The sequence below is a fragment of the Ruditapes philippinarum genome, unplaced genomic scaffold (assembly GCF_026571515.1).
Source record: "Ruditapes philippinarum isolate M1 unplaced genomic scaffold, ASM2657151v2 ctg1324_1_1_1_1, whole genome shotgun sequence".
NCBI lineage: Eukaryota > Metazoa > Mollusca > Bivalvia > Venerida > Veneridae > Ruditapes > Ruditapes philippinarum.
Genome location: NW_026859461.1, coordinates 168,409 through 398,278, shown reverse-complemented (window position 1 = coordinate 398,278; position 229,870 = coordinate 168,409). Strand labels below are relative to the sequence as shown.

General features: G+C 33.1%; 6 protein-coding genes and 2 non-coding genes across 19 annotated transcripts; 4 read left to right on the top strand and 4 right to left on the bottom strand.

Moving 5' to 3' along the window:
• Positions 1-582: 582 nt before the first annotated feature.
• Positions 583-44,743, top strand: LOC132756601 (uncharacterized). The gene is made up of 13 exons (XM_060747716.1): positions 583-688; positions 2,877-3,152; positions 13,449-14,132; positions 23,596-23,775; positions 27,199-28,353; positions 28,629-28,760; positions 29,050-29,088; positions 31,171-31,307; positions 32,794-32,812; positions 35,115-35,243; positions 35,500-35,790; positions 36,234-36,281; positions 43,112-44,743. The coding sequence occupies exons 1-13, from the start codon at positions 583-585 to the stop codon at positions 43,321-43,323; spliced, it is 3,408 nt and encodes a 1,135-aa protein (XP_060603699.1). The 3' UTR covers positions 43,324-44,743.
• LOC132756597 (uncharacterized) lies at positions 4,978-9,808 on the top strand (the record flags this gene model as incomplete). The annotated part of the gene is given in 1 exon segment (XM_060747710.1): positions 4,978-9,808. A coding segment is annotated over 1 exon segment (3,818 nt), but the record flags the coding sequence as incomplete, so codon positions are not given.
• A 16,193-nt stretch (positions 44,744-60,936) lies between the features above and the next one.
• Positions 60,937-113,344, bottom strand: LOC132756598 (ATP-dependent RNA helicase DHX33-like). 2 transcript variants are annotated; one of them, XM_060747711.1, is made up of 21 exons: positions 113,195-113,344; positions 100,919-100,986; positions 100,360-100,505; positions 95,738-95,788; positions 94,432-94,515; positions 91,902-92,011; positions 88,499-88,616; positions 87,512-87,610; positions 83,972-84,057; positions 81,756-81,927; positions 77,614-77,711; positions 76,906-77,079; positions 75,549-75,639; positions 72,949-73,014; positions 72,383-72,471; positions 71,064-71,130; positions 69,786-69,890; positions 69,032-69,165; positions 67,291-67,357; positions 64,670-64,779; positions 60,937-61,089 (listed from the first exon to the last, which is right to left on the bottom strand). In XM_060747711.1, the coding sequence occupies exons 2-21, from the start codon at positions 100,974-100,976 to the stop codon at positions 61,011-61,013; spliced, it is 2,004 nt and encodes a 667-aa protein (XP_060603694.1). In that variant the 5' UTR covers positions 100,977-100,986; positions 113,195-113,344; the 3' UTR covers positions 60,937-61,010. The 2 variants fall into 2 exon arrangements, with proteins under 2 accessions (XP_060603694.1, XP_060603695.1); XM_060747712.1 differs by having other exon boundaries at positions 94,444-94,515; positions 113,195-113,343.
• Positions 87,742-87,814, bottom strand: Trnaa-ggc (transfer RNA alanine (anticodon GGC)). Its single transcript has one exon. It is a non-coding gene; the product is annotated as a tRNA-Ala (tRNA).
• Trnaa-ggc (transfer RNA alanine (anticodon GGC)) lies at positions 88,165-88,237 on the top strand. Its single transcript has one exon. It is a non-coding gene; the product is annotated as a tRNA-Ala (tRNA).
• Positions 113,345-117,331: 3,987 nt separating the features above from the next.
• On the top strand, positions 117,332-208,897 carry LOC132756595 (transcription initiation factor TFIID subunit 1-like). Of its 11 annotated transcripts, none has more exons than XM_060747701.1 (15): positions 117,332-117,447; positions 135,860-135,973; positions 145,025-145,140; positions 146,702-146,783; positions 188,430-188,560; positions 199,131-199,229; positions 199,895-199,993; positions 200,586-200,684; positions 202,370-202,468; positions 202,709-202,807; positions 203,538-203,636; positions 204,648-204,725; positions 204,929-205,084; positions 205,426-205,581; positions 205,798-208,897. In XM_060747701.1, exons 5-15 carry the CDS (start codon positions 188,438-188,440, stop codon positions 208,474-208,476), a joined length of 3,786 nt encoding a protein of 1,261 aa, XP_060603684.1. In that variant the 5' UTR covers positions 117,332-117,447; positions 135,860-135,973; positions 145,025-145,140; positions 146,702-146,783; positions 188,430-188,437; the 3' UTR covers positions 208,477-208,897. The 11 variants fall into 11 exon arrangements, with proteins under 11 accessions (XP_060603684.1, XP_060603692.1, XP_060603683.1 ...); XM_060747700.1 differs by lacking the exon at positions 117,332-117,447 and adding an exon at positions 134,041-134,057; XM_060747699.1 differs by lacking the exons at positions 117,332-117,447; positions 135,860-135,973 and adding an exon at positions 139,379-139,912.
• Positions 122,226-123,653, bottom strand: LOC132756600 (uncharacterized). The gene has a single exon (XM_060747715.1). It carries the CDS (start codon positions 123,651-123,653, stop codon positions 122,226-122,228), a length of 1,428 nt encoding a protein of 475 aa, XP_060603698.1.
• Positions 123,681-125,057, bottom strand: LOC132756599 (uncharacterized). The gene has a single exon (XM_060747713.1). It carries the CDS (start codon positions 125,055-125,057, stop codon positions 123,681-123,683), a length of 1,377 nt encoding a protein of 458 aa, XP_060603696.1.
• Positions 208,898-229,870: the final 20,973 nt, after the last annotated feature.

The window sequence follows — 229,870 nt, the reverse complement described above, 5'->3', positions numbered from 1 at the left end:
TATTTTTTTTGGTTGCGTAGTTCTTGAATAATAATTGGAAAATAAATCGAAATATTGTTAATACTCTTACACACGTTAAATAAAATATTTCCTTTTAAACACGGCAATATTGTGGTAAAAATCTGCAACTGATTTGTCCTATCGAAATGACCTTATGATACGACAACATTTGTATAATTATATTGAATGCTACATCAGTCTACTATTATTCATGTCCCATTTCAGCCATGAGCTATTGACAACAATGCAAATGCTATAGGTTGCATGCAGCGTTTCTCTATACAGACATAAAAGACTTTCAAGAGGAGTAAGAAATACTTATATATGTGATAATGTATTCCTGAGTTATAAATATCACTTACAAATTACGTGTTAAGAAAAGCCCGTTTCAGAAAACGCAGCCAGTTACACTAATACACAGCTTATATCATCTCCCAACCGACTCACAAACATAGGCACACAAGGCCAACAGACACAACAACCAAATCATAACAACAACCCACCAGAAATGGCAAAAACCATACTCCTAGAAAAACCGACAAAATAATTTCGAAGCGGACGATGCACCCACCCCCGAACATAATGCCACATCACGAACAGAAGGACCCAAAGGACTCAACGAGAGTCCCAAACACCCATTCACAAATAGTCGAGCAAAAGACGAGACTGCCGAAATGTCCAAGTACCCGTAAAATATGAAAAAGGATCCAGAAGGGAGGACAATGTCCATACAAAGTACCAGCCACACAGACCATCGGCACGCCACCAGGATTGAAGGAACAAATATAATTAAAAATAAGTACACAAAAGGCAATTGAACTTAGATTGATTCGTGATTTTCTAACATTGCGAGTTCAAGCAATACCCTACTAGAAACTCGAAGAAGACGTTAACTGGCATCATTATTCTATTAGTACAGCTAATGTTAGGTGAACGTTGAATAAAATGATTTTCGTACATTTATGAAGGAGAAACCGAGCAAACACTGTCATTTCATTCATGATATTAGTGTTGTCTTAATGTTTTCATATATAAATTTCATACTTCAACTTAAGGTCTATTAAAATGCTATACAACTTAAATAACCAAGAAAACAGAGCATTCCGATTAGAAACTACTCAAAATGGGGGATGTATATTGTGAAAAAGAATTATTTTGCCAGTTTTAAACATGTTAAGATTAATATACACTAATGTATATGACGACAAATCCAAAGGTCTTACAAAACTGTGTTGATATATCGCTAGAAAATCGATATTATGTAAAGGAGGGATCGGATATCATAGACAAAAACACCTGTTCGACTTAACGTCGGTTTTTAAAATCGACAGATATATACGCATAAAATTTCAAAAATTTTTAAAAATAAAAGTTGGCTTCCGATTTCAAAAATTCAAGCTGCAGTTTGGAGGTACCCTTTCAACGTGTGACTCACATAAGCTTTGATTCTATTCCTCTACCAATACACGGTTTACAGAAGGTCAAACGTGTAGGTCGAACCACTTTGGCTTCGACATTCCGTGACGTACGACTTTGTACCTAATTTTCTTAATTATAATTCGACTTAACTCCGGATTCGTAGATATATATATATATATATATATATATATATATATATATATATATATATATATATATATATATATATATATATATGCGTGTATATATATATACAAATGCGTATGTATATATATACAAAATATATAGACAAAACTAATGTGACAAGACAGAGCGATTAAATTTATAAAAAGGAAACGTTAAGATTTGTTCAATCATTTCTTTGTTTGCTGTTAGAAAAAGTAAAAAGTTGATGCGTTGCCCCCGCCTGGCGGTGGCTCTTGTTATCTTTAGCAGTTTGGGACTAGTATGCGTGTGATCAAGGTCACTGTTGCTAAAAATGGAAATTCAGTTTCCGCTGCTCAAAAACTTGACTTTTCTTAGGCCTATTGACATCAAAAGTGGTGTATTGGAAGCTTATATCAAGAAGCAGCTTAAAATTGCTACCCAGATGTCTTTGATCAAGGTCAAGGTCATGGTAATTATAAATTAAGTTTTAGGCAATAACTTTAATTTGCTTTGACCTATTGACACTAAAATTAGTATGTGGGTAGCTTATATAAAGACACTTTTCGGGATTCCTACCCATGTGACTATGATTAAGGTCAAGGTCGCTGTTGCTAAAAATAGAAGTTCAGTTTCCACAAAATAACTTGAGTTAGCTGTATTCTATTGACAGCAAATTTGGTGTGTTGGTAGATAAATATATTAAGGCACAACTCATGATTGCTAGATCAATGTCACTGTTGCTAAAAATAGAAATTCAGTCCCCGCATAATAATTTGAGTTTGCTTAGACCTATTGGAACCAAATTTAATATGTGGGTAGCTAATATATCAAGACTCAACTTGGGATTGCTACCCAGGTGTCTGTGAACAATGTGTTTGCTTTGACCTATTGACACCAACCTTGCTGTGTAGGTAGCTTATATTAAGATGCAGCTTGGGATTGCTACTTAGATATGTGGGAGCATTTAGGTCAAGGTCACTTGCTTACAATAGAATTTTCAGCTTCCACTCATTCAGTACACTTTGACCTATTAATACTTAATTTGGCATGAAAATACAGCCTGGCATTGCTACTCAAATTATATTCTGGTATATTTTTATTTTGAACTTTCAGTGTTGGTACAAATAACAGCATCATTTATTCTTCGCTGCCATATTTTATTTCTAATTCCTGTCACATCAATACTTGGTTGTTGAAAACCTTGTTTTTGTCGCATTGCTGTGCTTCTTTTTACTTTCTTTTGACTGAGAGTAAAGTTTATGACATGTACATGTTTAAAAATACATTTATATGTTATTTTTTCAATATAGGTGATGTAGGTGCATGTGTGTCACTGACAAAACTTCATCAGTATGCAACAAGGAAAAAATTTGGAAAACTGAGAACTGAGACAAAAAAAGATCAAAATCCAACCAGTAAAGTGACAGTATTAGTATATATGATAAGACAATCCAGTCAGCCCTGTACAATCAATTGCAGAAATTTGATTGAAAATTCAAACACATTTATTCCTCATGTGTTAGATGTACACCAATATAAAGCATGTGTCTGTTTGGATACAAAGTTGTATTTAATACTTTTCGGAGGTAAGAAAGGACAATTTTTTATCATGTTTAAAATCTTATGTCGAATTTTCTGTATGTATATAGTAAAGATAAGATTTGTATTTAACAATGAAATTTGCTCAGATTTCATTATGCATATTTCATGTAAAAAGCTTTGCAGATAAAAAGAAAATGTGATAAATAATTTTTGTGGCCAAAAATCATGCAAAATGTACTTGGTTATGGATAGTTGATATTTGCACACGTGTTTCATTGTGAAAAAAGTCTATGAATTGTAAATTATTGTTTTTAAGCTCACCTGAGGACAATGTCCTCAAGGTGAGCTTTTGTGATGGCCCATTATCTGTCGTCCATCTTCTGTGCCTCATTAATTTATTTAAACAACATCTCCTCCTAAACCACTTGGCCAAATTTGTTGAAACTTTGCAGGGATGTTCCTTGTTCCAAAGTTGTTAAAAGAATTCAATTCCTTGAAGAACTCTGGTTGCCATGGCAACTGAAAGTTTTTTTTTAAAAAAGAAATCTTTAAAAATCTCTTGTCAAAAACTGCAAGGTGTAGAGCCTTGATATGAGGTATGTAACATGATCTAGTCATCCTCTAAACAGATTGCTCAAATTAATGCCCTAGGGTCAAAAGGGGCCCCTCGAGGGGCCTATCCAGTTCTAATTACGTTATATAGAGAAATCTTTAAAAATCTTATTGTCAAAATCAATAAGGCCTAGAGCCTTGATATTTGGTTTGTAACATGATCAAGTGGTCCTCTACAGAGATTGTTCAAATTATGCCCCTAGGGTCAAAAGGTTGCCTGCCATTGTGTTTACTCGATTAAAAAAAAAAATCTTTAAAAAAATCTCCTTGTCAAAAACCACAAAGCCTACAGCTTTGATATTTGGTATGTAAAATAATCTAGTGGTCCTCTACTGAGAATGTTTAAATTATGCCTGTAGGGTCAAAAGGGGCCCTGCCAGGGGGCTCCTCAGTTTTATATAAAGTTATAATTGGAAATCTTAAAAAATCTTCTTGTGAAAATCCACAAGGCTTAAAGCCTTGATATTTGGTATGTAACAAGATCTAGTCAGCTTCTAAAAAGATTGTTCAAATTATGCCCAAAGTGTCAAAAGGGGGCTCCTCAGTTTTATATAAAGTTATATAGGGAAATTTTAAAAAATCTTCTTGTGAAAATCCACAAGGCGTAGAGCCTTGATATTTGGTATGTAACATGATCTAGTGGTCCTCTACAAAGAGTGTTCAAATTATGTCTCCAGGGTCAAAAGGGGGCTTATTGGTTTTATATAGGGAAATCTTAAAAATCTTCTTGTCCAAATGTACAAGGCTTATAGTCTTGATATGTGGTATGTAGCATCATCTAGTGGTCCTTTACAAAGATTATTCAAATTATGCCCCTAGGGTCAAAAGCGGCCCCTCCAGGAAGTCATCAAGTTTACTTGAGGCCTAGAGCTTTGATTTTGGTATATAACATCATGTAGTGGTCCTTTGTGAAGATTGTTCAAATTATTTCCCTGGGATCAAAAGGGGCCCACCAGGGGCCTAATTAGCTTTATTTAGAGTTATTTATGAAAATCTTAAAAAAATTCTTCTTCTTAAGAATCACACAACTTAGTGCTTTGATCCTTTGTCCTTTGTGAAAATTGTTCAAATTATTCCCCTGGGATCAAAAGGGGCCCACCAGGGGTATGTAAGGCCATCTAGTTATCCTCTAAAAGTAGGGACAAGTAGAGATTTTGATGCTAAAGCATCAAGTCGCCGGATAGATAAATGATTGTTTTATCATAAACATAAGAAAATATCAGTTTAATGGTTCAAGAATAAAGAAAAAAATAAAATTGATTCAGTCAGATCCAGTTACTTGTTCTAGGTTTTTTGACCATAGAGTTCAGAATTTTATAAATACGGTTCTTAAAAGTGATCATAAACCATTAGGTAAAGTGACAGATTATTTTTATAGGGTTGAATTCCAACAACGTGGATCTCCACATATTCATATGATTGTGTGGGTAGAAAATGCTCCAAAATTAAATGTAGACTCAAATGAAGAGATAGCAGCATATGTGGACCAATACTTAAAATGTTCCATTAACAATGAATTTGTAGGGGCCTTGGTAGACATCCAAATCCATAAACATTCAAGAACGTGTAGAAAAAAACAAGATCGTATATGCCGTTTTGGTTATCCATTACCACCTCTGCAAAAAACAATGGTGTTATTTCCACTTGAAAATGACAAGGAGAAATATCTCAAACAATATGAAAAAATTCAGAAAAAAATGAATGATGAGAAACATGGATATAATATGTCTTTTGAGAATTTTTTGTCAGATATTGTACAGATGAATGAGGATGATTATATTAAATGCATTAGAAGTTCATTAAATTCTCCCAAGGTGTTTTTGAAAAGAAATCCAAATGAGATACGTGTAAATTTATACAATGACGTAGTATTGAAAGCATGGAAAGCAAATACTGACATACAATTTGTCTTGGATCCATATGCTTGTGCCATGTATATTGTTTCATATATAAGTAAATCACAACGTGGTATGAGTAATCTTATGTATGCTGCTGCAAAGGAAGCAAGAAATGGCAACCTAGATATAAAAAGGCAAGTAAGACACATTGGAAATGTGTTTTCAAACAGTGTTGAAGTGAGTGCACAGGAAGCTGTCTATCTAGTTTTGCAAATGCCCTTGACCAGAAGTACAAGAGATGTTGTATTCATAAATACGTCTTTACCCAACCAAAGAGTACAATTGTTAAAACCCAAGTCTGATCTTGATGAGTTGCCTGCAGACTCGACTGATGTCATGTCAGATAATGTGATAAAAAGATATTCAAAACGTCCAAAGGCTCTAGATAACTATTGCTTAGCTGATTATGTGTCACAATTAGAAGTGGTTTACCCAGATGATAAAAAAAATATAGGTAATTCAGAACAAAATGATGATGAAAATTTTGCTGGAATGTCAGATGATGAATATTTTGATGATTGCCAAAACATTAGTATACTGAAAAGTGGTATAAAAATCAGAAGACGCCGTAATTCAAAAATCATAAGGTATGTAAGATTTAATAAAAAAACAGATGAAGAAAACTATTATAGAGAAAAACTACTTCTTTTTTATCCATGGAGAAATGAAGAAAAAGATTTACTTGGACATTTTGCAACATACAAAGAACAGTATGAATCAGTCCAAAATGCTGTAAATGAAAAATGTGCATGTTATGAACATCATGTTGATGAGTTAGAATTAGCAAGAAATATGGCTGAAGCAGAATATAATGCATATGATGAAATTGCTCCTGGAACTCAGGAAGAAGAAGCAGAAACTGCTGAAGAAGAACCAGTAGAGTCAGAAACATTTATATATTTCAATCCTGACAGAGTTAGTGAACAAAGAGAATATGATATTGGCATAGAAATTGGATGTTCCATTTCATCTGCGCAAATCAGTTCTAATGAAAATATGTTACCAGATGAAGAGTACAGAGCTCTTCTGCGTTCATTGAACTCAAAACAGAAAGAGTTTTACAATCATGTTGTTCACTGGATAAAAACAAAAGATGCACCTTTATATACATTTCTTTCTGGTGGTGCTGGTGTTGGTAAAAGTGTTGTTATAAGAGCATTGTATCAAACACTATATAGAATGCTTAATTTGAAAGAAGGGGAAAATACTGATGATATAAGGGTACTCTTGTGTGCATATACTGGAAAAGCAGCTTTCAATATAAACGGCTCTACTATTTCGTCCGCATTTAAGCAGAAATATAAACAGTCTGACCAAACATTAACATGTGACAGCTTAAATACATTCAGATCCAAATATCGAGATTTATCTGTTGTCATAATTGATGAAATTTCAATGGTTAGTAATACTATGATGAGTTTCATAAATCAGAGACTTCAAGAATTAAAAGGTACTCGCAAACCATTTGGAGGTGTAAGCATTATAGCAGTGGGAGATTTATTCCAATTAAAACCTATAAATGGTGGTTGGATATTTAATGATTTAAGTCATGATGCTGCATCTTTGTCCATGAACTTATGGAAAGAACTGTTTGTTATGTATGAGTTGTCAGAAGTAATGAGACAAAAGGATGATTTACCATTTGCAGACTTATTAAACAGGCTGAGAATTAACTCACTGACAACAGAAGATAAAATGGTCCTTAAAGGTTGTGAAGTTGAATCCAGTGCTAAGAATTATCAAGTTAACTCCCCACATCTATTTGCTGAAAATTATTACATGCATATTTTCAATGACACACTTCTAAACAGTTCAAACAATCAAAAAGTATCCATTCTTTGTCATGATTCTGTTGTTTCACCAAAATTATCAAAGGATAAACAAGAAGAGGCTATCAAAAGATTGCCCACTGATCCAAACAGAACTGCTAATCTTCATTGTTCATTGGATATTGTTGTAGGAATGTTGTATGATTTAACAGTCAATACAAATACTGAAGATGGCCTTGCAAATGGTGCGTCATGTGTTGTAAAGTTCATAGAGTATAAACTGAAGGAAACACAACGTCCTAGTATCATATGGGTACAATTTGTGGATTTGAAAGCTGGTTGTGGAACTAGATTAAAATATAAAAATCGAGGCTTTTATCACACACAAATAAATGAAAATTGGACACCAACATTTGATATCACAAGGACCTTCACATATAACAAAAAAACTTTTGAAAGAATCCAGTTTCCATTACAACCTTCTGCTGGGAGATCAGTTCATAGAGCACAAGGAACAACACTTGATAGTGTCGTGATTGACCTATCCCAAAGAAAAACACGAAAAGTTCCTCACCTTCATTATGTTGCATTAAGTAGAGTAAGGTCTTTAGAAAAGCTTCAAATTCTCAATTTTAATGAGCAGGCTTTACAAGTTGATGAACAAGTTAAAACAGAAATGAAGAGATTGCTTAAAGATGCTTCTCTAGAATTGTGTTATGTTCCCTTGGAATCTATACATGTATTTTCAAATATGGATTTTAAAATTGCATTCAACAATTGTAGGTCATTAAACAAGCATTTCATTGATGTGAAACATGACCAGGGATTGTTGTCTTGTGATATTATTGGATTGGCAGAAACTAGATTACATGAAAATGATAATGATTCTTCCTATCAGATACAGGGATACCATTTAATACGCAATGACCAATGTACTACATCAACATCTGAAAGACCTCCGCATGGGTTACTTATTTATGTCAAAGATGATGTATTAATAAAATCTGCAGACATATTTAGCTCCCAGAATTTTGAATTTGTTCTTCTGAATGTTGCAAGAGAATTAAATGAAATGCAAGTTGTAGTATTGTATAAATCACCAAAAATGTCTGATTCTGCTTTTCGCACTGTGCTGACAGAGAAACTCATTCCACATTTGGTACCTCATAAGCCTTTGGTTATTCTAGGTGATTTTAATATTGATGTTTTAAAATATCATAGGGGTGTTTTGCAGTATTTGTATGATAAGCTTAACTGTAGATTACGTCTTAATGAACCTACAACTGATAATCTATCAGCATTAGACTTGATAATAACAAATATTGATGCCACTGTGGGTACAGTAGAAACTTACTGGTCAGATCACAAGATTATCTACTGCTGTACTGAAAGAATCTCTACACAATAAAATCCGGTGCGAGCAAAATATTTACCCTCTTAAGAATTAAAGATATGTAATGTTATAGTTTAAATTTTAAACCTTCACCTTATAACCTACTTCCAGTCAGAAGATGTATTCAGGGCCATCATGACCCTCTTGTTTAATTTTGATTTGCCACATGAACACACATAACCATTTGTCAACATATTATGACAACAAGAACTAGTGCAGATTTCAAACTACGCTTTTCATCCGGCGTCCGTCCGTAAACTTTTACTTTAAACGACATCTCCTCATAAACCACTAAGCCAATTTCATCCAAACTTCGCAGGAATGTTCCTTTGGTGGTCACCTTTGAAAATTGTTCAAAGAATTTAATTCCATGCAGAACTCTGGTTGCCATGGCAACCAAAAGAAAAAACTTTAATAAGCATGAAACATGTTCTAGTGAGTGTCTACCATGTTTGTTCAAATAAAATACCTGGGGTCAAAATTGGCCCCACCCCGGGGGTCACTCCTTTTCCTTATATGTGTATTACAAAAACTTAAAAAAATCTTCTTTGAAAAAACTCAAATAGCTAGAGTTTAGATATTAGGCATGAAGCATCTTCTAGTGAGTGTTTACAAAGTTTGTTCATATAAAAGCCCTGGGGTCAAAATTGGCCCGCCCCGGGGGACATTGATTTTCCTAATATGTGTATAGCAAAAACTTAAAAATCTTCTTTGAAAAAACCCAAATAGCTAGAGTTTAGATATTAAGCATGAAATATGTTCTAGTATGTCTCTACAAAGATTGTTCAAATAAAAGCCCTTGGGTCTAAACTGGCCCTGCCCCAGGTGTGTCATTGTTTTTAACTATATGTGTAAAGAAAAAAACTTGACCATGCAGCTAGACCTTAGATGTTAAGCATGAAATATCTTCTAATGGGTGTCTACCAAGTTTTTTTTCAAATAAAAGCCCTTGGGTTTAAACTGGCCCTGCTCCGGGGGCTTATATACAGGTGAGCGACTTCAGGGCCATCATGGCCCTCTTGTTTAAAATAAAATACCATACATGTACAGAAGATTGAAGTGTCAAAAGTCATGCTGTGTATTGGTGTTTTAAAATAGTACCCTGCTGATAAGAGAGCCCCTCAGGGTAAATAACAAAAGGCAGATGATAAATATAAGTAGGCAATGTAAATTCTGTATTTTCTGGATGTTGGTGCAAATAAATTTCATTACAAGTAGTACAAAAAAGAAAACTGAAATATTTTTGCATTTTATAATAAACTCATAAAAATAATAATGTTGCATAAATATGTTACAATGAATAAAAAAAGAAAAAAGATTGGTGTCGTCTCAAAAAATGGAATTGAAAGTTTTCTAATCTTTTTGTTAATAATCCATGTCGGTTAAAGTATATTAGTGTCCCACAGGTACATATCAATACTTAATTTACCACCATTATAATTTATATAAATATTTATTTTTAGAATAATATATATCATTTATATTAATCTTTGGTAAATCTCAGTTTCAGAAGGTAAGAGAGTTTATAAATAAGATAAAATTGACAAAATTTAGGTCAACTATTAACATATTAATTCTTTAATGTATTAAAGGCTATTAATGCTTAAAATCATAACCTTTAACTAAAACAACAATAACTTAAGATAAAAAATTACAAATTTGTATAATTTGCCCCAACCCCCACCAAAACAAAACAAAACAAAAACAAAAAAAACTTAATTTTGTTTAAAAAGCTTTCCAATGTTTCATATTTCATTACCAGATTATGATAAAATAGAATTATATTAATTATAAATTAATTTTGTTTATTTATGCACTTATCAACATTAAATTTATAATTATTTATATTTACTTATTCTAACAATTAAGTTTTAAAATCAGTAAAATTAATGACTTTGAAAAATTATTGTTCTAATATATACTGCCATATTTTACAAAATCCAATATTCACAACTTCAAATTTATTATGAAAAACTTTTATACAGATATCTATATTTATCTATCTTTTTGTAAAAGTCAAATTTGTTTGAAACAGTGAAATTACCACTTTGATAATTTTACTGTTTTGAATTTAAGCCCCTTACGTTGTTTCAGTGAAATACCAGCGTGCACAGTACTGGGTACCAACGTAATGATGTGATGTCGTAAATGACGTCACATTGTATTATCATTTGGCGCGTTTTTCACTCAGTATTTGGTTAAATGTCTTTTTAAAACGTTTCTTTGCATGTAATAAAAAGAAAATTTGTTTAGTTTAGTGTAAAATCGAAATATATATCACCTTGTGAACACCAAAAAATTCATATTTCACTCGTGGCTGTGCCACTCGTGAAATACATATAGCTTTTATTTTGGTGCTCACTCGGTGAAATATATTCCGATCTTACACTGAACTAAACAAATATCCTCTATATATTTCAATAATGTGCCTCTTAAGCAGAAAATTATTTAGTCATGTTCAACCTAAACTAAACTATTGAACGTTCTTGTCAAAAGTTTGACAGAACGGGCCAAGTTTAACCCTTTACCAAGAAAAAGGAAAAAGTTTTGAAAATCTATTTTTAATGTGTAAAATATTAGGTTTTCTAATGATGTAAAATATGAAACTGATTAATGAAAAATAACTTTGTAATTCTTTATACAAAATTACAATGATTTGCATCTTATCAGCTGCCATACCTTTTGCCAACCATTAACAAGTTACCTGTTTGTCTTATCAGCAATCTGTTACTATTAATAGATTTTATAATGATAACATACAATGTGTAGTCACATGATTCTTACAAACGAACAGGGAGAATCTGTTTATAATTAAATAAAATAATGAAATAGAATAGGTCTAATAAAATTTAAACAACCAAATAATTTAAAAGTGTCATTTCAAATATCATTCATGATTTATATATCATAAAATAGCAACGCTTGACACATAGAAAAAAGTAAAAGTATCCCTAAATATAATGACTGATCCTTAGGGATACATTATTGATTCATTTTATGAAAATTGTTATGTTGCTTTTTAAGATGTCAATATGTGTATATTTCATTTCATTGAGCAAAGTTATTTTATGTTTTAATTTTTGAGATTATGAAACATAATTGTGGTCTTAAATTGTTTAATAATTGACATGCTTTTATTTTCAGATTTTAAGGGCTTCTCCTACCATAGGTATAATATTAAACTGATACAAATATAGTCGCCGGTTTCTACCGGCGACTAATAAACCATTTAAACAACATCTAAACCACTGGTTCAATTTTGAAATAATTTAACACAAAAAATTCTTTGGTGACGTCATAGTGTACAAAATTGTTTAGATTAAGCTGACCCTTGTTTTCTGATTGTGCTTCTGGGGTGGAAAGAGGCTCCACTGTGACCTTTTGACCTATTTGTCAGGTGAGCAATCCAGGGCCCTCTGGGCCCTCTTGTCATGATTTGGTGATGTCACTTTCAATTTGTGTCGTGTGTAGCTCAAAATGTATTTAACCTAGTCCTGAAACTTAAGAGGAATGTTGGTCAGCATATGTAATTGTGCACCTTGGATTTCGCTTGTGGATTTATTGCCATTGACTTACTTAAAATGGTAACCGTTTCATTATGATGTATTATTTGTTCCTTGAGTGCTTGAGTCAGAATCAATCACTTTTGCAGGAATAATGATCAACATCACTGTGAAGCTATGCACCTGGGATTTTGCATATGGATTTTTATGCTCCCCAAAGGGTGAGCATATAGTTGCCGCTTTGTCTGTCCGTCCAGCCATCCGTCTGTACGCTTTTCTTGTCCGGGACATAACTTTGAAACAACAAGAGGTATTAACATGAAACTTTGTAGGTAGATAGATCTCAATGAGTAGGTGTGCAGTGCACAAGAACCTGAACTCTGCCTTGCCTAATTTTTGAATTATTGCCCTTTGCTTATTTTTACACTTTACACATTACTCTAAAATTAATAGAGATATCAACATGAAACTTTGTAGGTAGATAGATCTCATTCGATAGATTTGCAATGCTAAAGAACCTAAACACAGCCTTGTCTAATTTTGGAGTTATTGCCCTTTGTTCATTTTTACACTTTGAATTTTACTGGGACATAACTCTGAAACTATAAGAGATATCATCACGAAACTTTATAGATAGATAGATCTCATTCAATAGAAGTACATTGCAAAAAAAAACATAACTCTGCCTTGCCTAATTTTGGAGTTTTTGCCATTTGTTCAATTTTTTATACTTTCCTGTGTCCAAAACCTTTTCGGGGAGCATCACCCTGTTCAACCAGTTCTTGTTTTCAGTTTTGTTATTGCCCTTGACTTGACTATAAATTTGCAATTTTCAACTTGTTCATGCATAGCTCAAAAAGTATTTGACCTGTAGGCCTGAAAGTTTACAAGAATGTTACTCAGCATGTGTACTTATGCACCTTGGGTTTTGCTTGTGAATTTATTCAGTATTTCCTTTACTTAGTAAAAGATTTTTAGTTTTCAATTTGTGGCACATGTAGTCCAAAAAATATTTGACCTAGAGTCATAAAATTGGCAAAATAGTTGAGTGTGGGGGCACCGGTGTCCTATGGACACATTTTTAGTTAATTTATATTTTTTTATTGAGTATGATTTTACTTCAGACTAGCAGCTTTATATCTTAATAATTTTTCCATATTTTCAGGTGATGAAGATAATGAATGTGCTTGTCATTGCAATAAATGCTTTTCAAAAGATACACAGAAAGGCTGTGAATATAATTGCGGGAGCAAGAATAGAGTCAGTTGTGGAAAAGTATTGTCTTTATATCCTAAAACAAGTCTACCTGATTCAATAATAGTTTCTAAAACACAGAAAAAGTATGCAAAGATTTCATTTGTCATTGTCATGGTCCTTTGTCTATTGATAGTTTTTTTCATTGTTCAATGGAAAAAGATTAAAACATGGAAGTGGTCATTTATTAAAAAGGAAAACCTAATGATATTAAATAAAAGTGAAATTCAAAATACAAGTGAAATTCTAAATGAAGATGTAATTCAAATCAAAATTCAAAATAAAGGAGAAATTGAAAGAGAATTTCAAAATGAAGGTGTAATTCAAAGAGAAATTCGTAATAAAGGAGAAATTCAAAGAGCAATTCAAGATGAAGGTGAAATTCAAAGAGCAATTCAAGATGAATGTGTAATTCAAAGAGCAATTCAAAATGAATGTGTAATTCAAAGAGCAGTTCAAAATGAAGGTGAAATTCAAAGAGCAATTCAAGATGAAGGTGAAATTCAAAGAGCAGTTCAAAATGAAGGTGAAATTCAAAATGAGGGTTATAGTGAAAAAAAAGTTGACAAAAAGGACACTTGGCTACTTAATAAAGGTATGTTTAGTTCCAGCTTGGTTATTTTAAACATGTCATTGGGGTCATAATAACTGGCTTAGTTATCTCCATGTCATGAGATAAAGTAAAGTTATGCATTCATACCAAGAAAATAAATAAGAATTAATAAGAATTCTAATTATTATCTTTGAATTTATGATGATATAATATATATCAAGAAAATATTAAAGGGACTCCACTGAGGTTTTTTGACATGATGGGACTGAAAATATTTTTTCCAGATAGGTTTAGACCACTAATCTTTGTGCAAAATTTCAGATCATTTGCGCACTTCGTTATTCCAGAATGATTATTCAAATTGTAAAAAAAATGACCCAAAATGGAAAGCGTTTAAATGCTTTTCACTCAAAATGGGCTAAGAAAAAGCATGAAAACACGATTTTCAATTTATTTCAAAGTATATTTCTCAACTATCTTTGCATTTATATTTCTATTAAAGTACCCCAGCTCATTTATGTAATAAATACAAATGTTATGTTTCTAGGATTTTAAACCTCAGTGGAGTCCCTTTAATATCAATAAAAAGTAAAAATATGTAAATCTTTTTTACTGCAAGCGACTACAAATAAGGACAATATATATATATATAGCATGAAAATCTCAATTGATATGAACTGATACCTAGGATACTATAGGGGCTTCTTCTTAGATATTTGGTATGTCAGGTGGACCTGCACAAAAATTGTTCAAATTACAGCCATTGGATCAAAATTGGCCCCACTCCAGGGGAACCCAGGTTTCCTTCTTATGCATATACATTTGTAGTAAAAACTTAAAAAGAAATTCATCTTTAAAACTACAAGAGCTAAAGCTTAGTTTTTTATACATGAAACATTATCTAGTAAACCTATACTAAATTTGTTCAGAATATAGTCCTTGGGTCAAAATTGGCCCAGTCCCAGGGGTGATTGATTTTTTATTTATGTATATAGTAAAAAAAAAATCTTCTTTTATTATACTACAGATGTTTGATATGAAACATTGTCTTGAGGACCTCTACAAAAGTTGTTCAAATTATAGCCCTAAATCTACAAGAACAAAAGCTTAGTTTCCATAGCAACCAGTGACTTCATATTTAGATTTACCCTTGACTTAATAAAGATGTCCAATTTTCAATTTGTGTTACACTAACTCAAAAAGTAATTGACCTAGAGTCATGAAACTTTATAGGAATGTTGGTCATTATGTTTAGTTACAGTTGTGGATTTATTCAGTATTTCTAGTTATTGCCCTTAAATTAGTAAAAATTTGCAATTTTCAACTTGTGTATTTGAAAAGTATTTGACCTAGAGTCCTGAAACTTTACAGAAATGTTGGTTTGGCATATGTTGTTGTGCACCTGGGGGGTTGACTGTGGATTTATTTAGTATTTGTAGAGTATTTGCCCTTGACTTAGTTAAAACCATTAAAAATGTCATGTTATTTGTACCTTGAGTGCTTGATTTAGAATCAACCAACTTTATAGGAATGGTGATCAACTTCACTGTGAATCTGTGCATGTGGAAATTTAGCTCACCTGTCACAAAGTTACTTTTACTTTAAACGACATCTCCTCATAAACGGCCAAGCCAATTTCATCAAAACTTCACAGGAATGTTCCTTTGGTAGTGAACTTTAAAAATTGTTCAAAGAATTTCATTACAGAACTCCGGTTGCCATGGCAACCAAAAGAAAAAATTAAAAAAATTGAAAGAGCTAGAGCTTAAGTATTTGGCATAAAACATCATCTAGTCAGAGTCTACCAAGTTTGTTCAAATAATAGTCCTGGAGTCAAAATTGGCCCTGCCCCGAGGGGTCATCGTTTTTCCTTATTTGTATATAGTATAAACTTAAAAAATCCTTAAAAAAACCCAAATAGCTAGAGCTTAGATTTTAGGCATGAAACATCTTCTGGTGGGTGTCTACCAAGTTTGTTCAAATAAAAGCCCTAGGGTCAAAATTGGCCCCACCCTAGGGGGACATTCTTTTTCTCTTAATGTATATAGTAAAAACTTAAAAAATCTTCTTTTAAAGACCCAATGAGCTGGAGCTTAGATATTGAGCATGAAACATCTTCTAATAGGTGTCTACCAAGTTTGTTCAAATAAGGGCCCTGGGGTTAAAATTGGCCCCACTCTGGGGGTCATTGATTTTACTTATGTGTATAGTAAAAACTAAAAAAATCTTCTTTTAAAAACCCAAAGAGCATGAAATATCGTCTAGTGAGTGTCTACCAAGTTTGTTAAAATAAAATCCCTGGGGTCAAAATTAAATCCGCCCGGGAGGGGGGATCATTGTTTTCCCCTATATGTGTATAGTAAAAAACTTAAAAAATATCCTTTTAAAAATTCCAAAGCGCTAGAGCTAAGATCTTTATCATGAAACATCTTCTAATGGGTGTCTACCAAAATTGTTTAAATAAAAGCCCTTTGGTTAAAATTGGCCCTACCCCAGGGGCCTTTTAAGCAATTTCAGGGCCATCATGGCCCTCTTGTTTTCAGTTTTGTTAGAGTTATTGCCCTTGACTTAATATAAATTATAGACTTGTTCATGTATAGCAAAAAGTTTGACCTGCAGTCATGAAAGTATACAAGAAGGTTGGTCAGCATGTGTAGTTATGCACCTTTGGGTTTGCTTGTGGATTTATTCAGTATTTGTAGAGTTTTTGTCATTGACTTGGTAAAAGATTTTCAGTTTTCAAGCTTGTGTCATGTTTAGCCCAAAAAATATTTGACCTAGAGTCAGAAGATTGACAGGTCAGCGGAGTGTGGGGGCACCCCTGTCCTATGGACACATTTCTAGTTATTTTTAGCTCAAATTTTTTTCTTTTTTTTTTTAAAAAAAAACTAAGAGGTATTGTTACAGTCCTGGCGGTGTTGTTGCCATTGCCGTTGCCATCCACAAACTTGTACCTGGATCATAACTTTTTTAGTTCTTGGTTATTGTCTTCATACTTGGCCACAACAACCCTTGGGACAAGAACTTACAGTAGACCACACTAACCTTGACCTTCATCCATAAATGACCTTGACCTTCTAGGTCAACAGTCCAAATTTTGCTTGTTCTTGCTATTATTGTCTGTAACTTTGTTATTTTTGAATGGATTGTCTTCAAACTTGAACATAATAATCTTCAAGGATAGCCCTTTAAAATAACCAGACAGACCTGGACCTTCACTCAAAAATGACCTTGACTTTGAAGGTCAAATTATTAAAATTTTCATATTTTTGGCTTTTATTGGCTATAACTTTGTTATTTTTGAATGGATTGTCTTCAAACTTGAGCATAATAATCTTCAAGGACAGCCCTTTAAAGTAATCAGACAGACATTGACCTTCACTCATAAATGACCTTGAAGGTCAAATTATTGAAATTTTCAGTTTTTGGCTATTTTTGGCTGTCACTTTGTTATTTTTGAATGGATTGTCTTCAAACTTGAACATAAAAATCTTCAAAGATAGCCTTTTTAGCTCACCTGAGCTTGCTCAGGGTGAGCTTTTATGATCGGTGAATGTCCGTCGTCCGTCCGTCCGTCCGTCGTCCGTCGTACGTCCACAATTGCTTGTGAACACTCTAGTGGTCGCATTTTTGCCTCAATCATCATCAAACTTGGTCAGGATGCTTATCTAGTTGAAAGCTCAGATGAGTTCGAACATGGCTCATCTCGGATGAAAAACTAGGTCACAAGAGCTAAAAATAGAAAAACCTTGTGAACACTCTAGAGGTCACATTTTTGACCCAATCATCAAACTTGGTCAGGATGTTTGTCTAGGTGATAGCTCGGATGAGTTCGAACATGGGTCATCCCGGATGAAAAAGTAGGTCACCAGAGCTAAAAATAGAAAAACCTTGTGAACACTCTAGTGGTCACATTTTTGAACCAATCTTCATCAAACTTGGTCAGATTGATTGTCTAGTCAATTGCTTGGATGAGTTCGAACATGGGTCATCTCGGATGAAAAACAAGGTCACCAGAGCTATAAATAGAAAAACCTTGTTAACACTCTAGCGGTCACATTTTTGCATCAATCATCAACAAACATGGTCAGGATGCTTATCTTGTTGATAGCTTGGATGAGTTCGAATATGGATCATCTCGGATGAAAAAGTAGGTCACCGGAGCTAAAAATAGAAAAACCTTGTTAACACTCTAGCGGTCACATTTTTGCATCAATCATCATCAAACTTGGTCAAGATGCTTGTCTAGGTGATAGCTCGGATGAGTTTGAACATGGGTCATCTCTGATGAAAAAGTAGGTCACCGGAGCTAAAAATAAAAAAAACCTTGTTAACACTCTAGTGGTCACATTTTTGCATCAGTTATCATCAAAATTTGTCAAGATGTTTGTCTAGGTGATAGCTCGGATGAGTTTGAACATGGGTCATCTCGGATGAAAAAGTAGGTCACCGGAGCTAAAAATAGAAAAACCTTGTTAACACTCTAGCCGTCACATTTTTGCATCAATCATCATCAAACTTGATCAAGATGTTTGTCTAGGTGATAGCTCGGATGAGTTCGAACATGGGTCATCTCGGATGAAAAAGTAGGTCACCAGAGCTAAAAATAGAAAAACCTTGTTAACACTCTAGTGGTCACAATTTTGACTCAATTGTCATTAAACTTGGTCAGGAAACTTGTCTAGGTCATTGCTGGGAATAAATCGAACATGGGTCATAACGGATGAAAAACTAGGTCACAGGAGCTAAAAATAGAAAAATCTTGTTAACACTCTAGTGGCTACTGTTGTGATCCAAATATTCTGTTAATTGGTCTGAAAGTTTGTTTTGATGATTTCTAAGTCAAGATCGAACATAGGTCATAATGGATGAAAAACTAGGTCACACTGCCCAAATATGGAAAAACCTTGTTAACATTCTAGTGGTCACATTTTCGACTCAATTATCATCAAACTTGGTCAGGATGTTTGTCTAGGTAATTGCTTGGATTTGTTCGAAATCACATGTGAAACTAGGTCACCGGAGCTAAAAATAGAAAAATCTTGTTAACACTCTAGTTGCTACTGTTTTGATCCAAGTATCTTGGAAATTGGTCTGAAAGTTTGTTTTGATGATTTCTAGGTCAAGTTTGAATATGTGTCACCTGGGTAAAAAACTAGGTCGCACTGCTCAAATATGGATAATCCTTGTTAATACTGTAGTGGTCACATTTTTGACTCACCTGTCATGAGACTTTGTCAGAATGCTTGTCTAGGTAATTGTTTGGATGAGTTAGATAAGTCAGGTGAGCGATCTAGGGCCATCATGGCCCTCTTGTTAAATAACCAGACAGACCTTGACCAGTACACACGTATTGAGATTTTGTGCTCGATTGTGTGCACATTATACATGTAATACACCCCTGATGAAGGCATAATACGCCGAAAGTACTTGGGTATTTATACTTTAGCACTGTATGAACGTTTATTTTCTCCAAAGTTATTGTTATTTTTTCCACGTTCTTGTATCCTTCTTGGGATCCAGTGTTTTTGAAAGGTATTTTGTAGATGCAAATATTTTTCACAAACCTATATATATATATATATACATGTATATATATATATATATATATAAATGTATGTATGCGTATATAAATAAATGCGTATATATATGTGTATATATATTACAGTGTTCAATCTAGAGCGCGCCATAGCGCCATTGGCCCCCTAAAATGACTGCCGGCGCAAAACAAATTTAACTGTGGGCCCGATGGGCGCATTCGCTTAGAAAATACTCTTAGGGTAAATGCAAAAAAATCAAAGTCGTCTGATAAAGAGTCGACGAAAAATGTTGATAGTGGTCCATGTATATCTCAGTCAACTTCAACTAATGAGCGACACATGTCTTCTTCTGACCATCAGAATGCCATTATTGACCAACGTGATCAGTCAGTTTTTAGCTCACCTGTCACAAAGTGATAGGGTGAGCTTTTTGATCGCTTTTTGTCCGGCGTCTGTCCGTCCGTCCGACCGTCCGTCGTCCGTAAAAAATCTTCTTTGAAAAAACCCAAATAGCTAGAGTTTAGATACTAAGCATGAAACATCTTCCAGTTAGTGTCTTCAAAGTTTGTTCAAATAAAAGCCCTAGGGTCAAAATTGGCCCTGCCCAGGGGGACATTAATTTTCCCTATATGTGTATAGCAAAAACTTAAAAATCTTCTTTGAAAAAAAAACCAATAGCTAGAGTTTAGATATTAAGCATGAAACATCTTCTAGTGAGTGTCTTCAAAGTTTGTTCAACTAAAAGCCCTGGGGTCAAAACTGGCCCCGCCCTAGGGGTGTCATTGCTTTTAACTAAATGTGTATAGTTAAAACTTAAAAAAAAATTAAAAAAAAAACTCAAAAAGCTAGACCTTAGATGTTTAGCATGAAACATCTTCTAATGGGTGTCTACCTAGTTTGTTCAAATAAAAGCCCTGGGGATTAAACTGGCCCCGCTCTGGGGGGCCTATATACAGATGAGCAACTTCAGGGCCATCATGGCCCTCTTGTTCAAGCATCTTTTTAGTTCTGGCTTCCATAACATTATATGTCCCTTTTATTTTGACGTTTGCGACAGTAAAGTTATGGGTCAACCCTATTTGCAAAGGCTACCAAATCAAATAAAAATACTGTTTAACAAACAAATCAATTTTGAATCAATTCATGTTTTGTTTTTAAATGAAACTTCAATAACATTGTGTACCCAACTATTTGTTAGGGAAATATGTAGAGAATGTTTACCAATATGGAGTCTGCTTTCAAAAGAAATCTCGCGGGACTTCAAGTTTTGCGAATTCTAGCATCTATTTTTAGTACGGGACCATACACTATTTTTAGTAAGTGTATGATTTTGAATTGAAACAAACAAATAATACATGAATCATCACTCAAAACAATATAAATCCAACATGTTTTTGGTACAATGTCTTGAATAAATACACCGTTATTCATAATTGCAAAGCCATGTTTTCAATTAAAGATCATAGCATTTGGGTCACGGGTCACCATGTCATGCAAAGGTATCCAAACCTAAATTCACGCTAGTCACATGATAATTAGGGCAGCAATGGCGGCGAATTTTATGAAATGTGAACCCACTGATAAACTTTGAGGCATTATTTCATCAATCTAATGTTCTGTGTTCAAAAATATAGACTGAAGTGTTCCAAATATATCTAACTACCTGTATTAAAATAGCTTTTTCCAGATCACGCACATTTATTGAATTACAGCATGACATAAATATGTCACGGTTCTGGTTGACTTTCAATACGGGATTGGCTTCAGCAAACAGGTCTAACAGTACTATAAAACCTGTTCGCTGAAGTCTTAGCTAGCATCTTTTCAGTCTGCATTTGACAAAAAGAAAAGCTCAATTATCAGTGCTTTGCGTACAGTTAACTGGATGTGTAAAAAAAAAATTGCAACATTGAAGAACAGTTCTCTTTTAAGACTTTTAAAACTACAAGGTTGCCCAGATATTTTGACTTTGCATTCTGGAGAAAATGCCACCTATGAGTCCGAGAGTGCTGCTGAAGAATTTCAAGATGCTTTAAATCATGTTATAGAAAATGATATGAAACAGAAACTAGCTTCAGCCCGCGCCATTTCTCTAATGTGTGATGAGAGTGATGATGTTTCTGTTCAGAAAAAGTTGGTCATATTTGCTAGGTTTATTCCTGAATGCACTGACTTTCAGCCTGAAACTCATTTTATTGAGAATTTTACTATTGCTAAGGGTGATGCTGAAACTGTGTACCAATCATTGAAATCTGTGGTAAGTGAAAAGGATATGGATGTCAGTAATGTAATGTTTTTTGGCTGAGATGGAGCGGCAGTTATGACTGGTAAAAAGTCTGGTGTTAGTGCTAGGCTTTCAAGTGATCAGCCACTTATTGTTAACATTCACTGTATGGCACACAAGCTAGCTTTATGCACAAGTCAAGCAGCAGAGAGTATTCCATATCTAAAAAAGTACAAGGAAATTTTGACAAATATTTTCTACCATTTTAAACATTCCTCACTGAGAACTGCAAATCTGTCTAAAATTGAAAATGTTTTGAATGACAAATAGCTAAAAATCAAGGAAATTCACAGTGTACGCTGGTTTGCATTTTATTCAGCCCTTGAGGCAATATTTCACACATGGGGTTCCTTAGTTACTTATTTTGAGCAAGAAAAGCAAGCTGAGAAAGGTGGAACTGCAAAAGGGATTCATTCTCAGCTAACCCAGTTTGAATTTGTGGGTGTAACTTACCTTTTAATAGACATAATGCCAATACTTACCAAACTGAGTCTCAGCTTTCAGAAACAAGACATTGATATTTCTTTAGTACAACCACTTATTCAGTCAACTGTCTCACACCTTGAACACTTAAAGCAGAATAATGGTCACTACATGCAACTGTTTAACACTGCATTGACTGAGAATGGACTTGACTTGAGAGATCACATCATCTCAGTAAGCAAAAACTAGCAAACACATTTGAGTAACATAAGAAGTGACTTTATTCAGAAAATAGTTGCACAGCTAAATGTTAGGTTTCCACGGCAAGATACAACAGTAAAAAGTGCTCTGCCAGTCCTTGGTTTGAGAGGTATATCCTTTGTGCAGAATATTCCTGGAAAGGATGAAATTGATAAACTATGTGATTTCTATGGTTCAAGTAATAATGACACAGACAGTGCACCTTACATTGATAGTAACAAACTAAGAATTGAGTGGGAAATTTTAAAACATCTTGTAATTCAACAAAGGTATCCTACTGACAGTATCTATAATTTGTGGAAATTGATTTTTTATGTATCACAAGGAGATGTTTCCAAATCTTTTAAAACTTGCTGAGCTTGCTCTTATTGCACCCTTACAAACTGCTGACTGTGAAAGGGAGTTTTCTACCCAGAATGATATTAAATCATCAGACAGAAATAGATTGTCCTCTAACAGACTGAATAAATTAATGAGGATATCTCTGCACAAAGTTGACATGGCTGATTTTGATTTTGATAAAGCTGTAGATGCATGGCTATCAGTGAAAAATAGGAGAGCTTTCTCCAGTACAAGTACCTCACTGAAAAACATAGTTTCCAAAGAAAATGTCTTTGCCTGTTATGACATTCACTTATTCATAGTTTACACAGTTTATGTAAAGTTTGAACTGTTAAGATTTAATGCAGAGTGAAATTTAAATTGACTGTTTAAAGCATACCTGATATTGTACATGTACAGTATGAGTAATTAAATCACTGTTGTTTTAAATTTTTACCTAATGTATATCTGTTGCATAAACAATCCACCTAGAAAGTTAAAAGGCAATACTTTATTTGAATTTGATGGTCATTTTAAGTATGGGCCCCCAATTTTCTCAAATGACCCCCTTTTTATAAGTTTATGGGCCCAAAGGGCCCCCTTAATGGAATTCATTCTAGATTGAACACTGTATATATATATATATTATTATTTTCCATTAAACTTTCAAATACAGGATGGGAAATGATAAAAAGTGTTGAAGTCTTCTGTGGCAATGCAACTACAATTCAAGAACCTGTGCCAGCAAGATTGCTTGGAATGACAAAGCAAGAAACCAATAACACTGCAAGATTTATCAGTCCTTTGAAGAGTGTTGAAATAGATACAAGTCCTCATTTTTGTCTACTTTGCAAAGGTATCATTAACTTCACTCTTAACATTTAGATCTACTTAATTAGTGACCTGGCTAGCTCAGACTTAAATACTGAAGTCTGTCAGATGATAAATCAGCTGGTTTGACACAAAAAGAAATTAAAAAAAAATGTTTTCATGATTTCCTTTTTAGTCCTGTGGTGCACTGGCGACAATACAAATTGATGGATTAATGGCATCAGTATTTTATACAGTTGATTAATTGTTCAAAAAGATGTACTTTTATGTCTGTAATAATGAACATAGTGCCCCCTTGCAGGATTCCAACACTGCACTAAAATTAACACAATAGTAATTGTCTTTAACCTATAGGTCTCAATTGTTTTGAAGTTGGCATCTCTATCATTATACCCCCAAAAATGAAGTTTGGGGGGGGTATATAGGAGTCACCCGGTGGTCGGTTGGTTGGTTGGGCGGTTGGTCGGTCGAGACGCCTTTGCATTTTCCTTGTCTGGAGCATAACTTGAAGACTAATGGTTGGAATTCAATATAACTACATACAATGGTCAAGCACATTGAGAGGAAGTGCAGTGTACAAGAACCATAACTATATCTTGACTAATTACAGAGTTATTGCCCTTTGTTACTTTTCCTTGTCTGGGGCATAACTTGAAAACTACTGGTTGGAATTAAAAACAACTTCATACAATTGTCAAACACAATAAGGGGAAGTGCAGTGCACAAGAACCATAACTCTATCTAAAGTAATTACAGAGTTATTGCCCTTTGTTACTTTTCCATTGCTTTCTTTTGTCCGGACCATAACTTGAAGAATAATTGTTGGAATTCATTATAACTTCATACAATGGTCAAGCACATTGAGAGGAAGTGCAGTGCACAAGAACCATAACTCCATCTTGAATTATTACAAAGTTACTGCCCTTTGTTACTTTTCCTTGCCCAGAGCATGACATGAAAACTACTGGTTGGAATTCAAAAAACTTCATACAATGGTCAAGCACAATAAGGGGAAGTGCAATGCTAAGAACCATAACTCCATTTTGACAAATTACAGAGTTATTGCCCTTTGTTACTTTTCCATTGCTTTTTTTTGTCCGGAGCATACTTGAAGACTAATGGTTGGAATTCAATATAACTTCATACAATGGTCAAGCACATTGAGCTGAAGTGCAGTGCACAAGAACCATAACTTAATCTTGACTAATTACAGAGTTATTGCCCATTGTTACTTTTCCTTGTCCAGAGCATAACTTGAAAACTACTGTTTGGAATTCAATACAACTTCATACAGTTGTCAAGGACATTAAAAGGAAGTGCAGTGCACAAGAGCCATAACTCCATTTTGACAAAATACAGTGTTACTGCCCTTTGATACTTTTCCTTGTCAGGAGCATAACTTAAAACGTACTGGTTGGAATTCAAAACAACTTCATACAATGGTCAAGCACAATAAGAGGAAGTGCAGTGCACAAGAACTATAACTCCATCTTCTGTATTTATAGAGTTATTGCCCTTTTTTCCTTTTCCTTGTCTTTCTGGACTTATTACAGAGTTATTCAATAAAACTTCATCAATGGCCAACCATATTGAAAGGAAATGCAACATATTAGAACCACAACTATCTTTAATTGCCCACAACCATAACTCTATATTTCAATTCTTTTACAAGGTATTCTGTTACTAGTAATATCCTCATTTGGGAAGCAGTCTTGTGGGGGTATTAATCACATTTAGTGATAGTTCTAGTTGTAAAAGCTTATACTAGAAGTGCACCAGATACCTTTCTCAAAACCTATAAAAGCTGGAGTCACCATATAACTGAAAATAGAGTATTGAATGAAATATATTATCTTTGTTCATATTTACATATTTATACAATGATCCCTTGCCTTTCCACTACAATATCATTTGTTTGTTTGTTCGTGTTGGGTTTTACATCACATCGACACAGTATAGGTCATATCACGACGTTCCAGCTTTACTGGTGGGGGAAGACCTCAGGTGCCCCTCCGTGCATTATTTCAGACAATGGGTACCTGAGTAGAACCACCAACATTCCGTAAGCTAGCTGGATAGCTTCCTCACATGAAAGAATCCAAAGTCCCTGTCGGGATTCGAACCCACAGAGGTGAGGGGCAAGTGGTTTGAAGTCAACGACCTTAACCACTCGGCCACAGACGCCCCTACAATGTCATTTACAATGTATTAATGTTAATTGCAGAAGGGATTGTGTGTATAACAAGATTGAAGCTTTCAGCAAATTTTTGTGCCCCCCCCCCCCCCCCCTTCAAATGGGGGGATTAGGATTTGCCCTTGTCCGTCTGTCTGTGCTTCTGTTTGTCTGTTCTCATGTTGTGTGGCATGCACCTCTAAGAGTGCTTGAGCTAGACCCGAAATGTTAATCAGCATGTGAAGTTGTGCACCTAGGATTTTGCTTGTGGATTTATCTAGTTTTGTCAGACTTATTGCCCTTGCCTTATTAAAAATTTGCTATTTTCAACTTGTGTCAAGCGTAGCCCAAAAGGTATTTGACTTAGAGTCATGAAACTTTACAGAAATGTTGGTCAGCACTTGTAGTTGTGCACCTTTGGGTTTTCGTGTGGATTTATTCAGTATTTGTAAAGTTATTGCCCTTCACTTAGTAAAAATATGCATTTTTCAAATTCTGTCATGCCCGAAAAGTATTTGACCTTGAGTCTTAACAATTTATAGAAATATTGATCAGCATTTGAAGTTGTGCACCGGCTTTTGCTTGTAGATTTATTAATTATTTCTACAGTTATTAACCTTGACTTTGTTAGAATTCGCAATTTTCAACTTGCATTGTGCATAGCCAAAAAATTATTTGACCTAGAGTCATTAAACTTTACAGAAATGTTTGTCAGCATGTGTAGTTAAGCACCTGGGGGTTTGCTTGTATATTTACTTAGATAAAAACTGTTCCAAAATGTTGTGTCATGTGTATCTCTAAAAGTGATCGAGAAACTTTACAGGAGTGTTGATCAGCATGTTAAGTTGTGGGGTTCGCATGTGGATTAATTAAGCTTCAATAGGGTTATTGCCCTTGGCTTAGTATAAATTTGCAATTTTAAAATTGTGTGATGCATAGCTATAAAGTATTTGACCTATAGTTATGAAACTTTACAGAAATGTTGGTCAGCACGTGTAGCTATGCATCTACAGTTGGGAAAAATCAAGATATCAACATTGGAAAAGTTGGATGTCGTTTTTTTTCCCCCAACCACTTAAGGGTATGGGAAGTCATATAGAATTCCTTTTGTCTGTCCCTCTGTCATACTGTCCTGCAGTACGTCAGTGGAGAGTGGGGGCAACTGTGTCCTATGGACACATTTCTAGTTTATTGTGTTTTACAAATTATCCACACTTTCTAATTTTAGTTTACTGATATATTTAGTATTGTGTTTTTTTTGTTTGTATTTTGTAGACTTACCAACTTCCTTTGGATTGTTTTTGTGTATGCAAGAAAAATATAAATCAAATATGCAAAAGGAATTCTCCCATGATGTTGAGTTTATATTTCAATATAATGATTCAGAACATAAAACATTTGAAGAAGAAGACATTGTTACAGATACAAATAACTTTATTGAAATTCATAGTTCTAGATATACAACAGAATTTACTTCAACCGAGAATGAAGAGTTAAATAATCAAAAAGTATTGATAGGGTCTCTTGAAAATGGATTTGGTGTTAAGTTAGGGAACAACAATAGGGAAAGTAGTGGTTCTGTATCCAGAGATATTCACAGGTCATACCGATTATCAACTCATTGTCCGGTTCGAGGATATGACTGTAATTCAGTGCGAAAGCTTAGAGTGCAAGTTGTTCCAAATCAATTGTTACAATCTGAAGAGCAGTGTGATGTCAAAGTTGTTCAAGGTGCAAGTTCAAAGCCATGGGAAATAAATCAAAACAATGATATCTTTTTCAATCTGAAATATAAAGTGAATGTAGAAGAATCGCCAAAGAAGAAAATTGACTGCACATTGCAAGAAGAGGCCTTTGATGACACAATGTTACTGAGAGGAATAACATGGTTGCCAATAAATCAGCTACCAGTACCTGAAATAGATTTAACAGTTGCACACCTTACAAATTTTGAACCTATAATGGAAATTATTGACCTAATTGCTGCAGGAACACCACCCACACCACACATCTCTATGAGGTATGAACTTCTTCGTTTCTGTACCTTACGTAGCTATCCGAAGGAAGACAAACCATATCTAATCAAGTTAGCTGAAGCTGGTTTTTATTATGCATCAGATGGTGATGGTGTTGTCTGCTATTGTTGTGGAATTCGTAGATATAATTGGACAGCAGAAGATAACCCTAAGAAAATTCATGAGAGAATTAACCCAAGCTGTAAGTTCTTGAGAAAAAATGAAGAAGTGAATGTACCAGTGCAGTACTTTGGACCATACAGTAAAGAATTAATGGCTATTATGGAGATACCTGAACCTATAGAAAGACCTCAGGTCAGTGAAGATGTTAATAATGACTGGGCTCCTGAGAGAATTCGTACTCCAGCATCACAACAACCAAACAGACCTAATGAATCAGGGACAAATGCACTTGGTTAGAAAATTATTAATCATACATTATGAATTATTGTAAGAAAAGGTTAATTTATAATCAAAGTCATGGTCATTTTAATTTGTTTTTTAAAAAATCAACAAATGGATTTTTTTACTTACAGATTTATCTAAACATAGACTTGTTTTATGAAGCTTTCCTCATTAAACAGACAATTTTAAGGATAAAATAGCTAACCCAAAAATAAGAAAATAATTTCATAGCTTTAAGAATGCTGTTAATATTAATGGAAGGAATCTATTGTTATACTTTAACAGGTATAAATACAGCTATACCTAAGCATTCTCAGTATGCTACAAAGACAGCTAGAGAAGCTAGTTATAGTACATGGCCTGATACATCCAGCCATACACCAGAGGTACTTGCTGATGCAGGCTTCTTCTATGCTGGTAAGTTCTTTGTCTCGGATAATTCTCAACATTTGTGTCTTCAGATTATGCATTTCCCATATGAATGGTTTACATTCTTCATCTGTCTATTTGTATTTTTAGCTGTCAATTTAAAGTTTAGAGGATTTCAAAATACAAATATTGCTGAGTTGCAGACCTGGTTCTGTACTGGTGCAAAGGCTAAAATATTTCAATGTCTGCAGGTTAATGGTTAATAGTTATTGAGTGAAATGTTGTAAAATTTACTAAGAATATGAAATAAAGGTTAGTTGTCATTTTTTAATTTCAGGTTTTGGAGATTGTGTCCGATGTTTCTATTGTGGCATTGGTAAGGCATCTAAGTTATTTGAGTAACATATATTTAGATCTTTAAACTTAACAAAAATTATTTATCAATTATGAAATGTGTGTAACAGAATCACATTTTGTTTCTTATTTGGGATGGTAAGGGGAATAAGTATTATTCATGTATACTGGTGAGTTTGTATTAATTTCTTCAAATTTAACTGTGTTTTGATATAACACTTTTATGCGATCTGCGATGCGGTGGCATATAGCGATTCACCTGTGTGTGTGTGTGTTTGTTTGTGTATGTTATATAGATTATATAGTGAACTTAAAAAGTATTCTTGTGAAAAACCACTAGTCCTTGTGAAAAACCACTAGTCCAATATCAACCAAACTTAGCAGGATTGATCCTTGGGTGAAGGGCTTCCAAAATTGTTCAAAGAATTTCATTCCATGCAGAAATCTGGTTGCCATGGCAACCAAAAGGAATTATTAGAATAAATTTAAAAAATCTTCTTGTAAAGACCCAAAAGGCCTAGAGCTTAGATATTTTGCATAAGGCATTGCCTGGTGTCCACCAAGATTGTTCAAATTATAACCCTGAGGTCCAAATCGGCCCTGCCCCAGGGGTCATTGATTTTCACTATATGTACATATAGTAAAAACTTAAAATACTTCTTGTCTGAAGGTACTAGGCTTAGAGGTGTGATATTTAATATGTGTTATTATCTATAAGTACTTAACCAAAGTTGTTCAAATTTTGCCTCTAGTGTCAAAATCAGCCCCACCCAGGGGGTCATAGGCTTTCCTGATATGTATATAGTAAAAACTTAAAAAATCATCTTCTCAATATGTACATATAGTAAAAAAAATCAAAAAATCTTATTCTCTGAAGATGCAAGGCTTACAGCTTTAATATTTGTTATATGATATCATCTATAGGTAGTCTACCAAAGTTGTTCAAATTTTGCCTCTAGTTTCAAAATTAGCCCCGCCCCGGGGGTCATAGGTTTTCCTTATACTACCTTTGACAACCGCTGTGTGACAAGTAAAGATATGTACATGTTGTAAGTAAAAATGTTCGGTGATTAAGTTTAAGATTACTTTGCATTAGGTTACTGAATTTTTTTTAACAAGAAAACGAAAATCCACGAATTTAAGAACCCACGAAAATGCCGGTTTTGATAAAACCACGAAATTTCATGCCCACGAATATAAGTGAATTCGCAGTATGTATATAGTAAAAACTTTAAAAAAAAATCATCTTCTCTAAATTGACAAAGGCTAGAGGTTAATTATTTTGCATGAAACATTGTGTACTGAATCTCTAGCAAGATTGTACAAATTATAGCCCTGGGGTCAAAATTGGCCCCGACCCTGGGGATCATTGATTTTCAGTCACTATGTCAAAAAGTAAAATTTAAATTAAAAATCTTATTGTCTGAAGGTACTAATCTGATAATAACAGATAGGAAAGTGATCTATGCATTATGGCAATCTGTATAGAAACAAAAAAAATGTTTTCGTACATTACTATTTAGTGTTGTATTTGTGCGTTGGCATGGCATTTTTTACAAATGCAATCTTGTTCTCACTGCTGTTATTCACTGAGACACTGAAACATAAAGTGGTATCATGTCTTTCACAATGAATGATAGCCATGTACATGTCCAAGATGAAGATAATCTTCCTATTAGAAATGACTTGTTCATTATTGTCTCTGCTTGTATTTCAATTTTGAAGTAAACATATATTGTTGAATTGCTAGATTATATTTACTTTGTTGCCTCTGTCACTTTTTTGTACCTTCAGTCTGTCTGGGTCAATAAAATAGTTCTCTTTTGGCACCAAAAAAGATAAAAATACATTGACTCAAAGTGTGAAGCATTTACATGTACTATTTGATTTTTTCAGCAGGATAGGGTAAATCATCATATTGTCTGCTATTGCTTTGGAGGGAAGGCCTTCCTAACAATTGACATCAGCAATTTTCACATGTGTCTGTTATATATTAGTTCATGTTATACAAATATATGTGTCAGAATATTTACTGGTCTGTGGTATATGACCTTGTTGTATGAAATGGTTGTATATTTCAAGTTGTGTACATGTTTTTATGTAGGATTGCGTCATTGGACAGCAGAAGATGACCCTTGGATAGAGCATGCTCGGTGGTCCAAGAACTGTGTATTTGTCAAACAGAAGAAAGGAGAAGAGTTTGTGAACCTTGTCCAGTTAGCTGTACAATATTCTCAAGATGTTAGTAGCAATTTTTATGTTCTTTACATACATTTTGTATGGTTGTCAACTTCAAGATTTATATGCTTTTAACTAATTATATTTTTGTAAGCTTCACAGAAAAAGATAATGTATAGTCTGATTTGTTTTTCCTTCAGTCCTTCATTTAAACAATTGTCTCATTTTGTATTCATATATTTATAGATATTTTATATACTTGCATGGAACATACCATTGTGTGAATATAGGATAAATAGGGTCAAGTTGGCTCAGTTATACAAAGTTATTTGTCTCATTATAAGACATTAGCTGTGTTTTAGTCAGATCAAGTGGCATGTTATAATCATTATGATAGTTTATGTCTAAAATAGTTGAAGGTGAAATGGTAGGTAGACAAGTCTAGTAAAGAATTGTAGCAGAATAGGTTGATAACATGAACACAGAATGATCACTGATATGCACTGGTATCCTTAAATACAAATAATATTGTAGCTGGTTTTAGCAAGGAGCTCATTTGTGTTGGATAATACATGTGTCGGGTAATACATGCAGGGATATTTTGTGTTTTACTTTAAAGCTTTATTATCACAACATTAAATTTATACTACTGTAAATCACTTTATATTCGTGTGATCTTTATTTCGCGAAAACCCTACCGCCTGGTTATTTTGCGTATTCATGAATTCGCGATGGCAGGGTCAGAAATTTATATTCGCGATATAACAGGATGATTTACGTTAATATCCATATTGTGCCACACTTATACACGGTAAACGTTAATGGTATTTATTAGAGACAATTTTTTTTATTTATATATTTCATACACATTGTACCTACGTACATGTAATTGACTTATTATGAACGGTTTTTCTAATCGTTTGTCAAATTTGCTTATTGTTCGTAAATAGCATATTTGATAAAATGTTAAATGTTTGTAACAAGGTGTAATAGACTTGTTTATAAAACTTAATATACAGAACGAAAATTGTCCTTTGATCACTGTTTTACCGTAAATCTGTTGTTATCTACATAATACTAGAATGTGTTCACCTTTGTCTGTAAAGTACAAAGTTTGTGGATATTGTCGGATTTTTTTTTTAGCTTTTTGTGTTTGATATACATGTACTCATGAGGAAAAAGGAATTGCAAAAATCTGTTGGTAAACTTTCATATCTTTATTATGATGTAAATAAAACATTGCACATATAAATTATTTTGTAATTAGTTATTGTATTTATTTTCAAACTTAATCACAATTCAAAAAAAAATATTATCAGATTTATTTTTATAATGTATGTTATGTTATGAAATTGATGCGGCATCTTGAATTCGGGACGCAGCCGATTTGCGAATAATAGCAAAAATTAAAACATCGCGAAAAATACCGGATTTACAGTATCTAAATCTGAAAATATAGACAAATAATAGAAAATGTAATTTCTTGTATGGTGATTGTATGATATGTTTAAGTAAAGAAATAAAGGATTTTCATTTTGTGTTTTTGTAGAATGAAGCTAACCCCAGTGGTAAGTAGAAAATATAAAATATTACAGCTGTTTTCTCTGCCATTAGTGATATGGTAATAGTGTTCATCTGTATGTACTTCCATTCTACATTTTTGTCTGGTGCATAACTTTAAAATTTTCTAAGGTATTGATTGGAAACTCTTTTAATATAGATAGATGGCAACTAGAACATACATTATTATTAGATAGCAACTAGAACATACATTATTATTTTCTATCTCTACCAAGAATTATAACTCTAAAGTTTAGTTTTGTAATTATTTCCCTTAATTTTATTTCAAATAATTTTTAATACACTTCAATGTCTTTAGTCAATTGACTCTCTGTAATGTACGACTTGATTCTTTGGCTTGAAATAAGTCTTTTGAAGTTAGAAATAGACAGAAGGCCAACTAAGGTTGGTCATGCTCAAATCTACATGAAAAACATGGGGAGATCTAATTTCAGCCAGATAGCAGTTTCATTGTTAAGCATAGTGTGTAATGTATTTGTCAATCTTTTAATTTTCCTGGTAATTGATAAAACTTTACATTTTTTGTTGTTGTTGATTTTTTTTTTTTGTCATGAAATGATAGAGCCATGGCTGTGAAATAATGTAGGTAAAAATACTCCTGAATTGTTTATAAGTCTTTTTTGTTGGCAGTTGACTTATTTCATTTGACTGAAGTTAAGATCTATTTACTTGCATATGAAAGCTAGCGAAGCATAATACAGTAGTTTATATGCCCAAAGACCTATTATGGTATGGAGTTGTCTGCCCGCACTACCAAAATAGGGTAAGGGGGCCATCTAACTTTAAACACAACTATCAACCAAAAGAAACAAGCGTTCATTCTTGGACAATAGAATAAGGGGCCATTGGCCCTCTGTTAAACATAAAATAATAACAAAACAAAAATACCCTCTTAACCTATTTTGGTCACATGTCTGTGGGTTCATCAATTTGTTTGTAGACATTTGGTTTCATCAGCATAACTTTTGAAGAATTTAAGTGATTGTGTTTATATTTGGTATGTAAGTATATGATTTTAAAACTCAGCTCAAGTCTGATTTTTGCTGCAATCAACTCATCATTAATAATTATGCTGATTTTTAAACAATATTTTTTTTAGTGAAATTTTAAGTTTTAGCAGATTTACTTTTAAAGCATTTCACTGATTTGGTTTATTATCTGTTTAGGTCTTTAGACCAAACAAATAATGGTAACGAAATTTCAGATCCTGATGTGCTTATTTGCAAAAACCTAAAGTAGTCAAAACTCATTGAAACAGTTACACCAACGCCCAAAAATTTAAAGGGAGATCACTGCATAAAGATTGTCAAATTACAGGCGCTTTCTCGGGGAAGAAAAAATAGTTCCCGATTGGTCGAAGATTTCTATTATTGTGCTATTCTTTATAGATATACATGCTTATATTAAGCTCCATGATTATTTACATCAGTGTTAAACAACAGGTTTACTGTGAACAAAATATATCAAAATAAATAAAGGTTACTAACCCTAATTTAGAATGAAGTTGTTTTTCATCAAGCTGTTCTCTGGTCGAGGGGTTTACACGCTCTTTTTGGAAGCGAGAGGTCTGGAGTTCTAATCACAGTTAAAGCAACTTTTTTTCTTTCTTTTTTTAATTTGTTTAAGCCAAATAAATCAATTAGTCTTATAGCCAATTTACTACAGTTATAACACTAGAAATAGCATTAGTGGCACTATACAAAAACAAATTGGTTTATAATCTCACAACCTTCACCTTTCTGACATTCTGAGACCCAAACAAATTCAGTGCCTTCTGTGCTTTGATATTAAGCATATTATTTATGATGTTGTATCAAAACAAAAGTTATGTTCAATTTTCATTGCAATCAACTTGTTATGTCCCCTTTTCATTTTTTGTGTGAAATTATTAGTTTTCACAGAATAACTGTAAAAGGATTTCACTAAATGTGTTTATGTTTTGCATGTCAATATGAAATATGATAACGCTTGCCAAATTTTTTTTCTTTGCAGTCAGTTAATTGCAATTGATCTTTTTTTCCAACAATTAATCAAGTCATAATGTGCACTAATGTGTTAATTTGTAACGTTAAAATATAGGACTGTTTTTTGTTCTTTTACATCTGATAAAAAAGTCATCAACTTTGTTGTTGTTGCCTTTCTATAAGGCATATTTTTGTCCATGAAACTGTGTAAATTTGACATCAGGTGTATCCCCCCCCTGCCCCTGCCCTGTTTATTGTCCCGCCTTAGGAGGGGTCTTGTTATATAACTTTGATTGATGATCCATGTGTTTTCTCTTATATCTAGGACAGAACCAACTGCAGTCACAAGAAATAGAGAGACTTTTACTGTCTGATGCTGCCCAGAGTGTACTGGAAATGGGATATCAGCCAAGATTAATTAAAAAATCCATAGAAGAAATTTTAAAACAAAATGGTATGATGTTTTTTTACTATAAAAAAAGCAACACAAACAAACTATTCAATATGAACCTGATTTTCAAGCCTAAAAACATTATTATTCCATGACACTTCGTATCTTGCTAGGGTTGAAGTGAAATTTAATGGTCATATGTTTTCATTTGTTAATGACAGAGGTAAAGGAATAAGTTCACCGCTATACTATGTAACATGGTAAAGTAAAAATTATATCCTGATGTGACATAAGAGACCAAGATTTGTATATTTTCCAGGTGATACAAATATCACTGCTCAACTTCTTATGGAAAAGGTTTTAGAGATCGAGGAATCAGAGAATCGTTCACAATCTGCACCACAAGCTACTGCTACAATAACAAGCTCAGCAACAGTAGCACAAGCTACTGCTACAACAACAACAAACACAGCAACAGCAGTACAAGTCAAAACTCGAACAGGTAAACCAGAAATAACCAAACCTGGAGAAAGTAAAGAAGCTAAAACTAAAAGTAAGGCAGAAAAGAAGCCAGGAAAATTTGATGCATCTAAAGAAAACAAAAGCAAAGGTATAATATTGTTTGTTTTTACATCATTATATCTGTTTTATCCGAGGAAGAAAGTTAATGGTTTGACGCATTGCTAATTCTAGCTATATATTCACTTCAAGGAGAAAGCTAGAAAGTTACAATACAATTATGTTGTGTTAGTTTAACTAGGATCTTTTGTCACTTGTCACTAGCATTTAAAAGATGTAACTGCTGTAATATTACTATAATCTCTTGTTTTAACTTCAATAATGCATCCTTATTGTCACTGCCCTTCAGAAGTTTTCTTAAATCATTTATCATTGTTACAAATTTCTGCCATTGATATTTACTAGAGAGACCATCAAGTGTGCTGATGAATTTCACAAATTAGAAATGATAAAGTTTTACAACATTGTGTTAACTTACATATTTTATCAATTGACAACAAAAATTTGTTAATACACTGTAACTATGTTTGACAGAGAAAAAAGAGGACAAAGGTAAAGAGGACAAAGGTAAAGAGGACAAAGGTAAGTGTTTGGTTGTTTTGATGGCAGTGAATCTCTTAAATAGTTTCTTCCTATCTTCTATTTAACCATAGTTCTAAGATAGCTTTTTGTTAACATCTCAATATTTTTGTACTAAAACCTGATGACTTTACAGACTATAGCAGTGAAACACTCTAGGATATATTTTTGGACAAATATAAGATTTATCAAATTTTGTCATTTATTTTCTGGACAAAATAGAAATGAAAAAATCAGTTGTGTTACCTGTTTAAGCAATAGGAAGAGAATTTTGTTAAAGAGAATCAGTGTTTGATCTGACAGTTGATTATCCTTATAGAGCTTGTTTGATGTTTGTTGATTATTTCCTCTCACACTAGCTAATTGATGTTTCTTTACCTTGACTTACAAAGTATATGGAGAGCTGCCATACTCACCCAGGGGTCTGTGTCCAGATTTCAGATTGAAGTTTTTGTGCAGTAAAATATTTTTTTTACTATGACTTTTTTATTTCTCAAGGTATTAACTTCTGACTTCAAAGTTTGATATCATTCCCATATCTTAATAACATAAGAAGGTTTTTAAGTTTAGCGTCAATATTTCCAGCATTATCTCCCCTTAAAACTTAGAATTTTCCTTTCTTTTTGGTTACTTTTTTATTTCTTCAAACTTCAAATATATTTTTGTTATAAACACCTACATCATAATTATGTGATAAGATTTACAAGTCTAGATCGTGCACTTCAAAATCTCCATTTTGAATTTATTTGAAAATTGTTATAATTTCTTTAAACTATGATCTTTGTAATCATAAATGGTTTCTATTTTACACTTAAGATAATTGTTCTTTGTCATATCATATATGACAAGATTCAAAACTCTAGCATCTTTATTTCAAAAGCTATTTCCTCTTTGAATTTAAAATTTACTTAAAAGGTTATATAATTTTTGCTCTTTTCATTTTTGTTACTGAAGGGATTGGCTTAAGATTTCAGATTGTTATCTTTTCCATTAGAAATTTCTGTGTAACTTTTATTGAAATGGTCACATGCATATTATGTGGTGCAAAAATGTTGAACATTTAAGTGCTTTCTTGATACCAATATAGAAATATATTTATATTATAATTGAACTTTTTATGCCACCGCCCCATCTGCATACATGCCATATCCCCCGCCGGGGGACAAAAACCCCCGATTTTCGACCATGTCTCCCGATCTCCCGCCGTGGGATCGAAATCCCCCGATTTTCAAAAATTCAACCAACAAAAAAATTAAAGCATCATTTTTACCAATAAACATAATTAAACAATAGACTTAAACAACTTTTACAACTATATATGCCTGAAGTAATATTTCCCCATTAAACAGCAGGGGTCTAACGGATAATTGTATTGTTAGTTACTCCGACACACTTCAGCTGTCAAGGAATAACAAATTCTCCTTTGATAAACCTGTCAATCAGTGTCAGTATTGCAGGTGCTTAACCAATGACAGCGTCCGATACTGAATGTGTGACGTATCAATTTTTGTTGGGCTATGTAACCCCGCCTTGAGTTTGTTGTCGGCATTGGGTCTTTGAAGTTGATAAGTGCAGATAAAAAAATAATGATCAGGCAATAGAATCTCAAAGAATCACAGATTAGCAATGTTTGAAACTATTATTTTTTATGTAACTGTGATCTATGTTGTTGCAAAAATAATATAAACTAGCTTTGTCTCACAGTAAGCAACAAACACTGAGGAGGGATTGAAAGAGGTAAAAATCCGTTTCAATCAGATAAATAATAAATAATACCTGTTTTAACACCCAAAGGGCCAAAATAATTAGGTCCAATTATTATCCAGTAGTCAGTACACTCCAAAAAACCTTTACACAACTCTGCATCAATTACACAGTTTACATGTACATACAGGTATCAAGTGACGTAGTGTCTAGACTCCCTACTGCCATATAAGGCAATCGATGTGTGTTAACAAATTGAGGTGTGAAGTACATAATGATTACTGAGTAAACTGGATTAAGATTTGTGTCAGATTTTTTTTTACTGTTTATGAAGTGTCAACGGAAAATTTTTAAGACAGCATTTTTTTATTTCACCTTTCTAAGGCTACAAAAATTCTCCGTGAAAATGTTGATACCTTTCATTTAAAGAGAAAAATCTTTGGCTGTTAAAGTATATTTATTTTAATGATTTTGAATGCATCAAATTCAAGTTATTTGTACTAAAATGATTCAATATATATCTGATATAAAAATGTATTTTATATGATAAACATGCAATTAATTATATTTGTTTTACAGGGATTCTTATTTTATTTACATCAAATATTTAAAGTACCTATGTTTATTTGCAATTGTTTACATATTATTCTTTCACAGTCATGTATGTTAAAACTTGAAAATATCAAATGATCTTGTAGAAATGTTCATTTTCATAATAAAATGGGGGAAATTTAATTAAATGTTTGCATCGTTTTAAGATTACGACTGGTTTGTGCTTGCTTAAAAATCCCCCTACTTTTGGTCCAAATCCCCTGCTTTTTAAAGCCAAATCCCCCTATCTGTGTGGCTGAAAATATGGCATGTATGCATCTGCGATGCGGTGGCATGTAGCGATTCACCTGTGTGTGTGTTTGTATGTATCCATGTATGTATGTATGTGTGCGTGCGTGTGTGCGTGCATGTGCGTTCTATAGGTCATAAAGTGAACTTAAAAAATCTTTTTGTGAAAAACCAGTTGTCCAATTTCAACCAAACTGGGCAGGATTGATCCTTGGGTGAAGGGCTTCCAAATTTGTTCAAAGAATTTTATTCCATGCAGAAATCTGGTTGCCATGGCAACCAAAAGGAATTATAAGAATAAATTTAAAAAATCTTCTTGTAAAAACCCAAAAGGCCTAGAGCTTAGATATTTTGCATAAGGCATTGTTTGGTAGACAAATTATAGCCCTGGGGTCAAAATCGTCCCTGCCCCGGGGTCATTGATTTTCACTATATGTACATATAGTAAAAACTTAAAATACCTTCTTGTATGAAGGTACAAGGCTTAGAGGTGTTATATGTGGTATGTGTCAAAATCAGCCCTGCCCCAGTGGTCATAGGTTTTCCTTATATGTATAAAGTAAAAACTTTTAAAATAGTCTTCTCTAAATTGACAAAGGCTAGAGGTAAGATATTTTGCATGAAACATTGTGTAGTGAACCTCTAGCAAGAATGTTCAAATTAAAGCCTTAGGGTCAAAATTGGCCCAATCCCAGGAGTCATTGATTTTCCCTATATACATATAGTAAAAAATAAAAAAATCTTATTGCCTGAAGGTGCTTACTTAGAGCTTTAATATTTGTTAAATGATATCATCTATAGGTATTCTACCAAAGTTGTTCAAATTTTGCGTGTAGTGTCAAAATTAGCCCCTCCCTGGGGATCATAGGTTTTCCTTATATGTATTTAGTAAAAACTTTAAAAATTGTCTTCTCTAAATTGACAAAGGCTAGAGGTTAGATATTTTGCATGAAATATTGTGTAGTGATCCTCTAGCAAGATTGAACAAATTATAGCCCGAGGGTCAATATTGGCCCCACCCCCAGGGGTCATTGATTTTCACTATATACATATAGTAAACAATTAAAAAATCTTCTTGTCTGAAGGTACAAGGCTTAGAGCTTTGATATTTTGTAAATTATATCATCTATGGGTCCTCTACTAAAGTTGTTTAATTATGCCCCTAGTGTTAAAATTGTCCTGCCCTAGAGGTGATAGTTTCCTTAAATGTATAAAGTAAAAACTTGAAAAATCTTCTCTGAATTGACAATGGCTGGAGGTTAAATATTTGGCATGAGACTTTGGGAAGTGAACCTCTACCAAGCTTGTTCAAATTACAGATGTATAGCCCAGTGTCAAAATTGGCCCGCTCCGGGAGTCATTGATATTCACTATGAACATACAGTTAAAAATTAAAAAATCTTCTTGTCTGAAGGTACAAGGCATAGAGCTTTGATATTTGCTATATATCATCTATAGGTCCTCCACCAAAGTTGTTCAAATTTTTCCCCTGGTGTCAAAATGGGGTATTGATTCTCATTGTATACACATTGTAAAAACAGAAACTAAAACAAATGTTTTCTGAATTGGAGAAAGCTACAGCTTAGATATTTGACATGAAATGTTGTTTGCTGAACCTGTATCATGATTGTTTTGAATTAAACCCTTTGGTCAAAATTATGCCTTGCCCAAGTGGACAGTGACCTACTTTCTTGTCCTTTGATGTACAGCTATGAAATTTGAACCATGTGCACAGATTAAGATGTAAAGTGAACTTTGATACCAGCTGACCTAGATTTTGACAAAGTGTCTCACTGTGTTGTCCTTTGATGTAGTCATAAAGTTTAGGCTGTCTGAAATATGACCTTCACCACCAAATTCACTAGACTCAACTGCATTGACATATTCCTACTCTGATCTTTTATTATGCCACCCCAGCATCTGCGATGCGGTGGCATATAGCGATTCACCTTGTGTGTTTGTTTGTGTGTGTGTTCTATAGATTATATAGGGAAAAACCACTTGTCCAATTTTAACCAATCTGGCAGGATTGGTACTTGGGTGAAGGGCTTTCAAAGTTGTTGAAAGAATTTCATTCCATGCAGAAATCTGGTTGCCATGGCAACCAAAAGGAATTATCAGAATAAATTTTAAAAATTCTTCTTGTAAAGACCCAAAAGGCCTAAAGCTTAGATATTTAGCATAAGGCATTGTCTGGTAGACCTCTACCAAGATTGTTCAAATTATAGCCCTGGGGTCAAATTCGGGCCGCCCCGGGGGTCATTGATTTTACTATATGTACATGTAGTAAAAACTTAAAATACCTTCTTGTAAAGACAAAAAAGGCCTAGAGCTTAGATATTTTGCATAAGGTGTTGTCTGGTAGACCCTTACCAACATTGTTCAAATTTTAGCCCTGGGGTCAAAATGTGCCCCGCCCCGGGGGTCATTGATTTTCAGTATATGTACATATAGTAAAAACTTTAAATACTTTCTTGTAAAGACCCAAAAGGCCTAGAGCTTACATATTTTGCATAAGGCATTGTCTGAAAAACCTCTACCCAGATTGTTCAAATTATAGCCCTGGGGTCTAATTGGACCCGCCCCTGGGGTCATTGATTTTCCTTATATGTATATAGTAAAAACTTATTGTTAAAACTTAAAAAAAAATTCTCCGAGCAATTGACAAATGCTACAGGTTGGATATTTTGCATGAAACATTGTGAAGTGAACCGCTAGCAAGATTGTTCAAATTATAGCCCTGGGGTCAAAATTGACCCCACCCCGGGGGTCATTGATTTTCAATATATACATATAGTAAAAAATAAAAAATCTTATTTTCTGAAGGTACAAGGCTTAGATCTTTAATATTTGTTAAATGATATCATCTATAGGTACTCTACCAAAGTTGTTCAAATTTTGCCTCTAGTGTCAAAATTAGACCCACCCTGGTGGCAATAGGTTTTCCTTATATGTTTATAGTAAAAACTAAAAAAATTATCTTCTCAAAATTTACAAAGGCTAGAGTTAAGATATTTTGCATGAAACAATGTGTAGTGAACCTCTAGCAAGATTGTACAAATTATAGCCCTGTGGTCAAAATTGGCCCCACCCCGGGGGTCATTGAATTTCACTTTGTTCATAATTATAGTAAAAAAATTAAAAAATCTTCTTCTGTTAAGGTACAAGGCTTAGTGCTTTGATATTTGGTATACAATATCACCTATGGTTCCTCTACTAAAGTTGTTTTAATTATGTCCCTAGTGTTAAAATTGCCCTGCCCCAGAGGCGATAGTATAAAGTAAAAACTTGAAAAATCTTATTCTCTGAATTGACAAATGCATAGAGCTTTGATGTTTGCAATATAATATCATCTATAGGTCCTCTACCTAAGTTGTTCAAATTTTTCCCCTGGTGTCAAAATTGGCCCTGCCCGGGTGCAGTGATTCGCATTATGTACACATAGTAAAAACAGAAACTGAATTTCTGAATTTGAGAAAGCTACAGCTTAGATATTTGACATGAAATGTTGTTTGGTGAACCTGTATCAAGTTTGTTCTGAATTGGGTCAAAATTTTGCCTTGCCCAAGGTTACAGTGATCTACTGCAATGGAATTATGACCATGTGCACAGTTTTAGTTGTATAATTGAACTTTGATATCAGGTGACCTAGATTTTGATGATGTGACCTACTTTCTTGTCCTTTGATGTACAGCTATGAAATTTGAACCATGTGCACAGATTAAGATGTAAAGTGAACTTTGATATCAGCTGACCTAGATTTTGACAAAGTGTCGTACTCTGTTGTCCTTTGATGTAGTCATGAAATTTAGGTTGTGTGAAATATGACCTTCACCACCAAATTCAGTAGTAGATTTAACCACTAATCTGATAATAAGAATTAGATAGGTCAGGAATCTATGCATTATGACAATTTTCAATTGTATAGAAACACAAAAAAAATCTGTTCCTACACTACTATTTAGTGTTGTATTTCACAAATACAATCTTGTTATGTACTGTAAATTCAGATATTGTATATTATTAATGCATCATTGTTAGCACAGAAGATATATCATATATTGCAAAGTTATGTAAATGATGCACAATTCTGTAAATTAACAAAATTTTATCTATGTATTGTAATTTTAAATGCAAGTAAATTCAGTGCATTATGTTTAATAATTTATCAGTTGGGCAGTGTATATCGGTATTAAATAGCTATATAGTCTAACATGATCACCAATAAGAGAGCTCACTAATACTGATTTTAAAGATAAAATGATAATTCTAACTACTTTCTTCTTCAGATGAGTCCCAAGAGGATCCAAAGGCCATAAAGAAGGAGAATGAAGAGTTAAAGGAGCAAACATTATGTAAAGTTTGTTTAGATAACACAGTTTGTATTGTGTTTTTGCCTTGCGGGCATTTAGTTACCTGTGCCGATTGTGCTCCAGCCATGAGAAAATGTCCTATTTGTAGAGCACTTGTTAAGGGCACAGTTAGAACATATATGTCATAAGTTACGATATCTTAATGTTAACATAGTTGGAATACTATTGATAATCGCTACAGAAAGTTTATCGTGTTTTCTTAACATGTACATGGTGTAAACTGTAAACAGTAATTGAGAAGTGAGTTCTATGAAGTGTTGAAATATTGCTTTGTTCTTTTTAGCTCACCTGTCACAAAGTGACAGGGTGAGCTTTTGTGATCGCTTTTCATCCGGCGTCCGTCCGGCGTCTGTCGTCCGTCCGGCGTCCGTCTGTCCTTAAACTTTTACTTTAAATGACATCTCCTCATAAACCACTAAGCCAATTTCATCCAAATTTCACAGGAATGTTCCTTTGGTGGTCACCTTTAAAAATGTTCAAAGAATTTAATTCCATGCAGAACTCTGGTTGCCATGGCAACGGAAAGAAAAAACTTAAAAAATCTTCTTTTAAAGAACCCAAAGAGCTAGAGCTAAGATATTTAGCATGAAACATGTTCTAATGAGTGTCTACCAAGTTTGTTCAAATAAAAGCCCTAGGGTCAAAATTGGCCCCACCCCAGGGGGTTATTGATTTTCCCTATATCCATATAGTAAAAACTTAAAAAATCTTCTTTTAAAGAACTCAAAGAGCTAAAGCTAAGACCTTTAGCATGAAACATTTTCTAATGGGTGTCTACCAAGTTTGTTCAAATAAAAGCCCCGGGGTCAAAATTGGCCCCGCCCCGGGGGTTGATTTTCCTAATATGTGTATAGCAAAAACTTATAAAATCTTCTTTGAAAAAACCCAATGAGCTAGAGCTTAGATGTTTAGCATGAAACATCTTCTTATTGATGTCTAATAAAAGCCCTTGGATTAAAATTGGGGGGGGGGGGGGGTAGATCGTTGTTTTTCATTATATGTGTGTAGTAAAAACTTAACATCGTGAAACATCTTCTAATGGGTGTCTTCCAAGTTTGTTCAAATAAAAGCCCTGGGGTTTAAACAGCCCAGCTCTGGGTGCCTTTATATAGTTGAGCAACCTCAGGGCCATCATGGCCATCTTGTTTCAAATCCATGTTCTACCCACTTTTCATTACAAAGTCAGACATCAATGTGCATTATTTTCCACTACAATTGAAAATTGTGTATGAGCACTGCAGTTTTTATCCCCCGCCGATGGAATCGGGAGGGGGATATAGTTTTGGCGTTGTCCGTCCGTCCTTCCGTCCGTCCGTCCGTCCATCCATCTGTCCGTCGGAATTTCGTTTCCGGAGTAGTTCTCTGCAACTACTGGCTGGAATTCAACGAAACTTTATGGGAATCATCAATATCAAGAGGAGATACGCATATCGTCGGCTTGTTCCGGTCCGACCCTTTAATTCAGAGTTATGGCCCTTGATTAGTTATGTAGTATGCATATAGAGTAAAATCGTTTCCGCACTACTTCTCTGCAAAGTTCTACTGGCTGGAATTCAACGAAACTTTATGGGAATCATCAATACCAAGAGGAGATGCGCATATCGTCGGCTTGTTCCTGTCAGACACTTTAACTCAGAGTTATGGCCCTTGATTAATAATCCAATATGCATATGGAGTAAAAATCGTTTCGGGAGTAGTTCTCTGCAACTACTGGCTGGAATTCAACGAAACTTTATGGGAATCATCAATATCAAGAGGAGATGCGCATATCGTCGGCTTGTTCCGGTCAGACCCTTTAACTCAGAGTTATGGCCCTTGATTAGTTATGTAGTATGCATATAGAGTAAAAATCGTTTCCGCACTACTTCTCTGCAACTACTGGCTGGAATTCAACGAAACTTTATGGGAACCTTCAATACCAAGAGGAGATGCGCATATCGTTGGCTTGTTCCGGTCAGACACTTTAACTCAGAGTTATGGCCCTTGATTAGTTATGCAGTATCCATATAGAAAAATATTTGTTTCCTCGCTACTTCTCTGCTACTACTGGCTGGAATTCAATGAAACTTTATGGGATACTAAGAGGAGATGTGCATACAGTCGCCTTGTTCCAGTCAGATACTTATAACTCAGATTTATGGCCCTTGATTAGTTATGTAGTATGCATACATCTCATTGGCATTTCCAGATTTTACTATTTAACACAAAGTTATGGCTCTGTTATTGCCCTGAATATTTATCAAGTTAAAAAAATATTACTGTTTATGCCATGATTAATATATAAATAAAGCCTTATGTCTTCAGTTGTTGTGTTAATAATAACCAGTACTCGGCGGGGGATATAAATTCAACGAATTTGCTTGTTTTTATAGTGATGGCAAGCTGACTGCCCAAGCTGATGTTGTTTGTCATCATCCACAATTTCTTTAAATCTCATTCAAAACCTTTCCAAACTTCACAAGAATTATCTATAAGTGGATCTTTACAAAAGTTACATAAATAGTTCCAGTCTGATACATAAGTATTTCACAGGAGCTAAAAATTTACTTTTGATAATGTAATTTAAAAATTACTGAGTGAGCTACCATTTGTGTCCATTTGTGCTTGAGGGACACTAGTGATGTTGTCCTCCACCAGAATAGCTGGTAGGTCACTGTATGACCTAACTGTTTGGTGCCAAACAAGAAGAAAAAGTTCTTGTGTGAAACTGCAATGCCTAGATCTTGGTCTTTTTTGGCATGTTGCATTGCTTTTAGGTCTTTTACAGAAGTGACAAAAATCATGCACCTGGGGTCAAAAAAGGTTCAGTCTTGGGAGTCACTTAGACTTACATAGTGAAATGCATTGATGTCTTCTTGTGTGAAGTTAAAATGCCCAAAGTTTTGTTATTTGGCATGTTTAAATGTTTTAAAAGTTATGCAGCTCACCTTATTACTGTTTTTTATGCCCCCACAAAGTGGGGAGCATATAGCGTTGCACTTGTCTGTCCGTCCGTCCGTATGTCTGTCCAAGCAACCAAATAGGGATAGGGGGCCATCTAACTGTAAACAGAACAAAAGAGAACAATAGAGTTCATTCCGTAGCAATAGAATAAGGGGCCATGGCCCTCTATTAAACAAAAGAAAATGACAAAAGAAATGGCCCCTTAGTCCATTTAAGTGGCACGTCCGTACGTCCCGAAATCTTGTGAACACAACTCCTCTTAAACCGGATGGCAGATTTTGCTTAAACTTCCAGGGATGAACAACCTTAATGTGTAGATGGAAGAATAGGAAGGAATTTTTGCTGCGACCAAATTTAACAGAATTATGGCCCTTTGTTGATTTTTTTCACTATATACCATATATATGTTGTCAGTGGGGGCATCCGTGTCCTTTGGACACAGTTCTAGTTGTATTGAAGAATAGTGACATTTTCTAACAATGCATCTTGGGTGAGTGAAAGCCATCATGACCATCTTGTTTTATATACATGTATATCTAATTACTATTTTGTTGGATAAAATAGAACAAAACTGAGAACCAGTCAGTGCTATACAAATTATTCTCACCTTACTAGATTCTTAAACCTAACATTGAAGGCATTTAGTTGTTTTGAGTATGTGGGCCATTATTGAGATTTGTGAAGAATTTGAAAACCTTAAATTTATTTTGTTGGTATATTTAGCTACTGTGACGTTTAGTACAGTTATTTGGGTACACCTGACCTTCTTCCTCCTGAAGTTCTGTTGTGGACTTTTGCTGTGTTTAATTTGGAACTGTTCCACTGATAAATTACAATGTACTATAATTGAAGGCCAACATATCATTTGGAATAGTTGGACATTCAAGCCTGGATATATATTGGAGACAGGAGCATGATGTTTTCTATGGAATATTTACAGTTGTAATATATGACCTAAAGATGATAAAATATGAGGGTAAAATTGTATCTGAATCTGATAAGTATTTAATGTGAAGCATTTAAAAGAGAATATACAGGTGATTTGTGTAATGAATGGTAAAATAAAGCTCAGTCTCTGGTATTGACCCAGGTAGGCAACGTCTGATTACATTACATTGTTGGCAGTTCCAAGTTTTAACTGGGTACAGTAACTGTTGTACTAATTGTTCATCATTTAAATCAGCATAGCAAACACAAGTGTAGTGTATCAGTTATATACATGTCAGTTACATACATATCTCACATACAAGCTGATTTTTGTCTGAGCGTACATCGTCGTATTCATATCAATTGCTTGATCTTGCTTAGAAAATTTTTAGAAAGTTTTAGGTTTTTTTTCTGTAACATTTGTTTGAATGCTTTAATTTTTGTCACTATTCTTCTTTAGTTTTCTGGAGCCCTGAACATTTTATGAAACTTCCTGATTGATTTGTTATTTATGTGATAATGTGAAGTTTATGTTTGATTGTGTACAATGTCTCATCATATCAATTAATAAATGTGTCTTGATTATAATGATAATTAAAAAAAAAGTATGACCAAGTATCCTAATTAACACAGAATAACATTTATTTATGGTGAGTGTTAATGTCAGTTCTATGTTAAAGTGTCCTAATGATTGGAAATGTTTACTTTGGCTTTATATAGAAAATATTTATAAGCGTTATTGATGGTTTGATATTTTGTGACTTTGATATTGGGATATTTTCTTCTTTTACTGAGTTTACCTGTAGTGTATAGAGTTTAAAATGATACATTTTATTATCTTTGTGTGTAAATGATTTAAAAAAGTCTGTGTAGCAATTACAATTATTTTCAAATATATAATTTGAACATAATTTATCCAAGTGTGATTTGATGTGACTTAAACAACCTGAAAAAAACTTGCTGACTGTGAGTCTTTATTTGTTTGATTATTGTGATTTGTTTAATAAGTAATTTATACTTGTATAACGATGTTATTGCAAAGGAAATCTATGTGTTTTATTGTCATATTAATTTTTGTTTTTAAAGATGTAAACTATTTGACAAACACATTTTGTTTGTTTGTTTGACAAAAAAGTGCTTTATGTATGCCATTGTTGACAGAATGTGCAAAATTGACAATCAAAATTTGTTAAAATGCTGCATAAATTTCAACAATTGTTTTGTTTCATTAAATTGAGTTTTCAAACACTATACTAAATGATTTTGAAGTGTATAATGCTAGATGTCCATGTATTTATAAGAAATGCAAGTATCTTGTTATTTTAGTTTCAAGTTATTTCAGGTCCATCTGTTTCATAGAGTCTTTAGAGATCCAAAACAGAAAATTAAGAATGTTGCAGGGTAAGATTTGAATGAGCCTGTTTATGGACGATACAGGAAAGTGCAAGCTACTGTATATAAATAATAGCAGAAAATCCTTTTGGGATGCACTGAACTAGAAAAAATATGACACTGAATAAATTCAATTCATTACCATATGTTTTATGAGGATAAAACAATTTACAGACATTCATGTTAGAAAATTGTTCTTTAATGCATTCTTACTCATTTAGATTATTTGTTTTCTTTTGCTTATATTCTATTTTCTTCAGTGTTTGAATTGCTTGTGTATGTTGAATATTATTTGTTATTGTTTGTAACTGTATATATTAAGTAAATTTGACAGAGGCTCATAGCAAGACTAGCCTTGCCTTTTAATAATAGTAATAAAAATCTTTAGTTTTAGAAGGTAACATTCAAAGTTTACAAATTAAGAAGTATATTTATTATCCCCCGCCGAAAAGGCGGCTGGGGATATAGAAATAGTCTCCGTCCGTCCGACCTTCCTTCCGTCCGACATTTTTGTCCGGAGCATATCTCTAAAAGTATTTGAGTTATCAACTTGAAACTTCACAGGTGGATAGACCTCATTGAGGAGGAGTGCAGTGCACAAGAATGATAACTCTACCCTGCATAATTTTTGAGTTATTGCCCTTTGTTATTTTTCAAAATTGATTTTTGTCCAGAGCATAACTCCAAAAGCCTATGAGATATCAACATGAAACTTCTTAGGTGCATATATCTCACTCAGGAGGTGTGCAGTGCACAAGAATGATAACTCTACCTTTCATAATTTTTGAGTTATTGCCCTTTGTTATTTTTCATACTTAATTTTTCACCCGAGTGGAGCAAAACTCAAAAAGTTTTTGAGATATCAACATGAAATGTCATAGTTGGATAGATCTTATTGAGGAGGAATGTTGTGCGCAAGAATGATAACTCTTCCCTATACAATTTTTGAGTTATTGCCCTTTGTTCTTTTTCATGCTATTTTGTCCAGAGCTTATCTCAAAAAGTATTTGAGGTATCAACTTGAAACTTCATAGGTGGATGGATCTCATTGAGGAGGAGTGCAGTGCACAAGAATGATAACTCTACCCTGCATTATTTTTGAGTTATTGCCCTTTGTTATTTTTCAAAATTAATTTTCGTCCAGAGCATAACTCAAAAAGCTTTTGAGACATCAAAATGAAACTTCATAGGTGCATAGATCTCACTCAGGAGGTGTGCAGTGCACAAGAATGATAACTCTACCTTTCATAATTTTTGAGTTATTGCCCTTTGTTATTTTTCATACCTAATTTTTCACCCGAGTGGAGCATAACTCAAAAGTGTTTGAGATGTCAACATGAAATGTCATAGGTGGATAGATTTAATTGAGGAGGAATGCTGTGCACAAGAATGATAACTCTTCCCTGTACAATTTTTGAGTTATTGCCCTTTGTTCTTTTTCATACTATTTTGTCCGGAGCTTATCACAAAAAGTATTTGAGGTATCAACTTGAAACTTCATAGGTGGATGAATCTCATTGAGGAAGAGTGCAGTGCACAAGAACGATAACTCTACCCTGCATAATTGTTTAGTTATTGCCAGAGCTGCATCAGTACTAAGGGTGTAGTACTTAAGTACCAGTACCAGTACTTGGCAAATTTTGCAGTACCATTACCAGTACCAGTACTAGATTTTAGCTCGGTACTGCAGTACCAGTACTTTTTTTAGTGAAGTAATTAAGTATCAGTACCATTACTTTTATATATTCATCAAAGTTTGAATAAATACAGTGTCAAACAAATAATTGCAAATATTATTCAGCAAAGAAATAAAATCATAATTTACTTTAAAGTTAACATAACATATTTACAACTTTATAGTTTTAACATACTTTTTACAAACAATATATACAACATATATTCATGTCATATCTAATTGTTTATTAACCAGTCAACTGTATAAATACAATGCAAACATCTTTCATTTAAAACACAACAGTCTTTTGTCGCCTTTCACACCTCTGTTCAATTTATACCAAAGTAAATAACAACTTTTTATGGTGCTAACAATATCACTTTTTTCACTTGAAATGGGATTAATTAGAATTGAAGAAATAAATTAGTGTTTATTTGCTCTTTTACTAGTAAATACAAAGTAATAAAAGATTTTAATAAGGATATTTTAGGGTAAAGAGTTATTTAGTCTGTTTATCTTAATTTAATTTTTACTTAAAGTCTTTGGTGCTTTTTATGATGACTACTATGTTAACATTTGAAGGAATATTGCAGCAAATTATCTTTACAGCTTTATTTTATTAGAAAAATTGATGCTATTTTTATCAAAACCAAAAGTACTGGGTAATGCAGTAGCAGTACCACTCTTTAGTCCCCTACCGGTTTACCGGAGGGGACTTTAGGTTTACCCTCCGTCCGTCTGTCCGTCTGTCCGTCAGTCCGCACTCACAGGAGAGTAATTATGTGGCTAGAGGGACAATAGGTTCTCTTTGATGTCATTCATTCCGTAATGCTTTTATGTGGCTATTTTCTTTTGCGTGGCTAAAAAGAACAATAGAGAGAACAATAGAGTAGCCACATAATTACTGTCCTGTGAGAACGTCCGTCCGTCAGTCCGTCCGTCCACAAAACTGGATCCCGCGATAACGCAAAAAGTACTGAAAATATTTTAATGAAACTTGATATATGGATAGATGGCAGTATGGAGATTATGCACGTCTTTTTCTTTTCTTCCTATGTTGAAAATTCTGGTTGCTATGGCAACAAATAGACTGAAAATATGGCAAATTTTACACATAACCTGGATCCCTCGATAACGCAAAAAGTACTGAAAATATTTTTATGAAACTTGATATATGGATAGATGGCAGTATGGAGATTATGCACGTCTTTTTCTTTTCTTCCTATGTTGAAAATTCTGGTTGCTATGGCAACAAATAGACTGAAAATATGGCAAATTTTACACATAACCTGGATCCAGTGATAACACAAAAAGTACTGAAAATATGTTTATGAAACTTGACATATGGGTAGATGGCAGTATGGAAATTATGCACATCCTTTTCTTATCTTCCTATGTTGAAAATTCTGGTTGCTATGGCAACAAATAGACTGAATTTCAAGATTTCTGATTCTAGTTTTTAAGTTTTTTCACTATAAGTTCTTTATTTCTTAAGGTATTTTCTTCAAACTTTAAATATAAGTTGCTTGTCATCAACCACATCATAAGTAACAAGGTTTACAACTCTAGCACAAAATTTATCAGAATTACCTCCCTTGAACTTAAAATTTTCATGAAAAAAACATTGTTTTTTTTTTAATAACTTCTTTTTCTGAATGTATCTACTTCAAACTTCATATAAATGTTTCTTATTATCACTCAACATTTGTGAGTGTTTAATACTCTAGCAAGACTATTTCCAGAATTATGCCCCTTTTGAACTTAGACTTTTTTTTTGAGAAATTGGTAATTTTTACTCCAACTTCTTCAATCATGATAGGATTTTAAAAATGTTATATTTTGATAACAGGGATGTTTAAAAAATAACTTTAGAGTGTTCTTCGGTCCGTCTGTCTGTACATAAAAACTGTTTCCTGTGATCACTTTTAAAGAACTTTTTCAACAATTTTACTTAAAATAGGAACATAAGTGAATGGCCAATGGCCCTTCAGAATGTTGCTTGGGCTCTTACCGGTAGGGGACTTATGGATTGCTTGCAATACTATGATAATTGCTTGTTAAGACAGTAATGCAGTACCAGTAGTAGCAAAATTTTGTAAGAGTAATTCAGTATCAGTACCAGTACTTGCAAAATTGCTGCAGTACGTACTGCAGTACCAGTACCAGTAATGCAGCTCTGGTTATTGCCCTTTTTTTATTTTTCAAAATTAATTTTTGTCCAGAGCATAACTCAAAAGGCCTTTGAGATATCATTATGAAACTTCATAGGTGCATAGATCTCACTCAGGAGATGTGCAGTGCACAAGAATGATAACTCTACCTTTTATAATTTTTGAGTTATTGCCCTTTGTTATTTTTCATACTTAATTTTTCAATTCAATTTTTTTCTCAAAAAGTATTTGAGGTATCAACATGAAATGTCATAGGTGGGTAGATTTAATTGAGGAGGAATGCTGTGCACAAGAATGATAACTCTTCCCTGTAAGACCCCCACGATTACACGTTTAAACGGATTCGTTTCGATTTTCATTCATAAACGTTTACGATATTGTTAACCGTTTAATCGAAATGACCATATTGTCTTACAAAATTTCTTAAACATTGAATGTAATCATGGATTTTATCAATTTTAGTGGTTTATTCCAAAGTAAACAAACGGAAAATAGGCGTTTTCAACCCTCAACGCAGCATTTCGGTCCAAAATTGCTCGTGACATAATACATTTTTGGTAAAAAATGGGGTTACAATGCAAAAAATGTGTTCTGACTCAATCGTGATGAGCCCTGCGCATTCTTTATTTGTACATGTGTGAAAAATAGAAAGAAATACATCATTTGGCGACTCAAATACATGGTGTGTATAGTACATAGAGGTACCACCGTTTAAACGGTATCGTTTCGGTTCTTAGCAATCGTGTAAAGGTTTACAAAAAATTGTAAACGTGGGAGCCTTACTTCCCTGTACAATTTTTGAGTTATTGCCCTTTGTTCTTTTTCATACTATTTTGTCCGGAGCTTATCTCAAAAAGTATTTGAGGTATCAACTTGAAACTTCATAGGTGGATGAATCTCATTGAGGAAGAGTGCAGTGCACAAGAACGATAACTCTACCCTGCATAATTGTTTAGTTATTGCCCTTTTTTTATTTTTCAAAATTAATTTTTGTCCCGAGCATAACTCAAAAGGCCTTTGAGATATCATTAGGAAACTTCATAGGTGCATAGATCTCACTCAGGAGTTGTGCAGTGCACAAGAATGATAACTCTACCTTTTATAATTTTTGAGTTATTGCCCTTTGTTATTTTTCATACTTAATTTTTCAATTCAATTTTTTTCTCAAAAAGTATTTGAGGTATCAACTTGAAACTTCATAGGTGGATAGATTTTACTGAGGAGGGATGCAGCACACAAGAATGATAACCTACCCTGCATTATTTATCAGTTATTGCCCTTTGTTATTTTCAGCCATCAGTATTCACATAGGTTTCAAATCTGTAATCACTACAGTTTTCATTACCAAAAGACCTCTTAAAATGGAATTATTCTGCTCTACTACATATTCATGTACATTCTTCCAGAGAGAAAACACATTCGGCGGGGGATGGCCATGTTGACATGGATGGCCTTCTGATTTAACATTAACAAAGAAAAAAAATGTAAATATATACAAAATTTAAAATCATTTTGTACTAACAAAAGAAATTAAATATATTCTTGAAAGTAAAGTTAGATATTTAAATAAAGTATTATTGTATAATTGAAAATAAGACATTTTGTCATAAATTTTGCAAAGTTTCTTTTTTAATGACCTCGTTACAATATTGTCTTTGATACTTGTATCCCTTTTTGTTGCTGAGGGTGTTTTTGTTTGGTTGTTTTAAGAAAAACAAAATTTTAACAGTTTGAAGAACTAACATCTGGTTAAACAGTTATGTTGTACAGTGTCAGATTTAGTACTTAAATTTCTGTATTGTTTTGAGCAAGATATTTTGTATTTTTGAGATAATTATTTTGTGTTTTCTAGTAAGTTATTCTATGATTTAAGTAAGTTATTCTGTATTTTTGAGATAATTATTTTGTGTTATTTGTAAGTTATTCTATGTTTTGGTTAAGTTATTCTGTATTTTCAGTTAGTAAGATACAGTGGTATTGATAACATTATATATGAGAAATCAGAAAAAATCCAGCACCCTGATTGCTTGATAGACAATAAGAAGTGTAATATTGCCACAGATAAAATAAAAGACGTTTAATTTGATTTCCATACAAAATACTTAATTATTTTAGTTTTACTTTTTGCCAAAAAAGTAACAAAAGCAAAGATGATTCAGGTAATTGGCCAAAGAGTAACTTGGCCAATTACAACAAGAATAAAAAGATTTGAAAAATAAGAATAAACGCAATTTGGGGGGCTTAGAATAACTCATCATGTGAATACAAACCATAAAGCTTTTCCAAGCTGTTTCTAAAATGTTATTGTTGTAATTATTTATAACAATAATACCTGTTAAGTTGAGTAACATGATATAAATTCGGTATCATGTTTTTGATTTACAAGCTTGAAATGTACAGTTATAAGTGGATTTAACTAGAATAATCTTTTGCAGGATGTTTTTTTCTTTTAAATATCATCAGACCCTTGTTACAACCTAGACAGAGGATACTAAATGAAATTGGACTCGTTGATACTGATACTAGTAACACTGGTCTGATGATAATTAATGAAATCAGGATAATTCTTGGTGAAATTGGACTTTTACCTGGCTTTGAAATTGGTCTGATGAAACAATACTAAACCACACAAGGTTTGAATTTTTGTACTTTTTTAAAACGTTCAATACATTTGGCTGAAGTTTTACGATTTTGTAAACAAATGTCCTGTGTATTTTTCAAGGTCTGCATATTGGACAGAAAGAAAAAGTTTTATTGTTTGATTTGAATTAAAAGGACTCTACTGAGGTTTTTGACATGAAGTAACTGAAAATATTTTTCAAGATTTTAGTTTAAGTGATGTAGGTCTGAACCAATAAGTAGTGTAGAAAATTTCAAATCATTTGCTAAAAACATTTCCCAGGAATTAAAAATTTTATTGTTCAAATTGACCCTAAAGTTCTCATACAAATTGATTATCAATTTTTTATATATTACCTATTGCACAGGTTTCAAGTTAAACTTTTATTATAATACCCCAGCGGAAATCCTTTAAAATAAGCCAGATTTAGAAATTACCACTTGAGTACATCTCAAGGGTAACCTTTAAAAATTTTACATGTACTTTATGAAAAAATTTTCATGGCTTCAGTATATGTGGAACTGGTCTGATGAAACAAGCCTGATATCATGTAGTGAAAATCCTAAACAAAAGATTATTATTAAATTCAGTTAATGTTGATAATACATGAAATAATTTTTAAAAAAATCAATTTTTTTAAAATCATTTGCATGTTTATACAGATAATTTCACTGCGTGATTATTTAATGTAAATATACATCTTAAACAGAAGTAGTAATTTGCGCAGAGCTAGACATAGTTGTCACAAAGGCGGTTCAGTATATTTAAAAGCATCTGTGTGTGTGTCCATCTGGATTATGCTTGTCTACGTTTAACTCTGTCATTAGCAGGCAGAATTTAGAACAAGTGTTAACAATAATGAGATGGCTCGTCACATGCAAGAACTTTGTGGCTAGGTCATACTTTAAGGTCAAATGCAAAAAAATGTCTCAAAAAAATTGTCCACACCACTAGCTTGTGGAATTTCAAATAACCTGGCACAAATGATCAACATATGAGATAGCATTAATTTGGTTGGAAGAATGTTTAACTAAATCAAAGCTCAAGGTCATTACCCAAGGTCAGATGTGACAGCAGCCTTGACATGTTGCCCTTGGGTATGTAGTGATCTAAATCTCAATCACAAATCTTCTCTTATCTTGTAAATATAGTAAGAAGTGCATAATTTAGGAAGAAGAAATAATTGCAACTCTCTTGAATATTCAAAAGTGAGAAATACAAGAAAAACATTTTTATTGGAAATTCAAGGTATGAATATATTTAATGATAATGTTAATCAGTATATATCCTGTATGATAATGTAACATACAACACAATATTCATGTAAAAATTTCATTGTTTTCAAATTTTAATTAGATTACCGGTAATGCGGAAGTAGTTTTTTGATGTAGCCTAGAATGCTGTATTATAGACATATATATTGTATTTTCATTGTTAAGTCAATTATGGTGTTGTATTGATGACCAACATTAATCCTCACTTGTTTTTCCTCACTGTGTAGAAACACATCATCTTTCAATGATCATAAAACATGTAAAAAAATTGTTTCTGCTTGCAATACATGATAGTGTTTTAGTTACTTCACCATGTTCCTGGACAAGAAAATGGTTATTCACTTTGACTTTTCCATTTTTCCTTCAATGCTTTCAAAGATTTTGCCACTTGTGCTAGTCCTTCCAGGAATATTTGAGAAAAAAGTTGAAGATTGTTTGTTTGTTTCATTTTACGCCTTTTTCCAACAGTATTTCAGTCATATAGGCGGGTAGTTTCCTAACCATCTTTCCTGGAGAGTTACACCAGTACTAGACAACCTTCCTCCGCGCTAAACTACCAAAGCATCTCCGGGGGATCGAACCCACGCCAGAGAGGTAACTGGATTAGAAGTCATCGACTCTAACCCCTCGACCACGGAGGCGGTTAAAAGTTGAAGAAAAGTGAAACAAGGCAGGAATAGCATGATCAATACAGCTTGTTTTATGACATTATAAATTGTTTACATTTTATTTTTATTTTCAGGTTAATACATTGTATATAAAAAGTTATATCTACACATCATTTTTGTTTGTATATTTATTTTTATTATTACTGTTGGTGAAGGGAATATTATATCTTCAACATTAAAGGTGTATTTAGGGTTTAGAATAAATCATCTGGAAAAAGAATATAATATATGCAATATAACAATTATCATTTTAAAATCCTTAATAATAGTTAACTGTACCGTCCCGTTGCTACTGTTGAACATCGTTGACAATGGTCGCAGTCAATCTACTATCATTTTTCAATGTCTTGGCGACTAATGTCACCAACCTTCTTTGAAATTTCTTCTTTTTGCTTCTCCCTTGTTTTTCATTTCTATATGACCCTTTCTTAATCATTTGTGCGTTACCATGGTTTTTGAATCAGTTTAGATATAGTGTCAGTTTACAGGTATAGTTTTCCGATTAAGTTTGATATATAACAATAAGTAATTCTTAAATTGACAGTCCAACTCCGGTTTATTTTTGATTATTCCTCGTATAATGTTTTAATTTTTTATATTATCATTTTTGTGTGTGTGCTATGATACCAAAAAAAAAATTTTAAAAAAATTCTTTAAAATATGCAATTGATGAAAATAACCTTTTCAGTTGCATATGAACAAATAGTTTGGGGGAAAAATATATTTTTCTATAGCAACATAGTAACAAAATGTTTTCATTGTGACAGCCCTTGGTAGAAATTTAAAAATAATTTAAACTGAGATTTTTTCACATATCTATTTTATTTTCTTATAATACACACAACACGTCCTTCACAAAATATTAGTTGTAGATCTATATGCAAAAATATTGTAAATTTCTTCATGTGCTTTTCTAATAAAATTTTTGAAAAAAATCTGTTTTCTTACCTTCATAATATTGTTATATTTTATTATTATGCCTATTCAGATTTGTGTGTTTATTTTATAAAAATAATTGTTTTTCCATCTGTGATTGTTTTTCCAGAATTCTTAGTGTTCTAAAATTTCAAATATTTTGAGTATTATGTGTTTATATTCTCCTTGTCAGTGTCCTCAAAAGTGTTGTCATTATTGAACAACTCCTTATGCTTAACTTAAGTATAATCAAACATGGTGAGGAACTGATATGAAAGTGTGTATATATGCTGATAGCTTGCTTTACTGTAAAAATAAATTCTTAAATAACTTTACATGGTAACATATTTTGTGTTTGTGTTTATGTTTCCTTATCAAATTCAAAATTATCGACTGTCACTGTGAGAATGGAGAAAATACTTTAAACGTCTTTGGATCACTGTATTGCTTATTCTAGTTATTAAGCATCTTGACATTCTGAAAAGGTGTAGACAGAAGCAGACACCTGCATGCAACCAAGACAGGACATCAAGCTCATTGATGTGTGAAGGCCATAATCAATTTGGTCTACTTAGAGGTCTTGTCCAAAGGCTTGTTGTATGAAGACAATCCATTCATAAATAATAGTTTTTGCTAATTATAGCAGAAATTTACAAATATTCATTTAGTTGACTTTCAAGTTCAAAGTCTTAATCAATTGGTCTTAAAGGTTATCATCCAAAGTATTGTTGTGTTGTATGAAGACAACCCATTGATAAATAACTATTGTAGCCATTTTATAGAACAAGAGCGATCAGTAATCACATGTGTCGCCTCATGATGGCCAATTTCATGTTGGGACAAATTTTGTGACAAACGGACAGACAGACGGACAGTGCACAACTAGACATGGTACTGATCATTCCTGTAAAGTTTGGATAAGATTGCACCAGTAGTTTATGAGGAGTAGTCCGGACAAGCTTTTGTGTATCTGGCAACACAGAAAAAAACACCTTTTTATCAAAGGGCCATAACTCGGCCAAAAATCATTCAACCAGAAAGCCCGTGCAATATGCGCAAGGACTTGAGCTACAGATCAATCCTATAAAGTTTCATTGAAATTCCATTAGTGGTATAAGAGAAGTAGTCCGGACAAACTTTAAAAATAAAAATTATTAAAGGGCCATAACTCTGACAAAAATCATTGAACCGGAAAATGCTGACAATATGCACAACTAGACTTGGTACTGATCATTCCTGTAAAGTTTTGATGAAATTGCACCAGTAGTTTATGAGAAGTAGTCCGGACAAGTTTTGTGACGGACGGACAGACAGACGACGGAGAAGTGACCACTACTCCGTAGAGGCGACACAAAAATCAAGCAAAATTCAAACATTTGACCTTAAGGTGAAGGTCATTAATGAGTCAAGGTAAAGTTAAGTCTGGCTTACTTGAAAGTCTTGTTGTGTCAAAGTATGAAGACAATCAATTTAGAAATGAACAAGAGGGCCATGATGGCCCTGAAGTCGCTCACCTGTATATAGGCCCCCAGAGCGGGGCCAGTTTAAACCCCAGGGCTTTTATTTGAACAAACTTGGTAGACACTCACTAGAAGATGTTTCATGCCAAATATCTAAGCTCTAGCTCTTTGGGTTTTTTAGAAGAAGATATTTAAAGTTTTTTCTTTTGGTTGCCATGGCAACCAGAGTTCTGCATGGAATTAAATTCTTTGAACAATTTGCAAAGGTGACCACCAAAGGAACATTCCTGTGAAGTTTGGACGAAATTGGCCTAGTGGTTTATGTCATTTAAAGTAAAAGTTTACGGACGACGGACGAAAAGCGATCACAAAAGCTCACTCCTGTCACTTTGTGACAGGTAAGCTAAAAAAATATTTAGAAATGAAAAAAAAAAAAATGGCCAACATTAAAGTTTCTGGACAGCAACAACAACCTGACTGTAGCAATAGCTAGAATTTTTTCTTTGAAAAAAGCTAGCTTACAAATAAATAATTGATCAATTGAGGTTAATACATTCTGTTCAAAATTAAATACCTTTGAGAAATTCCATTAATATCCAACAAGATTTAAGCCAATTACATTTGGGTTAACATGATGCCATATTGTAACTAAAAGTAGTACAATGTATTGATGCATTTTCTCAATTTAATAATAAACAAGAGCCACTGCTCTTTTTAAAAAAAATTAATATAACTTTTTCTTATTTCTCATTGTATTTTACCATTGCTATTTCATGTTTGTTGTATTATGTTGTATTTTGGGCCAGAGGCCTATGTTACATAAATAAACTTTACTTACTTACTTACTATGTTAAAACACATCAGAGGAAGAATAATACAGTAGAGAGTATTGCTACAAAACATTTTTTTTTAACAAACGATGAAATTTGAAAAAGTAGAGCATAATACAGATTCCTTCATTTCAAAACTGGTAAATTGTATTGGGTTATCCCCATGTCCCAAAGCAGATGCTCTTAATGATAACAGACTCAAAAATCACGTTGGACATTAATGAAAATCTTATGTATAAAATTCACATGTAATTAGTTGTTAGTTATCAGATATTGTCATGATTCCTTAAACTAAGCAGCAGGGTTTTAAGTTTTGTTCATTACATATATGAAAAGGTGGCATAATTTGGTCAAGAATAAATTTCAAGTTAAAACCTGTTCAGATTTCAATGTTAACTAAGTAACTGTAAAAACTTTGTTTATGTCCCCCTATACACATTTTCAATTGAGTATCTAGCTGATACATTATTTTGAATAAAAAAATTCAAGAGTGTAAAGTGGTCAAAGTGCAATAAAGAGTTTGCCTAAAGAACTTGATGATGATGACAATCCATATATTTCAAGTGTTGTAATAAATAAAAAAATTCCAAACTAAAGTGTGTCTATAGGACATTCCAGAATCACTACAGAGTGATAGTGGGATGTATGGACGAGGGCAAATCTATATGCCCCCTGCCTACCCATCACCCCAGTAGTGACGGTATAAAAAGGGGCACAGCTGTCAATTTAAAGCGCAAAGAAGAGTTATAAAAGTTTACCTACTGAGCACTCCTGAATAAACAACTGGGATTGGAGAGGACAAAGTAAGTGAGTGTAAAAAAAAATCAATTAAAATTCTTTCTTGAAACTATCAAATTGAAACAATATTTAGTTATTCATGCTTTTATTTCTAATATTTCTAATAAAAAACAAAAAAAAAACAGAATATATAATAAAGAATTTATCCTCCTGGTTTTTTCTTTTTGAAATAGGTTGGTGCTGTATCATATAACCAGTCGGCATCTACCACACACAAGTCCCTGAAAATAACAAACACACTCCATACACTGAACTGTGATAAATTAAGTAAACATATTTAAGCTGAAGTTGTCAAAAATTTAAAAAAGAAATGTGCAGTAGAACCCAATATTAATTGGATGGTCTTAATTTTAGATTGTCATTAAAGTAATCTTGTCAATGAGTACCTTGAGGAATGGTGTAATCATGTAGTTTATCTAGTTAACATGGTATAATTTGGAATATTAACAATTAAAGGAAACAAATAAAAAACTGAACATTTATAATTAGTTTCATTAATAAAGTCAACTATTTCTTTCAAAGTAATTCAATTTTGTTTTCATTCCTCTATTACTAAACAAACACTGATGATGATTTGAATATAAAAGTAAACAAGATTGCATTTGTGAAAAATGCTATGCCACCACATTAATACAAACTGTTACACTAAATATTCAATTCAATATATTTATTGCATAAAACATGTAACATTTTTATAGCAAACAATACATGAAATAAAATGGAAATATATGGGTTTTACTTATGTTTATACAAAAATTATTGTCATAAGTTTTCTGAAGAGCTTTTAACATTAAAGAATGTTTGATAGTTTCTCATTACATTAGCATAATATATAAATTTACATAGATTCTGAATAATTTTCCGGTTAGTTTCATAGTAGTGTTGGAACAGATTTTTTTTGTTTCTATACAATTGAAGATTGTCATAATGCATAGATCCCTGACCTATCTAATTCTTATTATCAGATTTGTGGTTATTCAAATAAAAGATCAGAGTAGGAATATATCCATGCAGTTGAGTCTAGTGAATTTGGTGGTGAAGGTCATATTTCACACAGCCTAAATTTTATGACTACATCAAAGGACAACACAGTAAGACACCTTGTCAAAATCTAGGTCAGCTGATATCAAAGTTCACTTTACATCTTAATCTGCGCACATGGTTCAAATTTCATAGCTGTACATTGAAGGACAAGAAAGTAGGTCACATCATCAAAATCTAGGTTACCTGATATCAAAGTTCAATTTTACAACTAAAACTTTGCAATCATTGCTGTGCATCAAAGGACAATAAAGAAGGTTCAGGCAAAATTTTGACCCAAGGGTTTAATTCAAAACAATCTTGATACAGGCCCACCAAACAACATTTCATGTCAAATATTTAAGCTGTAGCTTTCTCCAATTCAGAAAACATTTGTTTTAGTTTCTGTTTTTACTATGTGTATATAATATGAATCAATGCCCCCGGGCAGGGCCAATTTTGACACCAGGGGAAAAATTTTAACAACGTTGGTATAGATGACCTATAGATGATATTATAAAGCAAACATCAAAGCTCTTTGCCTTATACCTTCAGACAAAAATATTTTTGATTTTTTTTACTATATGTACATAATGAAAATCAATGACCCCCTGGACAGAGCCAATTTTGACCCCAGGGTTATAATTTGATCAATCTTGGTAGAGGTTCACTTCGCAAAGTCTCATGCCAAATATTTAACCTCTAGCCTTTGTCAATTCAGAGAAGAAAATTTTTCAAGTTTTTACTTTATACATCACCTCTGGGGCAGGGCAATTTGAACACTAGGGCATAATTAAAACAACTTTGATTTTTTAAGTTTTTACTATATACATAAAAGGAAAACCTATGACCCCCGGGGTGGGGCTAATTTTAACACACTAGAGGTAAAATTTCAACACCTTTGGTAGAGTACCTATAGATGATATCATACAACAAAATAATATTAAAGCTCTAAGCCTTGTACCTTCAGACAATAAGATTTTTTACTATATGTACATATTGAAAATCAATGACCCCTGGGGCGGGGCCAATTTTGACCCCAGGGCTATAATTTGAACAACCTTGGTAGAGGTCTACCAGACAATGCCTTATGCAAAATATCTAAGCTCTAGGGTCTTTACAAGAAGATTTTTTTAATTTATTCTTATAATTCCTTTTGGTTGCCATGGCAACCAGATTGCTGCATGGAATGAAATTCTTTGAACAACTTTGGAAGCCCTTCACCCAAGAATCAATCCTGCCAAGTTTGGTTGAAATTGGGCTAGTGGTTTTTCACAAGAAGATTTTAAGTTCACTATATAATCTATAGAACACAAACACTCACACAGGTGAATCGCTATATGCCACCGCATTGCAGATGCTGCAGTGGCATAAAAACTTTCTATTTACGATTCATCAATAGCTTAAATAAGGAATCAATAGCCAACAAAATGCGACTTCTAAATTTAATTTCAATTGGACAATATTGCTAACAACAGACAAAAGCATGGTCCAGTTGAGGAACTATGACCTTTGACTTACAACAAAGGCATGGTTACTATAACTAAGTAACAAGAATATAGAAATATATACAAATACTTTCTCATATTTTTAGTGTGCCAAATTATTTTTTAAAGATATAACCAGACATAATTATCATTGTATTATTTTGACATCTAATTACCAGTATTCTACTTTCCAGTTGTGGACCTAGCATTTACATGCGACAAGGTTTCCTAATATGCCACAAAAGTATGCCTAGTTATTTCAAAATCTATTCATGACTGACACTATTAATGACTGGACATGTACAATGTACTTTTATAAAACAATACCCAAGTCTTAGTGAGAACTTGACCTTTAACCTACAAACTAGTTCTAACCCATCACAAACCACATATTTAAGCCAAGTTAGTGCAAACTCTTGACGGGAAATGACTTCTTTCACTGATTGACCGAGATATGGACCAGAAATTACTTCATTCCCAGAATGACCAAGATTTGGACCGGTAATGACTTCTTTCACTGAATAACCAAGATTTGGATGGGAAATGATTTCTTTCACTGAATAACCAAGATTTGGACCAGAAATAACTTTCAATGCACTTTCAGTTCATGACTTTTGACATTCAAGAATGACCCTGACCTTTTGGCTTTTAAAATAAATTTTGTTCACTACATGTCATCTTAATAAGCAGCTTATTATGCATATTTATTAGCTCCATCTATGAATAATAAAGTTATGCACAAAGAAAACCATCTATTGATAAACAGGAGTGACCTTGACCTTTCTGCTGAAGACCCAACTCTTCATCATCATATCTAACATATTTATGCCTGGGACCTGATTCTTGCACAAGATCCATTACTATGGCTGACATATTTATGAATAGTATTTTTGAAATCCATCCAGGGATGTCAGAATTGTTTATCAGACAAAGACATCAGTGCATTATGAAAATAATTATATCATAAGAATGGATCTAGTAGTGTGACCTTGACCTTTGAGTTAGAGACATTATTCTTGAGCAAAACATATATGTATCATCATAATGTTCAACACATTTATGCACAGTTATTTTTTAAATCCATTCAGAAATGTCATAATTGTTGACTGTATCATTGTGTGGCCTTAAACCCAAGATGCATGGCACATCATTTCAATGTTTTACACAAAATTTTAAAATCCAACCATGGACCAGACATATAGTTCGGAAGGACGGACTGGAGAACAGACGGGTGTTACTAATAGTAGTTTTTTTTTTTGTAAACTGGCTTAAATAAAAAACAACATTTACCTACCTCATATAACATTTAGTGGTCTGAACCAGTTCATTATAAATAACATATGCTGGTTTACAATGAAACAATGCTGATGACGGATGGATGGTTACAGTTTTCCTTGTTGATAACTGAAAAAATAAATGTTCATGTACATGTTCATTTTTAATTACCCTGAAAATTGTACAATAAAGGCGACAGAAAGAAAGTAATGTGTAAATAATGTATGTTTGATTGGGTTTTACGTCACACCGACAAAGCATATGGCGACATTCCTGCTTTACTGGTGGAGAAAGACCTCAGGTGCCCTTCTCTGTATCATTTCAGGCAAGAACGGGCACCTGAGTAGAACCATAGGTGCTCCGTAAGCTGGCTGGATAGCTTCCCCACATTAAAAGAATCCAAAGTCCCTGTCTGGATTCGAACCCAAAGCGGTATTGTCAAATGTTTTGAAGTCAACAACCTTAACCACTCGGCCACGCGCCTAAATAATGTATGCAACAAAAAAATTAATATCAATGTCTATAGCTGATATTGTAAGTGAAATATTTCTCAATACTCTATATTCAACATAGGTTATAAAATGTGAGCTTAGTTAATGACCTCTATAATGTCAAACCGAAAAGAAAAAATTTAAGATCCTTATACTTTGTTTATATCAGGGTATTTTTTTTCAACTTCTTGATATTTCCTTTACTGGTTTCCTAGCAGTTTCCGGCCACGAATCACACTTTTTAACAAATAGAATAACAATCAGTCTACGGAGGGGTACAAAACTTTGACAGGACAAAGTTAGGTACCTGTCCAGCATTGCCATGTGCTTAATGTTGCACTTTCATTTTACTTTTTAATTTGAATATAGGCCTGAAATGTAACATCTTTTTTCACTTTTATTAAAAAATTCATAGCAGTTTTCCAGATCTTTTTTATTTTGAATATAACTCAGTACCATGAGTTAACATTGGTTAAGACGGTATTATCAGACAAACAGAACTTCCAAACCCTTTCTGTGTCGTCTGCAAAAATATTTTCCGAAGTATTGATTAACCTAAAATGGGGTCTTAGATATTGCGAAGGGATATTCAAACTAGAATTCCCCAGGTGTTGCTTATTTTTGAAAGTCGCAAGTTCTCTTATGTAACTTTGAATAACAGACAAAACTTCAAAACATTTAAATCGTTGTACTATTTTAAATGCTGTTTAGCATAGAAAACAAATGCCAATCTGATTGATAAATGTGGATACCTTACTGGTAAAAATAGACTGTACTGGACGAAAATGATAAACGGCCGGAAAACTGCTAGGGGACGGAAACCAGTACTTGTACAATTATGAATGATTCTAAAAACTGATAAATTGTGTTTAAAGTAAAAGTTTACAGATGGACGGACGCCAGAAAATTGCAATTACAAAATATTCATTAATAATCACTTTGAAAATTTGCAGACTTTCATATCTCTTGAACCTACAATCCCCCCCCCCCCCCCCCCAAAAAAAAAAATCTGAAATATTAGTTTAGTCAACATAGTCTAGCCTGATACAGAATTTTTTTGCACGTAAGTCAATTTTTTCATGTAACATCCCTTACTGAATGATCTTTATTTAAGACAATGATATATACTTTCAAGCAGCTAATTATCTGTATAAAATAATTCCACATTTACATGTAGAAAGTTCCTCTGAGCTAATGACTAATTTAACAGGATCTATAAGGCTACAATTCCCTGGATTCATGTCAATACAAGAGTATTAAATATCTGTTATTATAAGAAAATAGTTTAAAAATCATGTTTTTATTCCTCCCTAGAAACATTCCTCAAGAAAAGACTAAAGCAAAGTTCAACAGTAAAATATTCATTCAAACAAATGGAATTTGTTGAAGTAATCAATAGTTATAATGTTATATAATATAATACATGTTCAGACAATGATATAAACAGAAGCATTTCAGATTTTATATTAAACTAGATTCATTCAGGTACATGTATTTGGAACTTCCACAGTCACCATATTCTTATCCAAGATTTATCTTTCCTGTTTTTTTTGTATGATCATGAAACATTTCTTTTTTGAATTCTTTTGCCCTATACACAGAACAATACCACTTTTAAGACATTATTAACACAAAAAAATCCATAACCGTAAACAGTACAACGATTTTTTTTATTGTAGTTACTTACCAGATTTACGAGGCACTGTCTCGTTTTATCTGGGAATTTGATTGGTTGCTGAAGGCTGGTCGTTATGTAATGATTTAATTCTTCATATCACTTCAAATCTCTTAATCAAGTGTTTAAGATGCTTTATCATAGTAAATATTTGTGTTTTATGATTCATTAACTATAGTATGATTATGGTAAAATAAAAGTAGAAACTTTAATAAACTTTTCTGGGTTAACTGATATAAAAAAAGCTTTTTCTCTGCTTTTATTGCATTTTAATCTGAATTTGACATAGGTAAATCTGTGCTACAAAGTAGGTACTAATATGTTTTGGATCCCTAAGGGCTGATTCAACCGGTTTTAAACATGCCAAAAGGATCCATGGCAATACAAGAGACAGTTCACTTAACTCTTAAGTTACATAAGTTAATAAGACACTTGTGTACTGAATTCAAACAGTATGTGTTATATCTAACTTACAGACATATATTCTCCTTCTTTCTGTAACTCTGCTGAATTCATGAAATATCCGGTTGCTAAACATTTTCTGTAAGAAACAACATAACAACATCTTTAATGATGTTCACATAATACAACTGTACTGTTTATCAAGATAATTTGACAAATAGGTTGAAAAGTTTTATATCAATTCAGAATCATAATTATGTTATTTGGATCTCCAAAGTTTATATTTCAGTTATAAAATTGACTGACATTATGAAAGAGTAGCCTACATGTATTATTGATGGTTACGTCAATATATATATATATAAGGATTATAGAAAATAACTGATTGAGGTTGTATCGTGACCACATGTATTGAGAGGTAGACAATATATATATATATATATAAGGACTATAGAGAATACCTGATTGAGGTTGTATCGTGACCACAAGTATTGAGAGGTAGACAATATATATATATATATAAGGACTATAGAGAATACCTGATTGAGGTTGTATTGTGACCACAAGTATTGAGAGGTAGACAATATATATATATATATAAGGACTATAGAGAATACCTGATTGAGGTTGTATCGTGACCACAAGTATTGAGAGGTAGACAATATATATATATATATAAGGACTATAGAGAATACCTGATTGAGGTTGTATCGTGACCACATGTATTGAGAGGTAGACAATATATATATATATATAAGGACTATAGAGAATACCTGATTGAGGTTGTATCGTGACCACATGTATTGAGAGGTAGACAATATATATATATATATATAAGGACTATAGAGAATACCTGATTGAGGTTGTATTGTGACCACAAGTATTGAGAGGTAGACAATATATATATATATATAAGGACTATAGAGAATACCTGATTGAGGTTGTATCGTGACCACAAGTATTGAGAGGTAGACAATATATATATATATATAAGGACTATAGAGAATACCTGATTGAGGTTGTATCGTGACCACATGTATTGAGAGGTAGACAATATATATATATATATATATATATAAGGACTATAGAGAATACCTGATTGAGGTTGTATCGTGACCACATGTATTGAGAGGTAGACAATATATATATATATATATATAAGGACTATAGAGAATACCTGATTGAGGTTGTATTGTGACCACAAGTATTGAGAGGTAGACAATATATATATATATATAAGGACTATAGAGAATACCTGATTGAGGTTGTATCGTGACCACAAGTATTGAGAGGTAGACAATATATATATATATATATAAGGACTATAGAGAATACCTGATTGAGGTTGTATCGTGACCACATGTATTGAGAGGTAGACAATATATATATATATATATATATAAGGACTATAGAGAATACCTGATTGAGGTTGTATCGTGACCACATGTATTGAGAGGTAGACAATATATATATATATATATAAGGACTATAGAGAATACCTGATTGAGGTTGTATCGTGACCACAAGTATTGAGAGGTAGACAATATATATATATATATAAGGACTATAGAGAATACCTGATTGAGGTTGTATTGTGACCACATGTATTGAGAGGTAGACAATATATATATATATATATATAAGGACTATAGAGAATACCTGATTGAGGTTGTATCGTGACCACATGTATTGAGAGGTAGACAATATATATATATATATAAGGATTATAGAGAATACCTGATTGAGGTTGTATCGTGACCACATGTATTGAGAGGTAGACAATATATATATATATAAGGACTATAGAGAATACCTGATTGAGGTTGTATCGTGACCACATGTATTGAGAGGTAGATCTTGTCTCACACAGATATCTCGTAGCTGTCGTCTTACATCAAACACTGTACGCATATTTCTCATGTTGATAAAATTCTCCTGACACCATTGCTGAAATATATTTATATATAAATATCCCTTTTATTCTGGATGCTCTGTAGCCACAAAGATACTGTAAAGATCTCAAAGTTACTTTCCAGTCAAAGGTGTTCCTAAAATTAATATTTCCAGTAAGAATATCTAACCTTTAACATGTAACCAAAATAATATATAATGAGCCCTATTCACACCTATATAAACCCTAAAATCTTAACTTGTTCCTATTATACCTTGTAACCTTTATCAACCCTGAAAACATAACTGGTTTCTTTTGACACGTATACCATGCTCCTATTTACATTCAACTTTATAAGCCCTAAACAGATACCTTACATCCATTAACATCTCTAAAAGTCCCAAACACATTTCTAGTTGTCACTGACACATTTATAAGCCCTTAACACACACACAAACATGTTGTTCCCATTGACACCTTTTTAAGTCATAAACACATACCTTTTACTTATTCAATGGTAAGATACATTATATTTTGATACTCCAAATGTTTCTTATAATAGACTCGTATTTTATCTTCGAGTCGACAGATTTTCTACAAAAAATGGTCCAAGTGAGAGCATTCAACAGGTGCACCAAGACATATTATCCTACCATTAATAGTGTTTAACAAATACCTTGTTGCCATTAACACCTTTATAAGCCCTGAACACATTGAGTAGTGTGATATGGTCACCTTCACTAGACATAAACTTCTGTCTGACAGCTACAGCATGCTCTCTCTGTAATACAATAATGTGCTTCACTATCAGTTACTTATATCTAGTAAACTGTCTACAATAAGACAGTAACAGGTTGTATCATGAAAGTTTGGTCAAAATTCATTGAGAAATGTAGGAGTTGTGCATGGAAGAAATTGTTTACGCTCGCCAGCTTGCCGACACGCCTCAATCTAATAACAAGTTTTTCCTTCGGGAAACCTGATTAATGAATACATATCTTGCCATTTTAATTTTATAATGGAAACAAAGTTTGTGATTTAACATTCATACATACAAAAGAACAAAGATTATTGATAACTTGCTTTAACAAACATGCATTATACTTGAGCAGTGTTGTTCTGTTATCTCTCAATCAAGTATGCCAAGGTGTGAAAACCAGTAAGGGTGAAAATAAGATAAATTTTCTCAATTGCTTTAAACAACTAGATAACAGTAATAAATGCTTGATTATGACTTTCACATGTAGTGTTTTATAACAGAGTTTATGCTAAAGTATGATTTTTACAGATTTTATATACGATAAAGTATGTGGAAAATCGAATTCACTTGGTCAAAAAAGCTTTCAGTTGTCAAGGTCATTCAGACCTTAATCTTTGACCTATTGACCACAAAATCAATAGGCATAATCTAATAGTCTCGACAAACCTGACAATAAAATCTTAGGACTGTAGGACAAAGCATTCAGTGCCTTAACCTTTGACCTACTAACCTCAAAAACAAAAGGGGTCACCTAATTGTCATAACAAACCTCTAAATTAAATCTTCAGACTGAAGGCAAAAGCATCCTGTAGTTACTTGTCGGTCAAGCTTTTAGGGGTCAAGGCCACTGTGACTTTGACCTTTTAACAGACAGACCTCAAAATCAATAGGCTTCATCTACTAGTAATGACAAACCTCCACACCAAATTCTAGACTGTAGGCCAAAGCATGCTCTAGTAATTGTTCAGACAAGCTTTAAGTGGTCATGGCCATAGTGACCTTGACATCTGATTTAAAAACAAGAGGGGTCATCTCCTTGCCATGGGTAGTATCCCTATTTTCACAAACCAGGGCTTATTCTTTCTCAAGGCATTGAAAACAGACAAGGAAGAGGTGACAGACAGACATACAGTCCAATCATATCACAGTATGCTCTAACTTAGATGTGGGGGCATAATAACACACGGTAGTTACCTTGCTTTGTGGAGTATAAAGAACAGAGTCAACAGACAGCAGGGACACTATGGTCAGAATCTCCTCTCTGTAAAATATAACATTGCATTATAAATATATCAATACATGATTATTAGATTAAGAAGAGATACGGTTGCTTGTGTTTAATAGCATACTGACACATTATTAATCAAACCATGCTGTACACTAATTATTAAAGTGTGTCAGTACAAGTTTATTAAATCAATTACTTAAATCTTACAATACAAGTTTATTTCCTTGAAATAATCAATTAAGATTTTAGATGGAAATGAGGAAAAAATTCAGTAACTGAATTTACTAGATAAAATCTATCACAAACCTGTGCAATATTTTGGCATTAAAGAGAGAAATTTTTGACAGTGACATACTCATTGCAATCTATACAAAATAAAGCATTGTCAGGTTTAGGAATTGAATTCTTTCCAAATTGTTAGAAACTTCAAAAGATACCCAAAATTTGTTAAATTTTAAGAAAAGATTCAAGAGACTGATGTAGTAGATTTTTAAGAAATTGGTAATAAATTTCATCTGGGCATGCAGTATACTAATAGAAGAAAATTCATCAAATTATCAGGCTGTCAACTGGCCTTTGATAATAGTGAAATATTCAATGCAAGCTCTACAAAATAAAGCATTGTTAAGTATATTACTTCAGTATATAACTATATATTATCAATTTAAGCTGTAAAGGAATTATTTCAATAAAGAAATATACAGGTGTGAAGGAAGTATTTGACAAATGTATTATTAGTCATGTATGTCATTTTGACAGAAAAAAGCTCTGATTATTTGGGACTATAATTTATTGTACTGTTTTGATTTAACCTACATAAATAATCTTTAAACATATTCCTATCTAGCATATTTCTATAACAAAACAGTACATCAACCTATACATTCTATATTATATTATTGCTGACATAACTTACTGCAAACATAAGTAGAGTGATATCTGGACACATGGATTACTTTAGGTCAGGATGTGTCAATGTGATTAAAGAAAAAAATATGATACATGTATATTTTATTCCACTGTTTTCTCATTTGATTTATTTTCATCAAAACTCCATCAATATTTTGATAATTGATAACAGAGTAATTCATTTTTTCATTTCTTAAGAATATAGTTTAAACAAATTTTTATTTTGGCCTAAGTTATATTACCTGTATATAGAATCAGTTAAAGGACAGACTGAGCTTCTAGCTAATTGGTGGTCTGTAATGTTAGACATCCCATATTGTATATCATACTATAAATAATGAACATATTCTAACTTTTCCTCATATAAAATACTTACAAACATTTATAATGTTTAGCAGACAGGATAACCTTTGACATTCTTGGATCAAGAGGGAACTCTGCCATTTGTTTCCCTGTTTGTGTTAACTGTGAATTATAATAACAAACAGTAAGTCATGTAAGCATCACATCAAGAGCAGTTTGAAACTTTTGTATATTTTTTCTTAGCCTTTATATCCATACATCTAAAAGAACTAACATAATTGTTTAAATCAAAACTACATACAAGAAAACTAAACTAGAACTGCCATTGTCCTAGCTAAAATACCATACACATTTACAGGGTAAAACATTAACTTATAAACTTCCTTCTAAGAAATATACAGACAGACACTTATTTAAGTCTATTAACTTCATTTAAGAAATCATATTGTATAGTTAAAAGTAATACTTCAAACACATAACAAAGTATAATGTAGATTAACCCCACTAGAAAGCATATAATAACACCGAGAAAAGCTTTATTGATTGTATCAACATACATTTATTCTTTAGACATTTATCATTGAGGTGTTACAAAATTTGGGTTATTACCACATGATAAAAATGATACTATGTACATACCTTAATCTCTTCAGTATTTTCCAATGCTCCAAGAAGTTTCAACTGCTCAATTGCATTTAATATTGCCTGTATAATATAACAATAATATTCAGTGTTTGCTGACATTGTTAAATATGTCAATCAAGAAACTTTTGCTTCAATCTCATCTGATCTATTCAACAAAAATACAATAAGGTATCAAAACTAAAATGTTTTGAACATATTACTGGCAAACTTAGATATAGCATCAAATGTTTCCAGCCTGTTGATACCAGTTCTCTAACACTTTCTCTAATTTCTTTAACAAAATGATCAATTCTATATATGTAACATCAAATTAATGTAGTGCTAAAATAGTAAGTTTAATAAATCCAGAAGTACTTCCTTATTTTATTTTGGCTAAGTTCAAAAAGTAAAACTAGCAGAGGAATGTCCAATTTTTAGACAATCATATTAAATAGCAGCCTTTCATTTGATTCTTCTAGAGAGGTTCACTCCTTAATTATTACAGAAATTGGAACAATAAGCATTTCCCTTATTTCTAAGACAGTTGAAATATATTTTAGTCTATTTTCATTTTGATTTCTGAACTGTAAATCTGACCTAGATTTCTACAATAATTGGAACAACATTCAATTTGGTAGATTGTCATCTAATAATCATTTCTAATATCAAATCTTACCAACAGTTTCTGACCAAAAGAATTAAGATTTTCCTTTCAGCTGCCATGGCAACCAAGAGTTCTTCATGAAATGAAAGTTTTGTACAATATTGAATAGGTCACCCATGAAGTCTTGATGATTTTGATCAGAAGTTAAAGAGAAGATGTCCAGACAGAAGTGAAAGTTTGAATGAACGGACACGCAGACTTCTTTCTATTGCTCTCCTAGCCTTGCATGAGAAAGTTGCCAGGCAAGACCTTACTGAATGAATGTATTAAAGGAAATAGACCAGTAAAAACAAGCAATTATCATAGTATTGCAAGCAATCCATAAGTCCCCTACCGGTTAGAACCCCAGCAACATTCTGATGGGCCAATTTGGCCATTCAATTTTACCAGTGAATGACATGAATAAACTTCAATCTTTTGAGTTCTAAGTTTGTCTATATCACAGTAATGTGTTAAGTTTCCCTGCCTTGTAAGGAAATTATGTTTATACAACCTTGTTATATTATTACGATGTGGGATTTTAAAGTAAATCCTATAAGGAATGAAGGAGTTGTTTTAAAAAATACCAATTTCTCAAAAAAAATCTAAGTTCAAGGGGGACATAATTCTGGAAATAGTCTTGCTAGAGTATTTAACCTTCTCAAAAATGTTGAGTGATAATAAGAAACATATATATGAAGTTTGAAGTAGATACATTAGGAAATAAAGAAGTTATTTAAAAAAGACAACATTTTTTTCATCAAAATTCTAAGTTCAAGGGAGGTAATACTGATAATTTTTGTGCTAGAGTTGTAAACCTTGTCACATATGATGTGGTTGATGACCAGAAACTTATATTTAAAGTTTGAAGTAAACACCTTAAGAAATAAAGAACTTATAGTGAAAAAGCTGAAAAATTTAAATCAGAAAGCTTGAAATTCAGGCTACTTGTTGCCATAGCAACAAGAATTTTCAACATAGGAAGAAAAGAAAAAGATGTGCATAATCTCCAGACTGCCATCTACCTATATTTCAAGTTTCATAAAAATATTTTCAGTACTTTTTGAGATATCACTGGATCCAGTTTATGTGTTTAATTTGCCATATTTTCAGACTATTTGTTGCCATAGCAACCAGAATTTTCAACATAGGAACAAAAGGAAAAGACGTGCATAATCTCCATACTGCCATCTATCCATATATCAGGTTTCATAAAAATATTTTCAGTACTTTTTGCGTTATCGCGGGATCCAGTTTTGTGGACGGACGGACTGACAGACAGACGGACGGACGGAGGGTAAACCTAAAGTCCCCTCCGGTTAAACCGGTAGGGGACTAATAACCACTTAAACAGCTGGTTTATTATGGTTCCCTTTTTTCAACTAAGATTACAGATGAAATGAAGCTAATAAACCATTTGATGTTTGCCTGTTCAAACAGACTGACAGATGAGGGACTATTAAGTGATCAAAACACAAGTCACCTTCACCTTCAGTATGCAGTGCTCTGGTGAAATAAATAAACTAATATAAGGATAAATCTAAGGAACACACTGTAACACCATTTTTATAACCATTATTAAATTTTATGTTACCAGTTTGATATAACAATAACCTTCATCAGAAAAAAAAAGTTATCAAAAACTGTTCATTCTTACAAGGATTACACTGGTAAGGAATATCTAATAGCTAAAATGCACATTGAAACAATTAATTCTTTTTTTTTTAAAAGTTCAATACACAATTTTTCAAGAACTTAACATATCACGGTTCAATAAATGTCTATGAGTAAATTTAAATAGAAATTATCAATTTGCATACTGTCAGGAATAAGTTTAACTTACTCAGCATTTCTTAGACTGATCATAGGAGTTTGATATGCAAATATTTCTATATGTTTAGCAGTATACTTCAATTAATGCTGATCATCTAAACTAATAAGTATTTTAAACCAAGTTATCTTTAACACTTACCTCTGAAGACGGTTTATCCATAAAATCAAAGTTAACAACATCTTGTATACCCATAGCAGTTAACTGTAACACCACACTAGCCAGGTTACATCTGAAATGATGTCAAATATTACATTACTACAGTGCACTCCGGATACAACAAGATCGTCGGGACTTCGGATGATTCCTCGTTATAACCGGGTCTCGTTACAACCGGGTAAGAACAAATTAAGAAATCTGACACCGTTGAGCATCATTTATTTCTACTTTCGCTTTCGCGTGCATCCTTTTTGAAGAGTATATAATGGGAGGTAACTCTTTGCAATCAGAAGTTTTTGTTTTATTTAAATATACATGAATATATATATATCTAGCTATCATAGAATTTAAACAAAACATGAAAACACAACCTATGCCTACCTGCGTGTGTTTTTTCGTTAATATGTACATTTTAAAATTCGTTTTCAAAAGTCACGCAGTGCATTTCTCATGAACACCGAATAACACTGCAAGAAATTAGCCGCTTCCTTTGTGCTAATCACTCAAAGAAATTGTTTTGTTATGACATTTCGTCACCTTAAGGACAATTTAGCCCAAAGCGCTGACAAAACAAGGCTGACACATTTGATCGCTAATTGCTCGACCCATTATCTCGTCCCGGGTCAATAATTTCTTCCTTAATTGACCTTTATTATTGGTCATCATTGTTTTTCTCAAGGTGACAAACTGATGCAGACGAAGTGCAAATGAAGTCACTTCGTTAAAATTCTGAAAAATATGCATGGGGCGACGAAATTATGTTCGTTGTAACCAATATCTCGCTAAAACCAATCTCTTTATAAACGATAAAAAATGAAAGGAAAATAGAAGGAAAAAGGCTGGGACACAGTAGAATGTACGTTGTAAGCGATACCTTGTTAAAACGATCTCGTTGTAAGTGGAGTAGACTGTATTTACAAAATATTTTTTCTTCTTCAAGAAATGAAAATGCTAATTTTCCAAATGAAAGGTGGCATTCATGTTAAATGTTTGTAAATGTAATGTTATCTCTTACATAAAGTAAGAGCTAATTATCTAAATATGGTATGTATTCACACATTTTTACTGCTTTTTGCAGAATTTTTAAGATAATTATGTAGCACAAAATGAGTTTTAATTTGTTTATCTCAAATATTCAAATATCGGAAGTAACACTGATATATGTGATTCTTGAACAGCAATAAGCTTAAGTAAGATAATGCACAAAAGATCATGAAACTACAGGTTTTATTCAAAAATAGCAACTCTATTTAGGTTGTCAACCTTATCAACATTTGCAAAGAGATCCTCTGCTTTGAAAGAAATAATGTCTAGTCAACAATGTTTTACCAAAACAAACCTTTGTATTTCTGGAACTGTTGTTTTTCGGAGGGCCTCATACTGTTGTTCTGTGTACAATCTGTAACATGTCCCTGGAGACTCACGCCCAGCACGGCCACATCTCTGTTGGGCCTGGGCCTGTGAAACATGCACAACCTTCATAAGGTCAAGGCCGCCTCGAGAGTTGTAGATCCTGAATAAGATATTTTATGCACTATCTTTTTTTTTTCACGATATGGCACCTTGGTAGGAGTATAAAATCTTCTGTATGAAATAATTTAGTATATTGTATAGACTTTATTTCAACAGTCAGCAACTTATATTATCCTCTAGAAAATTTGATAATTACACATAGCTTCACATAGCTGATTTTGAATAACAGACTTCACCTGCTTTGAACTGTCAATGATTATTTTAAGGGATATCACTGTAAAGATCATAATGCAACTGCATGCATTATTTCAGGCCGTAACTGGCACCTGAGTAGAACCACCGTTATTCTGTAAGCTACCAGACATGCTTTCCCACATGAAAAAAAATTGGCAGGATTTGAAACCTCAGTGGTGAGGGGAAAGTGGTTTGACATAAACAACTTTAATCATATCAAACATGTGAAATTGCTTAAACTATATGGATGTGCAGCCTGGTCTTACATACTAGAGGCATAGAGAAGTCTTTATTGCTACCAGCATTTTAAGAGTTTACAAACAATCCAGTCTATACTTACTTAGCTTTCACTTTTCCTGAGTCTATAACATACTTTATTCCATGAACTGTAATGGAAGTTTCTGCTATATTGGTAGCAACTATTACTTTTCGGCACCCCTGAAAAATGTAATCAATGTGGTAGAATGGATGCAATATACATGTGCATTATTAGGACACATATAAGTATCAAAACCAATATTGTTGATGAAAATAACAGATGCTTACACATATCAGCTGTACTTATAAACGAAAACAACAGGAGTGAAGGAAATCCCTGATAAACCTTAGAAAATCATATGTGACCTAGTAAATCAGAGTGGGGGCCTAATAAAACAAGCAATTATCAAAGTATTGCACGTAATACAAAAGTCTCCTATTGGTTAGAACCCCTCAAGACATATGTCAGCAACATTCTAAAGGGTCATGCCCATATATTTATGCCAATGTAGGAGACATTAATGGACGTTTGAGTTCTTAGTTTGTCTGTAGTAATATATAAGTTTCCTTGCCTAGGACATTATGTTTATACAACAGATAATCAAAAGATCCAATTTTCTAAGGATGAATATGTAAAACTAATGTTTCAACTCTTCTATATTTTAAGTAAATTTGTTGGGAAAGTTCAGTTCTTTAAAAGTGATCTCAGGAAACAGTTTTTAGGGACAGACTGACAGACAGAGGGCAAATCTTTAAACCTCCTTGGTTGTAACCTGAATATAACATTTTTAAAAGCAAATTCTTAAACTACAGAGGAGATAACTTTTGATATAAAGATGCTAAAATTATGAACCTTGTCATACATGATGTTAGTGTTGACAAAGACAAATTATCTTAAGTCTAAAGTGGATACAATTTATAGTAACAAAGAACAAAGAAAAAAAAATTAAACTAGAAATGTGTCCATAGGAAATGGGTGCCCCCACTCTCCACTGATTTGTCAATCTCATGTCTCTAGGTCAAATATTTTTTTTGGCTACATGTGCTTAAGTTGTAAACTAAAAATCTTTTATTTAGTAAAGGGCAAGAACTACAAATACTGAAAATAAATCCACAAGCAAAACCCAAGGTGCATATATACACGTGCTGACCAACATTCTTATAAACTTTCAGGCCTACAGGTCAACTACTTTTTGAGTTATGCACGAACAAGTTAATAATTGCAAATTTATACTTAGTCAAGGGCAATAACTTTCACAAAACAGAATAAATTCACAAGCAAAACTTCCCATGCTGATTAGCATGGGTCAAATACTTTTGAGCTATATGCCACACAAGTTAAAAATTGCACATTTTTACTAAATTAAGGGCAATAACTCTACAAATACTACATAAATTCACATGAAAATACCCAGGTGCACAACTACACATGCTGATCAACATTCCTGTAAAGTTTCCTGACCCTAGGTCAAATACCTTTTGAGCAATGAGCAACACAAGTTGAAAATTGCAAATGTTTACTACGTAAAGGGCTATAACTCCAAAAAAACAGAATAAATCTGCAAGCAAAACCCTAGGTGCACAACATCACATGCTGACCAACATTCCTGTAAGGTTTCATGACTCTAAGTCAAATACTTCTTGACAAGTTGAAAATTGTAAATTTTTACTAAGTCAAGGGAAATAACTCTAAAAATCCACACGAAAATACTCAGGTGCACAACATCACATGCTGAGCAACATTCCTGTCCGATTTCATGACTAGTCAAATACTTTTTTAGTAATGTGCGACACAAGTTGAAAATTGTAAATTTTTACTAAAACAAGGGCAATAACTTTAAAAATACTAAAAATATCCACACAAAAATATCCAGGTGCCCAACTACACATACTGAGCAACATTCCTGTAAGGTTTCATGACTCTAGGTTAAATACTTTTTTAGTCACGTGCCACACAAGTTGAAAATTGTAAATTTTTACTATGTCAAGGGCAATAACTCCAAAAATACTAAATATATCCACACAAAAATACCTAAGTGCACAACTAACTACACATGCTGATCAACATTCCTGTAAGGTTTCATGACTTTAGGTCAATTACTGTCTGAGCTATGTGCGACACAAAAAGAGAACAGACGGATGGACGGACGGACGAGGGTAAATCTAAATGCCCCCCCCCCCCACACACCTCTATAGTAGGGGCCAAATTAAAAAAAAAATTTAAAATAATTTTCAAGTTCAAAATAAAATCTATCATGGAAAACCCAGCGCTAGACTTATAAATCTAATTACAAATGATGATTTACACAAGAAGATAAGACCACACATAATAAGCAGTCATATAAAACTTCCGTTCCTTATTTTTCCCGTTCTTGTAAGTTAATTTCTTGTCCAAACTTAAAAATCACAACCTTTATTTTCAAGAACTTAGAACTATTTTTAACTATAATAGGTAACAACCAACAGATTAGCAATAAACTTATATACTATTACTCTTCATGAGTGAAATGTGATCACAATTTAGCTACTAGTCATTATTATCTATACTGTTTATTATGTTTTACACTGATTGTAATATACCCGACCTCAAGACAATAATGTGCACATATTTTTACATTCATATTCTGGCACTGCTCTTAATATCAATAAAAACATATTTATTTGAATAAAAAACACATTTTAATAACTTTTTTGTTGTGTTTTAACAAGTGCTGATAAGTTTTAATATACAGGGCAGCGTTTTACTAACATTGCGCAAGTTCTTCCGTAAGAATTATCATAACTTTACACTTACGTTTAAACTTACGTAAATCGTGTGTTCCACTAAACGTTCGTAAGTTTTTTTCTTAAACTTACGTTAAAATGGTGCGTAACTCTTCAAAGGAGGTTTTAAGAGTTAGTCAATAAGGAAGCGTTTTGGTAATATTCCGAAACCGAATATGATCCATCATTGAAGATATTTAAAGGGTTTTTGTTTGTTTTGAGAAGTGAAAGAACTGTAATGTCCGAAAGTGAAAATGTGGATTTTTTATTCTCATTTTTAAATGAATTGTTTAGCTTATTCACCTAACCCATATTTTTTAATATTTTATGTTTATTTATTTATTATTTATTTATTTGTTTATGTATTTGTTATTTATTTGTTTATGTATTTGTTTATTTATTTATTTATACATTAATTTATACATTTATTTAAATGTACTATTTATTCATTTATGCCTATCAATTTAAGAAAACCCCCATCGGAATAACATGCGTAAAAAGATGACACAAAAATGCCACATGCAAAAAAAAGCTATTTAAGTTTGTAGTCATCATTGCAATGTAACTATTATGTATTTTAGTGAAGTAATGTTATCTGAATATTTGCCATAAAAACAACTGCAACAGATAATTTTATGTACATTTGCAAATCATACAATTAGATACTCTCATATCCGGTCTTCACTTAGTTGGTATTAAACAAATGAAATTAAATAAGTTTCAGTTTACAATAATTTATGTAATCTATAAAAGTCTCAATAAATCTATATTTAGTATGTTAAAATAATATAAAACATTTAATAACTGATTCAAAATACTCTGGGTCGATGTCAACCACGACTAAGGTCGGTATGAGGTACCGGTATATCTTAGGTCTTTAAGCTGATAGGATGACTTCCAAATTCATATATGTTTTTTTTGTTTTTACTTAATTTTATTTTCAATAAGTCCTTAAAGCAACAAGTCCGTACAGCCACAATATCTTTTTCTTCCTTAGACTTTACTTTTCTAGAGCCGCTTTCACCATGAAAATTATATTACCAGTCACATCTGTCTCTACAATTCTCGCTTTCCTTCTCTGCCATTATTCATAGATGATGTCAGTCTTACTTACGTAAGTTTTAAGTTAACAAATTTTAAGCGTAACTTTACGTAAAAACTTACGAAATCCTTACTTACCCAAATTTTAAGTAAAACATCTTTACGTTTATAGTTAAAACTTAGGCAAATCTTAAGCGTAAGTACGTTAGTAAAACGCTGCCCAGTTGTGTAGCTCTTTATAAAAATTTTTAGGCAACGTATGTAAACAAAACTATTTTTACTAATTAATATGTGAAATCTTGCAGATTTATTCACGCAAACTTATATTTGTGCTTTAATCCTTCCTGCAAATAAAGCAAATATAGAGTATACAATAAGAAAAGGGAAAAGTTAAGAGTAAGAGGGTAATATTAAACTAACCTTTGGTGTTGGCTGAAAGACTTTAAGTTGTTGTTGTGAAGGTAAGGCTGCATATAGAGGACAGACTAACATATTTGGTACATTCCCCGTCATGTTCCTGGCAATATCTCGTATTGATTTTACAGCTGACTCAATCTCTTCTTGACCAGTCAAAAATATCAAAATGTCTTCCCTGTAATGATAATGTCTAGCTAATTTATCTAAATACATTATGTTACTATAAATATTGTAATAAATTATGTTTTACTTCTCAAAATATAAAAAAGCTATGATAAATATTGTAACAAGACGTTAAATTAATTATAATAATTATACTTCTCAAAATACAATATTAAACTGTTATATTAGATATTGTAACAGTAACTATACAACATATCAACAAAAATAAATGTATATCTAGGATAATGTGAAGTACCACATGGGGTCACATGAACTATAATATAAACTCTCATCCATGAATTCTAGCTAAAATTTTGAAGGAAACAATATTTAGAAGTTTTATCTACTTCTTTAGTAGACACAAGCTATTTCAGTATTCCTATTTAGTTTTAAAGTATCATAACTTGAAAATACTGACTTTGATTTAACTGATTATCATATTTGGTCAAGACATTTTCATATGTAACAATTGAATGAAATTCTAAGTGAGATACTAAAATATTTACAGTATAAATATAACAAAAAATAAATAAAATAAGTGAGATACTAAAATATATACAGTATAAATATAACAAAAAATAAATAAAATAAAATATGTACAGCTACTTTTACTTAATTCATTAGTTAACTTTTCTATACTCATATAAATAATGTAGAGCATGTTAATGATATGTTGGCAATAATAAATATAACAATTAAAATGTTGGCAATAATAAATATACCATTTAAAATGTTGGCAATTTATATTAAAATGTTGGCAATAATAAATACAACAATTAAAATATTGGCAATAATATATATAACATTTAAAATGTTGGCAATAATAAATATAACATTTAAAAATGTTGGCAATAATAAATATAACATTTAAAATGTTGGCAATAATAAATATAACATTTAAAATGTTGGCAATAATAAATATGTCATTTAAAATGTTGGCCATAATAAATATAACATTTTAAATGTTGGCCATAATAAATATAACATTTAAAATGTTGGCAATAATAAATATAACATTTAAAATGTTGGCAATAATAAATATAACATTTAAAATGTTGGCAATAATAAATATAACATTTAAAATATTGGCCATAATAAATATAACATTTAAAAATGTTGGCAATAATAAATATAACATTTAAAATGTTGGCAATAATAAATATAACATTTAAAATGTTGGCAATAATAAATATAACATTTAAAATGTTGGCCATAATAAATATTACATTTTAAATGTTGGCCATAATAAATATAACATTTTAAATGTTGGCAATAAGAAATATTATATGTTATTTTGGTTTTGGAGTGATATATGTGGATATATTACCTGTTAAGATTTTATATCACCCGAGCCTAATGGCTCGGGTGATATTTTATCTTGGCAGGTAATATATCCACATATATCACTCCAAAACCAAAATAATTTTTCTATTACCCTTCCCCTGCCGAGTTTAGACGATTTTTTAAAAAATCATTGCTGTTTCAAATGAAACGTCAAAATAAGATTCCCTTTAGGGTACCTCTTCGTCACAACATGACGTCACATAAATACATGACGTATTTTTCCCGTACCTACCGAATGTAATCAAGAGAAAAGGAGTAGTCTATTGAACGCACTTTTTTTGTAATTAATATCAAGCTTTCACTAGGTCATATTTGTTTTAGATACTGATGAGAATATGTATCATTACTCTACTTTGGTAAATATTTATCATTTGACAATTAAAAAGTGCTTTTAAATCGGAATTTACACCGCGTAAAATCGAACCGTACGTGCATCACCTCAGCCCATGTTGTTTACAACGTTGGGTACCCAATGGGGAAATTTAGTGTGTATATTACCCGTCTGGCTCGGTTATATCAATTTCTTTCGGGTGATCAATATCCAATCAAAAAGGCGGAAAAAATCTGGAAGGGTAATAAAACATTTTATTCAATCATACAGCTTGTGACTTCTTTTCATGGATAGTCAGGACCAAAATATACAGTGATTTTTCTAAGCATTTTAATTAATGTAATGGAGACAGGGAGGGGAGTAATAAATAGAGAATATTTACTGAGGAAGAGCTTCCCTGTGTATTTGGAAGAGTGTGACAAGGGAAGCAAACAGATAATCAGACTGTTCCTCTTTAGTGTACATCACCTGAAAAATATTTCAAACATGTTAATGTCTTCATCAAGATACAATAAGTAAAAAGAAAATTACACATCAACACTACGGATGTTTATGTTATTTTATTATCTACCGGTTACGACCTAACAAGAGGTCTTCATCAAGATAAATTTTGACAGAAATTTGGGCCTGAAGTATTTAAAATGTATAGGATTTAAAAAAATAGTAACAAAAAATCTAAAAATAGAATGAGATTTGGCTCAGTGCCAGAATGTTGTTAAGTACATGTGTAATAATTAAACTAATAAAAAATATCACTATTAGTTATATATATCTATGTTATGCACTTTTTTTAATAAAATACATGTTGGCATCAATAGGTTTAGTGTACGGTGTAGTTTGAAGGTTACCGTTACGTCCTTCAGTATTTATCATAAAAAAATGAGTTTCTTTCTAATCAATTTCATATCATATGAGAATTTGATAAAGGGGTAAAAAGCGTTCAAGTGGGCCAAGAAGGGATACAATTCCTCACTACGATGTGGCCAAATGGTAAAAATCTCATCAATATATCTACACCATGAGTGGTTCTATTTGTTGAGTGGCAAGAAATCTCTCTTCTAAGTATGCCATGGATAAAATAGAATAACTCTGGGTACAAAAGTCAATATGTGCTTCTTCCCACTGTATTTGTAAAGTTGAGCTAATAACAGGTACTTTTGGTGTAAGGTTGATTCTCAATGATTTTCGGATGGATTTTGTGCTTTGGCACTTTTCTAAATATAAAATATTATATTGTGTTCGGGTCTTGATGTTTATGTTTTGTTTAAACGAAACAAATATGAAGTTCTAACAATCTTCATTTAACCATTACCATGCTAAATGGTTATGTTCATCTTACAATCTGGACAAAACGAGAGGATAATTTCAAAATATGTATGACTGAATAGAGAATAATGCAGATATTGTCCAGCATGGGTAGAATCTGAGGCCACCAGCAGGCCAAGGGTTGTAACTACATCTGTTACAAACTATATCTGTTACAAACTATATCTGTTCCAAACTATCTGTTACAAACTATATCTGTTACAACCTTTATCTGTTACAAACTATATCTGTTACAAACTATATCTGTTACAAACTATATCTGTTACAAACTATATCTGTTATAACCTATATCTGTTACAAACTATATCTGTTACAAACTATATCTGTTATAACCTATATCTGTTACAAACTATATCTGTTACAAACTATATCTGTTATAACCTATATCTGTTACAAACTATATCTGTTACAAACTATATCTGTAACAAGTTAAACATGTCTTAGTAATGCTATGTTTAATGTCAGTTTGTGACAGAACTTTATAAGTGGGACTTTATCAATGCAGTTTTCTTTATCATGTACTAGTACTTGTTTTAACATCAATAACAAATCAACCCCTTACCAAGCTGTAGTTATACGATGGACTTTCCTGTGTCTTTCAATGATTATATAATAAAGTATTAAAATTAAGCAGTTAACAACTAATTAAATTAAAATGATATAGAAAAACATACATGTATGCCTTGTCTAGGATTCTAACATATTAATTGTTAGTCTATAGACCAAACCCTACTCAAGTATACTTTAAATCTTCCAGATTGAGTAACTCCACACTCCATCATAAAATATCAAATAAAATCATTTTAAAACATATATTCTGGTATATAAAACTGGTACATTTTATAATTCATTTTAAAATGTACTAATTTTATATACCAGAATATACGATCAATTCTAACCATATTTTGTGTTAAAAATACACATTAAGATTTTGTTGTAATTGATTTTTCATAAAATGTATAAATTAAATCTCCACTGTACATGCCATTACTACTACAAAGAGGTTAAACTTCACCTGTCTCTCATTGAAATTAAAGTTAAATCAACTGTAGACTATGAAAAAACTAGAACTATCGCTGAATGCGATTCATACCCCCACCAATGTCCTTGACAGAGGACGACTTGGAAAGGTGGTTAAGGGAATAACTTATGTGGCACAAATACATAAAAAGAAATTATCTCTGGTGAAAAAAAGACTAATTGTACAGGTAATAGTATAAATATATATTATCAAATCATGTTCGAAACAGTTACAAATAACCTTTCATTTTCCCAATGTACTAAACATTTTATAAGTCAATTTTTGACCTTCAAGTGTGGCCTTGACCTTAAGCTGGCACAAGGGTAAGATGGGTTCTGCACATCGCCCAGTTGGGGTGAACATTTGAGTAAAGTTTGAAGAAAATCCTTCCATTAGTATAGAATTTATAGAGCGGACACAACATATTGTCTAGTATTGATTGTACGTAAATTTAAAGACTTAAAAAGGGGCATAACTTTGTCAAAATGCAATACAGAGTATTGAAACTTACCTGCATATCTTATTTGTGACACCTCATATATCTTTTAAGTTTCAAGCAAATACCTGTGCTAGTTTCAGAAATATTCAAGTACATATTTAAGAACATTTTCTAAGTCAATTTTTGACCTTCAAGTGTGACCTTGACCTTTAGCCGGCACAAAGGTGACATGGATTCTGCACATAACCTTGATGAGGTGAACATTTGAGTAAGGTTTGAAGAAAATTCTTCCATTAGTATAGGATTTATAGAGCGGACACGACATATTGTCTAATATTTGATTGTACTTAAAAAGGGGCATAACTTTGTTAAAATGCAATACAGAGTTATGAAACTTGACCAGCATATCTTAATTGTGACACTTCATATATATTTTAAGTTTCAAGCAAATACCTTTTCTAGTTTCAGAAATATTCAAATACATGTTAAAATTTAAGAATATTTTCTAAGTCAATTTTTGACCTTCAAGTGTGACCTTGACCTTAAGCCGACAAAAGGGTGACATGAATTCTGCACATAACCTTGTTGAGGTGAAAATTGGAGCCAAGATTGAAGAAAATCTTTCAATTAGTGTAGGACTTACAGGGCAGACACGACATACTGTCTAATATTTAATTGTTTGATATTTGACCTTCAATTGTGACCTTGACCTTGAGCTGACACATGGGCAACATGGGTTCTGCACATCCCCTTGTTGAGAAAAACATTTGAGCCAAGTTTGAAGAAAATCTTTCAATTAGTGTAGAACTTACAGAGCAGACACGACATACTGTGTAATATTTGATTGTTTGATATTTGACCTTCAATTGTGACCTTGACCTTAAGCTGACACATGGGCAACATGGGTTCTGCACATCCCCTTGTTGAGGTGAGCATTTGAGCCAAGTTTGAAGAAAATCCTTCAATTGGTATAGGAGTTATAGAGCGGACACGAAAATGGAGACGGACAGACGGACCGACCGACGCGACAAAGCGAATCCATTATAGCCCCCCCCCCCACATTTTGTGGTGGGGGTATAATAAAGCTATAACAACACAATCTTTCTCTAGGGAACAAAATACACAGACAAACTTACTGTAATTGGGAACTGACGACCCTCTAGGTACAGAACTGGTGCTTTATTAAAATACTTGGAGAAATGATCAACATCCATAGTGGCTGACATCACAATTATCTTAAAGAAAATGATAAATCATTCTTAATATATATATATATATACATTAAAACGGTCTCATATATATATATGAAAGAAAGAAAGTCATGAGCGGGAAATTTTACATAGAAAAATCGCATGAAAAATCGGCACACCGCAGCCGGGACTCGAACCATGGGTCTCTGGATTGCCGGTCCAGTATGCTAACCACTACACCACAGCGGCCGTTGCTTTTTCTTCCTGCTAATTGGCCTTATAAATTTAAGTAGTTTTTAACTTTATTGTGACTTCATCACTTTTATTACCATAGCGGCGAGCTATTTAAAGCTTCTTTTACCGCAGTTGGCTGACTCAGTCACTATTAATTTTCTTATTACAAATATCTTATGGCAAACACATTTATTGTTTTATAAGACCATTCCCGCCCAAGAATGAATATATATGAAAGAAAGAAAGTCATGAGCGGGAAATTATACAAAGAAAAATCGCCCGAAAATCGGCACGCCGCAGCCGGGAAAATAAAGTTAAAAATAACTTAAATATATAAGGCCAATTAGCACGAAGAAAAAGCAACAGCCGCTGTGGTGTAGTGGTTAGCATACTGGACCGGCAATCCAGAGACCCGTGGTTCGAGTCCCAGCTGCGGCGTGCCGATTTTTCGTGCGATTTTTATATATATATATATCCATATATCAGCATAATATAATCTGTTGCAATAAACCTGATCAAAATCAATTACTTTAAAATCAAGTTTTTTTTTCTTAGGAGGGGAAAGGGGAGATAGAGGTAGGAAAGAGAGGGGGAATAGTTTATGAAATGTTAAAAAAAATTCATGAGAAAATAAAATATTAACAACATACTGACTTTTCTTAGAAATCATACTTTAAAATAATAGTTTATTAGTATAACCTTAAGAGGTTTCATTCCCTGTTCTTGTCTCTGGTGTTGGGCAGACTTTACCACTCCAAACAAAACATCCGTGTGTATTGTCCTCTCATGAGCTTCGTCAAGTATAACAATAGAATACCTGGAAATATACAACATCATCTATAACAATAGAATACCTGGAAATATACAACATCAACTATAACAATAGAATACCTGAAAATATACAATATCACTAATAACAATAGAATACCTGGAAACATACAACATCATCTATAACAATAGAATACCTGGAAATATGCAACATCAACTATAACAATAGAATACCTGGAAATATACAATATCACTAATAACAATAGAATACCTGGAAATATACAATATCACTAATAACAATAGAATACCTGGAAACATACAACATCATCTATAACAATAGAATACCTGGAAATATACAACATCAACTATAACAATAGAATACCTGGAAATATACAATATCACTAATAACAATAGAATACCTGGAAACATACAACATCACCTATAACAGTAGAATACCTGGAAATATACAACATCACCTATAACAATAGAATACCTGGAAATATACAACATCATCTATAACAATAGAATACCTGGAAATATACAACATCATATATAACAATAGACAATCTGGCAATATGCAACATCATCTATAACAATAGAATACCTGGAAATATACAACATCATATATAACAATAGAATACCTGGAAATATACAACATCATCTATAACAATAGAATACCTGGAAATATACAACATCACCTATAACAATAGAATACCTGGAAATATACAACATCACCTTTAACAATAGAATACCTGGAAATATACAACATCACCTTTAACAATAGAATACCTGGAAATATACAACATCATATATAACAATAAAATACCTGGAAATATACAACATCACCTTTAACAATAGAATACCTGAAAATATACAATATCACTTATAACAATAGAATACCTGGAAACATACAACATCACCTTTAACAATAGAATACCTGGAAATATACAATATCACTAATAACAATAGAATACCTGGAAACATACAACATCATACATAACAATTGAATACCTGGAAATATACAACATCACCTTTAACAATAGAATACCTGAAAATATACAATATCACTTATAACAATAGAATACCTGGAAACATACAACATCACCTTTAACAATAGAATACCTGGAAATATACAATATCACTAATAACAATAGAATACATGGAAACATACAACATCATATATAACAATAGAATACCTGGAAATATACAAAATCACCTTTAACAATAGAACACCTGAAAATATACAATATCACTAATAACAATAGAATACCTGGAAATATACAACATCACCTTTAACAATAGAATACCTGAAAATATACAATATCACTAATAACAATAGAATACCTGGAAACATACAACATCATCTATAACAATAGAATACCTGGAAATATACAACATCAACTATAACAATAGAATACCTGGAAATATACAACATCACCTTTAACAATAGAATACCTGGAAATATACAATATCACTAATAACAATAGAATACCTGGAAATATACAATATCACTAATAACAATAGAATACCTGGAAACATACAACATCATCTATAACAATAGAATACCTGGAAATATACAACATCAACTATAACAATAGAATACATGGAAATATACAATATCACTAATAACAATAGAATACCTGGAAACATACAACATCACCTATAACAGTAGAATACCTGGAAATATACAACATCACCTATAACAGTAGAATACCTGGAAATATACAACATCATCTATAACAATAGAATACCTGGAAATATACAACATCATATATAACAATAGACAACCTGGCAATATGCAACATCATCTATAACAATAGAATACCTGGAAATATACAACATCATATATAACAATAGAATACCTGGAAATATACAACATCACCTTTAACAATAGAATACCTGGAAATATACAACATCAGCTATAACAATAGAATACCTGGAAATATACAACATCATCTATAACAATAGAATACCTGGAAATATACAACATCATATATAACAATAGACAACCTGGCAATATACAACATCATCTATAACAATAGAATACCTGGAAATATACAACATCATATATAACAATAGAATACCTGGAAATATACAACATCACCTTTAACAATAGAATACCTGGAAATATACAACATCACCTTTAACAATAGAATACCTGGAAATTTACAACATCAGTTATAACAATAGAATACCCACTGATATTCCATAAGCTTGCTAGATAGCTTCCTCACATGAAAGTGGAGATTTAAACTTACAGTGGTGAGAAGCAAACAGTTTGATGTCAACAACCTTAGCCATTCGTAACAACATCAAAGGTAATTATATACTGCAAATGTTATTCAATTAAGAATTTATTGTTAAGGTCCCAAGAAAAGTCATATTCTTGGCAGTATTAAAGACTTTTGACATGTTAAAGACGTTTTCCAGAGTTTTTAGATAAACATATAGGCAAAATTAAAACTGTTCAATAGAATTTCTTTCAACTTTGCATGTTATTAGAATATGATAACAGAAACATTTTAAATGGAAAAACATTTGGGGGTCATCGTTCTTATTTTTGAGTTTTCTGCCCTTGAATTGGACTTTTTTTTTGTTAAATTCAAGGGCAGATAATTTACAATGAAGCGAAACAAAACATGTTTTTATTTTCTTCTTATTTTCATGAAGCTTACCTTCGTCTTAGTCAATATGCAAAATTTCATGAACAAATTTAGAGTGGATAGTTTTTTTCCCCACTTCATCTCTTGAACTTGTGCATTTTTTCTTAATAACTGGCCTATTTTTTATGAATTTAAAGTACCTTTATTTTCATTGAAAAAAAAATTAAAAGAAACAAAATAAGAAATTGCATGTAATTATGTATTGTATTCAACAATAAAAAAAGAAAAACATTATCCAGAAGTAAAAACAAGAATTCATTTATGTATGTATAAGTTATCTGCCCTTTAAATGACCTCAAATAAGTAGAAAATTCTGATTCAGGGGCAGATAACTCAAAAAATGAGAACGGTGACCCCAATTCTTTTTTTCACTTAAAATGTTTCTGTTATCATATTCTAACAACATGCCAAGTTTAAAGAAATTCAATAGAACAGTTTTAATTTTGCCTATATGTCTATATGAAAACTTCCAAAAATGTCCTTAAGTGACAATGTATTAAAAGTTAATCTGCTAAATTAGCATACATCCACTTGTACTGGGCCATATAATCGTTTTAAACAATGACATATCCAATATTGTTGCTTATCTTTCCTAAGTATATTTTTCCTAATGGTAAGAAATAGAACCTAGCATATTTATATCATTTCATATAATATAGAATTACACAAACCTTTTCATTAAAGGATCAGATATAGCCTCCCTCAGTAACATACCATCAGTCATATATTTGATCTTTGTTCTTTCTGAAGTAGTGTCATCAAACCTTACACGATATCCTACCTGTAATATATACAGTAATACAGTAGTAAAATTCCTAAATTAACATTCACTTTGCAAATTTACACCACTAGTTTAAAACACTAGTCTAAGCATATACAGACAGACAGACAGTTATCTTACACTTTTCCTAGGTTCTGTAGTAATTCTAACCTATTTCTCCATAACTAAATTGGTATCCGGACAATTGCCCCAAAAACAGATGCACCCCCTCCCCCAGACCTTTGCCCCTTTTTTTGCAAGGGCAGACAATTGCCCTCTAATATCTTTGGAAAGGGCGAAAATATGCTCCCCCCCCCCCCCGGGCAGACATTTGCCCCCGTTTTAAAAATGTTAAAATATTTAATTGTTTATTACCGAAATTCATCGCCGATTGTTTAATCTCCATAGAGATTAAATACACAACAAGACTAATGCAATTTTGTGAAAACAAAATAGCATCCATAAATGTTTCTGTTGTTAAATAGCATAAATAAAATATATACATGAGATATCCTCTGATATAATGTGTGACCACCTATAGTGAGTAAATTTTTAACATATCTACTTTCTGTGAAGTCAAAACATGTTTATTTTATATTTAGAAAGAGACTATGTAGCAATTATCAATATTTTCTTATATCAAATTTGCGCATAGTATATACTTAACTGTTTGATATAATTTATCATAACATATCACATTATAACTGGAAAGAATATACACGATAACTTGAAAACTTTATACTAAATATGACTTATTGTCAGAATTAACACTTTCCTGCCTCCTTTAACTTACAAGGCTCTAAAATAAAGCCAAAGGACATGAAATGAACATAATTATATTAGTCTTCAAGTATACAGATTTCCATTTCACACACTCTCTGTTACTGTCACAGATTTCCAGTCTACACTCTCTGTTACTGTCACAGATTTCAAGTCCACAATCTCTGTCTCTGTCACAGATTTGCAGTCCACACTCTCTGTTACTGTCACAGATTTCCAGTCCACACTCTGTTACTGTCACAGATTTTAGTTAACTCTGTTTGTAATGGACACAGATTTCCAATTCACACTCTCAGTTACTGTCACAGATTCCCAGTCCACACTCTGTTACTGACACATATTCCCAGTCCATACTCTCTGTTACTGACACAGATTCCCAGTCCATACTCTCTGTTACTGTCACAGACTTGCAGTCCACACTCTCAGTTACTGTCACAGATTTGCAGTCCACACTCTCTTACTGTCACAGATTTCCAGTCCACACTCACTGTTACTGACACAGATTTGCAGTCCACACTCTCTGTTACTGTCACAGATTTCCAGTCCACACTCTCTGTTACTGTTACAGATTTTGGTTACTCTGTTTGTAATGGACACAGAAATCCAATTTACACTCTCTGTTACTGTCACAGATTCCCAGTCTACACTATGTTACTGACACAGATTTCCAGTCCACAATCTCTGTTACTGTCACAGATTTCCAGTCCACAATCTCTGTTACTGTCACAGATTTTAGTTTACTCTGTTTGTAATGGACACAGAATTCCAGTCAATACTCTCTGTTACTGACACAGATATCCAGTCTACACTATGTTACTGACACATATTTCCAGTCCACATCTCTGTTACTGTCACAGATTTTAGTTTACTCTGTTTGTAATGGACACAGATTTCCAGTCTACACTTTCAGTTACGGATATAAATTTATAGTCTTTATGTTTGGGACAACAATTTCCAGTCTACAGTCTCTGTTAGGAACAAAAATTTCTACCCTACACTCTCTGTTAGGGATAATCATTTCTACTCTATGGTCTCTGTTATGGACAAAATTTTAAGTCTACACTTTCTGTTATGGACATACATTTCTACTCTATGCTCTCTGTAAGGGACAAAATTTCCAGACTATGCTCTCTGTTAGGGATAAAACAAGAGACACGATTTTGCTGCAAGGTCATGCTGTGACCTTGACCTTCAAGGTAGCGACACAAATGTTGCGCGCAACACGTCGTATATGGTGATCATTTCTGTGAAATAGATGTAAAATTGGACTTCAAATAGCGAAGTTATGGGCAGGACACGAATTCGGGACATACGTACGGACAACTGACGGACGGAAAACCCAGCGACTATATGCTCCCCCGAATTTTTTCAAGGAGCATGAAAACCCAGACAACACTCTCTGTTAGGAATAAAAAATTCCAGACAACACTTTCTGTTAGGGATAAAAAAATTCCAGACAACACCCTTTGTTAGGGACAAAACAATCAAGTCCATAGTCTCTGATTTCATCTTTAAACAACTGAAAATAAACGGTATTAGTACAAATGTTAAGTAGAATCTTGAACATGATTTTTATGACTGTTACATGTATAATGTAACTATCTTATTATAACCCAATCTGCAACAAAGTAAATAATGGATGATATCTATAATTCTTGTACATGTTTTATTACCAAATCTCCCATGTCAGATCTTTTCTCTAAAGCCACTCTCTGAGACACTGTTATAGCTGCAACTGTTCGAGGCTGAAAAATAAAACCTCATCAGTTTTATATACATGTACAAAATGTATATAGTAAGATAAATTTTTATTTATATATAACTCCTCAGCTTGATCAGATCTACAAGACTATTTCAAGTGGCAAGCTTCCAGTAAAATAAATTGTTAAAAAAATTAAACTAAAGATAATTATAATCATTGTTAAAGAAATGTGAAAATTCTTATTTTAGTTGAAACTTTGAATATATTAAAGCAGAACATGACAGAATTTACAATCTTTATCACAAGTTAGGTTTCCTTGTTACTGAGTAAAATAATTTCTGCATATTGTGGCAATTTCTGTCAGATAGTAATGGTTTAAGTCTAGGTTACATCACTTGATTTGCAAACTTGACATTTTTTTCATTATAACTGTTTTTAAGTTTTATAGAAAATCAATAAAGATATGAACAGTGCTGCTTTAAAGGACCTCCACTGACCACTGATGTTTACAAACATAAAACTTAAAATACCAACAAAAATCAACAGGCACATATGATAATGAAATAAATTGATGGGTGCCCTAAATCCCTGTCCTAAGAGTCAACACCCTTACTGTGTATGTCAGAAAGTCTCAAAAATGTTCGTTAAAAAAGAAAACAGTTAGATGTTTTGAAACATTAAAGTAAATCTAATGTACCTGCCAATTTCTTCAACATAGAACAGTTGGATCAATAGAAAATTAATTGTATCAAACAGTAAAATGCATAGGGTAACGAATCATGGTCACCTTTGGATACTCAGAACTAAATTGAAAATTGATTTTTGGAGCAATTCTAAGCCTGTATTAAAATGCTTTTAAATGTTTTTTATTTTAAATGCAGACTTCAAATAACTGTTCTGAAAAAAACAGAGTGAGTGAATGATCTAATAATTTGCACACAAGTTTTAAATCCATGCCTCCATAAAATGGTACAATACTTGCAAAAAATGTCAGTCTCATAATGTTAAAAACCTCAGTGAAGCCCCATTAAGAATCATTTTGATAAATTTTTAATTTTTCTTGATGTTGAATTTTCTAAACATCTGCAATTATGACTGAGTTTTAAACAGGTAGGAAACAATAATACAGGAAAAAACATTTTTTTTTTCTTCTTCAGGTTTTGGTGTTACAATGCTATATGCAAACATATCATATGCTAGTATACATATTTATGAATCTCCCATTACAATTCACCTAAAGAAAAGATTGTAACTTATGTACTTACCTGTGTTATAGCAATGACTGAATTCCTGTGCAGCCCTGCTTCATATAAAAACTGAAATATACCAATTAAAAGATGTGGGTAAATATATTTGTAAACATTAGTCAAACTTAATCATCCCAAATATCTAAGCTTTCAGAAGAGAATATTTCAGTTTCAAAAGAGAATATTTTTTTTCACGATTTTACAATATACAAACATGAATAGGGAAAATCCATGACCCAACTGGGTGAGGTCAATTTTAACCCCAGGGCTACTGGTTACCTAGCAGTTTCCGTCCTCTAGCAGTTTTCCGGCCGTTTATCATCTTCGCCCAGTACAGTCTATTTTTACCAGTAAGGCATCCACATTACTTCGTCAATCAGAGAGACTTTTGTTTTCAATGCTAAACAGCATTTAAAATAGTACAACAATTTATATGTTTAGAAGTTTTTGCCTGTTATTTAAAGTTACATAGAGAACTTGCGACTTTCAAAAATAAGTAACACCTGGGGAATTCTGGTTTGAGTATCCATGCGCAATAACTAAGACCCCATTTTAGGTAAATCAATACTTCGGAAAATATTGTTGCTGACGACACGGACAAGGTTGGGAAGTTCTGTTTGTCTTGTAAAACCATCTTAACATTGCTTTATGGTACTGAATTATATTCTGACAGAGCTCCAGATAATTTTTTTGGCCAAGGGGTTTTTACCCCTCAAAATCTAGATTGAGGGGTAAAATGCAAAGTCTGAAAAACTTAAGGGGCAAAATCTGTCAAAAAAGCATTTTGCATTTTTTATAAACAAATTAAACTTATTGTTTTTGTTTGTTTGTTTTTTAGAAAAACTTTTTACAAATTAAATACTGGTTTTAAAGTGAAACAATACAAAACATGATGTGTAAAGTCAGACTTCCTGGAACTCAAGTTTAGGATACACAGCAAAATTATCAGGGCTTCCATTTTCAAAATTTGGAAGTCAAAGACTTCAAAATCTCTGATATTGGAAGTCACATTTTATAGGTAAAGAAGGAAAAGTATTAGATTTTGGAAGTCACAAGCCAAAATGAAGGAGTAAATGACTCCCAAACTTCCACTAGTGGAAGCCCTGAAATTATTTTATATTCTAGGAGTCAATATTTTTCTTTCTTTATTTCTGTTGGCATGTACGGTACCTTATCATGTACTCCAGTTTGAACAATTATAGTTGAAATTAGAATTAAAGAAAAATAAACAAGATTTTTTTTATCTTTCCTTAAAAAAAAGTATTGGTCTGAGAGAAAATTGTCCGTAACTGTAGACTGGGTACGAAAATATTGAGTACAAAACTGCAGGTGAAAAACATGTTATTTTGTTCCAACAACAAAAGTTAAAGAAATTAAAATATATTTTTGTTTATATTGAGGCATAACGTGTCAATAGATGCCTAAACAAACTTAATACTGTGTTAACTCCTAAGATGATTATCTGGCACAAATTTCATCAATAATTTCACAGGTTGATCTACGGGAGTTACCTCCCTTCTGTATTTCCTGCTACTTTCGTTTTTAGCATGCGTTGTTGACAACAGAATTTTTAGTTTTCAATGCAATAAAATGGAAATATATTGTACTTTTATGCTAGAAACATTTTCTTTCTACATATCAAATGTTTACACTTCTATTCTTTCACGCATAAATTTTGACATACGAGCGTATTTTTATTTTGTTGTGCGTAATGCGACGCATGAATTTTGAAAGTGATGCGTATTTTAGATTTTCTATGCGTATTTTACGCTTATACGCACGCTATCTGGAGCTCTGTATTCAAAATAAAAAAGGTCCGGAAAACTGCTATGAATTTTTGAATAAAGGTGAAAAAAGGTGTTATGTTTCAGGCCTATATTCAAATTAAAAAGTAAAATGAAAGTGCAACATTAAGCACATGGCAATGCTGGACAGGTACCTAACTTTGTCCTGTCACAAGTTTTGTACCCCTCTGTAGACTGATTTTTATTTTATTTGTTAAAAAGTGCGATTTGTGGCCGGAAACTGCTAGGAAACCAGTATAATTTCATCAAACTTAGTAGAGACTCACTATACAATGTTTCCTGAAAAATATCTTAGCTCTAAGCCTTTGCAGTTTCAGATAAGAAAATTTCAAGTTTTTACAATATACATACATATACATCCATAACCCAACTGGGTGGGGTCAATTTTGACCCCAGGGCTATAATTTGAAAAAAGACCCACTACACAATATTTCATGCAAAAGATCTTAGCTCTAAGCATCTGAGGTTTCAGACAAGAAATTTTTCAAGTTTTAACTGTATAAGGAAACTTATTCATGCCAAATATATAAGTGCTAGCATTTTTGGTTTCAGAGGAGATTTTTTTCAAGTTTTTACGATATACAGATAAGGAAAACTCATGCCCCCCTGGTGCAGGCCAATTTTGACCCCAGGGCTATTATTTAGGGATGTCATCTGGAGCCTAAATGGTCATCCAGATAACCGAATCAGACATCCAGATACATCCGGATGTTTGGATCATTGTTACATTCTTAGTTGGCTGATTTTTCGCGACCTTTTTCAAAGTGTAGTATTTCGTTTTACTTCCTTTTTAACTGAATGTTATGAACCAAAAATTTTTTGTTTTTGATTTTATTTTTTTTCTATATAGAATATGACTGTTATCGATAAATTTAGTGTGTATGGTACTTACGATTTCAAATGAAACAAGAAATGTGTCATCATGCCACGGATGCCCCCGCATGCGGCCAAAATTTCAGATGTTATAATATTTAGTTTCAAATTTGTTTGCACAAATTATTTTTTTTCATTTTAAGTTCAAAGCTCTTAAAACTTTTTAATGTTAACACAAACCATTTTCACACAATGTTCAAGGCACTGAAATTATTCAGTCTTAACCTTTTAAAAATAGCATATTGCATATTTGTAGCAAAATAATGGCTAAATACATTTCCACACAAGTATGAGTGCTGAAACTGAAAGTTCAAAATTTTTCCAACATTCAGGAAAGATAAGTTTGTCCAAAATCATTGAACCACGACCAAATTCAAACTTAAACTGCTTATTCCTAAGATGTATCTATATTATTTTCAAAGTGAAAGGGACATAACTCTGCCAAAAAATCATCAAACCATGACCAAATTCCAACTTGACCTGCCCATTCCTTTTACATATCCATATGTCAAATTTGAGTTGAATATGTAATACTCTTGGGTAGATAATGAACAGAAACTGTAAATTTCATATTATTTTCAAAGTGAAAGGGGCATTACTCTGCCAAAAATCATTGAACCATGACCAAATTCGAACTTGGCCTGGGCATTCCAAAAACATATTTATATGTCAAATTTGAGTTGAATGTGTTGTACTGTTGGGGAGATAATAAACAGAAACTGAAAATTTCATATTATTTTCAAAGTGAAAGGGGCATAACTCTGCCAAAAATTATTGAACCATGACCAAATTTGAACTTGACCTGCGCATTCCTTTGAATGTGTTGTACTGTTGGGGAGATAATGAACAGAAACTGAAAATTTCATATTGTTTTCAAAGTTAAAGGGGCATAACTCTGCCAAAAATCATCGAACCATGACCAAATTCGAACTTGACCTGTATTTTCTCATGACATATCTATATGTCAAGTTTGAGTTGAATCTGTTGTACCGTTGGGGAGATAATGAACGGAAACTGAAAATTTCATATTATTTTCAAAGTAAAAGGGGCATAACTCTGCCAAAAATCATAGAACCATGACCAAATTCGAACTTGACCTGTATTTTCACATGACATATCTACATGTCAAGTTTGAGTTGAATGTGTTGTATCGTTGGGGAGATAATGAACGGAAACTGAAAATTTCATATTATTTTCAATGTAAAAGGGGCATAACTCTGCAAAAAATCATCGAACCATGACCAAATTCGAACTTGACCTGTATTTTCTCATAACATATCCATATATCAAATTTGAGTTGAATGTGTGCATCCGTTCTTAAGATAATGAACGGAAACTGATGATGACGGAATGACAGAACGACGGAATGACGGAACAGGGTAACACTATATGCCCCGGCCATTACATGGCGGGGGCATAATGAAAATGTCACTGATCTTTGACATAACAACCTCAAAATCAACAGAGGTGATCTTATGACTATGAACAATGTCCCGAACTAGTTAAAAAAAACCTAAGCTTTTTCCAGACAAGTATTTTCCAGTAAGTGTCATTGCCACCTTGAACTTTGACCTAATGATCTCAACGTCAATATGTGTCTTCTACTGACCAATGTCAAGACCGACTTTCACAAAGCTAGGCTTCTTCATTTTTAATTATTGTTGAGTCATTAAAGATTTTTCATTAAGTACATAATGTATCACTTTGACCTTGACCACATCACCATAAAATAAATTGGGATCATCTACTAGCCGTGACCTTCCTCCTTACTATGTTATAAATGGCCATGACCCCTTTTTCTATTGTTACTAAATAAAGTCTATTGTCCTCAGTTGTTTTGTTTATATTTAGATGGCTCCCTATTTAGTTTAAGTAGCCTGGACAGATAAGTGCCATCTCATTATATAGCCAAAGTTACCTTCTGGTGTATAAACTAATAGCATTTTACAATGCAGTATTAACCTGTGGAATCTGTGTTGTTTTTCCGCTCCCTGTTTCGCCTATAATGATAACAGAATTATGTTTCTGTACTTGATGTATCAGTCTGTTACGAGCTGGACGTATTGGCAACTGTAAACGCTCTTCTCTAACCTTTGTGTAATGATCATCTGTTACAAAAATAAACATATAATTTATACAAAATACTCTACAATTCATCACAGGTTTAAGGTCTACCAGATACCATTTGCAAGATCCAGAACAAAGTTTTATTAATTTTAAATTTCATTTTCAAAACCAGTTCTAGTTCTAAAAGCTACTCTGATATCTAAATTAGATCTGTTGATTAAACAGGAGAACTTCAACAAAGAGGGTATATAATGTACAAGTAATGTAGCTAATGAATCACACTTTAATTTTTTTCTTCCTACGACATCATCTGAGCATAAATGAAACAAAATATAGTTGACAACATCCCAAATTTATGCATGAGCACATTGTACTTTGCTCAAACTAATGGAGATGTTTAATTTGATTAATGCTGTTTTCTGCATTATCAAGTTTATGAAACTGATAATTATACCTCCATTTTGAGAAAACTTCATTCTCTTTGGGGTTGGTCCTCCATTGCTTGAATTCATGTTTTCTTACCTAAAACAAAAGGGAAAAATTACTTATTATATTGAATATTTATGTGCTTAGTATAGAAAGGACTATGTATCCTATAAGCATCTAAATGTCACATTTGTGAGGCAGTCTTTTTTAATGTGAGTCAAGTTGTTATGGGTGAATTATCACTGGGACAAACTATTAACTATCCAAAATGATTAAACATCTATCAAATGTACAACTTTAATTTATCAAAGTACGTGGGACATGGTATGACCGTAACAACTGGACTTTGACTGGAATGCATCTTAACCGACTAGACAAGCAAACTTATCAATCTTAAATGTTGCCATTCAATTGACAAACAGAAGGGACATATATATTTTGATAGGTTTCAAATAGAAATTATGATTAATATGCCTTTATCACATACTTATTAAATGTTTGTTAAGTTTGCATTGAAAGAATTATGGCTGAAGCCACAATCCTGAAGATTTAATGTGTTTATCTGAAAAAAGATAGAAATGTTGAGAAGTTGAGAAAACACAATGAAAGTTTTACAGAAAGTAATAAGAGCTCTTACAAAACCATTTACATTCCTAAACAAGCAGACATATGCCAAAAACAAGCAAAATTGTAAACTATAAATGAAATGCAGATCATTAAAATCTAAATTATGAACTGATATCACAAAGTTCATATTTGCATCTGAAATAAAGCACATGTTAAATCATTACTGGTTGTTATTGCTAAAGGAAAACAATAGACAAGAGGGTTGTCCGAAAAATCTATGACAAATTTTATAGACGGTTCATTTTTAACACCAGTACATAATAATTCACACATAACACTATGAATTTAGGAAAATCAAATAGCTATTAATTTTGAGTGCACTGTGCATTGTTATAGATTAAACGGTTGGATTTCAAATGTGCAGGAATATATAAATGGGTTTTGTTGTTTAAAAAACATTGGGATTATCATTATTTCATAATGATATACTTAAAAACATTTAATATTTTTCTTTTTCAATCAAATAAAATTTTAGCAGAGTTCGAATTTAGCAATATTTGCTATTTGCAGTATCAAAACGTTTAACGTTTAATATGAGGTAGTTAAATGGCAATACCAAGATTACATATCTTTTATTATTATTATACACATAGACAATGTATAAAACTTCAAACATATCATGGTATGACAAATGATTTTAAACTTCATGTCTATTGAATGTCAGAAAGTGAAACACAATGAAACATAAACAATTTATACAATTTAAGACATTAATTTGTAAATGAAAAATAACTAGAAATGTGTCGTCAGACTCACGCCACGGATGCCCCCGCATGCAGCCAAAATTTCAGATGTTAAAATATTTAGTTCCAAATTTGTTTGCACACATTATTTTTTTCTTTTGAAGTTCAAAGCCCTTAAAACTATTCAATGTTTACACAAACCATTTTTATACAAAGTTCAAGGCACTGAAACTATTCAGTATTAACCTTTTGTAAATTGCATATTGCATATTTGTAGCCAAAATAATGGCTACATACATTTCCACAAAAGTATGAGTGCTGAAACTGAAAATTCAAAATTTTTCCAACATTCAAGAAAGATAACTTTGTCCAAAAATCATTGAACCATGACCAAATTCAAACTTAAACTGCTTATTCCTAAGATGTATCTATATGTCAAATTTGAGTTGAATGTGTACAACCATTGGGGAGATAATAAACAGAAACTTAAAATTTCTGATTTTGTTTTCAAAGTTAAAGAGGGATAACTCTGTCAGCTATCATCAAACCATGACCAAATTTGAAATTGACCAATGCATTCTTATGACATATCCATATCTTTAATTTGAGTTGTCAAAAATCATCAAACCATGACCAAAATTCAAACTTGACCTGCACATTTCTTTGCTGTATCCATATGTCAAATTTGAGTTGAATGTGTAATACCGTTGGGGAGATAATGAATGGATGTTATTTTCAAAGTAAAAGGGGCATAACTCTGCCAAAAATCATTGAACAATGACCAAATTCGATCTTGACATGTATTTTCTCATGACATATCCATATGTCAAATTTGAGTTGAATGTGTGCAACCGTTACAAAGATAATGAACGGAAACTGATGATGACAAAACAACAGAAGAACGGAATGAGGGAACAGGGTAAAACTAATATATGCCCCAGCCATAATTATTGTTTACAGTTTAGTGATCAGGACTCCTGCATACTTAGAGAAACACTACTTGCCTATCTAAGACAAGAACCACAAGTGAAAATGTACAGTTGCCTAACTCCCTATCCCAGAGCAACCATACACTGTAGTTAGCATTGAGCATGTCTCACCATATTTTTTCAGTCCCCCTGTTTTTTAACATTTTTATTATTCTTCTTTTATCCTTTTTTAAACAACTGTGAACTCTTTAACTTTCTTGCGATTTTGATATGCAGACATGTCTACGTCACTGCCAGTGGTTTGACATTATTGGAAGATAGCTATAAATAATCAAAGTGCTGCAGCACTGAATGCGACGGACATGCAACCGGAGAGACATTAAGGCTTCTTTTAGAAAAAAAAACAAAAACAAAACAAAACAAAAACAAAACACAAAATATATAACAGAGAAAATTTGTTCCATACAAGTTCGAGATTTGTAGAGCAATATATTTTGTGTCCCAAATTGATATAATTCAGATTTTCTACTTTCAAAGCACGTCGTACTTAAATACAGAATGAAATTTATGCCTAAAAACTCTGGTCAAACTTGTAAATCAGTGTCCTTATCGATTTATTCTAAGAAATGATATGTAAATAGAAAAAAAACTATCAACGAAATATTTCTAGAATAAATCCAGGCAAATAAACTTCAAACATAATACATTATACATTTGAGAATGCTATTTAGAATTGCTTCGTGTTATATCATAGTGGGCATACAGACAATAAAATATAAGTCATTTGTATTTTTATTTCTCTTGGATATGTCTCATTAAAAAAATTGGTTAAAATCATCAGCAATTAATAGTGTATTTCTTAGATTTTTTTTTATTTACAAGGTAAAGATGTAGAGGCCAGAGCACATCGTTTTTATTTTAATTTAAATGTCACTTAAGCACTACAGTGTTTAGTTGTCCTTTTCAACTTCACACTAAATTCCATTTTTAACTTGTTTGCTTCTTACAATTGTATAGCATTTCTAAAAGTATTGCATTACAATCCGCTGGTTTATTAATTACATGTTTAATGTGTTCTTCCTAATCGCCTGTCCAAATATCAGAACAGGTGAAGCAGAATCTATTTTTAGAATAGCGAAGGTTAACTCATATCATGACCTAGTAAAATATGTAAACAAACCACAAGAATCGGAAGTAGAACTGATATTATAACTTCCTTACCATGAAAGACTGCATGGCGGTAAAGTGTCTTACATGCATTTTCAAAAATAGATATTTATACTAGCCATTGTACTGTATCTAATATATCAATAACTGCTGAATATTCAGCTAAACCCGCGGTATGAGTCACGAAAATAGTTCTTCTTTTATTAATGCGCGAGTTATCCTAGAGTCACGAAAAACTTTTGATTTGTTAATAATAATGTTTTGTATAATGTAGAAATATTTATTTCCTACTAATAATGTCTTGGAACTCAGAGGTTACACCTTTATTGTAGTATAATTTGCTGTCCTACTTTTTCGACAGCGGTAAATCGTTTCAGCAGTAATTTGCATATTGCGCAATAATACTACGGGACTACAACGTTTTTATCAATAATATACGTTCATATTTTAACTTGGATAACTTAATTTGAAATTGAAAAGGCTAAATATGGAAGACATTAAGATATCCAGACAAAGTATGGGAGTTTTGAAGGATCAAATTCATGTACTATTTCTTGGGCTGTTAATTGGTTTAGGACACATTGCGCGAGTGTAGCCAACGAAATCCCATGTGTAGATGACTTAGCTCTGAACGCGCCTGAGGGCGCGTCCGTCGCAAAAATAGACTTTGACGGTAAACACCATGCAGCTGGCATGGTTAACATCATCAGATTCTGCAGTGGGCAGCTGCCAAGCTTTCGCTAAAAGATATCAAGTATGTAAACCATCTGAATGTACAAGCGCGTAAAAATGACTTATCTGTATCAGCTCAAGAAAATTCTCCTTAAATCTGTATTTGATTTTAAATTGCATTTGTGAGCATGCAAACTTCAATTCATTCTGATCAAGATATTATTTTAATGTTGAGGACAAATTCAATGCACTTAAAAATTATGGCTTGCAGTGTTGGTTACATTTTTCTGGTTCTTCGGGATCATTGTCATTGATGCCAGCACTATTCACGCTTTCTCACTAAAGTGGTGCACTTACTTGTTGAAAAGTATCTTAATATGAAATTGGTAATTTTGAACAAATAATCATGAATTTTGATTGCATATAGTTTCATATACATGATGCCGAAATATTTTCAACATGAACATAAACGCTTTTTTTACCCGACGCCTCGAAGATACCTGAATAAATGTCATTTTTTCACATTGTAAGGTTTGTTACTTTCACACCCATGCATTCCAAACGCTTATTAAATTGAAAGTTTCTTACTTTGTGTTGAAAAATACTTATTTTATATCATATATGTATTTTATCTTTAAGATGACACTGCTTATATACGCGGTGTTTCCTCTGTTTCTATGTATTAACTTATCAAAAAGTAATGCATTTTGCTGTCAGGCACTACTTTTTTTCGTTCTAAGAACATGTTAAAAACGTTGACTTTTTTCACAATGTAAACGTATCTGACAGTCAAAGTTTTTTTGATGCTGATACCACTAATGTTTCGATAGGCAATACGTTATTCATTAAGAATAATTTCTCTATTAGTACTTGAGTATACCAAGCTCTTCTAGTATACATAAATAGTAACTAACCTTACATAAATGCTTATAAGCAACTATATGAATAGAATATAAAAAAATAAGACACAACAACTACTATTTATTACGTAAATCAAATTTATAACATTAAACATTGTAATAACTAACCAAAATTACATTATATTTGAAATTCTTTCTCACTTTGCATTAGCGTAGGAAGGTAATTATTCAATATAAAAGGGAAAACTGACTTAAGTCACGAAAAAAATGCACATATAAAAATCTATATGTCTGTAATGTAAGTAAAAAAAATCCATACACATTATTCAAAACAATTTTAGTGAAAACTTGTTTAGTTTATATCTTAATGCAACTATTATCGTTAACAACCGACTCTATTACTTGGATGGTAAGGTTCGTTTTATATCATATTTATCTAACTGTCATTTTTCTATGAAGAGAACTTGTGTAGAATATAGCTTTACCACGTAAGAAAATACATTTTAGTCAATCGGATGAAATGTGTAACGCTCAACAAAACAATAACACATATAACAGTCGAACTAATATTTAACATTTAAGGTTTGTGTATATTCAAAATATGAAATACTGTCAATATGTTGAACATCTAAACGGGACAAACTGATGAAAAATTCCATTCAACACAATGACACTGTCTCCCTGGTATAGAGAAAATAAGTACGTATCATTCACATAGCACACGTTTCCCGGTATCTAAATTTTGTCGGAAATAAAATATTGAAAGGTTCATTCAAATTTTATTGATATTAATATTCAGTGCTAAATTTCATCAGTTCAGAATCCATAACTTAATACTCAAGATACCTGATAATATCTATTGTACCAATTCACATTCCAAGCTAGTTCTAATTTAATTTTTACCGTCAATTTTCTGCCAATCGGATTCATCTAATTTAAACATTCGTTTAGATTTTCCAGTTGGCATTGGTTCCGAAACTTTGCAGATTACATTATCCCTGTCAACCCATATTTTGTCCTCATGCTTAGGCCATTGTAATAACTTCCTAACGTTTTGCATGAATGTGATTTCCACTTCTCCATCTTCATTATCGCACTCGACAACCTTCCCTATATATATATTGCGATCATACCTTGCCGCAACAAAATCACCTGCACATAAATCCAGCTCTAAAACTATTGATTCACGATCATCACCAAACAGACGTTCAACTGGCAGCTCGGGTTGAGGCTTTTGCATATTATTAGCATCGTCAGTACAGGTTACATTTTCAAGTGAGTTAAGTGTTTGAGATGTCCAAGAATTAAGTTTGCATCTTTCTTGATTGTCACAAAGGCAGTCTGTACAATAACAACTCACTGTCGATGTCATAATCATATTTTTTCCTTTTCCGACAACAGTATGTATTTTCATGGTTCCTTTGACAGGTTTGACGTTCCACGTATTTACATCGTTTGCCTTTTCTTGGCAGTCAGATTGTGATACATACATAAAGTGAATACTTTTCATCGTACAGTGTTCGGATTGAGTCCACCGGAAAAAATCTTCAGCATCCTGTATTGTCACCTGAAACAAATAAAAGTAATTTACGATATGTAAATATATTACAATATGTAACCTTATAAATGAGAAGTACTTTTATCAATTTTATTGTATATTATCATGTTTGTAAATTATTATTGCATTGTTATAATCATTATTATTATTATTATTGCCAATGTGTACATTTTATTGTTATAACTGTTAATTAATTATAGTTACGAGTTTTGTTAATATTTATAATTATGTATTAGACTTTTGATGTAATTGTTGCATACTTGTTAAATACTGTAACAGTTGTTGATTTTGTTGTTAATGTTTTTTGTTGTTGTTGTTATTTTGTTATGATATATTTTTTTTATAATTGATGTGTCATATAATTTGTTATCAACAATACCTTTCCAGCCTTAACAGCTTCGTCAGCCATGCGCTTTACCGTGCCCCCAAGACCATCACAGGGGCCCTTGCCATGACCTGCTTCATAGTATGACCAGACCGCTGAACACCCGTATATATCGTCATGGTTTGAAACAACTCTAAAAATTGTCTTATTTCTGTACTGTGAGGTTGGACTGTCGGTGAAATAGTGAACCTTTTGTAAAGCTGGAACCAGCTTCTTTATCTCCGGTATTACTCTATCAATGAATGTCAGTGTCTATTCTAGGATTTGAAAAATAGGGGTGATTTTCCCCCCTCTATTTCAAAAAAGGGGGCGATTTTCAAAATCAAAGGGTGCCAATATAAACTGCCAATGTTAAATCGTCTGCATTAAGTTTACACTGAGGGGTTCAACCGATGAAATAATTAAAACGATAATATTTATTTAAGGCAGCAGAAGTTGTCCCCCCTTAATTTTTAAACGAAAACAAATTATTACAGAACTGCCGCGATTGATTATAAAGGGATTGGCAATACAAATAATCGAACTATCTTTCACGTCTAGATCGTAGCCAAGCTAGGAATTGCCTCATTTTTCTTGATTATTTACTACACTAAAATGGCGCCCAACTGTCAGACCTAGCACACTAGTTCCGGTCGATACGGAACATTCCGTTAATTTCCGTCAACTCACGTAACCAGTACCATACGGTACTAAATTATTATAATTAGCTTACAGTTACCTCCCTTCGGTTTTCGGTGTAAATGTAAACAAAACAACCAAATATAATGCGGGATGGAAGTTTTACGGTTTTATTAACTTTTTTATAGATGCGCGATTTTCACGCACATGATTTTGAATTGTGCGCGATCTGTGAAATACTAGCGTGAATCGCGCAATCGCGCGTCCTAGAATAGACACTGAATGTTAGAACAGTGTTAGAGTTATGGGCCATTTCATCAGAAACCATAACGATGCTTTTGTGTTTTAATTCTTCGCCACCAGACTTGTAGTATACGACTATTGGATGTAATGTCACTGCGCTCATATTCCAATAAGCTGATTGTATTTCTTCCACACTTTTGCATGCATAATTTTCAGCGAAATCCATATTTAACACTACCTCGTTCAATGGCAGGTTCTGTTTTATATTCAGGCACTCTTTATGTTGCTTGCGCACTCTCTGGACATGCTCCGAAAACTCTTGTCCTTGTAATGTTAGCTTTTCTAAGAAATCTGACATGGTCAATGTGGTAGCAACAACCTTCATTATCATTTTTTTGTTTCCTTTGTCATCTACTGCCACCCGTTTCCATTGGCCAAATGTAATATCATTATGTGTACATTCTTTTACTTTGTCCATGTTTTCTGAGTTGTCTTCAATGAATTTTTCGGGATTGAGTGGAACATTTACGCCACATTTTCGTAATGCCTGGGTGCACAAAGCAAAATTCTGATGCTTTGTGCAAAGACAACAACTTCTGGAAATGAACCTTGTTAATTTAATATTAGCTGGACGGATGCGACAAAAAGATGCCAAAGAAAGCTTAAGCCCTGGATTCTCGCTCAAAAATTTGGCGTAGAGGTTTTTTAAATAATCGGTTAAAATTCTTGTCTGACGGGATTCACCATCTACCTTAAGTTTATCCTGTTTCCCGGGGTTACACCTTGAGTTGTCATCACGAGTCAAAAAATCTAGTACACGCTCTCTGTTTCGTTCTACTTCCCTTTTTCTGCGTACGTTTGTGATGTTTACACCTTTGCCTATTCTGTTACGCCCAATGCCTGTACTTTTGTTCAATTCTTTCCCTAACCTGTATTTATTAAGTATCTTTGCACCAATCAATCCACGAAGTGAGCCGAATTCTTTCTGCTTCATTGCGCGACGACAATTTTTTATTTGGGTTTGTAGGACGTTTCCAAGTAAGAGGGGTTTTCTAAGTTTAGCTATCTGTTTTTTATTTAAGCCTGCTTTTTCCAACATTTGTTTGGTTTTACTATTTGGAGTACTCGGTCCCTGCTTGTTTGGTTTAGGCGTTTCTTGAATCTTATTATTATGAGGTGGTTGTTGACTACTAGTACCATTATCAGTGGCTTCTTGGTTTTGTTCAATGGTTTTGCGTTCTTTATCAGTACTTGAGAACGTAGGATCAGTTTCATTGACGACTTCTTGATGAGCATCATATGGCTTACTGTTTTGTTTCTTTTTATATCGCTGCAATGTTCTTTGGTTTGATTTCAGTTTTTTTTCTAAATGTGCATACTTTAATTTCAGATCCTTGAATTCTCTGCTTCTCTTGGCTAAAGCTTTGCTTATGCGTTTTTTGGGTCCGTTTCTCCTATTTGGAAATTTCATGCTTACAACTAAAGGTGTTGGTGTATTACTACTTGTTTCGTAACCACTTGTTTCGATTGCTTCTTCTTGAATTTCTCGTGCTACTTCAGCTTCACGTCTCACTTTATTACGGTGGTTCCTTACATATTCTTTAGTTTTTTCTCGTCTTTTCTTTTTTTCTGTTCTGTTTAATTGATTAACAGGAATGTAATTCCGTGATTTTCTTTCTCTTGCCCTTTTTAAGTAAGCATCATATTTTTCAGGGTCTTGTTGTAGACGCTTACGATATTCTCTCATTTTTTCTGCCGCTGTTTTTGTCATTTTTTATCTGAAAATGTAACATAAAATCTCGATAAAAAGACAAGAAGAAAAAATAGTTAAATCGAGCATTAATTAATAAAGTACCTTAACTAGATTAATAAGGTAAGGTTCGTTACTATTCTACGTGTTCGAAAAAATCTGGTAGATATAAACAATTAATTAATCTTAGTAAAATCGGTACAAAGTGTGTTAAACAACAAAAACATTTAAGTTTATAAATCAGTATTTTTCAGTTATGGTTTGTTATTTTAATTCTCCATTTTCGGACATAAACAAAGCATGTAGTACTTTTAAGAGGCATGCATATTTTTTACTTCTAAAGAACAGTTAACGAATGACGTTGCGTCATTTTACACACACAAAAATGTTAAACCCATTTAATGCTATATTTTAAACATTATAGTTCCTTTAAAATTTGCTAACATTTGCTCATATGTTAGTAAAAAGTACTTGTAAGGTTCGTTACCTCTCAGTAACGAACCTTACCCATATATGTTAAGCTTTTGAACAAAAACGACACGATGATTATGCTTATATATTGTTTCTATTAATAGATAGAATATTCGTTAAAGATAAATATTTATTATATGCAAGTTTTGTCGTATAAACATGTTCAAATTTTAAGGTTGGGTGGATATCAAACATACCATTGTGTGTTTTCTTGTTGAAAAAAGACGTATCCTATATTTGTTAAAAAATACTTCACAGCTGATACCATAAAATTATGTACGTTCAATGAGAAACGTTGATATACATGTTTTTCTATCATAACCATGGAAACAGCAACAAAAATAATAAGTAAGGTTCGTTGCTTCAATAACGAACCTTACTGTAGTTTGAAAGCCTTCTCAGATCATTCATCTACATCTACATCTACATTGTACGTCGGCGCAATCACACTTGATTATGACGCGACGGGTGGTGCTAGGTCAAGAAAAAGAAATATACAAGAAATGATAGAAAGTAAGAAGAGGTTGGATAGTACAAAGGTAGAGATATAGACAAAAAGTATGGCCAGCTATATTTCGCCTCTTCAACCCAAACCTCTCCGGTTACGGTGGCCGCTGCCGGCACAGCCTTGGATATCACTAGTGGGTACTTGTAGCTGGGCCCCTAAGGCGACTTAGAATGTGAGGGCTGATAGCCCCTGCTTGAAGGATACCAAGTCAGGGGCCTCTGCAACGGAGGCAGGTAAGCTGTTCCATATCGTGGCTGTACGAGGGAAGAAGGAGTTCTTGTAGTACGATGTAGATGTTGATGGTAGATGGAACTTCTTGGAGTGGTCACTTCTAGTGCGGCTCGGGGCAGGGGTGAGATAATCGCTGACTGGTATGTCCACAAGGTCATTGGTGATCTTGAACATCATGGTCAGCTGGGCTTTGGTCCGTCGTGACTCTAATGTCTCCCACTCCAAGTGTTGGATCATTGAGGATACGCTGCTTGTGTTGTGGTAACGGTTCGTCACATATCTTGCAGCTCTCCTCTGGACCATCTCGAGCTTGCGTGTAAGGTCCTTGGTATAAGGGTTCCAGATGGTGGAGCAATATTCAAGGCCTGGTCGCACGAGTGACATGTAGGCTGTGCTCTTGACCTGTTCATTGCTGATGCGCAGGTTGCGTCGAAGGAAGCCGAGTGTGCTGTTGCCCTTCTTTACGATCTTGTCAACATGTTGATTCCAGGAGAGGTTTCCAGACATATGGACTCCGAGGTACTTGGTTATCGAGTCTATCTCGAGTGTGTGGCCCTTCAAGGAGTACGGGTATATGATGGGGTTCCTCTTCCTGTGGACCCTGATTATACTGCATTTCTCTGGGTGGAAACTTATGCCCCAGCGTTTCTCCCACAATGCCAACTTCTTCAGGTCATCCTGCATTCATTTACAACTGCAAGTATTTGGCGTTTTTTGCTGCGTAGTCCACATATCTGACAATGGTTCTGAATAAAGCAATCTTGTTTTACTTTAAAGATAAAAAGTTTAAGTTATTACCTTGCTGAATCGTATTTTGCCGAATTCGCTTTTCCAAAACACATTCAAAATGTCCGCCAGAAATTTCCGAGATAGACGCGTTATTATGTGACATCATTGTCTTCGTAGTTTTATGACGTTAACAGTTTTGATTGACAATCTAATTAGTAAATTAATTAATTATTAATTAGTTGATAACGAACATTACAAAACGAACCTTACGCACATTATTTAGATTGGATATATTTATGGGAGAAAAAAACTGAAGCGACTGTTGGTTGTTATCACGGCAAATGGTGTTGAAATGAGAACTGAGAATATCATATACTTTAGATATCTACAAAATTGCTCTAAAAGAATCAGTTTCGAACCTTACATTCTTAAATTGATGTGCTTCCGAGGGATCACTTTGTTTCCAGAGTTTTAATCTGGGCCGTGGGGTCACAAAAAAAATTAGCCAGCCCGCATAGCTCAATCGGTTAGAGCGCGAGACTTGTAATCTCGACATTGTGGGTTCGATTCCCGGGCTGGCCAACTTAAATTACTAATCAGTCTTTCGGATGAGACTTTAAATCGAGGTCCCGTGTATGGGTGCTTAAACACTTGGCACGCTAAAGAACCAGGAGAAGCTTCTGGAATTGGGGCATCTTTCTGTATCTGTAATTGCACTATCCTCCGAAAAATAAAATGACTAATACTCTTCTGGAGGACTCGCCCATATGGGCAACCGGTGGCGAGTATAAATAAACGCAAATACACACACACAAAAAAAATCAGTGAAAGTAAGGTAAAAGAGATCCTCTTTATACATGAACATATTTTTACCCTTTTGTGTTTATCCAAATGCTTAACTGTTTAAAATAAATGATTTAGGATACCGTCATGTTTTTAACATATGGGCGCTGACATATTTGGTTAAGTGTAATATAATGTCATGAAATTGTTATAATAACGTTGTCATCTTGAATAGTTCATAATAGTATAAATAGGTTAATTAAGCGAAATAGAGAAATACAGAATCCCTAAAGAAAGCCCAACACGACAAAATTGAAAATGTTGCAGGCTTGGTTTGATTGAGCCTGTTCATGGACGGTAATGGAAAGTGCAAGTTACCGTCCACGCCCCCTAGCACCGGCTTAAGCAGAATTCAACATTTAACATGAAAATGGTAATTTTTTGAATTTAGAAACATCCGCAGATGTGTTCATACGGCGGTCATCATGGAACCTTCAATGTGACACAGAAGTGCCATTCCATGAAAAGCGGCGTATTGTCTCCAAGTAAAAGAATGCTTGTGCCCTAGTGCGGAACTAAATAAAATGGAATTTTGAAAGGGGATCTGAGATTATGAAGCCTGCATATCACAAATAAGACTTCAAAAGACAAAATTAAAAGGAAGCAGACAACATATCCTAAGGGTGATAAGTTGGAATACTGGAACCACCAAGTTGAAAAATGCCAAATATAAAAGAATTTGGGCCGATTTGACTTTTTAAAATTGTTGTGTGGCCGATTTGACTAATTTTGAGACCGAATTGACTAATTTTGGGGCCGATCTGACTTGGGGCCGATCTGACTTGGGGCCGATTTGACTAGTTTGCTTAATATACATACCTGTGCTGAACGATCTTCAAGGATCGAAAATATAACATCATTAAAATTTGAATTGTACCGGTTTAATAGAATTTTATAGTGAATTTTCTGTTTGTAGACGTATATCTTATGTCTTTTCAAAAATAATCACTATGATGATTTAATCGCCATTTATAATCGCCATTTATATGCATAATTTCTATACATAAGTTCTGAGATCTTCCTTTCGCTCGCTTTGAAAAATACGAAAGTGACTTGTAAGATATTAAATATGAAATATTAAATTGAAATTTATACTAATATTGCCGTTTGTAGACGTATGTTATCAGAAGTATATAATAATCATTTTCAAAAATAATCATTATGATGAATTTACCCAATTTTTTTTATATAATTTCTATATACAAGTTCAGCAATCTCTTTTCGCTCACCAGGTACGTATATTAACGTTAATATACGTACCTGCGCTCACATAGAAAATACGAAAGTGACTTCTAAAATATCATAGATATATATAGTGTTTAATTGAAATGAATTACGGACAGGGCGGACCGTGAGACAGGGCGGACCGTACCAGGGCGGACCGTGACTCGAGACTAGGCGGACCGTATTTTTGGACAGGGCGGACCGTCACTCGAGACGAGGCGGGCCGTGATTTAAAAAAGTATTTATATGTGGACTAATGTAATTATTGATGTTTTTGTTCTTCGTATTGTTATTTCAATTCAAATATTCAATTAAAAATATAAAATACAGTAAGTTTTAAAAGTTATTTGATGTGTCTTATTGTTTAATAAATTCTATTTCAGTGTTCATTTTATTTCATGTGTCTGTGCTTATTATTAAATTTTAATAAGATAGTTTTGTTTTTCAAATAATTCACTTCATTTTTTTGTTATTGTGTTGAATTGCAAATAATTTTGATGTGATGTTATTCGTTATTATTGTTATTTCGTGTATTGTACAACAAAATATGTTTTTTTATGTGTCTAATTGTTTAATAAAGTTTATCAATTTTAGCAGCGTTAGCGCCTTATACAAACAATAACATTGTTATATCCCGATAATTGGTCAATTATCACTTGCGTAAGTCGACGCAGTTACAAATAATTTCTTAAACTACTCTAATATACTGAAACAAAAAAGAAACATTCTCCAAGTTTGAATGTAGATATGTTAGTACAGTTTTTCAATCCTTTTGAAACTCGATTTTTACGTTGAATAAACATTTCGGGCTTTTATACGGGGATTAGCTGACCGATTTTGCAAACAAAACGAGTTTTACGAGCTACTACATATATACAAGTGTGTACATCTATGTGGTACCCTTGACAACTGGCACATGATACTTTGCGAAAGTTTCCTTTTTTGGTTCAGTATATATATGTTTCATATGTTACATAGAAAGGTTTAGATTGAAATATTATAAAGAATACCAAAATCATCCACAATTAAATACTTTCGTCTCGAGTGACATCGTCCATTCAGCAAATTAATATTCAATTACACATGAACTTTTAAAATTTATTTTATATTTTTACTTTTATATATGCATTGAAATATTAAAACGAAGAACAAAAACATCAATAATTTAATACTTTTATTACATTAGTCCACATATAAATACTTTTTTAAATTACGGTCCGCCTCGTCTCGAGTGACGGTCCGCCCTGTCCCGATATATGGTCCGCCTAGTCTCACGGTCCACCCTGTCCTGCAGGCGTCCCCAGCCCCCTAGACATAATATTTAAGCCAGATAACATCAATAATTAAAGGTCGTTTGTGCATTTTGGATCTGAAGCATAATCATATAAGTTCGTAACTGCAGTCTTACAGATACAATAAGGCCCTATCTGGCAGATACGTTCTTTTAATATTGAGGCAGTTTATTTCATGTTACTGTGAACATAGGGCGTAAATGGTAGATACGACCTTTTTATAGAACGTATATAGAAACTTAAAATATAAATAAACCTATAACATGCAGTACGCATATAATGAATTCTGGCCGGCAACAGATGTCAATAAAATGTCAATAAAATGATTGATTTTGTCTCTTAAGTGCAGAAAGTAAGCTTATTTTCATTGATTTTGGTACCAAATTATATCGCTTCGTGCGAATTACTATCGCTGAATGTGCAATTTTCACACAATTCAAACAATGTTCTCAAAAACCACAAAACGTAGGATAATGCACTTTGTATTGTCATTTGAAGAAAATTACCGCGCATATGATACGCTAGGTTTTGTTTTGATTTAAGAAACGTTTGTCACCTTAATTTAACATAACAAGGTACTTACCGGGGCTCAGCAGTAGCCATTTTCTCGTGGGTATTACTATACAAAGTCACGTGATTCCCACCCGTGTTTTCCTTGAATATTTTATACCATTGTGTTATTTCACTTGCTTTTAAAATGTTTTATACGGCTTTAAAATTTTAGTGGTTTCTGTACTGTTCAAATCTTATCATTTATTTGCACGACTACTCTATGTTCCGGTTTTTGTGCCCTCTCTTACTTTTTGTTGGGTACCCTACTGAGTGCCTTTGCGGTAGTCCAGTGTGGGGACTGCATTCTCTGAATGTTACTTAGCATTGTTGATCCTTGTTGTATTTTCTTGTTGCATATCCATAATAAACGTGCGTAGTTCTTTTAATTGCACGTTTCTCAGTCCATTAATGAAAAAGCCAGGGGTGTGGTAAACTGAAAATATGATTTTTTGCCAATTGCCCACGGACAACAAATGGAGCAGAAATTATTACTCGTGCATGTTAAAGAAGTCAACATTTAACATGCAGATTTCTTTTTTTTTTCCCAGGGAGGAACCCGATCCAGTTTTTATGGCGAGTCATATTATTACATTAGTACACATATAAATACTTTTTTAAATCAAGGTCCGCCTAGTCTCGAGTGACGGTCCGCCCTGTCCCAAAATATGGTCCGCCTAGTCTCGAGTCACGGTCCGCCCTGGTATGGTCCGCCCCGTCTCACGGTCCGCCCTGTCCAGCAGGCAATTGAAATATAGTGTTGAATATCAATTTTTTAATTTCGGATAATATACGTTTACAAACTGCAAACTTAGTACATTTTCAATTTAAACTCAATATTTAATACTTTACAAGTCACTTTCGTATTTTTCTATGCAAGCGAAAGAAAGATCGCTGAACTTGTATATAGAAATAAGGCCAATAAATGGCGATTAAATCATGATTATGGTTATTTATGATAATATATATAATAAGTTGCTAATAATTTACGTCTACAAACAGAATTTTACTGTAAAATTCTATTAAAACAGTACAATTCAAATTTTAAAAGTCACTTTCACTCACTTTCGTCAAAAATCTCACTTTCGTATTTTGGGCAAACCCCGATGACAACAATAAATTTTAATTCGTACATGTTTATGACTAAGACCAATTAGTAAACAACGCGGATGATTCGAACTCTTCATTGAATTCAAACATGTAATTCAAGAACATAATGTAAGAAGTTTCATGTATTGATATTTTTTTTGGTAGTAGTCACATCAGTGAATAAAGATAAACTCGAATGGTATTGCTACGAATTCTTAATAATAGTTATCAAACATCGCCTTCCCTTATATAAGTCTTGTTTAATTGTCTCGTTATGTTGACTGCATAACTCCCTTTGGTGGACCCCACAGAGATTTTAGAGTTGATTCTTCTGGACTTAAAAGAAACCAAGTCATATCTTAAATTTTAAAAGTGACTCAAGACTAGGTTAAAACATATTTATTCTTCATTTTATATTGAAAATATGCTAAAATGTTAAAACACATCTGTAATAATACATTGAATACAGCTCAATTGTATGGGACCCATTCCTACAGAAAGATATAGACAAGCTTGAGTCGATCCAACGGAAGGCTGCTAGATTTATTTCTGGGGATTACAAATCAAGAGATCAAGGCTGCGTTACCAGGATGTTGAAGCAACTTGAGCTACCTCCATTACAAGACAGAAGGAAAATGGCACGATTGACATTCTTCTTCAAGGTGGCTGAGGGGCTGGTGCCAGCTATGCCCACCGATACCTATCTGACCCCTATTCGTGGTAAACGCCTAATTAAACCTAAGAAACTAGACAATTACATAACTAAAAACATTGTAGTAAACCAAGCTATAAACCATCATAAGTGCTATAAACCTATTATCTCAAAAAGTGACCAATTTGAACATTCATTCTTTCCTAAGACTATTAGTGATTGGAATAACTTAGACAGTGCCGTTGTGTGCTCAGAGACAGTACAGAGCTTTAAAACAGCTCTCCAACAGTGCTACTAAATTACTTAGCTCCTCTCTCCCGCTGCGTACATACCGGAAGGTTCTGCAGTGTATACATTCAGATTCAGATTCAGATTATAGGAATCGGGGTCAGCTCAGCCCTAAAACGTACTCAGCCCCTGAGTCAGCTCGGCCCTATTCCAACTCGGCCCATAATTATATATTACTGGCAATGATTACTTTTTAAATGTTTTCATTATAACTTTCATTGTTTAACATTTTCACAGTAATAGACCTCTACTCAAGGATATTGAAAAGTTTTATTAACGAAAGTACCAATTTGTATGTGAGTTGTAGAGAAAGGAAGAGTTTACAATTTATATGCATGTTTTGTCTACTTCAGATGTTTTTAGTAAAAAAAAATATCGTTAAAACAGCATTGGTCGTATAAAAGAATAAACACTCAAAAAGTGTTAAATACAATAACATTTATTGTCATAAAAATTCAATCCAAAAACATTATTTATTGATCAATATTTAACATACATGTATATTGTATCTTCTTAACAAAGATAATTTCAAACAATACTTACATGTACACTGTCACCCTTTTCAATTTCTGTTTGTAATTGATCATACTTTTGAATACTTTTATAGTAATTTACTCCTTAAATGTTATATTAACTAAACAATCTAAACCATCTATATCCTAATATATAAGTTTTAAAAAGAGGGCCGAGTTGACCTGTGCCGAGTTGGTATAGGGCCGAGTTGACCCTTTCCCACATTATAGTATGTCATGATTAGTACTTAAGGTAAATATTCCTACATATTACTAGTAGTTCATCTCGCCCTTTACAATCAGTAATTAAGACATTTGAATGGCCTGTTGAAATGATTTACTTTTGGTAACCTGTCTGTGGTAAAATTTTTGAAAGGTTTGTGCATTAGCCCAGCCTGCTGTTTTTAAGATGGTGTCTAAAGGTATTCCACTTAATATTGCTTTAGAAGTTGAGGCTGACCTAGTGCTATGTGCTGTGTATTGTTTTTCAACACCTGCACATAGCATTGCTGTTTTGACCCACCTGCTTACAGTAGAATTATGAACACCTTTATGGGGTTTTTGCCTACTGATTAAGAGTTTGTTTTCAGACCCTGTGAGCTCAGAGGTTCTATTAATGTACTCCTTAAGGGTGGCGACTACACAAAGACATTTGTTCTTCTTAAACTTGTCAATATCTGCTAAATGATGACCCGGTTTTGACTGTTTAAGTAAGTGTGGTGTTTTTATAAGACAATGGCCCTCCTTGAATGTGATGTCTTGGACATTGACTAAATGTAGAGTTTGACATCTCTGGGCAGTTACAAGTAGAAATAAAATGTACAATTTGTGTGACAGCTGAAGGAGAGTTAAGTCATTAGAATCTGCATAAAAGGACAAAACAATATTTACATCCCATGTGCTGCTATATCTTGGTAAACTAGGTCTATTTCAAAATACCCCTTGAACAAAACTTTGATTAAAAAGTTGTCAGTGATATTTATATTTCCACAAATATTGAGAAAACTGTTAAGTGCTGCTTGAGCTGTAAGAAATACACTGTAATTTAGTCCCTTTTTAGCTCACCTGTCACTTTGTGACAGGGTGAGCTTTTGTGATCGCTTTTCGTCCGGCGTCCGTCCGGCGTACGTCCGTCGTCCGTTAACTTTTTTCTGTAAATGACATCTCCTCATAAACCACTAAGCCAATTTCATCCAAACTTCACAGGAATGTTCCTTTGGTGGTCACCTTTAAAAATTGTTCAAAGAATTTAATTCCATGCAGAACTCTGGTTGCCATGGCAACCGAAAGAAAAAACTTTAAATATCTTCTTTTAAAAAACCCTAAGAGCTAGAGCTTAGATATATATGGCATGAAACATCTTCTAGTGAGTTTCTACCAAGTTTGTTCAAATAAAATCCTTGGGGTCAAAATTGGCCCCGCCCCAGGGGGTCATTGATTTTCCCTATATGCATATAGTAAAAACTTTGAAAATCTTCTTTTAAAGAACCCAAAGAGCTAGAGCTAAGATATTTAGCATGAAACATGTTCTAATGGTTGTCTACCAAGTTTGTTCAAATAAAAGCCCTGGGGTCAAAATTGGCCCGGCCCAGGGGGTCATTGATTTTCCTAATATTGTGTATAGCAAAAACTTAAAAAATCTTCTTTGAAAAAACCCAAATAGCTAGAGTCTAGATATTAAGCATGAAACATCTTCTAGTGAGTGTCTACAAAGTTTGTTCAAATAAAAGCCCTGGGGTCAAAATTGGCCCCGCCCCGGGGGTCATTGATTTTCCTTATATGTGTATAGCAAAAACTTAAAAATCTTCTTTGAAAAAACCCAAATAGCTACAGTCTAGATATTAAGCATGAAACATCTTCTAGTGAGTGTCTACAAAGTTTGTTCTAATAAAAGCTCTGGGGTCAAAATTGGCCCCCCGGGGGGGGTCATTGATTTTCGTTATATGTTTATAGCAAAAATTTAAAAATCTTCTTTGAGAAAACCCAAATAGCTAGAGTTTAGATATTAAGCATGAAACATCTTCTAGTGAGTGTCTACAAAGTGTGTCCAAATAAAAGCCCTGGGTCAAAGTTGGCCCCGCCCCAGGGGTGTCATTGTTTTTAACTATATGTGTATAGTAGAAACTTAAAAAATCTTTGAAAAAACCCAATGAGCTAGAGCTTAGATGTTTAGCATGAAACATCTTCTTATTGGTGTCTACCAAGTTTGTTCGAATAAAAGCCCTTGGGTTAAAATTGGCCCTGGGGGGGGGGGGGAGGCCTATATACAGGTGAGCGACCTCAGGGCTATCATGGCCCTCTTGTTAATTGATTAAGCCAAATAAACATTGAATTGAATATCAGTGTTGCAATTAGTATTATAGCCAATTAAATATACCAGTAGTTATAACACTGGAAACAGAATTTGATGACACTTCACAAACAAATTGATTTATAATCTCACAACCACCTTTCTGACATTCTGAGACCCAAACAAATTCAGCGCCTTCTATGCTTCGGTTTGTTAAAGCAAACATTTACACGAAACTATACAAAACATAAGTATATGATGTAGAATTAGATGTGTTTCATATTTTCAAGTTCAAGACAGTCTGACTGAAGACAATGATTATGTATTTATATGCCCAAATAGGCAATTTTAAGTTTTCCCTTTCAATTTCTGAAATTAACACTATTTTTAGCTCGACTATTTGAAGAATATGGAGAGCTATTGCAGTCGCGTCGGCGTCCGCATTGGCGTCTGCGTTGGTTAATATTTTGTAAAGTCAAATATCTCAATTATTGCTTCAGATATTCAATTGAAACTTATAATACTGTTGTAAGATACAGCATCGACTGCTGCTACCATCTCCTTCCTCAGGTGGGTGCCATATTCATTGGGCGTTTCGGCGCTTCCCACTACGCCCTCCTATGGTGCGCCGACTAGAGTGATATCAAGCTCTAGCCAGGAGATGGTAGGCTTGATCTATCCCTGCTTCATCATTCTGTCTTTAAGCGGGTGCTGTCTTTCGACCCTCCATCAATGGCTCTTCTTTCTTGCGCCAGATCCACAATGAGGCTGACTCTGCTTCATGTGCTATGTTAGATATGGCTTTGTTGCGCGCTTGTCCTGTCACACCAAGGCAACCAAATGCTCGCCATAGTGATCGCGCTGGGAAGCCCCTACATCCAACTTCCACTGGAAAGCACCAAGACCTCCAACCTCTTTCCTTACAGGTATCCACAAGAGGCTGGTATTTTTCCAGTTTCCTCTCATAACTCTCTTCGATTCTTTCTTCCCATGGCACTGTGAGTTCAAGTAGAACAACTTGTTTGCTGGCTGAAGACCACAAAACAATATCTGGTCTTAGCTTGGTCACAGTTATCTCTTCCGGGAATTTCAGTTTCTTCTTCAAGTCAACCTCCATCTGCCAGTCCTTAGCTGTACTAAGAATCCCCTTTCTAGGATTTCCTGCTCATCCAGTTTGACCTTCTTTCACAAAAGGAATGAATAGAACACCTTTTTCCTTATTCTTCTGGAAACGCCTTGCATGGTCCAATGGCTCTGCTATTGATGCCAGGACTCTGTCATGACGCCAAGTGTACCTCCCATCTTTCAAGAAGGTTTTGCACGAACTGAGGATATGCTCCAGATTTGCTGGTCTTCCGCAGTGTTTACACTCTGGGTTGTCAGAAAGGCCCCATGTTTTCAGGTTTACAGGACTGGGAAGTACATCGTAGACAGACCTAAGTAAGTAACTTAGTCTGTCGCCTTCTGTCTTCCAAATATCGCCCCATGTCAGCTTCCTTTGCTGAACGCCTTCCCAATTGAGCCATCTGCCTTGCTTACCAAGAGCTGCTGCCTTGGTCTGTCTGTGTTCCTCTTCTGTCCGTCTGACCTCACTTTGTATCAAAGTTCTTCTTTCCTTTTGACCTGCCTTGCTCCACTGAGACCGAGTGACACACCCTAGTCCCAGCCTTCCCTCTGTCACAGTTCCAACAATGTCACTGTGGCGGAGCCGTGACTCTGCATCCTTTACAGCTTCTTCTGCCTTCCATTTCCTTCCAGTAAGTATCTTTACTCCTGCTTCTCTGACTTTCTCATCCGCACTGTCTCGGAGCATGATGACCTGGCGTGCCTTTGTAACCTTATATTCTTCTGTTAAGGCTTTGAGTGGCAATTGTAGCTTACTTTTTGTGCAGTATAAGCCAAGGCTGGTGAAACTTTTTGGCACTCCAAACCATCTTCTTAAAAAGCCATTAATGGTTCTTTCCATAGCTTCTACTGTGGACGATGGCACACTATTAATCAGAAGTGGCCAAAGTAGTCTTGGAAGGATGCCATGTTGGTAGATCCAGGCTTTAAATTTCCCTGGGAGTCCACATTTTTCCACTTGATTCAACCAGTCCTTTAGTTGTGACTCTGTATCGGCTATACTCTCCTTGTCACTGAGTGAGCCCCTGTACCACTTGCCCAAACACTTCACATGTTTTTCCTTCACAGTGGGTATGAGTTGATCACATACTCGATATCTGGCGCTGTCCTGTATCGCTCCCTTCCTTAAGACCATGCTCCTAGACTTGGCTGGCTTAAACCTCATCCTTGCCCATGTAATGATTTCACCTATATCCTGCAACATCCATCGACCTTCTACATACAACTTGTCTGTGATGGTCATGTCATCCATGAATGCTCTTGTCGGAGGTTGAATAGATCCTGATGCCATTTTTGGTCCCCTGGAAGTTTTTTCGGCTGACTTCACAATGAGGTTCATGGCTGTAGCAAACAAAACCACTGATATGGTACATCCAGTCACTATTCCTACCTCTAGCCTCTGCCAGTCAGTAGTGAACGATTCTGTTGAGAATCGCAAGAAAAAGTTGTCAAAGTAGTGTTGCAGCATAAGGCGAAATCTCTCTGGTACATGATATTACTGTAATGTCTTTTGTATCAACTGATGTGGAACAGAGCCATATGCATTGGCTAGATCTAACCATATCACTGCGAGGTCTCCCTTATTTTCGTGGGCTTCCTTTATTATCTGTGATATCACGCTTGTATGCTCAACACATCCTGAAACACCTGGTACACCTCCCTTCTGGACAGCAATGTCAATGTACTTGTTCTCTAGCAAATATGAGGTGAGTCTTCTGGATAGGACAGCTAGCAGGATTTTACCCTCTATGTTGAGGAGTGAAATTGTCCTGAATTGACTGAGAGTTGTTGCTTCCTCTTCTTTGGGTATAAAGCAACCCTCAGCCTTGAGCCACTCCCTGCACAGCTCTCCTTTTCTCCAAATGACCTTCATCAACCGCCAAAGCTGCAGCAAAATCTTTGGACAGTTTTTGTAAACCTTGTAAGGAACTCCATTTGGTCCAGGTGCTGAAGATGCTCTGGCCTTCCTTACTATATCTCTGATCTCCTGCAGTCTTGGCTCTGCACTGTCAAATTCAAACTCTGGAAGATCTGGTTCAAGCAATTTCTCACAACTGCCCAGTTCCTCAAGACAATTGGTATCACTATACATCTCCTTGATGTGTTTGTTGGCTTCTTCCTTTGTGCACTGAAGCTTGCCAGATTTCTTTTCGCCTAGCAGGCGCCTCACAAACTGAAAAGAGTCCTTGGTGAACTGGGCTCTTTTCTTCTGCCTTTCATGTCTTCTCTTTCGCAGATTCTCAGCTCTTCTTAGGCTTTTAAGCTCCTTCCTAATACTTTCCCTAAGGACTTTCAGTGCTTCCTTCTCCTCCTTTGGTGCTTTCTTAAAAGCTGCTGTCAGTCGTCTGAGATCTCCCCTCATCTTGGCGATCTTCTGAACCCTCCTGTTTTCCTTGACAGGCTTTTTCCTCTTTCCCTCTATAATTCCAAATCTCTTCTTGCCAAAGTTGTAGATTATCTCAGACATAACATGCAACTTGTTATCTACTTTCCCCACCAAAACATGCTCCATCATCTGGTCCAACTCGTCTTCAAACCTCTTCCATGATGTTTTTTCTGTGCTTGCTGGCCATTTCACTTTCTGTCGTCTCTGTTCTGTTGATTCAGTCGCATTCTCTCGAGTGTCTTTCTCAGAACTATCGATGTGCTCCTCTTCCTCATCTGATGCTTGGAGGCTCTGGACACTGTGGTGTTCTTCCCGATCCAGTTCCTCCTCACCAAGTTGCCTTGCGCGTTGCAACAGATTCGCAATCGGCGCACATCCCATTTTTGTACGATGAATCTTCAGTCCCCGCTCGTTCTTACATACTTTCCCGCAACTACACGTTCTTAACCGGTCCGTATCCAATCTCATAGTCCGTTGTTCAGTCATGTTCGATTCCATTTGGCTAGTTGGTCGATCATCCTCCCCCGCTCTCGCACGACCATGGGGGTGTCTTTCTATATATCTGTCGATAGCTTGAAAATGGGCCCCCCTTACGGGGAATGCAACCTGACCTGCCAAGACAGGTTACCCCTATGCTAGTCTCTCCTAACTGCCACTTGTCTCTCCAGGTTGTCACTGAACTTTCTCAGTTGTCAGCTGGACTTTCCCAACAGTCACCGGTAAACCAGAATGTAAGTTGTAAGATACAGCATCGACTGCTGCTACCATCTCCTTCCTCAGGTGGGTGCCATATTCATTGGGCGTTTTGGCGCTTCCCACTATGCCCTTCTATGGTGCGCCGAGTAGAGTGATATCAAGCTCTAGCCAGGAGATGGTAGGCTTCAGCTATCCCTGCTTCATCTGCCTCGAAGCGGGTACTGCCTAACTATTGGTCTTTCGACCCTCCATCCATGGCTCTTCTTTCTTGCGCCAGATCCACAATGAGGCTGACTCTGCTTCATGTGCTATGTTAGATATGGCTTTGTTGCGCGCTTGTCCTGTCACACCAAGACAACCAAATGCTTATTTATAGTAACAATGTACATCAGATTAACAAGTTGGATAACTCTGCCTACAATTTTATAGAATTATGCCCCATTTTAAATTTTGGTTTTTAAGTTTTATGCAAAGTCAAAATTATCTCAATTATTGCTTGAAAAATTCAATTGAAATTTACAATACTTTTTTATAGTAACTATGTACATCAGTTTGCAAAGTTGCATAACTCTGCCTGCAATATTTGCAGAATAATGCCCCTTTGAAACTTAGAAATTTTGGTTAAAGGTCTTAAGAACTATCAAAGATATTTACTTGAAACTTTACACATGTTTGTTTGTTTGTTTGACTTTACGCCTTTTCCCAACAGTATTTCAGTCATATAGGCGGGTAGTTTCCTAACCATCGTTCCTGGAGAGTTACACCAGTACTAGACTACCTTCCTCCGCGCTAAACTAACAAAGCATCTCCCGGGGATCGAACCCACGCCAGAGAGGTAACTGGATTAGAAGTCATCAACTCTAACTCCTTGACCACGGAGGCTTTACACATGTACTTAGGGTCATAATTGAAGGTCACATTCTCAAGATCCATTACTCTGCCATGCTTTTTTGACTGAATTATGCTCCCTTTTGTACAAAAAAAAAAAAAAAAAATCTCCTTTTCTTGGTTAAGTTTTACATGCAAATTTTGCATATCTCTGAAACCATTAAAGATACAAACTTGAAACTTCATATGTATATTTGTGGTCATGATTAATGATCACTGAACAGCACTCATATCTGTGTCATGTATTTAGGCTGATTTATCTCCCACTTTTTTACTTAGTCTCTTGGTTAATGTTTACATGTAAGATTTACATATCTCAATAACTATCAGAGATTTTGATTTGAAACTTCACATAATTATGCATGAAGGGTCATAATTGTATGTCACTGACCAAGTTCCATAACTCTATCTTGCATTTAGGCTGATTTATCTCCCCTTTTCTACTTAGTCTCTTGGTTAATGTTTACATGCAAGTTTTATCTCAATACTAGTAACTGTCAAAGGTATTTATTTAAAACTTCACATGTGCATTTAGGGTCATAATTGTAGGTCACTGACCAAGATCCATAATTCTATTTTGCATTTAGGCTGATTTTTCTCTCCTTTTGAACTTTATATTTAGATCAACATAAAGGTGCAATCATTATTACAGAACAATCATTATCATTTCCAAAGGTATTTTTCTCTCAATACATTTCCTTTTCTAACATGACTGTCCATTCAAACTCCAACACGTCCATTACAAAACTGCTGACTTGTTCCTTGATTTTAAAAGGAATTTTTTGCATATATTTTTATAAACAAAAATAAGGGTTCCTGATAATTTAATCTTTTTACACATTTTTGTTCACAGGTAGAGGCCTTTTTTTAATTAATGTGTACTCTTGTGTACAGAAATACTTTTGCTATCATAATTATTCAAATCTTTATTAAGACACCTTTACACATTGCAATAAGAATTTGACCGAAAGTGTACTTTGTTCAAAAGTGTTTTTGCTTTGTTCAAATGTTTATTTGCTTTTATGATATTCAGATTCTTATTGGTAACTTAAGCTTGGTGACGGCATCTTCCATTTTGTATATTCATAAATACTAATAAAAAGTACCAGTTGTTTCATATATATCTGCATCTTTTTGAATAAATTTTTCAATTTTCACTTGCAGTACTTCAAACTTCTTTTAAAAAGTCATGTTCATAATAATATTCTGATAATATAAAACTAAGCCACTAAGCCAGCCAGGCTAGCGCACAGGTAGAGTGCTGGTCTATCAAAAGGTAGACCTGTATTCAATTCCTCTCCTTTCCATTAGTCCAATGCCATTATTTTGATAACTGTTCTAATTGTTGAGCATGCTGTCATCAGACAGCTCTGATTTGCTTATTTCCAAACTCATGCCCCTTTTTATACTCAATGAAACTGAGTCATGGTTGACTTTTTTCTTGTAAGCTGGTATCTCCCAAACATACTGAAGGGAATGAAATGAAACTTAACATACATTTTCACAGTGATTTTTTAACACGATTGGGTCAGGTCCCATAACTCTGATTTACTTATTTACATATTTATGCCCCTTTTTATACTCAATGAAACATCATGGAATTGTCAAGCATTGCTGTCCTCCGACAGCTCTTGTTTCATATAAACTACATGTATTTAGGTGAACCATTAACTGTGAGCTCTATAGGAACCAGTGAATTCAGTGACTTTCATATGAAGTGTCTGTTGACTTTCCATTACAGTCAGTGTCTTTTATATCAACAACTGATTTTCAACAGCAACCTTTAGCTTTTTTACATGTGCACTCTTTTGAATGTAGATATGATAGGTAGTTCCCTTTTTTCAAATTGGCTTCAGAAGGCAATTATTTTTTTTACTTTGATATCAACTTTTTTTCATAATTGATAAAATTTGTAGTTTAAGTCTCCTAAGAGAATGATTTCTTTGTTTCTGACATAAAGTTTATCTAAAATATATTCAATCTGGTCATTCCAGGAAGTTGGTGATGAGGAGACCTATAAGTGTAGCCAAAAATAAAGAGCCTTTGTTTCACAAGCTTGAACATTTCTAACCATATAGCCTCAATATCACTAGAATCAAAATCAGTTCTTAGCCCACATGCCAGGTTTGTCTTTACATACAAAACTATCCCACCACTATCACATCTGAAAAGTTGATAATTATTTAAATGAATTTCATTGTTTAAAAATTTGTCACTAAGGAAAGTTTCTTGTTGTCCTAGTATGTAAATGTTTAGAATTTTTTAACTAAAAGCTGAATTTCACTAAACTTTTGATTAAGATGGTCTATTATCATTCAGGTGCATGAAGTTTATTCCATTTACCGGTATGTCAAATTTTACATCTGGAAGCAACAAATCTTGCGGTAAATCCATATTGACATTAACATAGCAAGGGCCATTGCATGTTAAGTTTAAGATTGTTGGTAGTTCTTCAGTGATGTATATGTTATATGTGTTGATTTAAAATTATTCACCACTATTAACATCTGATTGCTTAGAGATTGATCCCCTACCAGTATGACACTACTGATTTCAGAACTGTTCCATTTCATATTGATATTTATCTACTTTATATTTTATATGTACATTTGTAGTATCTTCATTTTCTTTGGGATATGTAACAGTATAAGCTACCAGTGACTTTGGATTCATCTAGGGATTTCATTGTCAATATCATGGTGTTGCTGGAAGCCCCTGTGTCATATATTGTATCTCTGGTTTGGATCGGATCCAGTTTTTGGTGATGCTGAGCCTTCTGAAAATTTAAATGTTTTTCTTGAAAAGTTCTGTTGCAATCAAAGGGATGTGTAAATACTAGTAGCTTTGTTTAGTTGTTTTCTTAATACAACAAATATTTTGATGTTAAGATGGACTTCATCAGAGAAGAGAGTTGGATCAATTTTTTCATTCTTCAGCATAATACTGTTATTGTCAGTAAAGGTAAACCATATTCTGTGCATTTGTTTTTCAGTAGGTAATATAGTAATATTGATACTGAAATCAGTCTTAGAGATTTCTAAGTTCATCAAAAACAAAACAAAAACAACAAATAACTGGTATTTGTTCATTTCTACCAACATTTGGCCAGTACAGAAAAGTAGACCCTATGGTTAAAGCTGGAGCTATGATTTCAAATGACATGTCATGTCTAGAACAACAGTTACTGCTCCAACGAGTCCCATCTAAATACTACATTCCAGGGTTCAAATACACAATTCCTATATTGATTTTGTAATATGACTTTAATGATAGTAAGCAACCTTACTTTTTAATCATGTAAAGAGAATTCTATGAGATAATTAGCTAAAGAATGTTTAACAAATTCTAATAAAAATAAATCAAAATTTTTTAATTTGATTCTACAGTGAGATTCATTAAAATGAGTCATATTAAACATGCTTTTGTACATGTGATTTTTAATTTTTATATTTTTTCTTTAACCTTATGAGATAAGATTTGAGATTTAAATTTTTATTAGCTTTATAGATTTTCAAGATAAGATACATTGAAAAAATGAGGCCATATACTGATCACATTGAACATGGTAAAAGCAACCTTGTTTCAATTAGTTTAAGATATTTGTTACCTTTGAGGTCAGCCTTGAGTACAAACCTCCCTCAGTGTTAAACATTGATATAGAATTAAATGATTATCCCCCTGCATAAGTGTATTTTTTCTCATATATAAAAGGTTTAAATTTTACCAAGGTGAAAATGAATCACAGTCAGTATATTTACAAGTTTTATATAAAATGATGCATTTGTTTTCAAGTGTTTTAATGAAAATTAAATATGCTTAATAGCACTAAAAATGCATAAGTATTTGTGTACCATGCAAAGCTTTGTTGAACATACTATTTTAAAGTTATACATTTTATCTTTTTAAACTAATATAGTGCTGCTACTTTGTATATCATTTGAATACTTAAGTGACTAGAGGAACAGTTATTGGGGTAACTGTACTTTTTCTTAGGCCGTGTCTACACCTATTCAAGTTTCTTACATGTCACATTTAGATAAGCTAAATAAATGGCCCTTTCAATATTTAATCAGGCACAATTTTTACTGGAATGTCTAATTAAGATTGTCCAGGATTTATACCTTTGTCTTTGCAATGCTATCATATTTCTGTAAAATATGTGAATAAAAAAGCGGGAAAATGATGCAATTAGCTAAAAACAATGGAGTAAATGAAATTGAAATGTGTACATTCTTTTAAAAAAATGAAAAATGTGAGAAAAATATTTTTTGAGTTGATAAATTGATGCAAGTTCTTTATTTGATGAAAGTTATTCACTAAATGAATAAAATCATTTAAAATCTATTTTGACTACTTGAAAAACTTATTTTTTTTGCTCCTCTGTGTATCAGTTAATTGATATGATCCTCTGACCAAGATATTTTATACATTTATTAAAATTTACAGATCATGAACACTGAATCAGTAACAAAAAAGTCAGAAATGATAAAAAAAACACTATCACACCTTCGGGGCACATGTTTTGTGTCAAACCGGTGTTATCAGTGTCTTGACAGCCAAAAACTTGTAGAAAAATAGAACGTGTTCTAACTTTCTTGCAAGGAATTATCTTCTTGAATGTCACATAATTTCTCTTTAAAACTCATTCAAGTAGCTAGGGTGTCTACACTATCCAATACAAGCTAGAGAATATGATACTTGCATTCAAGACTTGGATAGGTGTAGACGGGCACTTAGATGTCATTCATTCCGTAATCTCGTGTGGCAGTTTTTTTCTCAGAGATGGCTAAAAGAACAATAGAGAAAACTGGAGAGTAGTCCGTCTGTTTGTTAAAAAACTTGTCCTGACTACTAGTCTGCTCAAAAAGTACAGGTGCAATTACATCCAAACTAAACAGGAATGATCAGAAACAAGCCTAGTTGTGTATATAATTTAGTATGCATTAAGGTTTACCCTTGTCCGTCCATCTGTCCGTCCGTCTGTCCATTCTCTTTCGTGTACTTTCAAGCTAAAAAAATATTTGACCTAGGGTCATGAAACTTTACAGGAATATTAGTCTCCATGTGTAGTTGTGCACCTGGGTGTATGTGTGTGGATTTATTCAGTATTTGTAGAGTTATTGCCCTTGACTTAGTGAAATTTGTAGTTTTCAACTTGTGTTGCACATAGCTTAAAAAATATTGACCTAGGATCATGAAACTTCACAGGATTGTTGCTTAAATACCCAAGTGCACATTTGAAAGACTGATGTGGACATTCCAACTTCATGAATTCCCAATTTCACTTCATGAATTCTCGATTTCAACTTTATGAATTCACGATTTCAACTTCACGAATTCACAATTTCAACTTCATGAATTTACGATTTCAACTGCATGAATTCATGATTTCAACAATCATGAATTCACAAAATTGAATTCATGAAGTTGAAATCGTGAATTCATGAAGTTGAAATCATGAATTCATGAAGTTGAAATTGTTAATTTATGAAGTTAAAATTGTGAATTCATGAAGTTGAATATTGTGAATTCACAAAGTTGAATATTGTGAATTCACAAAGTTGAATTTATGAAGTTGAAATCATGAATTCATGAAGTTGAAATCGTGACTTTGTTAAGTTGAAATCATTAATTTATTAAGTTGAAATTGTGAATTTGTGAAGTTGAAATTGTCAATTCACAAAGTTGAAATTGTGAATTCACGAAGTTGAATTCATGAAGTTAAAGTTGTGAATTCATGAAGTAGTAATTGGAATTCATGATGTTGAAATCGTGAATTCATGAAGTTGAAATCCTGAATTCATGAAGTGGAAATTGTGTATTCACGAAGTTGAATATTGTGAATTCATGAAGTTGAATTTGTGAACTTGAAATTGTGAATTCATGAAGCTGAAATCATGAATTCGTGAAATTGAAATCATGAATTCATGAAATTGAAATTGTGAATTCGTGAAGTTAAAATCATAAATTCATGAAGCCGAAATCTTAAATTCATGAATTTCTTATGTTGAAAATGGGAATTCAGGAAGTTTAAATTGTGAATTAATGAAGATGAAATCAAGAATTCATGATGTTGAAATGGCCCTAACGGTCTTTCGTATGCACAACTACACATGCTGACTAACATCCCTGTAAGTTTTCATGACTCTAGGTCAAATACTTTTACAACATTAGAACAGACTGAAGGAATGAAGGACGGATGGATGCCACCCCTATAGTGGGGGCACAAAAATCATAAAAGGGCCATGACAAAAAACATTGAACTGGAAAATGCCAACAATATGCACAACTACACTTGGTATTTATCACTCCTGTAAAGTTTGGATGAATTAAATTGCATCAGTAGTTTCTAAGGAGTAATCCAGACAAGCTTCTGACAAGCAACACGAAAAACACTTTTATTCCCAGGCCATAACTATTTATTAGTTATTGCCCTTGACTTAGTAAAAAATTTTAATTTTCAATTTGCGTCGCATGTAGCTCATAAAGTATTTAACCTAGTCATGGCACTTAACAGGAATGGTGACCAGCATGTGTAATTGTGCACCTTTGGTCTTGCATGTGGATTTTTTCAGTATTATTAGAGTAATTGCCCTTAAATTTGTTCATGCATAGCTCAAAAAGTATTTGACCTGTATGTGGGAAAGTTTACTAGAATGTTGGTCAGCATGTGTAATTATGCACCTTGGAGTTCGCTTGTGGATTTATTCAGTAATTGTAAAGTTCTTGCCCTTGACTTAGTAAAAGATTTTTAGTTTTCAACTTGTGTCACATGTAGCCCAAAAAATATTTGACCTTGAGTCATAAGTTTGACAAAACAGTGGAGTGTGAGGGCACCCATGTCCTATGGACACATTTCTAGTTATTTTTAGAATTTGTCCACACTACTCATACCTCTAATGCAATTTCAATGAAACTGTACAGGATATTAAGCGCAGGTTATACCAAAATTATTGGAGAATTCCACTTGAAGTTTCACTGCTGGATTGATCTCATTAAGAAGAAGTGGACTGTTTTGAACTATAACTTGTCTTGTATATAATTTTTAAGTTATTGCCTTATGTGATTGTTCATATTTATTTGGGGGAGCAGAACTGAAGAAGGATAACAGATAAAAACTTATAAGTTGAAAAGATCCTCTGACATAAAAGAAAATACATTTTCAAAGAACCATAATTTTGTTGTATAATCTATGAGTTATTGCCCTTTGTATATTTTAATACATGTACAATATATTGCACTTTGTAGTCTTCCTATTCATATTTTATCTTAGAGTATGTTTTTAAGTCTTTTGTCCAAGGTTCTGACTCAGACCAGTCACATGACATGAATTAGTGGGTGGAGCAATCTCCTCTCTGGCATAATGTCAATTATTTACAGGTAAACAACAAGCTAGAAATGTACTATTATTAAGTAGGAAAATGCTTTGTTACAATAACCTGTAAAATATAAATAATAATTTATGACAAATTGTACATGAATAAAGTAATTACATGTAATCTAGGAACAGTAATGTCAAATGTTTTTCTCAACAATTGATTTAGAGATTTTTTCTAAATTGTACATTGTACTCTTATTAGAATTTAAGGCTTAAGTTTTGTATTTAACAAATTTTAATCTTTATTATTTACACCTGGGATGCTCTAAACTTTGCGAGTGGTTTTACATTACAAAATACAAACTTGTCTAAAATTTTCATACAAAAATTCAAATCTCATGCTTTGTCAGTTTTCCAGTTAAAATTGTTTTTGTTATTTCAGACTCAAACCATGAAGAGTGTTGAACATTTTGAATATATTATGTACCCACTCCACCCCTATTTACATAACTTGATATAATGTAAAATAGACATTAGATATTGTGGCGTAACCAGACACTTCTTCTCTAGGTTAGAGAATGCCGGTATTCATCTTAAAACCAATCTAAATTGAATCAAAGTAAATAAAAGCTAGGTTGTGGAAACTTAATAGAGGACCTGTATGGCTTAAAAAGCAATCTAATCTAAATTTGATTACTGGTACATAAAATCAACTGCCTATTACTTTGTTATTTTGTTTGATAATTATTTTTGTCATTCTTGTCTTATTGTACAACAATTTTATGTGTAATGTAATGTACTTGACTTTAGCTGATACAAAATTTTGACATTTTGTGCAAGAAATTAAACGAAATACAATATGTTAACTTATTAACTGGGGTTCTAGTTAAAGATATGGCTGTATGAATACAGATATAAAAGGGAAGTAATGTGCTTTTGTGAAGTGATTCTTTTCTTTGGACCAAAATATGCCAAATTCCCTTCTTTAAAATGTATGTATTCCTCTAAATGCTAGTTATTTGGAAAATGTTTGTTTGCATAAGAAGGGTGGTTAAAAAAGGAATCCCAGACAATTCCGCTTCCATATTATTTTCACAACCCGGACAATTTCCCCTCCCGTTATTTTAATGGGGCAGACATTTCCCCTCCGGTAAATTTTACAGGGCTGACAATTCCCCTCCTGTTATTTTGGCAGAGCGGACAATTCCCCTCCCATATTTTGATAGAGCGGACAATTCCTCTCTTTTTTTTTACAGAGTGGAGTGTGACATTATACGCCGATGTGTATGAAAAAAATCTTTTTTACTAAGTTTTTACTCTTAACAACAAACTGTTAGAGAGCGGAACTTTTAACAATCATTATTTCACAAAGGTGACATTATACCATCTTTAATGATTGCTGCCGCTGTGTAAGATAAACAAACTGTCTATAAAAATAAAAAATCTTTAATTATTGCCCCTCTTAATTAAATGTGTCTTTGATTGCAAAACCAATCATTTACAATTATTATCAATTATTGTTTGTTAAAGCATATCACAATCATTGTTTTGTAAATAATGCACTTAAAGTCACTTACTCTTTTATAATGAGAGAGGAATTGTCCAGGTGGTTAAAAGAACAGGAGGGCAAAATGCCCACCTTTAAAAAAATAACTGGAGGGAAAATGTTTGGGTTGTGAAAAAAACATTCAAATTTACTTGGAGGGGAATCGTCGGGGTGAGGAATTGTAAAAGATTAAGAAATTTTACAGTTTACAAAATGTGTTAAACTTAACAAAGATTCAAAGCAAAAGTTTCAAATTGTTCCTACTTTTTATCAAACAGTGGTGCCTCGGAGTTTGAAATATGTTTCTAATGGTGAAGTGACTTCTGCCTACCTGTAATATACTCTTTACCCTTTTAAATATACTGTATGTTACAAATTAAGACATGCAGAATGTCAATAACTTCATGTAGCATGTAGCTTTTGTATAGTAAATTATAAACAGGAAGTTCAAAATTACTTCTCTTGAAATGTATTGAAGGAATTGGTCATTTAAAAGTGTCAAAATCTGACCAACAATGCAACACTATTTGATTACATTAAGTACACAATGACCAGGGACAATTGATCCCAGGTGACCAATCTTAATTGACAGACTAAAAGATCACTTTACATATTGTTAAGGTGCTTGTCACCAATCCATTAGGTAAACGGAAATTGTTTATTCAATATCAAAGCAAACTCTTGATCTATGTATTATAATGGTATCAATGAAAAATATTACAATAGAAATATTATAACACTGCCATCAATTATGTATCAATTTTCTTCAAAAAGAATTTTTAATTTCTTATCCATCTATGTTGACTTGTTAATTATTAAGCATTTAATCTTTTTTTACAGAATTAATAGAAGTAGGAGTAAAATTTGATGTCTGCCATTCACATGTAGTGTTTCACATTCATTTAGCACTCATGAATAAAGAGGAAAGACAAATATACGGTACTTAGTCAAAAGGTTAGTTTTTGTTTTTACTTTTTTTCTATCAAAAATTTATTGTATGTTAAAAGATGTTTTTATTGTAGTTTTTTTACAGCCTTTTTTCAGGTTTTAAGCCACTCTTTGTAAATAATTATAATAACACAAATTTTGTCATATTGTCAGTTCAAATGGTGCAGCTGCCTATAAGCTGAATATACATATGCATACACTTAAAAAGTGGATATAATTTTAAAAAAGAATAATAAAAATGTGTTAAATGAATGAAAAATCTAAGGTTAAAGAAAAAACAGAATCATTTCTTTTAATTCATAAAAATTATAATAGTCGCTACACAACAATGCCATTTATTTTTAATAAAATATAAGAATAGATACATATAGACTCCATTTGTAAAATGATTTTCTCCTTTAGTAGCGAGTCTTGCACTTACAATGAGATGATCAGAGACTAACTACTGAACTATTGGCTGACATTAGTTAGATGAACATCAGAGCTCACAATGTCAGGCATGTCTTCTATAGATGTTGCTTGGTATTTCATTCACCATAAATGTTTGCAGTAAAATGTCACCATGTAAGGACTGTGAGTTTGAACCCATAGTCACTGGAGTGAACACTCATGGGATCACTTAGGTAGACCGGTTAGATTTAAAACCATGATGTTGATTACGTCTGGAACCTTGAACATGCCTTGCAAAATGAATGAGCCAGGATTCCTCTATGTGTTTCTTTGTAGCATGAGAGATGGCAGTTCTTGTGATTGATGGTGGTCACACTAGATATTGATGTGTGCTTCATTTTCAATGCTTGACTCCTTAACTTTTTCAGTTAAGATAGAATAGTAACGCAGCAAATTTATGAAATGACACTGACACATATCAATGGTAATATTATATAGGTAATTCTTAAGCCAGGGATCATATATTTAAAAGTAGCAAAACTTATTTTCATCAGTATAGTTTAAGTTATTTAGCTGTCATGAGTGCTGACAATATCTTGTGAAATCAATATTTAATATCTTGCTATATTTAGCTATAATCATATTTTTGCTTGATTTATTAGTATCAATAACATGGTGAGGTAGTTTCTCTTTAACACAAAATTCGATTTAAGATTTTTAGGTACTTGTTACAATATCATCTACAAATTTCACACCTTAGATTCTGAAGATATTTTAGGTTATTACACTGTGGATCTGATTTATATCTGAAAATGTTCATGGTTAAATCAATAATAAAAAAAGCGTCAAAGGATAGATTTGTTTAAGGTTTCAGCTAAAAATAACTGACAGATATAATATTTCAGAATTTTGTTTGGTGAGTGTTCAGTGTGTGTGTGGAAGATTAACAAAAAAAGACAATGGAGGGCCATCATTTTAACTGTCTGTCTTAACCTGTCCTCTTATTCATTGACTAACAATAGTGTTTCTTGTCCCTTATTTTCCTCAGGGGATAGTTTATGTGGAAATAGGAAAGGATTGTACCCCCTTTGTTTATTGGCCATTTTGTGGTAGTTATCATGTTTTTTCTTGAGCTTAATAAATGCCCCAGTTTGTAGCTTGACAATACAAAGTTTATGGAGAGCTGTCCTACCCAGCCTGGCCTGATTTCAAACCAAAGTTTTTGTGCAGTGAAATATTTTTACTATAACATTTAATTCTTAAGATTTCAACGTCAGACTTCAGATATATGTTCCTTATCATCTGTTCCTTATCACCAACAACATCATATGTGACAAGGTTTTGAACTTCAGCATGAATACTTTTAAAAGTATTACTCCCTTGAACTCAGAATTTATATAAAAAAAATTATTTTACTATAACTTCTTCATTTCTTAAGATAACTACTTCACACTTTTAATATTTGTTACTAATCATCACCCACCATATGTGTGATTCATAAATCTAGCATGATTATTTCTAGAATTATTCCCCGCTTGAACTTTTTCTAATTACATGTATATCATAATTATATGACAAGGTTCATATCGCTATTAGTCTATATCATCAACATTGTCATAATTACCTTCCCCTTAATGAACTATTTCATGGGTTATTTCCTCTTTGAATTTATAATTTTACTTTAAAAACTTTATATACTTCTGGCCCTTATCATTATTGACAAGCCGGTTTGAGGTGTATGTGTGTCCGTGCGTGCATCCGTCCAGATTTGTCTGGTCTATATCTTGCTCATTCTTTGAAGGATTACAAAATAATTTGGTTCAAAAGAACCATAACCATACATTACTTATTTTTTCAATTATCTCCCTGTATAATATTTAATAATGCTCATTCAGAAAATAACTTGAAAAATATTGAAGGCATTAAATTAAAACTTTACACATCAAGATTAACAAGAGGAAGTGCAGTGTCAAAGAACCATAACTCTGCTTGCTTAATTTCTTTTTTTATAATTTCCCTTTATGATACATATTTTTCAAAAATGTTATTAATATCTTATTGAAACTTCGTAATGAAACTAGTCAGAGGAAGTGCAGTGTTATACTTTGATTTTGAATTATCTCCCTTTATAATTATGCTTGTCAGGATAGTAACTTGAAATGTTACACAATGATAGAAACCAAAGAGAGGATTTGTGTTGTCTAAATTGGACTAATATTTATAATGCTACTTTGCTTGATTTTTGAATTACCTCCCTTTGTTATACTTAATATAGCTAGTTACACTTTTGGTTATCATTCATAACTTATATTCATTGACCAAGTAGAAGCAAGCCTTGGATGGTCAAGTTGGGTCAAGGTCACTCTTGCTTCAATATCATTTGCATTTTCCTGTTCAATGATTTTTGTCAGAGCTTTGGCCCTTTAATGATTTTTATTTTCCAAGTTTGTCTTATACCACATATGCATTTTAAATTAAACTTTACTGGATTGATCAGTAACTCAAGTTCATACAGGTTTTTGGTATTTTGATATCAATATCCATCTCCTTTATGTCCCTAGATCAGATTTTCATTTTCATGTTACAGTTGATTCATTTCACTGTAAACATGATAATATTATATTATTTTCAGTGAATGTTTTTTTGTAACAAGCGTACACAGGTAGCATTCTTCTTTCTGTTTGCATGTTTATTGCATTTTTTACTTTTAGAAAAATTATGCAAATTGATGAAAATTGATGACTTCTACATCCAAACATGTGGAATTTGATACATTTGCTATAGCTATGTTCATGAGTATCAGGTATATTTTCTGTCTCAAATATCAAATTAACACTGGCTATCTATATCATAGATTAGGTGATGTGATGGTTAGTTGTCATTTAAGATGACTTGATGTCACAGTGTATTTTAGTGGTATGACCCCTACAGGTATCAATATAATTATAGCCATGTTTAGCTATACCCGTCTTTATTGTAGCCTGTGCGCGTTATCTTTTGAAGAGATCAATTTACACTTGCCTTCATTTTGTATTCAAGGTAGCTGCGTCATTAAATTCAAAACTCTCCACTACTTCTTACTGTACATTTATGGGTATGAACAAACTGGATGTTTGAGTATTGAAATTAATATCATAATTTTATGTCTTAAGATATAATACTCAACTAGTGTTTAAACTAAGTGTAAATTAAACTCTGGTTGCTGCTACACTACTGGACTTTTAAACATTTTTTTACAAAAATAAAACATGTCAAAAAGATAACAGGTTTATGGGAATTTTGAAATATTTCTCTTTCACATATAGTGTCACATAGTCGCTCATTGAAATACACTTTCCAATATTGTTATCAGATTTGATATTTTATTCTAAAATTTGGATATAGATTTGTGTGGATTAAAAAGTTGGAGTGGCTATTAAATTGGAATTTAATTAGAAAAATACTTGTTTCTGGATTTAATATAGGTGTTTTGTTCTACTGTTAGGAACTTTTATGAAATATATAAGAAAAGTGAGACTATTTGAAAGAAGAGATTCTAGAATAGCTGTCTATATGGTAAGTAGACTTGATTAGGGGGAAAAGAAGAGTTTTTTAGATTTTTGTGTAAGTGCATTCAGATAATTGATGATATATAAAACTGTGTTGAAATTATAACTCATGTACTATTATTAAACTGCTATTTTTCAGGCATTAAATTTACTGTGATTTGCTTAAAAATAAAAAAGATAGTGATTAATTTATAAGAGTTATATATATGTATGTTGTTATTTAAGATGAACTCTTTGTTTTTTTTGTTAATCAGTGAGAAGTACATATCCCCCTAAGATTAGATTTTTAAATACTTGTAAATAACCTTTCTTCTTATTGCTAAATGTATCTTCCAATAAAATACATTTATTTCCTTAACTCTAACACCATTTACAGGGACGGATTTTTGTTTGTTCATATACAAATGTGAATAAGAAAAACATTTTTCATCTTATTAACACTTAATGATGACTTTTCTAAACCATCATGTAGTTTCATTCCAGCTTGCACACCTATAGTACTGTCTTTAACCAGACTGTAAGGTGTACAGTAAAGCTTAGCATTTTGATGTTGAAATTCCTTAAATTAACAATAGACAGTCATCTAACACAATCCTTGTTGATTTTGTTTTGCTGACTTGTTGTGCTTTTTTCCTTAGCAGTTATAGCGTATGATTGTTTGCTGGTTAGCTTGTCTTTATGCTGGTACCTTAGACTTTCCATTTTCTCTGCATTTTCCCATAATTATTGCATCATTTTATATTTGGACTCAATATAAATAGTGGTCTGTTAATTTAGATTTGTGGTCATAAGGTTATACTGTAGTTTTGTAGTGCTCCCATGTGTCATCTGGTAGTTAAATCAGATAAGTTATCATAGTGTTTGAAATCTTACCTTTTAAAACATCATATTATTGAGGTGAGATGAGGTACAGTAAATGATGAATGAAAGAATGTTGGTAATTATAGACCTGTTGATAAGTGTCTGTCGCCCCAGTCATCTGACTGGGCAGGTGAAACCCTGAACAAAGACTCCCGCCTTGCCTTGTGGTCATCTTTATTGACTGCCAGTTTGTGCTTTATTTAGTTGTCACTAAGTTAACCAGTTTTTAACCCAACTTTAACATACCATGAACAAAATCCCTATGAGGATTTGCGCCTATTTATAATGAATGAACACTTATTTGGAACACATAAATTGATGTATATTCAACTTGAAAAGACGTTTTATTAAGAGATAATAAGAAGAAAATTTTCAGATGAATAGATCTAATTATATCGGATAGAGTGTCATCATCTATACTTAAAGTGAATTTTCTATAATGATGACAGATAATAAGCTGTTATTATATCAAAATTGTTGATATCAAATGCATTCTTTCTATTATAGATCAGCACTTAACTTGAAATTTAAGAGGTGTCTTTAAAAGTAGATTTTGAAAAAAAAAGTCATAAATATTGAATACAAATCTTTTAAAAAGAGCATTATTTAATACTCCCTTTCTTCTTTTTTTTCACAGAAAAAGTTTTATTTTTTTATATAATAGATGTAGTTGTAAGAACTATTGAAGAAATTTATTGATATTAATAAATAGAGGATATTCAAGTTTTTTCTATAAATACATGATTTATTTTCATCGAGTGGTATGAAAATAAATATTTCATGAGTGGCGGTTGCCACAAGTGAAATATGGTTATTTTTATGCCACAAGATGAAACTTAATAATGTATTTATAGAAAAAACTTGAATTTTCTGTTTATTATATACATTTTTCTCTTTTTTGACATTAAAATTTGAAAGACTTTCCCTTAAATTTTGTTTACTGGCAGAATTTAAAAGAAAGTAGTCCGGCAAGACACCAGTGAAAATACGGAAAATATGTTTCACTGCAGTAAAAAATAAATCTTTACAGTGAAAATACGGAAAATGAAAATACGCATTTTATTTCATCTATATTTCTCAATATTTCATTTATTAGTATATAATGAATTAAAGGCACACAAAATGACATTCATTGTTTTGTTTTATTTGTAAGTTATTTTGATTAATTATTTGGCTTCATCTTGTTTACTGACTGGTGTATATTATCAAAGTAATAGGTTGTACAGTTATGTGTATGTGTAAATAATTGCCAAAAGTATTGTATCTTTAATATTAAGTTGATATTACAATAAGACCTGAATTAATACATCCAAGTAACATTTTCTTTTAATTATTTTGTGAAATAGTATCTATCTCTTTGAATTTTTATTAAGTCTTTAATTTAGCCACTGTTGCAATTTGTTATTAGTCTACTATTTTAATGGATCTATTTGAGAGTATTTTATTTAGTCACACTTGCATCTGTAATCAGAATTGCCATTGATTAACTATAGTGATGGTGAATTACCATGAAAACACAGCAAAACACAGACAGATATTGGATTTTCTCAGGTGAGAGTACTCCAGTCACATAGTAAACCATATTGATTTGAGCACTCTGTATTGAGTACTAACATAAAGGGTTATCAATTTATAACAAGTTATTTGATTACAGTCTCTGCATATGTTAATTTGTGAAAATATACAAACCATCTAGTCAGCTGTCCAGATTCAGTTGAAATACAGTTTATTATCATGATAATGTATGTCAGACTCCAATCAGGATGATATAATGGCAACATTTGAAGGATTAATATGTGCTTTATATTGAAATAGAGGAGATTATGTAAGTTAACTGGTAATCCTTCTTATATTATATGTTTGCATTCCTTTGTATTTAAACATATTTTTTCATTCAAAGTGGTCTATACTTTATATATTTCAAGATTATTCCATTTTGTATATGTTGATATTTATTTAATAAAGATTTGTTTAATATTAATAAGTCTATATGAAAAAATATCTGTAACATGGGCTAGTTACACAAGCATGAGTTTTTCTATGGATGGACTGTCTGTTTTTCATGTTGAAAAAATGCAAGTAGTGAAGCAATATGTCAACCTATAATTAAGTCTATGAATTTGGCCTACAAGATTTTAAGGATTGTTGTTTACAGTATATGGTATGATACAATAAAGTTAACTTAAGGTGAATTTATGGGTATCACTATCATTTCTAAGTATGTGTACATACTGTTGACAGCACTGATAACAGCAGATAACAGCATTTATGTATAGTTTGGTATTCACCATTAATGATGATTAAACATTTTGTAGGAAAGAGATAAGATGAAAGTGTTTGATTGTAATTGGACTATATTGTGTGTTTTTACTGTGAACATTTCTTTAAAGGTATAAACTTTTTTGCCATCTTTAAATCTCTTGAAGAAGAAAAGCACTGACATTAGAAAACTTGAACTTGTTAACACTTAATTAAAACTATTATAATTACACATTGAAAAACTGGAACAAGCTAGGTTGTTTATTTTTAATTATACTTAAATATGGCAAATAACTAGAATTTGATATGAAATATAATGTAAAACATTTGCATTCCATACTCTCTTCTGTTCCTCTTTTTTCTCCCCCTCCCCTTAATTGAGCCCCGCCCACCAAGTGTTTCATTGCCTTTTAATCCCACCCCTTGTTATTCCCATTGGTTCCTTCTTCTGTTAGGTCTTTTTAAAGATTCCTCCTTCCTATAACATTTTTGTTAAGCTTCCATAAATTGAGCCTTATCCACTGAGTTCCTTGTTCTCTTTCACCTTGTCCCACATCACCTCACCTTTTAAGTAATTCCCCCCTTTCCTTTTCCCTTTTCTGTGTTCATTTGATAACCCCTGTTATTGTGGTCATACCCCCCCCCCCCCTGCCCCTTTCCCCTACCCTTATCCTATCATTTATACTTGTAATACTATGAATGTCATTTTTTATCTGACTTCTGATCTGCACATTAATCTTTTTTTCTGATAAGGAGTTCACCTTGTCATGTAAATCCATCATTTTACAATTGAAGTATAGCAAGAGGTCATTAATTAGCTACTCTAATTGTAAGCTTTGATAACATATAAACATATTTATGACATAATGTATGACATTTTAATTCCCTCAACATTCCTTGTAGCCCTTGAGGACTCCTGGCTACTATAAATATTTTGACAAGAGGTTTTTAGATCAGTACAGTGATATTTTGAGATTGCTGTGTTTTTGCAGGCTGGTTGGAAATGTTTACATTTTTGACATCAGTATTCATGTATTGAATGTGAAAACCTAGCATTTTAATAACTAATAGATGCACAGTGTCCTTAATGCCCCATATGGCATTAAAATGTTTCCAGTATATATTGAAGGTTTTTTTTGTGTTTTCTACTTTGAGAATAATGGTATGCATACTTCTAAACATTTTGATATTGGCTTAATTGCATGTTTCAATGATCAAAAATTTATCATTAAGTCAGGGAATAACTGTACCTGGTAAGAGTTGTGAGTTACTTGTACATGTATCTGAAATTCTGCTAACTAGTAGTAGTAGTATCCCTGACCAGATAGCTTATTATATAATAAGATAATTGTAATGTATGACATGATAATTGAAAGCAATAATAGGGGATAATTTATGGCAATCAGGTGATTATATGTACTGTCTGACAGATCATCCATGGTAATTTATAATGACAGTAGAATCATTTATGATGTTTTTAGTGTTGACATTTGTAGTGACATTTGTAAAAAAGAAAATTTATGCAATTTAATGTTCAATATTTAATTCATCACTTTATGTATGTTGTGTTAAACTTGCTTGAGTATAATTGTAAGCTTATATCTTATACCCTATAAAGCCACATAATTCCCAATAGTGTTACATTACTGTTCCTTTTTTTCCTTAAAATTTTCTTCAAATTTCTTTTAAAAAAACCAACATGCACATCATATATTATCACCTCTATAATATCAACAGAAACTAAAAACATTTTTTTATTTTCTTAAACCTTTTGTGGATGAAAACACAAGCAGTGGTGATAAGGCTTTGTGAAAATAAATGTCCTGGCACAGTATAAAAATTTAACCATCTGCCTTAAATATTTGCATAAATGTAGACATATGGTATTAAGTAATTTTGCTATTACATGCATGGAATGTACTTCTTAAGGCCAAATTTTTGTCACAAGTAAAGTTGTTTTAGTGATTTATACAGTAAATTACTTTATTTTCATTCACAGGTCATTTGTATTTAATGGACTTGCAAAGTAATGTAGCCAAATTACAAAAGGTAGTTAATTGGGCAAGTCAGGAACACAATTGACAAGGACTTGCTGAAATTGGATAAATTGATTTGGTAAGTTCCAAGTGGTTTTGTATAAATTACTTTAAGACAGGATTGGAATATAAAACAAGAATTTATCAAAGGCTTAAAGCAATTAACATAGTTTTAAAAAGACAAATAACTTATTTTTTAGCTGCTTTTTTTTCACAAAACACATTTGAAACGCCATATTTTAAAGAGCTTTATTTAAGTATTATCACTACTTGTTACTAATTTAGTAATTATAAATGCTAATAATATAAGATCTAATAATGAAGTATGTTATACCGCATCAATAACATGTCGCTCCAAGGATTTGAACTTATATCTGCATAAATGACAGATGATATGTTTGGCAAGCTTGTACTCCTGTACAATCTAATCTGATTCTGTACTTCTACTTAGCTGCTCAATCTTGACAAAACCATTCATGATTTTTAGGGAGTATTTAACAATATTAACTGACTAAATAGCAAACAGTGCAGACCATAATCAGACTGCATGGATGTATTGGAGAAGCTGAAGTGCTACTTTAAAGACACCTTACCTTTAATCAGTGCTTTACATCGAATACCCTCAGTTTTCTTCAAAACCTTTGTATTTGATTTTTTTTATTCAAACTTTGTACATAAATTGTACTTTTATAGGGAAGATAAATTAGTCTGAAGTCATAAAAAATCTTTATTAATAAGAAAAAAACATATTTACAATGATTTTATCTTTGCATAATTAACAAGTTTTGAAACTCGATCACAGCTGATTTTATCCTATAAATGTTTTGTAAATAGAGTCATTGTTACCTGTGAAAGTTTCACCAGTTTTAATTGATTTTCAAAGAATTTCATTGTGGTTTATATTGACATTCCAATCACAGAACTGTATGTTCATGGAGCGCCAATCATTTATGAAGTGATTGGGTGAAGTTTGTTATCTCCCTAATTTGCTCTTTTAGGGTAGTATTGATCCAGTGTGGGATTTATGTAAATAAATGTGAAAGCTGATTTTATATTTAGAAATACAAATGTAAGAAAAAGCTAATTTCGAAAAACAAATGCAGTTAATGCAAAAGTTAATGCATTGTAAATCTCAATATCTGCCTGCTTGATTCCATAGTGAACAGGTGACGAAGGGATAGTAGGATAGGAGGTATTAGGGATGTATTTAAAGCTACTGTCCCACACATTGTAGCTTTGGCAATTTTGAAATAAAATGTCATCAAAGTTAAAATTTTACAATAAACTGGTTCATTTATATGGAACTTGATGATTAATAAATGTCTTGGTCGAAGAAAAAACATAAATGTAAAGTTTTTGCTATGTTTATGATGCAGTAATTTTAAACTGTTGCAATGTTTTATTTTGTAAAATTTTGACTAAAATTATACACACACCAGTGAACTGATTGCAAGTAGATTCGTTGGTTGCGGGTAGAACAGTTTCGCTTGTTAAGTTTTTTTATCATGCAATTAAACATTTCCATAAAAAATATTCAATAGGTTAAAAGCTGATTGTTTGTGTCACTTATTTACTAGTAATTTAAAGCCTACTGTAAATAATTTAAACAAAACTGAGGTCTTCTTTTCTTCTTATTTCAGTGATTGAAATGAGTGGATTAAATGTGGATTATATGTCAGTGTTATTTGTTTTTATGATATATAAAGGAATTATCTCAAACTGGTAAGTTGTTATTATTTTTGCTTGTTATTGCTTTAGATAAAAAAGTCAGTCATTTTTGATGAAGAGAAAGCTTGGAAAAAAAGAACATTCTTGTTAAATTGATTGGGATTGCTACCCAAGTGTCTGTGATTAAGGTTAAGGTCACTGTTACTAAAAATAGAAATTAAGTTTCAGCTCAATAACTTAAATTTGCTTAGGTCTTTTGACACCAGACTTGGTGTATGGGTAGCGTATATCAAGATGCAGCTTGGGATTGCTACCCAGGTGTCTATGATCATGATCAAGGTCACTGTTGCTGAAAATAGTATTTCAGTTGCCACTTTATAACTTCAGTTTGCTTTGACCTGTTCACGCCAAACTTTGTATCTGGGTAGCTTATATCAAGACGTAGCTTGGGATTGCTACCCAGGTGTCTATGATCATGATCAAGGTCACTGTTGCTGAAAATAGTATTTCAGTTGCCGCTTTATAACTTCAGTTTGCTTTGACCTGTTCACGCCAAACTTTGTATCTGGGTAGCTTATATCAAGACGTAGCTTGGGATTGCTACCCAGGTGTCTATGATCATGGTCAAGGTCACTGTTGCTGAAAATAGTATTTCAGTTGCCACTTTATAACTTCAGTTTGCTTTGACCTGTTCACGCCAAACTTTGTATCTGGGTAGCTTATATCAAGACGTAGCTTGTGATTGCTACCCATTTGTCTATGATCATGGTCAAGGTCACTGTTGCTGAAAATAGTATTTCAGTTGCCGCTTTATAACTTCAGTTTGCTTTGACCTGTTCACGCCAAACTTTGTATCTGTGGGTAGCTTATATCAAGATGCAGCTTGGGATTGCTACCCATGTGTCTATGATCATGGTCAAGGTCACTGTTGCTGAAATTATAAATTAAGTTTCTGCGCAATAACTTCAGTTTGCTTAGACCTATTGTCACAAAACTTAGTATGTCAGTACTCTATATCAAGGGTAGGCATCAACTGTTGCTCAAAATAGAAATTAGGTCTCCGCATAATAACTTGAGTTTGCTTAGACACCAAATTTATTATGTGGGTAGCTTATATCTAGAGGCAACTTGGGATCATATTTCATTCCCAATTCCTGTTACATCAATACTTGGTGGTTAAAAACCTGGGTTTTTTTTTGCATTGCGGTGTTTCTTGTTTACTTTGAATTTCTTGTTTTAACTTTTTGTGCCCCCACTTTAGTGGCGGGCATTTAGATTTACCCTTGTCCGTCCATCCTTCTGTCTGTCCGTTCTCTTTTGTGTCGCACGTAACTCAAAAAGTATTTGACCTAGAGTCATGAAACTTTACAGGAATGTTGATCAGCATGTGCAGTTGAGCACCTGGGTATTTTCGTCTGGATGTTTTTTGTATTGTTTGAGTTATTGCCCTTGACTTAGTAAAATTTTGCAATTTTCAACTTTTGTCGCATGTAACTCAAAAAGTATTTGACCTAAAGTCTTGAAACTTTACAGGAATGTTGATCAGCATGTGTAGTTGTGCACCTGGGTATTTTCATCTGGATATTTCTTTTAGTATTTTTAGAGTTATTGCCCTTGACTTAGTAAAATTTTGCAATTTTCAAATTGTGTCGCATGTAACTCAAAAAGTATTTGACCTAGAGTCATGAAACTTTACAGGAATGTTAATCAGCATGTGTAGTTGTGCACCTGGGTATTGTCATCTGGATATTTTTAGTAGTTTAAGAGTTATTGCCCTTGACTTAGTAAAATTTTTGCAATTTTCAACTTGTGTCGCATGTAACTCAAAAAGCATTTGACCTAGAGTCATGAAACTTTACAGGAATATTGATCAGCATGTGTAGTTGTGCACCTGGGTATTTTCATCTGGATTTATTTAGTATCTTTAGAGTTATTGCCCTTGACTTAGTAAAATTTTGCAATTTTCAACTTGTGTCGCATGTAACTCAAAAAGGATTTGACATAGAGTCATGAAACTTTACAGGAATATTGATCAGCATGTGTAGTTGTGCACCTGGGTATTTTTGTCTGGATTTATTTAGTATTTTTAGAGTAATTGCCCTTGACTTAGAAAATTTTTGCAATTTTCAACTTGTGGCGCATGTAACTCAAAAAAGGATTTGACATAGAGTCATTAAACCTTACGCGAAGGTTGCTCAGCATATTTAGTTTTGCACCTGGGGTTTCGCTTGTGGATTTATCCAGTATTTGTTGAGTTATTTCCCTTGACTTATGAAAAACCGTTTCATTATGTTGTTATGCTTGAGTTAGAATCAACCAACTTTACAGGAATAATGATCAACATCACTAAATTACAGGAATAATGATTCACATCACTGTGAAGCTATGCATCTGGGACTTTGCATGTGGATTTTTTTCAGTTTTGTTAGAGTTATTGCCCTTGACTTACAGTAGTATAAATTTGCAATTTCAACTTGTTCATGCATAGCTCAAAAAGTATTTCACTTGTAGGCCTGAAAGTTTACAAGAATGTTGGTCAGCATGTGTACTTATGCACCTTGGGGTTTGCTTGCAGATTTATTCAGTATTTGTAAGGTTCATGCCCTTTACTTAGTAAGAGATTTTTATTTTTCAAAAAATATTTTACCTAGAGTCATAAGATTGACAGAACAGTGGCGGGGTGGGGGCACCCGTGTCCTATGGACACATTTCTAGTTTGTCAAGATATTTTTTTATCAAAAATATATTCACTTGGAGTACTTGTTCATTATCAAATTTGAAATACATTTCTTAGGGGCAGATAATACTGAAAGCCATTTTTGCTCATTGGTTTCCTTTTTTTACTTAGAATGTTTGCCTTTTTGCTTTTTTTTACAAAACCTGTTACAGGTATTCAAGTGAAAGTTGGAAAATGTGTTTACTGTCAATGGCAGATAAGTCTGCTCATCACTTTTGTAGAATTATGCCCCCTTGTCTTTGTTGCCTTATTTAACTATACAGCACTAAGAAGAGTGGAGTATGTTGACCCCTTTTTGACATTTTTCTTGGTTAACTTTTTGTTGAAGAACATCTCTAAAAAAGTATTAAAGATATTCACTTTTACATGGATTTCTTGTTCACATTCAAATTTGTAATACATTTCTAAGGGGCAGATAATCCTGAAAGCTATTTTTAGCTTATTTCCCTTTTTTGCCTCTTAATATCAAAATCAGATATGTTGCTTTTATTTAACTATCTAGCACTGAGAAAGGAGGAGTGTGCTGTCAGTCTACAGGTGTTGTTTTACTAATTGTTATATTAACAATCATCAAAAAGACAAGTTCACAAAGTAAGAACTTTATGTATGTGCAGTAAAATGTATATACATCTTGTTGCCTGGAAGTTAACGAAATTAAAGTGAAATCTTGCTATAAATCAAGGAGAAAATGAATCACAAACAATTTACAATTCTTATCTATTACTTATCAATATGCTGCAATATTTTATTCTAGAACAAAAAAAAATAAGAACACTTAAATGCACTTATGTTCAGTTCAGTCAGTTCAGAACAAAATCTGTGTAAAGATCCTGCAGACATTTTCACAAAAAAACTTACGACAATTTTGTATCGTAAGAGAAATTTTACGATAAATCTCCTTTTCACAAAAAATCTTAAGCAAAACTTAAATGCAAAATCTATCGTAACTTTACGATAGATGTTCCCCTTTCTTAAGTGTGATACTTTTTCTCTTAAGAGTAAAATATCATGTATCTTTTATTTAAACAGAATAAAAACAAACAAAAATAGACAAATATATATTAATTAGCATACAGTATGTTATAAATAACACAAATTAAGTTAAAATTATTTTTCAACATAACATTTGTGACGTCATGACTTAATGATGTCATGGTGGAGAGGGTTATGAATAGTTTATATGTGAACTCTATTGAATTATTCTTGATAACTAATGTTTTGTACAATTTTGTGGGCAGCATGTACTAGTGGCACTTTTTTTATTTATTAATACCTCAGCAATAACGTAGCAGACTTTTTTTCTGAATCACTTGGATCCATACAATTATTTTCATTCAAGATAGAAAATATATCAGTTTGAATCATTTTTATTTCTTCTTATTGTAACTTGATTGTGTTCAGTACATATTTCAAGCTATTTTTTACTTGATTTTAAAACCGGAAACAAATATAGAGCATGCACATCAATATCAATTGACCGGTTGCTAGGGATGTTTTTATCGTAAGATTTATCGTAAGTGAATTTTTTATCTTAAGATAAAATTTAACTTACATGTGGCTTTGTGAAAATGACTTTAGATTTAACTTACGATTATCGAGTCAAACTGATAAATGTAAGAAAACTTAGGGATTAAATGTAAGATGTTTTTGTGAAAATTGTACCTGCGTTGTAAGTGTTTTGTGATTTATTTATATTGGGCTACAGCGATGTAGAAGTTGTAAGCAGCTACCCACTTGCACAGAAAAATTATTATATGTATATAATTATGCAAATAAAACAATTTTCAAACATCAAAGAATATGTAAAATGTGTACTGAAAATATCTGTGCACATTATATTTAATCAATAAATTACATGCATTCATTTCTTATTGGAAAATTTGACTTAGAATTTATAGAAAATAAATTTTTAATTACCTCCCTTTATTTACATGAAATGTTAAATTGGGTAATATCTTTATAAATCATGCTTATTTGAACTTACAATATTGACAAATCATAATTTGAGCATCATATTTATGAAATAAAACCATGAAAAAATGTGTTTCTGGATCTTTAACCTAACATAAATTGACAAAGATAAAGCCAAGCATACATGCTGACATTAAACTTGATCATTTCTACTTCTGGTATTGATTACCTAGAGTTTTAACAGCTTCATGTAACTTCTAATTGCTTCAAACTATATTCAACCTTAATAAGGCAATATTTCAGAGCAAATTAGTTACTTTAATGAAAAATCTCTCCTAGCTACTAAGTGGTTGTTAGTTGAAAGTTTTTGTTTATAAAACCAAACATGTCTGAATGTTTTTTTCTTTTAAGCAAGTGATTTCTCTTTTCTTTACATTGTAAACATTATAAATTCAGGACATTGATATCTAAAATTTGTCAGTGATTCTTCAGTATAATGCTAATATTTACACAGGCCACAATTTTCCCTTAGTCATTATCAGATCTTTAAGCCATGTGTCAAGCCTTGTAAACTGGATTTCACACTGTTTACTTTCTTAGACTCCAATGCTTCTAACTTGTTGAATTCAAAGTTTGTTTTGTTGAAAGAAAGGTAAATAACTCACTAAACTTGTAACATTTTTCTGTTTAATTTTTAATCAATAAGTATTTAAAAGTGTGAACATATTCTATTTATCTTTTAAGTAGTGATATTTTCAAAATAACATTCACTGCTCAGTATATATAAAATTATATAGCACATATTGTCAAACACATGTTCTTGATAAATATCAGACCCTTATTAATTTGCATGGTCTACATAAATGTTGGGACATATATAAGGTACCATGAAATAATGATATGTTTACCATGGTGTATGAGGTGTGGCATTATGTCAGAAAGTATATCTCCTACAAAAGTTATTGTGCATTTTTGTTTTGGTGTACACCTATTCACCATAATTCATTAAATTAAAGACATTATCTAAAAAGTTATATGTAAGTCAGGCTTTGTTGTTAAGGTATGAGACCTTTGTAAAACAATTGAGATATACTTGTCTTCGGAGTAATGTCCCATACATTGGCCTCATTAGACGGCGCGTGCACGCCCAGTCTAGTAGATATGTATTTGTCCGTATAGCAATGGGGAAAATTTTAGACTTGATTTTGTGCATTTTTTTTGTTTTAACAAAATCACAAATTTTTCAAATTTTCAAATAAAAATAGCTTTTCTGATGTACAACATGTCACAGAGCTTTAAGGAATTAAAATAAACTTTTAACTGAAGTGATAGTGTCATGGTAGAATATCATATTCTTTTTAGCTCACCTGTCACAAAGTGACAGGGTGAGCTTTTGTGATCGCTTTTCGTCTGGCGTCCGTCCGTCCGTCGTCCGTCCGTAAACTTTTGCTGTAAATGACATCTCCTCATAAACCACTGAGCCAATTTCATCCAAACTTCACAGGAATGTTCCTTTGGTGGTCACCTTTAAAAATTGTTCAAAGAATTTAATTCCATGCAGAACTCTGGTTGCCATGGCAACCGAAAGAAAAATCTTTAAATATCTTCTTTTAAACAACCCTAAGAGCTAGAGCTTAGATATTTGGCATGAAACATCTTCTAGTGAGTGTCTACCATGTTTTTTCAAATAAAAGCCCTGGGGTCAAAATTGGCCCCGCCCCAGGGGGTCATTGATTTTCCCTATATGCATATAGTAAAAAGTTTAAAAATCTTCTTTTAAAGAACCCAAAGAGCTAGAGCTAAGATATTTGGCATGAAACATCTTCTAGTGAGTGTCTACCAAGTTTGTTCAAATAAAAGCCCTGGGGTCAAAATTGGCCCCGCCCCGGGGGTCATTGATTTTCCCTATATGCATATAGTAAAAACTTAAAAAATCTTCTTTTAAAGAACCGTAAGAGCTAGAGCTTAGATATTTGGCATGAAACATCTTCTAGTGAATGTCTACCAAGTTTGTTCAAATAAAAGCCCTGGGGTCAAAATTGGCCCCACCCCAGGGGGTCATTGATTTTCCCTATATGCATATAGTAAAAACTTAAAAAATCTTCTTTTAAAGAACCCAAAGAGCTACAGCTAAGATATTTAGCATGAAACATCTTCTAGTGAGTGTCTACCAAGTTTGTTCAAATTAAAGCCCTGGGGTCAAAATTGGCCCCGCCCCGGGGGGTCATTGATTTTCCCTATATGCATATAGTAAAAACTTAAAAAATCTTCTTTTAAAGAACCATAAGAGCTAGAGCTTAGATATTTGGCATGAAACGTCTTCTAGTGAATGTCTACCAAGTTTGTTCAAATAAAAGCCCTGGGGTCAAAATTGACCCCGCCCCAGGGGGTCATAGATTTTTCCTATATGCATATAGTAAAAACTTAAAAAATCTTCTTTTAAAGAACCCAAAGAGCTAGAGCTAAGATATTTAGCATGAAACATCTTCTAATGAGTGTCTACCAAGTTTGTTTAAATAAAAGCCCTGGGGTCAAAATTGGCCCCGCCCCCAAAACTTAAAAAATCTTCTTTTAAAGAACTCAAAGAGCTAGAGCTAAGATATTTAGCATGAAACATGTTCTAATGGGTGTCTACCAAGTATGTTCAAATAAAAGCCCTGGGGTCAAAACTGGCCCCGCCCGGGGGGGGTCATTGATTTTCCTTATATGTGTATAGCAAAAACTTAAAAATCTTCTTGGAAAAAACCCAAATAGCTAGAGTTTAGGTATTAAGCATGAAACATCTTTAAGTAAATATCTACAAAGTTTGTTCAAATAACAGCCCGGGGGTCAAAACTGGCCCTGCCCCAGGGGTGTCATTGTTTTTAACTATATGTGTATAGTAAAAACTTTAAAAATCTTCTTTTGAAAAACCCAATGAGCTAGAAATTAGATGTTTAGCATGAAACATCTTCTTATGGGTGTCTACCAAGTCTGTTCAAATAAACAAGTAAAAGCCCTTGGGTAAAAATTGGCCTGGGGGTGGGGGGGGGCCTATATACAGGTGAGCGACCTCAGGGCCATCATGGCCCTCTTGTTATAATTATCTAATTTTATCTACCTAATAAATAAAGTGCCAATGAGCCAGTCTATAGTCGGTCGTTCTAATACTTAACCGTTGAGAGAGGTAACGACTGAAGCAGTGTCACTCACTTCATTTGCTCCGCCTCTGTTGAAGTTCGTCTCCGCCTTAAATTGTCGCCAAATTCAATATGCTAGCATTTAGTCTTCGTTGACGGGGGTGGGGGGAGGGAACCAGGACAATTATGATCAATATAACTTGACGAATTATTAAATTACAAGTTACAAAGCCTAAACCACGCCCACTATCAGAGAGGCGGTTCTCCCTTAACCCTTAGCTCAACACAGACCCGTCTATAGTCTAATGACGGGCAGAGAACAAGAGGTATCACTAAAATACGCAACGGAGATTATTTTGGCGCTACGGACGCAGCGGAAATATTTTTTGCAAAACAGGCAAAACGTGTGCGACATGTAATTCATTAAAATAATTAACATTTAAGTTATAAAACAGATTAACTGAGTGAAAAAAGTATGTTTATTTTAAAACGTATCACAAATATTTGCAAAAGGTTGTTTTGACCGACGATTGTTCTCTTTTGCCTAGATTTTTATTACATTTTGTGGTCATAATACCTAGATTCTAGGCGAATATGCAATGTTTTGTTTATTCAAGTAGTTTAATCTTTTATAAATAAGTACACAATACGTAACAAAGAATTGATTATATATGTCTATTTATTCATTACTATTTTTTGATATTACAGTATTTGATATTACAGACATATTTTCGCTATTTGTAAAATAACAGACAGTTCGTCCTCAAAATCATTCGAACATTATGCAATTCACACCAATATTTAAATGGACATATTCTCAGCACATAAACATTATTGTCTTGAATTTATTTAAAGTTTACCAATCATTTCAATTTCACTTGTTATCCAATTTATTTTGCTTCGCCCAGACGTTTCAATCTTTGTCATTTCAATTTCACTTGTTATCCAATTTATTTTGCTTCGACCAGAGGTTTCAATCTTTGTCGCAACAGACAAACATTTCAGAATTTCAGACACATACCAAAGACAAGGAGAAAAAATTAAATAGTGCTTGGGATATTCAGCTGTATTAAATAGAGAATGATTTTGTACATTAGCTGTGACTGTTGAGTGTTCACATCATCTGGCGATGTCTTTGATGTGCAGCACAAGTGTGACTTGTAAATACTGATGTGTGTCCCAAGATGTTATAGGGGCTTGAGTTCATTCTGTGTTGAACAAAGAAAGAAAATTCTGTTTGCAAAATTGATAATCTTATTCTTTAAATATAAATATATTACTTTTGACCACTTAATGATCTCCTGATTTGAATGTTACTTTAAGACCTAATGCAAAGGTGTTCCTTTATAAAATAATTATCATAAGTGTTTTCTTAAGTCAGAAATTCATACATTTTATCCTTGACTAAAATTGATCACAAGTATTTTCATGCGACTTCTCAGTAGGAATAAAGAAAAAGAGAGATAAAGTTTTGTTGACTAGCCAATGATTGCTGTCAAATTTTCTTTTTGTGAGACGTAAAATGACCTATCAGCCATCTAATTAATAGACTAACAACCTGTAATTATTGTAATCTGCACTTGTGAACGCTTAAAGCTCTGTTATTTACCTGGTTCATTATTAATTTGCGTAGGTTTTCAACCTTTCATGTTTCATTCTTATAGATAATTATTAAAATTAGGCATTTAGCATATGAAAGGTGCATAAAATGCTTGCTGTGAAATGTTTTTACTTTGATTTTATTGATAATTTAAAAAATAAACATATATCAGGAATTTGGAAGCACTTAAAAAGAATTAAATATTTGCTTTAACTGTGATTTTCATTTGCAATGATTTGACTTGGGAAATAAGAATTTTCATCATTACTTCCTTTTTGTTTGAAAATAGATCTGACTGCTTCATGCTTTATATGAATAAGAAGGAGATCTTAAAACAGTCAAACCAGAATCAGGGAGAAGGATCACTGTAGTGGTGTGCATGTCATGCATATCTCATTGGCATTTTAAACATATTGAATTACCACATATTCCATATAATATTCTGAAGACAATGACAGTTATTGTGAGAAGATAGATTAGAATTGGTAAAAGAATTTAGATATACTCAAATACAACAAAATTAACTTGCATGAATATCTTACATAATTATAAACATTACCCATGTTCAAAAACATTATATTGTTGGGAAACTTATACATGTATCATAATCAGTATATGTAGTTCAAATTGATACCTGGTTATTGAGACATTTGTAAGGTAAGGTCTTTTTGACTATGGTGGTAAACTTGTTGGTAAAATGGGTCATACTGTCAGTGAGAAAATTACTTTAAAAACTCAAAATGTTTACTGAAAATAGAATATGATTGTAGAGCTGCCTATATTTTTATACACTTCTACTACAAAAGTATAAAGTCCAATAAATTGGATCATACTCTAATTTTGTAATAAATATGTACTTCAGATATCATCTTTTATATGCAATAATCTTTCCAGGGGGTCGGAAGCATTATTTGTAGCATTAGATTTCGTTGCAATAAATTGTCATATCTGCAGATAAATTCCTTTTTTGTTAGAGAAGAGGTCTTCAACATTTACCCCCTTCATTTCAATGTTTATGATAATTGATTGTAGACAAAATATTTAGAACTGTCCATAAAAAAGTGGCGGCATGGCCAAGTGGTTAACGCGTCAGTTTATGTATTACTGGCTGCATGAGTTCAAACCCCATTAGGGGCAAACCACTATTTCCATGAGCAAGAAACTTTACACTGGCTGCTTCCAGGAATGGATTAGGAAGTTTGTTTATAAGCTTTAGTTTCTTTCACAATCAAAGTAAACTAAATCATATATATAAACTAAAAAAAACACAATTCATATTTTTATTATTCATGTATTCCTAACACATTTTCTGCCTATTTTGTTTTCCTGCTGTTTGTTGTAATTATAAAGGGATTCAATTTTTGACTGAAATGAAGCAGACTGATCTCCACCAACTAACCATGTATAAACATAATTGTAAATTAAATAAATGGGTTTTCATTTGCACCACTAGTTGCTTCTTATTTTCCTTGCGAATGAAGTTATAAATACTTGCCACTCACTGAAATGTTTTCATAACCCAAGCTCTGCTTCATAATTTACCTACAATAAATAATAAAAAAGAACTAATTATGTCTGCCAAAATTTTTAGGAAACATACTGGTTAGAGAGATAACTCCTAACCCCGACACTTGATAAATATAATTATTATAACTTTGTTTTTCAACAAACAAGCACATGGTCACCTTAAAGTATAGGAGCAGGACAAATTTGTTCTTTTCTGTCTATTTTAGGTTTTACTTACTATTTTTGTTGTATAAAATTTACCAGTTGTAATGTCATCAAAAAAACGTTCTTTTTACGAAATTACAATTGACCACTGACTTGGGAAAGATTTTTGAAAAATTGTCTAAATATTCACAAAAAATAGATAAAATATATAAGATGTAAAAATAAATTATTGATGCAGATTTTCCAGTCATTTTTCCTTAAAAAATTAAGTGTCAACTTTATCTACTGTTGTGGGGTAAAAAGACCATGTTTTGTATACCTCATTCAAGACCTTAAAGAAGTACCAGATTCCATTTTCATACATAACTTTTGTAGTACATGTATAATGTAAAGTCTTTGAACTGAACTTTGTTTAGGAGGTTCAATATTTAAAATATACAGAGAAGATAATTAAGATATTGCAAAAAATATGTGATTTAGTGTCGGAGTTATCTCTCCACCCAGTATTGTTTTTTAGCTCATCTGAGCACAAAGTGCTCAATTGTGAGCTTTTGTCATCACTCTGCGTCCGTCGTGCGTCCGTGTGTCCTTCAAAAAATGGGGTCAAACTTTTCAAACAACATCTCCTCCTGAACCACATGGCCAATTGCAACCAAACTTTACAGAAATGATCCTTAGGTGGATCCCTTTCAAAGTTGTTCAAAAATTTAAATTCCATTAAAAACTCTGCTTGCCATGACAACCAATAGGAAAAACTTAAAAAATCTTCTTTTAAAGAACCCAAAGAGCTACAGCTAAGATATTGCATGAAACATCTTCTAATGAGTGTCTACCAAGTTTGTTCAAATCAAAGCCCTGGGGTCAAAATTGGCCCCGCCCCAGGGGGTCATTGATTTTCCCTATATGCATATAGTAAAAACTTAAAAATCTTCTTTTATAGAACCCAAAGAGCTAGAGCTAAGATATTTAGCATGAAACATGTTCTAATGGGTGTCTACCAAGTTTGTTCAAATAAAAGCCCTGGGGTCAAAATTGGCCCCGCCCGGGGTCATTGATTTTCCTTATATGTGTATAGCAAAAACTTAAAAAATCTTTTTTGAAAAAACCCAAATAGCTGGAGTTTAGATATTAAGCATGAAACATCTTCTAGTGAGTGTCTACAAAGTTTGTTCAAATCAAAGCCCTGGGGTCAAAACTGGCCCCCCCCCCAGGGGTGTCATTGTTTTTAACTATATGTGTATAGTAAAAACTTAAAAATCTTCTTTTAAAGAACTCAAAGAGCTAGAGCTAAGATATTTAGCATGAAACATGTTCTAATGGGTGTCTACCAAGTTTGTTCAAATAAAAGCCCTGGGGTCAAAATTGGCCCCACCCTGGGGGTCATTGATTTTCCTTTTATGTGTATAGCAAAAACTTAAAAAATCTTCTTTTAAAAAACCCAAATAGCTGGAGTTTAGATATTATCTTCTAGTGAGTGTCTACAAAGTTTGTTCAAATAAAAGCCCTGGGGTCAAAACTGGCCCGCCCCAGGGGTGTCATTGTTTTTAACTATATGTGTATAGTAAAAACTTAAAAAATCTTCTTTTAAAAAACCCAATGAGCTAGAGCTTAGATGTTTAGCATGAAACATTCTTCTTATTGGTGTTTACCAAGTTTGTTCAAATAAAAGCCCCTGGATTAAAATTGGCCCTGAAGGGGGGGGGGGGAGTAGATCATTGTTTTTCATTATGTGTGTAGTAAAAACTTCTAATGGGTGTCTTCTAAGTTTGTAAAACTGCCCCGCTCCGGGTGCCTTTATACAGGTGAGCAACCTCAGGGCCATCATGGCCCTCTTGTTTCCTTCACCATCTGTCTGCCCAGTTGTTTTGTCTGTCTGCATTAAGCTGGTTGGGCCTTCACATGTCACAACTAATGTTGGGATTTCAACCAAAATTTACAGATGTGTGATCAGTACCATCCCTAGTTGTGCACATCCACGGCACGTTCTGCTTTGCTGCACAAAATGACCGCCAGAGCTAAAAATAGAAGAAACTTGTCGGCCTTCACAGGGCAAACTAATAGGGGATTTCAACCAAACTTTACAGGAGTGATCAGTACCATTCCTAGTTGTGCACATCCATGGCATGTTCCACTTTGCTCCACAAAATGGCAGCCAGAGCTAAAAATAGTAAAATCCTATTCAGCTTTCACAGGTCAAACTACTTTGTGATTTCGACAAAACTTAACAGGAGTGATCAGTACTATTCCTAGTTGTGCCCATCGCTGTCATGTTCCGCTCTCCTGCACAAAATGGCTGCCAGATCTTAAAATAGAAAAATCTTGTCTTGCGTTCATTAGGTCAAGCTACTGGTGGGATTTCAACCAAACTTTACAGGGGTGATCAGTACCATTACTTGTTGTGCACATTGCCAGCATGTTCCACTTCACTGCACATCATGGCTGCCACAGCTAAAAATAGAAAAATCTTGTCTGACATTCACAGGTCAAACTACTGGTGGGATTTCGACCAAACTTCACGGGAGTGATCAGTACTATCCCTAGTTGTGCATATCGCCATTTCACTTCGCTGCACAAAATGGCCACTAGAGCTATAAATAGAAAACTTTGGCCGGCTTTAACAGATAAAACTGCTGGTTGGATTTCAATGAAATTTTCACAGGAGTGAACAGTACCATCCTTAGTTGTGCATATCAGCAGCATGTTTGGCTTCACTGCACATAATGGCCAGAGCTATAAAAAGAAAATTTTAAAATCTTGCCTGGCTTTCACTGGTTAAGCTACTGGTGGGATTTCAATGAAACTTCACATGAGTGATCATTACCATCCCTAGTTGTGCATATCGTGGGCATGTTCTGTTTCACTGCAGAAAATGGCTGCCCAAGCTAAAAATAGAAATATCCTGTCTGGCTATCACAGGTCAAACTGCTAGTGGGATTTTCACCCAAATTCACAGGAGTGATCAGAACCATACATAGTTTTGGGAGACATATGTTTTTGTGACAAAAACCCTTATAGTTCATAAATAGATTTTCAAGATTTTTACGAAATTATTTCATTTTACCAAATTTTTTTAATATAAATGACTGCAATATGGATTTTTAATCAAATGAAGCAAACAAGGAAAATAATAAGTAAACTAAGTTAAGGACATCCTTGAAACGGCAGCTGCAGTTCTAGACATGACTTCTAGATCACTGAAATTGAACCTATCAAATTACATAATTCCACAGAAACTCTTCAGTCAAATGATATAAACTTAGCACAAATGATGACAAAAAGATGGCAAATTGGGCGCCTTTAATTTGCCAGTTGATGTTAATGATATTCATTGGTAAAATCCACCAATTATGACCTAAATATAAAAAGTATCACTGTAAACTTGAAAGATATAAAATTATTATGTGGTATAAATCTTGAGACTGCCTTTTCTACAGACATCCTATAAATTACAAGCTTGTAAGGAGTGGACAAATTGTCATTTGAAGTTGTTTATTTACATTGTTACTTCTTGAATATCCTTCACAATTCTTATATATCAGATCATAGTAATTTGTATAAGTTTACATAGGGAAGGGGAAGTTTTGAAGAAAACCTAAATAATCGCTTTTTTTCTGTCGTTGGGATAAAGGTGATTTAAAAAGACCTGTGTAGGATGTTCATGTGACATCGTCTTTGATATTTTATTGATCAATGAAAGATATTTACATAACATGGGATGAGTGCAAAACTGTTCTATGTTCCTTATTGTCCATGTATACATGGAATACATTTGCACTGTTACTTAAACACACCCATGTGTATGCATTATGCTGCATTTTTTATTTTCCCTTTTGATTATTTCGCCTTTAATTTAAACAGGATTAAAATGAAAGCATCAGAATTTCTATTCATCGTATGTGACAATCTCCTTCTTGTATTACTGATGTGGTTTATTTTAATTGTATAACTTGTATTTTAACTGTTATTCTCTATAAGCTAGTTTTTTCCTTCCCAAGCTAAACTTATATTTAGGACATTTAATATGCTCTCTTTCTGTATTGTATGGCACTAGTAGTTTTGCAGTTGTACAGAAAATTAAAAACAGTAAAAGTTTGCTATGTTTTTTGTGATAAGTCACACTTCTTTGTTGCCTGTCTGTCCATCTGTCCATCCAACACAAAACTTGTCCAGAACACTCTTCAAAACCCAATAGAGCAATTTCATCCAAACTTTGCAGGAATGATCAGTACCAAGTCTAGCTGTGCATTCCAGTTTAATGTTTTTTGTCCCTTTGCAAATTGAATGAAATTTTGAAAGGATTGATCGATACTTGCTTGCGCATGTATGAGGGTTGTCCCAATATTCTGTGACAAGATTGTTTAAAAGCTAACTAAAATAGATTTAATATGTTCTAAACCCATATAATAGAAATATTTTCACAAATTAACATAGAAAAATATCAACAAACAACAAAAATATGCCATAAACACCATGGCAGCTGTCTGAATCGTGACGCACATCAAACCTCAAAGATGGCGTTAAATCTATATAAGGTGCCTTTCTCAAATACTTTCAATGGCTTTCAACGCAATAATGGTCCAGCTTTACCCATAAATTGTCAATTACAGACCTAAATCATGTGGTTGTTAATGTCTGTTGAATGTTTGGATGGCATACATTTATTTTTGCTATACGCAAACTTCCGGTCTTGTTGCACCTGCTTTTAGCTGTAGGAAATAGGCAACCAAGATCGGTCTTCCTATTCGTAGTTTCCTTATTTTCGCTTTTTGTAGCACAGAACTCTGGTTCCGTTCATGCCGTTAGTAAACAAATGCTCAGAATATGTGTCTAAATTGTTATATTTGGTATATTTGTTGAAAACTGTGTCATCTCGAAATAGTCACGAAACCTGAGTGACCTTTTTACTGTGCCCCAAATTCTTCGAACATCACCATTTTAACTTTCCTATTTATCCGTATCTTGTTTGTTTTTTAAGTTATTTAACTAAAATTTTCTGAGATGTAATCAGCAGCAGAGGTAGTCAATGTGACATTGTGCAAACACATTATTAGATATTTGAAATACGTAATTAATTTTAGCCTATTCATAACAAAATGCAAATTATTTGAAGTGCGCCAGCAATTCAAACCAATGTCATTAATACTGAAAATTTCTAAGTTACTAGAGTAAATATTTTGTAAATGATTTGTTGTAATGTAAAGTTATGTGTGTGAATTATTAACAATTTGTGTTAAAAAAAATTTGTCACAGACTTTTGGGACAACCCTCATACTTTGTAACAGGTTTTTGGGTTGTTAATGATTTTTATGTTGCCTTCTAAACAGAAGCTGCTTCATGCTACAATGCAGGCACATCTTATAGGGATCACTTCTTAATCTGTCACAAAACTTGTCCAGTATACTCTTTCTCAAAACTACTAGTGCACTTTTATTCAAAGCTGCAGGAATGATTTTTACCAAATTTGGTAGCATTTACCAGTTCAGATATTTTTGTCAGGGTTATGGCCCTTGATTTTTTATTTTTAGCTCACCTGAGCTTGCTCAGGGTGAGCTTTTAGGATCTTGAATGTCTGTCGTCTGTCGTCCGTCTTTGTCCACATTTGTTCGTTAACACTCTAGTGGTCACATTTTTGCCTAATCATCATTAAACTTTGTCAGGATGCTTGTCTAGGTAATTGCTCGGATGAGTTCTAACATGGGTCATCTCGGATGAAAAACTAGGTCACAGGAGCTCAAAATAGAAAAATCTTATTAACACTCTAGTGGCTATTGTTATGATCAAAATATCCTGGAAATTGGTCTGAAAGTTTGTTTTGATGACTTCTAGGCCAAATTATGGGTCACCTTTGGTCAAAAACTAGGTTACACTGCCCAAATATGGAAAAACCTTGTTAACACTCTAGTGGTAACATTTTTGACTCAATTGTCATCAAACTTTGTCAGGATGCTTTTTCTCGGTAATTACTCTGATAAGTTTGAATATGGGTCATCTCAGATGAAAAACTAGGCCACAGGAGCTAAATATAGAAAAATCTTGTTAACACTCACACTGCCCAAATATGGAAAAACCCTGTTAACACTATAGTGGTCACAATTTTGACTCAGTTTTGACAAACTTGGTCAGGATGCTTGTCTAAGTAATTGCTCTGATGAGTTTGATTGGTCAGGTGAGCTATCTAGGGCCATCTTGGCCCTCTTGTTTAATTTTGTCTGGACTATTTGTCTTCTACTACTAATGCAATTTCAATGAAATTTTACAGGACTGATCCTTGCGCATATTTGCCAGTTTTTTTTGGTTTTTTTTGGTTGAATGAGGTTTTACTGAGATATGGCTCTTGAATAAAAAGGCATTTTTTGGCCTGTTAATGATTTTTGTGTTGCTTGCTGCAAAGTTATGGTGCAACATGCTTCAAAGAAAGTTGCCGCAACATAATTATAGGGAACAATCTCAAAACAATTTACTGCTTCATTGGCTATCATCATGCGACATGTGATCACTGATCGCACTTGTAAGTTCTGTCTTATACTATTCAATTTGAATGAAACTTTACAGGATTGATCAGTTCCTCTAGTATTTGCTTATATTAATGAGTTTTCCAGTTGGATGAGTTTTGGCCCTTGAATGATGAAACGTTTTTGCCAGTTAATGATTTTGTGTCTCCTGCTACACAGTAGCTTCAACATGCAACAAAGTAGCCGGGACAATTAGCAACAAACTGTCCACCTCAATACAATTGCTTAATTGGCTATCATCAGGTGATATTTGTGATCACTGATCACTCTTGTTTACTTTTTAATATAGACTTAAAACACAAATGAGGTTTAAAATAGAATTTTATAGCAACTGTATGACTAATTTATTTCTTTCAATTTGATTTACTGTGAAATATATTGGTCTGTTTACTTAGCATGTTACTTGTTTAAACCATGTATTTGCATTTGTTTGTTTCTTTTTACTGGGCTTCAAGACAGTATAGGTCATAGATTGGCACCGAAACAGGCTTCAAAGCAAACCCAGGTGTCAAATTTTTTTACTACCTTACCTGCTGTAGCTAAGAAATTTATAAACACATCTAACTATCACACAGGCAGCAATTCTTATACCTGAACCATTAAAGGCAACCCCTCAGCCACAAGGGTCATAGATTTGTACAATTTAGGAATACTTTTGCATTTATTCATTATCTTCACATTTCTATGTCATTATGTGAAAATTTAAGATATATTTGATGTTGTCTTTCTTAATTTGTGTTGTGCACCGCATCCTTCCTGCTTTGATTTTAGAACAGACTATCATAGTAGTTGACATTTTAGTACAATAGTCAGACAATAGTATAGTATGACTATGGTCAGACTGCACTGGCTCTATACTAATGGCTCTATACTAATAGCAAGTGCTTGATACTGATGAGTTGCTTGTTAATATTGAGATCATTTCTGCCTGTCTGAACATAAGTAAAATTGAATATGCTTTATCGGAGGACTGATGGACAGACATCTCATGTATTCCTCATGTAGTAATAGCTAGGATATGACCATTCAGAAACAAAAAAGAACAGCAAAATTTCTTATTTTAAAATCCGTAAGATAGTAAATTGTGCACCATGGTACTTCAAACTCTATAGACTAATAATAGTTTTCTCCCATAACATTATCTGCTTTAAACCATAAAGGAATGACAGTGTTTTTAATAGTGTATTTGTTTAATGTAGTGTTACAGGGACAATAGGAACTCCCTTGAGATCAAAGAGATATGAAACATGTGCTCTTCATATCATCTGTAGACCATTATGGTTGTGCATTATTGATGATAACAATAGTAAATGATAATAATCAATGTATGATCTACATGTATTCTTAATCGAATTCACCAGACTGAGTCCTTATTGATTTTTTTAACACAGATGATTTTTACTCTTTTAACAAGGCAATTAGATGTTATTATTTTTATTCATTATAAAATATGGGTCAAGTTACAGTTTTGCTGTAGACCACTTATTTTTCAAAAAGTTAAGGTGGTGGGTGATGTTATGAACAGTTTTAGTGATAGCTCTAGTTTAATCAGATTCTAAAAAATAATCAGATTATAAAAAATTGGCGAGCACTAATAAACATAATTAGTGCTCGCCAATTTTTTTAAGCCAATCACCGACGAGGATTTTTCAAATTTTCAGGTTTCAAATCTTAATAGAACAAAACGCAAGTGGGCGGAGCACTAAGCCGGTTAGAGTGCATATTGGATGTTCTTTGTAAATAAGAAAGCTACAGTCGCTTCGCAAGCTCCGCTCCTTTTTAGCTTTCTTATTTACGAAGAACACCCAATATGCACTCTAACCTATACTTATTATGTTTGAATAAGATGTAATTTGAAAAAAAAAATCCATTTGAAAAAATTAAAAAGGTTTTATGAAATGTCATGTGATTTTAATTTAAAGAAAGACTTTTAAGACTTATGTACAATTTTTGCTGTAATTTAGAGGTATTAGTAGACAGTTTATTGCAATATAAATTAGAAATATGTATGCAGCTAGTAAATGAAACTTGGAGTCCATAATTATATTTTTCCTCTTCCAATAGGGTATTTTAGTAAGTCTGTAAATAGTTTATGAATTTGTATAGAAAGGTTTGTATTACTTGTGAATAGTTTATGACATAAATAGATAATCTTATTTTGTGTAGTCATTAATTTATACGCCTGACATGTATTGCAAAACTCTTGTATCATATATGGTCATATTGCTATTACTGACATATTTTTTACCTGTGAAGAGTGTAAAATTTCTGTTTTTACTGTTTGCATATTTTTGTTGCTGCATTATTTATTAAGTGCTGTCACATTCTTTGTTATTTTATATATAATGGTTGAAACAGGAGTAAATAAGCTTATGGTACGACAGATTAAGCTTTCGCAGTTACAGATACATGTTAATCCTGCTGTCTCCACATTTACCCCATATTTGGTCTTATTAAAGCCTCTATAAACAAGTTAAATCTTACAGACTTACTTTAAACTTAACTGGTGCTCATACAAAACAAGATTTTGGTGTTTTATCCATTTGAAAATATTGAATACTAAAATATGTTACAATTACAAAATATGATAAGTAGAAATACAGCAGTGGTATGTTAAATTATAGAAAATATGCTTATGAGTTAGAAAATACTGCAGAAGTATGTAACAATTAAAGAAATATTATGGGTGGGTAGATACATGTATGTTAAATCATAAAAAATACTAAATGAGAAGAAATGCTGCAGATGTATGCTACACTTATAGAAATATGCTTATGTGAGTTAGTAAATACTGAATAGTGTGTAACAATGATAAAAATATGCTTATGTGAGTTAGTAAATACTGAATAGTGTGTAACAATGATAGAAATATGCTTATGTGAGTTAGTAAATACTGAATAGTGTGTAACAATGATAGAAATATGCTTATGTGAGTTAGTAAATACTGAATAGTGTGTAACAATTATAGAAATATGCTTATGTGAGTTAGTAAATACTGAATAGTGTGTAACAATTATAGAAATATGCTTATGTGAGTTAGTAAATACTGAATAGTGTGTAACAATGATAAAAATATGCTTATGAGTAAGTAAATACTGAATAGTGTGTAACAATGATAGAAATATGCTTATGTGAGTTAGTAAATACTGAATAGTGTGTAACAATGATAGAAATATGCTTATGTGAGTTAGTAAATACTGAATAGTGTGTAACAATGATAAAAATATGCTTATGTGAGTTAGTAAATACTGAATAGTGTGTAACAATGATAAAAATATGCTTATGTGAGTTAGTAAATACTGAATAGTGTGTAACAATGATAGAAATATGCTTATGTGAGTTAGTAAATACTGAATAGTGTGTAACAATGATAAAAATATGCTTATGTGAGTTAGTAAATACTGAATAGTGTGTAACAATGATAAAAATATGCTTATGTGAGTCAGTAAATACTGAATAGTGTGTAACAATTATAAAAATATGCTTATGTGAGTTAGTAAATACTGAATAGTGTGTAACAATGATAAAAATATGCTTATGAGTTAGTAAATACTGAAGAGTGTGTAACAATTATAGAAATATGCTTATGTGAGTTAGTAAATACTGAATAGTGTGTAACAATGATAAAAATATGCTTATGTGAGTTAGTAAATACTGAATAGTGTGTAACAATGATAAAAATATGCTTATGTGAGTTAGTAAATACTGAATAGTGTGTAACAATGATAAAAATATGCTTATGAGTAAGTAAATACTGAATAGTGTGTAACAATTATAGAAATATGCTTATGTGAGTTAGTAAATACTGAATAGTGTGTAACAATGATAAAAATATGCTTATGTGAGTAAGTAAATACTGAATAGTGTGTAACAATGATAAAAATATGCTTATGAGTAAGTAAATACTGAATAGTGTGTAACAATTATAGAAATATGCATAAGAGTAAGTAAATACTGAATAGTGTGTTACAATGATAGAATATGCTTATGTGGAATAGATACTGAAGTATGTTACAATAACAGAAAACTTCTAATGAATTAAATACTGCAGTAACATGTTATACTTATGAATAGTAAATACTGCAGTAACATGTTATACTTATGAAAAGTAAAGTAAATACTGCAGTAACATGTATAATTATGAATAGTAAATACTGCAGTAATATATTGTACTCATGAATAGTAAAGTAAATACTGCAGTAACATGTTATACTTATGAATAGTAAATACTGCAGTAACATGTTATACTTATGAATAGTAAATACTGCACATGTTATAGTTATAAATAGTAAAAACTGCACATGTAATAGTTTAGAATCATAATAATACTGCAGTACCATGTAATACTTATGAATAGTAAATACTGCACATGTTATAGTTATGAATAGTAAATACTGCAAAAACATGTTACTCTTATGAATAGTAAATACTGCACATGTTATAGTTATGAATAGTAAGTACTGCAGTAACATGTTATACTTATGAATAGTAAATACTGCACGTGTTATAGTTATGAATAGTAAATACTGCAGTAACATGTTATACTTATGAATAGTAAATACTGCACATGTTATAGTTATAAATAGTAAATACTGCAAGAACATGTTATAGTTATGAATAGTAAATACTGCATATGTTATACTTATGTATAGTAAATACTGCAGTAACATGTTATACTTATGAATAGTAAATACTGCACATGTTATAGTTATGAATAGTAAATACTGCAAGAACATGTTATACTTATGAATAGTAATACTGCAAGAACATGTTATACTTATGAATAGTAAATATTGCATATGTTATAGTTATGAATAGTAAATATTGCACATGTTATAGTTATGAATAGTAAATACTGCAAGTTATGAATAGTAAATATTGCACATGTTATAGTTATGTATAGTAAATACTGCAAGAACATGTTATACTTATGAATAGTAAATACTGCAGTAAAATGTTGCAATTAAAGAAATCTGCTAATGAATAGTAAATACTCTGTAATATCTTTCAGTTACAAAAATCTGCTAATGAATAGTAAGTATGAGGGGCATATTTTAATTAGTGGCAAAGGCAGCGCGTTTTTATAAATAAGTCATGATTAGTCGAGTCCTTCAAAATATACACCATGGACCTCAACACACTTTTCCAGCTTCAGAATCCATTCCAAAAACAGCATTTTTGAACTGTTCTTTGGGCATACTGTTTATATTGTAATACAGTTACAGAAATCTGCTAATGATTAGTTGAAATACTCTGTAATATCTTACAGTTAAAGAAATCTGCTAATGAATAGTAAATACTCTGTAATATCTTTCTGTAAAAAACAGAAATCTGCTAATGAATAGTAAGTATGAGGGGCATATTTTAATTAGAGTCCTTCAAAATATACACCATGGACCTCAACACACTTTTCCAGCCTCAGAATCCATTCCAAAAACAGCATTTTTGAACTGTTCTTTGGGCATACTGTTTATACACTGGTAGAGAGTGCTTCCAACGGCACTACAGGTTTTGAAGTGGCGGCCGTGAAAGCAAGATTTGATGTATGGATTTAACCAAAAGTCACAAGGAAAGAGGTCAGGACTATAAGGGAGATGTAGCAAAACCTCAATTCTCTGCTCCTCTAAATAAGCTTGAACCAAGGCTGACCAATACACAGGTGCATTTTTATGAAGTAATTTGATCCTGCCAACCCCGGACCTTGGGTTGTTTGTAATGTAGTGATTAACTACAGAAGTGAGAACATGGTAAAATATTCCAGTGACACAACCCCTCTCAGGAATACACTCGGAGGCACTTATAATCTGACACTGACATTTTTCTGTATAAAAAGGTTATTTGTGAACAGAATTTGTTCAAATTTGGACTTTACAAAATTCAACATATCATACTAATACTACTTGGAATTATATTTACAATTCATTGATAAGAAAATAGAAAAAATAGCAAAATAAATAGGCTACTGTAAAATGAATAATCACAAAATCACTGTAAAAATTGTAACACAATGAACAGTTTCTGAATCCCATTAAATCTGTATGTTCACCAGTTCTAACACTTTGTATATCCTCCTTATTGGCTATAACAAAGTAAACATGATCTGCCTCACAGTGCTCTATTCCTAAATAAGGGATTGCTCGTGTTTCAGCAAATTGCGAGGAGCTTTTGGCCGCTTTTTCACACACCTGTTCAATTCAGCCGACAAGTGTGATGTTTAGATCTGGTGACTTGGAATGCAGGACTTGCTGGAACTCGAGGAAGCCCTTATTCCGGAATGGAGAAATATTCCCCAGCCTTCGCTACGTCATAACCATGAGACAGGTGTTTACACTTTGTTATAGTCATGGGATGACACAGAAAGTATTAGAACTGGTGATTATACAGAATCAGTTGGATTTAGAGACTTTTCATTGTGTTACGATATTTACAGTCTTTTTGTGATTTTCATTTTGCAGTAACGTATTTGTTTTGTTATTTTCTCTATTTTCTTGTTAATGAATTGGAAGTAAAATTCTAGATAAATAAGTATGATATGTTGAATTTTGTATGTTCAAAAACTGAACAAAATCTGTTCACAAATAACCAAGTTATATTGAAAAATGTAAGTGTCGGGTTATAAGTGCCTCTGAGTGTAGTGACACCGGCCACTATACCATACTGTCAAAAAAATAGAGCATAACGCTTTAATGCTCTTGCTACATGTAGATCTAGCAACAACTGGGCAGTCGCTGTTTTCACCTACCCACATTTTGTTAGTGAGTTTATTGTCAGGCTCAAAAACATAAGCCTATCCCCTGTGACAATTTCTCTCAGGTGTCTCGATCTTTGAACCTAGTCAATAAGGCCAAGGCTTTTTCAACCCACTCCTTTTTCTGGTCAGAAGTTAGCAAAAATTAATGTGGGATCCAACAGGCACACACTCTCCTTAACTTTAACTTTTCTTTCAAGATAAAAAACACATATGACACAATAGGGCCAATATATGTCACCTATCTCCTCCACAGTATATCTTACATATTTCATCAACTATAACTTTGACAGTGCTGATGTCTTTTTCAGAGGTAGTGGAAATTTGCCGCCTAGTGTTGGGATTGTACATAAAAAATTCTTTACTTACTCATCTGGAGTTGTGCAGCTTAAAGTTTTAACATATGTTTGTAGAAAGGTAAATATTTACTCGGGAAAACGGATATTAAGCAAACAATGTTCAATAAATGGACAAATAGAAGAAATTGAAAGAATATGAATGATATCAAATTACAAATAGATTTAACTTCTGTATTACAAAAAGATTTAATTTCTGCCTATTATTATATGTAGGTCATAAGTAGATGATATAAAGATTTAACCTTTATTTACTATATTTATGTAACTGGTGACTTGTCAAGCTTTGAATTTAAAATAATCTTGCACATAAATTTGCAAGGATTTCACCATGACAGTAGAGAGTCTGGTCTGACTGCATAGATATGATCAGTCATGTGTAATTCATTGTGTAGCTGATGCTTTTTCAAGCCTTTATATGCCATTCATGGGTGCACCATGTTTTTCAAGCCTTTATATGCAACTCATTGTGTACCATCTCTTGCCAGCCTTTATATTTAATTCATTGTGTGCCATGTTTTTCAAGCCTTTATATGCAATTCATTGTGTACCATGTTTTTCAAGCCTTTATAATTATGCAATTCATTGTGTACAATGTTTTTCAAGCCTTTATGTGCAATTCATTGTGTACCACATTTTTCAAGCATTTATATGCAACCCATTGTGTAGCAATTTGTTTTTCAAGCCTTTATATGCAATTCATTGTGTACTGCATTTATCAAGCCTTTATATGCAATTCATTGTGTACCACTTCTTGCAAGCCTTTATAATACTATGCAATTCATTGTGTGCCATGTTTTTCAAGCCTTTATATGCAATTCATTTTGTACCATGTTTTTCAAGCCTTTATATGCAATTAATTGTGTGTCATGTTTTCAAGCCTTTATTATATAATTCATTGTGTCCCATGTTTTTCAAGCCATTATATGCAACTTGTTGTGTCCCATGTTTTTCAAGCCTTTATATGCAATTCATTGTGTGCCATGTTTTTCAAGCCATTATATGCAACTTGTTGTGTCCCATGTTTTTCAAGCCTTTATATGCAATTCATTGTGTGCCATGTTTTTCAAGCCTTTATATGCAATTTATCCTGTCCCATGTTTTTCAAACCTTTATATGCAATTTATAGTGCATGATGTCTTGCAAACCTTTCTATGCATTTCATTGATAATATGATAATACCATGTATAGTTCAACCTTGATTATTCAAATTATTGGGGACTGAAAATTTACTTTGAATAGTCAATAGGTTCGAAAAAGCGAAAAACGAATATAGTGATAGACAACTATTCATCTTTGGCCATATGCCAATAATAGCAAAATTACCGTTTACAACATACTTGTTTCCATTAATCAATCGAGAAAATTAAATAAACAACAAAAGATGCGTAAAAAGTAAAATTGTATTGGTACTGAATTCAAGACATAAATACTGTCAGTCCGTCCTTCTGTCTGTAACTTTTAAACAGCTGAATTTTTTTTAAATAACTTGGCACAAGTGATCACCATAATGAGACGATGTGCAGAGCAAAATAATTGGGTTGCTACCCCCAAGGTCAAGTTCACACTCAAAGTTCAAATGTTAAAAGTCTTCATTTCATAATAAAAAGTCTACATTTTATGCCCCCTCCATAATTATTAAATCTCTGGGTTTTTTTAAATAGCTTGGCACAAGTGATCACCATTATGAGACAATGTGCAGAGCGCAATAATTGGGTTGCTATCCCCAAGGTCAAGGTCACTCAAGTGTTAAAAGGTATACATTTCGTGTTCGCTCCAAAACTTAAACTGCCATAAAGTTTTTTAAAAATAACTTCGGCTGAGTGATCACCATTATGAGACGATGTGCAAAGCGCAATAATTGAATTGCTACACCCAAGGTCAAGGTCACACTTACAGGTCAAATGTTAGAAAGTCTACATTTCATGTCTGTCCATGACATTTTAACCGCTGCAATGTTTAAAGACAACTTGGCAGAAATGATCACCATTATGACACAATTAGCAGAGCACAATATATAATCAAGTCACAACCCTGAAGTTCAGGGTCACACTCAAAGGTCCAATGTAAAAACATCTATTTTTCATGCCCATTCTATAACTTATTGACAATTCAAAGGTTTTAAAATTACTTGGCACAAATGATCACCGCCATGACACAATCTGCAGAGCTCAACATCCAGGCTGCTACCCACAAGGTCAAGGTTATACATGTATCTCCTCCATAACTTTTTTACTTTATGGAAGATTTTAAATAACATGGCACAAATAATCACCATCATGAGACTATGTGCTTATGATATGCATGGCATAACATCAAGGTCGTGGCTGATAACAGGTCAAGAAGTACACATTCATGTCCATAGGAACTCGAGAACGGGACTGCAGATTGCGGCACATTTTTTCGATCGTGTAACAGATTTTAAAAACGTTTCTGCTACATCTAAATATCTTTTAGTATTATCCAAGTATATGGCCTCAAAAAATATATTATCAATTGAACCCAATCGGTCTCTTTCAAAACTGGTCAAATTTTATGGTATTATAAAAAAAGACAAGGAGTGACATCCGCCATTCGCCGCAACGTTTTCGGCATGAGTTTTTCCCCTTTGGCTACAATTGATTACCATTTTTGCAGAATTTTGTTCCCGTTATTTTTGTCACTATCAGGTATCGTCCGGATATAACATTCACAGTTTATTGTTTACAAGTGTTTACATGTATAGGCAGCATTATAACAGGCGTATTTGTGTTTTGATTTGTTAACATGGAGAAAACAGACACTTTAGTAATATGGTCAAACTGATTTTGCCTAAACTGGAAAAAGGAATATTAAAACATGATCCATAGATAAATATTTTAGGCTCTCATCTGGTATTCATTACTAGGAAATGTGAAAGTTTTCCCTGTATTGAGTGACATTAAGAGAGTACTAGAAAAATTAAAACAAAAATCAAGCATATCAAGGGGGATAACTTATGACGAATGTTGCGGTAAATTTGATTGATTTTTAAATTAGCAGATTATATTAAATTGAGATTGGATAATTAAAGACCTCCCACTAGCATAATATGAAAAGATATTCAAAGGTCGGACAAACAATATTTAAAGCCTGTACGGATTCGGATTTATGCGCCGCAATATGCGGTCCTGATCCAGAGTTCCTATGTTCATGTATAAATGCGTATATATATATATATGTATATACATAGACCAAACTTATGTGACAAGACAGACCGATTAAATTTTTAAAAAGGAAACGTTAAGATTTGTTCAAACATTTCTTTGTTTGCTTTTTAAAAAAGTAAAAAGTCAAGCGTTGCCCCCGCCTGGCAGTGGCTCTTGTTTTTCTTTAAAATGAAAAATTTGAATGGAACCAGTTCACACTAATAAACTACTACTCTCAATGTTGACAAAGATTTTCATTCACCAGAGGAGGTAACCCATGTTAACACTAAATACTTGAATTCTGTTAAACTACTATTGTGATATTTTTAAAAATTCAACAAATGAAAGCAGTGCTGAACCATAGAAAGGTATCAAATTTTGTACTGTAGTCTTTGATGTCTAGGTGGTCTTAATAAGTACAATGGAATCTCTATTTCCACTATTGTTTTTCTTTGTCAGGTATTGATTGACGGAAAATACTAATTAAGAGTGTCCCTTTGTTAATTAGGGTAAATAAAATGAACTTTCAATATTACTTGGCTGGAAGAATAATAGATTTAAGATTATAAGCACTGTTTTTCCAGCTTTCAAACTGTTCAGTTAAAAATGGACTAACTGAGTTTGTGTTAAAAAATGAAATTGATTTTATTTCTTTAAATCAGATCATTAAAAGATTTATAAGAAAAAAAAGAAAGTAAATGGAATATTCATATATGTGGATAAACACCAAGCTGTAAAGTTTCATATGGCTTAAGAATAAATAATTATATGTATTTGAAATGCTTTTGGTCTAAAATCAGTTTTGTTAAATACACTTCAAATGCATTATTAACTTAATGCAACATTTTTAAAACGAGACTGGTACAGATGAAAATAATGTTTTCAAAATTGAACTATTACTTATGCTAATTTCAGAAATTGGCATGTTAGAAAGTCACAGGACATAAAATTTTATCATTTTAAATTAGCTCTTAATATTTACCCAGGCTAACTATGTAAATTTCCTAAATTCTAGGTCAAAATTTGAACTATTGTAAACAGTTTAACAGAAAATCAGCCTGTTGACTTTTCATGTAGTAAAGGACTTTACAGTACATGTATTGTCATTTCTACAAAATATCTAATTGTTTTCCTACACATTTTGCTATTGAAAGAAGCCAAACCCAAACATCCTTTTGTTTTGCATTTAATAAAAGTAATTTGACATGAAGGAGGTTATATGTTAGGTTTGAATATTTTTGTTATAGATGATAGTATAACATTGACAGTAACTGTGATGGGATAGTTAGCAATGTTGGACATATTGTTTATACATTGATGGACATAATGTAGACATTAAGTCTTGCATTACATCTCTAAGTTGATGCCAATTACAGTAAATTTAGTGATTAATGTCTACAGTATTCACAAGTGACTTTCATAAGAGAAGTCACTTTTACAAGGAAAGCTCACTTATGTTTGACTTGATAGTCAACATTTAGTTAAGTTTATTCACTGATAATATAACTATATGCATATAACAGATTTGCATTAATTATTTTTGATGAGCTTTAAATAGATATTCAGTATTTTCCCTGGTTATTAACAACTATGTCAAAGGTACTGTAAATTTTGACATTGGAGTAAATTAACATCAAGAATAAAATGTTACATTGCCTACCATGTGGTGGATTTGGTATGAGTGCTAAGACATCAAAGGAGGAGTATGTGTATAGAGGTATTTACTTTCACTATTTCTGTGTTCTCTAATTCTGGATGTAACCCCCCTATGATTTTAAGATTGATCAAAGTACAGTCCTAATGATTGATCAAGTGCCATGGCTGGGATTAGTTGTGCCATATAATGGGGAGGTGTACATTTTTGGCGGCATACATCTGTCAGTCTGTACTTCTGTCAAAATGCCCTGATGTTTGTCATTCTTGGATGGATTTTGAAATATTCTGGGCATAAGTGTGTTGTACATGATGATTATATATATGTGTCCCATTTGAGAATAATGTCTTAAAATTCAGATCGGAAGTCAAAGTCACTGTTTTATTAAAGAGTCTGATTTTATGATTATATGAATAATGTTATACCCCTTCCCCAGTATGGGGAGGCATATAGTTTTTGCAGCATCTGTCTGTCCATGATATGATTTTTTTTTATAAAAGTGCACTGATCTTAGTCATTCCTGAAAGAATTAAAAAATCATATATGTCTTGTACATGATGACCCTTGAAGACTTCATGTTGCATGCAAGAATCAGGTCTCCAGCTACAATGTCCAATTGTGTTCCAAAGTCATGCTACGAATGTCTTTTTAAACTGCATTGACGGTCGTGTTCGGTCTGATATTCTTGGATTGATTTTAAATAATTTACTGGTAGTAAACTATTAATGTGATTATGACAAATCCACATAGGAGACAGGTCTAGTTCAAAATCAAGGTCACACTAATGTACGTTACATGAAATATCATGATTGTGAAAGGATGGCATTCTTTTTTGCAAAGTTTTGTTTTTCTTTTTGTTGTTTTTGGTTGGACTTTGAAATACATATGCTGCTTATTTAGATGACATGTAGTGGACAAAATTTTATTCAGAAGGTCATGATCTGATAGTACATTGATTATAAGTCATGTCCAGTCCATATCTTTGTCATTCAATGATAGATTTTGTAATAACTTGGCTTAATATATGATACTTTAAAATAATTTGTGATGAGTGAGAACAAGTTTGTAGCTTAGAGATCAAGGTAACTCTAAGACTTTTAAGGTGTAGTTTTATAATAGTACGTTGATGGTCTTATCAATTCATCAATTCTGTCATTCATGGCTGGATTTTAGAATAACTTGGCATGCATTTGTGGCACAGTAGGAAAACTTGTCACTGTATGTAAATACCATTTCAACATCTAGCAATGTGATTGAAGGTTATATCTGGATATCAAAATAGCACATTGATGGTTGGCATGTCTTTGTCATTCATTCATGGATGCTTTGAAATAATTAGGTATAATGAGAATATTGGAAAGCATTTGTTAATATTTCTATATTCTCTTTTATGGTAACTATGCCTTTTTAACCAGGTTTTCAATTTTGAAAATCCTGGTTATTAGATTGGGGTATGGCGGGCGGATGGGCGGATGGGCGGCTGGGCGGATGGGCGGGCGGGCGTCAAACGAAATTGTGTCCGCTCTGTAACTCTTCAACCCTTTGAAGAATTTTGATGAAACTTCAGACAAATGTTTACCACATCAAGATGACGTGCAGAACGCATGTTCCGCATGGCTGGCTCCAAGGTCAAGGTCACAGTGACATTAACATTGAAAATCCTGTCCGCTCTGTAACTCTTCAACCCTTTGAAGAATTTTGATGAAACTTCAGACAAATGTTTACCACATCAAGATGACGTGCAGAACGCATGTTCCGCATGGCTGGCTCCAAGGTCAAGGTCACAGTGACATTAACATTGAAAATCCTGTTTACATGATTTTAACTTGATTTGGCAGTCAAAGGTCATATCATCTTTGGAGGTAATTTAAAAAAGATATGATATATTATTTCATGTCTACTTTGTAACTTGTTTTTCATTATACAGAATTATCAATATAATTATAGTGAACAAATTCTTCTGTGCTGAACTCGTCCTACATTTCTCAACGGATTTTGTTCAAACTTTCACAGAAGCTTTGTCATCAAGCACCCTGGCACATATTGTCGGGGTTTTGTGATTGGATAGTTTTTGACCTAATTATGGCCCTTTGTTTTTTTCCTTATACATAATATTATAGTGAACACTTCTTCAGTGGCAATTCCTCCTACATTATTCATGTTTTACATTGCACATAGTTACATTGTTTGTTGCTTGTATTTGTATTTCAAATACAACATATTTATCTACAATGGTGATAATTGAAAACCTGGTTTCATGGCATTGCCATGTTTCTTGTTGTAATTTAAGTCAAAGGTCATGATTTCTCTACTGGGCCCTGCTTAGGGTTGGATTTTCTGTTTTTATTTGTTTGGGTCGTCAGACAAAACAAATAATGGTAGCGAAATTTCAGAGTCGAATTGCTGTTAATTGCAAATGCCTAAAGTTGTCCACTTTTTTGAAGCGGTTACTTCCCTTTATATGTACACTAACGCCGAAAAATTCAGGGGAGATCAATGCGTAAAGATTGTCAAATGACAGGCGCATTAATTTTCAAGCAAAGTAGTTCCCGAATTGTCGCAGATTTCTAATATTGTTTCATTCTTTATAGATATACATGCTTACAGTAAGCTCCATGATTATTTACATCCGTGTTTAACAACAGGTTTAGCGTCGAAATAATAAGAGTTACAAACCCTAATTTAGAATAATATGGTTTTCTTCAGGCCAAAAAATATATATATCCACCGTGGCCGAGGGGTTTGCATGCTCGCTTATGAATAGAGAGGTCTGGAGTTCAAATCCCAGTTGAGGCATTCATTTTTATGCCCCCACAAAGTGGGAGCATATAGCGTTGCACTTGTCCGTCCGTCCGTACGTCCGTCCGGCCGTCCGTCCATCTGTCCGTACGTCCCGAAATCTTGTGAACGCAACTCCTCTTATACCAGATGGCAGATGTAGCTTAAACTTCCAGGGATGAACAACCTTAATGTGTAGATGGTAGTAAAGGAAGGAATTTTTGCTGCGACCAAATTTAACAGAGTTATGGCCCTTTGTTGATTTTAGTTTTCAACTTGTGGCACATGTAGTCCAAAAAATATTTGATCTAGAGTCATAAGATTGACAGAACAGTGGCGTGTGGGGGCATCCGTGTCCTATGGACACATTTCTAGTTTTTAAAATTTTTTAAGTCAAATAAACATTGAATTGACTATCAGTGTTGCAATTAGTCTAATTATAGCCAATTTATTACAGTTAAAACACTGGAAAGCATTGGTGGCACTTTACAAAAACAAATTGGTTTATAATCTCACAACCTTCACCTTTCTGACATTCTGAGACCCAAACAAATTCAGCGCCATCTGTGCTTTGATTAATGACCAGTTCTTGCTCACTTTTGTTCAGATAGAATAATAAGTGGTTTCCCAAAAATAATTAGAATTAGCAAAAAGAAGTAAGGCCTCTAAGTGCTGGAAATGTCAGATCACTCTTGTAAGTTAAAACATGAAAAAAAATGAAAAGGGCATTAATATTTTAACTTTTGTATTGTATTTTTATGTAGATTCATATTTTTTGACTTGTTTTAACCTTGTAATGTTTCTGGTGGTATTGATATTGCATATTAATATTGTGAAGCCAACCAGTATTTTGTTGTTGTCTGACCCGATGATACTATTATGGCAGTAATAGCAGATTATAGAAAGCTTACTTACAACACAAATATGTTGCTGAAAAATAGCCATATGTTCTTTTTTGAATGGGTTTTAAAACCATAATGTTAGTGTATCTGATATTTGCAATAAAATTTATAATGAATAAAAACCCATTTTAACTGATTTTTAACATTTATGTGGCACATTTAATTGGATTTGAAATGAGGTGAAAATAATCTGATGATATTAAAAGTTTAAATGTAAGTAATGTCGCAAGTGTTAATATTGGCAGTTAGCAAAAATTTGCATGCAGGATTGAATTTTATCAATTGGTTTATTCAATTTTGGCCACTTTAAGCTCTTGGTTTAATGCATGGGTTGAACACCAGTCTTTCATCGTTTTATTTCATAGGAAATGAAACCATTTGGATTATGTTTTCTCTCAGGTAATATTGGAGCTACAAATCGCTCCCCTACAGTTTTATACTTTATAGACTGTTTGTAGCACCCATCTTTTCATCTGTCTGTCCCATTGTCCTGTCTGAACTTTGTTCAGTCCATAACTTTATCATTTATTGATTGATTTCAGAATTATTATGCATAAATGTGTTGGACATAATGATGACATGTAGCCTGCAAGATTTGGATTCCCATCTCAAAGGTCAAGGTCACACTTATATTCCAAGTCATGATATAAATTTTTTAAAGTGCATTGATGGTTGTGTCTGGTCAACAATTCTGCCAATCCTGGAAGGATTTTAAAATGATTTGGCTTAATTTGTAAGACATGATGATGATGTGTTGCACATAGGCCATGATAGGGGTCAAGTATTCAGTTGTATGTCACACTTGTAGGTCAATGTCACACTTGTAGGTCAATGTCACACTTGTATGTCAAACTTGATTGTATTCTTTTGTGTATATAGCTTTGTCATTCATGGATGGACTTTGAATGTGTAAATATTCTACTTATTAAGATGATATGTAATGAACAAAAGTTAGCTCAGCAGTCCAAAGGTCGAGTTCAAACTTGAATGTCAGAATTAATGTTATGACAGTACATTGATAGTCATTTTCAGTCCATGTCTTTTTGTCATTCAGTGATAGATTTTGTAATAACTTGGTCTAAAGTTTGCAATATAGTATTTGAGTGATCTTATAGTTAACTGTAGGCAGTCATCATATTTCTATGGCAGCACTACATTTTTTCTACATGTTACAACTTCTCCACTTGCACAGAGGACACATTTCTGTAGAAAATTTTTAAAAAAGTACCACCAAGCTCTGATTGACCTAGGTTTAGTAGAATTTACCCTTTTGAGCTATTTGGATGTGCTGAATTATGTTTTATGAACATAATTCACATTGTTCATACAAGACTGTTATATAGTCCCAGTTGAGATCACACAGCATTGAATGAAATGTGTGAATTTTGATATTCAATCATTTTTGGCTCAACTGTTTCAGAGAAGAAAAAAAGAGCTATAGGCATGCTGTCGTTGTCATTGCTGTTACCTTCAGAAGACTTTTACATTGGTCATAATTTTTTAATTATCAATGGATTGCCTTCATACTTAAAGCACAACAAACCTTTGCAGTTGAATTTTTCTAGATTTTTGCTGTAATTGTCAATATCTTTTTTCGAATGAAAACAACAATCCTTTGGATAAAACCTTTAAATTAACCAAATTGATTGTGACCTTCAGTCATTAATGACCTAGATATTAAAGGTCAGTTATTGAATTTTGCTTGATTTTTTTGCTATAATTGTTTATAACTTTGTTTATAATTTATGAATGGATTGTCATAACTTCATTAAGGACAATGTCTGAAAGAAGATCAGAGTCACTTTGACCTTATATGACCTTGACATAGAAGTTCAATTTATTGTAATTTCACAGTTTTTTTTGCAATAATTGGCTAATGAATGGTTTGTTTTGATAATGTTGAATGATATTGAAATTTGCTGACATTTGTTAAAATCATCATAACTTAGTTATTCATTTACAAATTTTATGTATACTTGAACAAAAGAACACTTATGACTAAAACGAATTATTCTGATATGACCTTGACTTTAAATTTACCTTGGCCATCAATGACAATTCATTGAACTCTGCTTAAATTGTCATAACTTTGTTATTTATTTACAGATTTGATTTGTGCTTGGACAAAAGAACAGATGACAAAACCAACATGTTGAATTATTCTAATATGACCTTGAATTGACCTTTACCGTTAATGTCAAAATATTGAAATTTGCTTCAATTGTCATAACTTTGTTATTTATTTATGCATTTGATTCATTCTTGGACAAAAAAAACAACACTAATGACAAAACTTACATGATGATCAAGTCAAATGAGACCTGACCTTTAAATGACCAAACCCGTCAAGGTCAAGTATGAAATTTAAATAATACTTTGTTTAAGAAGATTTTGCTTTCTTTACCTCAATATGCTTCTTCTGATGTGTAAGAAAATGTGGCCCTGGCATGGCAGTGGCTCATGTCTTATAGATACTTTGGTTCAGACAAGTACACTCAGATCTAAACCATAATCTTAATTTACCATTTATTTGTAACCCTGACCCCATACCCCAATATAGCTGGAACTTTAACTTTTAATTATTCAAATCCACTGAATATATAAGGACACACCCTGCTAGGACAGTTAAACATTTCCAATTTCTCTCAAGGTGTGCACATTGCTAAGAACTTAAGCATCAGAACTGTAATTTGGTCATATCTCCTGACTGTCAGATTCCCATCTAATTTGGTGCCTAAACAAAACCACAGCAATGACTTGGCGGTGTGGTTAAAACTTGGCGTATCTTCACCACCAACCTGCATTATGACACTGCTTATTCTGATTTTTAACTATATTGCTTTCAACTTAGGTATTACATATTCTATATGGTTATTATATAAGTGTTTGTTATGAATGCATCATTTCATGAAACTTACAAAATATTTAATACAATATTTATCTTGTATCTTTGATGTTCCAGTTTTTATGTTTACTTTTCTTGTACTTTATTTGATGTAGTGGCAATTTATTTTATATGTTCGCTAATTGGCCCCACAGAATGACATGTGTCCTAACCTTACAAAAAATGTTATTTATCAATTCAAAAGGAGCGAAAATTCAAATATTGATATTTTGCTGAAGACAAATACACATTTTTCAAGTACTTGCTACAATATTTTATCAAAAGACAGTTTTAAAAATATTTGAACATGAAATTTTAGCTTTAACTAAACATAATTAGAATAAAGTTCCTCTCTCATAGATATGGACCATGGGTTTTTATGATTAAAATGATAACATGTTAAAATGTGCATGATATTGATTCAATAGGTATCAGTTTTTGATTTTGAAACTTCTAAACAAGCTGTCACTGTATATCTTACATACATTTCACAAGTATGAATAAACTGTTAAATATGGCCATAAAATATGTTGCATGTTTTGCTCTGGGTAGTGTCAAAGGATACAGAGGAATCAATTAAGTGTATGGGTGACACATATATGGTTCATGAGATCATATTAAAAAAATGGATTTTATGAAATAGAAGGACAAATATTATAAATGATATTAGTAAGATACACACTTTTGTTCTTCTTCATTGTTAAAAAGGCAGGCTTCTAGAAGTTCTTTCAAAGCTTTAGTTTTTATTAGATCTATCTGTGGCTCAACACCCGAGTTTTAATGCCTCTACTCTATGGGGTGGGGGATTTACACTTGTCCATTTATGTTTTGTTGTGTGTGTGTGCATTCATTACAAAATGTTGTGTCATGCGTAGCTCTTAAGCTTATAATAGTCATCAACAAACTCTACAGAAATGTTGGTATAAGCATGTGTAGTTATTGCCCTTGACCTAGTAAAAATTTGCAATTTTCAACTTGTGCCACGCGTAGCTCAAAAAGTATTTGATCTGGAGACATGAAACTTTACAGGTTTGTTGGTCATCTTGTGCAGTTATACACCTAAGTGTTTACTTGTAGATTTATTCAGTATTGGTAGAGTATATTTGAAATATTTGCTCTTAACTTCGTAAAAGTTTGCAATTTTTAACTTGTGCTGCGTGTAGCTCAAAATGTATTTGACCTGGAGTCTTGAAACTTTACAGGAATATTGGTTAGCAATTGAATATTTGCTTGTTTTATGCCCCCGAAGGGTGGCATATTAAAATCGAACTATCCGTCTGTCCGTCCGTTCGGCTTTATACATATAGACAGTGGTGGTCGTGTCTGCTCTGAAACTTCAGTATGCATGAAAGGATTTTAATTTTTCTTTCATATATGAATTTACCATAGATGTATGGTGTGTTGCGAACAAGACTGGGGTTTCTATGACTAAGCCTTAAAGGTCAAGGTCACTGTGGGGGTTCAAACTTTGTTGTCATTTCTTATATTATATGAATATAGAAGGTGGTGGTAATGTCGGCTCTGAAACTTCAAAATGCATGAAAGGATTTTAATTTTTCTTTCACATAGATGTATGGTGTGTCGCAAACAAGACTCAGGTCAAGGTCACTGTGGGGGTTGAAACTTTGTCATTTTTTATGTTATATAAATATAGATGGTGGTGATCATGTCCGCTCAGAAACTTCAGTATGCATGAAAGGATTGTAATTTTTCTTTCACATATGAAATAACCATAGATCTATGGTGTGTCACTGGGTTTCTTTGACTAAGGTTAAGGTCACTCTGGGGATTCAAACTTTGTCATTTTAAATTTTTATGTTATATAAATATAGAAGTTGGTGGTTATGTCTGCTCTGAAACTTGGGTGTGCATGAAAGGATTTTAAATTTTCTTTCACATTTGAATTTACCACAGATGTATGGTGTGTAAGATCAAGGTCACTGTGGGGTTCAAACTTTGTCAATTTTGATGTTAATATACATATAGGCAGAGATGGTCGTGTCTGCTCTGAAACTAATATGCATGAAAGGATTATATTTTTTATTTCACATATGAAATTATCATAAATGTATGATGTGTTGCCCTTAAGACCCGTGTTCCTACGCCTTAGTTCAAGGTCACTGCTGGGGTTTAAACTTTTTCAATATTTATGTTATATACATATAAATGGTGGTTGTTGTGTCCGCTCTGTAACTTCCATATACATGAAAGTTTCAATTTTTATTTAAAAATATAAAGTCACCATAGATGGACAATGTGTTGTGAACAAGACCCAGGTTTCTTTGTCTAACTTAAAGGTCACTGCTGGGGTTCGAACTTTGTCAATTTTTACCACCACACTTAACATGGTAATAGGTGGTTTATAACTAGAATCCTTCGAGGGCATTTGTCACGTTTTGTGACAGCTCTCGTTTTTAGCTCACCTGTCACAAAGTGACAGGGTGAGCTTTTGTGATCGCTTTTCGTCCGGCGTCCGTCCGTCCGTCCGTCGTCCGTCCGTCGTCCGTCCGTAAACTTTTGCTTTTAAATGACATCTCCTCATAAACCACTGAGCCAATTTCATCCAAACTTCACAGGAATGTTCCTTTGGTGGTCACCTTTAAAAATTGTTCAAAGAATTTAATTCCATGCAGAACTCTGGTTGCCATGGCAACCGAAAGAAAAATCTTTAAATATCTTCTTTTAAACAACCCTAAGAGCTAGAGCTTAGATATTTGGCATGAAACATCTTCTATTGAGTGTCTACCAAGTTTGTTCAAATAAAAGCCCTGGGGTCAAAATTGGCCCCGCCCCCTGGGGGTCATTGATTTTCCCTATATGCATATAGTAAAAACTTAAAAGATCTTCTTTTAAAGAACTGTAAGAGCTAGAGCTAAGATTTTTGGCATGGAACATCTTCTAGTGAGTGTCTACCAAGTTTGTTCAAATAAAAGCCCTGGGGTCAAAATTGGCCCCGCCCCGGGGGGTCATTGATTTTCCCTATATGCATATAGTAAACACTTAAAAAATCTTCCTTTAAAGAACTGTAAGAGCTAGAGCTTAGATATTTGGCATGAAACATCTTCTAGTGAATGTCTACCAAGTTTGTTCAAATAAAAGCCCTGGGGTCAAAATTGGCCCCGCCCCAGGGGGTCATTGATTTTCCCTATATGCATAAAGTAAAAACTTAAAAAATCTTCTTTTAAAGAACCCAAAGAGCTAGAGCTTAGATATTTGGCATGAAACATCTTCTAGTGAATGTCTACCAAGTTTGTTCAAATAAAAGCCCTGGGGTCAAAATTGGCCCCGCCCTGGGGGTAATTGATTTTCCCTATATGCATATAGTTTAAACTTAAAAAATCTTCTTTTAAAGATCTGTAAGAGCTAGATCTTAGATATTTGGCATGAAACATCTTCTAGTGCATGTAAACCAAGTTTGTTCAAATAAAAGCCCTGGGGTCAAAATTGGCCCCGCCCCAGGGGTCATTGATTTTCCCTATATGCATATAGTAAAAACTTAAAAAATCTTCTTTTAAAGAACTGTAAGAGCTAAAGCTTATATATTTGGCATGAAACATCTTCTAGTGAATGTCTACCAAGTTTGTTCAAATAAAACCCCTGGGGTCCAAATTGGCCCCTCCCCAGGGGTCATTGATTTTCCTTATATGCATATAGTAAAAACTTATAAAATCTTCTTTTAAAGAACCCAAAGAGCTAGAGCTAAGATATTCAGCATGAGACATGTTCTAATGGGTGTCTACCAAGTATGTTCAAATAAAAGCCCTGGGGTCAAAACTGGCCCCGCCCGGGGGTCATTGATTTTCCTTATATAACATAGCAAAAACTTAAAAAATCTTCTTTGAAAAAACCCAAATAACTAGAGTTTAGATATTAAGCATGAAACATCTTTAAGTAAATATCTACAAAGTTTGTTCAAATAAAAGCCCAGGGGTCAAAACTGGCCCTGCCCGAGGGGTGTCATTGTTTTTTACTCTATGTGTATAGTAAAAACTTAAAAAATCTTCTTTTAAAAAACCCAATGAGCTAGAACTTAGATGTTTTGCATGAAACATCTTCTTATGGGTGTCTACCAAGTCTGTTCAAATAAACAAATAAAAGCCCTTGGGTAAAAATTGGGCCGGGGGGGGGGGGGGGGGCTATATACAGGTGAGCGACCTCAGGGCCATCATGGCCCTCTTGTTTCTATTAAGCATACTTTAGGATATAAAATTGAGATTTGGAGGTATTGCAGTTCAATGGAAAAATTTTATGTCATTTTTATGCCCCAACTACTTAGGGGTATGGGGTCTCTTGTAGAATTTTCTTTGTCCCTCTACCCTCTATAATACTATCCTGCAATATGTCAGTAGACTGACCTAACAGTGGATAGTGGGGGCATCCGTGTACTATGGACACATTTCTAGTTTATGCCTTGTTTGATTTGTTTAGCACAAGTTTATAGTTTTAATTGACCAATAGATGTAAATCTACCCAGAGATTCTGATAATATCTTGTTGACTTTCAAGAAATAACTGAAAGCTTTGCTGTAAGAATAATATAAAGAGCAAAATTTCAACACACTGAGGCAAAATTCAGTGGATGTAATTTGACCTTGGTTGTCAATGTCATTTTAAGTTTATTTGTATTATTTAACACTTTCTTTGTTCATAAGTAGTGTTTTGTCCAAGCGTAAATCAAATCCCAGTCTTGATGGTATACAGTATTTTTTTCATATATGTAAAACTAGTTTGAAAACCAGTTCTATGGTTGTAATAGATGTCCCATTCTGACTCCCAAAAGTCTGTGATTTTATCCAGGCTCAAACACTATGAAAATAGTTGAGCGTACTCTGCTACTGACAACTTTTGTTTTTGCAAATTACCACCTTTATTCTGCTAATTTTAAGCATTTTTAGCTTGATTTTTCTTCTTCTTTTTTTTTTTTTTTAAAAAAAAATGTAAAGAGGCATTGTTACAGTCACCTTGGAGTTGCCATTGCAAAGAAATTGATGCTATTTTCATAATACAGTTTTTTGCTGATATTAGTGTACTTGTCACATTATGTCAGTGTTTTTAAATTATGCTAGTTGTTGAAATGGTGATGGGAAGCCACTTTGCTTATCAGTGCTATCAATACTTGACTTTAAGTGTATTTTAATATCAGGGTATGGATAAAGAGATGTTTAATCATTATATTACCTTGTTTTGATGTTACAAGAACTGTATTATCTCTGTCCCTGATTATTGATAGTGGTAATGATTTCAAAACATAATCCTTGTTGGCTAGCAGAAATGCATCAATAATGGATAGTCTTTACTTAGAGCAATTCCAAAGTCCAAACATTTAGTATTTAACTCTGAAAATAAGCAGTCTATGACACTGCACTTAATTTAAGTTAGCAGAGCAAGTCTTGAGCTACATGACCAGTATCATTATACCTTAGTACAATAAAATTAAATCATGATGATTAATGTGGTATAAAGTATGTGATACGAATTGTGATTTGAAATATAGAATGTGGGCACTATTTTCGCATCACCTCATATGGCTTTACATATTGGCTGTAAATAAACTCTTTATGATAATTTACAGTTTATTTGAAAATAATGATCAGATCACTATGATTTGTTATAATGTTGTACAGATATATTAAATGAGACATAAAAATTGTTGATTTTTCAGATGATAGTATGGAAGTCGGTATCCAGAGGACCAATACAATATCAGATCATCTACGTCATGCAGCCAGTAAAGGAAATTTAGAAGAAATTATCCGGTGCCTTCAGGCGGGTGCTACTTTTGACATAGATCAAGTAAGTAACTTGATCAGAATTATGCCACTTTGGCAAATGTGGCCCATTTTAACAAACACAGTACATCAACTTATTTAATACTAGTCTTGCTTTGGTTTTAGTTTAAGAAATATATTAAGTTAATTATTACGATTGTTATATAAAAGCTTTATGAACTGCTATCAGTATTTTCTAATTTACTTTGCTTAAACGAAAATAAATCAATTATCACCTAATTAGAGTTATAAGACCTTTAGTCTGGGACAAAATAAACAACAACTCTGAAATAGGATGAAGGCATTATACAATGTTTTTAAGTCCTCAAGTGCCCTATCTATCTGCCTGTCAATTACATATACACCTCAAGTTCAGTGAGCACAAAATAATCCTGCTAAACTATGACACAACTAATTTAACCATACATCTATAACTCTTAAACTGCAATAAAAACATTTGAATTGTGTAAATGTTCAAGATTTTTAACAACTTGGGGCAGCCGATGTATTGTTTTTTTAAAGTCCCCTTTGTGATTAATACTGTATATTAATTTTATCCTAATAAGCAAGTGAAATACTGGATTTTATCCATGAAATAATATTCATGTCACTCGCAGCTTTATATATCTATATTGTAAATTGCAATAGTTTTTTAGCTTGACTTTTTCGAAGAAAATATTACAAATTGGATTGTGGTATTCACCTAAAAGAGAGATATGAAAATCTGTATCATTTATATTGTATATTATTAACATATATAAGCATAGATTATAAAAAGAAACAAAAAGATATAGTATCCCCATTATGGTTCATTTAATATAAATTACTTTTTAACTGCTTAATTAGCCATAAAATTGCTTGAAATATCAGCTGCCGGTTTAATACATAATTAAGGGCAATCATGATAAGTTAAACATTGATCTTGTCACAGTCCAATTCACTTGTCATACAAATGTCAAAGATTTTATCTCAATGTTTTATTTTCTAAATTTTCATAATAACTAGTTTAAATGACTGAAAATATTTTTGGACTCATAGAATTCATTATTAGACTCAACAATGCATAGTAACCTAATAATATATATAGCTAATGATATTTATCTGATATTGAAGATGGTCATGTCTGCACAGACGTTTATGTATATGTTTCGGAAGATGGACAAAACCCCACCAGTTAAAACCCCACACCTCATAATTTTATGGAGGACAAAACCCCATACCTAAATTTTACAGAGTGGACAAAACCCCACACCTTCAATTTTACAGAGTGGACAAAACCCCACCACCTTTAATTATTGGGCCAGAATTGATGAATTAAAATACATATAATATACAATATGTACAATAATGTTAAGATATGATTGTGTCCCTTCCAATGGTAAATTGACTAATTATTTTGATAGTTACAACAGAGTTAAGCAGGGTGAGACATTATCTCCCCTATTGTTCATATTGTTTATAAATGATATGGAAAAGAGTGTTTTTGATATAAATGCTGATTTAATATCCTTAAACGATTTGCAAGTTTTCCTGTTACTTTTTGCTGATGATACAGTTTTATTTTCCTACTCTGTAGATGGTTTACAAACTTTAATGAACAAACTACATGCTTACTGTTTGAAATGGAATATATCTGTAAACAGAAGTAAATCATCTGTTATGATCTGTAAATTAGGTGATAGGCAAGAACATATTGATGTATATTACGATAACGCACGTTTAGATGTTGTTAGTAAATTTTGTTATCTAGGTGTAACATTGTCTGCAAGTGGTAAATGTTTTGGTGCCCAAAAAGCTTTGTCAGAACAGGCTTTAAAAGCTTTGTTTACATTAAATTCTTTATTTGAAGCTGTACCTCTTGGTATTAGTGAAAAACTCAAGTTATTTGACTCAATGATACTGCCAATATTAAGTATGGTTGTGAGATCTGGGGGTTCCACAAAGCCCCAGATATGGAAAAGGTTTATATTAAGTTTTTGAAATCAATTTTGAATGTTAAATACCAGACAACGAATGCAACTGTCTATGGTGAGCTTGGTAAAGTGCCTCTTGATATCTTAAGAAAAGAACAAATTTTTAAGTATTGGTGTAAGATTGTTAGGTCTCCGGATACATTAATTCATAAATGTTTTATGTATGATAAGCTTAACCTGGTGAAAGATTCATGGGCCCTAAGGGTTAAATCACTGTTAGATGATTTGATATTGAAAAATATTTGTTATGTGTTAAGGTGAATAAGCATAGAATAGCATTAACTAGACTGCGGTTTTTTGCTCATAAACTTGCAATAGAAACATTGATAGGGTGGAAAGGAAATGTATCTTTTGTAACATGAATGTCATAGAAGATGAGTATCATTTTGTTCTTGTCTGTCCGCCATATCGTACTTTAAGAAATCAATGTCTCCCAAAATATTATTGCCATTGGCCAACTATTCAGAAATGTCAAGCACTGTTAACTTGCAGTCAATCTGGTGTGTTATGTAAACTTGCTAAATATGTCTTCCTGGCTGATAATAAACATACTATAGTCTGTCCCATTAAAAATGGAAATGAACTTTTGCCTGGTATGAATTAACAAAACGACGTTGAATAAAAAGTAAAACATTTTTGTAAACTAAAAAAAAGTCACCCTCGAGATTTTTCAGGATTTTACTCTAAAGTGTCTACTTTTCTTGTGAAAGCAAATTTTGATTTCTCTATGGAAAATCTCTGTTGTTTATTTTCCGTAGCCATTGCCGAAGTACTCTTCATTTGAAGATGAACGGGAGAAAGCACGTGTCATGTTTCTAATATATACATGAGGTTCTCGGGGTCGTTTCATGATTATTTTACAAAGCTGGATCTACAAGATGTAACGGTTTAGTTGCAATGCATGATGGAAAACTTTAAAAAATGAAAAATTAGCAACAAGAACACCGAGTCACACGGATTAGATCTAGAAATTGCACTTACTTTTAAGCTGAATAGAATCCGATGAACTTTATAAACGTCACGACAAATTCGCATATGAAGATTCCTTCATTGCCAGTTTCTATCCAGTTCCGTAGATCCCACTTTTTGACTTCAAAAATCCTTAATGACATGAGTCATGACTCCTACACTTTTGATGATCCAGATTTTTTAAACTGATAATCCGTCTCATTATTAAAACATTCTTCAATTTGTGGAGTTATCTGGGTTAGCAAATGAAATATGTAAATGAAACACATCATAATTCAGGCATGTTCCAAATCCATAATTCAAGAACGGCCCATAAATTTTAGTTGTCTACATCACAATGCTTATCATGGATTCCTGACGAAAAAAAAACAACTTTATTACGTCAACAACAATTGACGAAATATATGACGTAACAAAAATGCCTCGCGCTTTTTATGGATGATTACAGTTGCGGCATTGACAGAGGGCGGTTAGGCATATGTAACCTCAAACAGATAATTTTAAGCGTTGAGATAAATTTGTCTTGATGGCATTTAAAATAATTTTTGTAAACCCAGATTTTGCAAATTCCACGTTCAATTCATATATTAATAATATAAAACTTTTGATAGATTTCTAACATTTAAAAATAATTTTAAACACACTTAAAATGACATGAATCTTTCAACAGTACAATAATTCTTTCATTAACTACATATGAAATTCGTTTTGATTTTATGCTTTTTGAACATTTTTTATATTTCTCAGAAATAGTTTCCCTACATATTTATCGTTATTCAAGACTTCTGTAAATCTTACTCTTTTAGCTACAAAATATACTATACGTGGTATTTTTTCTCCTGCGAAAAAAATGCTAGATTTTAGATCTATTGTTTTTGTAACACACTGAATATTTTCAAATTTTAGGAAGGCTAAAATTATTGAGAACGTCACTCGATGTTTCTCTTTGACTCGATCTACCCTTCATATAAACAAAATAATTATTTAGTGTCCAGCTTTATTTGTCATCCAATGAAAACGCTGTATTTCTTAAAAATTATGGGTGTTAATTTTCACAGAAGAAAAAAAGTCGATACTATATTGAAATCCGTTCATAGTCGCCTTCTATTTTTTCATAGTACCGCGTAGTGACGTAATCAAGGGCCAAATAAAGCTTGACACTAAATATGTTAGTGTTCATCTTTAGCTGTTCTACAGAAATTAGAAACATTCTCCTGTCGCTATAGCTCCCGTCGAAGTTTCTAATTCTGTAGAACAGCACGGATGAAACACTAACATAATACATGTAACATTTTGTGTCTACAAAAAACCACTTATTGTCGCTTATTGAACACTCCAATTCAAACCTTCTCTTAATAATATCAAATTACTGCCGGTATTTCTGGACATTTTGTTGAATTGCGAGACGGAAAGTTAAACATGTATTTACGAGCTTAAAGTGAATAGGCCTACGTTTTGATTGCTTAAACTAGAAAGCATGATATTATATTCTTTATAATTTACATTTTCCCCGAACGCGAGTCTGTGTTCTCCCCGTTAGCGACGGAGTTAGTTAAAGTAGACACTGTGGTAACAAGCAAACCAATGCTGAACGTATAGTGAATCAGTTTTCTTAATATATTTTTTAGTCAGATTTGCATGATAATGTAGTATTTGTTGGCGTTTTCTTGTGAAAGTTGAAACCTACGGAAAGTTTTTAGCGCACGAACATCGCACCCAAAATAAGAAGGGTAACATATTTTTGTATCCCATCGAACGTGGTCAATTTATTAATTTTTGAATAGACGTGATGCACACTAATGGACAGAATTCAGACAACTACAGAATTATTTAAATTAAACATTGATTAGCGAGAACCATTTTTATAGTCTTCTAGCTGGTATTCCCGCTCCCCTTCGACGTGTTGTGGTATTCAAGATACGCGCTTGATTGGAAAGCTATAATCAAATCACTTTCTTAAAAAAATATGAAATACGACATTATATCATGGTAACTAATTAAATCTTTGTGTGTTAGAATTTATAAACCTTACTGATATTTTCACTTCAAATGATTTTGATTATTTTAAATAATGGTTTGCTAGTAAAATTGCCTTTTTGACTCCAACTTTGTTGTCATTTTTCATTTTAATGATAACCTTTAGCTATTGACCAGTAAGTGAATAAGGATAATATTTTTTTTATAATTACCGAATATATTTCACGCTAATTGCGAGACGAACCCTAAATGACGTCTATATGGGCGCCGCCATTTTGAAATGGACGTCACGTCAGGTTACAACGTAAGTCAACGGGAAAAAATATAATTTTAGCATTTTGACAACATTCGTGACTTTATGAAAAAAATGAAAAACATGCCTAGAGATATTGACGTCAGGGTTAACATGACATTAATTTAAATGATTTTCCTATTATATTAAATAAAAAATGGAATGTTCAAATTTGATGGGACAGACTATAGTCTTATCGCTCAGTAGTAATGTTATTGATGTAAGAAACATTGTTGATGTAATCATAAAATAATGCAATCTCCACGCAGTGATCTCCCCTTAATGCTTCGGCGTAGATCTCTGCCTTCAAAGACGTCACATGATGATGAAAGTCACATGACGTAACGTCGAAATTCAAATGTAAATATCGACCGTTACAAAGAAAATCTAACGTTATTTTTCTCTTTCTGTTTTATTTTTAGCTCGACTATTCGCAGAATAATCGAGCTAATGCAGTCACCCATTTGTCGGCGTCGGCGTCGGCGTCGGCGTCGGCGTCCCTGTGGTTAAGTTTTTGTATGTAAGCTGGTATCTCCTTAACTACTGAAGGGAATGGATTGAAACTTCACACACTTGTTCTCTGTGATTATCTAAGATGATTGGCACAAGTCCCATAACTCTGATTTGCTTTTTTTCATAATTATGCCCCTTTTTCGACTTAGAAATTCTTGGTTAAGTTTTTGTATGTAAGCTGGTATCTCCTTAACTACTGAAGGGAATGGATTGAAACTTCACACACTTGTTCTCTGTGATTATCTAAGATGATTGCACAAGTCCCATAACTCTGATTTGCTTTTTTTTCATAATTATGCCCCTTTTTCAACTTAGAAATTCTTGGTTAAGTTTTTGTATGTGTAAGCTGGTATCTCCTTAACTACTGAAGGGAATGGATTGAAACTTCACACACTTGTTCTCTGTGATTATCTAAGATGATTAGCACAAGTCCCATAACTCTGATTTGCTTTTTTACATAATTGTGCCCCTTTTTCGACTTAGAAATTCTTGGTTAAGTTTTTGCGTGTAAGCTGGTATCTCCATAACTACTGAAGGAATGGATTGAAACTTCACACACTTGTTCTCTGTGATTATCTAAGATAATTGGCACAAGTCCCATAACTCTGATTTGCTTTTTTACATAATTATGCCCCTTTTTCGACTTAGAAATTCTTGGTTAAGTTTTTGCGTGTAAGCTGGTATCTCCATAACTACTGAAGGGAATTGATTGAAACTTCACACACTTGTTCTCTGTGATTATCTAAGATGATTGGCACAAGTCCCATAACTCTAATTTGCTTTTTAACATAATTATGCCCCTTTTTCGACTTAGAAATTCTTGGTTAAGTTTTTGCGTGTAAGCTGGTATCTCCATTACTACTAGAGGGAATGGATTGAAACTTCACACACTTGGTCTCTGTGATTATCTAAGATGATTGGTACAAGTCCCATTACTCTGATTTGCTTTTTTGCATAATTATGCCCCTTTTTCGACTCATGAATTCTTGGTTAAGTTTTTGTATGTAAGCTGGTATCTCCTTAACTACTGAAGGGAATGGATTGAAACTTCACACACTTGTTCTCTTTGATTATCTAAGATGATTAGCACAAGTCCCATAACTCTGATTTGCTTTTTTACATAATTGTGCCCCTTTTTCGACTTAGAAATTCTTGGTTAAGTTTTTGCGTGTAAGCTGGTATCTCCATAACTACTGAAGGGAATGGATTGAAACTTCACACACTTGTTCTCTGTGATTATCTAAGATAATTGGCACAAGTCCCATAACTCTGATTTGCTTTTTTACATAATTATGCCCCTTTTTCGACTTAGAAATTCTTGGTTAAGTTTTTGCGTGTAAGCTGGTATCTCCATAACTACTGAAGGGAATTGAATGAAACTTCACACACTTGTTCTCTGTGATTATCTAAGATGATTGGCACAAGTCCCATAACTTTAATTTGCTTTTTAACATAATTATGCCCCTTTTTCGACTTAGAAATTCTTGGTTAAGTTTTTGCGTGTAAGCTGGTATCTCCATTACTACTAGAGGGAATGGATTGAAACTTCACACACTTGGTCTCTGTGATTATCTAAGATGATTGGTACAAGTCCCATTACTCTGATTTGCTTTTTTGCATAATTATGCCCCTTTTTCGACTCATGAATTCTTGGTTAAGTTTTTGCATGTAAGCTTATATCTCCATAACTACTGAAGGGAATGTATTGAAACTTGAAGAGTTTGTACCTTTTCGGACAATTTTATGTATTCATATAGGTAAGCATTATTATACTCAATGAAACACCCTTGTGACAAATTTTCGAATAGTCGAGCGTTACTGTCCTCCGACAGTTCTTGTTAACTTTTGGTGCCTACGTTCGATATAGTTTATCAAAAAATTATCGAAAGTATACAAAATAACGAAAAATAAATTAAAAAGCTAAAAAATATAAGATATCAAAATATCGTCTCGGTAGAAAATAATCTCATAATTTTTAAAATTATTTCTAAATATTCATATTATTTATTTATTTATTCATAAACATTGTTAAATAAATGAGAGAAAACTTATCTGATAGATAAAAGCAGTAAATAAAACAGTTTTTGAAAAAATATAGTACATCAGAAATTCTGATATATCGGGACCTTGGTGGCAGAGATCTACGCCGAAGAATTAAGGGGAGATCACTGTGTGGAGATTGAAAATAATGCTGCAGTAATGTTTGTTGCATACATACAGTTGTTACTAGAATTCTTAAAAGATAAGCACAGAAGTATAAGGGAGGTCACTCCTACAATATGATGCATAAATGGAACCAGATTGTCTCCCTTTCGTTTTAGCCTTAGTTCAATTAGTAAAACGTTCTTATTTTTTTAAAATTTTTTTTTGATACAGTAACTTTGTTGAAGTAACATAGCTTTAACTAATAATATAAACCAGTATTAGAATACACCGGCTTATGTAGGTGGTTGAAATGATAATTTTAAAGAATAAGTTTAAACTAATATCCAAATGTATATGCATATTTCACAGGTTTAATATCCTCTTACTGACCTAACTGGAGTTGATGTGTACAGATATTGGTAGACATACTTAATTTTACATAGTGTAATATGAATTGATTATGTATGTTTATATATTACCATGCTCTTCTCAAATATTGTAACCGCCGTCATCATGTTAATGGCGACAAACATGTAATGTTCATATGCTGAATAAAGAATTGAATTGAATTGAATATACTTATCTTAATATAATATAACACATTATTTCATTTTCACATTTTTTTAATTCAAATGCATATCAAATTTCATCAATAAAACATGTGTGTAATATATAAAGAAAGAACAATTTTATTACAATATGAATGAGATTATACAAACAATTTACAAACTGTTAAAACATTGAGTCGAATTTTAATAACTGTGCCACAATTATTTATGACCAATAATAGCAATTAAAAATATTTCATTAATTATATCAATTATACATTTTTAAACTAGGATATCTGGCAGTAATAAAGAATATTCCTATTAAATAAATATGTACATATATGAAAAAAAAATAAAAATTAATAAATCATTCAAATGAAAAAACATTATTTCAAAGGTAGTTCATGTCAAATACATTTCCTTAAACTCTGAAAAATTTAAGGTGGTGGGGTTTTGTCCACTCTATAAAACAGGAGGTGTGGGGTTTTGTCCACTCTGTAAAATTTAGGTGTGGGGTTTTGTCCACTCTATAAAATTTTGAGGTGTGGGGTTTTGTCCTACATTTGTATGTTTCAGATAGAGAAATAATGGACAAAATCGTATCCCCTAAGTCAATAAATAAATCACTTTATAATATAAAACCATAATAATGATATATTTTCCTGTATGTGAAAAAATGCTCTATGCTGATTTTATCAACAACAGTAAATTTCAAGATTTAAACTGGAAAGCAGTTGGCATCTGGTTTTTACTTTGATGAAAAAAAAATCAATTTATTTATTATTATGTTCCTTTCTGATGGGTGACACCTTTTGTAACATTAAATTTTGACATATGGCTAATTTCTGGAAAAATATGCAAATATTGACTTTTGACCTGAGGTGTCATGGACCTTTTCACAAATATTGTGACAAACAATTACCTTAAAAAGTTAAACAATTAGCTTGGCACACTCTAGGCTTGTAAAAATAATTTCATAGGTTTAAATCTTTTGTTTTTCTCACATATGAGTGGATTTTAAAGAAAAAACACCTCAGCTTTAAAATTGACATGGTTTTAATGTGTGTTTCAATGTTTTTATCAGTTGATAGAAATTACTCTGTATAAGATTATCTAAGGGCAGTAATTACTCTAGGACACTTGGCTTCAACTCCAGGTGTATATCAATATGCAAGATGATGTAAAATAATTACCTGTCACTTGCTCTTCAAGAACAATAAATATAAAAATAGCATAATTAAAGAAATAAATTATAGATTGAAGCATTAATTCAATTATTATTGCAATTATCAAAGTTGGACAATGAAATAATTTTTGGATAGTGGTAAAGGAAAGGAAATTGTGTGATTTATTGGATATATGTGTAAGATTAAAGAAAATTAATATGGAATGTAGATCTTTATTTTGTGATTCTGATGAATCTGGATCTAGTTGTAGATGTGAGGTAATACCTGTTTTATTTTGTCAATATTGAATAAAATATTTCATCATATCAATTGTTTCGAGTTATCTTGTAAAGATATATCCTTTCTAGTCTCACAGATATTCTAGATATTTCTAACTCAAAAATAATATCATATTTCCAACTCAAAAATAATATCATATTTCCAACTCAAAAATAATATCATATTTCCAACTCAAAAATAAAAAAAGTTAAAGCATATAAATGTAAATTCTTTTTAGTTCTGTAAACATTATTGAACAACAGCTGTAATTTTTTAGTGAATTTTCTTTTTTTTTAATGTTTATTTTCCAGCATATTTTATAAAGGAGGTTTTATATTTTTTCACTGACAGTGTTAGTTTATTGTGTGACTGTGTGTGTGTGTATTTGAGTTTATTACGTTGCCATTATAGGCTAGTCCTCTAGAAGAGTATTAGACATTTTATACTTTGGAGGATAGTGCAAGATTCCAGAAGGTTCTCCTGGTGATTTAACATTCCAATTGAAGATTCATACACAGAAACTCTATTTAAAGTCTCATCCAAAAGACAGATTAGTAATTTTAGTTGGCTAGCCCGGGAATCGAACCCACAATGTTGAGATTACAAGTCTCGCGCTTTAACCATTTGAGCTATGTGGAGTGGCATTTGCCATTACTATCCTTAATGCGTCTTATTTGTATAGATTATATTTACATTATATTTATATTGTATGCCATATTTCTGTATTAAACAGGATGGAAGAACTGCCTTACATTATGCTGCACTAAATGGTTTCACAGATGTTACAAAGTTTCTGCTGGAGAAAGGATGTGAAATCAATGTTCAAGATGCTGTAAGTTAAAATTGTTTTAGCTTAACTGTTCGACGAATGAGAGCTTCTTAGTCCACAGAGCGTCGGCGTAGCCATTTAATTTTATGTTAAATTTTGCATACCACCTAAATTATTTTCAAAGACATTGCTTTGAAACTTTGAAGATTTGTTCACCATCATGTCCCAAACCTGTATACAGGAGGAGGTAATTATATCAAGCATTTTGACAGAATTATGCCCCTTTTTCCACTTAGAATCTATGTTAAAGTTTGCATATCACCTCAAATATTTTTAAAGTCCATTGACGTTGTAGTCTATATAACTTTGCAGATTTGCTCACCATCATGCCTCCAACCTGCACACAGGAGGTCACTGTATCAAGTTTTTTTTTACAATATGCCCAATTACTATTAAGCACTGAGAATAGTCAAGCATGCTGTCCTACTGACAGCTCTTGTTTGTGTAGTGTTTTAATAATTATCTAGGACATAGAGTAAATATTTTAGCATGTAAATAATTATCAGATTATATAACATAAAGATGATATAACTTACCATTACTTTTTCCACATGATATGTTACATAATAATTTACTTCACCACCTCTAGAAATACCCGAGATAACTTTTCACATATAAAAACTTGTTATTTTATGGACTTTCATACATTATGTTTTACATTGTTGTAGAGTGGTTATACAGCTCTACATCGTGCAGCATCTCAAGGTCATATAGAGGTCATTACAGCTCTTGTTGAGAGGGGATGTGATGTCAACACACAAGATGAGGTATATATATTTCTCTCTCATTCATTTGAAACTGCCAAATTTTAATTTTATTGGCTATCATAAAAAGTATTACAGTGTTGGCCACATTGTAGAGACAATCTCATTAGCTAAAATAACATGATATTTTCCAAATTGAGTTATACCAATTGCTGTTTTTAAAAAAAAGCTTGCACTTGGAAATGTACAATGTAAGTTAAATTTAACTTGAAATGTTATGTCATCAATATGTAAAGCTGGCTATATTGTTCACTGATTTGCAGTTAATTCTGACTATTATTTTTTGTATTGCAATGGAAAATAGGTTTAACAGGGCATAGTGATTAGCCTGTTAGACTCAGTAGTAAAGACTGTCCATGGTTACGGGCAAGTCATTGTTTCCTTGAGTACTTAGAGAACTGATTGATTCTAGGAATATATTAGAGAGTGTATCTATAAGCATAAACAAACTTAAATCCTGTATAAACTATGGAATGCAGGTTTGCTTAGTAAACATTTTTGTGGTTGTTTGAAACAGTCTAAGAATGGACTGAAAGAAATGGTGATGGAAAAAATTCATTAAGGATATTTCACTATATTATGATGTTTATTTCAGCATGGTAATGCAGCTATACATGAAGCTGCCTGGAATGGTTTCAGTAAGACATTAGAACTGCTAGTCAAATTTAATGTCAATGTCTCCATAGTTAACAAGGTAAGTTTTTACAGAAAAAACATTCTTATAATTCATTATCAAGTTTCATGTTTTTAAGAAGACATGTACTAGAATATATAAATTGCAGAATAGTACTATAAGAAATTAATTTATAGAAAGTACATAAAAATTCCCTATCCTACAGGGTTGATGTACCTATTTTTCCCTGCATTCACAAGGTTGCACGTATACAGGTGCATTGACACTATTTTTGCATTAAAATATACCTCTTATTTAGTAATATCTCCTATTTAGCTCACCTGTCACAAAGTGACATGGTGAGCTTTTGTGATCACTTTTCGTCTGGCATCCGGCCATCGTCTGTCCATACAAACCCAGAGGTACTTGTGTGACTTGAAGAACAATGGGTAACAGTAAATTCTCTTTGATCCTATTCATTCCGTTTTTACTTGTGTGTCTTTTTTTAAGCCTTGTGTGACTAAAAATGGCCAAAAAGATCATAGGAAAAGTCACATAAGAACGTCCATCTGTTTACTTTAAACAACATCTCCTCATAAACCTCTTAGCCAATTTCACCGAAACTTCACAGGAATGGTGGTCACCTTTAAAAATTGTTCAAAAAATTTAATTTCATGCAGAACTCTGGTTGCCATGGCAACTGAAAGAAAAAACTTAAAATATCTTCTTTTAAAAAACCCAAAGAGGTAGAGCTTAGATACTGGCATGAAACATTTTCTAGTGAGTGTCTATCAAGTTTGTTCAAATAAAAGCCCTGGGGTCAAATTGGCCCCGTCACAGGGGGTCATTGCTTTTCCTTACATGTATATAGTAAAAACTTTAAAAAATCTTCTTTTATAAAACAGAAAAAGCTAGAGCTTAAATATTGGGCATGAAACATTATCTGATGAGTGTCTACCAAGTTTGTTCAAATAAAAGCTCTGGGGTCAAAATTGGCCCCGCTCTGGGGTTGATTTTCCTTATATGTATATAGTAAAAACTTCTTTCAAAAAATCCAAAGAGTTAGAGCTTAGATATTAAGCATGAAATATCTTCTGATAAGTGTCTACCAAGTTTATTCAAATAAAAGCCATTGGATCAAAATTGGCCCCTCCTAGGGGTCTGATTTTCCTTATATGTCTATAGTAAAAACTTAAAAAATCTTCTTTAAATACCTCAAAGATCTAGAGCTTAGATATTTATCATGAAATATCTTCTAATTGGTATCTACCTGGTTGCTTAAAAAAAGCCCCTGGGTTAAAATTATCCCCGTCCCAAGAGCCTATATACAGGTGAGCGATTTCAGGGCCATCATGGCCCTCTTGTTATATATAAGAAACAGTTATGATGTAATTGTGACAGTTATGACTGTTTTGGTAAGTTACCAGGGTCATCAGTGCAGTTATTACAAATTGTGCAACAGCCTTGCATGCCCGCATGACTTTATTTTTCTGTACATGGTTTCTTCTCTATTATTGTATTCCTGCATGTGCAGAATTTATGGAAGAAATATTCATAAAACTTGCTTGTATTGATTATACCAAAAAAATTCATTCATAATTTGAGTATATGGAAAAAAAGTCACAAAAATTAAATAAAAAGGATGCAGTATAATCTAGTATACCTGTAAAATAATTTCATGAAATATATTAAGTTGTTATAAATTGGTATTTTTGTGTATCATAATCATAATATATGAAATATCTATAAAAAAATTTTGATTACAGGCTGGTTTCACTGCATTACATCTATCAGCACAGAATGGGCACAACGAGAGTTCTAGAGTTTTACTTTATGCAGGCTGTAACAGTGATATAAAAAACAATGTAAGTACCAGAGTCCTGTAGATTATGAAAATTGTTTGAGCTTATGTTTCCAAAGAATGCTGTAGCTAAAGTCATAAGATGTTAATCAGATTATGGAGGGCTTTTTTGCAGTGTTTGATATTACATATTGTAATGTACTAAAATAACATGAAAATTTATTGTTTTCCATGAAAATAAGATATGATATTGTTTGTTTATTATACAGCTTGGTGAAATAACACTAGATTTTTTATTATACAGTATGGTGATACAACACTACACACAGCTGCAAGGTACGGCCATGCTGGCGTGACAAGGATCCTTATAAGTGCTCGAGTAAAAATTAATGAACAAAATAAGGTAAGTTACTTATATCTCAGGAAATTTTGCAATATGTAAGAGATTGCATTGTAATCTATGGAATAACAGGACATTTAGAACTTTAGTATTTACCATTTCTTGTTCTTGATAAGCTTGACTTTTTATTTTGTTTGAAAGAGTATCTGACATTTAGCATTACTAACAAAGGTTGATTGTTGATTGTATTTCATTAATAACATTGTCAAAAATATGAAATGTTGCTTTTTGTGAAAGAAATTTACAACATATTTAAGAAATAATATATCCCAAACTGTGATTTTATTGCTCAATAACATCACTGTTTGGAGTTCGATGCGAGGAATTATATCACGAGGGCGTAGCCCGAGTCATACAATGATGCGCATCCGAACGACAAACAGTGATGTTATCCAGCGATAAAATCACCGATTTGGATATATCATTTTGATTCTAACACAACATAAACAAATAAATGCTGCCGTACCTGCTATTAAGCAAAATTGCACCTAATTTGTTTCTGTACTTAATGTCAGCGCGTCGGATTTTATAGTGGTTACGTCACATGTATAATGATTACGTCACATGTCTAAATATTGAACGTCAAACAGTGACTCTATTGCATAATAACACACACTTTCGGTTCTTCTATGTTCAATAGGGAAAAATGCAGGTCGTGTTAGAATTGACAATATATGCCAAGTTAGTTTTTGTGAGACAAAAACAAGATAATATTTTTAAAACATTTATTCAGAATGGGGACACAGCTTTACACATTGCAGCTGCATTAAAAAGAAGGAAGATTGCCAAGCTACTTGTGGAGTCCGGATCGGATGTCTCTATTAGAAATAAGGTAAGTTACATATGTTGTTTGCTTAAGAAATAATTATGTATATCCCAAACAGTGATTTTATCACTGTTTGCAGTTCGGATGAGAGGAATTATATCATGAGGGCGTAAACCGAGTGATATAATGATGCCCATTCGAACGACAAACAGTGTTTTTATCAAGCGATAAAATCACCGATTTGGATATATTATTTCGATACTAACACAACATCAATATACATGTGTATAATTATACTGCCGTACCTGATATTAAGCCAAATTGCATCTGATTTGTTTCCGTACTTATTTTCAGCACGTCAGATATTTTTTAGTGGTTATGTCACATGTATAATGATTATGTTACATGATTACGTCACTTATCTTAATATAGAAAGTCAACAGTGATTTTATTGCATAATAACACACACTTTCGGTTCTTCCATATTCAATAGGGAAAAATGCGGGTCATGTTAGAATTGTAGTTTCAATGTGTTTATGTGTTTGTGACTTATGATTAATATGTTAAAAAAAACAACCTCTGTAAAAGGAAAGAGTATCTGTTGTAAGATTATTATGTTTTATTTGATTGTAAGGTGAAGATTTAAGAGCAGGGAGAAAGCTATTGCTTCCAATTGCTTAGCTTTATGTTTGGAGAAAATATTATGGGATTTATCAATAATATAATGACACTTAAGTTATCTTTCTACTTGACAGAAATTTGAAATGATACAAAACCAATAAATCATTAAATTCATAAAATGTCAATATTGATATGAAATAAAGCTATGGTAAGTTTTTTTGTATGGCATGAATTTGAAGTTACATTAAATGAATAAAATAATAAAAATCAAATACAAAAGAGTGTTAATTCAATAATCTTCTGTTAAATTTCTTTAAAATTTGCAAAAGAAAAAATAGTTTCATAGTGTACTACTTTGAGTGATTAATTGAATAAGTCAATCAATATTCAGTGTATTGATTTGACAATTTTATTATACATTGTATTCATCAGGGATTGTTTTGATTCATATTCCAGCAAAATGAGACTGCAGCTGATGTTGCTAGAAGAAAGGATCACAGGGAAATTATAGTAATCATCCAAGCTTATTCTAGGGTAAGTATAAACTTATCTTAATTAAGGCAGTAACTATCATTTCTTTATACCTTTAAAATAAGAGATAATGATTAACCGTAAGTTTTCATTATTAAGATTATCTTAACAATCTGTAAAATGTCACCTTTTTTATATTAATTATTTGTAAATGTGGAAAACCCATAAATATCATTATTGTTTATGAAAGAATAATAAAATTGCAGCCGGTAAAGTCAGCAGTGAAGGAGGTTAATTTTAAAGCAGATGTTCATCACATGGAGGGTCCAGTTGTTGTACCAGATATGGACATACCAGAAAAAATCGACACCAAAGCTGATCGAGGCAAACGCTTTCTCTTCTTTAAGAAAAAGAAACAAAAAGTAGGAAAAAACTTTGAAGTTAATTTATAATGTTATAGAAATGATGCAGTGATTTTCTCTTTTAAAGATTGCTTTGTTTAACCTTAAAATAAATTTTAAGCGTAAAACTATTCAAGAAATGATTACTAGTGATAGTATGAAATAAAACTAAATTACCAATAAAAACTAAAATATAACCTAAATTCTTTCACATTGCCGTCAAATATTGCTTATGACTTGGTTTCCAAAAAATTAGGTTTTGTAAATTATAGTTTACAGGAAGAACTTTTCAATAAATTAACAAATTTTATCTTTTGTTTAAAAATTAATTGTTATTTTAATGTTTTTTGTTGATATTGAAGGAAAAAACTCCACCAAATCGTGGAGTGATACCACAGCGTAATGTACCAGGGCACAGATGTAATGTTCAAACTACACCAGTACAAGGATTCTTCAGTAAATATGTACCTAGAGAAGGTGTCCAGTATTACAGGGATTTAGCTGGAAATGTTAAACAGGTAATACAATATAAGATTTATAATCTGTAAGTCTCTAACCAGAATTTATAATTTATAAAAAAGTAGTTTATTAGCTTTTTTAGCTCATCTATTTCAAAGAAAATGTCAAGCTATTATGATGGCTGCATAGACGTTGTTGCCATTGTGTAAAAACTTGTTATTGATAGTGATTGCTCTTGTATTTAGATCACTCTACATGTCATGATTTCATTACAGGGACCTGTTGGCTACACTCCAACCTGTAACTGCTTACCAGCTATACATCGCTTAGAAAAACAAGTCCACGATACACAAGATCATGTGTATGGTCAACTACAGTCCACAAATCGGGTCATGCAGGAACAGATAAATCAGGTTGATCACAGGTCAACAATGCGTCTGCAAGCACTTGAGAAATACACTCAGGATCGTTTTGTTGAGGAGGAAAATTTGTGCCGTCAAAGAATAAATGAACAGTTCAATGAACATGACAGTTACTATAAACAACAAGATGGTCATATGAAATCACAAATTCAAAATTGGTTAGAACAGAGATTAGAAGGCTATGGACACTGTTTACACCATCATCATGATGACTCAGCACTTCCTAATGAAAACATTTTTTCAGAAGTTCATGAAACTGCTAATGGACGTTTGTTTAAATCTCGCTCTGATGAGACATTATCCCAGTCAGATAACCATAGTGGAAAGTTTCGTAAACGTGAGTTTTATGAATCAAGACAACAAGCTATGCAACAAATTCGTGCTTGGCAGGTACCAAGCTATAGTAAAGATAGAAGTAGAGTGAAAGTGTTAGAAAAGCAAAGAAATAACCAAGAACAAACAAGAAGATTTCAAAGTAGACAAGAATTGAATAAAGAAATAGAACAAAGACAATATCCTGTTGAACCAAAAATTGAAATCAGAACTAGACCTCAGTCACAGAGTGCTGAAAGAAATAACAATAAAGCAGAAGACAATACATATATGACTATGACAGGACCTCAAAGTTATGGTGCTATTCCAAAACAGTCTGCCCTTCCCCAGCCTCAAGTGTATCCAAATACAAGAAAGGTGTCGGGGTCACGTGGACCTATGGGTCACAGTACACCAAAGTCGCGGGAATCTAGTCCTTACACCTCCCACAGTGGAATAGTTCGTAGTCAGACTGATGGAGTTATAAATAAAAGTTTATCCTTAACATTGCAACAGACATTTGAGAGGAAGGATGTTTCTAAAGACTTGAAAAAACAAATGTCAGTAAGTGATAAAAATCTCAGTGATAGATCTTATATGTTTCCTAATCAACAACAATCATCTTCATACAATTTGCATAAACCTGAAAGTAATTCAGTCAGTGTTAACTCTCCATATAGAAACTCTACCAGCAGTGATAACTTTGTTTCTAGTGTTCAAAAACCAACATTTTCCACTTTTGGCTATGAAGATGACAGAGAAAACCAAAAATTTGCCACACTTAGTTCAGAACAAAAGACTGTTGATCAGACTGATCAGTGTGAAGTGACAAGTTCTAGTACGCCAAGGGCAAACTCTTCAAATACTGCTGGAAGTGATGATAAAGTTATTAATACACATTTATCGCCAGATTTGTTTTCCCGCCAAAACTCTCAAGGTGCGTATGGTTTCAGTGAGAGAAATAATGATAATTTGTATGTAGAAATGAGACATATGAATCCAAGGCTACATCAGCATGCTCGTTCTTCTGAAGGATTACTAGAAACTGACATTGATCATATAAATGTAAATGGCAGTGAGGAAAGAACACTTGAGTTACAAGACTCTTTTTATACTCCAACCACAACTAGATCATCATCAGCAACCAGAGACCTACAAACAAGCATTTCACAAAGTCCAAATTCAAAGTTGGTTTCACAGCAACAATCTAGGATATCATCACCACGTCAGCAGCCTTCATTTTCTTATAGCTCGCCTCATCCTTCATACGGAAGTTCACCTTACACAGTACAAAGTGAAACTGTGCGTTCATTGTCGGGACCACCAACTTTACCAAAACCAAGCGTTCAGTCATCTTTATACCCATATTCCACTGCAAGAGAAGTGATGCGTAATACTGACATAAGATATAATGGAAGTACAAATGGTAATAATAAGACTGGGATTGTAAATGGAAATGTTTCAGAAAGTGCTTACTCTACAGTAAAGGATGTTCAGTTACAAAACAATGGCAATCATAACATACCAGTTGTAGCAGACATACAAAATCCATCGGATATTTATTACAGAAATCCTGGTATGAATAATCCAAACAGTAATCAGAAACAAACTCATATGGAACCAAGGTCAAAAACTGCATATCAAACATATCTAACAGAAAATCCAAATTTTTCAAGTGAAAATTTATATCGTGAACACTCTCCAAACATTTGTAACAACAGTAAAGAGGACTCCAGTAGTAACCCAGATTCTGGATATAGCAGTAAGATATATGGAAATCGTGCAAATTCAGTTACTCCTGCTAGTTTAGGTAGTACACCATCATCATCATTCAGTACTGATCGTGGTTTACATAGTAACACAAACTCTCCACATAGCCAGTATTCTAATGCAGATTATGAATGTTTACCGAACAGACAATATGAAGATGAGGTCCAAACACATGTACAGAGTTGGTATCAGCGCAAAATTCAGGAAACCACACAAAAGGTTTATGATAATTGGAGATCTGAAAGGTCACCTGGAAAGGTCACTCAACAGCAGCAAAATGGCGGACACAGACTTCCTGTGAGGTATTATGGAAACAGTGACTATGCAAAAATTGACTATAGTGCTGTAAATGGAAGACATTCAAATGTAGGGCAAACACAAAGTTACACTCCATCTGGGCAGAATAATCACATGGTTTCTACTTTTGTTATGCATGGTAGTGATGTGTAATCTTGTATTTAATATTCAAATGTTTTGTTTCATTTATACATATATTGTTCTTATTATGAAGACAAGAATAATCAGCAAAGTTAAATAAAAATGTTTTCAGAAATATCATTTGTATACATCACATTGAAAAAAAAGTACCAGTATGAAAATATTGCCAATTTGTAGCCATTTTATGTATCTTTTTAACTTTTCACATTTTTCAAAATTCATAATGTGCTATACAATTGTAGAATATAAATAATTATGTGATTAAATATTACATATACTTTGTTATGTAAAGATGAAAAGTAAAAATGGCAATTCTTTCCTGTATATTTTCTCTTATTTTTGTATATAACTGTTTTTGTATAAAGATGTTGAATATTCAATAAGTTATTTTTTGATACTGTATATTTTATAAATTAAACAAAGGTAAACTGAACTTACTTTTTGTTTTTTCTTGAAACATGGTTAAACAGAACAGGTAAAAGCTACAGTGTATACATTGCACTGTCGGTTAAATGTTTGTTTATATGAGAAACCACAAATCTTTCTGGAAATTACAACTTCTGGAGCTTAGATGATTGGAATTTAGCATCACCTTGTGGTCTTATATAAATCATTTCCTCAATGTATCCACTTTGTCTTGTTTCCATTCCATTCCACTTAGTGTTAATTTCATGTGAAAGAAATTAAAAAAATCCTTCAATAAATTGCAACCCACCTTAACAAGCCATTGCAGTGCTGATGAGGGTGGGCACATGAGCCAGGTTATTACATCTTTTCTTGCATTATACAATTAATAAGATGGTTTTGTTATAGCGATAAAATTGCATGGGATATTTCCATCATATGGTGGCATTAGGGGTGAATTTTACTGATGTCCCTGCAGCACTAGATGTTGACCTGGAAATTATTGTTGTTTTTTTTATACAATTCTTACTCAAGGAAACAACAATTTGCCCCTGATGGTGTTTGAACCTGGTCTGACATGTTAACCAGTCGGCCACCCTGCTTTTTGTTGATATATATTAAGAATCAGCATTTCAGTTACTATTGAAATAGTAAATAATAATTAAAGTGCTGAATTGTGTATGTGTGTCATACAAATATGACCATGAGAAATGTTTGCAAACATTGAATATAGCTTGATATCTGCACCAGCCAAATAACAAAATAAGGCTTGATCAGAATGGTAGGTGAAAAACTTCAAATTAAATTACAAATTCCTTCATTGGTTATAGCAAAGAACTATTACCTGCATCTCCCAGACATATGCCAATTTTAAGTTTTTTTTATGTTTCAAAAAAGAAGTCGAGCTGCTGTGTTGTGCTGGTCGGGGACCATCAACCGGATACTTTTTGAACCTTTTTTCATATAGATTTCATAATTTTAAAGCTACAGATCTGAAAATTTGACACAATACATCAAGGTTCTTCTTCTATCTAACAAACTACTTTGTTTATTTCTGATTATGTTGACACTTATATCTGAGGCCTGTCGATGAGGGTATCAAAATTACCTAAATTGTCCACACTACAGTACAATGTGTCCGGATAGATATGTAAATGATGTTGATTTAATCCAAATTATAGTTGAATTTTTTTATTTTTAACATGATATACAATACACTCAGAGGCACTTATATAATAACCCCGACACTGACATTTTTCTGTATAAATAGGTTATTTGTGAATGGATTTTGTTCAAATTTGGACTGTATAAAATTCAACATATCATACTTACTACTTGGAATTATATTTACAATTCATCGATAAGAATATAGAAAAAATAGCAAAACAAATAGGCTACTGTAAAATGAAAAATCACAGAAAAATCCTCCTAATTGGCTATAACAAAGTAAACACCTCTGCCTCACAGTTCTCTATTCCTAAATAAGGGCTTGCTCATGTTCCCGCAAATTGTGAGGGGCTTTTGGCCGCTTTCTCACACGCCTGTTCAATTCAGCCGACAAGTGTGATGTTTAGATCTGGTGACTTGGAATACAGGACTTGCTGGAACTCGAGGAAGCCCTTATTCCGGAATGGAGAAATATTCCCCAAGCCTTCACTACGTCATAGTTTACACTTTATTATAGTCATGGAATGACACAGAAAGTATTAGAACTGGTTATCATACAGAATCAGTTGGATTTAGATACTTTTCATTGTCTTACGATATTTACAGTCATTTTGTGATTTTACATTTTGCAGTAACATATTTGTTTTGTTATTTTCTCTATTTTCTTGTAAATGAATTGGAAATAAAATTCTAGGAAATAAGTACGATATGTTGAATTTTGTATGTTAAAAAACTGAACGAAATCCGTTTACAAATAACCAAGTTATACCAAAAAATGTAAGTGTCTGGTTATAAGTGCCTCTGATTGTATTTCAGCAGCAAATGCTGAAGTTTTGGATATTCTATTGTTAATTCTGTAAATGAAAGTGGTCAGGTTTGCACTTTTGACTTCAAAATTTTCGATGTCAATGTTTTTGAAATAGACATTAAAATATTAACGTTTATGAAAGTTGAAATAAATTTAATTACTTAATGATAGAAAAACATTCATTTATTGTTTATAAAAATGCAAATGATTGACAACCACAAAACAAAGAAAAAAACTATATCAGGCATTTTCAGGGCCGTCCGGGTTTGATGGTTGTCCGGTTTTGGTGGTCCCCGACCATTAGTGCAAAAACTTTAATGTTGCCCAAAACTCAGATTTAAAGTATCAATATGAAACTTGGAATGCTTGCTTATCATGACAAGGTGCAGTTGTTAGACAAGGGGCATAATTCTGAAAGTTATACTTTTTAGTTATGCCCATTTTTCAGTTAAAAATGGATATTTTGAATCTACATAAAGTAAGTGACTCCCAGGGCAGGGCCATTATTTTCCTAAGCATCATGCTAATATAACTTTAGTAGAAATTTACAAATTGATGCTACATGACAAATATATCTAAGCTCTGGACTTTCTGTAGTATCAGACAATATGTGTCAGATGTGTTTTTCCTTTATGAGTCTATATGAATCATGTGACCCCTGGAGCAGGGCTAATAATAAACTAATTTGATCCCAAACTTGTTATAACTAGTAGTGTTCATGAAAATAAAAAGTAGTTTACTTCAAATTATTTAGACAAGAATGGGTTGAACCTGGTGATGCTTCCCGAGAAGGTTTTGGACACAGGAAAGTAAAAAAAAATGAACAATGGGCAAAAACTCCAAAATTAGGCAAGGCAGAGTTATGGTTCTTTAACAATGCACTTCTATCTATCAATCTATAAAGTTAAGTGATGATATCTCTTATAGTTTCAAAGTTATGTCCCAGGTAAAATTCAAAGTGTAACAAGTGCAACGCTATATGCCTCCCACTTTGTGGGGGGGCATAAAAATGAACAAAGTTCATTAATTCAAAAATAATGCAAGGCAGAGATATAGGGAAATATCTCCAAAATTAGACAAGGCTGTGTTTAGGTTCTTTAGCATTGCAGTTCTATCAAATGAGATCTATCTACCTACAACGTTGATATCTGTAATAGTTTTAGAGTTATATCCCAGACAAAAGTCAAAAAGTAAAAATAAACAAAGGGCAATAACTTCAAAATAGCCGCAGGCTTTCTACTGCCTCTACCAAAAAAACTAGGGAAAAAGTAGGGCATTTTTTTACCAAAAAGTAGGGCAAAGTAGGGATTTCTGATGTTAAAAACTAGGGATAAAGTAGGAATTTCTTACCGTTTTAGTTAAGAATAAGCAAAACATACCATCACCAAGACCACATCAGGCTGTGTGTATCTTCAGATCAGTCCATGCTTGAAAGACATGCACCTCATAGGCAGAATGTTGCTGAATGTTTTGCCAAGGTGTGTGCATGAGCAGAGAGAGCTGCATCAGTACTAAGGCTGCAGTACTTAAAGTACCAGTTCCAGTACTTGCCAAGTTTTGCAGTACCATTTCCAGTACTAATACTTGATTTTAGCTTGGTACTGCAGTACCAGTACTTTTTTGGGGGAAGTAATTAAGTACCAGTACTAATACTTTTATATATTCATCAAAGTTTGAATAAATACACAGTGTCATTCAAAATAATTGCAAACATTATTCAACAAAGAAATAAAATCATTTACTTTAAAGTTGACATTACATTTTTACAACTTAAATGAACGATAATACTTTTTACAAACAATAATCATCATATATTTATGTCATATGTTATTGGTTTGTAACCGCAGTCAACTGTAGTACAATGCAATAATCTTACATTTTAAACCCACCAGTCTTTTTGTTGCCTTTTACACCTTCACACCTCTGTTCAATTTATACCAAAGTAAATAACTTTTTTATGGTGCTAACAATATCACTTGAAATATGATTATTTAGAATAGAAGTAATTTATTAGTGTTTATTTTGCTCTTTTTTTACTAGTAAATACAAAGTAATAAGATTGCAATAAGGATATTTTACCAGTAAAGAGTAATATTGACTCTGTTTATCTCAATTTAATTTTACTTCAAGTCTTTGGTGCTTTTTTTATGATGAACACTATGTTAACATTTGAAGGAATATTGCAGCAAATTATTTATAGATTTGATAACTTACTTTTTCACAAAAATAAAATAATATGTGGAATTTACAGCTTTACTTTATGAGTAAAAATAATGACATGTTTATCAAAACCAAAAATACTGCCTAGTAATGCAGTAGCAGTACCACTTTTTTAAGACAGTAATGCAGTACTAGTACCTGAGTAGTAGCAAAATTTTGTAAGAGTAATTCAGTATCAGTACCATTACTTGCAAAATTGCTCCAGTATATACTGCAGTACTAGTACCAGTAATGCAGCTCTGACCATGAGTCTTTCAAGGGTGGACATCACAAGGAGACACTAACACACACCTGAACTATTAATCAATTGCAACTGAAATACAACTGAAATACCATTTTAATTATCTTCTTTTTTTCATTTTATTTCAAAATGAAAAAGTAGGGATAATAGGGCTATTTCAGAAAAAAGTAGGGCAAAGTAGGGATCAAAAGAAAAAAGTAGGGAAAAGTAGGAAAAGTAGGAAAAGTAGGGACCAGTAGAAAGCCTGAATAGGGCACCACAGAGTTACCTCTTATAGTTTTAGAGTTATGTCCCAAACAAAGTTCAAAGTGTAAAATTAAACAAAGGGGAATAATTCAAAAATAAGATAAGGCAGGGTAACAGTTCTTGTGCACTGCACACCTACTCAATGAGATCTATCTATCTGCAAAGTTTCATGTTGATAACTCTTATAGTTTTAGAGTTTTGTCCCAAACAAAGTTCAAAGTGTAAAAATAAACAAAGTTCATTAATTCAAAAATTAGGCAAGGCAGAGATACAGTTCTTGTGCATTGCACATCTTCTCAATGAGATCTATCTACCTACAAAGTTTCATGTTGATACCTCTAATAGTTTTAGAGTTATGTCCCTAACAAAGTTCAAAGTGTAAAAATAAACAAAGGGCAATAATTCAAAAATTAGGCAAGGCAGAGTAACAGTTCTTGTGCACTGCACACCTACTCAATGAGATCTATCTATCTGCAAAGTTTCATGTTGATAACTCTTATAGTTTTAGAGTTTTGTCCCAAACAAAGTTCAAAGTGTAAAAATAAACAAAGTTCATTAATTCAAAAATTAGGCAAGGCAGAGATACAGTTCTTGTGCACTGCACACCTTCTCAATGAGATCTATCTACCTACAAAGTTTCATGTTGATACCTCTAATAGTTTTAGAGTTATGTCCCTAACAAAGTTCAAAGTGTAAAAATAAACAAAGGGCAATAATTCAAAAATTAGGCAAGGCAGAGTAACAGTTCTTGTGCACTGCACACCTACTCAATGAGTTCTATCTATCTGCAAAGTTTCATGTTGATAACTCTTATAGTTTTAGAGTTTTGTCCCGGACAAAGTTCAAAGTGTAAAAATAAACAAAGTTCATTAATTCAAAAATTAGGCAAGGCAGAGATACAGTTCTTGTGCACTGCACACCTTCTCAATGAGATCTATCTACCTACAAAGTTTCATGTTGATACCTCTAATAGTTTTAGAGTTATGTCCCTAACAAAGTTCAAAGTGTAAAAATAAACAAAGGGCAATAATTAAAAAAAAAAGACAAGGCAGAGTAACAGTTCTTGTGCACTGCAAACCTACTCAATGAGATCTATCTACCTACAAAGTTTCATGTTGATACCTCTTATAGTTTTAGAGTTATGTCCCGGACAAAGTTCAAAATGTAAAAATAAACAAAGGGCAATAATTATAAAATTAGGCCAGGCAGAGTAACAGTTTTTGTGTGCTGCAAACCTACTTAATGAGATCTATCTACCTACAAAGTTTCATGTTGATAACTCTTAAAGTTTACAAATTATTTGATTTGACTTTCTTAAACTAAAACTAGGCTCTTTTAACACATCAATATCAGTGTATTCCTCTTTTCATGTTTTGCTCCACGGCTTGTAACTGTTAAAGCTTGTAAATGTTAAACTGAAGCCGTGATTGCATGAAGTTTGATGTACTTACTGACTTTGGACATGACACGCCGGCAAAGCATAACTTACAATTGCTTTGTTTAATTCTTTACCCTCACGAAACCCAAAGCATTCCCGCACCTTTTATTTAAGTTTTGTTGGAGGTTTTTTAGCTCACCTGTCACAAAGTGACAGGGTGAGCTTTTGTGATCGCTTTTCGTCCGGCGTCCGTCCGTCCGTCCGTAAACTTTTACTTTAAATGACATCTCCTCATAAACCACTAAGCCAATTTCATCCAAACTTCACAGGAATGTTCCTTTGGTGGTCACCTTTAAAAATTGTTCAAAGAATTTAATTCCATGCAGAACTCTGGTTGCCATGGCAACCGAAAGAAAAAACTTTAAATATCTTCTTTTAAAAAATCATAAGAGCTAGAGCTTAGATATTTGGCATGAAACATCTTCTAGTGAGTGTCTACCAAGTTTGTACAAATAAAAGCCCTGGGGTCAAAATTGGCCCCCCCGGGGGGTCATTGATTTTCCCTATATGCATATAGTAAAAACTTAAAAAATCTTCTTTTAAAGAACCCAAAGAGCTAGAGCTAAAATATTTAGCATGAAACATGTTCTAATGGGTGTCTACCAAGTTTGTTCAAATAAACGCCCTGGGGTCAAAATTGGCCCCGCCCCGGGGGGTCATTGATTTTCCCTATATGCATATAGTAAAAACTTTAAAAATCTTCTTTTAAAGAACTCAAAGAGCTATGGCTAAGATATTGAGCATCAAACATGTTCTAATAGGTGTCTACCAAGTTTGTTCAAATAAAAGCCCTGGGGTCAAAATTGGCCCCGCCCCAGGGGGTCATTGATTTTCCCTATATGCATATAGTAAAAACTTAAAAAATCTTCTTTTAAAGAACCAAAAGAGTTAGAGCTAAGATATTTATCATGAAACATGTTCTAATAAGTGTCTACCAAGTTTGTACAAATAAAAGCCCTGGGGTCAAAATTGGCCCCGCCCCGGGGGGTCATTGATTTTCCCTATATGCATATAGTAAAAACTTAAAAAATCTACTTTTAAAGAACTCAAAGAGCTATGGCTAAGATATTTAGCATCAAACATGTTCTAATAGGTGTCTACCAAGTTTGTTCAAATAAAAGCCCTGGGGTCAAAATTGGCACCGCCCCGGGGGTCATTGATTTTCCTTATATGTGTATAGCAAAAACTTAAAAAATCTTCTTTGAAAAAAACCAAATAGCTAGAGTTAAGATATTAAGCATGAAACATCTTTTAGTGAGTGTCTACAAAGTTTGTTCAAATAAAAGACCAGGGGTCAAAATTGGCCCCGCCCCGGGGGTCATTGATTTTCTTTATATGTGTATAGCAAAAACTTAAAATCTTCTTTGAAAAAACCCAAATACATGTAACTAGAGTTTAGATATTAAGCATGAAACATCTTCTAGTAAGTGTCTACAAAGTTTGTTCAAATAAAAGCCCTGTGGTCAAAACTGGCCCGGCCCCAGGGGTGTCATTGTTTTTTAACTATATGTGTATAGTAAAAACTTAAAAAAAATCTTCTTTTAAAAAGCCCAATGAGCTAGAGCTTAGATGTTTAGCATGAAACATCTTCTTATGGGTGTCTACCAAGTTTGTGCAAATAAAAGCCCTTGGGTTAAATTGGCCCTGCAACGTTGGGGGTGGGGGTTGGGGGGGCCTATATACAGGTGAGCGACCTCAGGGCCATCATGGCCCTCTTGTTATATTTCTTTTTTCTACATTGACGTTTGAAGCCATTCTGATTTGCTTTCAGAAAACACAACATTACGTGCTCACTGATTTGATGACCGAGTTATATAGGCAATCGTATTTCACATAATAAAGCGGTATACTATTTATAGAGGGACTTAAACTCGCATTTTCTTGTGTGATTACTTTTAGTTGTGAATCAAATTGAAATTATTACATTTTAGATGCATCGGAAGGTATCCTTGCACCTCTAGTGGAAATCTCCATCTTCTGCACATTGTTTCATTATAAGCATGTATTAAGCTTATCACCAAAAATGGTCGCTTAATGAAACGGTCTCTTAAGACAAAGCATGATAAAAAAGTCAAAATTTATACATGACATCTTTCCTTTGCGGTCAGAATGTTTTTCAACTATATTCATATTAATGTTTAATAATTAGAATGCTCCAGTAATCTAAATGGATGCTAACATAAAAAATAACTTTCTGATATTTATTGACATTTTTCCAGAATTTTTAAACTTCTCCGTTGCTTTTCCTTATCTCCAACATGAAAACCCTAATAAGTAAAGATGTTTTCTGTTGTGCATTTTTGATTTGAAACAAACTACATCTAATTGTAACGATTAATTTAATTGCTTACAAGTTCAAGGTCAATACAACATATTAAGTAAACATAACTAAATATCAACAGCGAAGCATATACACCATCTCAGTAGGGGCGAAGTGTTGCATTGTTCTAGCGATATTATTGGATATTACACATCACGGGTATACTTTACATCATTTGCATGCACTAAAAACGGTTTGGGAAATACAGTTTTTCACACATTTATATATTGTGTTTTGATTGTTGACATTTGTGACATCACGAGGTGGTGTTCTCTAAAATCACAAACACTTGACAGTGTTTGTTTAATGAAAAGATTAATCTCAATTAGCAGACTAATTAGCGGTCACTGGTCGTTGGGGGGGGGGTTTAAAATGGTTGCTTAAGACAAATGTCGCTTAGTACACATGGTCACATCGGCAATTTAGACTTTAATATTTCTACCAACTAGAAATGTGTCGTCACGCCACGGATGCCCCCGCATGCAGCCAAAATTTCAGATGTTATAATATTTAGTTCCAAATTTGTTTGCACAAATTATTTTTTTCACTTTAAGTTCAAAGCCCTTAAACTATTCAATGTTAGCACAAACCATTTTTAAACAAGGTTCAAGGCACTGAAACTATTCAGTGTTAACCTTTTGTAAATTGGATATTGCATATTACTAGCCAAATTAATGGCTACATACATTTCCACAAAAGTATGAGTGCTGAAACTGAAAATTCAAAATTGTTCCACCATTCAAGGGAGATAACTTTGTCCAAAATCATTGAACCACGACCAAATTCAAACTTAAACTGCTTCTTCCTAAGATGTATCTATATGTCAAATTTGAGTTGAATGTGTACAACCATTAGGGAGATAATGAACTGAAACTTAAAATTTCTGATTTTTTTCAAAGTTCAAGAGGGATAACTCTGTCAGTTATCATCAAACTATGACCAAATTGGAACAATGCATTCTTATGAAATATCCATATCTTTAATTTGAGTTGACTGTTGGGGAGATAATGAATAGGAACTGAAAATTTCCTTTTTTTTCCAAGTTAAAGGGGCATAACTCTGCCAAAAATCATCGAACCCTGACAAAATTTGAACTTGACCTACGTATTTCTTTGATGTAACCATATGTCAAATTTGAGTTGAATGTGTAATACCCTAGAGGAGATAATGAACAGAAACTGAAAATTTGATATTATTTTCAAAGTGAAAGGGACATAACTCTGCCAAAAATCATCGAACCATGACCAAATTCAAACTTGACCTGCCCATTCTTTTGAAATATCAATACGTCAAATTTGAGTTGAATATGTAACACTATTGGGGAAATAATGAACAGAAACTGAAAATTTCATATTATTTTTAAAGTGAAAGGGACATTACTCAGCAACAAGAGCTTTCGGTAGGACAGCAACGCTCGACTATTCTTAGTGCTTGATAGTAAAAAAAGCCTTGATTAAAAGGTAAAATTTATTCAGTAAAGAAAAAGGCAAATTTTTTCTTTAAATCCATATTACAGTTATAGGCATTGGAGAGAGTCCAATTATGCTGTCAAAGAAGAGTATAAAATTTCAACATGTTTCAAAGCCTTTAAATGAACTTTGAAAATATTTGAGGTATTACAAAACTTTAACGTAAATTCTAAGTCGAAAAAGGGGCATTATTCTTTCAAAATGCTTGATAGAGTTACCTCCTCCTGCTTACAGGTTGGGGTCATGATGGTGAACAAGAGTGCAAAGTTTCAAAGCCATATGTCAATGGACTTTGAAAACATTTGAGGTATTACAAAAACTGTAACGTAAATTCTAAGTCGAAAAAGGGGCATAATTCTGTCAAAATGCTTGATAGGGTTAACCGCCTCCTGTCTACAGGTTGGGATCATGATGGTGAATAAGTGTGCAAAGTTTCAAAGCCATATGTCAATGGACTTTGAAAATATTTGAGGTATTACAAAAACTTGAACATAAGTGGTTACGCCGATGCCGACGCTCGGGTGACTACAATAGCTCTACTTATTCTTATCGAATAGTCGAGCTAAAAAATCATTGAACCACGACCAAACTCAAACTTGGCCTGCGCATTTCTTTAACATATCCATATGTCAAATTTGAGTTTAATGTGTAATAATGTTGGGGAGATAATGAATGGAAACTGAAAATTTCATATTATTTTCAAAGTAAAAGGGGCATAACTCTGCCGAAAATCATCGAACCATGACCAAATTTGATCTTGACCTGTGCATTCCTTTGACATATCCATATGTCAAATTTGAGTTGAATGTGTAATACTGTTGGGGAGATAATGAATGGAAACTGAAAATTTAATATTATTTTCATAGTAGAAGGGGCATAACTCTGCCAACTAGAAATGTGTCCATAGGACACGGATGCCCCCACACGCCACTGTTCTGTCAATCTTATGACTCTAGGTCAAATATTTTTTGGACTACATGTGCCACAAGTTGAAAACTAAAAATCAACAAAGGGCCATAATTCTGTTAAATTTGGTCGCAGCAAAAATTCCTTCCTTTACTACCATCTACACATTAAGGTTGTTCATCCCTAGAAGTTTAAGCAAAATCTGCCATCCGGTTTAAGAGGAGTTGCATTCACAAAATTTCTACACAGTATATAGTGAAAAAATCAACAAAGGGCCATAATTCTGTAAAATTTGGTCGCAGCGAAAATTCCTTCCTTTACTACCATCTACACCTTAAGGTTGTTCATCCCTGTAAGTTTAAGCAAAATCTGCCATTCGGTTTAAGAGGAGTTGCGTTCACAAAATTTCTACATAGTACATAGTGAAAAAATCAACAAAGGGCCATAATTCTGTTAAATTTGGTCGCAGCAAAAATTCCTTCCTTTACTACCATCTACACATTAAGGTTGTTCATCCCTGTAAGTTTAAGCAAAATCTGCCATCCGGTTTAAGAGGAGTTGAGTTCACAAGATTTCGGGACATACGGACGGACGGACGGATGGAAGGACTGACAGACGGACGGACGAACAAGTGCAACGCTATATGCTCCCACATTGTGGGGGCATAAAAATCATCAAACCATAACCAAATTCAAACTTGACCTGTATTTTTCTCATGACATATCCATATATCAAGTTTGAGTTGAATATGGTGTACCATTGTGGAGATAATGAACGGAAACTGAAAATTTCATATCATTTCAAAGTAAAAGGGGCATAACTCTGCCAAAAATCATCGAACCATGACCAAATTCGAACTTGACCTGTATTTTGTCATGACATATCCATATAATAAGTTTGAGTTGAATGTGTTGTACCATTGTGGAGATAATGAACGGAAACTGAAAATTTGATATTATTTTCAAAGTGAAAGGGACAAAACTGCCAAAAATCATCGAACCATGACCAAATTCAAACTTGACCTGCCCATTCTTTTGAAATATCGATACGTCAAATTTGAGTTGAATATGTAACACTATTGGGGAAATAATGAACAGAAACTGAAAATTTCATATTATTTTCAAAGTGAAAGGGACATTACTCAGCAAAAAATCATTGAACCATGACCAAATTCAAACTTGGCCTGGCATTTCTTTAACATATCCATATGTCAAATTTGAGTTTAATGTGTAATACTGTTGGGGAGATAATGAACGGAAACTGAAAATTTCATATTATTTTCAAAGTAAAAGGGCCATAACTCTGCCAAAAATCACTGAACCATGACCAAATTTGATCTTGACCTGCGCATTCCTTTAACATATCCATATGTCACATTTAAGTTGAATGTGTAATACCGTTGGGGGAGATAATGAACGGAAACTGAATATTTAATATTATTTTCATAGTAAAAGGGGCATAATTCTGCCAAAAATCATCAAACCATAACCAAATTCGAACTTGACCTGTATTTTCTCATGACATATCCATATGTCAAGTTTAAGTTGAATATGTTGTACCGTTGTGGAGATAATGAACAGAACTGAAAATTTCATATTATTTTCAAAGTAAAAGGGGCATGACTCTGCCAAAAATCATGGAACCATGACCAAATTCGAACTTGACCTGTATTTTGTCATGACATATCCATATATCAAGTTTGAGTTGAATGTGTTGTACCATTGTGGAGATAATGAATGGAAACTGAAAATTTCATTTTATTTTCAAAGTAAAAGGGGCATAACTCTGCTAAAAATCATCGAACCATGATTAAATTGGAACTTGACCTGTATTTTCTCATGACATATCCATACGTCAAATTTGAGTTGAATGTGTGCAACCGTTATTAAGATAATGAACGGAAACTGATGATGACGGAATGACAGAGGTTAATACTATATGCCCCGGCCATTATATGGCGGGGGCATAAAAAAACTTTTTCATTTCTATTGGTTCAAGAGATACAGAGCAGATATTTTTGTAAATCATACAAAATGACTGTGACCTTGACCTGAGGAAGGTCAAACCTGCACTCATTATGGTTAACATTTCTGCCCAGTAGTTTCAATTTCCTCTCAAAAGATATGACTGGACACAAAATTGCTAACAGACAGACAACCAAGTGCATAATATATCCCAACATTTGTTAGGGTATATAAAAATGTTTCTCAAGTGTCCCTGAAATTTAATTATTTGTAATTTTACAGATGTGGTTGAATACAAAGCTGACAATATACATTATTGCATGTGTATGCTAGTCAATGTGAACTGAATATTACTTTATTAAGTTCTACCAAGAGTGTGATTTAAAATACTACATATATATCAAAGGCATAGTTTTACCTCACCACTTTAATAAATCTGTCAATCAAGTCTGATACAGTTTTTATGAATATTTTATCTATAATCAATATCTGAATGATTCACACAAAAAAACTATGACAAAACACCCGACAAATCTTGACTTTTTCAAGTTTTGTCCAGACATGTCTTTCATCCATGAGACTCAATTAAGGCCATAACTTTATTGCCTTTACATGAATCATTTCAGTCAACAGTGAATGTATTACCAATAAACATATCCATGTATTTTGTTATATAAATTTTGGACAATGAGATAAGAAGAATACAAGATATAATCAACATACTTTAATATCATGATGGTTAGATAATGTATCACTGTATCAAAAATGAATCAATGGTTCAAACCAGATATATAATAAAGTCACAGCACAATATTTATTTCATACATCTTACATGCAAACATGTTAATTTGAAACTCAACATCTTATGATAAAGTAAATGTTTAGTACACCTTAAAAATTTCACACATACACTAGCACAATATCTACATTCATACATTCTAGACTTTATCAAAATTTTGTTTCCTAGGAATATTCCTCCCAGGAAAGGTTTTATTTTTAAAAATTTACAAAAAAATAGACAACCCCAATAAAAAAACATTTTTATTTTAAAAAAACAATTTCCTTTTTTGTTTTTGAATTTTATAGTTCAAGGCAATAACCAACCAACAATCGGGTGGGTCAAAAAAAGGAAAAAATTTTTAATGTTTTCCCCATATTTTGGGAAAAACATTTCAAATTGCTTAAAATTTTAAAAACTGTTTTCTATTTGTATTTTTGAAAAAAAGACTAACATGAATATGAAAACTGAGAAACTATATCACCCTGGCATCAACAATCACCCTGCCACCTACAGAAATGGATATATCAGATAACATTCAAACTTTGCTACACAATTAAATCAAACCAATGCACCAGCACTAGGTACTGCACACAGTTATAGCTATAAATCCTGAAAGGAAAATCAGATACAAATGAAAACATCTCCAAAGTATATTGTTCAACAAGAATTCACAACATTTTTAAAATTTTTTTTTTTTTAAAATTTATTTTCAGAGTTCTAATCTCTCAAAGAGAATAGCTGAGCACCCCCACCATTAAAAAGCCTGCCTCCCTTTTTCCCCCGGTTTTTTAAGTACCTATGTGTTGGATTCTGTTACCCGACATCCCATAAATGGAGGAAAGAAATTTTAAATTTTCATAATTTATGAATTTTAACTGTTTTAAAAATATTTAAAATTTTAGAAATCAGATATTGGAAGAACAATTTCCTGACAATATAAAGTAATACAGAAAAATATAGTGAAAAGTACAAACTTATAAATCTAAAAATACTTTTCAAACCAACATATAACATAATGGTGATATAATAAAAATTATTGACTAGTGAGCATTGAATATGATGTGATATTTCATCGGCAGATTACATATCAATATGATTTCTATGGTAATATCACATCATATTCAATGGCTCACTGACCAAAATTCAATAATTTTATCAAGGTCAGTTCAACCTTTAAGAAGGTTGTTTTGTCCAAGTAAAATCCATGATTTAATTACCAAGTTACAGCCAATTATAGCAAAAATCAGTGAAAACTCAATAATGTAACCATCAAGGTCAAAAAGGGAGGGGGGGGGGGGGGGGTTGGGGGTAGAGACCTCACAAATTACCAAAAAACACTATTTTACATTGTTTTTTTTTCCCATCAAACCTGATTTCAAAGTGCTGCAACTTCTCAATGGATTCAGATAGAGTAAGGGCTTTTCAACGTTGGTTACACGTTACCTTACAATAGACCGGAGGCCATTTTTAGCCTGTCATCAAATTTCTTCGCGAGAGGGGTACTGCCGCCCCCTTCAAACCCCGAAACAGAAGGTGGCACATCCCCCTTCTGGCAACCCCTGATGTACCTTTTCTCAAAAAGGGGGGGGGGGGGGGTCGAAAAGCCCGTCAAAACATGTCTATATGAGGAAAGGGTTAAGGTCAAGGTCATTTCTGAATGAAAGTCAAGTTTAGTCTAATGTCGTTGCAGGTCTAGTCCCAAGTATAAAGACAAAACACCAACAACATAAAAAGTTATGATCAAGGATAAAGTTTGCGGATAGCAACGGCAACCATGAACATTCATCCTATGAAGTTTGAACACTGTGGGCTAAATGGAACTTAAGTTATGCTCCGAAAACTGTTTTCAGTTTTAAGGTAACAGTGACATTGACCTTTGACCTTGTGACCCCAAAATCAATAGGGGTCTTCTACCCAATATAGGCAATCTTCCTATGAAGTTTAAACACTGTGGGCCAAATGGAACTTTTCTTCGCGAATTTTCTTCGCGAGAGGGGTACTGCCGCCCCCTTCAAACCCCCGAAACAGAAGGTGGCACATCCCCCTTCTGGCAACCCCTGATGTACCTTTTCTCAAAAGGGGGGCGGGGGGGCGGCGGGCCGAAAAGCCGTCAAAACATGTCTATATGAGGAAAGGCTTAAGGTCAAGGTCATTTCTGAATGAAAGTCAAGTTTAGTCTAATGTCGTTGCAGGTCTAGTCCCAAGTATAAAGACAAAACACCAACAACATAAAAAGTTATGATCAAGGATAAAGTTTGCGGATAGCAACGGCAACCATGAACATAACAATACTTCTAAAAAATTTTCTTCAAAAAAAGTCGAGCTAAAAAGATCATAAAGAAATACAGCCTTACACAACGTTTGCCTGTGAAGCGCAGAAAAAAAAGATGCATTTTTTTACAAGATGACATCTGGTAAATTAATGATATTTTAAATTCTGAAATATATCATAAAGAACAAATGCAACATTTTTTTTTACGCACATATATATATATTAACAGTGCATGATGTATATTCATTGAATGTGAGTCTCAATCTATTTCTAGTTTGGGAAAATCCAATTCAGCTAGTGAATATGATACTGCTCCAAGTGAATATGATTTTATGATTTGTTGACTACAATTTGGACCATTGACATTGCAGCTATTTCTAGATTATACAATAATAATTTATATTTCTCATTTTAATATTTTGCCGACTGATTTCTGCAAATCATTAGGGCAAATCAACAATATCATAGATACTTAAATTGTACACTACATAGAAACAAGAGCACCGCTAGGCTGAGCATTATATGCCAGAAAGTGTTTTTTTTTATATTAAGGATGAAGCATTTGTAAGACATTACATAAATTAAATAAAGTATTACCTCTTTCCAATAGCAATCCTCTTATAAAATTTGAATATTGTGGGCCAAATAGAAATCAAGTTATGCTCCTGAAACTGTTTTCAGTTTTAAAGTAATAGTGACCTTGACCTTTGACCTTGTGACCCCAAAATCAATAGGGGTTTTCTACCCAATATGGACAATCATCCTATGAAGTTTGAATATTGTGGGCCAAGTAGACTTTAAGTTATGCTCCCCAAACTGTTTTCAGTTTTAAAGTAATAGTGACCTTGACCTTTGACCGTGTGACCACAAAATCAATAGGGGTCTCCTACCCAATATGGACAATCATCCTATGAAGTTTGAAAATTGTGGGCCAAATGGAACTTAAGTTATGCTCCGGAAACTATTTTCAGTTTTAAGGTAATAATGACCTTGACTTTTGACCTTGTGACCCCAAAATCAATAGGGGTCTCCTACCCAATAGCGACATTCATCCTATGAAGTTTGAACACTGTGGGCTAAATGGAACTTAAGTTATGCTCCGAAAACTGTTTTCAGTTTTAGGGTAACAGTGACATTGACCTTTGACCTTGTGACCCCAAAATCAATAGGGGTCTTCTACCCAATATGGGCAATCTTCCTATGAAGTTTAAACACTGTGGGCCAAATGGAACTTAAGTTATGCTCTGAAAACTGTTTTCAGTTTTAAGGTGATAGTGACCTTGACCTTTGACCTTGTGACCCCAATATCAATAGGGGTCTTCGACCCAATATGGACAATCATCCTATGAAGTTTGAATGTTGTGAAGTTATGCTCCGGAAACTGTTTTCAGTTTTAAGGTGATAGTGACCTTGACCTTGCGACCCCAAAATCAATAGGGGTCTTCTACCCAATATGGGCAATCATCCTATGAAGTTTGAATGTTGTGAGCCAAATGGAACTTAAGTTATGCTCCGGAAACCAAATTGCTAATGGACAGACGGACGTTCTCACAGAACAGTAATTATGTGGCTACTCCATTGTTCTCTCTATTGTTCTTTTTAGCCACACAAAAGAAAATAGCCACATAAAAGCATTACGGAATAAATAACATCAAAGAGAAAGAACAGTTACCTATTGTCCCTCTAGCCACATAATTACTCTCCTGTGAGTGCGGATAGACAGACAGACGGACAGATGGATGCCAGGGGGTATAACATAATATGCCCGAAATTCTTTCGGGCATATAAAAAGGTTGATGTCATCAATTTCTGTATAGTTCTAGTTGAAACCTTTTGATAATGTAGCCGATACATTAGTATTATAAAATTGATAAATGGAATAACAGAAAATTTTGGTGTATTGAAACAAAAAAATCATATAAATGCATATACTTAAAGGAATTTGCCTATCAATGAATCCCATATTTGCTGTTTATGAATTGTTATTCTGTTTTAGCTCACCTGTCACAAAGTGACATGGTGAGCTTTTGTGATAGCTTTTCATGTGACGTCCATCCGTCCATCGTCCTTCGATAAACTTTTACTTTAAATGACATCTCCTCATAAACTGCCAAGCCAATTTCATCCAAACTTCACAGGAATGTTCCTTTGGTAGTCAACTTTAAAAATTGTTCAAAGAATTTAATTCCAAGCGGAACTCTGGTGTCATGGCAACCGAAAAAACTTAAAAATATCTTCTTTTAGAAAATACAAGAGCGATCAGTGATCACATGTGTCGCCTCATGATGGCCAATTTCATGTTGGGACAAGTTTTTAGACAGACGGACAGTGCACAACTAGACTTGGTACTGATCATTCCTGTAAAGTTTGGATAAAATTGCACCAGTAGTTTATGAGGAGTAGTCCGGACAAGCTTTTGTGTATATGCAACACACAGAAAAAAACCCACCTTTTTATCAAAGGGCCATAACTCAACCAAAAATCATTCAACTAGGAAACCCGTGCAATATGCGCAAGGACTTAAGCTACAGATCAATCCTGTTAAGTTTCATTGAAATTGCATTATTAGTATAAGAGAAGTAGTCCGGACAAACTTTAAAAATACAATTTTTTAAAGGGCCATAACTCTGACAAAAATCATTGAACTGGAAAATGCTGACAATATGCACAACTAGACTTGGTACTGATCATTCCTGTAAAGTTTGGATGAAATTGCACCAGTAGTTTATAAGGAGTAGTCCAGACAAGCTTTTGTATATCTGGCAACACACAGAAATAACAGCTTTTTATCAAAGGGCCATAACTCGGCCAAAAATCATTCAACCGGAAAACCCGTGCAATATGCGCAAGGACTTGAGCTACAGATCAATCCTGTAAAGTTTCATTGAAATTGCTTTAGTGGTATAAGAGAAGTAGTCCGGACAAACTTTAAAAGTAAAAATTATTAAAGGGCCATAACTCTGACAAAAATCAATGAACCGGAAAATGCTGACAATATGCACAACTAGACTTGGTACTGATCATTCCTGTAAAGTTTGGATGAAATTGCACCAGTAGTTTATGAGGAGTAGTCCGGACAAGTTTTGTGACAGACGGACAGACAGACGACGGAGAAGTGATCCCTATATGTCGCCACTACTCCGAGGCGACACAAAAAATGTCGAAAGACACATATGCCCCCCTTTCTAGCCCTTGACTCACATTACATTATTATTAATTTTGGTATAAATTGCCATAAATTGGTACATGGAAGTGTTCAATTATGGAAAAAAAATAATAATGAGACTTTGTGATAAATAGTTTTCAAGATAATGACACATTTAAGGTCCCTGTGACCTAGACCTTTGAACTAGTGACCCAAAATCAATAGGGGTTATCTAATACTTATGACCAATCAATATTAGAAATATGAAGACTTTGTGATAAATAGCTTTCAAGATAATAATCGGAAACCATACTAACATTCAAGAACCCTGTGTGCTTGACCTTTGACCTAGTGACCCCAAAATCAATAGGGGTAACTTACTATTTATGACCAATCAGTATGTGAAATATAAAGACTTTGTGATAAATAGTTTAAGATAATAAGCAGAAACCATTCTGACATTTAAGGCCCCTGTGACCTACCTTGACCTTTGATCTATTGACCCCAAAAGCAATAGGGATCATCTGTTGGTTATGACCAATCACTATGTGAAGTATGAAGATTTTGTGATATTTATCTTTCAAGATAATGAGCTGAAATCATACTACCATTCAAAGACCCTGTGACCTTGAGCTTTGACAAAGTGACCCCAAAATTAATAAATTTTGTTTGTTTGTTTCATTTTACACCTTTTCCCAACAGTATTTCAGTCATATAGGCAGGTAGTTCCCTAACCATCATTCCTGGAGAGTAACACCTGTACTAGACTACCTTTATCAATAAAACCAATAAAGGTCATCTACAAGTTATGACAATCAATATGTGAAATATGAAGACTTTGTGATGAATTGTAACCAAGATAATGAGATAGAAACCATTCTAACATTAAAGGCCCCTGTGATCCTCACCTTTGATCTAGTGATTCTAAAATCGATAGGGGTCATCTACTAGTTATGACCAATCAATACATGAAATATGTAGACTTTGTGATGAAAACTTTTCAAGATAATCAGCAGACACCATTTGTAAATTTAAGGCCCCCGTGACCTTGACCTTTGACCTAGTGACCATAAAATCAATAGGGGTCATCTACTAGTTATGACCAATCAATATGTGAAATATGAAGACTTTGTGATAAATAGTCGGCAAGATAATAAGGGGAAATCATATAACTATTCAAGGCCCCTGTGACCCTAACCTTTGACCTAGTGACCCCAAAATCAATAGGGGTCACCTACTAGTAATGACCAATCACTATGTGATATATGTAGACTTTGCGATAAATTGTAACTAAGATAATGAGCGGAAACCATTCTGATATTTGAGGCTCCTGTGACCTTGACCTTTGACCTTATGATCCAAAAATCAATAGGGGTCATCTACAAGTTATGACCAATCAATACCTGAAATATGAAGACTTTGTGATGAATACTTTTCAAGATAATCAGTGCAAACCATTGTGACATTTGAGGCTCCTGTGACATTGACCTTTAATCTAGTGACCCCAAAATCAGTAGGGGACATCTACTAGTAATGACCAATTCAGTAGGGGACATCTACTAGTAATGACCAATCACTTTGTGAAATATGACAACTCTGTGACGAACTCTTTCCAAGATAATCAGCAGAAACCATTTTGACAATTAAGGCCCCTGTGACCTTGACCTTTGACCTAGTGACCCCAAAATCATTAGAGGTCATCTACTAGTTATGACCAATCAATATGTGAAATATGAAGACTTTGTGATACATATTTTTCAAGATAATCAGCGGAAACCATGTGGTCTACCGACGGACAGACTGACATTAGCGAAACAATATACCCCCTTTTCTTCGAAGGGGAGCATAAAAATTATTAAAGGACCATAACTGGGCCAAAAGTCATTGAACCGGAAAGTGTTGACGATATGCACAACTAGACTTGGTACAGATCATTCCTGTAAAGTTTGGATGAAATTGCACCTGTAGTCTATGAGGAGTAGTCCAGACAAGTTTTGTAACAGACGAACAGACGTTCGGCCAAA

Coding starts and splice junctions, on each gene's coding strand:
- LOC132756601 (XM_060747716.1), top strand. CDS start 583: ATGCCACATCACGAACAGAAGGACCCAAAGGACTCAACGAGAGTCCCA. Junction 14,133..23,595: donor CACTTGGCTACTTAATAAAG/GTATGTTTAGTT, acceptor TTTCAAATACAG/GATGGGAAATGATAAAAAGT. Junction 35,244..35,499: donor AGAAATTTTAAAACAAAATG/GTATGATGTTTT, acceptor TATATTTTCCAG/GTGATACAAATATCACTGCT.
- LOC132756598 (XM_060747711.1), bottom strand. CDS start 100,976: ATGAATTCAAGCAATGGAGGACCAACCCCAAAGAGAATGAAGTTTTCT. Junction 92,012..94,431: donor GAGATTTGGTAATAAAACAT/GTACAAGAATTA, acceptor TATATATTACAG/GTAGGATATCGTGTAAGGTT. Junction 67,358..69,031: donor CACGATACAACCTCAATCAG/GTATTCTCTATA, acceptor TGTTTCTTACAG/AAAATGTTTAGCAACCGGAT.
- LOC132756600 (XM_060747715.1), bottom strand. CDS start 123,653: ATGCTGCAACACTACTTTGACAACTTTTTCTTGCGATTCTCAACAGAA.
- LOC132756599 (XM_060747713.1), bottom strand. CDS start 125,057: ATGACTGAACAACGGACTATGAGATTGGATACGGACCGGTTAAGAACG.
- LOC132756595 (XM_060747698.1), top strand. CDS start 176,195: ATGTTACATTGCCTACCATGTGGTGGATTTGGTATGAGTGCTAAGACA. Junction 199,230..199,894: donor AAATCAATGTTCAAGATGCT/GTAAGTTAAAAT, acceptor ACATTGTTGTAG/AGTGGTTATACAGCTCTACA. Junction 200,685..202,369: donor ATGTCTCCATAGTTAACAAG/GTAAGTTTTTAC, acceptor TTTTGATTACAG/GCTGGTTTCACTGCATTACA.